We start from the raw sequence: 214,292 nt of genomic DNA on the forward strand, positions 1-214,292 counted from the left end.
TTACCATCCCATACCCCATTCCCCATCCTTTACCATCCTTATTCCCCACTTCCCATCCAACCTCATCTCTATACCCCACTCCCCATCCCATCCCCATACCCTATTCCCCATCCATCCTGTACCATCCCTACACCCCATTCCCCGTTCCGTACCCCTCCTATACCCCATTCCTCATCCCATACCTCTGCTATGTCATACAACCTGTCCTGCACTCCTTGCTCTACCCCATACCATAGCCATCAATATTCCGTGCTACATCCCCGCTGTCCCCATCCATAACCTCTTGCTGTACACGATATTCCTGAGGTCTCCTTGGCATGTCCTGTAGCCTCTGCTACACCCCACACCTTTGCTGTACCCCATGCACTATCCTGCACCTGGTGCTGGGCTTCATTCCCCAGTTGTGCGGTGTGGGGTGGACAGGTGAGGAGCAGCTGGAAGTGGAGAGCAGCTGGTGGTTTGCAAGGTATTGGTTTTATGTGATCAGAAGTCGTGGATGCTCTCCAGGAAGGCCAGGAGAGCGGAGGTGGGATAAGTGGTCACCATGGTGTGTGACCAGCCCAATGCAGCACGCCTCGCGGTGCTGGTCCTCAGCCTGGAGCAGGGCTCAGCTAGGGAAAAGCAGCCCCTGCCTGCTTGTCCCACCGCTGTCCCACCACACCTCGGCACCCTGCGTGCACTGGCATTCCCACAGGAGCCCCTTGCCTGCCCTCCCAGCCATCGGGTCCCATGGGATGCTACAAATCCCCGTTCTTCCCATCGCTCGGGTCGGCAGCAGCAACTCTTGTGCAGGTATTGAGGGACACGAGGACGACCTGTGTCCCCCTGCCCTGCAGCCTTCTCCACCACGGCTGCTGCTCTCCGCAAGGTGATCCATGGTTAAATGGAGCTTTACAGGGATGGGTTTTCCCTGTGTGCCTGTGTCCGAACAGGGGAGGAATGTCTGGAGGGCACTGGGCACAAACTGACGCCGGCTGCCTTGTCCTGGCTTTGGGACCAAGCCTTCCTCTTCTCCTTCCTCTCTGCTGTGAGAAGTGGTGAAACAGTTAAGCAGCCACGCGTGGCTTTATTTTTCCCGGCATCTCCTCCATCGGTTCTGAGAAGAAGAAGCCCAAGCAGCCGAGGTCAATACCTTGGCCCCAACCCTCCCCTTTCTATTCCCCTTGCTGCTCTCCATCTCAGCTGCGGCGAGGAGCAGGGAAGGTACCAAAGGCGACCGCTCAGTCTGGCTGCGTTTGGGTCCCACTTAGGCTTCTATTCCCTCAGAGGTTTCACACTCCAAAGGACGGGGAAGAATTCACAACCCTGGGAAGGGTTTTTCTGATTTTTCTAGAGCAGCTGGTTAACCCTTTCCTCCAAGGGCTGAGAAAGGGCAGTGGGACCACACTTCAAGGGGGACCTGGAAAACAGGCTGCCATGGGAAATATTCCCAAGGGGGATGCCCGGCTGCGTCCATTGATGCAGGGACCTCGTAGTGCCCCTTCCCTGCTGGAGCCTGCTCCATCCCAAGCAGCCAGACTGGTTGGCTCTGGCAGGATGCCACTCCCTTTACTGGACACCTGCACCTTGCTGGCTTTCTAGCATCAGCAAAGGACTTCAGTTCGGGGAAGAGAGTGCCCCTACCCGCATCTCCATCACCTTATTTTTAGTTACGTTATGTAAGTTCTTCGCTACGTCATGGATGTGGGGGGTTCTTGCATCTAATTCCAGTGTGACAGCCCAGCAATTCAAACAAGCTGTTCCTCTGGTGAAGAAGATAAAAGGATTTGTAATTGCTCATAATAAAAGAGGCCTTTTGGGACGACCCTCCGAGAATCTCTCACATCTAGGGCTGCTCTCAGGCAGCTGCTCCACTTTCTCTCCATCCTCAGAAAATTTGAGTACTGAGAACCTTTCTCCCTTGTAACCTCCTGCTCCCAAAGTGAGTCTGTGGCTGGAAGCAGCTGTAGTCTTGGATTGAGACACAGATTTGTCAAATTATAGTGGCCCTTGGCTTTTCCCAGGTCAAAAAGCATTTGAAAGGCAAGGACCACTTGGGGTTGGTCCGTGCTGCCCACACTGTCCGTGCTGCACAGAGCTGTGCTGGCTCCCAAGGCAGAGCTGCCACCCTGGAGCCGCTCGGGGCACGCTGGGAATTCACGACAGGAAAAACTGCCTTTGCCTCGTGCTGTTAACCTTTGCTTTGATTGCTTTTATGTTGTTGTTTGCTAGCTGTCTTTTGTCAGGGTGATTCACTCCCAGGGCTCTGGCAGCAGCTGGAGTGTGCCCAGGGTAACCATGGTGGCAGAGTCCCTCAGGGGTTACCGACATCCCTGCGGTTCTTCTCGCCTGTGCTTTTGGAAAGTGGGGATCTTACACCACAAGGGCTGCACCGGAGGAGCAAAACCCAGTGGGTCCAACGAGGGAAACCCACCACCTTTAACACCGGTGAGATAAACACGCAGCAGCCCTGCACTGATCCAGAATTGGCCTTGCCAGCCTTGGAGCTGGCACCCATTCCTGGAGCAATTTCCCTACTCTTCGCAAACCCAGGGTCTCTCCCGGGGTGACAGCACATCGGCACACACGCGGCACCGGCCACCTCCAGCCCTGGGTGGAGTGAAGTTGCTGTAGCAACACCAATTTATGTAATCCAGCCCGCTCGGCTGCAGGTGTGGGGAGGAAATTGTGCTATTTTCGCAGTTTCATTAGGTTCCTTCTTAATTACCAGTGTGGCGTCATGCCAGCTCTCCCGGACGGGTCACGCGCCCCAGCGCAGGCACCGTGTGTCGTTCCCGGGCACCGATGGCCGAGAGCAGCGGTGACGCGGGGCAGCCAAGGATGGATGGCCAACAGCTCCTCTGAGTTTCCAGCGTGGTGGGAAAGCTCTCTCTGCTCCCCAGAATGCTCTGCAGGTGGGTGCGGTGGCTGTCCTGGGAGGGATTGAGGGAGGGAGGTGGCTGCAGGGTGGCATAGCTCCCCAGGGAGGGGAAAGCGATGCTGCACGAGGTCAATGGGAGCTACCGGGTCCTCAGCACCTCCGGAAAGTCTCCTGTGACACAGGAGGGAGAAAAAAAATTAAGGTGGGTTATAGTCTCTCACAGGTTTGAATGTGACGCATCACCAGTCAATACTGAGAGGATGAAACAGTGCTACAGCCCTCCCACCGACCTCCCGCATCGCTGCCAAGAGCTCAGCTCGGGTGCAGGGACGTGAGTAGAGGCAGGGGAGCATCCACCAGGAATTGCTCCAGGCTGCTGCTGCTTGTACCTCGGCACCTTGAAGGAAGATGGATGGGGTCAGAGTAGGGGACATCGAGCAGGGAACTGGGCGCCTTTGCAGGCAACTGGACCAAGGGGAAGAACTCACTCCATCTCTAACTCACCTACTTGCCCAACATGGTGCCATGGAGGGGACGGAGGCAGAGGCTGCCCCACTCCCTGCACAGCCACACCTCAGGCTGATGGCAGCCTGTGATCTTCAGTCCCCTTTCCTCCTTTTTGAGATGGACAGAAAGGCAAAGATAAAACCAGCCGCCCTTCAGTGACCCCTGGAGCAGCCGTGGGGCAGGCGCATACCTGTGAGTGTCAACTTGTTAATGAGATTACCAGGAAATTTCCGTGCTTTCTGCCTCGGGCAGATGGCTTCCCCATCAGAGTCCTAACGCTGCTGCTGCGCAGTCAGCTCGGAGTCCTCGCCACGCTGCACCACGGGCTATTTATTTCGAAAGCAATTTAAATGTGATATTTTCTGACATCTATGTGTCACTGGGGAATCAGCCCAGTGTGTTTGAGCAAAACAAACCCAACGGGTTTGAGTAAAACCAACCCAATGGGTTTGAGTAAAACCAACCCAATATGTTTGAACAAAACCAACCCAACTGCAAGCGCGGGATGAGCTTTTCCCCCCTTGCTCAGCTCCAGCTCCTGCCTCCCTGGCTCATCGCTGAGCTGTCTCCCATTTCTCTTGAGCATCTCACTGACCACTGCAGGACCCAGGGCACCAAACCCCACGCCAGCGCCCAGATCCTGGAGCCACACATCCAAATGTGGCTTTCCTTTTCCTTTTGCGGCATGACCGTGGCTCACCAGGTTGCTGGCAAGAGTGGCTGAGGTGCTTTGCCCGGTACTTGTCACCATTCAGAATGGTGAGCGTTGGTCCATCCATCTGCACAAGCTCCACATCCCTTAAGTGTGCAACATCGGGTGTGCAACTTCAGCTGTGCCACTCGCATCAGGTTGGTCCCCGCACTGCCTCAAGGCACACACACGTTTGCACCTTCTATTTCGTAGGGTCAGGACTTAAATGTCATAAAATTGGAGATTCCTTGCCTGTGCTGGCAGCTCTCAGGTGATTAAATCCCCCACCCCACCCCCCTGAGCACGAACGGCACATCGAGTAAAGCCATTTATTGAGGATTAGCAAAGGATGAACAATTCGGGCTCTTATTTTACTGAGTGGGAGCTGCAGCGCTGAAATCCAGCGCGGAGTCTGGAATAGCGGAGACAGCGATTTCCAGCTCCTGCCTCACACTCTGTCAAGCGAGAATCACTGTGGTTTACAAAGCAGGTCAGAATTATTTAACAAAAGAGGAAACTGAGGCACAAAGGAGAGGAATAACCGCCCCCTGGTCATCCCGAGTGGGTTTTCCTTAATCCTTTTGGAAGCAGCATCTGAACAAGACTCCCAGCAGTCAAAGTGGTTGTTTCCAGGTATTTGTATACCGGGAGCTGTTTTGCTCACTGATGTGACACAGCAGCTCTTTGTCTGCGTTGCTCTTTGCATCACAGCACACGGCTCTGCTTACGGCAAAGGGGACCACAAGGCTGAGCCTAACCAGGCGTCAGAAAGCACCTCTGCCATCACCAACCTCTCCATCAGCCGCACGGAGACCAGGCTGGGCATTGTGGCCAGGGCCAAGTTCCACCACCAGGGTCACTAATGGCAATAAAAGCAGGGATGACCACAGAGAGGAAGCGTGGGATAATAAAATAATATTATTTATTAATATATATAATATATTTAATATATATATGTAATATATATTTAATTTATTAATTAAAAGCTGCGGGAAGCACTGGGAGCGAGGTCAGTTGGTGCTACTACAGGGATGGACCCCAGACTCCTGCATCCCCGAGGGAGTGGGATGCGAAAGGCAGAGCTTTGCTGGTAGGTGGTTGGGATGCTCTTGCTGGTCAAAGCCAGAGCCTGCCTGTGTGGTTAAAAGAAAGCTGGCAAAGCAGCAGCATGCCCGGAGCACGGCCCTGGCAGCTCCCGGATCCTGGTTGGGGGACACACAAATGTGCTTGCGTGCTCCCTGCAAAGCCCTGCAGCCTCCTGCGGTGATGGGACATGGACAGAACCCGGACACAGGGAGAGCAGTGGAGACCTTGGCTCTCCTGGGAGGCTCCTGGGGAGAGCAAGGACAGGGAGGAGCCGGAATGACGGAGGAAACAGGGTGTGGGTGGGAGAACAAAGCACTGCGGATGCAGAGAGCTGTGATGGGGACTGGGAAGATGGAAGGAGAGAAGGCATCGAGTGGAATGGGAGGAGGCAGCCGCTGCTGGAGGAGAGGAAGGGACAGCAGGAGAGATGCGGAGCTGGCACTGGCTGTGGGAGAGCCAGAGGGGTCCCTGGCTCTGCTGCCTTCCACAGGGACTGGGGGAGCCCTGCAACGGAGAAGACAGCTCCAAATCAAACAGCAAACTCAACCTCTGCTAAGCCACACCGGGATGGGAGTGGGCAGGGGAGAGGTGCTCTGTGTGCTAGAGGAGCCCCAAAACGCACTGGGGTTGGCAACTCCTCCTTGGTCCCAAACCGCTGAGCAGCCCAGAGCCCCTCTTGCTCCACATCTGCCCCAGCTCCCGCTTTCATGAGCGAGTAATGCTGAATTACAGATCGCTAAGGAGCTCTCTGGGGATACTTCTGAATAACAGGAATAGTTTATGTGCTTTGCATAATTGGCATGGTGGGATTTTGCATCACGTTGCTAAACTTGGGGAAGCGTATGGGGCAGTGCCTCCAGCCGACACCTTGCACAGGGACACTAGGTGCTGTAGAGACCTTTAGGTGCCGCCTCCCACCCTGCCAGCCCCTGCCTGAGAATGACCTGTGGGTTTCAGCGCAAGGTCTCGGAGAGACGAGGCTGACAGCATAGGATCAGGCCCCTTCACGCTGCCTGCCGTCTCCCTGCTCCGTGTCACTTCTTCCTTTCCATCAAGCCAGCCCTGTTCTGGGCTGATATGGGACCCCCATCAGTCAGTTTGTGTGTTCCACATCCATTGGACTCAGCCAGGCTAAACCCTAACCAGCTCCCAGCCTGCAGCACCAACACTGGTTCTCGAGGCTGAAGCACAAGGCAGTGAATTCCCACTGCTCCTTTTCCAGCCCCAAGGCCACCCAGCTCTCTGCATGGCATTTCCAGCCTCCCTGCATGGATGGGCTCACACTGGAGCATCATCTCTTTCTTACTCAAATGAACAGGCACAGCCCTGGGATCGGTTTCCACTCGTTTCCTCCTCTCGCTAATTAATCGTTTGCTGTCAGGCTGTGACTTGTTCCACCCCTGGGTGCAACTTGGCACCAGCCCTTGAGGGCAGCCCAGCTGCCGGCCGGGAACCCGTGCTGAGAACAGCCAGAACCAGGTGACAGCCGAGGGCTGGGAACCATCCATCACGCTGCAGATTTGTAGGTTGGCCCTAGAGGGACAATCAGCGCGTGGCCACCGCTTCTCCTAGGACTTGAGGAGCCACATTCCACTGCAGGGCAGGGAAACCAGCCCACGTTTGGGGGAAAAAGCAGAAAAGGGTGACCCGGGGGTCAACCACCACTTCCCAGTGCTGCTTCCACATCAGACAATGCTCTGGCAGTGGCTCTGGCTTCCCCCAGAAGGTGAAATTCTGGCTCTCCTACGTCAGAGCAGGCACTGCTGAAGCATTTCAGCCGCCGCCAAGCACCACCGTACACCGAAAGCTCCCATCTCGCACTAAGAGCCAGCAAAGGTCACATTCCCGAACTCAGCCGCGCAGCTCTAACAAATCTGCTTTGTTCCCATCGCTGCTCTAATTAGGAAATTACGCTTATTTTTTTTTTTTCCCACAGTAAACTATCAAAACTCAGGCTTGTTCTCTGCCAAAGCCTCTTCCATCTCTCGCTGGTGACTCAGCGTGACACCAGGCCACTTAAAATATGGGAACAGGGAAAAGGAAGGAGCCGGTGGCTGATTCCCTGCAGTTCTGAGCGTGGGGTGGGGGTTGGCGTTGTAAGGCTCTGAGTGCCAAACACCCCCCTGCCAGTGATGCCTCCAGGTGTGGCAGCTCCCTGCCCCTCAGGGTGACCCCCCGGCGTGGGCAGGGAGAGAACAGTGGGACAGAGCGAAGAACAGGAGGAGAAGAAAATGCAAGACCCCCTGCAAACCTCCCCAAAGCAGCGCCTGCCTCTGCCTCAGCGTTTGCCAAGGAGGATGGAGGACAATGGATGCAGGAAGAATGTTCCCAGCAGGGTGGGAGCCAAAAGCTGATGCTGGGGGGGTGCAACAGGGCTGCAGCCCTGGGCACTGTGACCCCTGTGAGCAGTGCCTCAGCTGCATCGCTGAGCTCACCACTGCCAGAAGGCGGCTGGGCAGAAGAAAGGCCTGCAAATCAGCTCCTCTGGGACTTCCAGCTCAACGTTTTGATTATCCATGGGTGATTCAGGAAACGTTTGAGGCAGTGGGACATGTAGTCATATCGGGGTGCAGCTGTGTTGGGGTGCACAGCCACGCTGATGTGCAGTCATGTCAAGATGCAGGCGCATCGCAGGCAGCTCCTCTCCTCCCCAGGCAGTGCTGCCATCCAGCTGTGTTGGCATAGAAACTCCCAGGGCTCTGCCACAGCGCAGCTGCGTTACACAATTCAATTAACCACTGAGTGAAAGGGCTGCTGCCATTTAATGAAGAGCGGGGAGAAGATCCCAGGCTGTTGGCGGGGGGGAGGCCTTTGCCCCAAACCAACTTCCAGACAAGTTCCAGAGTGCGGCAGGGATGGCTGTGGAACACACAGAAAAAAGCCCCGGCGAGCGAGCAGCGCTGGTGCTCAGCTCCTGGACACCATTGAATAAGAGTCTATTTAAAGGCAATGCTGATTGCATAACGCTGGCAGTAATTCCTGCTCCCCCACAGCCTCATGCGTTATTCCCAGGTCTGTGCAGGCAGTGGTCTCGGCTGGGCAGAGCCCGTGGGGCGAGGGCAGCTGCTAGCAGCGTTCCCACCTGGATAGGAGCTCCTCTGCAGAGGGGAGCTGGGAAAAGGCAGCACCGTCTCCCAGCAGAACTTCTCCCTTCCCCCAGCCACTGCCTCCCGCGCAGGGCGATGATCCCGCGTTGCCACACAAGTCACGTTAAATGCCACAGTGGCTGGCACTGAGCCGCGCGTTGGAAACACCACAGAGACACCGACAGCCACTCCAGGAGAAGTGACAAACCACCTGCTCCTGAAAATGAGAAGGGGCTGAAACTCACTGTTCCCATGTGCCACGTCTGCAATGGGCAGCTTTGCCATGGTGTCATCCTGGTGGCCCAAACCTCTCCGGTGCCTCTGGCAAGGAGCCTGGTCCATGCCAGGGGCATCGGGGAGGGCTCTGAGTGCTGCGTGGGGGCGGCCGAGGAAGCAGTGTGATGTTGCCCGTGTTCTCCAGGGTTTAATTAGCAACGAGCAATGCTGCCTCAATGACTTTCTTCAAGGGAGGACAACTCCTCTCTTGAGCTGAACATCTGGCCAAGTAAAACACAGCTGGAAGAGCTCCAGGCTCAGCTCGCACTGTGGGGTGCCGGCTCCCACCCCGCTGCCACAGCTGAGCAGGACAGGGAGTGTTAATTAAACACTGTTAAACACGATACAGCTGCTTTCCCAGGAATATGGGAACCCCCAGTACCTCCTCTGGCAGGGACAGGACGGGGGGCTGAGCCAAGGGCCTGGCTGGAGAGGCTTGGATATGTCCCGTTGCTTCCATCAGCAGGAGATGTAAATCCAAGCCAAGGGGGAAGCAGCTGGTGCCAAAGCACAGCCAGTGGCTCAGAGGCAGCCCTGGTGTCACTCTTGAGGACCATGGGTGACAGTGCCCTCGGGTACCGTGCCCATTTGAAATAGGTGAATTTACACCCAGGGGGTCTGGGTTGGCCGCTTGGGGTGTCAGAAAGAAAAGTCTGCTGAGGGAGGGGACACCAGAGCCCACTGCAGGCAGGGGCAGACGGCATGGCCACCACTGTCATCCAGACAGAGACACAGGCTCCCGGCAAGTTCAGTGTCCCAGTGAGGACTGTTTATTACCCAGTTTGCCAATAACTCAATAATAATTCCTGAAAAAAAAAAACCCTCTGGTTCAGCTTCATTGCAAACCCAAGGCTGGGAGAGCTGCCTTTGCAAACACCCTTCCCTGTCTTGGGATCCAGCTCATTCCTCCTGCTGCCCAGAAGAGACCTTTTCCCCAGGAAACAATTTATCCGGGAAGACCCAGGGTGATCAGCCCGACCCTCTGCCCCTGGGTGATGAGGGAGGCACAGAACCACAGCACAGCAGGGACTGCTCTGCCTTCACAGCGATAGAACACACCAGCTCTCTCCAATATCTCTCCAGCTCCTCCCCACTCAGCTGCCGGCCGTGCCAGGGCTCTCAAGGCTCTGCTGCTGTCAGATACACACAAGCCTTCCTGGGCCATCCAAGCAAACAGGATTGTTTTTCTCTTCCACATGGAGCCTGCTCTGAAATTTCCTGCCCACATCTCTCCCAGGAGCAGGGAGCAAGAAGGGGAGGGAGGAGGAAGGCAACTCTTGCTCATCCAAAACATTTACTGTGAAAACACAAGGCTGAGAGAGGAGCCGCTGAAACCATTGGAAGCAGTTTATTGTTACAGCACACCAGAGGTCACACGCCACTCCTGGCTCTTCCTCTCAAGGAGACACAGCGCAATCTGTTTGGTGCAGGGATCAGAAGAGGAAGCCATTGGCAATCTGCTCCAAATCTTCCTATTAGCTCAGTAAATGGCCTCTTCTCTGCATTAACAAATGCAAGGAGCTGCATTAACCCCTTCAGCTCTACCCTCTCCTCTCTGGACTAGCCTCCACTCAAGGAAAGCCCTGAGTAAGGGCACAGCACCAGGCATTCAGATGCCAGGACCAGGCACGGTCTCACCGCAGCTTCCCCTGGAATGGTTGGCTTGTACCTCTCTCACTGCCAGGATGTTCAAGACCAAGAGAACCAGAGCCCAGGGACTGTTCGAGATGAGGCTGGATGAGGCCATGAGCCTGATCCAGCAGAATGGGTCCCTGCCCATGGCAGAGGGGATGGAATTGGATGATCTTTAACGTCCTTCCAACCCAAATCATTCCATGATTCTATTCCATGACTGTGGTGGTCCCTCCCTCCTCAGCCAAGCCCATTCAACAGGGTTTACACCGAGCGCTAGCAGCAAATACTGGTCTCCCAGGAAAGATCCCTTAGTGGGAGAGTCCAGCATTCCCTCCTATGAATTACAAATTAAACAGAGTAAAATTAAACAAGTCAACACCATGCTAGCGATGGACTGGAGGAGGCTTGAAAGAAAAACGTTCCACAAAAATTGTCCAGCCACTGCGGTGCCGATGAAGACAAAGCTCTCTCTGGTGGAACGAGTGTGCACTGCAGACAGCCAGGATGGTAAACCAGAGCAGAACCACCTCACCGAAAGGAAAAAAATCAGTCGAGCACACAGCAGGATACAGCCCTGTCCCGTCGTGTGACTCTGGCTATGGAAGCTGGTTGAAGGCTTTGGCTGCCCCAGCACTAGCCAAGGTAACCGGTGTGATCAGCAGAGGCACAAGGATCTGTTCAAACCCACTCTGCCCATTACAGAGAAAGTAGTTTGTTTGCTACAGCTGTGCTGCTTCCAAATAGGGGTCCAAGGCTTGTGGGACCCTGCCTTGCTGTGAAACATTGACCAGGAGAGAGTGCAGTAGAACTGAAAACAAGGCGACTCCAAAGCGTTTGGCCCCAGGCTCTACTCCTTGATGCCTGGCCAGTCTTTGGGAGGTAAGAAACGGAGATGATACGGACAGCATGACTCAAAACCAGAGCTGCTGCTGGCCCATGGCCACAGGCTGGAAAGCAGCACAGACTCTGGGATTACTTATCATTGTCTAGCACCAGATCCCATAACCCCAAAGGCAGTCACTAAATGTCTCCAAGGTCCTTCTGCCATCACAGAAACAGGGATTAAGGGTTGCAGCTTCAAGAACATAATAAATAAAGATCTGCAGCGTCCTGAAGAGCATCTGCAAGCTGGCAAGTAAGCTTGCTTCCAAGGACAGCTAAATCTGCCCACCACCTGCCTGGCCAGGCAGCTTTCCAAAGGCTCCGCCATCCGTGTTGACCCAAGCGCCTCGCTACACCACGAGAAGCACCAGCCTGTCCTCCACAGGGCAGTGCAGAAAGAACTGGTCTCCCCTCCAACTCCATACTGAGGAGAGTCCTTGGAGCACCAATTTAAGCTTCAGGTCTGGTACAGAGCCAGCCTGGCATTTACCCCAGCCTGACCTTTCCTGTCTCCAGAAAATATCAAACATGAGCTGACAACTGGAAGCAGAATTGATCTCAACCCGTCTGAACGTTGCAAAGGTGAGCTCTGACGATGGTACAGAGCCAACAAGGGACAGCTTCCAGCTCATGACGTTGGCAGGAGACGCCTTGCTGCAATTTTAAGGGGCTCGTCAGATTCCTGTCACCCCAGCTCTCACCCAGCACCATGAGTTACCAGATAGGCAGAGCGGGATCTGAGTGGGAATGATTGCCGATCGCCTCCGACTCACACCCGGCCAGAGGCCAGCTCTTCACCCCGCATGTAGGATTGGGCTTTTCCCTCAGTTGGCACTGCTGCCAACAAATGCAGAACCCAGCAATCACACTGAACTTCCCCCAGATGAAACATCCTTGCGCATAAGCCTGTTTCACCCATGGCTGACAGAACAGTTTCTAACCAGCAGTACAAAGCATCAGTGCCTGCGGAAGCTCCGATTGCTGCCTTCTTTCAGGCTGCCTGCACTCTGCCCCTGCCTTTTCAGAGCCACAGACACGTCAGCCAGTCCAGTTTACACAAGGATGAGAGACACCGGCAGTCCTTCCACAAATGGTCTCAGAAGAGGGAAAGCAAAGGAGCCAAGAGAGTGCAGTCAGTGGTGTGGTCCAGAGGGCTCCTCACAGCAGCCTCACTCGCCCAGCCCGATGCCCAGGACAGCCGTTTCCAACATGCAATCACTCTGACGCTGGGACTTGATAGGGATTCAGTCTGACCAAAGACAGATTCTTCACTGAAATCAAACCTACAGAGAGCATTTGGCTTTGGAAGTGGAGAGTTGTTGTTTAATCCCGAGACAGCGCAGCTGAGTGCGTTTAGAATTTAAGTTACAAAAAAAGAAAGCACTAGAAAATAATCTTGATACAAGAGCAATAATCAGCTGAGGTTCCCCACCCTGCACAGGGAATCCTGCTCCACAATCCGCCCAGCACAGCTGGGATGCTGCCAAGGCATTGCTTGTTCCCAGCATATGCTGGGATGGCAAACTGTCCTGGGTGAAAGTTATGTGGGGGAATCCCCAGAAGTGGGAGTTAAGATGCTGCCACCAGTTCTGGTTTTGGCCTGTTCTTGACGGGTGATGCTTCTGTGGAAGAAAAAGAAACTCGTTACAGAAACAGGGAACACAAGTACTCTGCAGTTATCTCCTCTGGAAGGACTAGGACTCATAATCCACTCCTCGGTAGAGCAAAAAATGCTTGTGCAGCACCAGAACTAATAAAAATCTGTTATAAATAATTCCACGTAGCCCATGTGCTCCTCTTTTTCACAGCACTTGAAGAATTTAATGTTTCAGAACATACCCAACAACTTTACCAGCCACCAGCCCTGCTCCATGGATCTAGGGCAGCGGTTTCTTGGAGGGCAGCAGGCAGATGAGCTTTTCCTCTCACCCCTTCGGTCTGACAACGAGCCTAAAAGAGGCTCCCACCAGCTGCATGCAGCAAGCACAGCTTGTGTTTTGTTTGGCCACGCTGCTGCCGGCATACAGAGATGACATCTGATCCATGTTTACTAGTAAACAAACACTAAAAAGAAACCAGCCCGTTTTTTTTCCCAGATTTTTCCTGAATAGATTCCACACACAGGAAATGGCTTCTTACAGGTCCTGGTTTCCACAAGCAGGAATATTCAGCTTCTGTGACTGACAGCATGGTGTTCTACTGTTCCAGGAGACAGAGTTTTCCCCAGTTTGCCCCCGGCACTCAGCTGGGTCCTGCTCTCCCTCCTTGTTTGTCTCCAAGGGCAGGCTCCACCTTCAGTTCTTCTGCATGGACAGACTACCTGGTAACGCTCTGGGAAGACTCCTTCCTCACCAGGTCAACAGTGCCCATTTGGTCACTCCACTTCTCCCACTTCCCTCTTCACACCCAGCTGCACAAATCCTGCCGCTGAGGTTTTGGATCACTCGGGAGCAAACACACACATCACATCAGTCACGCAGAGCTCATGCCCCGACAGTCCTGGATCCATCCAGCTGGTTCAAAATTACCATCGTTACCTGAAGCAAGGTCACAAGAGCTACGAGTTGTCACGAGCCTCAGTGAAATCCAGTTTCATGCAGTGCGAATGCTAATATCTGTGGTCACAAAAAACTGCCAGCTGTGACAACCAGCAGGAACCAGTTCCAGTGTCACGTGAGAAAGTCTTGTCTAGGTGAAGCAGAGAGCCACGGAAGGCGTTCCTCAAGGAGTTTCACCATGGAACACAAAGAGTGGGTGTTTCCAGGCAGCTGGCAGCCTCCCAGCAGGTACCAGCGTGACTTCAGAACAGCAGATGCACCAGGAAGGAACTTTTCAAGACGAATGACAGCTGCCGGCCCAGCAAAGAGGCTGGAGCCTTGGGCCTTCCAACAGTAAAGGGCTGGCTGGATTTGTCAGAGCCAAGAGGGGAACCCCGCTTAGCCTGTATCAGCAGGGCTTCACACCAGAAAGTTCATAATCCTGCACATGCGCTAGGACAACGCTTACAATAGGAGAGGGTCTCGGACTATGGCATGGAACTGAGAAGAAGGATGAGAAGCCAAAGGTGTAGAGCATATAGAGAAAGCGTACCTGGAATCTTTTCTGGGAGTGGCTCAGAAGGAACTTCTGGAAGCTCCATCTGTTCCTGCAAGAACATTAAAGACAACACATGATGCACACTCCACATACCCAGTGGCGGTCACAGGCTCTCGCACTGTGGCTTTGTGCAGAGACTGGGAGTGAAGTCACAACGAAAGAGATTGCACAGACAGACCAACATCTGCCCCAGAACCACAGGAAGGGTCCTGGGTTTCAGCACTACCCAATAAATGAGCACAAGGCTTTTAAAAATTATTATTATTATTATTAAATAAGACTTAATAGGACCCCGTATTAGCTGCAAGTCTCCTCAAATTAAGGCCACTACAGACCTGCTCCACCCCATTCTCCACATTTCCTACAGCAGAGCCAACCAAGCCAGGGTTTGGAAGAGCCAGTGGCACCACAGGGATGGAAACACACACTGGCTTCCATTACCTGAGCATGATCCAGGGCTTTCAAATTCTTCATCTTGTGAAGCAGAACACATGCCCAGCTAGGACATGGACCAGCTGACCATAACAGACAGTAAATAACATCCAATCCTTAAGGGCAGCCCATTTCTACGTGACCCTGGTATGTGGGGCGATTAGTTTGATCTTTGACGACAGAACAATTGGGCACAAACAGGGGTAATTGAGATCTCTGGCAGAATAAGGTCATCTATTCAAAGTGAGGGAAAAGGCACTTTCTCCCCTCTTGCAAATAGCTTTCAGAAAATGTGGATTAAAGGCAAATACAAGAAGATCAAGTCAGTCCTACCTGAGTAATTGCATTTAACTCTTCTAGAATGGCATCCTCATCTTCCTCAGTCAGGCTGCCAGCCAGTAACTCGTCTATTTGCTATGGAAAAAGACACACTCAAGTCAGCAACAGCGCAGCCGGCGCAGCTCTGTGACTTGCAGCATGGTACACGCACACAGGAGAACAATGGGGTGAGGGGCTATGGGAAAACTAGCAGAGCTAATTTTTCTGCAGGCAACTGAGATTTAATTCCCACTCTGCCTCAAAAATAGGTCTGGGAACATAGCACACATAAGAGCAACACTGTTTGGCAGGCTGTCTCTGCTCACAGCCGCTCACGCACACAGCACATACCCTCTGGTACTCCACCGCATCTTGGGTTTCACCGATTATTCTTTCTACTTCTTCTATTGACATAACCTGAAGAAAAGAGCCAAAAATCCATGCGTGAGCAAGACCTGTGGAGAGGCTGTTGCTAACAGCCAGTGCTCTACTGGGTCCAAGGCAAGAGTGCTCTCAGCTGAGCCAGCCACACATACCTGGTGCATTTTGTTCAGACATTCGTTGCCTATTTTCAGACCCTCGATGACCTTCATTTCAATCTGGGTGAATTCAATATCCTGGACCTGAAACAGAAAGGAGAAGGGGAAACATCACAGGCTGTCACATTACCATTGCTGGCCAGACACAGATTGCCAAGATCCCCAGAGAAACTACACGGAGAAATCAGTCAAATCCTTTCTTTCGTGAAGAGAAGGTTTGATTATGTCAGCAGTATAGAACATGCACATACCAGCCTCAGCCCAGGCAGGCGCAAAAATGTATCTGACAGTCCTTCAACTGATTTTCCAGTCGACAATCTGAGCTGAGGTCATGGTTTCCACAGCCACCCCAGAACAAACACATCCATTGCTAAAATCAAGGTACCGAGGCATCCTCAAGGAAGTGCTGGTCTCTTCTCCCAAGTAAGAAGTGACAGGACAAGAGGAATGGCCTCAAGTTGCACCAGGGGAGGAGGTTTAGATTGGGTATTAGGAAAAATTTCCTTACTGAAAGAGTGGTGAAGCATTGTAACAGGGCAGTGGTAAAATCTCCATCCCTGGAGGTGTTACAAAAATATGCAGATGTGGCACTTTGGGACACAATTTAGCAGGCACAGTCGTGTTGGGCTGACGGTTGGACTGAATGATCTTAGAGGTCTTTTCCAACCTCAATGATTCCGTGATTCTACGAAGTGTCCATTGTAGCTGCCCACACCACAACCAAAGTCGTACTGATTTACAAACCACATGTGTCATACGTGACCTGCACTACAGACTCCAAACACACTCGCTGCTTGGTTCTTCAGCAGTCATGGCACGTGTTTGATTTCAGAGTGATCTGCCCGCTAGAACCTGACAGTTAAAATGCAATACCACAAACTCAGAAAAATCCCTAACACCAAGCACACACAGCAGCTACCAGCAGCACGCAGGATCCCATTCTCGCTTACCATCCGTTCCAAGTTGCTGATTTGGTTTTCTGTTTTATCTAGAAGTTGCTCTTGGTAACGCTTCTTCTTTAGCAAGAGCATGGCTTTTCTGAAGGAAAACAGAAAGAGGAAAACTCAGCATGGGAGAAAGCAAAGAAGCCTAAAAGAATTGCATCAAAGCCAGACTTGCTTTGTGCTTTTTCCGAAAGAGGCAAACCCCATGTGTAAATTAAATGACAACTCTGAACTGCTCCTGTGAAGAATAAGGATGAGCAAATTAATCATAAGTTTGCTGCCTGGTACCTGGAAATTTAGGTACGTTTGCTGTGGATTTGGAGTTCACTGGGTCAGTTGTGCTGCAGCGATGTAAAACAAAGCCCTTGCCACAAAAGGCTTATAATAGACGCTCAAAACAAGGTGTAAGAGACGGTCACCAACACAGCGTCCAAATGAGCCACAGACGGTCTGTGGTTAAGGAAGAGAACCACCCTTTAAAGCTGTGCTTTGAGTTTTATCACCAGCCGTGGCACACGGGCTGGCTCTTCTGGTTATAAGCATAAAACTTTAAACACCCTTTCTCAACAAGGCATATGTAGCTACCCCACAGCCCACCAACACCTCCAAGTCCATAACTTTTCTCTTCCGGGAAAACAACCCTCTGTTTCTCAGTGATGGTTCCTGCTCCTGCCCATCCAGGCAGGGGTTCCCCCCTTGCCCACTCACTCTTTTCTGCCCTCTTTCAGCAGCTGCCTGGCCAATGCTCGCTCCTTCTCCAGGTTCAGGCTTATCCGCTTCTGGTACTGCTTCAGCTTGTCCCGCTGCTGCTTCAGTTGCTGGAAAAGAGACAGACGGACAGAGAGGGGCAAGTGGGTGGATGGACAGACAGAGAGAGAGGCAGGCAGGTGGACAGAGGGAGGGGCAGGCAGATAGATGGACAGACAGAGAGGGGCAGGTGGATAGATGGACAGCCAGAGAGGAGCAGGCGGATAGACGGAGAGGGGCAGAGAGGGCCAGGCGGACAGACAGAGAGGGGCAGAGAGGGCCAGGCGGACAGACAGACACAGAGAGGGGCAGGTGGACAGACGGAGAGAAGGGCAGGTGGACAGACAGAGAGAGGCAGGCGGACAGACAGACGGAGAGAGAGGGGCAGGCAGATAGGGAGAGAGGCAGGCAAACAGCCAGCCAGACAGAGGGGCAGGCAGGCAGACAGACAGAGGGACAGGCAGACAGACAGACAGAGGGACAGGCAGGCAGACAGACAGAGGGACAGGCAGGCAGAGGGAGGGACAGGCAGACAGAGGGAGGGACAGGCAGACAGACAGACAGAGGGACAGGCAGACAGACAGACAGAGGGACAGGCAGAGAGGGGCAGGCAGGCAGACAGACAGAGGGGCAGGCAGACAGAGAGGGGCAGGCAGACAGACAGAGGGGGGCAGGCAGACAGACAGAGGGGGGCAGGCAGACAGACAGAGGGACAGGCAGGCAGACAGACAGAGGGACAGGCAGGCAGACAGACAGAGGGGGGCAGGCAGACAGACAGAGGGACAGGCAGGCAGACAGACAGAGGGGGGCAGGCAGACAGACAGAGGGGGGCAGGCAGACAGAGAGGGGGGCAGGCAGACAGACAGAGGGGGGCAGGCAGACAGACAGAGGGGCAGGCAGACAGACAGAGGGGCAGGCAGACAGACAGAGGGGCAGGCAGACAGATTGACAGAAAGGGGCAGGCAGACAAACGGACGGACGGGGGGTGTGTGCAGGCGGACGGACGGACAGAAAAGGCCAGGCGGACAGAGGAACAGGGCTCAGCAGCCGAGCGCCGGCCGGCACAGAGCCCCCCCAGGGCCCGGCCTCCCTCCCGCGGGCCGCGGGCGGCCCCAGCCCCGAGGCGGCCCCGAGAGAGGGGCGGTCGGCCCCTCCTGCACTCACCAGCACCGCCTTGTCCTGCTCGGTGACGCGGCTCCGCCGCTTCCTCCCGAACAGGTTCCCCATCGCCCCGGCGCCGCCGCTGCCCCCGCCCCGCCCCGGCGACGGCGGCCGCGCAGGGCCCGGCCCCGACAAACGCGAACGGGAAGAGCGGAGAGGGGCGGGAGCGCGCCGCCAGGGGGCGCTGTGGGGGCGGGAATGGGCGGGAACGGGGGGGAGGGAATGGGGGAGAGGGGATGGAGATGGGGAGAGGGATAGAGGGAATGGGGGGATAGGGGGTGATGGAGATACAGGAGATGAAGGATACAGGGAAAGAGGGAGGGGGATGGGGGAGAAGGGATGGGGGATACAGGGAATGGGGGGATTGGGTGTGAGGGATAAAAGGAATGGGGATAGGATAGGGGATACAGGTGATGGAGGAATAGGGTATGAGGGATACAGGGAATGGGGGAAGAGGGAATGGGGAGAGAGGGGTTGAGGGATAGGGAGATAGAGGATTAGGGGGACAGGGGTTGGGGAATAGGGGATGGGGGGCTATAGGGGATTGGGGGTATAGTGGATAAGAATCTACAGAAATGGGGAGCTGTGGGGGATGAGGGTGGAGGGAATGGGGAGCTATAGGGGATAAGGGGCTGTAGGGGCTGTGAGGGATGGGGGCTCTAGGGGGGGGGGTGCTCTAGGAGATGGACAGATAGAGGGGACGGGGTGCTGTAGGAGGTGGGGGGCTGTAGGACAAAGGATGGGGCAGGGGCAGCCACAGAGCTGTGGGATGGTGATGGACAGAGAACCCCATCCCCACTGGTCCCTGCAGGGACCTGTCTCCATGTCCCCCCATGGCCCTGTGTCGCTGCATCCCCACATCCTGGTGCAGGAGAGGCTCTGGCGCTGCCTGTGGGTTTGGGGCCCCTGGAAGCTCCTGGGGGTGGTGGTCTCTGTGCCCTGGGAGCCTAATGGCACAGAGAGGGGCCAGAGCTGGGGCCGGGACAGGCTGTGGCGCCGGCAGTGACCGTGGCCATCACCTCAGCTTTATCAGGACTGGCAGCAGACGCTGAAAGCAGCATGGCAGCTCCAAGGGGTACACTGAGCCTTTTGGTAATTCCCCCTCCATAAGGTGGGAATCCTGTCCTGTGCTGCTTATGCGTCCAGAGTTATTTCCACTCTCCCTTCCCATCTTGTTCCACAGCTCAGCCCCAACCTGCTGACACAGTTTGCCCAGAGGAAGGGCCCACTGTGCCCCAGCGCCCGCGGTACAGCCCTCCCTGAGGCCAACAGAGCTGGCTTTAATGGTTTGGCCGTTTAGGCCAACGGCATCTTGGCTTGGATCAGAAATGGGGTCACCAGCGGGTCCAGGGAGGTGATTCTCCCTCTGTACTCGGCACTGGTGAGACCGCACCTCGAATACTGTCTTCATTTCTGGACCCCTCACCACAAGAAGGATGTTGAGGCTCTGGAGCGCGTCCAGAGAAGAGCAACGAAGCTGGTGAGGAGCGGCTGAGAGAGCTGGGGTTGTTTAGCCTGGAGAAGAGGAGGCTGAGGGGAGACCTTATTGCTCTCTACAACTACCTGAAAGGAGGTTGTGGAGAGGAGGGAGCTGGGCTCTTCTCCCAAGGGACAGGGGACAGGACAAGGGGGAATGCCCTGAAGCTCCGCCAGGGGAGGGTCAGGTTGGATATCAGAAAAAAATTCTTCACAGACAGAGTCATTGGGCACTGGAACAGCTGCCCAGGGAGGGGGTCGAGTCGCCTTCCCTGGAGGTGTTCAAGGACAGGGTGGATGAAGTGCTGAGGGACATGGTTTAAGGGAGTGATAGGAACAGTTGGACTCGATGATCCAGTGGGTCCTTTCCAACCTGGTGATTCTATGATTCTATGATTTGGGGCTGCAAGACTGAGAAAGCGCCTGTTTTCCCTGCTGCAGTTTGGCTCTGGATCACCCAGCTGCACATTTTGTGCCATCCCGTGTCCCTAATTATGGCATCGCCTCTGGAGAAGGTGATGAGAGCCTGGCACAAATGATGAGACTGCTGCTGCAGACCCAACGCGGCAGCTGGGGGGAGGCAGAATAAAGCCTTGTGGAAGGTGGTTCCCCAGGGTTTCTGGGCTGGATGCAGGTGCCAGGGGTAGACCACCCTGAGCTTTCACCGCTGACACTGGGAGGGCATCTGGTGCCTCAGCCAGGACCGAGCAGGACCACGGGAGCACCAGTCACCATGCTGATGGAAGGGACGTCCTGGGAAGGGGGTGGAGAGGGGACCACACTGCACAAACCCTCAGGACGAGGACAATGCTGACTGTTCAGTTTTATTTGCCACAGCCCGTGCTTGAGAGCGGGATGTGAGGCTCAGACGCACACACACGTCCCTGCTGAGCTGCAAAGTTGAAATGCTGGGTTCCTGCTCAGCCTCAGCAACCATGGCCTGGGCCTGTACAAGTGTCTGTTCCCCAGGTCCTCTAGGAGCAACCGGCCTCATCCCTGCTGGGAAACTGCCCAGAACCACCCAACTCATCACCCAATACTGAACTGGGTTCCCTCTTGAGCCGTGGCTGTCCCTCTTCCCCACTCCCACCTCAGGAAACAATCCTCAGACCAGGAAGTGTTTCCACATTTATTTTTTATTAACCATTTATTTGTTTGTATTTGTTTTACTCTCACATTACAATCGTGTGGTTTGTTTTTTTTTTTTAATATCTTTTTAAGTTTTGTAAAATAAATAGAGATAAGTGAACTTTTAGGTAGGATGCTCTCCAGATCCTTGGTTAAACTTCATGATTGAATCTCTGCATCAGCCCTGTGAAAATACAGCCCACGCACACACACGCTTAGATGAAAGCTAATCAGGCCGAGTTCGTCAAAAACCCACCTCCTGGCCACAGGGGCTGGCCGGCACCCGGGAGCGCTGGCAAGGAGCAGCAGCTTCCCACCACGTACCTTTGCGTTTGGCCAGGTATTTCTTGTTCCTTTAACGAATACACTGATATAAGTTAAAAATCTATTGTTTTTTTTTAAGCTGTGTATGTTAATCGGTTATGTGTAGATCCCAAACTGTGGTTCCGTGCTCGCTGGCCCCTCGTCGGCCCCTGGTATAGGCAGGGAGGAGATGTGTAGAGGTGGGACCAACATTGGAGTAAGCACGGGAATGGGTCGGGAAGAGGCACAGCGCTGTTAGACCATAATTAACTTATGGTAACTCAAACGTGGACTTGTAGGTAGTTTTTCTTAAGTTTAAAGCCTTTGATTCATCATCCTGGGAAGTGGCCCTCGGCCTCCCCGCTGCAAGGGGTCAGCGCTGGTGCCCAGCGTACGGACAGAGCGCTCAGCCTTTGGCTGCTCCACCTCCACGGTTCAGGCAGTCTCAGCCTGAAGGTGGGATCAAAACCGGCATCCAGATGTGCACATGGCACTCAGCAACAGCTTCCTTGCAGTGAGCCTGGACAGCCATGGGCCAACTACACGAGCCCTGCACAGCTCAGCTGCCTCAGCACATGCTGGAAACAAGATTATCTGGTGTTCAGGGAGCAGGGACAGTCAGATGTGCTCCGCAGGTGCTGTGGCAGAGGCGAAGCTGCTGTCTACGCAGGGAAAGAACACCTTCTCACCCCTTCCCTCCTTGCCTTTCCTCATTGCTGGCAGAGTTTGCTGGGAGCCTGCAGAGCCCATGGTACTGGCTGGAAGAAAAACCAGGGACTTCTGGACTCAGCAGGTCAACCTTTGTCACCGCAGTGACTTTTGCACAGTGCAAGTTCTGTTCTTGGCCAGTTAAATCGCCCCTTGGCAGCACTTGAAAGAAACCTGCCCTTTGGCTTTGCCTACCCCTTCCCCACACCTATCTCCAGACCCACCAGGGATTTCAAAGGACAGAAACATTCATTATTCAGACGTGGAAGGTGCAGAGGATGAAGCAGGCTTTCCCCTGGACAGTTGGGACAAAGCTGTTTTGCTCAAAGCCTTCCTCTGCGTTTAGTGATTCTCTTGTGCTCAGACAACATGTGGTTCCCAGCTTAGTTCTGCAGGGACAGACAGAGAAGCCACAGCCACGTCCACACGTGTGCAGCTGCATACACACAGCAGCAAGTGTGCAAAATCTCCTGAACATGGCCTTGCTGAACATGAGCATACTGAAGGGAGGCAAAAGCCATGGGTTGGCCCTGGAGCCTCTCTCGCTGCTGGGCAGCGCTCCCAGGCTCTCAGGCGTGTTTGTGGAGTTCCGTGTGGACAGGAGGACAGTGGCTGCAGCAGCAACAGTGACCGAGATACCCCAGACCTCCCCACCAGCACCACGGGCATTGTGGGGAAAGTGGTTATGTGAGTGACTTGCTCCCGGCTTGTTGAGACGTGAAAGATGTCCGTTCTCCTTTTTCCCTCTTCCTTCTGTGTGTGCAACCCTGTAAGGTATGGCGACATCCTGCCTTGCTCCTGTTATCGTCTCCAGCCCCCTTCCTCACAGGATCCCCGCCTCCCTTGCCAGCACGACACCTTCTGTCTCCATTTCCACGGGAGAGGACACTGCAGAGAGGAGAATGTTCATGCAGAGGAGACACTTTGCTGCCTCCCTTGCCCACGCTCGGGTGGTGCAGAAGCACGTACATTGTTCTGTAGATGGACAGCTCGGGTCTTGCTGCCCGATTAGAAGAATTCCTGTTTGGCACAGGGCAGGCAGCAGCTGGAGGGGTCCCGCGGTCTGATCAAAGGTGCAGAGCTGTAGGTGAGTCCTGACCTCAGTCCTTAAAGCAACCTACGCTCCAGCAAAACAAAGACTAGTACAGAAAGCCCTTTTCAAGGGTACTGCCTCATCCAGTCCTTCCAAGCTCAGGAGCCGTGTTTCTAACAGAGAAGCCAACCACTGGAAACAAAAATAAAATGTTCTTTTTTTCTGTAGCTTTTAGAGGATATAGCTCGGAAACAAAAAAAGAAAGGAGATTGTCTCTCTTCCCCTTGTGAAAATCATCAGTAGCTAAGTCAGGAAAAAAATGTTCAAGTTATGGGTTGCAGCAGCAGCCAACACTTAACATTCAAGTCGATAATTTCACTATGTACACTATGGGTGAGACACGGCCTTGCCCGCTGGGACGCCCCGCTCCAGTGCCGCTGCCACCAGCCGTTATCTGATCCGCTTCTCCACCGAGTACACCGAGATGTAGTAGTCATTGCTTCCGACTGCAAGATGAGGCTGCGGAAAGAGCAAACCGGGAATAATCGTACAGGTGTCAGGCAATAACGAGAGGCAAAACGGTAACGGTCGACGTTTTCAGCAGTAACGCCCAGATGCTCAAAGGTTCTGAAGTGCATCTGCCAGCGCAGCTCTGACGGCATCGCTGCCAGCACCCACAGCCTCTCAGCGAGTTATATACCCATTTCAGCCAGAGGGAGAAATTATGGTGGCTATTAGTTGCCAACCACTAACATAATTTTTCTAAATGACTGCAAATCTGCTAGTTAGGAACAGTCGCCTGGACTGAAAATTAGCATTCCCTCCACTGAGAGGCCCAGGAACAACCTGGACAGGGCTTCAGTTGTTTGCTCATTTAAAGAGTGGAACATTTCCAATGATTAGCCACTTCACTCTCCATCCCCCAAACCGCAGGACAGCAAAATTGCTGTTCAGCTTTGTGCAAAGTGGCTTTTCAAGCCTGGGGTGGGGGCGAGCTATTCTTTAACCTCACTATCTTGAGGATGTAAAACACACCTAATCGAGGCAGGAAAGCTGCCTTCTCTCTCCCTGCCCAGCTAATACAGCCCTTCCCTCCTCTTAAATATTTGTCTTCTAATATCTCCCTGTCTAAACACCTTCTTTATCCCCCTCTTGTTTTTCCTACCCATTCACATTGTTTTCTTAGGCTTTCAATCTCCATTTATTCTTGTTTCTGGGTGAGCAGAAGTCCATAATACAGATGGGCACCTGCCTCCTTGCTAACAACCAGATTCTCCCTCTAACAACCACTGCAGAGCCACCTCAGCCATGACATATTCTAAAATTTCCTTTTTACTCTGATCCATTCCAGACTTTTTCAGCTTCTGCCTTTAATATTTGCAGTTCTCTCATTTTTCCGACCTGCAGCTTTTCCACTGCATGGCATTAAGTCTTCCAAAAGCCTTACATAAGGCAGTGTAAAAGCAGCCCAAGAGACACAAGGGTGAGCCTTGCGTCTGCAAGAGAGGAGGCATGGAATAAATAAGCACATCAGATTTTGTGAGCTGGAAGCAAGAGACTGCACCTCTCCAGTCAGCTCCTGGCAAATTCACCTCGGACTACTTCTGTGGCACAAACTCTAGAGCTACGCCAGGCTGCAGTCCCGGCATGATGGGAAGAAATGGGAACAGTATATCAAGCTGATCCACAAGTGAAAAGGGCTCAGCCATTGGGATTGGTGTTCTAGTTGTAGGTGAAGGTCATAAACCAGCAGCACCACCAGTGTGGTTGCCTGGAACAGCCTGCACGACAAGCACGGAGCTCAAAGCATCCTCAGAAAACTCAGCTGGGGCAGCATCTCTCTGTGCTAGAGCAGTTTCAGCACCTTTTCCTCTTCCAACACAGACATCAATCAAGAAATGCAAATTCCAAAATCCAAAGAGAGAGAATACAGACCCAGTGAGGATGGAAAGCCAGGCAGCTGATGGCTCCAACTCTTTGCCCCATAAAACCATCGTAGTATTTAATATTGTTGATCAGCTCCCCATTTCCATTGTAGATTGCGGTGAACTGATTCATTGAGCCACTGGAAAGAATCAAGAGAAAACGGTGTCACTGAGAATACTGTGGTAACAACAATATTGTTGCCTAGAGCACCCTTTTCAGCTGTGCTGACCTCAGCTGTTCATCAGACTAGCGTGCAATGAGTTGTTCTAAGTGGGAGACGGACCTGAGCTGCACCACAGCAACCTCAGTGCAGGGAGATCTACAGGAATGCTGGAGCCACGGTTACCTGTGACACTGCAGGACTGAGTAAGGAAAACATGAGGGGCTGGTGCACACATGCACTGAGAGCAGATCCCCCAACCACATCCAAGCCGTGGAGCAGCTCCCGGTCCCCAGGCAAAGCCCAAAAGTACACATTAACTTTGAACAAGGATCTGACACAGGACTGCAAGGCTGTACATCATCGCCTTAAGCCACGGGTGCAGAGGTTTTGTTAATGTACACAAGGGATGTAATTTCTGATCTGCAAACATGGGAAGGAAGTTGTACTGTTTGTAGTGACGTTAAACAACAAGACCAACAAACCCTCATGAATTACGTCTGCACAGAATCACAGAATTGTTTAGGTTGGAAAAGACCTTTAAGATCTGTCTTCTCCATCCACTCCAGGGATGCAGATGAAACCAGAACTTACCATGCAAAGAGGTTGGCTTGTGGGTGAATGTCAAGGGCTGTCAACCCTTTGACGATCTGAAGGACCTTCATGGACTCTGGCATCCGTGGGTCAAAGAACCGCACATCTCCATTTACACTGCCAACACAGGAGTTTCACAACGTCAGGCTGTATCCAAACCAGATCCTAAAGCCCAGGAAAACAAGCCCTGTGCCTGCCTGGGAGGTGACACCTTCAATCGTAAAATTAGGACAGGGAAGATGCACCCTTGCCTCCTCTCTCAGTAGGGCTGAATTCCCCTGATGTCACTTACATTTGGTACCATCCATGATGCACTGAGTGCTGCAAAACCAGCTCTGCCTCTGCCCTCAGCAGTGATCCATTATTACTTATACTCCATGCTGAGTACAACTGCCTTTACTGTTATGTCATACCCAATACACCAAGCTGTATGTCAGACCTAAGCTCCTTCTCCATTTCACAGCAGGAAATTGTATTAGAAAACTCGAACCAGATGGGATCTGCTGGTACCATCCATTACGCCAAATGTCTGGACACAGATGCACAAGTCCTTGCTGTCCAAAATACTCTGTGGACCAGGCGTAACGAACCCTGCTAATGCTTAGGCGACGTGTCAATCCTGTTAATGACTTTATCAGGGAAGGGAGGGTGGAGAAGGCAATAGCAGCAGTGGCAAGATACTGTGCTCAAGCACCCATCAAAGACAAATGATTTCATCTTGTTCAGTGATCTCTCTGAAATGCACCAGTAGAATCGTGTCTGTTAAATGTGAGAGGGCGCATCTTCTCCTATAGCCCTGGAACCAAGGACGGAGGACTTTGCTATGGTATGTCTGCTCTCTGTCTCTCTTCTGTGAGAGATCGGTGTACAGAGAGACAAACAGAAAAGTCTCTTATGGAACCTAATTCAAAATCAACTGATCAGATCTTATTCTGCTGGTAGCTTTTGGCACCACAACTTTTAAAGTATTATTTTTTCCAAGACATTGATGGCCACACAACTGTGAATCACCCAACAGAGCTAAGAACAACGAAAGCGTTAAGAAGCATATTGCCTTTAGGTCCTCTACTTACGGAATATCTAATACTAATCAAAAGGCTGTTATACAGGATTACTTATATCATTATAAGAAGCTGCAACTCCAGCTGTCACCTAATTAAATTCAAGACAAATTAAACCTGAGAGTGATTTAGATCCTGAAGACTAGATGGAAATATTGTTTGAGAGAGACCAAACATACGGCAAATTCATTTAAAGCTTTGAACCTAAATAAGTCTCAAAAATGGTTCTGGATATATTGGAAGACCATACAAGAAATTTACAGTGGAAGTGAACTTCTGTCATGAGGAGCTACATAGCAGAACACATCCCAGGTGAACAATAAACATAGGGAAACACATCCCAGTTGATCAATAATAGTCAACGAGAAGTCAACAACAGCTAAGCTACTGAACCATGCTGTTCAGGAAGTGTTCAGGGACCTTCTCTAGCAATGCCATCAGCCTGATAAAGGCAGACCCAATGGTTAGTTTGAAGCACTGTGGTGGTACTAGCACATAGATCGAGCGGCTGAACACAGCATCACATGTCAAACCAGCGCTGGGCCATGGAGAGCCACAGGGTCCGGCTCAGTCACCACTCCAGAATTACTCCTGCCTCTGGTCCCAAGGAAAACTTTCCCTCATGTTCAGAGAACTGCTGCACAACCAACACAAAGCCTTCATGTTTCTCAGGAAACAGCTAGACCAAGACCTCCCCACGTCCTAACATTCATTTTTCTTGGATCTTGCTATCAGCTGAAGGAGAGAGTGAACTGGGAGAAACTGATAGCGAGGTGGCTTGTCTCAACAAACCGTGTTCCTCTGAGATGAGACCAGACTTGGCTTTTGATGTAAAATATTTTCTCACGCCTCTTCGGTCCCAAGAGAAAGCACCGTGTGCTGAGCAGGGCACTAAGGAGAGGGAAAAACCGAGCCTCTCGATCCCGGCTGGCCAAGTGTTCAGGCCTGACCCCTGGGACTGGTGAAGGAGATTACAGAAAGGAAGATTAAAAACTCTAATATGTGAGCTCGACAAATCTGGCAGCTGCATCACATAATCCCCTTTCTGAAAGTCTTAATACATTTTTGTGGGCCCATCCCCCACCTCAGGAATGTTCTGAATCCCAGAAAATTATGTTGTTTTCATTTTATAATCAAGAAAAAGAGCCTCTTTGTGTGCAAACAGTGGCTTTGTGACAATAAATCATAGTCTGCTGTTCTTTAATGGCCAAATAAGTATATGCTGCTCTCTCCGCAGTATTTACCAGGCTGCGGAAATGGATTTATGTGTAGAAAATTGCTAGACAGCAAAGTAATCCTGCACAGCAATATGCCCAACAGATGCAACATCAACCTTCCTTCTCGTGTTCTCTCTCAAATGACCCCACGGAGATGCTGGCAATAAAGAACAACTCTAAGATATATCTAGCTTAGGTTTCTGGTTCATTCGATTCCTCCCTCACACGCCTCGTGATAGTGATTTCAGCAAAGACGCCTTCTTGTTTACTCAAACCTCACTAACAGGCTTCCAAGGAAAGCTTCACATTTCTTTTTGCCTTCTACCCCCAAGTTTGGAGTTAATGACTGAAGCAAATGTCAAACTAAAGAGCTTTACTCTCTTAGCTCTTGAAATACCAGAGGCAGATCTTAAACAGAAAACCAAACTCTGTTTAAGAGAAAACAGCTCGTACATTAAGATCTCTCTTACCTGACACTCATGATGTTGCCTTCAGGATGCTTCTGCAAGTATGCTTTCACCACCCAGGCTGTGTGTTCTCGGTAAGTCATGACACGGCTGAGGAACAAGGAGAGAAATGTTTTGAAGTGGTGGAGGAGGAAACACGAGGATCCCACCGAGCCTGGGAGGGAGGGTAGTTACCATTCACTCAGAGCCATCCTCCTGTCAAACACACGGATGGAGCCGTCACCCAACCCTGCCACAATTAATGAACGATGAGAATCACAAGAGAGGCTGGTCACACAGCTGTCAGCTCCAGTGGGGATATCCTAGGGAGAAAGCACATGAAAACCAAGCTGAGACTCTGACGTATCTTCAAGTTCAGAGCCCCAGCAAGAAGGCAAGGGCTAAACCAAGTCAAGGTGCTAAACCAGATAAACCCTGTGTCCTCCTCCTCTTCCTTCCTCCATTCTGGTTCAAAACCAAACCAGAGTTTCCACCCATAATCAAATCCATGGCACCCTTGGTGGGAAGCGCTCCTTGGGGCTTTCTGGGAATGAGCAGCAATGAGGGAGTGGTGACCTGGGGACGAAGGACACTGCTGCTGTCATCTGCCTGAGCAATAAGTGCCACAGACCGACACAAAGAACCAGGCCCAGAGGAGGAATTCTAGCAAAACCAGCATTTGTAAACCATTCAGCTTCACAAACCAAAAGAGTCATGGTCTCTTTTGGGAACGGAGGAGTTAATATCTTTCTCTACTAAGCACACCTAATAAGTTAAAACAAATGGCCAGAGGAGTTATTTCTCCATTAACCGCCTTTGCTGTGTATAAGTTGTAAACGCCACCAGAATGGCAGGAGGGACAGTATAAATCTGGAGGAGAAGAGACATAAAAGACACATACCTACAGAAAGCAAAAACTCCTAATGCCATACACAGAACCACACAAAAAATCCAACGTAGGTAATATCACCCATTCAAATGAAGGTACAAAAATGCAAGGTATTGGCCCTTTTTGTGCATCAAATCAAGACCCAAATCAGTTATTTGTGCAGGAAGTTATTTAAATGTCTCCCATAAAAGAAGCTTCTTGGTTTTGCCTGTGTCAGACAAAACCACATCAGGCCCTTAGAAGCACTAAAACACTTTTACCAGAAGGGAGCTCCCTTTACCCAGAAGGGCTCCATCATGAAGTCTCTTTCTTTTAGCCTGTTTTTATTTTATCTTCTAAATGCTTAGCTCTCTTCCTCCTTTATTCATCAGGATCGTCGCTGCACCTCGGCAGAACCCCAGTGGTTGCTGTAAATGAGCCCCGCTCTGCAGACTACACGTGTCCTGCCTTTTCTCCAGGCTGGCAGCCCGTGGTGGGGAGGCAGCTCTGGTGCTCTTGAGCAACGTCAGAATGGACACGTAAGTCATAAACAACACAATGAGCTGCCTGCCTACAATACAGCACTGGAGAATCACTTACGCAAGATAAAGCCAGCCGGTGCTGTGCCACCTACCAGTCCCCGCTCTGGGGCAAGTGACGAGCAGATCCAGGTTATCTCATTAGAAGCCAAGGACTGCGTGTATCGAAAAAAATGACATGAAAAAGGTGGCTGGAGTTCACAAGTACAGCTGTGCTGGGAACACGGTGTGCACTCTAATGCTGTTACCTTCCTGCTTTTTACTCGCTATAAGCAAAAGAAAATGCCTACGCTTGTTATAAGGAAAAACATTTTCAATTAAAACAGGTATGAAAAGCTCGGCAGCACTGACGAAGCCGGGTAACAATGCGGAGACACGTTAGAGCTGCATTAGCTAATTTCACACTTCAATCCTATTTTTGCTTCCGTGCATATTCACCTTTCCTAGCTGCTATTCACAGCCTCAGCTGAGCGAGGAAGCTGCTGGCTGGAGGCACCAACCTCCAGGGCTGCTCTCAGCAGCTCTGCTCGCTGCCTACGCCCGGATCCTGCCTTTGAAGCCGGAACAATCAGCAGAAGTGAAAATGAAGTACTTGCTTCTTCAGCTACATCCCAAGTGCTTCCAGAGGTACACTTTTTGTAGTTCAAAGAGTGGGAAGACACCTTTATTAGCCTAGATTACAAAGCTTCACTGCTCTTTGTGCTGAATTTCACTTTTCCAGTGCTACTGAGTCAGGAAGTTTCAATCGCTTGAATTTCAACACAACTAATCTTTGCAATTAGAAAAGAAACAATGTGTGTTTAGATACTTTCAGGGCAACCATTAATCATCATAATTTAAAAGATTTTCACCTCCTAAATTTTTCTGTTCCCTGATTTACATAGAAAAAAAATAATACATGAAAGTAATTAAGATTAACATAGGCTTAATTATCCTGAATTGCAGGGTCAAAGTGTCAAAATTAATGTTCATTAAAGGGTAATTAATTTCTAGAAGCTTTGAAAACCAGTCTTCCTTTTTTCTCCAGCATGGTGACTCCGTTCTCACAGACCAACTGCTTCTCCTTGTAATTCCTGCAGAACTTCCATGTGATTATGACTGCCATCAACGCTTGCAGCGCCTTTTCCCCTTGACACTGCACAGAGGGTTCCGTACGACTGAAATCTTGCTTTTGTGCTGCCTCATTTCAGAGCTGAGATATGAGCACCCCGGCGTGCCTGTAGGGTTTGCAGAGCTCCCCAGGGCGATGCGGGGACACCGAGGGAGCTGCCAGCAGGCAGTGTTGTGCTTCCATACCTGGGCCAGGCAACACAGAGCAAACTTCTAACCTGAGTCAGACTGGCCTAAGCCAGCGACAACTCCACTGGTGCGATGTGACCAGTGCATGGTTAGGAGATGCTCCTGTTTCTGTCCTGCTGAGCACTCCAGTCCCATCGCAGGAGTGGATGGAACAGGTACAGGAGTGCTCTCTGGGTGGGCACAGCTTTCCTGAAAACAGACTTTTAGCTGGCAGGTACGAAAGCACTGTCATTCTAATCAGCTCTGTGTGTGTCCCAGAGAAGCAGAGATGGCAGCAGTAAGGCAGAATACTCCATCACCAACCCCTCACCGCGTTTCCTCAAGGATTTTTATACTATCTCAGTCATACGCTAATTGGAAAGAGTATTTGCATCCCAGTGCCTGTCTCTGGACCTCATAGCCTTGTCTTTCGCAAACGCTGCTGCCCACCGCCCAGAATAACAGCAGCAGCTTCCAGGAAAGACCTGGCAGGCTCACCAAGTATTTTTATTTATCTCCTAACGTGACTCTGAGGCAGAGAAGCTGAAGCTCCAGAACCCGTCAGCATTTCTCACTGCATGGGATAAATTCTGGGAGGGAAAAGTGAACTGGACAACGTGCAGGTGTTACCTGTACTTTCATTTCCCGATCCGTGTCCCAGATTCGGATTATCCTCACATCTCCCGATGTCATCAGGAGCCCGGTTTCTTGTTCCCAGTCGACTACCATTCCTGCTCCTAAGAGAAAACACAAGCAGGGTGTGCAAATCATTCTCCGTGTCAGCACAGGCAGAGCTGCCCTAATTAGAACAGCAGCTTTTATGAGCTCGTGCTACAGAAACTATTGTTATTAGAGGAAATATAAAATTACATCCACACACATCCATACATCCTCCAAACGGGATCAAACCAGTCTTGGATTTGAGCCCAAAATATGTCTTTGACCCTTGGCTAGGTCAGAAAAGTGCTTAGGAAGGCCAAGGTGCAGGTGAGCACAGCTTTCCAGAGACTGTGCCAAACCATCGGGGACTTCTAGGGAGTCTTAATAAATTATCCACCACTTGATAAGAACATCAGATTAAATGATGACTGAAGTAGACTAAATTGGTAACACCTCACACAGCCAGATCCGAGAGTCTCTGGGTTACCACGATTCCTCATTCTAATAGAAATATGTGGCTGAAGAGGGATGTTTCTAAACAAGGAATAACAAAGTAATTGTGCAAGATAGTGAATTAAAAAGCCTGTTAGGAGTTTGCCACACAGATAGATAAGGAAGTGAACACTCTGCAATTACACTCGTTAAAATACATTTACAGGAGGTTTTGCTCCTCATCTTTGAGGGTATAAACTCGCTAGATGAAGCTTTGAGAGATGTCCCATCCATTCTCTAAGAGAATACAAGGGATTTTCTATCCCCAAAACACCTGAGCAGGGCACCAGCTTACAGACAGCCTGGCAGACTGTGTGAACTCATCAACCTTGCCGGTACAGCAAGTTCCAGAGCAGAGTAAGTGTACGTCACCTCCTTTCCCTGCTGGGGGACTGAGATGTCCAAAAGCCATCGAGTGAGCTGGCTCTCCTAAGCACAGAGCACACAAGCAGCAGAACAAACCAGCTCCTGGGGCTTGGGAAATAGCTGGCAACGAAACCCTTTATTCAGCAGGGGAAACCTCTGAGGAACAATTGTTGTATATTTAATTAGAAGGGCCTTCTCTGTACCTGTGCGATGCCTCTATGGTACAGAAATGATTTGCTTAAAGCAAAGAGCCAAACCCCAACTGTCTTTTGCTTTTCATGCTGCAAAGGCTGACCAACCCCAACTCCACAGGTTTCACAGGGAGACCCTTCTTCATACATTAAAAACACAAACAAAACCCCCAGGAGCGCTACAGGAGGGAACCAGACAACTCCAGTATTTTGTGTGTTTTCATCTCCTTGTGCAGAGCTCTCCCTTGGGCAGATGGAGAAACAGCATCCTTGCCTTGAAGAAGCAGCGGTTCATCCTCTCCTCTGTGCCAAACTGAGCCTCTGGTGCTGAGAAGTGTTTTATAACCACATGCAACTCGGAGTCAGAAAGCACTCCGCAATGCATCAGGACTGCAGGCGGCTGCTCCGAGCCATTCGTAGTTGCCCTCAGTGGGATTGCTGTATTTCCCCTCCACAAATACTCGAAGGACAAGTGCACAACTTGCTTGTCCAAAAGGGACAAATGTGATTTCTCTTGATTTATTGCTAGGAATTAGCCCCAGCAGGGAATTTAAACCTACGCCAACAAGCTCTTTGTCACCAAGGAGCCATAAGTGCTTTTTAAGAGACCAAACACCTTTACAAGGCACAAAGGAAACAACAGAGGCATCCTATAAACACAGAGTTTTCTTCCAAAATGATGAAACGACCTTGTTTTGCACAGATCCAGATATATTTTGCCCATCTCCCTTTCTTAAGCATTGCATCCAAGCCGTTCCCTGATCTTGCTGCATCCCACTGAGAAGATTACTGACGTTTATTGACAGTCCATCATCTTACTGCAGGAAATTCGGGACTCTCAGCTAAGCTGTGAGCTTGTATCTTTATCTTGCAAGTCAAATTGATTGTTGCTTCAGATTGCCTGGCAGCTCGGAGGGTTGCTAGAGATCCGATGCAAACAAGCAGGCAGTGATTTAGATGATAAACATCACTGAAGCGTTTTCATTTGTCATCTCGTTTATGGCCCATGTGACAAGATAAACCTGGCAGGCTGAGACAGATATCGCCATTACCATTGCTGATGGAGTTAAGTAGGCAACGTGCTCTTAGGCAGTTTTAAAGCTCCCAATTTTCCAGTTACATTCCCCAGTTTGAAGATAATGTTCTTCCTCAGTCTGATCGGTACCATGAGTCCCCAGCCCGATGGGTCCCAGGTGTCTTTTCTGTGGAGCAGGGAGAGATGGTGAATTCAGAGGGATGATTGGCAGTTTTGGTGCTTTGGTGTATCCGTTGGGAATTCAGGCAGCGAGGCTGTTCAGTGATGCCATCCAGAAGGCTACAGAAAGTTCCACTTTATGTAACATGGTACCGAGATCTTCCACTAGAGATGACCAGACAGAAAGGACAAGGGTTCACCCTTGGCCCAGGAGCTGATGGACAGCCCACAGGTTGGAAAGACACGAGGGAGATGATGTTGGTGCCTGGTGCGGCTCGTGGGCTTTCAAGGAGTCCACACAGCTCCTGTCTTTCTTATAAAACTTGTATAGTGCACATAAGAGATAACCTCTGCTTTCTGGAAGAGGTAAGCACAGCATTTGATCATTCCATAACAAGGGATCTTCCCTTTCTTTCCTCAGCCTTTTCATTCTCTCAAGAAAACATGAAATACTATTTTTGCTGCTTCTGATGCCCAGCGCTCACGGGTGGGCCAGGCAGTCTCAGAGAACACGATGCTCATATTGCACCAAACAACGCAGGCATCACAAGTAACAGAATATTTGCATAAAAGCTGCAGCCGAGGAGGCCTTCTGGCACTTTCCTGCTGGGAGATGGGGCTGGCTTCACCTGCAGCCTGGAATGGCAGTGGGTTCTGGCTGCAAAGGTTGTGTCTGTGCTGAGCATCAGCCATGGGCCGGGACTCTGCTCCTCCTGCAGCCCAGTGGATGCCCTGACCGAGAAGTAAGGGAAGGAAAGAGGAAAACAGGACCTCAGGATGCGACCAGAAATGCTAAACCAGAATTCAAATGTGTCTGAGAAAAAGAAAAGCCTTTGTACATAAATGTAAGTCCTTTGCAAGTGTGTAACAGGGAAGGAAAGCTTCCTCTGATTGTGAAATGCTAAATTCAAAGATGACACTCACAGTGTGAAACAAGACATAAATAGCTGAACTATTTCTATGTACGAGCAAACATTTTCACAGTGGAAGTGATACAGTATTGGCTCATGTTTACATGTTAAATTCCCAGTATTTCAGGATGAGAAGTAAATGCGGGACTTAATACTAATTATCATTTCCTTTTTAATTAACAGAGATACTTCTCCAGGATGTCACAACTGAGACTGCAGCTCACCTGCTGTGTTTTGGCTTCCAGGTTTGGCACCTGAGCCGCTTCTCACCCTCACTCTGGCACAAAGGCAGCACGCTGTGCGAAGCCGTGCACTCACAGCTCCTGCCCAAGTCACGCAGCCTGATTTGCACTACCTGCTGCTCTATTTCCAAGCTCCCACCTACTTCCAGAAACAAGAGTAAACAGGAGTAATGCCGTGACACCAATGCAACCATCCGGGAAAGGCCAGTAGTGAACCTGCGGTGCTCTCAGAAGCCAAGGGATTGCTGAAACGGGCATCCCAGCAATACACAACTTCTAATGCCTCGTTAGTTAAGATCACAGTTTTCCCGTAAGGGATGTAATATTCTCAGATAATGAGCAACAAATCTTCCACAGCTCAAGAAAAGAAATTTTTAAAGGTTTGTGGTTGTTTTGAGCCTTTTAACACAAGTGCTTGCAGTTCTGTATGATGCGGGTTTATATATGAGGCAACATAACAAGAGCCATTCTTAAAGCTGTAACTTTCTATGGCTGTTCCCCCAGGATTCCCCCTGAGCAACAGATATTTGTCTGGATGGGATAGTTCCTTGTATAAATTTCAATAAATAACACCAGTGTTGAAAGCAGCTGCATTCTGAGTGTCTGCACTTATTTTTATCGTGACTGGAATGTGGCCAACCTGTACTCGGCATTTCAACAAAGTCAGAAATACCTACATAGAACACAACACAAAAGCACCTCGGATTCTGATTGATGATTTTTTAATCACGGGCCCTCCTGATTGCGCAGTGAGGCACATCACTGCTTTCATTTCCAGGAAGCAGCAGGAGGGTTGTATGACCTCACCCATCATTAATTTCTACAACTTCCTTTAAAAAAAAGCATCACAATCCTTATGCCAAGGACTACATGCAGCAAGGCAGAAGCGTAGCTGTGATGCTGGGAATCCAATTAAAAGAACACAAACCCCTGGAGATGCAATTTCTCAAATTATTTTATTGCTGTAAAATATCTGCCCAGAAATAAAGTGTTTCTCCCAGTCTTCTTATTCCTAAAGAAGTTACCAGGCCCTGAGGAGACCAGACTCACTCCTCTTCTCCTTCTCTTTCTCTTCTCTTTCTCTTCTCTTCTCTTTCTCTTCTCTTTCTCTTCTCTTCTCTTCTCTTCTCTTCTCTTTCTCTTTCTCTTTCTCTTTCTCTTTCTCCTCTTTCTCTTCTCTTCTCTTCTCTTCTCTTCTCTTCTCTTCTCTTCTCTTCTCTTCTCTTCTCTTCTCTTCTCTTCTCTTATCTTCTCTTCTCTTATCTTCTCTTCTCTTCTCTTCTCTTCTCTTCTCTCCAGCATAAGCTCTGTTTGAGTTCGATCATTTGATCAGCTCCTTTTGCAGGTTTGAGCAGCCTGTCTGGCACACTGCTAACTGTTATTTCCAGGAGCACTCCAAGGGTGCCTCTCCATCCTTTCCCATCTGGATCGCTGCCTGCCTGCCCGGAGAGTCAGCAGTATGCAAAGCAGAGCTGAGCCTCCAGAGGCCAAGGTCCTGTTTTTCTGCAGAGCAGGTATTTGATGTCTTTCACTTTTGTTTCAGAAGCCTCAGGAGAGCAGGAAAGAAGCAGGGAACTGGCAAAGATGTGTTTATTTTTCCTTGCTGGGCATCAGTATAAATTTTCTTGAGGTAAGACAGATTATGGCTGTTCATATATCAGCACCAACAACCCCCATGAGGCAGCGATGGATAGAGGTGGGCACAGGTCAGATGGATATTCTCTTGTTAAGGCAGTCTCTTTCTTTGTATGGCATTCAGTTATCCAATGGGAGGTATTGTGCCGGAGTGCTGGGATATCCCAGGAGAGCTCTGACAGAGCAGGAGGTGAAGCAGCCCAGGCAGAGGTCACACCAATGCATCTCGACACTCCTGCTGGCTCAGCTGCCCTCACGATGCTGAGACTGCCGGCTGCCGGCTCTGCTCTGTGCTCACAGGATCTTTAGGGACTCCCAGGATGACTTACATCGTGGCCTGATATGACCTGGACCATGAAGCCATTGTTCTTTCTCGGATTTCCCACTGATCTGCAGCACAACGATGCCCGGTGACTTCTACCTATGAGAATGAAGAGACAGTCCCCAACCTTTCCTTCGGTAAAAATTCTTCACAGAAGCCTGGGCAACAAGGACAGATTTGCTGTGCTTTAGTGGCAAAATGAGTATATTTTATCTGAACATTGCTGACGTATTTTTCCCGTCAAGGAAATTGCTAAACTCATACATTTTTAAGACTTCTTCAGTGGGAGAGAAGGAATCCTCCTGCTGCATTTTTAGAACACCTGGCCAGAAAATGCTGGTGAATGCTTTTTATTGATTCGATTATTTATGTGCTTGGGACAGAGTGCGATTGCTTGACATCAGCACTATTGATCCAGTGAGGGAGTGGCTGGTATTTCCTTAAACTGTTTGGATGCCTGGTTCACTGAGCAAGGAATTCCCCGCAGCCAATTCTTGCTAATTTTAGCTCTTCTGTTTGCCAGTGGATCTGTGAGTGAAATGCAGAGCCAGGCAGCTAACAGCAACATATCAGCTTTACTGATTTCTATCCCAGTGCTCTGGCTCTGAAGAGTAAGAGAAAGATTTGCAAAGACCTCTGAATCACACCCCACTGCAACCGCCTTCACTCTATTCATCATTACAGACACATTCAGCTCATATCAGTCAGCAAATGTTAATAATCGATGAATAACCCAAGACGTCTACGTCACCACTCACATCTGTGGATGTGCATACACATTAGCCATCTGTTTCCCCTAAAGACCTCGGCAGCGGCGGAGGGGGCCAGGCTCCCCAGCAGGCCAGACACTGCACAGTCCTAGCTTCTACAGATGGAGGCTGGGGAGCTCGTTTACCTTCCTTCCACGTGAAAGAACAGAAGTTGTAAAATTTATTAGGCATATCCTTGCCAGAAGCCCACTATTCTAAACCTCCCGGGAAAGATTCATCAGCTTTTCGTTTTCACATGATCTTTACAGCAAAAGCGTATTATAAATAAACCCCAGTAAAATCCACATTAGCTTAATGGTGGTTCGTATTCAGAATCTGCCATTCAAACCCTTTTGTCCAGGGATGCTTTGAAATTTTCCTGGAAAAGAGAGACTTGTACATCCCATCCACACCGCCTCTCGCTGCAAGAAGCTCCGAGTATGACATGAAGATGCCCTTTCCCAGTGGTTGGCTACGCTTACCTAGAGAGCATAGACACCCTCCCTGCATTTCTCATGGCTGTTACGGACACAGACACAAGGCAAGGAACGGGAGAGGTAGAAGCAGCAAAGCTTTCCAGGAACAAGGACTCAGCAGTCATTCAAACAATGCCACAAAAAGCAACCAGTCTCAGTCAACCAACCCGAAGGTAGGCGAGGAGATCGTTCCCACCCCAGCTGATCATAGGTAACAGGAAAGAGAGCACTCACCTCCCTGTTTACTTCTGTCAAGATAGATTGAAACCCTTCGGGCCAGACCTGTGAGAAGACAGGGATTAAGGGGTTGATGCTAAGGGTAAGCTGGTCAGCCAGAGCAAACATAAATCTTAAAAAAGGATTAGAAAAAGCAACTTAAATTGAAGGAAAGAACATAAAAGAGAAGCAGAAGCACCAAGAGCAGCACATGCCTCCCTCCAGAGAGCAGGAACTAGTTCAATCACAGCATTCCCTGGGAAGCCATCAACGGTGGCACTCAGCATGCGGGAAGCGAGGATTCTGGCTGGCTGACAACAGCACAGATTTGACATTTCTTCTTGAACAAGGAGACTATCCTTTGCAAGATCTAGACCCTGTTCCGAAGTAAAATGCATCCGGAAGTGACAGACGGAAATCCAAATAACCCACAGCATCTGTATCAACTGAACCAAGTGCTCTAGAATATGAGGTTGCTGCCCTGGAAGGTCTGGGCTCTCCGCAGTGAGGGTGGCTGTGCCAGGGCTCCTCTGCCCTGTATGGTACCAGCAGTTAAACAGCAGGCAGGGACTGCAAACAACTTGGGGTGCTCCATTTGAACAACCCACAGCCACAGGCTGGGTTCTAGCCAGTAGGCAGTAAGAGAGCACTGCAGCATGGCTGAAAATGGAGAACGGAGAGGCACCTGGGGACAACCCTGGAAAATCTTGCACAAGGAGCTCCAGGTATTCAAGAAGAGACTGGGCTGAGTGAGCTGAGCCTTTGGTCCTCCCCTGGCACCCCTCTAGAAGGGATATACTGGTTCTCTTTGCTGAACTGGAGAAGGGAAAACAATGCAGGCGTCTGCAGGGAGCACACAAAGAGCTGGGGAGGGAACCGCCGAGCAGACGGCATCTGGTAATTGTGAGGCAGCTGGTTACATGTCTCTATTTTTCCAAATTCCAGAATTGTGCTGCTTTAAAGGGCAAAGCCATTCTGATCAGAGGACCTGGCTTGTCTCCCTTTGTCACAAAGACATACACAACACAGCAGTTTGGTTCAGAAGCATAAACAAGGTAAGAGGTGAGCTGAGCGTGGGGTGACCCAGCCTGTCCAGCAGTGCAGCTCCGGAGTGGCTCCAAAGTCAGTGCTCCTGTGGACATCGAGCGATAGGGCTCTGTGCTGCTCTGCAAGCTCACAGTGCACACAACCTGCAGCCTTCAAACTCCCTTTTCTATAGAAATTGCCAGAATTCCCAAAGCCTCCTGCTGTGAAATCATGCTTCAGAGCACAGCAGGTTTGTGTTCCTCCTATGCTGCTCAACAGAAAATGCTTGTTTTTTCCTACATCTTTTGGAACACTAGGCTAGTAACCACACGTGTTTTGCCTTTTTCTCAGCCCCCTCCATCTCACACACAGGGGATTCCCAGTCGCCGCGTTATGTTAGAGCATCCCGGTACCACTGCTGCTTTGAACACCCTGATTTTGATGGAAAGAAACTTTCTTGGTGCATCACGAATGCAGACCTAAACAAGACCAAAATCAACAGATCTTATACTGGAAAAAAAAGAGGGTGACCAAACAGCAGTTTGCCAGTGTTTAAATTAAGACTAATCTACACTGAGCCCCAAGTCAACTATGAACTAAGCGCAATGAACTGGGGCCAAAGCTACTCCTGAGCAACAGTGTCCCCATACAGGGATTTAACACACTAACTTGGCTGTAGCAGCTCATTTCTCCTATCTTGGGCTGCACAACACAAACAAGTATGAACATCTAAGTTCTGTGCCTTGCTCTGGTCTGCTCCCTGCTCTCAGGCAGCCCCTGAGCATGTTACTGCTGACCTCCCACTACTTTGGCAAACTGGAGATGCTCTTCAAGGCTCCAAAGGATGTACTTAGGTAATGCGTGTTCCTCTCTCCATTTATAAGTGGGAAAACTGCCTCAAAAAGTCAGTATTCTGATTGCTGTCAAGACAACTATTTAATTCAGAGATGAATGTGACACAAGAGAAAAGGGTGAGAGGAGAGAAGGAAATCAACAGTAGAGGCAGACAAACTCCAGTAAAAATCCTGAGCTCTACAGCTTCAAAGATGCATCTTCAGTTTTATGGGCCAGTGCTGGACCACAACTATGGTCTTGGCAGGAAAAGATAACTGTTCAAAACAGCCTCATTCCCAACGGACTTGATCCACATAGCTCTTTTGAAGTAACTACATTTATTTCTCTCTCCACAAAGAAATCTGTCGTTTCTTTTTCTGAACCTAATTCTATTACTGTGAAGGTGAAAGACAAAGAACACAGGACCCAGATTTCCTAAGACCATGCAGGAAAGAAAAGGGCAAAAAAAGAGATCTTAAGGAGAACAGACTTAAAAGTTTCAAGATTCCTGTTTTGGCAAGTGTAACCATTCAACTGTTATAGCTAACTCAGCTCTTGCCTCAGCTTTTTAACCTATTTTGCCATGCCAAACACTGATGCTAACGATCCCTTCTGCTGAATTAAAAGGTTTGTACAGAGTAAGGTGCAATCAGCAAATGCTACACCATGCGAAGGTGCACATGGAAAGTAAGGCAGGAAAATGGAATTAGCATGAAGAATTCTATCGACAGCTCTCAGCATCCTCCCTGAAAACACTGAGGATACAGCAAGAAGTCGATGATCAGAGCAGTCTGGGGGTAATTCCCAGTTGCTTGGGCAAGTCTGTGCCCAGCACCATGGAAGCAAGATCCTGAATCAAGGGATGGGAAACGTTAACCAGCATCCTTCAGGAAAGCTGGTGTTGACAAGAAATACATACAGACAAACCAAACGACACCATGGAGGGCAACTTGAGATGATTAATGGATGCTCTCCTCTCCACTGAGAGATCCAGACCTTTCACTACTTGGTGCGTTACCACCACTGTTTTCTGTTTTTATCGGCATCTCTGCAAAGAGCAGGTTCTCACAGTACGCTGCAAGCTTCCAGCAGCTTATAATCAGTTTTATGCATGCACTGCAGTGAGGCACAGAGCCTAAAGTCACCTAAAACGCAGCTCTTCTTTCCTACAACACCAGAAATGAACCATGAGGTGTTAAAGAAAACATAACAGATATGAGTTCAGCAAGGCAGCACTAGTAAAATCCAATGAATAGCTAAAAGACCCGCGTCAGACTCCTGTGATGAACCACACCAGCTCAGAAATGAGAACTGTCAGATTTTAAGGTCAGGATGAATTATGATGGTCATCTCATCTGACCTCCTGCATAACACAAGCCAGGGAGCCTCACCCAGCAATTCTCACAGCAATCCCCCAAGTGCTGCTTGAAATACCACACAGCTAGGAAAGCCTGGAGCCTTGATTAAAAATATTCAAGAGGCAGAGAATTATTGTTAGAGCATTAGTACATTACCAGGTCTCGGAAGGAAGAAATGTCCACCTCCTTTACTGTCCTAAAATAGACTTCAGGGTTACTCAAAGCAGTCTGCTGGCTTCATCCTGTGTATGGCTGGATGCCAGGGCTCCTTTTTACAGCTTTTTCTACCCAATTTTTCTAACATTCCGAGCAGGTCAATGTCTAACTGTGCTGTCCTTCTGCACATGTCAGATTTGGACTGCATTCTGTTGTCACCTCCTGACCCACAATAAACAGCAAAGAATGATTACCAAAATTTGAGCTCAGGCTAAAGGAGGTCCCAGGTGCAACATGCAAAGCTGTGCAAAGGCTGAGCAGCCCATCAGAAGGAAAGAAGCAATAAGTGAGCTACAATCCCACCCAAAAGGGAAGAATAACCTCCTGCCATGCCAAGCACGGAGCAGGGCAGCACCCAGTTCCACCGTTGTTCTACAGTTCTCTCCTCACAAATGTGATTAAGAAAAATGCTTGGGCAAAACAGCTACTGTGAAGCTTGTAAAGCACAAGGACTTTGCATTCTTCTGCTCCCCAACAAGAGGCTGCTCTGGTTGTTCTTCAGTGTGCACGTGAGGTTGCTCCGTTGGGCTTCCAATTTTGTTGGTTTGTTTTGTGAGAACTGGAAAAATAATTCTTCACCAAGGCCTGGCAAAATGCCATTTCAGAAGGCAAGAGACTGTTGAACAAGGATGTTACCAATGGCTGAAGTTGAGAAACCCCTTTCATTCTCCCCATCCATAGAAAAAAATCCTTCCCATTACAAATTCTTCCTCCCTGCCCTCCCAACAAAACCTTGTGGCGACCCACCTCGTGTAGTTGGCAGCATGTCTGACAGCCCCTGCCAGGCAGTTACCATCTCTGGGTTCTTCTCCAGGTCTGCAAAGTTCTTCCACACTCTGATGGCACCATCATCTTCAAGAGCACGGAAAAAAAGAACACAATACAATGTCACTGCTGATGTGACTTTCATAACTACTTGTGCACTGTAGTCATACAGACTTAAAAACTGAGAGTGTCACCTTGAACTTAATCCTTTTTATTAGCGTTGTTTCTCCTCTCTAATCTTACATCCATGAAACCTAAAGTATTGTTCTATTGGGAACTGTTCTGGAGGAGCTTTTCTCCTTCCCTCAAGTAACACCTGACATTATATGCCGCTCCTTTTCTCTGACCCATTCATTTTCTCTAGGATTCATCTCTGTCCTCCTTGCTGTTGGTGCCAAGAGCCACGAAAGTACCACACTAAATACAAAATACAACCCCACAGAAGAAGCTGAATCAAAGCCTAGCCCATCAGCAGCAAATCTTGCAAGAACATCATGTATTTTCTTTCAATTTGTTCCCCATCTGTGAAACTTTTGTGCTAAGAATCAATAAATTGAAAGGAAAATGTCCTAAAGGCCCTCTCAGCTCCTCTTCCACCTCTCTTAATTATACCCAACCTGTACATTTGAGCTCGAAGTCTGAAAAGCTATTGAAAGCACTCGGACTGACAGGTTTAGAATGGTTCCTTGGGAGAGAAACAGATCTTACTCACAGCTTTACAGACCAACAAACGGGCAAGAGCTCTTCATGCTGCCTTACGGGATGCAACGCGGCTCTCTAGAGAACTGTTTCCCCTAGGGTGAGATACACGGACCAGATAGTTCTGAGAATTATCAGAACTATCTGAGAAGTTTAGTGCTTAAGCCCTGCCTGTTCTACACTTAAAACTGCACAAGTAACAGAATTTGATTTCTTCTAGTTCGTTTGCAGCATGATTTCCTTCTCCATTCTGGACAGCAGCTTTTAACTGACTAAACCCACACTGCCGAGGTATTGTGCAGGAGGAGGCTACCAGGAACTTGCAACGATGGGTAAAGGCTCAGAATGATGTAGCAAATAAAGTTGTGACTAGAAATAGTTTCAGTCAGTGTTTGATTTGTTAATTGTTTGAAAACCTTTGTGGCACTCACTTAGGCAGTTCAGATACTTCAGTACTGCCACAAACAACTGTCAGCTTTGGTCCTGAACCAAGGCAGGCAAGGCACAGTGTGGGGGGAAAGCTCAGGGGAGAGCAAGAGGACAAGAACTGCTCACATGGACTTGGAATTCTCAAAGGTCTCCCAGTCCTGCCCTCAGATGTGGGAAAATACGTTATTTACCTGTAGCGGTCAGCAGCAAGGAGCAGTCCTGTCCATTCAGGTACTCCATTGCTGTGATCCGGGTGTACCGAGGGTTCCCGTTGTGGAAATAGTCCAACTTCTCCCCTTTCTCCCAGTCCCAAAAACTGGAGGAGGAAAAAATTATCATATCAGTTCTTGGTTCTCTGTGCAAGCTACAGAAAAGATCTACTAATTACAACAAAACTAAAAATTATATACACTGGATAAAAAGTCAATTTTCCTCCTTTAGTATTCAGCATAATTTTATTATCCAATCACCTCCTGTAAAAGGAACAGGATAAAAGCCCAATTATAAGTAACTATTATAAATGCCAGAATTCACTTGCAGCCCTCTAACCCGGCACCTCCTAGATAACGACTTGGTGTCACACTTACAACCACAGCACTGAGCTCCAGCAGGACTGTGCCCCATCTCCCAACCCCAGAGCGCGAAGGATGGCCATGGAGGGGAGCAGGGAAAAAAGCAGAAACAACATACGCACTGCCATCCTGCGATCATCATGACCTTCCAGTACCTGAAGGGGTCTATGAGAAAGCTGGAGAGGGGCTATTCATAAAGGCTTGTGGTGACGGAACGAGGGGGAAGGGGTATAAACTGCAGAGGGGCAGATTTAGACTGGACATTAGGAAGAATTTATTCACCATGAGAGTGGTGAGACACTGGAATGGGCTGCCTGAGGAAGTTGTGGCTGCCCCATCCCTGAAGGCGTTCAAGGCCAGGTTGGATGGGCCTTGGGCAGCTTTATTTAGTGGGATGTCCCTGCCCGTGGCAGGAGGGTTGGAACTAGATGATCTTTAAGGTCCCTTCCAACCCAAGCTACTCTATGATTCTACGATTCTATGTTTCTAAGCCATACACGCTCTCTGATGTGCCGCTCTGGAGCCGTCTGCCCATGCTGCGTGATGGCAGAGCAGCAAGTGCTGTAGAGACATGAGGAAACTCCTACCAGATGCTGTCTTTGTCGGCTACAGCGATGCAGGGTGTGAACGGGTGGAACTTAACCACGGAGGGGACGCCTGGGTTCCTGTTGAGGAAGATCTGATCATCCAGCCGAGAAATGCCTGTGAGGGGACAGGAAGCAGCCACGGCTCAGTGCTGGGAACATCACACAAGGCATGGTTCTCCCAGCTTCCCAGTACAACGCGTCACCACTTTCCTTTGCTTCCCATCCCAGTGCTCACTCCCAGACTTCCCAGCACTTTCTTCCTTCTGGGAACCTTCTGAGAACCTTCTGGGACCCCAATTATCTGACAGCTGTGTTGAGTCTTATGTCCTAAGGTACAAGCTAAACATTGTGGAGACAAACTGGGGGTCCTTCACTTTGGTAACTGGGGAGAATACAGCAGGCAGGCACAACCACACCCAGAGAAACGCCGATTTGCGTTGACAGAAAAATCAACACTATACTTTTCAAAATAAAAAAATTAAACACTTTTTTCCAACTTAAACCACAGTATTTCGTTATAGCTTGTGGATTATTTATTTAACCTTTCATTTCACTTCTTTCAAACTTTAGGTTAATTTGCAAATGAAAAATATATTTTTCCATGGAGACATTAAAATGACGGTTAAAGAACCTTCCCATCTTTTCTTTAGAGTAGTTTGCTATTCACAAACAGCTCTGGTACCCCTGACACTGCAATTTTTTGGCACAGCATGAATTCATCACACAAAATCATAACCCAGGAGACATTTACTCAGTTCTTGTTTGTTTTAGAATGTATCCATTTAATCTAATTTTCATTAAAACATTGTAAGTCTATTTTAATTCTTTTTAATATTTCACATGTTCATTTTTTTTTAATGACTACCGGCACTTTAGTCACTCAGGTCAAGCAACCAGATACGAACACTGTTTAGAAAGAGATTGAACTTCTTCAGGCAAGCATGAAAAATTCTCTTCTTTGTATTCAAAAGATCTCCCAAGCCATCTCCTGGGCTCCGGGTTCATTTGTATTACTCCAGTTTATGATATTTTGCAGTTTCATGACATTAAGCTACCCATTGTACTGACTCAAGCCCAGCAAACCTCTAGACAACGAAGTACACGCAGGCGGCTGAGCCTTGGGCAGTTCTTCATTCAGCAATTATTATTCCTAACTCCTTATGCCTCAGCAAGCGTCCCAGGAGAAGCCCACCACCCACCCGCACGGCTCTGCTGCTGGGAACGCTGCCAGGAGGATGCCAGGAGAAGAGTTCCCTTAAACGCCACTCCCCAGTCTCTGCTGTTCAAGGCACACACGCAGGAATAATTTAAACATGCAAATTCCTGAGGGCACTTCATTGGGCTCCACTATATTAGAATAAATTCCCGAGCTAAAAGAATTCTGGCCCAACCGCTGCCTCAAAGAGGTATAAAGAGGTGTTAAAAAAAGGCAGTATCAGCTTTCTGGACCTGAGGCACGAGAGGGAAACATGTAAGCACACATAAAGCCATACGTACAAGTATTAAAAAATATAACGGGATATAAGGAGTAAACAACCATTTACAAAGTTCACCAGAGCAGGGAATGTGAAAGACATGGCTATGATGTCCCTGAGCAGGCAGAGGACACATCGAGCAGCTCGGCAGGGCTGGTTTGCCACGACTGGCTGGTCAAACCATGTCTGGCACATCAAACCCCGTGAGTCCCCTTCCCCAGACTGCAGCTCTGAGGTTTATCCTGCAGCGTTCTGCCTTCTATCCCTTTAAAAACATAATCTACAGTATCCGTCCCAACTTTACAGGACAGGGAGGAAAAGCCCAAATGGTAAATCAACACCATCTGTTAACGGCCTCTGAATTATCGATTTCATGCTGACTGCTCTGGCTCTTGCGGTGGTGCCGGCTGTGATTGGGTACATGGCTGAAGTGCTCAGCTGCCGCTTGTCAGCCGAGCGGACTTGGGAGCCAACACCTGCATTGGAAATCAGATGCTCTGTCAGTTCTCATAGGTGGGGAAGCCTGCTTTTAACAATAAATTCTTCTTCAAAGAAGTGATTACTCTTGGGTTCCTCTGCTCCCAAATGAGATTGGGCAGCCTGGTGGCATGCTTCAGGTGAGCACACCACTGGTGACCGACCACACCATTCTCTAATGAAGCGCTGTGGTTAAGTTTTCTAAGGGGAAAGCAGATATTTAACATTTTAAGTGGTCAATCTCCTGACTTGGTGAACAAAATCGGCAGCTGAGAATGGAAAGGTGAGTGAGTCGGCGAAACAACCTACAGCATCGACCCTCTGCACATGGGAGAGGGAAGAGGGACCTTTGAAATGAGAGTTAGTGTGGGGCCATGGTTAATTGGGGTTTTACAGTTCAGTGTCCTGGCCAAGCACAGTGCTCGGAGCTGGAGGATGATGCCTGCGGCACGAGCAAAAGGGAAATCACTCACCCTTCTGGATGATCTTCTGGGCTTGCTTCCTGACACGAGCATTGCGCAGAAACCGCCACTCCCTCTCCTTGCGAATCTGGCTCTCCAAGTCATGCTCTTCTGGGATCTTTCAGTGTATCAACATAAGGACAAGAGAAAACAACAGTAACCATCAAAACTCCACGAATTACCTTTGCAACACACACACATGACAAGCTAAGCCATAAATTTTTAAGGTTTCCAGCTTCAGGCAGTAAATGGAGGAGCTCATGGGACCTTAAGCTATCACATATTGGAGCATCTTTCTGATCTAAATCTTCCCCATCATCTGTAATCTCTTCCTCTTTCCTTTTACTGTCCAATGTTCAGTCTTTAACTCATTTCTCTGAAGGGAATGACACAGGGTTTCTGCAGAGCCACACACATTCACGTTCCCCACTGCTGTACCACAGGCAATCGGTTGGAAGGAACCTCCTTCCACTGCACACCCAGTCCCCGTAACTCCTTTCCTCCCTAAACAATGCAAGTGTGACTTTAGTGCAATACAGATTACTCTGCTTAGCACTTTTCAGCTGAAAAGCATCACGTAGCAATCCCGAGATTAAAGAGAGAACACAGTTTTGATACAGACAGAAAGTTCAGAACACATTAAAATCTTTCTTTCATTGCTATTAGATGACTGCAGGCCAAAAAAGGCATTACTTTATTTTCAAACTCCGGAGATGCTCAAGTTACCAACATCACATTTACTAGTAATGGCAATGGTTTCTGTTTCCCATACCGGAATTGGTTGTAAGAAAATGATGCCCCCATGTCATCTTGGTTTGATTACACACAAACTTCCAGCTGAAATTGGAGAGAGGCCCTGGAGCAGTACACAGCCACTCTGATTAATGTTATTACATCTATTCGCACCCCATAGCTCCAAGGCTTTGGCATGCTCCATGGCTTTACTCCAAAATCTGTCCTCTAGCCAGGCCAGTGCAGCATCCTGCTCCAGTGCCACCCGCTGATCTGGCCAGGGAGCTGAGCAGCCAAGGTGCTGCTCCTACGACTGGCAGAGACCACGAGTAATTCATGCCCTTAGTCACAGTACAGGATCAAAAGGAATAAACTCAGATGATCTCATGCCCAAAACCACAGCAGGAGTGACCCAGGATGAGTCTTTGATTTAATGCTTAAAAAAATTATCCAGATCAGTAACATCACTACTTGAGAAACATCCTGTAGCTAAGCTACAGGACTCTAACCCAGCTTCTTTGGATGAAGGAAACGATGGCTATTCCAAACGGAGTAACTCTTGGAGAGGGGTGATGTAAAAATCAAAGCCCTTTTGCTTCTTCCTCATCCCCCACAAACACACCCTTTTTTTTCCCTGAATGAGAAAGTACTTAAACAATCTGTCACTATCACATATACTGTCTTGAAAACACTCTATACCTTGGAAACAAACAATTAAAGAGCTGAACTTCTGCATTTTTTAAATAAAGAAAGAAGTAGGAACCCTCTCCTGGCAAAAAAAAAAAGAGAGGAAAAAAAAAAAGCACTACTACTTCAATTTTTCAAGACAACACCACCTATTAGAGAGGCAATGACAAATGACCAATAATGTAAAGCAATAAACAAACCTAAGAGAATACATCAAAGGAGATTTGAGAGCAGAGAGATTACACCTAAACCTTAATGAAAATCCAGCTTGTCTGGGAATAAATTAAAGACAGACCTAAAAGGCCAGGGGAAGAGATGGGAATGAGCAGAATGGTGAATCCTCCTCCACGCACCCAGAGCTTTCACAGTGTAGGACTATGAAATACACAGTTATGCAGTTGAGCAAAAGCACTCTCCATTCTAGCAGATACAGATATACGCAGCAAGAGCACAAGATTTTGTTGTATAAAGAGTACAACTTCTCCTCCCCAACAATGTCAAAATGTTTATTTTTGAAAATGTATACACAGATGCTCTTAAAACTTCTTGTGAGGCATTCCTGACCCATCAGTGGGCATCCCTGAGAGGCTGCAGCGCTCGAGCCAAGCTCTCTGACGGGAGCGTGTTCACAGAGCGGGCTGCTGCAGTGTGATTTTCTGAGGTGGAGAAGGATGCCAGTGCTGGTCTCCATCCACCTGTGCCACTCCCGGCACCTCCTCCTTGGTAGGCTCCCTGCAGGTAGGGCCCGGCTCCATCCCATGAATGTTCACATGTTTATTGCATGTCCCTTCTCCTCACTGAAACCTTGTCTTCCTTTTGTAGTCTCTGGCGTGCATTTATTGTCCTTCAACCGCAGCATTATCCTGCATCCTTGAGTCCTGCACTCATCCATGGAGCCTTAAAAAAGGAATTAGAAGCGTTATCATCATCTCCTCAGGTAAAGAGCAAAGGCATCTTTACTGCCCACTATTTAAGGCTTTTCCTCTTTCCTGCCTGGCCAGAAGTGACAATGACAAAATCCTTCTATATCCCGTTAAATGTGATCTCTGATTGTTTTGACCATTCTGGAGGCAACAGTTGTGCTGGGTGATGTAACTGTGATCTGTGCTATGCCGGCTCAGCAAAAGCATTTTCTCCACAGAAACCAAACTCACCCAGTCTCACCACTGCACACAACCCCCTCCTGCAGATACCCTGAACTCGGGGCACGGCAGTAGTCCAAGCTGACTTTGTAGACACACCAGGAATATATCAAAGAGAGATTCTTTCACTGCCTTAGATCCCCAGCACACTACTGAGATCCGATGCACGAGTGAGGCATCAGCTGATGAGGGGAGAGAAGGGCCCTGCCTATACTTTCCTGGATGGAATCCTATTTAATCAGTTGCTTTTTGCTTCAGTTCTCCTGTTTGCATCTGCACTGCTGGTGTGCTGCTTGAATAGGACAAATCTGAATGCTGGACACCACCCTCAGCAAAAGCCCTTCCTTCCCCGGAACAGCAGATGGATGTCTTTACCTGGTCTGGTCCACGTCGGGTGCATGGGTGCATGGCTGCATCTTTCTGCAGCACCTGCGATTCACGTATGCTCTAGGGTGGTCCGTTCTTCCATCATTCTCTCTTTGTCATCCTTGTGTTCCTCTTCTTCTTCTGAAGATGTGAGCAAAACAGAGTCCTAGATGCTCGCCCAGAGGATCGCTATGTTGTGAAGGGGTTATAGCCATGTATCCCTTCATGATGGCATCCAGCACCTTGCAGCCCAACACTTAGGGCATATATTAAAACCTTGGCTTTGGTACAGTTGACTCAACCACACTCTGTGCCAAAGGCTCTGCAGACGGAGGATGTCATCACCTTAGAAATGGTAAGAGAGGTTCCTGCAAAGATGCTTCCGCCAGGATCTGTGTGTGTCCAAGAGCTTCCCCCAGATGCAGCTGGGATCACAGCTGAAAATGCCCAAAATACACTCGCTGAGCACTAGATACTCGCTTTAGGTGTGGCTCCATTTCTGATCCAGACTCTGGGTCTCACCAGTCCCACTGCTGTTATTAAGCTGATGAATGCTGGTTGGAATTTGGTGAAGAGGTGAGTTAAAAAGAGAGAGAGAGTAACGGGCTCCGGGCCTGCAGAGAATGAACCCTGGCACGATTCTGCAATACTGTGGGAAGGTGACGGAGCCTCGAGAAGAAAAACAGCAAGAATAACACAGAAAAACCCCTGTGGGTCCTTCCAAAGTGTTATCGGAAAGTAAAGGTACAATATCCTTAATGAAATCAGCTCTGCTGAACTCAACTTATCCTTAAGAAGTGTTGCAAAGAGCTGTAACCTGGCAGAGATGCTCTGTGCTGGTTCAGTGAAGCACGACACAGGCAATTAGTGTACTTCTGCTAAACAGGCAAGGTTTTGACCAGCCGAATCCTTAGACCATCACTGCAGTGAGCAGAAAGAGTCAGAGCATGCAGGCAAAATGCAATCCTTTCGTCCATGCCCCCTGCCTGCAGGACGGTGCTGTATGGAGGATCTTGTCCGGAGGGAGCAATAATCTATGGAAATATGAACGTCACAGAACACATCACAAGGGAGCTTCTGGTGACAAGTAAGCAGGAGAGCATGTCAGGATGTGTGTGTAGCGCAGCTGTGACCTCTAGCCCAGCTGCTGCTGGCTGGAACAACAGAAATTATTATTCAAAAGAGCTAACTATTTAGACTCATCATTTATGTCTGTCGCCCTCCCAGCCAGCTTCCATCTAAGCATCAGAAAATCATTTTAGTAAACAACAGCCTGGTTTTGGCTGTTGCTCAGCTCTCTCCAAGCAGAGCTCCCAGTGGTACGTGGGAGTCACAAACAGTGCTACACGATGAGGATCATGACACTCCACCGATTCCCTTCCTGAGCTTCCACTCAGACAGAAACCAATTCCGACTCTGTAACCTCCCACCAACCAGTGCCATTTGAAAGCCAACGAAGTTTTTCTCCTTTCACACATCGTCTCTCCCTCTTGACATGGCAGGCAGCGTTAGGAGGGGAGCAGGGAAGATTCAGCAGACTGCTCCAGTAGTAAACACAGTTCTTCCCTGCTTAACGCCACTGCAGCAATTGCACGGAAGGCTCCCTTCTCCACCACGACTTTGAACAACGGCCAAGACACAGAGCTGAAGTTAAGGCAGAGATTTATCAGGAAGGATTCCTTATGTAATTCTCACCTTCCAGGATCCTTACCAGCTCCTGCCTGCATGTTCTGCCAGTCCTAGAAATAACAGATGCTGGCTCCCGCTCTCCTTGACTCAGGGCTTCCTGACAGCTGGCAAGAAGGCTTTCCTGTGCCTCTCACTCCAAGACCGCCTGTGGTTAGCAGAACAGCCTTTTGCCACCAGAGTTTTCAGGAAGAGGAAAGACTTCTGTAGAGATCAGAGCTGGGGCAGGTATCTATTTCTCCTGGCACAGTGACAACTCACAATGCAGTATTTTCTTTCCCCATTTATTTGATTAGATAATCGATAAATCAAATCTGGTATGATAGCTTGAAACTGAGCCAGTGATTTACACTGGAAATTAATCTCTCAATCTTTCCAGTGAAAGCATTCTCAGAGCAAGGTCTATGAAGCAAAACTAAATTCATAAATTAAATATGACTAAGATGCACTCACAGTCACTTTATGTTTATTCATTACAGGAATAGTTGTCTTGTCTTTCCCTGTTTATGATGGTAGGCAGCATCTCCAAATGAAGTATTGGAATTAAACATCAATGTCATCTTTTCCCACCAGCACTTGGTAGACTTTACTCCTTGCCTTTTTCATGGGGCTGAAGTTCCCGAAAGACAGCAGCCACCAGCCAAGGCTGTTTGTTCCTTGTTGCTGCAGGAATAGCAATTCTAGGAAAGGTGTGCTCCACAGAAATTCAGCCAACACCCGCGGTACCGGATGGCCAGTCCTGCCCGATTACACAAGCAGCAATCAAGAAACACCACAGCAAGCTCTGACAGAGAATTCTCCCCATCCCTTGCACATACACCGCCCACTCTAATGACAAGGATACACATCATTCCCGGTTAGTACAGCGTAACATGCAATTTTTTCTGCAGAAACCCTTTACTTGGTCTTTTAAAGCTGCTTTACAGAAGTAATGGGGAAATCAATTCTCTTCCTTGTTTTATTAGAAAACAGTTCTGTTTTGCTCAAACTTTACCTAAAACATTGTTGTCAAGGACAGTCCGTGCTCTACCCCATCAGCGAGTATTTCCAAACAAAAACACTTAAGACACCAGTAACAGAACCATCGCTGTCACACGCGCTGCTACTCCTGCCACGGCAGAGAAAGCTGCGGAGCCAGAGCCCTGCACACGTGGCACGCCCGCGGTGCCACCTGCAGCACCTCAGCTCTCACGAGGAGACACTGAGCTGGCTGGGACTCACTGGGGTGCAAAGGAGCTCTCAATTTCCACAACTCCCCCTCCCTGGCTTCTATGGGAGGAATGCTCCATGTTTCTGATTTCCTCCCCTAAGGTGATTTTCTCTATTTTATGCACATGAAGTACTAAGCCCATACACGCACAGCACTCCCCATGCACCCACTGAACCTGCCTTTGATTGGCTGTCTGCCATGATTTATTTTATTAATAAAGACACCTCTCTTCCCTGGGAAAAGCTTTCCTTAGAAAGCAGACAAATGTTTTTAATAAGAACTAAGAGATGGAACAATCTCCTCTCTCCTCCTCTTGTACTCTCTTCTGGACTTGAATCAAGACACCAAAACTCATCTTGATAAGAGAAAATCCTGGTACAAAGCTTGACCAAGCAACCAAGCCCCATGGGCCAGATGTATGTCTTAATGAATTATTCTGCTAATGGTATCAGTAGAAAGTTAACTTTACTAGCAGCTGAGGAAGTGTCAGGCAATCCCTTTTCCATCCAATCTTTCCTCCTGGTGATTCTCTTAAAGGAATCAAAGCTCCACAAAAACTGTCTGCCACGATTCATGGGGTTGTTCAGCCTGGAGAAGAGATGGCTCTGCGGAGACCTTAGAGCAGCTTCCACTATGGAAAGGGGCTACAGGAAAGCTGGGGAGGGGGTCTTGAGCAGGGAGAGCACGGATAAGATAAGGGAGAACAGTTTTAAGCTGAAAGAAGGGAGACTTAGATGAGATCTTAGGAAAAAATGTTTTCCCTTGAGGGTGGGGAGGCCCTGGCCCAGGTTGCCCAGAGCAGTGGTGGCTGCCCCATCCCTGGAGGTGTTCAAGGCCAGGTTGGATGAGGCTTTGAGCAACCTGATCCAGTGGGAGGTGTCCCTGCCCATGGCACGGGGTTGGAACTGGATGGGCTTTAAGGTCCCTTCCGACCTAAACCAGTCCATGATTCTACGTCAGTAATTTTCTGACATCTTTAAACTCGGGGGCAATCACCACCCCTCATCATCAAACAATTTAACATGCCTGAAGACTGGAAAGAGAGGACGTGAATGGCTTGGCTCAGTGGCAATTCTTGGATAAGACAGCACGTAAAAGTACAGTTTCTGCATTACTAAGATTTAAATAGCAGTGGTTGGATATAAACACCCACTGCTGAGTTGCTCAGGTAATGGTATTAATACAGATTGTGCATTATTATTCATAGAAATTGCAATGCCTCCAAGAAATTCAGCTGAAAGTTCTGTTCCAGTTGGTGCTGCTTGACTCCCAAAGTACCCAGGGGCTTGCCTTATCGTGTTTTCTTATAATAAGGTGAGATTTACTGCTTGTTTTTATTTCATACTTAAAACTGAAACCTGATCTTTGCCTAAAAGATTCTGGGAATCTAACAGTTTCTGTTTCCAGTCACTGGCAATCCTTGCTCATCTCTTAAGAGCTGTGTTTTGTTTCTTCCCTAGAACAAGGCTTCGGTGTATCTTTCACTTCACATAAAGGCACCCTACTTACCAGAACACATTCACTTCTAGAAAGATCTCGGTGGAGATTTGTCATTAACAACCTCGCTTTGCCACAACAGAACTTGCTTTTTAAAGTTAAAAAAAACCCCAAACACACTGATGCTTCCAAAGTTTCCCCCAGGCATGTCCGTTCAGTAGCACTTTGCCCTTTTTAAGTCGAAGGTACCTATACAGGGTTCCTGTAAGCACAGCACAGCTCTGCAGTCACACTAGAGGAGAGTCAGCCTAACTACTCCTGCCCCTGCGACTACGTGGTACCCACTCAGGGCAGCAGTCTCCTCCACTTCTCTGCTTGCTTTAGCTTCATCACAGCCAGAAAATTCAGCCAGAATGTCAGAAAGAAAACAGCACCTCTTTTTCTCCAGCCTCTGACAGCCCTTTCTGGAATAAAAGGCTATCCTTATTCCATTGATTTATATTAAAAAAATTCAGCTTTTACTACAACTCAGTTTTCAACTGACAGACAAGCACAATATTTACAATGAAACAACTCTGCAATGCAACCTTCACTGTGCAAAACTCCTGGATCCAGAGCAACTACAGAATCTCTCCTCATTTTATATTCTTTCTTGAATGTGCTCCATGGGCTGCAGGGCTTTTGTTCCCAGCTCTTTCCCTCGGAACACACCACTGTCCCTTCTGTCATCAACTCTTCTGCTCCTGCTGATGATTTCTTCCCTCTTACTTTCCAAGCACAACGGTCACGCATCTCCCCAGAGCAGCATGATGTAAGTAAATCCATCCCTTTTCCTCCACAAACCAAAGGAAAAGGAAGGGAAAAACAACAGGGAAAGCCACCAGTCTGCACTCAGGACACCAGCACTTCCCAAGAGCTGCGGTGCTGTAATTCAGAAAGCATGCACAGAGATAAAATATTACCTTCATGACCGGCTGAGCAAAATACTTCGCACTCCAGTCACAAAACCCCGTCAGCACTGTGGCCGAAATGAAACTTTTGTGTCCAACGGTGTCATCAGCATCATCAGTAGTCTGTCCAGAAAGAGAACAGGATGTTAACTCACATCCCTCCCATTCACGTGGGCAAGACACACACAGAGCAATACCCAACACATCACCAGGCAGAAAAAAAAGCTCAAACGCATTGCCATGGACATGAAATTTTTTACATCTAGCTTTAGGATCACTGTCATTACATTAACTCTTTGGAAACGCGTAAATTCCCTCATCTGCACAGCACAAAACATTATCAGGCCATCGTGTGAATCAGGGCTGAAGCATCAGTGTATCATCAAAATGAAGTCCCAGGATGAGTTTTGTCACCATCTCCCAAGCATCTGGCACCAGAAACAGCGGAGCAGTGAAGATGATTCAGGATAAAGCACAGCCAGACACAGCTTCAGCTCAAGGGCACTAGGTAGCCGTTACACAGCATAAGGCATTCAAAAGAAAACAGAAAAACCCCTCCATTCTCCCAGATTTCATCCATTTTTCAGAAATATCCGGGCAACTGCTGCAATCCCCATGAGAACTGAAGGCGTTCCTGTGAAGGCTTCATTTTTTTTTCCTTGTAATTACACAGAAGACTTTTCAACTCCAGTAGCTTCTGTGAGATCACTCACAGGAAAGGCAGAAATGCCCATTCACAGAACTATGGAATGGTTTGGGTTGGGAGGGACCTTAAAGCCCATGCAGTTCCAGCCCCCTGCCATGGGCAGGGACACCTCCCACTGGATCAGGTTGCTCCAAGCCCCATCCAACCTGGTCTTGAACACCTCCAGGGATGGGGCAGCCACGACTTCTCTGGGCAACCTGGGCCAGGGCCTCCCCACCCCCACAGGAAAACATTTCTTCCTAAGATTTCACCTAATTCTCCCCTCTTTCAGCTTAAAACTGTTCCCCTCACCCTGTCCCTGCACTCCCTGATCAAGAACCCTTTCCCAGCTTCCCTGGAGCCCCTTTCAGTACTGGAGGCTGCTCTAAGGTCTCCCCAAATGCTCCTCTTCTCCAGGCTGAACAACCTCAACTCTCTCAGCCTGTCCTCATATGGAAGGTGCTCTAGGCCTCGGATCATCTTTGTGGCCTCCTCTGGACTCAAGTGAAGACCAGTTACTCCTCAGCAGTCAGAACACCCAAAAGCTGTGCCAGCCAACTATCCCGTGGCCTCACTGATTCAGGTGGGAGAACCCTTCCCTTTTACAGTAGCAGAAGGGAGAAAAGGTGGGTCAATGTCCTCCCGCATCAAACCCTGCGCATTAGTACAGACAGCAGAGCACATCTGTTGCCTTTCAGCTTCCGTCCAGCCACAAAGCCAGCACCAGAAAAACCCTGGGAACACGGTGAAATAGAGGGAGAGGCAGATCCAAAAGGATTGCCAGATGGCTGAATCCTGAAGAAAACCGACCACTGGTAAGTATAGTGACTATCTTCAAGTGATGGACACAAGCACGTCCGTGTGTTTAGACTCAACCATATTCATGTGAAGTGACTCATCTGAAGGTGACGTTCAGAGTCCCATGTGCGTACCAAGATAAGACTGCTCTACTTGGCACCACATCAGCCCTTCACGCTTCTGCAAATGGAAAAATGCCGAGTATTTGATGACTGTCTTTAGAATGCTAAAACGTATGCAAAAGCCTTGCTGCCTTGCTTTCCTGCTGAAAACAGGAGTTGCTGCTGTTCCTCCCAGAGGTCCTCACAGCTCTTAACTGATTCACTCTCTTCCAGCAGCGCAACCTGCACTGAGCTTTGGTCTTCTTAGTAATGGTCTGGGCTCACACCCTCCCGTGTGCATGGCAAAGAGGGGTTGTCAGGCATGGAGTGGGTCAGAACTGCTGGAGAGAAGGTGAATATTCTGGTGCAGGAGCATCTATCAGTCTCCTGAAAGGAATGCAGATTTCTGTGGTAAAAGAAGAGGAATCTCCCTTTTTCCTCCTCAGCCTCTGCTTTGCTGGGGTTGAAGAAAAATCATCAGAGGGTTACAGATCTGACTCTGCATTACTGCTAGGGCAGACAGATGTTTATGAAAGAATAAGCAATCAACTCTGATTAAACACTTCTCAGTAGCAGAAGTGAATCAAAAGCTATAAAACAAAATCGATCCCAAAGAAAAAAAAAAAGAATCAATTTCCATTTTGCTGGTTAGAGGAAGCCGATTTGGAGCTAAGAGCAGCTGGAAGCAAACAAGAGATATGGAGAAATAAAACACAAAGGACAGAATGCGAAACAAAGCCCAGTAAAGCGGGGAAGCAGTCAGATCTCTTTACCTGTTCAGGCCCTTTGTCAAACATTTTTCTTGTCCTGGGGAACTGGTGGGAGTGGGGAGTGTACTGAACCCCCATGTTGCTGACATTGGCGGGTCTTACAGATGTGATGTCCCGACTGCCGGGCTGTTTGGTCACATCGTTTGTCAGGCTGGAGCTGCTTGTGCTCGTGGTTGGAGGTGATCCTCTAGGGAGCAAAAAAAAGAGGGAGGGGTGTTAGGAATCACTCTTGCACATGAATGATGTTAATTTTACTTTCCTTCTTATAGGATTTACACTCACTGCTGTGCTTCGTCTACAGAAACAAAACAAAAGACCACACATTCCACCTCCAAAAGACACAAAACAAGTCAACCTTGATTGCATCATCTCCAGATTGATGATAAGAAAAGGAACATTTTTGGAACCTGCAGACCAGTGGCTGCTGGCCCACAGGTCCCAACACCTGACCTAAGGCACACCGGCCAGCCGCTGGATGAGCAGGGAGACTGGAACTCCTGTCAGCCCACAGAAGAACATATTAATTTACATGTAAACTGAAATTATCTTATTGCACAGCTACATTAAAAATATCACCACTGGGCAGTTCTGGGCCCTTCACTTCAACTCTGAATCTTATTGGTGCACACCAATGATGGGGCTGCTAGCTCTAAAGCCTGGTGCGCTCTCAGAGAGCAGGTTTTGGGAAATGATCAATTTGTCAAATCCTAGCTTTGCCCATACCATTATCTCAGTTGCACTGCAGTTTAGGCATTGCTTGTTGATCATCAGATACCCTTGGCTTGTATCAGCTGAGTGTACAGAAAATACAGAGCAGGCTTCAATGGGAAATCTGGGTACCGCACAGGTCAGGCCAGAGTGCATCAGTAAAATAAGCAACATCTCGCTCTTCCTTTCAATTCACGTTTAGATAATTAGTGTGGCTTGTTACTCTTTGTCCTAGAAAGAAATACAAGAACTCCCCACCTGCTCCCAGAGCTTTTGTTTCTGAGCACCTTACCAGGACTAGAACAAGAAGCTACTGAGATGGCAGCGGACTGATTCTGGTGCCATTAACTGCGATGGCTACGTGAGCGCTGACTGACAGGGAGCACCTACTACATGCTCCCACATAAGCTGCAAGCACTAGAAAGCGATGCTGGAGCTTACCCGACTTGGTGGATGTGCATGCCTTTGTTGGTGGGGCTGGCAGGGGCAGACTGCGTCAGCGAGGAGGTGTCAAGGATGCGCTGGGGGCGAGCATTTACTGTTGCCTAGAGAAAAAAACAGAGCAGAGTCCTGAACAGCCAAGACTGCAAAATGCCAGTCACAGTTGTTTATCATCTAATACAATCGCACACCTGGGGTTAAATGAAGTTAAGCTCTCTATCGGTGTGCGTGTGGGTGTGTAAAAATGTATAGGGGAAAAAAAGCCCCTGTGCAGTTCCCAACAAAAGATGATTTTAATACTTTTTTAGACAGAAAACACTTACCACAAAGTAACCTGCTGTTACTTACAGGGAAATGCCTTTGACGAACACACAAGCCTTTTCCCTCCATCAGTCACAGCCTATAACCTGCACCGGCACTTTGAACCAGGCTGCCGCTGGGCAGGCAGACAGCCCGGGGGTACAGCCAGGCTTCCCTCCCACCTCCCAACAGAGGACCGCGTTTCTCACCCCAACAATAATTCCAGCACCCATTTCAACCCCAATTTCACGCTCAAGTCAGACCTCTTATCTTAAACGCAACAACTGCCTGAAACTGCCTCTTGCTGCTCCTCCATCTCCCCTAGCAAGAGCCGAGCTTTTCTGGAGTTCGCTGGAGGATGTCCCTTCCAGCAGCACCACATCTACTCTTACGGGGAAGGCAAGGGATTTACGTGGTTGGGTTGCTCCAAGCTCTACAAAACACAGCAAGTCCTCCCATAAGATGGAACCTTGGTACTCAACCCCCAGCTAGAAGGCACCCATTTCTGACAGAGCCTGAGAAATCATTGTCCCTTTTCCTGGTGAAGGGCTGAAGCATGGGCCAGGAGAAAGGCAGTGAGATACCAACTGATACATCACCAACTCGCATTCCTCCAGGCTGAGGATGCTGCTCACACCATGCAAACAAGTCTTTCCTTTAGAAAGGGAGAAGCCCTCCATTGCTTATGGACTCCTTTCCTGCTCTTCCACGTCACCTTGACTGCTGTGAAAGATCTGAAATTTTTCAGATACTGCAATAACTCTTAAAGGACGCCCCAGACTGGCATAAAAAACATGGAGAGACAGCTATCCCACAGGCAAGATGACTTTCATCATCTCTTCAAACACTAAGAAAATCCACATCCTGCCACACAGGAGGTGAGCGGGGATCTCCGCTGATGACACTAAGGCTTGTATCCAGCTGAAACCAAGACCAGCAGCTACTGAAACACGGATCACATGAAAAGCAAGAGCTGCATGCATGGCCTTCTGGAGCCCAGACAGCTAACAAGCCTTTAAAAGCAGAACCAACAACCACTGTGAACAAGAATATCCGTCTTTCCACTTAAAGCCCACACATGTCCACTGCAGAGATGTTTGAGGCACTCAAGCTTGGAGACACCCTACATTCCCCTTACAGGAGCTAAAAAGTCTTCAGAGATGACCTGCACTTCCCTCTCCTTCAAATAACACTGCAAGGTTTTCCCCTCCCTTGCTTTGACAGGGTTTGAGCTCTCCTGAGCATCACCCAGATCCTTCCAGTACATACAGGGGGCCCACAGGAGAGCTGGGGAGGGTCTCTTGATCAGCGAGAACAGGGACAGGGTGAGGGGAAATGGTTTTAAGCAGAAAGAGAGAAGATTTAGACTAGATCTTAGGAAGAAACGTTTTCCTATGAGGGTGGTGAGGCACCGGCGCAGGATGCCCAGAGGAGTTGTGTCTGCCCCATCCCTGGAGGTGTTCAGGGCCAGGTTGGATGGAGCCTTAAGCAACCTGATCCAGCGGGAGGTGTCCCTGCCCATGGCAGGGGGACTGGAACTGGATGGCCTTTAAGGTCTCTTCCAACCCAAACCATTCCATGACTCTATGATTTGTTAGGCTCACAGGAGTGGCGATGCCTGCCACCGTAGGGCACACCTACACCACAGCAAACACCAGACGGCTACGGCTGGGAAACCAATGCACTGCCTCCCTGTTAAGCCAGGCTGCCCCTGAGCTCGCCTCCTCTTACAAGCCAGGCTCGTCTTATGTGTTATCTTCCTCATTTTCATATGGAGGTACGAGGTCTCCTAAAGGCCACGCATCCCTCCATCACTCAGGAATGCAGTGGGGTCTCCAGTGAGCTGATGTGACTGCACAGGGCTGGGACAGAGGAGCGCACAATAAGAATGGCAAGTAGGTAGAAACAATTTAGCAAGTAGTGCCATATTATTATTCCTAACTGGTTTTAATTAGCCACAGAAGGCTCAGGTTTAAGATTCTTGCAGTAAGGTCTGTCACCTGAAATGGGTCAGGTCACCTCGTTTCATGGCAGGGGGACAAGGTCAGCTAATGATAATTTGCTGAAAGAGTACAGCTCAAGATGAGCACAGCAGCCAGCCTTCCTTTTCCTGGGAAAAATAGAAAAAGCAATTTCTTTTCCGAAGGCAGTGAGCACTGTGAGAGCTGTGGTTCAGCGATACGACAGCGTATTTTGCTGGAGGGAGGCAGCAGCTCCCTGTTTCCCGGAGATCTGCTCCTCTGCCAGTCAACTCCTCTCATTTCAGGAGGGGAGATGGCAATTCATAATTTTGCAAATTGACTCCAGGTTAAAAAAAAAAAGAAGAGCACGCTGTCAGAATTACTTGCTCCTCCACAGAAAAGTCTGTACCAAGGAGTGATGATAATTCCTGGGATAATTCATCCTCAAGCCTTCCATTAAAAACAGCTGGATGAAGGAACCTGGGAGGAAGCAAACTTTCCTTAATTAACTGTGATTTCAAAAATGGTCTTAATAGGCTAACATTGATTACTTGGTCCTTTTTGTTTGTTTTGGTGCAGGCATAAAAAGCGTGTTTTGGATTTTGTAAAAGATCAGGCTGGGCATGAGAGTTGTGCCGTTCCAACCTGCATCATAAATATAAATCACAACAGAGCTACAATCTGTGTGAGAACTCGCAATGTCTGATCAGCCTGGGAAATAAAACGGCAGATTTCCCATCCAGGAAGCACGCCCGGCTGTGCCACCTACTCACCGGCTGCTCAGCAAGACATCGCCCTATTTAAGGACCACTGGAGTTCTCCTGCAGACAAAGATCTATGTTCATGGCTCCATTAAAAACCTGAACTGGTCTCATTTGAAAACAAAAATCCTGCTTTTCATTCACCCAGTGCCTTGCAAATAACTGTTTTGCAAATGCAGGCTCAGAATTTGAACTTTTGCGCAGTCACAAAGCTCACAGTACCAGCCTCGTGTTTTCCTGCAGGGGATTGAGAAACGTGGCAATATTTACTTCTCCCGAGGCTTCTCCACACCACACGGCTCCCAGCGTGTTGTCTGATCACCCATCAGGGCAACTGAGCTGCACGACTCACACCTGCCTGTGCAAAATGTGTTTAAAAATCACGAAGACTTCAAGCACAGAGCTTGGCAGCACGAGCGTAAATATTTAGTTCGCCACAAATGAAGATGCTGTTAACTGACACCACCCCGAAGTACAAGCCCATGGCCAATGGGTTCAGGTCTTTAAGCTAAAGAGTCCAACAGGAACAGGCAACATCATACGGATCACGGTGTTTGTTCTGTTGTGTTAATGTAAGAAAAATTCAGCTGTCCAAGTTCCAAAATGAAGCCTCTTGTTCCCAGACTTTTGTATTAATTAGACCAAAAGGGTTAAACCCCTAAATATTCAAGTGATTGACTTCAACTGAAGCAGGTGGTTTTTTCAAGCAAGAAAATCAACTTTTGTTTTAATTCAACGATAAAATTCAAACAAAAATGGAAAATGTGTTGTTCACAGATATTTAGGAGGGCCAGGGGGCCCGTGGGCAGCATCCAGGCTGCTCCTTTTTACATCCAACAATGCTTCATTAGCACCAAGGAAAAATCTCAGGATACAGTTAGCAAAATATAATTGTTACTAATTAGCATTACACATCAGACAGCTCCTATAATCTGTCTGAGCTCCCACCAGCAGAGACACATTGCTCAGGCGTGGAAATCCTGGCAGCACTGCTGGCAGCGGGAGGTTTGTCCGTAACAAAATGAATAATGGCCAGATCATAACCCAGGATCTGAAGTCTTAGCTTCCATTTTGGTGGGCTGATAATAGGACTTTATTTTATTTAACTAAAAAAAAAAAAAAGGCTTTTTAGAAGCTACTTGAGCCAAATGGCACTGGCAAAAGCAAAGCCCACAGCACCCTGAAGCGGGCAGCAGTTAGCCCGCTGCATACACAGCTGCCCAAACTGCTGGACAAGCAGCGTATTTCAGTACTTTCCTTACGGATTTTATGGCTAAGGCAAAGAAGAACAAAGAAGTTTCATTCACTGCAGCATCCTCAGATAAAAGTCTTTGTAGATGGCAATGATCTTCTTATTTTGCCAAACCATTTGAAAAGCCATCGCCTTTGCATGCCAGGGACAACAGAAGAGAAGCAATCTGAGAAGTAGAGCATGAGATGCACAATGCCCATCCACTTCAGCTTTTGGACTCCATTTGATACCAAGACATTTAGTTCCAAACTCATCAGAATCAAGACTGAATTTACGAAACCAGTCATAACATTCACTAGAGATCATAATATAATGATTAAAATTCCTGCTGGCTAAGCAGAGCCACAGCAGCGCTACCAAAGCACCGGAGCATCTGTATTAACATTTATACATCTCTTTCCAGCAGCAAGGGAGTGAATCCTGGATTTAAGACAGGAAAAGCAGATCCGGTTCCTCTTTATGTATCTCTTAATCCCATAGTAGAAGTAACATTTCATTGTGCAAAGAGCCTTCCAAAACACTGGAAATAGTTTCATGCATCCAGAGCAGAGAGATGGAAATCTTCCACCTTTCCCTTCTTTTTCACCTTAGTTTGGCCTCTCCAGCTTGACAGTAATTTGCTGTCCATCTAAATCACCAGGGAAAGGCTGACCTTGTTGCCCCCACTGTCGCAATAATTCTATATCCCGAACCCCAGACTACCCCGCTCATGGATGTGTATACTTAAAACAATACAAGATTTAAATAACTATTATTTTCTCTATAGGAAACCAAATTTAAAAGCAAGGAATCTCTAAGGCATTAAAATGGAAGTGTACAATGCTGGCATCTCTTACTGCAACTTTCGCTTAGAAGCCTAAATCTGCAGGTTTAGGATTATTCACTGGAAAACATCAGTAAGAGACGTCATCTTGCATTGCAATGGCTCATGGTCTTGATGCTAGAGCAACTAGAAAGCACGTGGGAAGGACTGCGTTTAGACAGCTTTCTAACACCACCGGCCGGGGCAGGAAGGGGAGGCAGTTGGTGAGAAGATGTTCTGGGGTGGCCTGGTGTTTTGTTTCAGGTGGAAGGTGAGGGTGTTTCTCTACAGCTGCCAAGTTGGCAATTCTGAATCAGCAGTGATGGCAGCCTCCAGGGACATCTTGTCACCCTCGGAGGATGAAATGTGATGAGGATGGTGGTTTAGGCAGATCAGGCCTGGGTTGAAGAGGTGAGTAGTGGCGGGGGTGTCTGCATGCTGACTCACATGTACTAGTTCACCTGGATTGGAGAGCCGTTGCGGCTTCAGTCTGCCGGCCAGTCCCACTTGCATAATCTAAATCAGTTTGCAAACGGACAATTTAATGAAGTATATTTAAGGTTTCTCCCAGGGACTGATCTAGATAAGTAGACTTCTAAACCAGACCTACTGTCTAAGGTCTGTACCTAATTCACACCCTAAAACAATCCCAGGCCCTCCCCCGTTCATTTATTTCACCTGATCAAGAGTTCATATGAGTATTTATCAGTTCATATGAGTATTTATCATTTTGAAACATTAAAAGCTCCTTCTGCAATAGATACAGAGCAATCTAGGACCACTTACCAGAGCCCTCCAACGGATCTATCCAGTTCAGTCTACCCATATCTTGCCTAAGAGTGAAGAAAATTAACCTCCAAAAGCCTTACAGCCACACGTGAATGCAGAAGACATACCTTGTAGGCAATACTGTTGAGAACTTTCATAGCCAAGTCGGAGACATCGGGATAGGGGTCGGCAGCGAGGTGAAGGAGCACTCTCCAAATTTGGGTATAAACGCTGTTGAAACTCACACCTAAAATAATAAAAAACAAAACAAAAAACAAAGCCTCACAGCACATGACAATCCATCAACTCAAACTCTCTGATCTTATGTGAGAAAATTCATTAGAACGCCAAACATCACAATGACATCTAAGAAAACATCAAGAGAAGAGCTCAAAAACACACCACGTGGGCATTTTGTCTCCATTTTGTCCTTCTTTGTGAACTCTGCAAGGGCTTGTAAAATGAAAGTAGGAGAAAGGAAAATAAAGACTACCTAAATAAGCTGCACTCAAACCGCTGGCTTTCGAAGCTCCTGAGGCAAATACAAGGCCAAATGGAAGACCAGATAATGTCCTCGCAGTTCCTGAGCTAAAATACTAAATGGTATAAACCCCAGTCACTGGCTTATATTTCTATGGTTATTTTTATTGCTGTTTTTAGCATTAATACTCACCTTGAATGTTCAGGGGTTTATATATTCTACAACTTTACTAAGCATCTAGATGTTAAAAGTCAAGCTTTTGGAGCTGTACCTTTGAGAAGCAGGAAGTCTAACTCAGCCTTTCCTGCTGACATTTGTATCAATGCCTCAATTGCCAGCTTGTTATTTAACGAGAATATCTGCCATTTGGTATTTCAGCAGAAGGGACTGACAGATTCAAAATACAAATCAAATTAATAAGCATTTGCAACAACTGGCAAAATTCTGTGAACGTTTTACTTTGCTGCTTTTAGGTGAATCTTTAATTTGTTATTCTTTCTAATAACCCTCACAATGCCTAATAGTTTTAACACCGTGGTTTGGGAGTTGAGCCATTTGAACAATATTAAAGTGATTGCACTAACAAAAAGGGAACTAAAATAGGGATTTTAGATGAGTCACAATCAATGGTAAATGACAGACCAAGCTGTTGCTGCATTTGCTTTCGTGTTTCTGGAGGCATCTAAATATAAAGTGTTAAGCTTAAGAAAGGTTTCTTTGGTCAACAAGCAGCTCTGCACCTTGCGTAGCTGCTAAAGCCGATACTCAAACCAACAGAAAATAGACTTGGACGGTCTGGTTCTGAACTTTGGCTGAAGGAGACAAAGAACGCATGGTAACAGGCTTCAGGAGTAAGCACCTGCACTTCATGTGCTCATCGGCATTAGCCAAGGGAATCTTTCTTGTGCTACAAAAATGCCTCAGCGTGTGACAAGGCATCCATAAAAATGCAAAGGCAACAACCTAACTCCATCCCCTCACTCAGCCAGCTTGTTCAGCTGACACACAAAGGATTTTCCAAGTGGTGCCTACACTGAGTTTGACGCAGAAACCTCAAAAATACTATGACAGCACCACTCGGACAGTGCCACTCATTTGTTGGTGGCTACTGAGCTAACGTGTGACAGACAGGTAAGATGCAAGGCCCAACAAAGATACAACAAAGGTAAATCCACCTAGGAAAAAAGGAGCTGTTAATCCAAGATACAGCAGAGTCAAAGGACACTGATCTGTCACATTTGCTTTATGCCACCTGAGGAAAGCTCAAAGTGCACAAAGTCAAGGAACGTGCAAGCAGTTGAGCAGAACCAGTTTAGAATGGTGCAGATCCAAGTTCATGTTTTTGCTTTGATAATAATAGGCAGAAGCCACTGTCTTTTTCAGAACCTCTTGTGTCTGTGTTTAAAATAAAGAAAATGTCAATACACAATAGAGTCGGTGTCTCCTCGGAAGAGGGTTCAGCCTCCCAACCATAAAGGAAGGTGATACAATGCTTGTCTGTCTTCCTCAAGCTTCTGATCATTTAGGCTGTAATTTTGCAATTGTCATGTTCATCCTGGAAGCTTCTATTACCAGGGAAAGAAAAAGGGGAGGGAGAAGGAAACAGAGCAAGAGGAGAGAGGCAAAGTGCTACAAGTTGTGGGAGAAAAAAGGCCCCAGCCACTGAAGCATCCAGGCAACATCATCTGAAGTCTGCTCAGAGCTCTGCCTCCTATGTTTGGTCCTGTGCTAGAAGTTACGTAAGGACCGATGGGAAATCCGAATGTCTTGATCGCTTTTAAAGCCCTTGAAAGACAGTATAAAGGAATGGAAGAGAGGGAGACTATCAGGGTGCCCATCAGCTTTTCCAGTGTCTCTGATAACCACCTCACTCATGACGCAGTCATGAAGAAAAAACCCCAATGACATTTTTTATACATCTAAGCCTCATGAAAAAACCTCAAATTTAAAACAGAAGTGAGCCAGTTCTATTCCTCATTCACTCAGCAGCCTTTGAAAAGAACAGAAGGAATTTCTACAAAGGCATCTCAGCCTCAGAGCTGGGGCACAAAGGACTGGTCCTTTCGTCTGCCGTCCTCCCTCGCCCATGTTAGCGCCGTGCATTGCACTGATTCAGCCGAGTGACACAGCTGACACTGCTCCTCGGAAAGACCTGAGCGCCGAGGCAGGGGGATAATGGCAGGCGGCAGAGGGGGCAGGAGGAACGGCAGCTTGATTTCATGTGATGGACTAAAATGGAAAAAATATCCATGAGATGCAAACAAAGAGCTGCACAAGGGGGACGGGGTGTTAATCTAAGCAGACAGCTCTGTAATTAGTCAGACTGATTCAAAGCCAGTTAAATGGACCTTGCAGTATGGATTTACGTTTACAAAATGATTCCTCTCTGCTAAGAATGTCAAAAATAAATTGCCTGCCTTTACTGACAACTTTGATTTTCTTTGCATATGCATAACTTCTAGTTCGATTTAAGAGCCAGCATCACCATGCAGTGGCCTGGAGGAAGGGACCTAGTTGAGGTCCTGCAGCTGGGTCACCAAGTACATGAAGGGTAGAACCACGCTAGATGCAAAAAATGAATATTGATGGCGTTACTAATTCTTTTTGGTTTGCCAGGCTTTGACAGGGTTTCTTTCCAATCTCCTGTACAAATCACAGCAGTGCTTTTAAGCCTTGATACTCAGGAGGAGGTGCAGTCCATTTCCCATCCAGCAGAGCAGCCTCTGTTGCCCGCTGCACGCCTTGGGCCAGAGACGGTTCCCGTGCCTGCACAGCCCAGCCTGCCTGCACGGAGAGGCACATTCCAGGCTGGCACGCAGTGGAACATACAGCTGAAATGTTTCAAACAACGATACCTGAGGGTGCAGACATCTGCTTCTCATCAACGCTGATCCCACCTGCTTTGTAAATGTGCACCCACAAGTCTCTCCTCTTCCTGCGAGTGACATAGAAGGTCCTGTGAGACCTACTCGGATGGAGAGAACATCTGAAATCCTGATCGCTCTCTGAACCGTACATCGGCAAATACGGGCGGCAGCCTGTTCCCCAGAGGAACAGCAAATCAGCAGCTCCTGCACAGCCCTGACAGTTGGCAAGCTGGTCTCCTTGCATGGGACCACACAAAGGGGCTCCTGCACTCTCCAGCCCCTGACGGCGACTCCAATGGCAAAGCACAGGCTATTTAATGTTTCAACCAAAACCAGAGGCTGCTCATTAGGAAACAGCACGTCCCTTCAGGGTACTTATTTCTCCTGGCACAGGGCTGTCAGAGCCAAATGGAAGCAGCCCAACCACAACTAGCCCACGCCACATCTCCTTGTCTTTTCCATGGAGAATGTGAATGAGGTAAGGGCAAATAGCACGTTGTGGCAGGAAACAAAACCAGAATGCCCAATCATGTTGCTCTGTTCCCAGCTATCACACACTGACACTTTTCTCCCTATCCTGGTTTCTCCTTCATCTCAGCAATACCACACAAACTGGTTTTTAGCTTACCAAGCTCTCCAGCGTTGTCCCTGGCCACTGTGCTGCCTCTTCCATCTCACTTTCATAGTGTTGGGTAAATAGTACAAACTGTCAGGAAACTTCTACATCAAGCTTCCACTTCCGAAATCCACTCGGATCCCTTTATTTTGCTACTGTGCAGGTTATGATTTATAAATACTGCAGGTTGACCAGTTACTTCTCATTATGAAACATTTCAGTGTATTACCCAGTGATCGAGTAGGAGGCTCCACCTGCCCCAATACTCACTCTCTTCTTTCCTGAAGCTGCCTGTCCACTTACAGCTCTCCCTTTCCTCATCCTCACTGCAGTAACCTCCCGATTCGTTACTTTGAGGCAGCTCTTCAGGACAGAAAACAAATAGTTTTCTGCCTCCAGCCTCTCTTGCTGGAAAAGAGAACTATTCCCTGGCATTCACTGCTCCAAGATGTAGTTTCCTCCCTCTTTGATCATTCCCTAATATAATCTTTCCAGTGAAGCTCTCTGTAGGACAAAGGCTTTAATCATGTAGTTTGGATACGAATCACCAGCCTCAAGCAATGCAAAAACCTCATCTTAACTTCTTCCTTTTTTCCTGTCTTAAAACTAAACTAAAAATTTCCAGGACACCAAGATTAATGACTTGTATGGAAAAAGCAGCAAGGCTCAACTTCGCACCCAAACTGATGTCTGCCTTGACTAACCAAAAACTGCCTCTTCGCCAGCCTGAAAATGTGGGTCAGAAATCAATGTCTCCTCTGGTAACAGGACTTTTTGGCCAAGGACCAAAGAGAACTTCCAGAGAACACCATGAGTGAAAGTGTGTGTTGTGTATGGGGGGCACGATGTGGGGTATTTGCCCTCCTGTTAGCTAAGAAGCTGTCTGTAAAATGGCACAAGAAGGGATGGAGAGGTTTTACTCAGGTTTATGGGAAGAAGGACATCATATGATGCTGCAATGTCAGTAAAGTGGATAGACTGATCCAGAATCCTCTAGATTGCAGATCCATATTCTCAAAATCACGAGAAGGGAAGAAAGCCCTGAACATCTGTGAATCAACCTAGGGAATGCAGAGTACACAACACAAGTTGAAAATCTCTACTTTTATTATTACAGAATAGCTTTCTGCTTTTGTTTAAGTCTACCCTTGTGCCCAAAGCATCCTTTTTACTGCTCTGCCTGTCTCACATATCTACTGGAATCAGTATTGCAGAGCCAAATCACCATCACTTCCTCCAAAAGACAGAGTAGAGCAAAACATTTCTTCTGTCAAGACAAGTGTACCACCCAGCTGGGCTCCTTTCTCAGTTACCCCACTCTGCAGTATTTTATTGCGCACTAAAACTTTAAAGAAAGGGGTTAATCTGAGCTGGGCTGGCTGTGCAGCAGCCACAGCACTACTGAGGGCGGCTGGAGCTGATGGCATTTTGAAACCTCTTTCCTTAGGGAGCAGGAGCGAGCAGGCTGGAAGATGGTGACTCTTCGGTAGAAATGAAAAAAGCTTGGCTTTCAGCAGGCAAACGCTGAAGGTAATGGGATTCTGTGTGAGTTATGAATTTTAAACACCTCTATAAGCTCTGTCGTTTCCAGCTGGATATGAGCTCTTCCGATTGAATAAGAATGAGGGAGGCTGTGAGAACTGCTCTTTTGTTTTCCTAGGTCTCCCTCACTCATCTCCAGCTCATCTCTAGACTCCTTTCCAGCTGAGCCGTAAAGCTCTTGTGAGACACACACGAGCCATCAGGCAGGACCAGCTCGCATCAGTGGAAATGAGGAAAAATCAAATACTAGCATAAGATGGAGAGAAATTTCCTAACACTCCTGTCATGCTTTAGAAGATCAAATTTCATTACCTACAATCAAAAGCAAATGAATTTATCAGGTTTCTAATGAACACATGGTTTTAAACTGCCCACAGGGGCTCAAGAATTACAACCCCAGAATGTTTTGACTCGGGAGAACCAAGTCACCATTACTTCTTTCAGAAAATATAGAGTAGAGCAAAACATTTCTTCACTCAGAGCAAGTTTATCACCCAGGGGGGACTCCTTGGACCTATATCACTCATCACTGATTTTTGAAGGCTAGAAAAATATGGGCACATTTACTGATTACAAAGAAAATAGAGAGACTTCCCCTGGCATTTCTCTGCTTCATGCTGCCTCCCCTGCTCCCTGGAAGGAGGTCATTCCAAAATCTTGGTCCTTCAGCCTTCAGTTGGTGGCGTTATCATCCCAAAACAGTTCAGATTGCTTGAAAAACTACAGCTAGTTTAAAGCAATGCTATTGCAGCAGTCAGACACCGCAGGCGAAGTTACTGGAAAAACAACTGAGCTTAATATAAACATTCCAGTTTTGTTCCATAAAGAAATGCAAATAATCCATCACCTGCAAATCAGCCACATACTGCATAAATACCAGTAAAATTTCCCTTCCTTCCGTGCTACAGCACTTTGCTCTGCAGAGTTCTGTACATCACCCTGAGTCAGATGCCAGGAGAGAAAGGGACTGTTGAGTGGTGTTAAAAAGTTCAGTGCTGTTACTGATATTGCTGCTACTTAGTCAGGAAGAAATAACAGCGAGGGGATTGGATGCAGCAGAATTAGCCACAGAACATTTTGCACAAAAGCAGATTTTTATGAAATCCTTGGTCTTCTTGCTTTTAAGACACAGCCTGGGATTTCTTCATTTTTATGTCGTATCTTAACGATATACAATAAACTTGCATTGGAAATTAGCAAGGTAAGGCTTCCTTGGAAGGGTAACGCAACAGACTGGCTGTGCTGCATGGAAATACAACTCACATGAAAAATAACCAGGGAAGCAGCCAGTGCCAGTGTGCCCTGCTGCTGTGTTTGGGATGGGGACTCCTCACATTCACTCACTAGCCAATGAAACTGCAGTGGATGTGAAATTCCTGCACATTTTTGTGCTCAAATTCCTAATAGGAACGCTGTCCATTGTAGTGAACTGTGCAGCTGGAGCCAATAGCTCTCATTCCCAGTCCTTCCATCAGAGCAGGTGGGACTCTGCTCTGCGTGCAGCCTAACCAAGCACAAAAGCAGCTTTTCAACTGCTAGGAGAAATTTTGTTGGATTAAAATTTAGCAGGAGCTAAGATCCTAACTATCCACAAAAGCTAGCGCAAGCATGTGAAGAAAGGCGACACCAAAGGGTGGGCAGGAGAGTCTTTACTCACCTATTAGTGAATTCAGAGAAGAGTAGGAACTCACTCGTCTCATCTTGTCAATAGTTTCAAAGGACAGGATATACTCTTCGTTCTCAGGGCTGCCCAAGGTGCTGCTGGCGCTGCTGCTGGTGCTGAGATTCCCAGGAGAAAATGCAACAGAGCTTCCAGCTGCCAAAAGACAAGACAGCAGACGCTGAAACAAGAACTGGTGAGAGAACAATTTTTACCCAGGTGTAACAGCCCTTTTCTAAATCGTACAACACTCAGTGAAGGCGTAGGTAAATTCACCCTGTCCCGTTTTAAGCACTGAATACGGGGTAAGCATCAAGGGGTCAAAAATATTCAGTTAAAAATCTATGTACGTTAGGAAGCTGGAAGGCACCTTTTTGGCCCCTAAACACTCAGAAAAATCAACATTAATGACTGGAAAATTGAAACTAATTATGAAAGGGCTTCTCATCTCAGATTTTAGAGCCGGTGGCTGGATAGTCTGGGCTCAAATGTTAGTTTCAGCTCACTTTGTCTTGTATGGGGTATCTCGTAGGCTTGCAACAGGCAGCGGAAAGAAAGAAAGAACTTTGAACTCTCTCTTACATTCTTCATTCAGGCTGAGGTTCTGCAAAGACTTGTTCAGGTTCCTTGCAGTGGTAACTGCTCGGATGTTCCCGTAAGAGCTGACAGACCGCAGCCTCGGTGTACACGGACCATCTCGCACTGGTGTCAAACTCCCACCCTCTGCGGATGCAAAATTTAGCAATTACAGATGTAACCAAAGCAATCAGAGCCTCTTGGTTATTTCCCAGCAAATATATAACTAAACCACCACCAATATGAACAGAATTTAGTCATTGCCCCTTAGGCTAAAACAGAATGAGATATGACAAAGAATCCTCTGTTCACGTAATCAGCGAGGACCATGTGTGTCTGCTGTTTAGGCTCTAATTTGGTTACATCCAATAAAACCAGGTGAGCAGAGCCTTGCCAGGACCTGCAGACAACCCAGAGGGGCATGATGGCTCTTCTCTCCAGGTCGATGCTGGGCCACTGCCCAGACACTGGGCTAGGACACACTGCAACGACAGACACCATTTAGTAGGGAGCATTCGCAGGCTTCTCTCTGCTGTTGCTCATTAACAATCCGGTAAATTTTCTAATTATAAAGGGTTATGAAAACACTAGCTTCCTGACCAAATTTCAGGCCTGGTTTCAACTGATATTTTACTTGTGGATACTCATAATTTCCCAGACTTCCTCATTTTCATTCCTGAATACACATGTGGTACCATGGCTCTTTATTTCAGTGCTGTATTAGGATAGTGAGGCCAATGCTTCCAGTGCACCCTATTATAAATACTTCAGGATTCTTTTGGATAAGGAAAAGCACTATATAAACTGCACATAATGTTATATCCTGCAGCAAGAGCAACAAATGTGGAGAAGCTTATTTTCCCACATGATTTAGTTATTCAGACAATGGGGAGATTAAACTACTCATTGCAGAGAAAGCACATGCTCTTGTCTCCAAGTTTCCAATGCAACAATCCCATTATCCTTCAAGATTTCTAATGCACTTAACATCTAAAGAAAATAAGAAGTTAGCCACAATCTCACTAGGGCTTTTCATTCCTCACAAGGCAATAGACACAACAAAAAAGATGCGATGATAGGCACAGAGCATAAAGTTCTTCACTGCTTCTTGTCTGGTACTTTACATTAGCAAAGAGTCTGGATGGTTCATTGCTGTGCAGTGAGGCTTCTTGTTAGGTCAACATGACACTGAAGCTTAGGGTATCATTTGAAGGGGGGGGAAAAAAAGGTCTGGTAAGACTGTGCACTGCCTTGACAAATGTATTTCAGTCTTGATCTGAAGGGAACCCCTTTGAATCTGACAGAGTGTTCAGTCACTACAACTTGCTGGTGAGCTATAGCTTTGTTTTGGATGGAGACTCAGCAGAGGATGCATTTCTGCAGTGCAATATATTACAGTGCTAAACAGACATCAGAGCTACCCACCACGTCACTCTGTGGTAACGGTGCTGTTTGATAAATCTCTACCAGCAAGAATTTCATTGTGCTGGGTGAACTTCTTAAATAAGAGGTCCCAAGTGCTTTCAGGCTATACACTTCCTTCCCACACAAAGAGAAAACACCTACCTGGGGCAGCTGGAGAAGGCAGAGGGTAATTCTTCTCTTCCTCCATGAACTGCAGGGCGACGGTACAGAAATTGCTCTCATATTGAACCACCAGATGACTTAAAGCCACCACCAACTCCTATGGAAAGAGCAGAAGAAAGAGGCATTTCGTGATTACCGAAGTCAGAAACAACAGATCAAAGGGAAACACGGAACAATATGGTCATTATTGTCGATATTACTGGGTTACAACCAGACTAATACTTTCCCCTTCACGTCACAGGGATGCTCTAATGAAAGCCAAAGCACTCTGCTTCAAATCTAATTCTTCACAAGTCTCTAATACCCAGACAGGCTTCCACCACCAATTTGATTCTGCTGAATATTGTCAGACTGCTGCAGTGTCACAGAAAGTACTGAACTGGCGACTTCCACCCTGCACCCTCTATTCCTGCACCAGCAGCAGTCTGGCCCACAAGAAGTGTGTGCTTCCTGCAGATCAGCAAGGAGCTGTGCCAAGGACCAGTGTCCCCAGCCCTCTGTAGCACAGCCTGACTCTTTCCCTGCACTGCACACGTAAGCACGAGCAGAGCTCTCATGCCACAGCCTGTTCTACATTTGCTCTGAGCTGAAGGAAACAAAGTCTGACAAGAGGCCTCTGGGGATGTGGCTTCCACGAAGAGCCCAGGTGTTTGAAACCTACGCCAAACTGCGGTCTTGCACCGACCCGCGATGTCAGCAGTTAACAGAATGGTGCTGTCTACCTGCAAGGGACCATCAGTCCATTCATTCTCAGCTGCAAATTGAGAACCTGAATTACTGGGGAGGAGTAGGGAGGGCAGAGATGGTGAAGTTCAGTCCCTCAGTAAGGTATTGCTCATTAGGCACTTGGAAACAGGAGAGGTGGAGAGCTGGCACTGGCTGCTCCTCCCTTTTCAGGGGACTAATCTCCAAAAGAGATTTATGAATCTCAGAGAGCGTATAGTGTGACACGCAGTTGTCTCTTGAATTAAACTGATTAAATGCTGGAATGAGACAACAAAAATTAATTCTCCCGGTGTTGGTACCAACTGTCAGGGTGTTGATGTTCCAGTTAAGTAAACACAAGTGTTAGGACACCTAAGTACACCCATCAAGAACAATCCAGAATGTCAAAAACTATTTCATGTCCTATTAATGTACAACAGCGCATCAGAAATTGTCATTCTACAAAACCCGCTGAATTACTTTGGAACAGTCTGTCACCCGTCCTTGTGGTTTATAAAAGCAGCAAGACACTTTTACTGAAGGGAGCTCTCGTGTTCTCTCCACAGCACTCTTACTCCCTCTCCTATTTCCCCCCTAGGACTGTCACATGCTTCATGCTTCCGGCAACAGAGTATTATTTCATTTAAGACCTGAGATTCTTCTGCAATGTAAAATATCACAATCAAAACAGTAATAAACAGGAGAGCATTAGTAGAAAAGTAGCCCAGCAAGAATTCTCAGTGTTTTGTGCACCTGAAAAAGACTTCAGTATAATAATTGCTCTCCCTCCTTATCCTGTCTTCATATACTTTTTAAATTAAAAAAAACCCCTAGGATATAAAAATTCCCAGAAGCCCCTGAGAGCGTTACTCCCATTTCAGATATTTGTGTCTCGGTGGAATACATGAGCTCAGAGTCCACTTCGAAACAGCAGAAACATTTTGAGTTGAACAATCTCCTCGACACCTGCACATCATGACATTCCACGTTTCCCTTGTATTATCCCTGTCAGTAACTCCTTATACTGAAGAGTAAATGAAACGTTGCAGTATGTGCTTTGAAAAACGGCAGGTGGATCAAAAAACATCCCAGAATGCTACTGCCCATGACCGCCCTGAGCGTGCGGTGTGAGGCTCAGCGCGGGGCCTTCCGCCACAGCAGGAGGCGACTGCCGCTGCTCTCACCGGTGGCGTCACGCGTTCTGCAGGAACTGAAGTTAAAAGACTTCATGATGAAACAAATATTTCAAATAAGTCAAATTAATTGAAAAGTCTATTAAATAATGCATGCTCTGATTAGCGCAGAGCTAATCCGCATGAATCAACCGAACTTCCATACCTTTCTAACCATAGGGCTCCCATCATTGATGAGCTGGGCCAGCATCATGGCTACGTTGTGATCGATGGTGGTGGAATGATCAGTCCGCTCAGCTGAGTTGCCCACAAATGTTCCCAGCGCAAAGACTGCAGCACAGCGAACCTGTGAGACACAAACATTCATTATTATTTTCCTCATTTCCAGTGTGATATTTTTATCCTCACAAACGGCACCTCTGGAAGCCCGGACCACTGTGTCAGGTAAATGGTGAGGGCTAAACAAAAGCCCGTGGAGAGTAAAAAGCAGACAGACTCAGCAAAGCAGAATTTTAAGTATTCACAGAGGCAGGAGTTTATCTAATTTCCTAGAATACTTGTGACCTTCCCATGGGTGATTTTTCCAGTTGATGTTGCCTAGAATATTAATTAACAGGAATAAGGCGCACAGGGAGTTACTGTTGGGATGTGAATCTAAAGAGAGAACAACAGCAGTGCTGAACTGCAGTCATCAGGTAAGGGCTTACACAGAGGCAGAAGACGATGGAGAAGAGAAAAGGAGAAGAGAAAAGGAGAAGAGAAAAGGAGAAGAGAAAAGGAGAAGAGAAAAGGAGAAGAGAAAAGGAGAAGAGAAAAGGAGAAGAGAAAAGGAGAAGAGAAAAGGAGAAGAGAAAAGGAGAAGAGAAAAGGAGAAGAGAAAAGGAGAAGAGAAAAGGAGAAGAGAAAAGGAGAAGAGAAAAGGAGAAGAGAAAAGGAGAAGAGAAAAGGAGAAGAGAAAAGGAGAAGAGAAAAGGAGAAGAGAAAAGGAGAAGAGAAAAGGAGAAGAGAAAAGGAGAAGAGAAAAGGAGAAGAGAAAAGGAGAAGAGAAAAGACAGCAGCTTCAATCAGGGTAAACTGCCAGATCACACAAAGAGCAGAGGGATAAGATGGGTTGGTAATCTTACAGCTTTCCTTGGCAGGGATTGTAAATGATGGGGACACGGTGCAATCAGCAGCTGCAGGATGTGCTGCTGAAAGCAGAAACACTCGCTCTGGCTTCTCACAGAGAGGTGCAGGTGTGCCGTGAGGACAGTCCCGCAGACCTTTGCAAATGGACTGCTTATAGAACAGGGGAAAGGTGGGGCAAAAGAAAGCAGGTGGGGGATGCAGGACAGAATGACTGAACACAAAAGAGGATCTAATCTTTAATCACTGCATGCTGGCAATGGTATTTATCTCCAAGCTTACTTCTCCCACGGGCAGTGTAATTCCACTGGGTCTGACAGGCTCTGTCACTCACAGCCAGGCTCTGTCAATCACAGCCAGGCTCCGCACAAGAGCTGCTTCTCTTGTGGAGAGTCTGTCACAAACGTAAACCCCATTCAATTAGAGATGTGTTTTCACACATACCAGGAGAAGAACAGTTTTCATACTCGGACAAAAAGGCTAGAGTGTTTCTTTGCAATCCACAGTGAGTTCGGAGACCGTATTTTTAACAAGCTTCTGATATGCAAAGAGCAAAACTCGTGATGCTTCCTAACTCTGGTGTCAAGATTCCAGGCCTTTTGGGCTGTATGAACCTCCTTGCATTTCTTTTGCCTTTCTCTTGCAGGGCTTGGATGATTTGCACCACTTTGAAGAAAGAGCAAGGAAATCTTTCTCTGAACCAGACACAATCACAAAGCTCTTGGAGGCCCTTGGTTCTGAAAGCTTTTCAGTAGCCCTCTGCCAGGATTCTGACAATTCAACTGGCGTTTATTTACAAAGTTGGATTTTTACCTCTGGGATTGGATCTGAGAGGAGACTGTAGAGCTTTTCATGAGCGCTGTCTCTCACACCGCACCACCTGGCTGAGTCAAAGTTCTGCCAAATGCGTCCTAAACAAATGGCCACCCACTGACGCAGGAGAGGATGTGGATCATTTAACTGCTCCAGGCAAATAGCAATCAGGTTTCCTTGAAGGCAAGCTTCCTAAAACACAAATCAATGTAATTTATTTTGGATGACAGCTTCCCACCTCACCATCAAAAAAGAAGATTATTTCTGAAATAGACTGGAAATCATGAGAAAATAATTATCCGGTGGTTATTCACCGATTTTGTTACAAAATACTATTTGGAAACAGCATGAAGGGAAGGTCGACTACACACTATAACTATTATATTTAAATACTTGAGCACTAGAAATGCTTTCTGCAATGCATAAAGCTTATTTCTTCCTTATTGGAAATATTCCTTGCACCTGTCTGAGCCCTGTGGTTTATGGCTCATTCCACATACCCTTCCCAAGAACTTTATCACAGCCATTAAGTTTCCCCTTGACAGGAACGAGGCACTATTTCTTTAATACCAGGTCAGCGCGCTGCCTGGAGGGGAAGTTGTCGAGTGACCTCCTCTTCCAGGTGCCAGGTACATAATGTGTTTGTCACACCTCCAGGTCAATTTTTCTTTTAATCCACACAAAAATAACATAAAGCAATCTTCTATTTCAGTTCCCCACTTCAGGGTTGTGCTTTAATGCAAGCCAGGATGCTTTTATCAAAGTGAAGGCACAACGCAGAGGAAAGGTAAGACAGAACAAAAGGAAAAAGGATGTTGGGACTCACCTGCCCAGTGTTGTAGTTGTTAACAATTACAGCCAGGATAAAAGCAGTCATTGTCCTGTGTTCAGCCTTTAAAACAACACAAAACAAATTGTCATCTCAAGAACAGGTCAGAGAACAACTATGTGTTCTTAAACACAAGAGATACTCTAAGTGCAGTTTGCATAACATTAAAAGAGCAAGAACAGGAAGAGAACGCTAGAATTGTCTTGTCATGCACTCCTGTCACTGATTACACCTGAGACACTCCATCAGCCTGCATCACCAGGCTGCCAATACTATCCCTCCGACCTAGCCTCCATACATTGCTCTGGAAGAGGCACACAAACAGATATTCCAGGAAATCACAAAAACTTGGTGCAGAAGGAATTAGGGAAGCTGCAGTGCAATTAGGCTGCCTCTGCACCCACGCCCCAGGAGCCTCCAGCTCCTGCTGGCACCACTGAGTAATCTCTGCTAATTTAATATCAAACAAGTTTGCAAATTCCTGTTTGGTTTGGTCATTTCTACTGTGGAACCTGGCAGGAAGATTCCAATACCCCTGGTTCCTGACTCCCCAGCTCGGCAGTGACTCTCCAGGTGAGCAGGGTGGCAGCCCTGCGTTAGCACCAGCTGCATCATAGCAGCCACAGAGACATCAAGACAAGATAAGCAAAGGCGAGCAGCGTCTGAACAAAGATGAATTGTCCTTACTGGCATATAAGGATCTGCCAAGACTGACAGGAAATACTTGTGGCCGTTGTCCTTCACGAGGTCAGCTTGGCATGACTGGAAAACAAGAGAAAGGAAAATACAGGGAGTATAACACGACATTTTTTCCTCCTATAATATCTGATTATTTCACGTCTCAATAATTTTTTTCAAAAATCTTTTCATTTGAGAAGTAAAAGAAGGCGCAAGCACTCCACCCGGGCCACAATCAAACATCCCTGCAGGAGAGGGGCCAACAGGCAGGAGCGGTGTCCAAAGCAAGGAACCCTCTGCCACCCTCCAACACGTCAGAAACAGTAGCAGGAAATGTGACCTCCTGCTTAGAAGAGTTACATTTGGCATTTCTGTCTCACATTAAACCTTCACCACTATTTAAGAGCCACCAAAGGCAAAACCAAAAGGATTCTGATAAATATATATATTTTTTTTTTAACATTTAACAGAATAGAAATTAGGTAAGATAAGATCTTCTAAGCCCCCTCGATCTAATTCTCCACTTGATTTCCAATCCCATGTCAAGGCAATTAGCTCACCATAGACAGATTTGCTGACAATTGCTGCTCATTACCTTCTAGTTGCAGTTAGACATCTACCTAACTAGTGTAAAACCTTGGTCGAATCTAACGGTCCCAGAGCAGGGAGTAAGCGCCCTGGTCTTACCTCTCAGAAGACATTATGCTCACGCGCTGGTCCCTAGAGTCAGGAGACAGCTTGTGTAGATGTTCAGACACACAGAGGCACTCCTGGCTGCAACAGTGGTTGCAGATGCTTTTGGCATCCCTGGTCTTCCCCCAGGCTGCCCACCTGGTCCTACTCACAGGACTGCAGAGCCAGGGAAGCGTTTGGCTGAGTCTGGTTTGTGAGTCTTTGCTAACCACAGAGTCACCTTCCCCATGATCACAAGAGGTGCAGTATGATAGCACAGTCCTCCCCAGTTCTTTGTGTACCACTGTAGTGGATTTTTCAGCTCAGCCTGGCAGCCAGGATGGGAGCACAAGCATTTGCTGAATGTTAAAGCACCATCTTTCACAGCAGGACAACTCTTGGAGGCTGCTGCACACAATAAACCTAGCACAGGTTTGTCTTAGTGACCCCCATCACTGAGTGATTACCAGTAAATCTGTAAAGGCAGGGGTGGAAGAGGAATTATTCCTCCTCTATATATTAATTCTTTATATTCTGTCCCTTCCCCTGCCTAGGCAAGACTCAGTTTTGACAAGATTTCAACTCATCTACACAAACGAGACTGATTTGGCCAAACATTAACATGCATTAAATCAGTACAACAGTAGCACGTAGTAACACAAGCTCCTACCACACACAACCAAAAACCAGAAAGCAACTCCCCTCTCTCTGAAAGCCTGCAAGAATTACGCTGGTCTTCCCGGAGTAGTATCAGCAGTGACGCACACGGTGTACACCATGGTTTTGCTAACACACCAGCTCAGGCTTTAGTTTGACATATTAGGGTCAAACCAAGAGAATACATACTACGAAAGTGAAAATTTAAGGGAGGAAATACTGACTCGGCAATCGGTCTCCCCCGTGGCTGTGGTTCTGCTGTGTGCTTTGTGCCAGAGACGGGATCATACATTTTTTATCAGGCGTAGAAGGTGAAGGAGGGAACTAATTGTTGAAAGGAGAGGGAACGGCAAGACAGAGATGCAAGAGAATATTTTATCGCTGAAGGGAGTAAAGATGCTGGTTTTCATAGACCAAAGAGCAGAGGGAATGGATTGATGCCAGGCTGCAGCTACGAGAGGCTTTCCTGACTCTTGTGTAACACTGCACAAAACTCAGGCTTCCTTTCTTCCTCCTTTTCATTCCCAGTGTGAATACTTTCTGTTCCTTACAAAAACCAATCACTTTGCTATAATGTAGGCAAACAGACAGCAATAAAGAGAAGGGTGCCCACCTTCACACTGCATTTATTGTGCCACCGTTGTTACCCAGACACCTGAGGCTTAAGGGAGGGAGGCAGCTTCTATAAAGCCAGCAGATTTGCTCAGCCCCTCCCTGCTCAGACCCTGTGAACAACATGCAAAGCCAACTTCAGGAGTGCCTCCTCTCCTCAAGGAATAAGCAGCTATACTTGTGAATAATAATACAACAAAACCAAAACAAGGTGCAGGCTGGGTGTGAAAGTTCAGAGCTTACATAAAATATAAAGTTCCCAAAGCTGGAAAGGGACACGAGCACAGATCTCCTCTTTCTCCTTAATACAACATATGTTCTATGTAACTCGTCCCTGAAAAGCTCACGAGTTTCTAGAGCACAGCAGCACTGCCACAGCCCAGGGGTGTCCAGGTGACAATGCTGGCACCCACCAGGTGGGCACTGTTACTCAACTATCCTCAGGGAATGCTTCATTTGAATATTGCCATTAATCATAAGATGAGGAATCGTAGTCACAATCCTGCTGACAAAGCACACATCTGGCCCAGGTTGCCCAGAGAAATCATGGCTGCCTCATCCCTGGAGGTGTTCAAGGCCAGGTTGGATGAGGCTTTGAGCAACCTGATCCAGTGGGAAGTGCAGGTTGGAACTGGATGGGCTTTAAGGTCTCTTCCAACCCAAACCATTCTACAATCCCATGATACCCTTCATCTTACTCCACTGCATTAAAAAGCATGAGAAATGTTTATTTTCTATTGTCCATCTCCGCGTGGCAGCACATAACGCTACTCCTACACCAACCTATACCTGCCAGATACCTTCAGCAGGCACCTCTGAACCGTCCCTCTCTATGCAGAGCTGCAGGTGGATTGTCTAGAACATTCCAGGCTTCAGGCAGAGGTGACTAGAGTCCTCAACGAATAACCTATGAAAAATTGTCTAATTATACATGGAATTAAAGCAGATTAATCTAAATATTCCAGTGTTCATTAGGGACACCTATACATCATACACAAGCAATTCCGTCCCAGGTGTAATATTTCTATAATACCGTTAATTTATCCTGTAACTTCTATGTTAAAACACAACTCTTCCCAGCACACCACGCTTACTGAAGGTCTGAAGCAAATGGACTTAATGGACTAGACTGCTGTTGCATGTCAGAACACCTTCCTTTTGCCTCCCTGCCTGATGAGAGGGAGGAATCCAAACAGAAATACCAGCTTAGTGGGATATTCTGCTCTCAAGGCCACTGCTGAACGTTACATAACTTGTATTCAGTCACATGCAAAAGCAGAGAGGGATGAGCAGTCAGCTGAACTCCAGTAATTTCATCAGCTACAGTCTCCAGAAAGCAAATACGCAGGCAGGGGACAGTAGTTGAAGGAGAGAGAATACTGTATTACTGCGAGGATGAAGACTATCTGACAGAATGTCTGTAAACACACATGCTGGCACCTGGCAGGACAACGGCTCCCGCTTGGGCGATGGTGGCAGCACCCACGTGAACCACAGCCAGGCCAGGCACAAACAGTGCGGAGAGAATCAAACCCTCAGACCTGCACACCTGCCCCAAGTGCAGCCCTTCCATGCAGCCTAACAATTAATTACAGCATCTCCTGCCTGCAATCTTACTCACAGAGCACGCACCTGGTAATGCCATCTCCTTGTGAGCCTCCCAAAAAGGCCACTATGAAGAACATGAGGCTGACATGCAGCGTGCTGTGCTCTCCTCAGCTCAGACAGGTCAAACTGCTGCAACACGGGATGGACCAAAACACTAAAAGACCGTCTCATATCTTGGATCATGCAGATACTGATCTTGTGGTTTGTTTAGATACATTTACTCTCGTGAAACACAGAGGGTTGGGGAAACAGAGCAGGCTTTAGTGCAACAGAACTTGGAATCCAAACCCATGCATGTTGCAATACTGGTTTTTGTTAAACTTTGTAAATGAATTTGTTTCAAATGTACATGGCCAAATCTTGTGTCAGCAGAAGAAGGAAGGGCTAAATTTGTATTGATATTCAGCATATAACAAGAAAGTATTCCTTCAGTTTCTGATATGATGACACATTTGTTCCCTTTATGCCATGACAACTCAATCCGCTCCCTGTTCCCTCCCTTGGCAGCACTCACTGCCTTTTCCTTGTTGAAATTGCCCTCTCCTCCCTTCTCACTTGCACCACTTGTTTGTGGAGCCAAAGAAGTGAAACAGTGGGAAGAAATCCTTCTACAAAATACAGGAGTATTTTTCCTGCTGTCTTGTTTTAAAGTGCAGCCTAATAAAGGAATGGGGCAATAAAACAGAGCAGAGGAGCAATACTAACGGTGACAGGAGAGATAATGGGGAAAGAGCCCTCTCGGATTGGCTTCACCACCAGAGAAGTGAAGGATGGCAGGACACTCAGTGTAAATTATACATGAGCCTGCTCTGGAACATACCTGGGGCGAAGTGCCAGCCACGGAGAGGCATGCATCAAAAAAAAGCTTTTCAAGAGTAGCTTTAAGATGAATAGTTTTCATTTTCTTTGCTTTCCAAAAATCCTCTTAGGATGTTAATGAAAATGTATTTATAAAACTAAAACTGACAATGCTGAATCAACAGAGGGAGAAAATTCCAATACATTCACTATTATTCTCCATACTGAAATGGAAGAGATGCAACAAAAATAAACCCCCCAAAGAGGCAAGACCCAGCTTCTACTGGTAGTTCAGACAATTCATATCGGCTTATCATTGTGTCCGCAATTAACAGCGTGCACCCCACTCCTAATAATTTTATAGTGTTCAACTAATTGCACCCACAAACCATATATATGACTATGCAAATGTATCTAGAACTGCTTACCTGCTTAATTATTTATTAACCACCCCACAAACTACAGCTCTAGTTAAAGCCAACTTTAAAAACAAGGGCTCGATATTTAAATCTTGTCCCAAAAGGTACCAAAATATTGTAGAGAGGATCAGAATCATGGACCCACGATAGCAATGACTTTTCTACGGGAGGTGAACACTTCTATGCCAATCATCTTCACTGCATCAGTGCACGCGTTAGATTTGGAGCAGGACTTCTAAAGTCACCAAAAATTACATTTGCTTTATTTTTACAACAACAACGCGTCTGAAGATTACCCACAGCCCGCTTTGACAACTGACAGGAATAGTCTTGAACAGAACAAGTTTGATAACAATGTCAAGTGAACAAATTGAGGGAGAGCATGAGCATGTGCCTTGACCTGGAAATACATGACAGAAGATACGAGTGCATTTTAAGCCTCTTCAGCAAGCAAATCCACCTCCTTCCCCAACAACGCTGCAATCAGTGAGAACTGATGGCTTTTACCTAGAGTGCCTACACCCTAGAGCCAAAGGGGAACTCGGAGACGTCAACATGACATTGTGGCATCAACAGGCAGAGCAGAGCTGCTTCCACCCTGCGCAGTGGGAGAGGTGGGAGCCCACCCGCCCAGTGTCAGCACCTTATCGAGGCCTCCTGATCACAAGGTTTCAGAAGCTTTCATACCAGTGGGATCAATTAATGAGACAACCAAGCCATACGCTGTCTTTTTGAAGCGCCTCAAAACAAAGTCCCAATTCCACAGCGACTGGATAAAGCAAATGGGGTGGACGAGGAAAGGCCCACTGCTCAAAACCCAAAGAAACAGCCAAGTTCAGTACTCACACTGTCCACTGCCAGGATTTTGGCCCAGATGAAGACAAGGAGCGGTCTCAGCTCACGAGCTGAACTCTGAAGCAGCTTCAGCACGTAGGGAAAAATGCCAACAGACAAGGCCTGGGGAGGCAGAGAGAGAGAGCAAAGCTGGTGAAGGGCTCGGCCACCCTGCACGCAGGGGCAGGACCCAGTGCTTAGCCGAGATGCAGCGTGTTTAACGACACATATGAGAAATCTGGTAGAAAACGATTTCATACATTTCTAGTAAGGAGGGGATCCCTGTGTATTAGTCTATTGCTCATTTTAATCTTGGCTGTCACCAGATATTTTCAGACTCATTTGGTCCACGGAGACTCAGAGTTAATCTAGCAGTAGCTTTTCCTCGTTACAGCCTCTGCTATTTTATGCTTCACGATACACTGCGCTCTCCTCAGATGGGGCCATTTGCTCTCACAAGTAAACATACTGCAAAAGCTCAATAATTGTAGGCTTCCCACTGGAAATTAAGTGGGGCTCTTGCCTTATGTAGACTTTCTATCAAGTCTTTTTCCTAGGATTAGAGCCTATGCTCACAGGAGGACATGCAACACCAGAGATCTCTGAGAATCCCACTGTGACTCATAGAATGGTTTGGGTTGAAAGGGACCTTAAAGATCATCCACTTCCAACCCCATTGCCACGGGCAGGGACACCTTCTAATGGATCAGGTTGCTTGTCTAGCGGATTGTAGATACCCTTTCCAAAGCGCAATGTAAAGGAAATGTAGAGTGAGGGATGCGCTGGCAGTGCTGGGCATCCTGTGGGATGACACTCCCACAGCCTGGGAGCAGCTGAGTGTCACAGTGACGCAGTCCATAAGCAGACAGCAGCTGGATTAAAGGCCACTGGGCTGACTTGCAGCTCTGTTCTGATCCTCACAGAAGTCTATAACCCAGAGAGCTTAAAAACACTTTTAATGCATATTTTTTTTACTATTACTGAGGGCTGAGCTGTCTGCAAAAGCACAGAGAAGGGATTCTTGGCTGAGATGGAGAAAGAGGTAAAGAAAACCAGTAAAAAGTCCCATCGTAGAGCTATTCCATAACCAGCTGGTGTTTCATCCTCAACACTGTTATCAACAAATAGCTCCATTTACAAGAGTGTCAAACTGCTCCTCTAATTCTTATTTATTATCCACACTGTGCTAGCCACTTTCCAAAATGCAGAAAGCAGCTGCTGCCTTCTCAGAAGAGCTTATAAAATCCAGAGACCAAAGAGATAAAAAGAAGAAAATGATGTAGCCAGTAAGCTGACGGAGCAGATGACAAACATATGTGCCTTTTTTTTTTGAAATTTATTTTACATGACAAACTTTCTTATTTGTCCTAGATATTTCCTCTTGTTTTGTCCCTTACAATATTTTACACTAAATTATTCCCAAGGAAATCCTCACAGCAGTAACACAAATGAACAGCCAGTCAGGCTCTTTTATTAATACAAACCACTTCTTTTTCAGGGATGCTTGCTCCACTTCACACACATGAACACAGAAAATGCAAGTCATTTGTCATATCTGTGGAATATCTTCCTTCCAATAATCTTTTGTATTTATCACTTATACTGAGAGAAAAGTAGACTTTTACAAGATAACAGGCAACATCTACGCACCAGGCTAACTGCCCAGGGACCCAGGTCCAAAAACCTTCCCAGCAAATCAAGAGCTCGCAGTCGATGTACCTGGCTCAGCAGCACCTGCAGAGGAGAAAGACAACCGTCAGCGCTGAAAAGAGCACAAATCCTTGTGACTGCAGAGCAAAGGAAAGTAGATCTCAGGATCGTTCCATGACTTTGAACAAACTGATGATATGAATGAAAAAGCTGGAAGATGAACCCTGACTGGTGAGAACTTCCACCCCACCGAGCAGTGCCACCAGGGTCACTGCTCTCCTGACAATTCCCTTCACAATGTTTCCATGGACACATGCAGTTGTTTTCCTAGGAATACAGTTATCCTCAATCTCCACGTCGTTGCTTCGCTTGTTCTCTCTCCTAATGTTTCTCTCAAGCGCAGTGGTTCCTCTGCAGTGCAGCTCTGCTCGATGGAAGCAGCCCCTGTGGGTTTCCAATATTTTCATCGTACCACCACCTGCCTTTCCCCAGTAAAGCAGGAACATGGCTGTGTCTGCAGGAAGGATCCAAAGATGACGAAAAAGCCCAGTGTCCCATTACTCAAAACAGCTCAGAAGCAGAAAAAGAGGCTTTGCTTTCCTTGGCAAATCGATGTAAGAGACTTAAGAGGGAAGCAAAAGGTCACATTAGTCGTTAATAAAAATCTCATTAAAACTGAGTCTGACAACGATAATGAGGTGGTAGTTTACTGGCTTATACCTACCCTGGTGTGAAATATTAACAGCGAGACTTTCAGTTCTTAATCTCCTTAACAGATGTAAGATATTGGAATGCAGCGTTTAATCCTGAGTTTAAATTGAGTAACATCCCTCGGCATGGGTCTCAGGCAGACACTCTTTGATTTAGCTTCCCAATTCCATCCCCTTCTCAGTGTTTTTCCACACTGCACATCCAAATTAAATTATTTTTCACGTTTAATATTGAAGAATAACTAAATTACTCAGCTCATGTCTCGTATTATGGATGACTGATACTGAAGCTGCGCAGATAAAATCCAGAAGAAAAAAAAAAGACAGGAGGCTGCATTAACTGCTCTAACTGTTTCACCTCTGAATATCGGAGCTCAGATCCCAGGACAGGTCATAAGAGAAAGGATTTTGGTCATCCTGCCCTAGTTGGCACTAGTCTATTCCATAAACTTACTACAGAACTTGGCACGATTAACAACGCGCTTTAAAGGTGCCCAGTGCAGGAATAACAGGGGCAGCTGTTTGAGATTAAAGCAGTAATAGAAACCAGGGCATGGTGGAAGCCATAGCAGAGCTTAAACAACAGACAGGAAGGTGTTTGGTGCAGGGTGCTTATCCAGACATGGGAGGGATACGGATTTCACGACACTGTTATTATCTGACCTTCAGAAAATAACAAGTAAATCCACAAAGTCTGTTATAGTTGGCAAAAAAATAGATGTAATTGAAAAGGAAGGTTGAAACCCACATCTCAACACTGCTAGCATCTCACAAGAACCTTTAACCAAGACAAATTGTGTCTTATTTTAAAAGCTCCGTTTCATTATTTTCAAAACAAAAAAACCCATCACTCTGTCTCAGGTTTTAATATTCCCACTTCTCAAACTGATTTACACAATAACCTGAAGCCAAAACTGACACAAATTCTAGAGACTTGGATGAGGATCTGGGGTCTATGTACAATTTATGAACCTTTAGTGACGTTCTGTAACTCCTACACCATGCTACTACAAGCACAGCGCTGTGTCACGTCCCTCCCTGACACGTGTCCATCTTTATTCCTACATGGAAGACAGGGAATGACCACACACAGAGGTTAGAGGTTAACCAGGACACAAGAGGATAATCTGGAAGTAATAGCCCACGTTTTAGCAGGAATCTCCTGACAAATATAGGAAGGAAGAAGGGGACTGCAGCAGCAGTTGCCCCAGGGGCTGCTGTGGAGTCAGCGCTACTCTTGTCCATCTGTGCTGAAGATCACCTGGCAGGAGACGCCTTTACAAGGATCAAGCACCTGCTACTCAGTCTCGTTCAGGATGTGCGTGCTCCTTCTCTGTAATGACGTCTCTCCTCTCTGCACCAGGAAGCCACCTGTGCCTCATCTGTCCTACACACAGCAAGAATTCAACATGGAAAGCAACTTCTTGAGGTCAATAAAAAGCCATTTACAAAGGAGCATTTCCCTGTCCTTGACAAATCCAAGCTTTGCATGGCTGGCATCACAGCCCTGGCACTCAAAACACCTTCTTTCCCCAGAGGCATATCTAAAATGGGAAAATAGAATCAGCCTTTCTTCAGCTACAGCAGCGTGGTCTTAAGCACTCCCAAGGGGTCAAGGCAAAAAGACACTCCAAAGGGGGCTGAAATGCACTTCCTTCCCCTTCTTCATCAGTTGGTCTCTGATTCAAAGTATCTCAGACCTGTTATCAAGCAATTCATACCCCTAATATGCTTTAATTATAAGAATAATTATGTTGTCCTAGCTCATTTTTGCTTCAGGAAGAAAAGCAGGTTCCTTCGCCAGGTGACTCCTCCATTCCACTGCAAGGTTAAGCTACCTGCAGAGCCCTCTGGTGCCAAATAATTCACTAGAAAGCAGCAAAATTGGTGCTAGGGTAGCAGCCTGCCTTCTCCCAATGCAGTGACAGAGACAAACCATACATCTCCTTATCCAACTGATCTCTCAAGGCTTGGGAGGCTTAGGGAAATTAAAATTTGGTCTTACAGAGATTGATGGTGCTGTCAGTCACAAAAGAAGCCAGTAGCTAACAGTGGAAAGGTGAGCCTTCTCACATTTAGCAAAAGATATCACGTATCTCTGTACAAATGACTGGAACCACGTTCCTTTAAACGTGGAAAGGGTTTTGCTGCCTGGTAGAGAAGAGACCACAGCTACCTTGATGAGGGTTTATCTTTCTGTCAATTCAAACTCCCGGGGAAGAGAGGGCAAGAGAAGATGACAACTGTAGTATATGCCTTGCCAGAAACCACTATTTGAAATGACGTGCTCTGTTTCCCCTATATTTACTTCTCCTTTATACATATGAACTTTGCCTAGTCTGAACAAATGCCTACCAGAACTATACATTCCTTCCAGGCATGGTCTTCAGAGACTTGTTTCTATGTTCCTGCAGCAAAATTTCAGCATCGCATTAAAAGGAATACTTTCCAGCCTGTACCAGACAGATAAAGAGGCCATTTCCAAACTATTTACACCGCAGTAACTTCCCACTTTCTGAAAACAGGGAGAAGATAAAGTCTTCGCCTGACAGAGCTGGCGTATAAGAGGAGAAAACAACAAAGATGTGGTACTCTGCAAAGAAATCTTGCTACTTCAGAGCAAAAGAGGCAGCAGAGCCTGCTACTGCTGAAGCTGCAAATGGACTATAGCGGGAAGCTTTGCTCAACACAGAACGACGGTAGGGGGGAAAGAGAAGCACTTTGTCTTCACCTACACAGGTCTAGTAAGCATGCAATCAGGTCTAATTAATCCTGAAGGAGCCCACATTATTTATGCACCCAAAGGCCATTGGGTTGACAGCAGAACAGTCAGTGGGCAGGGAGAGACACGCGCAAACACCCGGTGTCAGCTCTGGCCGAGCTCTGCCAGCCTCGGTGGTGCCAAGCTCTGCCAGCCTCGGTGGTGCCAAGCCCAAGTCCCCTTACCCGCCGCTCACCTGCAGCACGATGGGGAGCTGCTCCGGAGGGTTGCGATTCTCCACACCCATGGTCAACCACACCTGGAAAGCTGTCAGCTGCTCCGCAAAGAAGGGACTGTGCTGTTGGAACAAGAACAGGAACACAACTTGGGGTTAAAAAAAACCAAGATGAAGTGAAGGAAATAGTTTTGGCACCTATGGACTCACACAGTTTATTGTTTCATTTATTCTTTTCAATTGGCAAATGTCTGTTTGAGGTTTCTTTAACGCATAAAAGTTTTTCAAAGGCTGACCAGATACAATTCCCTTTAAATACGCTGGTATTCTCCACTGTGTGTGCTTGAAGAACGGAGAAGGAAAGAGCAAAGGAACAGAGAAAGAAGCCACAAAAGGTATTAGGGAAACCTGGTTAATCTTTTCCACATGAGAAGCAGATAGGACAGCAGTAGATTTATCTGCTCTGCAGAAGTAGTTTCATTCCTGTAGCAGCACACAGTGCTGCCTCTGCCCAGTCCACAGTGAATACAATCCACCAAAACAACAAAAAATACACCCATCAATGTCTCGGTCTCCCCAGGCTGCCATAAACCTCTCCTACAAACAGGTGGCCATTCAGATGTGCTGGCTTGGGCTCTAAGAAGGCTGCTGCCTATTTATCTGTTTTTTAATTCAAGCCTTTTATTCAGTCATCCATCACTTCTGACACCTCCAAAGCAGCAAAAGGACTTCACACAGGCAAACAAAAATCAGAAAATTTACTTCAGACATCGAATCCACTAATTGAATCAGAGATATCCTGGTAGAGTGGGTACATGAGCATAAAAATAATGTGCGGAGTGCTACAGCATTTAATAGATTTTACGCTACTGCCCTATTGGAGATGTGAGGGGTGGGTGAACTTCCACCAACTGATACCTATCAGTTGTACTTACTACTTAGAACATACAATCATGTTATTTTACAAAATGTATCTGAATGGCATCGAAGAAATCTAAAGGATAATAGCTCCTATCATCCCTAGACATAAAGGAATCTGGTTTAAGGGACAGCAAGTAAAAGTAGAAAAAACACCGCAGACTTTGAAAGACAGACTGTAACTACAGTCTCACTCTAACAAGAGGTGATCGTTCGGGGGCATCACTCTGCCTGATGGTATGGGAAGTTTCCTTGTTGAGAGCAGACGTTCTGCAGCACATTATATGTCCCTGGAGTCTGCTCAAGTGTGCAGAGCTGCTCTCACCTCCTGATGCCAGTGGTGACTGGCCAACAACGTGGCACCAATTCCACAAAGCGCTCTGCTCTGCAGTACACGCTCGGACAGTCCTTGGGCACATCTGCCTCCCCTGCCAGTGCAGCAGCACTTGAAGAATCATTCCTTCTGCCATCTATCACTGAGTACACGGCACAAGGCAGGTATGAGAAAGTACTGAGCAGAGCACACGGCAGCTTCGAGTTGGAAATCTACAGGGAAACAGAAATTCAAGGGGAAGGCAGCAGGGAGAGTGAACCAACACAAATGCAGAGACCCAGTCTCTCCCTGCCACCCTCTGTGCACGTGCTGTGAGACCACAGGCTCTTCTCCATCAGGTTATTCCATTTTCCAGGTTTGACTAGGAAAGAGCACCCAGAGAGTAAGCAGAAGTCAGACGCACGTGGTTTATACTGTGCAGCTGAAACAAACCAGCCCTGAAGAGATTATCGACTGCTTTATCCAGGGCCAGACTGAAGTCTCAAGCCACAGGAGCCAACACAGCCAGGCAACGGACGGCAGCAGGTAATCCTGTGACCCACTCAGGCATTTGACATCCCAGACATGGATTGCTGCTTCTGCCAGCCTAGTTATGAAACAGGTTGACTAAACCTCAGAACACAACACCCCTTGCACTGAACAATTCCTCCGAGGATTACTGCTGGCCACCAGCAGCTAACCTTCTCCAATATACAACACTTCTTGCCAGGCATAAATCAAGAGGCTTTGATTTCAAAACGTTGATTAGAACAGAAGGAATAGATCAGAGGTGACAACTGTGTGTCTGCTCCATTTGTCACAGCGCAGAGCTAAGCCACTTCCCCTCCCTCCCAGACTGACAGCCCAGTTCCACACTCCTCCTGCAGGTGCCTCAGAGAGACACAGAATCATAGAACTGTTAAGGTTGGACAAGATCTCTAAGATGATCCAGTCCAACCATCAGCCCAACACTAACACCGTTAGCCAAGACTGAGGGATCAGAAATTTTAAGACCTGGGTCTTGGGCATCGTTTCTACTGGTCAGAGTTTCTTCCTTGTCAACAGGCACGGGCTGGATCAGACATCTCATGCAGTAGTAAAGAGCTTAAGTCTGATTTCAAACCTATTCCTCTAAGGGATGTAGGTAGACGTTTACAATTTTCCAAGAATATAAACCCTTAAACTGCAACAATTCAAGACCCAACAAGCACAAGTGATGCACTGAATTGAGATCAAATAACGGATTAAACTGGGCACACAACATTTCAAGATGTTATCCAACTTACCCTAAAGGCAGTTCCCTCCTCTATAATTGTAGGTAATTGGGAAAGGCAAATATCAACCGCAAGGTCCCACGCTTGCCTAGAGAAAAAGGTGAAAGAGGAAAGAGAAGTCATTACAAGTTATCCATAGGTAATAGCAAGGTACATTTAAATTCTGATCACACAAGTATGTGGACACAGCAGTGTTGTCTGACTGGCTTAGAAATGCTTACTGTTCCCCTTTTAAAAAATGTATAACATAAGAAAACCATTCAGAAAAACACCAAGAAGGTCCAGTCCAGCATCATATCAGGCTGAGCAACAACACGTGAGCGAGGTGGAATGATCCCCAGGTGAGGATCACAGAAGGAAGTCAGAGTGAATTGAATTCTTATTATATACCTGTCCTCATGCAAAAATAGATGACTATTTTTTTTAAACTAGACAAATGAACTCAGTTCTGGATCAGCTCCAACTCCGGCTTTCTCAGCACACACCTCTGTACGCATCCAAACCCTCACTGCTCTGTATTCAAGTCATACCAGCTCAAGGAGACACAGTCCTGCTGACAAGGCCTCCAACTCACAATTCATGGATACACCCACACCACCACCCTAATTCGCCTGTTCCACATCCTTGACATTGGTACCACGTTGCCACCACACAGCGCTGACAAAAGGAATCCGGTCTCCGTTCATCTCACCCCACACTGGGTTTTGCGTGGCAGCCTCGCGTACAAAAATGGGCTTGACATGAACCACCCCAAAGACAGAGGGATATACACCGAGAAAAACACTCCAAGATTTCAGTTTGTACACTTATCTACTATACTAATTAATGGCTGGAGTATCAGGACCTACCATATTTTACTGTTACAGTTATAACAGCATATAAGTCGCGTACAGTGGCCAAGAAACCTGTTGTGGCAGACTCAGTGCAATCGAAACGCGGTAACAGTCAGCTTCAAAACGCTCCCAAACTAAGAAACAACTGACCTAAAATAAATGCATGCCGTCTCCAAAGTTCCTAAAACACCTCTAAAGACTAAACCAGTTACTTTTTACTCCCAAAACCATGGACATTCCATGCATTTTTCATTCTAACATATGAATTTCTGCACTCTGAAATGCTGGTGGGTTAAACCACCACCCGCTGAGCTTCTTACGCAAAAGAAACTAATTCACTCTCGAGACACATTTGCTCTTCCATGGCTCGTGGCCATTGTGTGTTCACATCAATAGGCTAAGCAATTTTTCTTCTCCTGGGAACATTTGCAGACATAAGGCTATAGGTGATAATCAATACAATGTATTTTAGTTACCTGCTCTAGTAAGTTCTTAAATCACCGTGTTTTGAGTCAAACAAAGCCTTCCATTAGAACAACTGCCAAGCAAAATCTATCCCATTAACTGGCAGCTGTTCTCAACCAAAAACAATCTTTCCAATTAGATGGAAAAATCAACTATAAGGTTCTTGCATTTTTTCTACGGATTCAAGCAATGGAGCTTGTCTCCATTGCCCCAGACCTTGTCCCTCTGCTTCACAGCACTCACTTCCCACTTGACAATACGCTGCCAATATAATTAAGAGGTAATCAAGAGATAATCAAAGCACAGGCAATGAATGCTTCCCACATGCTCAATAAAGACCCATGCTGGAGAAAAAGCATTTACGCAGAGCTGATGAGAGAGATCTTTATTCCTGATTGAGGCAGAGGCGAAGTCGACCAGTGAGAATCTAAAGATAATTTTATTTCAAGCAAAGAATGAATATTTCTGACTTGCAGGTTTCTTGGAGGAATGGCCAATACCACTTAAAGAAATCCTCTCAGACATCAAAGATGTCAATACACAGTGCCTTTGAGCTAAGTTTTACTACGCAGGATAAAAACGGTTTACAGATCAGAGACAACTGGTCTTATTTTGGCTGCCTATAAAAGGATTCTGCGTAGGTCATCGTATGCAGAGGCATAGAGCTAAGATGCTGAGCTCCTCAAAGTCATTTTAGGTAAGAAGCACTAATAACACTATAGAAAATGTCCAAAGTAGCCCTGCAAGGTCAAATCTCAAAGGTTTTAAGTGTTATCAAAAAGGACAAACAAAAAATTTAAAAGAGATTTTGGTAGATTAAAACAAAATCTCTTTTTATGCTTCTAAAAACAGATCATTAAAAATCAATGTAGCCACATAGCCAATCTCTTAAATCAATCTCTTAAAAGAGTAACCACTAACATGAAATCTTAATGCTACTGCTCAACACAATCTAGAGAGCTGCTGATTCACACCAGCTTTGTAAGGGATCCTGATCAATTCAAACACTTAAGTGATTCCCCAAGCTTTTCAGCTGGACCCAACACAGTGCTTCTGCTCTCTCTGCAGGCAACAGAAAACCTCCTACTTAACGAGACACCTGAGCCAACAGCAGTTGTGCCTTAAGTAAAACTTCACGATTTCCAACTTCCCTAATGGCTACAGGTTTCGTGTGAGATGTTAGGCTGTACAACTCATGAATGAGCTGCCACGTGGGTAACTCACTGCACCGGCAAAATAGACAATGGCATTAAACCGGCATCACGATAATTAAAAGATTCAAAGCCACAAATGAATGCTAAAGGACTAATGCCACAGAAAAACATAAGGGGGAAAGTACTTGTAACCGTCACGGTGAGAATAACGACTGCTGGTGGTGGGGAGGAGGAACAGTGATTGACTGTTTTAATATGCCCAGGGAACTAGAAAGGTGGGCCATTTGTAGATATGCTCACTGAACTAATATTACACTTCAGCACACAAACAAGAGACAAATCAGGGAGCAGCAGGGGAACAAAGATGGGTGGTGTGGCATCCTGGAAATGATTTATGAAAGCCAAGCCAAGACTTCGCTACCTCTCTCCGTTCCATAAGGAGACAGCTGTTTGCAAAGTGCTTTGGAAGATTTGTTTTCACCACATTAGCTACAAAAAGAGACAGGTAATACTTCAGCATTGCTCCCTCCTCCTCCTCTTTTGCACTCTTCCAATAACCCCGGGACCCCTTGCTGCCACAAGATGACACGATGATGCATCCACTGGGCAATAACCTACTGAAATACCACACTACATTAAGCTACTGAAGAATGTGTTAATGAGGTTTTTTTTATACCATGCTGTCCTAACTGCTCTCATGTACAACAAATCAATAGAGCACTTGCACCAGAAGAGAAGAGATCTCCTCGTTGCACACCCCAGTTACCCTAGAAGCTATCATACACTTCATGTAAGGTTCTATACCCATTCCTGTTATATCTCCTTCGAAAGAGCAATAAAAAAAATTAATTCACACAGTGATCAATTTGACCAAGTCCAAAGGATTTCCATCAGACAGGACCCATGAGGAGGTGGCCATTTCCATGTGGCCAAAACGCAAGGCAGATGAGGCAGTATCCAAGAGGACCTGGAAAAAGGCACCATGGGAGGCGTAGCTCAAGTTATCAACCAGTGGGACAACCAGGCCTCACACCACAAGTTGAAAAGCTTTTTTAATAGGATCAGCCACACAATATGGTTACACTTACTCTTGCCTCAGCCCTGGCAATTTGAACAGTATTACATCTAAAAAAGGCAAAAGCCTTTTACACTGCTTCATGTCATACCACAAAGCAATGACATTAAAGAAAGGGTCAAACTTGCAGATTTAAACTGAACGAGGGCAGATTTAGATGAGATATTAGGAAGAAATGTTTTCCGGTGACGGTGGTGAGGCACTGGCACAGGTTGCCCAGAGAGGCGGTAGATGCCACATCCCTGGAGCTGTTCAAGGACAGGTTGGATGGAGCTTTGAACAACCAGATCCAGTGGAAGGTGTCTCTGTCCATGGCAGGGGATTGGAATTGGATGGGCTTTGAGGTCCCTTCAGACCCAAACCACTCAGTGATCCTATGACTTTCAACTGTGTTAGATGGGGAACTCTCTAAGTTCAGCCACTAAGGAAACGTAACTTAAGTCTCATGCATCTCCCAGACAGATTTTGGAATCATGCTATATTAAATCCTCGCCTTAGTTAGAAGATTGACTCAGTTAAAACACTGGCAAGAAAGTGCTTTTGTTTATCCAAAAGAAGCAAAGCAATGAAGCATGCCAAGGGGAACAGTCTGCAAAGAAAAGAAGCCCACAGTGCGCTGCATCTCTGCCTGCACTGATCAATCAGTTCAGCAAGACACTCAACATACAAGATGTAAGCCTTCATCCCAGGAAAGGATACAGCATTCCAGAACATATGAAAACTAAAACTGAAAAGGCATCGCTTCTCCATCATTCTATAATAAAAATTAAATAGGGACAGAGCTCCTCTGAATTTCTTCATTAATTCTCTTCTCCTGTGAAAGAAATATATATTTGTCTTTATATTTTAGTTTCAATGTTTCCCAGCCCTTCAGCACAAAGTCCCCATTCTCACGCCCTCCAGGCTCCATCTATCTCCCAGCTCAGTCCAATACCAGTTTCATTAGAGTACAACTGTTTAAGCTTTTAATAATTTAACGTGAACTCATCCAGCTGCCTTTACTTTGTTTCCCGGAGGTGCTGCAAAGTTTGGAGTTTTAAGCAAAGAACAGAAGACCGAGAGTTCCAGCTTTGCTCAACGACTGCTTCCTTGTGCAAATCCATGAAGTGTTTGGCACAGGAAGCCCACAGTAATGCTTTAACAGCATAAATGGAACTCAGAGATATGCGTTAGTCTTCCGTCAGCCACATGTACCATATTAGCCAGCAGATCACGAAGGCAGATCTTCTTACACTCAAATTTTCTGAGTCAATGCCTAATGCTTTCAATTCCGATGTTATAATTTTTTTTTTATATAATATATTATTGGTGTCTTTTAACAGTCTCTCTTCTGGGAACAATTTGTATCATATTGCAACACAATATTAGTGAAAATGAGCATTTCTTACTAGGACAGTCGTGCTGAGGAGCAACTAAAGAGAAGCTGAAGCCATCTGTAGTCTTGGGGCTCAGGCACCAGGGTATCTGCTTGTTTGGAACAGTATCCCTGGAAATGTTAAACATTTCAGACTTTATCAAATATATTGGACAAGATTTTTCATTGGGTTTTTTTTTCTGCAAAGATAATTCAACCACATACATTGTTTGATTGGATTTTTTCAGTCTAAATTCACCTGCTTCACAGTGATGCCATGAACTCCCACACCTGCATTAGAGCAGGTAGTTGAGAAGCTGCTTGGACACAGCAGTTATTTAAAAATATTTACAAATATGAAAACATTCTTTCTTCTACCAGTGCCTTCCCTGCTCCAGCCACCACTTGAAGCACATGTGTTTCTATTTTTTGTCCTAGATTTCTCTCCATTAAACTATTTCTAGTCCATTAATGGATGTTGGAGATGTTAAGACTGACACATAAACACAAAAAAATCTGGTTAAATCAATGGTGTAATCTGAATTAATCCACTCCTTCAAATGTCAAAGAGTTCCAAACACCCTTTTAAACACGCACTTTCTTCTTGCCGAGATGCTAAGCCTTTGTGTTTACCTAAACGAGACTCATTTCTTTGAGAAATCGGTGAGCAGACCTGCATCCATTCTGCAACGTTCCCACAATGTTCAACGACTCTGTCTCCTCTCTTACCTGTAATTGAGTTGCTGTATTATGGTTTTCTTTCCAGCTGGAATTTCAAGCTTATTTTATTTGCAGTGTGTTATGACTTTCTTTCAACTAGAATTTCATGGTCGGTGCATACACTATTGCAATATTTCTATTATGGACAAATCATAGCTCTTCCAAAGCATAATTAAGGTACTTTGGTTTTAATATATGACCTGTGTTAGGAAATATTTCCAAACACATTATTAGGTCTTTTCGAAGGCCATGAATATAACTTGCTGGCAACAGCAGTAATGTATAAACCATAATCCATCACAACGGAGATCAAGATGCTGACAGAGCATCAGGCCTCCTATTCTTACTGCACAATAGATGGAATGACTCTCAAAGCTGAATAGCACAGCCAGTCAATCAATACATATTAATATTAATACTTGTATTATATTAGTGCCCGCAGCAGCCAAGAACGTACAGTGTGAGGCACCACACAAATCCAAACAAACAGGCCATGCCTGGAAGGGTTTACACCTAAGCAGGTAAAACAAAGCCAACAGAAGTAAGAAAGACATGAAGGAAATGATATGTCAGAGCCCATCAAACAGGGCAAGGTCAGAGATCAGCTCTCTGATGATGAACAGCTCTCTGATGAGCCTAAATACATCACCTTTCTCAGTGAACTAAAAATCATTGACAGCTTGGGGGCAAAATCTTCCTTCAAAAATAAGTTTTCACTTTTCCTCAATCATTCAGGTAAAAAGCATAATTAACAAAAGAGGGAACGGTGATCTCCCAAATGACTTGACTAGAACAACCATTTAATAGGTCAAAATGTTAAGAAGTTGTTTTCAAAAGGACTAAACCAAGAGGAACAGCAGCTCATACCTCCAGCAACCTCAGAGCTTCTTTTGCAACCCTGCCAGAGCCTCAAATCACGAGACATTTGTATGTGACTTGGGGAAAATTATTGACGAGCAGAGACAAAGGCAAGCAGAAAGATAAAGAACAAATGGTTCAGATTTGATGTCTGAAAAGGGGCAGTCATCATTATTCATGGGGTAAACTGATGCTGAAGTCACGTGTACGGAGCATTCTGCAGCACCTGCCCAGCCCTGGCAGGCTCGCAGCCAGCTGCAGGATGCCAGCCTCGCTCGGCCCCTCCACAGCGGGGGAGAAGAAGCGGCAGAGCTCCGTTATCCAGCTACAGACAGCCAAGCAGAAAGCAGGCACAGCGTGCTCGGACCTCAGGTGCCCACCTCCATCAGGGATGCAGGAGCTCTTTCTGCTTTCTCCTCTCATTGACTGTGAGGTGCTCCCAGTAAGAGTCGCAAAGCGGGTGCACAGCACACACACACAATTTCACAGCGATGAGGAAGGAAATCAGGGCAGCATAGACAAAGTTCAAAAGTCACGGTGTCAGCGTTGCTACAGGCAGTGAGAGACTGACATTCACTTACACCTTTTCTCCAAAAGATGGTGCAAAAAAAGTACTGGCATACAACAGTAGTTTGGTTCTCCAGTCAGCCTTCTGCTGGGATGATATCTGCATGCAGATCCCATTTTCAGTCAGCATCTCTGCTGTGACTGTTCAGAATGGCTTGTGTCCGTAACAGCAGAGAAACACGGTACTCTTATAGCTTTGTGAACAGAGAAGCAAAGCCCAGGAAGCCAAAAGAGCATCCAGAGGGTAATGGAAGAGAGAAGAATATGTGTACGTGTGCATTGGAGAAGCTAAAACATCACCTCATCACTTCAGCTTCAAGTAATAAACACAAACAGGAGTCAGGAACACAGAGATGGCACACACAGGATCCCAGTGCAAGGTGAGGCCTCAACACAACACAAATAACCCCAAAATCACACAAGAGGGGAGCAGAGGACGAGGGGTGGGGAAGTCTCCTAAAGCCTGAAGTCAGGTTCTTGAGGAGCGCTTGCTGCTATACGCCACAGCCACCACTTGTATTCGCTGTGCTCTTCTAAAACCACCTGAGAGAACCCTCGAGGTTCTTGCTCATCAACCATAAGACCAAATCATTGCTGATGGCACAACAGCCAGGACGTGCTCCCCAAAACATTGTCTGACATAAAACAGCTGTGAGAAGTCTCACTAAAACAGCAATCACCAACACTTGCTGTGACGCGCATCATGCACTGATGTGCGTAGATTCAATGTGATCATCAAATTATGGTGTTTCTGTTCTTCTCAACACTCCTTTGGCCGACTCCCTGCCCTCCAGTCAAACTACCTCATTTATCTAAACAGTAAAATAGGTTTGGAGGTTTCAGATCAGGGATCCATTGGAAAATTCTTGAATGAAAGGTGATAAATAAGTGCAGGTGATTATTTTTAGAAAATATTTAAGCGAGCCCTAAATTAGTTTCTAAATCTGTCTGTACAAAAAGTTCATAATAATGAACTGAGCCACCTCTGACAAAAGTGGAATTTTCCTCTGTGAGATTTGCTTCAAGCTACACGCGTTCTGGAGGACACTCAACAAAGTGTGTCAAGGGATTCACTGCTCACTTGTGTTCTAGTTTTTGAGTGTTTGGGATTCACAAGGAAAAAAGCCTTGTGTATGATTTTTCTTAAGGAATTTCTTCTTCTGGTAAATCAAACACTGCCATTATCCTGTGGCACGGCCTGAATGGCTTTACAAAGGTATTTATAGCACTATTTTGCACCAGGAGAGCTACAGTTCAAGTAAAGAAATGAACGTGTTTGTAGAATCCGGCACACTACCATGCAGGTCTGTGAGAGATATGAAAGGGATCCGGGTTCTCCTGGTTTCATTCCTGTGGTTCAGTACCTGGATGGCAACACCAACTCCAACTCAAGTCATACTCCCACACGAAACCAGAAATATTGGCTGTTAATATGCTGGCAATAACAATGAATTCTATTCCCATAAGGAACAGGAAATAGAGGTTTATAATGTGCTGGCAATAAGCAAGCTATAAATTACTCAAGAAATTTACTGTTTCAATTTCAAAATTTCTGCAAAAACGTGTTCTGCTCTACCACAACTGGAAAGAGAGAGCTCTGCGGCTGAAACCCTGCCGCGTCCAGATGTGCAATATCAACTGAAAGACACCATAGGAACTCTGGTGGTTTGTTCTGCTCTTCACTTACGCCGCAGTCCTTCATGTGACACAACAACAACGTAACTCGCCGTATTTACAAATGACTGAAACAATTTTCCTCAAAAGTTGCTAATCCAAAGCACTTAAGAACGTTGTTTGCCATGGACCAACACACAGTACATTCATCAAGGCTGCTCTATTGCTAATAATTTCATCCAAGGTCTCCCCTATTGCCTCCATGCTTCGTATTTCCAGCAAATGCCTCCTCAACGACAGCCTGCACCTGCAAATGCTATCAGGGATCTCTGTTGTCACCTTGCCTCTATTTCTTAGAGAAACCATGCCATGTAATTTGAAGTTGGTGATGCTGCTATCAGCTTTACACTGATCATCATCAATTCATATCTCCTCAGCATTTGTTTTACTCCACAATTTTATGGAGGAAGCTTATCGAAAGGATTTTGAAAATGCTGGCAAATTAAGCCTCCTCAGCCTTGTTCACCTGTCACTTTATGCGCCTTTTAGCAAGTTACCCAGCTCTCATTCTCTGCTGCAGGAACTACATTAGCTTGGCTGCACCAGTTTGTCCGTAGCCAAATTTTGTGCTGCTCTATTCTTGATCATACCGAATTAAAAAAAAAGCAAGTATTTTTGTTATGACTGTATTATTAGCCATGGAACGTTTGTTTGATAGACCAAAACAACATTTAAGAGCTTTCCGATAACTGTGCCACCTTCATTTCCATTAATCACCTTAAAAGCAACCCTAAAAGTAAATGAACTCTGCAGCAAAAAATTTCTTCTTCTCCAAGAACACAAGTTAAGAGCTGTTCCCTCAGGCCCTCAGCTCTCCACAGTCACAGGTGACTAACTTTATTTTATGAAAATGAAGGCAGCAGAGGCCAAATTTCTTTTCTGTTTGGAGTGAAAGATTACAGGGCTGAACTGAAGCTTCTGTATTGCAGATTTTCACTATAACTATGTACGCACAGTGAAGAAATACATTTGGAGATGGGTATTATGCTACCACATGCCATTCTGGTTTTGATCCACTGACTTAATCAGTAGAGCACCGTGTAGATTTGAGAAGTAACGATCTTTCATGGTCACAGCACCTGAAATCTCCTTAAGGCATCTGCACTCAGGCTTTACGGTGAGGGTAACCTGTTGGTCGTGACTTACCACATCGCGTGCATGTACGTCGGAGGTAGACGAGGGCTGCTGACAGGGGTGCAGTTGTACGATCTCATAATTCTTTCTGCCAAGAGAAAGTTACGAAATAAACTGGCCACAAGCAGGTCCTGCCGGAAGAGTTTCTGGAAAAGATCTGCCAAGAGAGCGCACGAATTACTAGATGCATATCTTTGTAACTTCAGTACCTTGGGTAATACGCAAAAACCACTTAAACATAAAAATATGTTAATATTTTATTCCAGTAATGAGGAATCTACAACAGGTTTGCTGTGTCATGACACAAAGACTGTTAAATAGAAATCTGCCCTTTGAGTTCCCTTAAAACATTGCAGTTACTCTCCATTACCAAAATTAAATACTTTCTACCTCAGGTCCTTTTTTGCCTTTTCTGGATATAAAATTCCCTTTTTGGTGATTTACTTAAACTCAGCCTGAGTAAGCTTTGGGAAAGTACTGATGGAGAAAAGGAGCTGTGTGTACTATTTAATCAAGAACTATACACCTGTTAATGGCAGTTTAATGTGCTCATGAGAAGCCAAAATGTATCCTAAAAGACAGCCAATGTGCTGTCTTCTACAGAGGCAAAGGAGAATTTATTTAGGGCCGAGTTTTAGAAAGAGCACAGTTGGAAAACTGTTCACAGATTTGGCTCCAGAAGAACCAATTCAAAGCAGAACAAAGGTAAAGAAATGGGATGAAGTTACTCATGTGAATCACAGGCTGTCTTATCAGCAAAGAGGAAAAAAAACCTTAACCTACGATAAGGCTGGAGGAAAACATGTTGCTTTTTACAAATACAATAAGAAAGTTAATTATTCAAGGTAAAACAATCACATCAGCACTAGAAAAAAAAACCCCTCTGTTTTCTAATGAAGAGGTTGCTGAAATGCTTCTGCGAAAAAGAGCAAATTTAAAAAATTTAACTGGCCTCAAGATCCAGCCTGATCTTTCTTTCGATGTCAGGCTTTAATTTCCTCCTTATTTCAGCGTCTCGGTTCTCTACTTTGATTAAGCAATGCTCACTTCCGATGAAAACTCACTTCACCTGCCCAAGTCTTACCTCTAGGCAAGACATTCCACGCGATGGTGTCTGTGATAGCGGTGAAGATCCAATTCAGCTCTCCCAGGGGAGTTCTCCTGTCATTCAGTCTTCCAGGAATCCTACAAATGGGGGAAAAAAAACCCAAGTACATTTCCTATTAAAAAACATATTTCTAGAGACACGCACATGCAAGCTTCTAAGCCTCAATCAAGGCTCACAAAAGACAATACTTCCAGTATTTCTGCTGTAAAATTCCCACGTGGCATGAAGACTCAAACAGTGAAAACAGAAACAGAGAAAAACCAAACCTTTCCAACGAAATGGCAGTTCACTTAGGGAAACCCTCAGTGTTTTGGGACGGTACTGGACATGCAGCTGAGCATGGATCCCTCTCACAAGAAAGCTGCACAGCAACACATCTCCGACACAGGAGTGAGGAGCAGACAGAGGTGATTTTGCCTTGTATTGCTGAGACTGACACCAAAATGTTTTGGCAAGTGCTCACTTTTTGTCATTCATTTAAACTGCTTAAAAGCAGGACATAAAAAAGAGAAAAAGTGCAGAAAAAGCTTAAAAAGAACCCCCCAAAAAACCCAGTGAATGAACGTCATCCAGTGAAAGACTTTAGGTCATGCTTTCTATCCTACAGAGGAACAACTTGAACATTGTGGAAAAACACCCACAAGAGAGAAAAATCTTGGTGCCAACAAATGCTTTCTAGAAGTGGAGCAAGAAAGAAGAGCGCTTGACCGTTAAAAGAAAAACAAGCAATTCAATCTTCACCTTCCAAAGGCTCACAGCATACATAGTTTGGAGGAACATGAGCTACTTGGCTCCGCGGAGGAGTAACCCAGTGACATTCTGCAGCCCGAGTTAGGCAGGTCAGAGCAGAGAAACTAATGGTCTCCTCTGGGCTTCACGCTTATTATTCTAAGCATCAACACACCAGTGGTAACAGTCTGACTGAAGCACAGTCAGCGAAGACAGAACAGCAATGTTCCACCAGGAATCTTGCTGGTCCAAGCTCTAAGATCTCGTTTTTGGAGACTGAAAAAAAAATCCCTCAAATTTAATTCAGGAGCTGAACGTACTGATATTTGCTCACCTGCAATACGCTGTGAGGTCCAAAGGAGCTATAGGACCAACAGGCAGTCTGAACTCTGTGACTGGGGGACCAAACGACGCTTGCCTGCAACTCATAATCAACCTATGCACAACACTACTTAAACGAAGAAAACTGGCTGCAAACTGTTTTGCACTATCTCTCAGCTTCTGCCTCCATCCTGAGCAACTAAATATTCTTTCTAATGCTTATCTGCTTCTCATAAAAATAAAAACAACTAAACCACAACCAACTATCCACCCACAACCACCAGACTCGGGCCTGGACTGTCCTATTAATACTCAGACATCAAACAGACAAACACAACCTGGCACCCTCAAGCACTGCTTTCTTCCCCTTGAGAAAGTAGGGGAGAAAGGATGGGGAGGTTTCAGAAACACGTACTCAACCCATTAAGGATTTCACCCTAACACACCCCAGTTTCCCCTCTGTAACAAGTTTTCAAATATTAAAAGTCTCAGGATGAGCTACGCAAACCAAACACTTTCTCTATGGCAACCTGTTCTGATCTGTACAGCAGGATCATTTCCATGCCGGTTCAGACGAAGCATATTCCCTTGTATAAATAATTCCTAGACCAGCTAGAAATTAACATCTTATAAAAAATTCCCGTCTGTCTTGATATCAGAGGAAAAATATACATCTCTGAAACGGCGTTTGTTAACTGATCCCCCAGAGCAAGCGGGGAACGCAAGGCCACACAACTGCTCTTAAGAGGATTTCACATAAATATTTGCATTGCAGAACACTCTCTGCAGCAAAACAGCAGTGTTTCCAAAGTCGGAATTTTATTAATTGAATCCAAAGCGATCCTTACTCAGATTCCCCAGCAAGCCAAATGCCGAGCTTAAACCATTTGATGGCCACTTTCAAGCCACTTTTCAGCGGTAACAGAAACAGGGTGTTTCACAGCAGAGTTGGAATCTTTACACCAGATGGAGAGTTGAGCACATGGTTCATACGGAATTCTATTTATTAAAGGCAGACTGCGAGCTGATACCAGTCTTACTGACTGTCTTAGGCAAGAACACAAGTTGCTGTTTGCAGCCCAACCTCAGAAACTCCTTCTGATGTGAATAACCTTCTTGCTTGGGGAACAAGGTACGCTACTGTTTTTTTGTATGTAAAGTCTCAAAATAACTGCTTTTTAGTACAGGGTAGGTTTTATTCTGGATTTTAAAATGCATTTGGTATTTTTCCACAATGTGACTGTCCTTTCTAAGACTGACTACAAGATTCATGGAAAATACAGACAGCTACGAGGGACTGCAGTCAAGAAGTAAAAATTAATAGGACGTCAAAATAGGATGTCAATTCTGACACCTTACATAGCATCAGGTGTGTTAATTTCTTTCTGCCTTCATGTATAGTGAAGGAAGACACTAATTTTATACCTGGCTCCAGCACTGTGAAGATTAATGCTGTTCAGGGCTTTGAAAACCTCTGCATTAGGTGTTAATGCTGAGGGCAGAGAGAGAGCAAGAAGGAAAGGCAACACATTTTCTAACTGCACCAAACGCATCCAAGCTTCCCAGTTTTGAACCGGTACTGGAAAGCAGCCATTAGAAGGGAAGGGCAGCAGGGCTGCTCTCCGTGCTGCACGCAGGAACCCATTAACATCAGAACAGTCAGCACTAAAACAGTAGATGAAAATAAACACAATGGATTTTCTGTGCCAAGATGGGACTACTCAGACTCTCATCCCAGAAAGGACAGTTTGTACCACTGCAATGACAAGCCGAGTGATCCGAGGAATGGATTTTTAACACAGGATTACTCAATGACAGTTGATCTCAATCATCTTTGGGAATTAAATATTATCTTCCAAAGGCTACAGAACAGCGACTTAACCCTCAGACTGCATGCTCTGATGACAGGGACAGCAAATGAGCCCACCATCAATTAAACACATCAGATAAATTCCACCGGCATGCACTGAAACTCAGAGGTACCAAACTCTCCCTAGCTAGGAGAGCTGCATCACAGTGCTACCTTAAAAGTCACCGGAGAAACAGACAGCGCTAACCTATCCGTTTCCTCACACAGCTATAAAGATTTACTTGAAATAATCAGTTATGCTTTTTTTTTTGTTTTTTTAAACACTGTCTCTACCTCTCCCAGTAAGTAGAGGTCAATTCGCTGCTGTTATTTTTGTAGAGTTCCACTACACAAATTTACTTACTGTCATTATCAGGTAAAATATTTGGGGGTACGTCCCCCTCGTGCACTGTGCTCTAGCAAATCCAACCTGTGGCTATAAGCTAAAGTTTCTTTTAATTTCTGGGCATCTACATAATCAGAATGTCGCAAGGCTCCAGAAAGTATTTTTCCCCCCATGAGGACTATTGCTGTCGTGCTGTCGTCTTGGTCTCACCTTTCCTGATGTCTTTCACATGACGCTTTGACAATCAGCGAGAGCCTCTGGCAATATGGACAAAGCAGATCTCATTTGTAAAAACTACTTTGGAGGGAGAGGAGGAAAAGGGAAAAAGGGCAGGCTGTCTCAGCTGCTGGCTGCAATTTAACATCTCTGGACTCGCAATTGCTTCTTCCATCACCCTCCTGACAGATGCCTTTACGAAGACCTAAATCACAGCAGTCCATTGTGAGCAGTGAGGACTACAAAATGTCAGGGTCACTAAAAAGCTCGTGCTAGGTGTAAACATCAATGTCCTTGTCAGCAATTTAGCAAAATCCCATGAATCACTTTAATTACAGGGGAAGCATTTACTTCAAAAGATACAAGGTTTTCCCTTCAGATGGGCTCCATCATCACCTTTCATTTTGGAATATAATATATATCACTTTGGGATACGCAATATCAGAATTAGACTTCAGAAAACAAGATGCTTTGGCACTGATGCACACCCACAAACATTGGCTGTAATGTTATTTTAAGGAATGAAAATAACATAAGTATATGCCGCTTTTCACTCTTTCCAACAAAAGGGAGGGAGTACACCATGGAAAATGGTGTAACCACAATGTCAAAGGAATAAATGCTGTGGAAATCTCTTGCACCGGCAGGAGCTGCTTAGACAGGATCAACACAGTTCATGTGCTCAAAGACAACACATTCTCACCGCGGAACGACATAAATGATACAGGCACACTGTGACTGGGCTTCTGAAACCTCAGCAAACCACTCTAGAAAGGCAAAACGTTTGAAGTTCTTAAATTATTTGTTCGAGTGCTGTAAAGCTTTATACACTCATGTCATCTTGGTGTATAAAGATATGAAAGAAGTGTTGCCATGAAAACCATCCTTTTGAGTATGATCTTCACTTTGTATTTACAATAGGCTTTGCGTGCACTAGAGACAGATACCCTGTAACAATGGTGATAAAATTAAATACTCCATTTCAATAAAACCAGATTTATTAAGGAAGAGAAACTTTACAGAATAACGTCTTCAAAAGCAAAGTTTTGCTTCAACGCAAGCCCGTCCAAGGAGCTCCAGGCAGCGTGACCCAGCGACCCTGTTTCGCTGCGGCTGATACCACTTACTGAAAAACTGAAATACACTCTAACGCCTTCCACTAAATTTTCTAGAATAAAATAAGGGGGATGAAAGCTGCCTCACCTGGGTCTAAAGGCAAACTAAGAACTATGGTTTTCCCACTATAAATAAAATAATAAATATTTAAAACCCCAGGCTGCAGTACTTCAGAACTTGGATAGTCCAGAATAGTAGATATTTGGTGAAATATCTGCAAAGAGACCTTAACTTTTGGCAGCTGTGGTGACACCAACCTGCTGCAGAGAGACCACGGTCCTGCCAACATCCGAGCTATCATTCTGCCTTCAACTGCTTTTAGTCACCAGCCCAAGAGGCAACAGTGTTCATCTCTCTCCAGCTCAGTTGGAAGTAACAGAACTTTTTCTTTTAATCTTACAATGGTTTTGACTGGAAGGGACCTCAAAACCCATCCAGTTCCACCCCCCTGCCATGGGCAGGGAAACTTCCCACCGGATCTGGTGGCTCAAAGTTCCATCCAATCTGACCTTGAACAGCTCCAGGGATGGGGCAGCCATGACTTCCCTGGGCAACCTGGGCCAGGGCCTCCCCACCCTCACAGGAGATTATTTCTTCATAATAAAAATTTCTCCATGTCGTCTCCCCTCTTTCACCTCAAAACCATTCCTCCTCCACAATTCCTGATCAGAAGCCCCTCCACAGCTTTCCTGAAGCCCCTTTCAGACCCGGAAGACTGTTATCAATCAAATGCCTTTCTCCATCTAGTTCTGAATCTTTCCGAGTTCTGTCAAGCCCCAATACCAGCAGCTCTGGCAGCATTCCCTCGCATCACGTACGTAGTGTATTTTAAAAGGCAATATGGCATCTTGATGGAAACATAATCTCAATTTAGCATTTGGCTGCATTTGCTAACCCAGCAATAACGATTTTGTTTATTTGAACACAAGCACAGTCATGAGATGGTTACCATACTCAGTTTTCAGACAAACCACCATTTCCAATGACTTTCCACACAACAAACTCTCTTCCAAGACTTTTTTGCTTCAAAACATTAGTAAAAAGCTACTGTTCACGATAAGCTCCGAGGGGAGAGCGCTAAAGTTCATTTTGCCCAGAGCAGCGATCGAGGGGCCAGGATCAGGGCGCACTCTGCACCCCTCATTTACACAGTGCACTCACCCTGACCTGCTACTGGAGTCATCCCAGCCTGGTCCTGGGTGATGTGAACCCAAGTCCCTCCTGCCACAACACACAGCACACCAGCCTGGCAAAGAAAAAGGTACTAAAAGGGATCAGAGTAGCTGATATTTGCTACTGGGATCACCTGGGGAAAAAAAAAAAAATGGTATTAACCAGCTGCTCTCCTTCAACTTATCTTAGCTATCTTCAACTTAACTATGTTCTGAGGGTATGCACTAAAGGTATTTTTTATATTACTGTATAATTTCTATATTTCCTCCAATTACATTACTTTTACTGTCTGACATCTTGGGATTTTATTTTTCCTACTTAAGTCTTTAAATTGGCTCCTGCTGAACCATTACTCATCAATAATCAATAGACATTAAAACATTAATGATTTCCAGTCTGTGTCATTCGACGATACTTGAAGTGGAAACAAAATTAATTTTAGTCTCAAATTTGTTATTTCTAGTGATTTTCATAAATGGATTTTGGGGTGGTGAATGACAGCCGAGAGATGGGCGCCCTGCTCAGAACAGCAACAGCACACGCTGCAGCACGATGAATTCCTCCCACCCTGCTGCTGCCTACGTGACTCAGCTGACATTCCAAACAGGTCCTTTCCCACAAAACCCTGGCAGCAAGGGACTGGGTTCCTTTCCAGCTGTGAAAGCAAACCGTGGCACCATATTCATGTAGCCATCTGAAATACCAGCCTTGTAAGCGGCCCTACCAGAGGCAGGAACAGCTCTCAGGTCACTGGGATTTTTCTGGAGAGAATTCCCTCCCTCTGCAAAATAGACCCAAGGCAAGGATGCCAGGAAAGCAATGCACCATTCTTCCTCTGCAAGGGATTTCAACAACGCCCCTGCTCATTTCAATTGGCAGCCACGCAACAAGTTGTGGCAGGACAGAGGACAGGATGGCGTGTGATCATGCATCAACCAAGGCCGTAGGAACATCAATGCTACCACAGAGGAGTCATTAGAAGCAGCAACCAAAGGCTCATGAATTCCTAGCACTGCACCAACATAATTTTCCTTCCCTTTTTACCTTTTACTGTCCGTCTCCAGCAAAGATCTTTGTTTCTAAACTAGGGATTATTTTGGCTTCATCTCAGAAGATCTGTAATATAAATGCACATCAGGATACACCACACATTTATTCATCAGGATGCTGGCTTAGCCTAGATAATTGGAAATCTGAGCCCTTCAAAGAAGATGCAGACTCATTTAGTCTCAAAGTCTGCAGCTTAATTGCAATATAAACTCTTTTCTCAGTTTTAAAGACAACTAAATTATAAATTACAATATACACATAGGCAATCCAGGAAGTATTCAAGGCTATCTCGAGACTATATTAAAAAACATGTGTTTTCTATAATTGATATATGTGGCAGATTAAGACAATGAGGTTTAAATATTTCATATCCACAGGAACCTCCTTCTGGCACGCTTTCCACAAACACAGCCCTCAAAGAACACAGGTGCACTGTGGCATTAACTAACAAGGATCATGAATATAGAAGAAAATTCCTTCTTTTTTCCAGTAAACCATTATTTAAAGAGTGTTTCACTCCCAGCAGCACACTCAAGTGTTCAGGGAAGCTGATCCTTGAGCCACTTTACTCAGACCTTCATTGACTCTCGCCATATGTTCTTTGATTAGATACGGTCCTGTAGCAATATGTTAATTGCAATTAGCATAATATAACCATTGTTCTGGAACACATTCATCCAGTGGCCTGAGGTGAGCTCTGTCCATGCTGATGATGGTTCAGGAAGAATTTCTGCTTACCTTTGCTGCCCAGTTGCCAGCGATGACCAAACCAACGTCCCCATTTAAACATCAGCCAGGGAACCACACACCTTTCTACACCAAACAGCTTTTAACTTCAGGACCCGCCTAACACAAAAACCCCTACTGCCACCCCTCTGAGGACACAGTCAGAGCCACGTTAACCCCTGAACAGATTTCCTTCCTATTCCTCATCTACTTGAGACCAAAAGGAAAAAAAAATCCAGCACGCTTTAATCACAGCCTTCAGAGAAAACCCCATCCAGGTGGTGGATCTTTTCCTAAAGTGCCGCATCTCTGAAAGCTGCTCTAACCCTCCCTTTGATAGCTGGGTTCCTGCCTCTATTACTTAGCTGTAAATTGAAGAACTATTTTTATAAGATTAGTGCCTCTGAAATACAGCTGTACAAGAATCACTGCTTAGCTCCCCCAGCTGAGATGAGATAGGATAATCAAATTTTCACACATAAAATTAGCATGATTAAATACCTAAATACCACTGATGAGCCTGACCATTCTAAAGTATGCATTGTGGAAGCTCTAGCAGCAGCAAGAAGCATTTTAACCTCATTTGAATGTAAAACATGCAAGTTAACATGGGATGATTTACTAAAGCAAAAACTCAACAAGAAGTTTTAGCTGATGCAATCTTACCCTCGTTGCTTCTGCTATAACAGACAATTTGCTATTGGCAGCATGAGCGATGAATGATTGCTGCGCTTCACTACACCACGCAGAAGCTTATTAAAAAACAAGGAAGTATGATAATATATTTCTGTGAAAAAAATCAGGCTTATTATCCAGATTCCTGTTCTCCCAACCCCTTTCAGGATGCCCTTCAGTTCTACAGTTTTCATCCTAGACGATAGACGGGAACCTGGACTCTGGACATCCATGTGTCACAACTATGAGTTCTAATTAATCCCAACAATAGTATTTCTAGTGTCAAAATTTCTCAGGAATTGAATGAATGATCTTTAATTAAGCACTTCCAGACAGTTTGTGTGTGTATTAATGTTCCAAGAACAGGGCATTCAAAAAACAATTGGCAGGGCAACAAAACTGCACCCAATGGCCACAGGCATCAACTGCTCTGTCTTTAAGAGTACACTTCCCTTTTAAAAAAACATTCTTAGAAAGCAGTAATGACTACAGGGAACCATTGTTATTGTTTCAAAGTCTACCTTGTTTGTATAAACTGAAGCATAATTTGAGGAATAGTTCTCTTAGCTAATCAGTTTGCCTCAGCTGCCTGATAACCAGTAATTACGCTCAAACATAGCTTGGCTAAAAGGATTAAAACACGTTTCAGCGGCTTTAAGTCTAAAACATAACACCACAATCAGACAAAGAACAGTAGGACAGCAGGTGGTGAGGTGACAAATGTATTTTTTGGACGTGTTTTTCTGTTCATCAGCCAGTTTTGGTGACACAAGGGGTGTGATTGGTCTCCTCTGTCACTACTCCCGTGGTCAAAACCCACACATGCACAGATTCTCATTGCTGGACATCCAGGAACACGGCCACAACCTCTGTCTGTATTTACCATTTTTCTGGCTAGCCCAGGGTGACAGTAAGGGTGGAGAGAGCTACAGGACTCTTAACTCCCCAAGCCCAGCCAAGCCCCAGTGAAGCCCTAACTCCCCGCTGTAGCACTATTCCATGAGCAACTGCTCACTTTTATGGGCACTGCTTATTTCAGCAACACAAAGTAAAGGAAGAAATGACAAATACTGTAGGTGCAGACTCTGCGAGACGCCTTCCAAAGAAAGTTCCTCACAGACAAACAAGAGAAATGCTAGAAATAATGAGGAAAATAAGAGCAACAGAAAAAAAAATCAGAAAATCTGGCTTACTTCTCTATTAAATCCAGCGTGACTCCTGGCACCAGCCTGACACTCTTCTGCATACAGAACCTGCGGAGAAGAAAATAAACCACACTAATTGAACATTTAATGACAAGGTTCTGTGGGAAGAATACGGAAGGAGGTTTCTTTATTACAGTGTTTCAGTTTCTAAAATGGTGTTTGGGTAGAAAACTTTGCCACAGCATAATCAGAATCAAGAGAAGCCCTCAATGTTTGTCACACTCATGATTATGCGGCGATTTCCATCGTCGGGTGTCAAAACCGGGGTATTGTAACTGTCACAGTGACAAGTTTTCCAACACATAGCAGGGAGAAAAGGGCTCACAGTCATCCAGCACGGTCTCTCGGGAAGAGTAAGACGACATGAGAGCTGAGGAGGTTTCTGCTTCTGGAATAGTGATTAGCATTGGCTGGGTTTCCCTGAAAAGATTTGGCACCGCAGGCAGGAAAGTGAGAAAGGGAGGGAACGTCAAGTTCAAACACCTCAGTTATTTCATTAAAAATAAAAGTGCTGACTCCACTTCCTCTGCACTACAAATACCATTACGCCAGGAACACCGGCTCGGGAAAATGCAGAGGCCTGCTAGCACTACCACTCAGCATGCTAGAAAATCCCAGGAGCAGCTAAACTCAAGTGAGTGTGGGAAGACAACACGACAGCAGCCCAGTTTCCGAGTACCTCACTCCCTCCTCCAAAACTCTTGGGGATACGCTTAATGCCCAGAGGGCATGAGTGGGAAGCAATAGATCTGGGAAGAAAAAAAACCCAGCAAATTCAACTTGAGAAATTACTTACTCGGAGATATCACTACTTTCCCAGCCCATTCTCCCAGTATTTCAGAAATCCATTCAGTTATTTAATGAAGAATTGACTCCCAGTGCAATACAAGTTGATATTTAACCCCTACATTTCATTCTGCAGAGGAACAGAAAGCACTGCAGATCAAGAGGGCTCGTCCGGATGGGAAAAAAACCCTCCTGCATCCAGCAGTAGCTCTGAAATCTTGAGTGCCCTCCAGCTCTTTTGTGACATCCCCTGCCCGCAGGACATCCATCACCCCCAAGAACAGGGATGGGCTCTGAAAAGCTCTGTGGTCCCTAGGCTGCGGTTCCGAAGTGTGCGCATCATCCATCATAAAAAGAAAAGTCACAAAGGTACCTGCAAACACTGCGGTGGGATCCTGATATATTCTGGTAAAATAGAAAAATCTGGCAACTACAGAACCATGCACGGAAACACCCGTCTCAAACAAAAACTGCAGGCAGGATTCAACACGGCAGAATTAGGTCATTGGAATCAGGCTGGAGCCTCCCTACAGACTGAGGATACCAGAAGACTTTCTAACTCCTCTGTTCAACGCTTCTACATTACAACATATCTGAAAGATGACCATAACAATGCCGGCACAGCTTTGTACTGTTACACATTTGCTTTCTATAAAGAAAGACTTCCACCTCTCACCGTGTCACACAGTATTTTATATTTACTTCAGAAGCCTCTCATCTGAGCTGTGATTTGACCTAACCTCCTTCATCCAGCAATATTTCACAGGCTCAGAGTTTAACAGGATAGCACTGCATGTTGTTGCAAGACATAATGTATGAAAAGAATGAGCATCCTAACCCTGCTCAGCACAGCCAGTCCCCGCCACGCCGGGTGGCAAGCGCCCGAGAAGTGAGGAGCAGGATCTTGCCTGGCAGAAGAGCCCCTTTGCCACAGGGCAAACAAATATATTAGCCTCCTTTTTGCATGGATTTGTTCTAAGCACAAAGCTTTTGATTACAGCTTGTTGGATTAGAAGCAGAAAGCTCGCCCAACCCATGCAGACATTCTGGATACACAACAGGAGAAGTGCCACTGTGCCAAGACTTTCCTACAGCTGCTACAGCAGGACAGGCACACCTTTGAGGGCACACATAAACAGGTATTTTCAGATCTAAATGCATCCCACAGCTGTCATCTAGCATTTCCTTAGGGAGCTGCTGTATTACACAGCATGTAAATAAACTCAGGTTTCATAGAATCATGGTTTGGATTGGAAGGGACCTCAAAGCCCATCCATGGGCAGGGTCATGGGCAGGGACACCTCACACTGTTGCGAGGTTGCTCAAAACTTCATCCAACCTGGCCTTGAACACTTCCAGGGATGCAGCAGCCATCACTTCTCTGAGCAACCTGGGCCAGGACCTCCCCACCCTCCCAGGAAAACATTTCTTCCCAATAAAAAATTTCTTCATCTAAACCTCTCCTCTTTCAGCTTAAAGCCACTCCTCCTCATCCTGTCCCTGCACTTCCCCATCAATAGTCCCTCCTCAGCTTTCCTGGAGCCCCTTTCAGTCCTGGAAGCTGTTCTAAGTTCTCCCCAGACCCTTCTCTTCTCCAGGCTGAACAGCCCCAACTCTCAGCACGTCAATTGATGGTTGGTGTCATCATTGCAAACATCAGGTGAACTATGTTTGAGCTGCATGTAAACGTACCATTAAATGCCAGTCAATAAAGAAGGAAACCAGAAAAATGCATAACGTCGCTTACCTGGGTTCTGCTCGCACGTCACAAGAATATTTTGAAACTCAATTTAGTTTCTCTAATTAAATCTGGGACAGAGGATTGGGTTGGTTAACCCCACCAAATTTTCAAGCAGAAATGCAAAATAAATACATTAAGAAAAAAATTCGCACATTTATTTTAATTTACCCAACAGAAAATCAGCTGCCACCAGTCAAGCTCGCTACATTTGGCTTCTGAGGTGCAAGCCACATCTTTGAAATTCCTGAATCTGAGCAATTTTCTGTTTCCTTTAGGTTTGGGGGTTTTCCACCCCTTTTTAGGAGCCCTATTACTCTTTTCTGAGTGACACTTCAGGATTCAAAACCACAGGGTCCTTAAGTCAGTTCAGGCAAGGACAGCCCTCTCCCTGCTGTGTAAAACTGAAAATGTAATTGCAGCGTGTTTAGGTCTTCAGGGACGGATGATAACATCAGCACATGACGCACTACTGATCACCACTTCCAATATAGTTGCTTTTTGCATTAGACAGCATGAGATACAGAGCTGCGTAAAACGGTGCCCCAAACATACTCTTCATTTCTAGCTGTTGCTGCAATAGCTGCTACTGCTTCCCTCTTAGTGCCTATCAGTCAAGATTAACAATCCATACGGCTTATCTCTAAGCCTGCCTCGTATACGGTTATATATAGTTACAACATATATTTGGACTACGTCAGCTCACAACAGCCACTACACACAAAGATAATCAGTATCGAGTTAGCTGGAATTCATGGGTTGGATTCCCAGAATGGTCAGACTGCCGTTAAGGGCTCTGTGCACAGCATTCAGAAGGGCACAACTGACCTGTGCTTCTCCTACCAGCATCAATTTTCCTTTCCTGAAATTACACTGAAGTGAATGCAGCTGCAAAACCATTTGATAAGTGATTGTGTCCATCAGATGTTTACTTAAAATATAGAGCACAAACTAGGATCCATAGAAATTTACTCATCAAACTTTTATTCACTCATAAATTCTATATATGATACCTCATTAGCCTGTCAGTCAAGAATTGCAAAATGTTACATTTCAAAAGCAATTCTGCAACTTCTGGATCAGCTTTAATAACAGAGCAGGACTGAAGTAAAAGAGAAGTTTTAATGAGGTGATTCGACCCCTGTATTCCTCTCTTGTGAGACTTCATCTGGAGTATTGTGTCCACTTCTGGAATCCTCAACATAAGAGGGATATGGAACTGTTGGAACAGGTCCGGAGGAGGCTACAAGGATGAACAGAGGGCCGGGACACCTCCCATATGAGGACAAGCTGATAAGGTTGGGCTTGTTCAGCTTGGAGAAGAGAAGACTCAGAGGAGATAACAACTTTCCAGTACCAGAAACGGGCTACAAGAAAGCTGGAGACGGACTGTTCATAAAGGCTTGTGGTGACAGGATGAGGGGGAACGGGTATAAACTGGAGAGGGGCAGATTCAGGTTTGATATATAGAAGTATTTCCTCACCATGAGAGTGGTGAGACACTAGAACAGGTTGCCCAGGGAAGCTGTGGCTGCCCCATCCCTGGAGGTACTCAAGGCCAGGTTGGATGAGCCTTGGGCAGCCTGATGTAGTGGGAGGTGTCCATGCCCATGGCAGGGGCATTGGAACTGGGTGATTTTTAAGGTCCCTTCTAACCAAAACTATTCTATGATTCTATGATTATTTGTGGTTAACTGCCTGCTTTAGGGCAGGCGCACCATTTGCATCAAACAACTGGAATGCAGGTGGAGGGTCTGGCTTTGCACGGATCCCGTTTAGCAGCACTCCGCAAGCAAGTACTTAATCGTTACAGACTTGCATGGATAAAAACACAACCATAATAACGCCAATCAATGGAGAATATAAAAGGAGTATAATCTTCGTTGGAGAAGCTTTGTTGGGTGCACGAAGCAAAACACAGCCATTGGGTTGTATGTAGCAGGGAATGCTTCTCTATCCAGGAGTTCGTAAGGCATCTACCAGCTTCGGCGCCAAGAACAGCAGAGGTTTCGCAGTGTTAAACCCTTCCCCCAAGCAGCATTTTCACAAACGCCTTCCCTGTCAAACAAAACCCAGACCCAACTCTCAGAATATCTCTTGTTTGTGGCAGGTGTAGCTCTGCTCAAGAACCTGCCCTGATCACCCCCTTCACAGCGTTCCCATGGAGATGAAGCAAGAGAAAATTCCTGAGCAGATCACAACATCCAAAAAACCTCTCCTGGTGTATATGAACTGTCCATCGAATACTGTTGTGTAAGCAGTTTATATGCTTGGAGGAGGCTTCCTGCAAAAATAAACCAAACCCCCACAACTCTCAAAGAGATTTGGTGTTTTCACTTTAAATATGGCACAAACAGTGAAGTAAGGTTTTGAAAATCTCAAGGGAAGGAGAAGCCCGAGTCCCAACTCCAACAGCTTTTCCTTCACCTATAAACATTCAGTTTGTTATAAACCAGTTAATCTTCAACTGGCATCAAAGCCCCTACTATGGATTCTCACAAAGATTTTTATCAATTAGTGAAAACAACAAGAATTAAGCACTATCACTGCATCCTGGCAGCATTGATTTAACACACATGCACAGTAATGAGTTACTCAGAATAACTGCAAGCCTCAGTGTATCCACCCTGAAAAGTATTTGCTGTTCCCCTCTCCCCAGTGTTTTGGTGAAAACGCTCTCCCTAGAACTTGAACTCAACACTCCATTTGCTGAATAATGTGTCGCTTTTTGCTTTATTTATTGTCTTTGGACTCCACTCAGCAAGTAACATTTTAAAAAGCATCACTGGTATTTACCGAGTTGCACTCATTGTCATCTGCTGCCAGCCTTGAGCTACCAGGCAGAACATTCAGTTACATTTCAGTCTTTCTCCAGAGATTAACCAAGTAGAAATCTGAACTCCTTCACATTTGGATAGCAATGATCCAATAGCAACCATATTTTCCTGGTTATAAAACATCCCTAAAGGAATTTTGCCGCATAGTAACTTTCTTTAGCTTTTAGAAGAGAAGGATTTGTGCAGGCAGCTTAAGAATCCTCACCCAACAGGCACAGCTCCAAGCCTACCACCACGTCAGCACCAGGAGGGGCACACAGGAAGTTAACCGCCTCTTTCTTTTCACCTGTTCCAGAAGGGAAGCACATCTCTCAGGATTAGATGAGATTAAATGTCTCTGGCTAATCAGCAGGCTCAATCCTGCTGCACATCTGCAAGTGCTCACTTGTGAGTTTTGACAAGCAGTCAGTGTAGCAACCAGACTGATACCTTAGAAAAAAACACAACCTCTTGTTTTGAAAATCGAAGGAAAAAGTAAGATGAAAAGGATTTTAAAGATAAAAGCACATGCCTCCCTAACCCATTTAGAGGGTTGCATTCCTTGGCTCATTTCCCATTATGTCAGACTGCTGGTCCATGACACCTGGCTCAGAAAAAACATTTTCTTGTTAGCTCTCTCAAAACCTCCCCTTGGAAATATTCCTAACGTTTCTGGAGCTCTTTTCCCTGCTTCTCAAAATTATCCCAGCCTTCTGCTGGTGTTTACAAGCTGGGACTCTCTTCTGTGAGGAATTATGCTGCGAGCTCAGAAAATCAAAAATGGAATGAAAAATTTAACAGGTATTGTGCTGTCCTTCAAATGAGCAAAAGGCATCAGCCAAATGCAGTAGGTATCTTGACCAGAATCTAATCAAATTAACACACTCAGTTTGTTGCTTATGTACATCAGAGAGTGAGTGTGGGAACTGTAAGTTATTATGAGTGTCTCCAAAGGACAGCCAGCCACTCTTGAAGCTGTGGTGACTCACTTACTTACCATCCTCTGCAACATCTATTAGGCTTCCACCAGTTTTAACCAAGTCTGGTGTTTAAATGACCTGAAGCCTTTCATTTCGAAGCACACAGAACTATGAGAGAGTTGAGTGAAACGTGCTGATAAGAATGAATCGGCAGAACCACAAACTACCTGGGTGCACATGCTAGATTCCTCACACCATGTCCTCAGCCAGCACCACAACTGTTTGTGGTCCAATTTGGTTTTAGGTAAAAACATTGCTCTTCGAAAGCTCCTGCAGTAGGCAGCGGTCTTTTATAACTTTCTGCCTAATTACTTTGGTATGGCATTCCATAACATCACTTTGGTTTATCGCTCAATTTCTTGCACTATAGCATTATTTAATGCTACTGTATTATTTACAGCAACTGCAATATTTGGAATATGATTTGCACAAAGAACAATCTACAAAAAGTTGTATTGCACTATGTACTATTTCTGCTCTCTGAAGAAGCAGATATTTAATTCCCAGAACAGTAAATCCCTTAATCTGAGCAAACCCAGATACTGAGCTGAAATCTAAAACATAATAAGTAGACAATAACAATATTTTCACCTCTCTATTTCTGATTAATAAAATGCTGTCTCAAACGCATAGTTCAAATCCTGTAATTCAATATCACAGAGAAATGTTGGGTTAGATGAAGCATTTGGATTAACAAATCTATCATTTCCACAGACAAGCTACACAAATTAAGATACTCACCATCTCAGAGCAATTTTGATCGGCGTAGTAAGGCATGATGTGAAAAGGTCAGCTGGCAGATCGGGGATCATGGGCAGCAACTCGTTGGCCTCACAGGCTGCCAGCTGAATGCAATTCTTCATCGAGGGCGGCAAAGGCATTTGAGCAAGTGGATGGTTTGGGTTAATCGCAGCCACCTGCAGAGATCAAGGCAATTCCTCAGGTGATTGTTTCAGTCAAGTGGGTTTCTATACCATTTTGAAAATAACCATAAAGAGCTGTTGAAGTTCAATGGATCTTTGGATTCAGAGAAGTTTAAGACTATGGTAGCACCCACCGTGGGTTTAACTCACATATAGCTGACAGTATTTAACTGGGTTTGTCATAACAATACCACACACCAAAACCGGTAACTTGCAACAGACTGAACTGTGATCAACACTTCCGAGTCTTCAGTTCACATCTGCCAGCTTGGAAATGAGTGCTGTAGAAGCAAGTTCAGTTAATTATTCTTTCTTTTACATTTAAGCAAAACTCATCCTTCCTGTGCCTCATAACCGTTCACCACAGATGGCAGAATAGCTTCAAATGGAAAAATGCAACTCATTTGGCTGTATGAGGCAGCTTCTCCTGCTGTGGAGCATACAGATGACTCTTGCTGGTAAGCCAGAAGAAAGCTGAACTCCCTGTGTTTCTCCCATAAATCTTTCTAATTCACTGGAGCAAAAAGGTCAAGTTGGAAACAGGAAGAGAGAAAATTACTGTATGGAAGTAGAGAGGCCATCTTCCAACACAAAGAGGAAAAGAAACATACACTGCCTTCTGCAATGCAAATATTGACATATCAGCAGATACAAGTTTTAATCAATGCTCTAGTGAAAGGGTTTGAGGTCCTCACACATACCCCCATCGATGGAAAGATGTGATAATTTCTGCTCTAAGCAGTGAACGTTACACTGAAAAGTAATTCTGATCTAAGGTCTTTGCATCTCACACTCTAGAACTGCTTTAACAAGATATCATTTTCCAAGACTCGATTAGTTTATATTTAATAGGGTATAATCACCTGTTTAAAATGCTCAGAACCGAGAGACACATTAGTATGGATTTCATGCCAGCCATGGACTGACGGAGTGTGTTGGTCCAGTGGCATTTGTGCATTTGCAGAGAGGAACCAGCTTTGCCTAAATGCTCTTCAACTCTTTCACTACACATGCTGTAGATCAATTTTCAAAAGACAAGAAAGAATGGGAAACGGAGCAGAGGCACACAAAGTCTTTTTTTTAAAACCAGGGTCAAATGTCCTGGGGTAAAGGTGAGTTTCTGAACTTCTGACCTGTACCATGGCAATAGATTAACCCATCCAAACATCAGACCCTACTGCAGAAATCCCATGTACACCAATAAGCCCATTTGTCAAACCCACAGTTATTCTCCTAGCTACAATTTTGATTAAGAGGATGATTTTTGAGACGAATAATTCGTGGAATGAAAAACATCACTAATCTTCCCAGTGCCTTTCTGAAACAGGTAAACAAAACAACACTTCAGCCATCCAAAATTTTGAGCTATGGTACTCAAAGGTTCTTCAAGAAATAGGGCAGAGAAGTGCAACACATGCAGTGTCTTCGTTGCCCTTTCATATATGAGTTAGAAAGCAGAGACCCATCAAAGTGATCTATGTGCCATGTTACCAGAGATAACAGATTATTGTAAAGACCAGCACTTCAGCTGGTTTCATTCTTTTTGCCAACTGAGCAAGGTGACTAATAAACTCATATTTACCATCTTTACCGATGAAAAATTCTATCTGAAGAGAATGTCCATTTGGTGTCCCAGAAGGCTCAACGGGGAACAGAATACTTGTGTTACAAACCCAGAGCCTGGCACAATCATACACTTCTTGTATAGCAAAGCAGCTGGTAAGCTCTGGAGGCGTTTCAGATGCTTCTTCACAAAACCTATTAAGTTTTGTGATTCTTTATAATAAATACTGGTTTTTTCCCATTTGAATCCCAGAGGCAGCAATGACACACCTGAATCTCTCAAGTTGTCCAAATTATCTAAGACCTGTCCTTGCTTTCAGTGGAGTTATGCCACCTTCAGCAAAGATTCATTTCCTACCTTGGGTGGAAATAAAGCTACATGAAAGTCATCACTTGTCCTCTAGTGATATTTACTCTCAATAAAACTTAAGCTGTACAATAATAACAAAAAAGATAACTAAACTACTGAAAAGACCTTTTCTTTGAGGAGAAAGGCATAAGACACAGTGTGGAAAAGCATTAGCCCTTCACAGATTTTTAAGTATAAAGTAGGCAAACTGCTTAGCTATGGCTATTCTTTTCGTAAAGACATGCCCTCTGGGCAGCCTCATAAATGGGCTCTGTAGGTGGGAAGTACATTTAGATTGATTTTCTGCTTTCTGAGTAGTGTGAAACACAGAAGACTTGACATTTGTCAAGCTCTGGTAGCGCCTCTCAGTTCTAAGGGGGACGTAACTCATTCTCCAAGACCTAGTCCGCTCTTGGCTTCTACATGGGAATATGAACTGAAGAAGCCGTGACACACTTAGTGTAAATATTTGTCTATTAGGAGATGAACTAGTAATGACCATAAAGCACTCAGCTAGCAATTACAGACCTAGTCAGACTGCTAGAGACAATGATGCAGCAAAACACGTTTCTAAAAAGTAAGTGTGAAAGGAGGGGAAGAAAGAGGGTTGAGCAAAGCCCAGTACGAACATTTGGTTTTGCATCCTTAGAACATCCATTGAGGTCAGACTTTCTAAACTGCTTGGTTCCCTCATAAATTTTTATTAGGGCAAAATACGATATAAGAAGAAGGCTAAAGAGAAGGCTCTGGCGAGACCTTAGAGCAGCTTCCAGTACTGAAAGGGGCTACAGGAAAGCTGGGGAGGGACTTTTTACAAGAGCATGAAGTGACAGGATGAGGGGGAATGGCTTTAAATTGGAAAGGGGAAGATTTAGACTGGACATCAGGAAGAAACTCTTCATGATGGAGATGGTGAGGCCCTGGCCCAGGTTGCAGTGGTGGCTGCCCCATCCCTGGAGGTGTTCAAGACCAGGTTGGATGAGGCTTTGAGCAACCTGATCCAGTGGGAGGTGTCCCTGCCCATGACGGGAGGGCTGGAAACGGATAATCTTTAAGGTCCCCAAACCATTCCATGATTCTAAAGAGGTTAAAAGACATAAATCAGCAAAAATTACAACTGTAAGATTAGTAACCAAACCATGTAAATGTACCTTACATGAAATTATTATATGTTTATCAACAGTCTTTAATTGGCTTTTTTCCTACGTCATTTCTGGAAGCAATCAAGTAGTTGCAGACCTTGCAGCAGGCCACAATGAACTTGCAACTTCTTCCAGGAGAAACATGGTCTCAAGGTGAAGTGATGCTTATTTTCCTGTGTAAGGTTTGTAAGCAAAAATTCCTCACCATTAGAGTACTTATTGTGTTACTTCTTGTTATTTCACAGCAACTGCCAATCCACAGCCTTCCAGACAAAAGAATAATGGTAATATTAAGTTATCAATTATACTGCCATAGATCATATTTTATCATTCCTGCAAAATGGTGGTAATTAATTTGTTCTGAAAACAATTTACAGCTGCCCAAGCTGAGGAGCACTCAGTTTGCGACTTGTCCATCCAGAGGAAGACGTAATGGATTTGCAAACATTACCATTTGTCATTAACAGAGAGGGAAACAATATCTGTATTTTAAACCCCTACAAAGGAAAAGACCTACATACCTATGTAATTAGATTGTGAAACAAGCACTTGTTAAAAAACTGAGCCTCTCTGAATTAACAGACGTGTTTGAGGTAAACTTGGTAGGAACTCTGCCCCAGGACAGAAACCGGGAGGATTTATGTCCAGAGCTGCTCAGACCCACCAGCTCCACAAGGTTCCTGCTGTGAGAATCCTCCTCCCCAGTGGAAGACATTAATGCAGTGACAGCAGAGAAGACGTTCCTCTCTCCCAGCAGATGGTCGATCACAAAAACTCTCCCCCCAGACACGGTGCTAATGCCAGATAACATTCTGCTGTGCTGTCGCTAAGCTAATTTTTGGAGAATTAACGTTGAAGGTGGAAAAATCAAAACTGTGAGTTCCTCAGCTTCCATCAGGCCTCATTAGTCACTGCTGAGGGGAAACACATGGGCACTCCCACCCCATCACCGAGTTCCTACCCAAAGAACAAAACAAGTTAGCAGTGCATGCAGCTGAAGGTACACTGCTGAAAAGTTCAAACAATAACGCTGAATATCAAATAGTGAGATGCGTGCTTGGCTGCACACGATACAGGAGGCACATTTCAGCTTTCGCTTCTGCACATGTCAAGCGTGGCCTTGACACAGCAGACCTGTGCTGTGTGAGACGAGTATGAGTCAGAGGAAACACAGTGTCATAATTACACAGAAAGCTAATCAGAAAAAAAGCAGCCTCCTGTTTTATCATTGTTAGCACAGCACAGTTACAGTGCCTGCTTAATTCTCCACAATCACAGTGTATTTATACACGCTCGCAGAACTGTCAGAGCTCAGGAGCTGGTTAAAAGAGCACCCAGTGCTGCCACTGCACTGCTCCGTGTGTCGCAGGCAGAGCTCAGAGTCCCAGAAACCACAGCGAGGTGGTTTCTCACCATTTCACCTGCATCTCTTACAGCACTGTGCAGCCAAGAGTCTGCCAGGCACCCTCAGCACCTTCATCACCACCACGATTCCACCAGTCTTGCTGCTCTCCCACTTAGGGATGCCAGACAGAATGATAGTCAAGAAAGCAACAGTAGGAATTCCAGTTTCTGATAACTGGGGCCAGTTTCCAGGTCTGAAAAATGTCTTTTGGGAAAGGAAAAAAATAGCCACCTATCACAAATATCAGGACAAAACCAAAATAGAGGCAGGACTGAATGGAAAAAATGAACTTCTAAACTAATTTATCACACTTAATACTGTGCCACATCTTATCCACGTTGTGCTGCTAAATGGGTGTTTCTTAACTGCAAAATACAGACTTTTGTTTAGCCAGACACCAAACCAAATCCCTAACTGCCCGTCCAGATGGAAATGGAAACAATTCACAGATATTTCCCTGAAACAGCCAGGGCTCCCGCAGTCCAGGGAAACGCCAGTCCTTGTATCAATGGCATTTAACCTGACAGTTTGAAACGCTGTGACACGTTAAGAATGATGGCAACTGTTAGGCTTTCTTAGCTTAATTGCTGCCCTGGGATTACACAACACAAAGCTATAATCAAACGCCAAAATTTTCTCCATACCTGCCCATTCCCCATCCTACCAAAACCCAGTGGCTGCTGAACTGGCTTCGGCACCTTCAGAGGAGGAGCTTCTGCCTTCACCCTCCCTCAGAGATGCTGTCTTACCAAAGAGGAAAACTATTTTCAATTGCATCCTGTCCCCAGGATAAGATACGCAGTATCCTGTTTCTGGTGAGCAAAGTCTTGTGCTGAAACCAACAGAATTCTCTCCATCCACACAGCTCTTCACTCACACGCATGACCCACACTTTATTTACTAACAAAAGGCCAAAAAAAAAGTATTTTCTAGTCAAGCGTATTTTCTGTTCAAGTGTATTTTCTATTCTATTTTGGAGGCAGTTCTCTATAAAAGACCACGTACCATACAGTGCTACAGCATTATCTTTTCTCAGGTATCTTAGAGAAGCATGAACTGTTTTTCTATCACTCCCAAGCTATCATTTCTTTTTGTGCTTCCTCTGTTTGGAGACTGAAGAAGATTTAGATTTTACAATAAGAAGGAGTTTCAGCCTTTATAGTCTATGAACAATAAAACCCCAATATAAGGTGGTTGCAAATGTAATTATAAATGCATTGTAATTAATTTTTATGTTTCTGGTGAAACTATGCCTAATCTGACAGCCTCTGCCCAGTGCTCTGTGCTATCCAAAAAAATAAGGATCCCCCCAAAATTAAATGAAACAGCTATGGCTACTCTTAGCCATAGCTGTTTCAGATTAGAAGAACAGCAAACTCCTCTAATCTCCTTTCAATAAGATGGACTAACAATTATCTTGATCACTCTAGCAGCCCCTCTCAAGCACCAGTTCCAGCTTGACTTCACTTTCCATGAATTTGAACAATTCAATAATTTAAGTTTTCCAAATGAACTCTCATCCATGATTTGTATGACACTGTAAGCACTCTTCTGCCTTCTATTAGTAACAAGTCATTATCTCAGTAAGTCTTTAGTAGCAAATGGAATCATAGAATTATTAAGGTTGAAAAAGACCTCTAAGATCATGAAGTTCAACGCCAGCCCTTCCACGTTGCATTTCGGATTTACTTCAACAAATTTATTTACTTTGAGAAATATATTATTTATTAGCAATTACACCTGCAGTCAAAGACAGCGCCTCATTAGAAACTCATTCAACTTTAGCAGTCTGTGAAACTGGAACCACTGGCAACAATCCCTCTGTGCACCAGGTTTATTATATTCCGTTTCACACTTTCACATTCAGTTCAACAGCACAAAACTTTAACTGCGTCCAAATGTACACCCAGAGACTCGACTTTTCAAACTAAAATAAATATGTCTAATTCACCTCAGCATTCATCTGCAAAAAAGACCATTAGAGTACAAATTGATTCTATTAATGTGACCATTCAATTAGCACTTGTATTAAAAATTATTCTAAGTTTAATAGGATAGCAAATTCAACCAGAAAGACTGGAGTGGTAAAATTATTTGCAAATTAATTTGCCTTCCAATGTAGTTTTAACACATTTTTTAGCTGTAAATAGCAAAACAAGCTTAAATTTAACCCTGCAGCACAAACACCAAGGAAACCGTTGCAGCAGACTGTGATCTCACCTCCAACTCCTGCTCCCTCTGTAGTGCAAACTGTTTGAACGACTTGACGATAAGGCCAGCATTAGAGCAATCATAGACAAAAATGGAAGGGCTGCCCATCCAGGTTTGCAGGTCGTATATGGAGAGAGGAATATATTGGGTATAGTTCTGTAAGGAGAAAAAAACCAGAACACTTAAATCAGAGAAGCACCAGAACTTTCCTTGGTGAAACAATAAAATACACAAACCAAGTTTCCAATTCTAAAATCCCAATATCAAACCTAGATGGAACACTAAGCACGGTAATCAATACAAATACAAATACAAATCAGTACCTACTAATAATGAGGACTATGAACTCAACTCCAACACAAACGACAAACAGGTTTTAGCATAGCATCGTCTGAAATGCTAAACTCTAAACTCAAGTTCTAAAACTCCATGAGTGCTCTGATCTGTGTCAATGACTCAGACCAGCATTTCATAGTTCAATTTTATCTCAACATTCAGATAAGTTCCGTTCACTGATAAGGGATGTAAACCAACTGTCTTTAATTTAATATTAAACATCTTAAACTGAACTCCATCAATAAATCAAGATTGCTAGTTAAAACTATGTAAGCCCATCAGCAGCTTCCCTACATTACTTTAATGAGATGTTTCATAATTTTATTACAGCCTTTAACTTCTGTGCAACTTTCAGAACAATCCAATAAAGTTAAAGCCAGCAAAGCCTGCCGTCAGCAAGGTGAGGTACCAACAAGTCTGTTTCTATAAATATGAAGTATTTAGTTCCCTGTTTCCCACCTTAAACTCCGGATACGCAAGAGCTTCTTAAAACACAAGGGGCATCAAAGCTCAGATGTTTAAAATCAGCTGAAGGGCCATACCCTGAACTCAATGGCAGGACTGAAACTATAAACCAAAGCAGATTTCTGCCATTTAAGCCTGCAGAGTCACTACCGAACACCCAGTAGCTGCCGCATAATCCCTCCCCTCTGCAGCCAGAGGGCAACCTGCTCATGTCCCTCCAGCACTGAACTCGGTCCAAAATCCACGGCAAAAAGCTGTGATGTACCTATTAACATCAGCAGAATGATGAATGGGATCATAACTCCCATTTAAATTCAAGAGACTTAAAATAGCTGCAATAAAACCAGTAAACTTTTACAGAAATCAAATTTTCAAGGACACGTATCAGCGTATATAAAGACAGGAGTGATCATAAACCATATGTTAGATAAGGTGGGAAACAGAAAGTCATTTCAAAATCCAGTTTTGCGCATATATAAAAGTTTCGGTTGTTTCATTAAAATTAATAGGAAAAAATGTTTATAAAAGCCAAAGTTTTATGGAGTTAGGAGCTTGGCAGGTTGTTTCAGGAGAGAATGATAGACAAACCCTTGGCACAGACCTTTTCTAAGAACACCACTCAGTTCAAGCTCATTCCAAGCACAGTAAGTTACATATAAAAACCTGGTCCAGCACATATAACCGATGAGATTTTATGAGCATGCATTGTTTTAACGCGTTATTTGTAATGCACATTGCAACAGTTAAGAACGGATTATAGCTCTGATTAATATTGTGGTATTTCAAACAGAAGAATTTTATGTTCCAATTTTATTGTGGGGGTCGCATATAACTTATCAAGTTTGCTAATGATATGTAAATGAGATATTTTGAAGAAAAAAGGAGTGTTAAATAATGGTATTCTAGCACAACTGCTCAGGGTGATCTTTTGATGGTTGCTCATCTTGCCTCTGCCATGCTGGGGCTGTGAGGACAAAAGAACTCCGTCTGTTTGGTTCTCAGTATCGACATTGGGGTTTAGTTTCTGCTCTGTTAACATGACTATCAACATCCCTCTGTGACTGAGTAAAGAAACGGCACAACAAAACATCAACACCAGAAACTGAGTTTGAACAGATTTCATAACCAACTGCTTAACAAACAACTCAGAAATATTTTTAAAGATTTTGCAGAGAAGTTCCCCAGAACAAAAACTTTTGAAGTCAGGGGTTTGGATTTTTTACCTTTTTGAAACCACATTGGGATTTTCTCAGCACATAGCAAGGAGAACTAGAAAAAGAGCATTGTTCCTTAATAACACAACTGCCCTCACAATAAATACATAAAAAGCATGTTATTCCATCTTCAATACGTGGTAAAATGACAGGCGATGCCAAACGAATGGGCTTAAAGGACTGTCCCTTTATAGTCCAACACTGTACAGCAGGGCAGAGCAGGAAGCCTGCAGTAAATAATGTACAATTCCATAAATAAGTACTGGATTGTAAAGCATGCCAACAAGCCCAGCCAGGGTAAAACAAGCAGCGCTGGCAATCTCCTACAGCATGAAGGAGGACTGCAGCTTCTGGCCCTGATTTGGTCCAATAGAGGACGTTTTTGGCAGAGCAGGATAAGTGATACGTAAATGATATCCAAAGCACTCGGGAGGCACACAAATGACAATGCACCTTTTGTGTTTCGTATTCTCAGATTAGCAGCAAAATTTGTGTCTGACAAGGCACACATTTCACATCTTTCTGTACAACACTGGGACATAATGATAGGCTGAGAGAGTTGAGGTTGTTCAGCCTGGAGAAGAGAAGGCTCTGGGGAGACCTTAGAGCAGCTTCCAGTACTGAAAGGGGCTCCAGGAAAGCTGGGGAGAGGTTCTTGATAGGGCAGCACAGGGACAGGATGAGGACGAATGGTTTTAAGCTGAAAAGGAGGAGATTGAAATGACATCTTAGGGAGAAATGTTTTCCTGTGAGGGTGGGGAGGCCCTGGCCCAGGTTGCCCAGACAAGAAGTGGCTGCCCCCTCCCTGGAGGTGTTCCAGGCCAGGTTGGATGGGGCTCGGAGCCCCTGATCCAGTGGGAGGTGTCCCTGCCCATGGCAGGGGGTGGAACTGGATGGACTTTGAGGTCCCTTCCAACCCAAACCATTCTGCGATTCTGTGATAACAGACCCAGGAAAACGACATTTTCAAAACAATCATTCTTTCCAAAGCATGGTACAATCTCTCTTTCCCTACCAAAGACAAAACAATGCTTGATGAGTACTCTCCAAAGAGGTTTCTCTAAAGCTGCAGTCCTGGGACCTCTGGACTTCATGGAATCCCTCAGAAATCTCAGGAAATGAACCTTGTGGCAATGAACCTATGGGAATTCATCCCCAGTTCTTTCTATACGTCTTATTACCTCTCTAACCAAGGGAGTTCAGGAATGTTTCGTTTGTTGAGCTGCAAAGCCCTAGGAACGCCTTCCCATGGTGCCTGGGTGCTCAGCAGCTGCCATTGAAAGCCGAGAGAAAAAAAAATACAGGCAAAAATCCTTTCTGCTTCCCTTGCTGCTGTCTCTGACCCCAAGAAGTCACTGAGCTGAAGCAGTTCGAAGCATGTCTTTGGAGGGGAGGAGGAAGAGCATGGGGCAGAGGAGTGGGCACCTTCCCACACTCCAGCTCGGCTGCAGAGGAACGCAGTCAGCAGCACTCCTCGCCACCGCCAGCTTCTCTACAAAGCCTGTATGGAAGGTCAGGCTTAAATTCTAATAAAATGGATGCAGATTAATATCAGATTATTTACTTACTACTGTCCTCTTCACCTGTCAGGCTAGATTAAATATCAAAAGAATAGACTGGATAGGTGAACCCTGAAAGGTGAAGGTAATCACAGAGGTATTTACACTACAGCAAGCACGACTTGTCAAAAACTATAAAAAATTAAACTCAAGGAAAACCTGTCTGCAGGACAGAAGGCAAGTTCGGTTTTTAAAGACCAAGTTAGTTTGGCTACTAGCTTTTCAAGTGCCTTATCCAAATCGTGCCATACTCTTCCTCTTCCCTCTCCAGCAGCATTCAAATGCTGTCAACTGAACCAAGTAACAGAGATGTGGTGTCAAAGTCAGCCAGGCTACATGGCACTTCCTGAAGGTTTTATCTTTGTTAATCTACATATCAGACTATAACATGCCTAATCTCTTCTGCATACATTCCTGCCACGCTTCTTACAGTGCCTGGAGATCAGCTGCACACTCAGGGGTCTCCCTGTAACAGGGAGAAGCTGCTATGGCTCTGGAGGGGCCGCAACCCCACCACCAGGGAAACAGCAGAGCCAGAGCAAGACTATCCATTCCAGAACGTGTCAGTCCATTGCCAGGCCCTGTATCAACTAATTCTAAGAGCTACATAAGCAGACAGGTTTGCAGAAGAGTAGATAACAACACAGAAGAGAAGCATTCTCCTTACACTACCATTTTAAAACATCAGTTCAGACAGAGCACCAGCTGTGCAAGAGCAGAGGTCTGCATTAATTTTAAAATACCAACTCTTGAGAAATTAAAGGGAAGATATTAATGAAGATCTAACACTTAGTGACCTTTCTCTAGCATCATTACAAAGTGCTCCTACCCCCCTACATCTATTTGCTATCTGATAGCCTGCTGGCACATGTTGAGATTTAAATGCGACACTGAAAAAAGGTGAAAAAGAAAAAATTGAGCAGGTATGAAGGTCCCCTAAGTTTCCAGGCTCTCTGGCGGTAGCTACCAATCACATCATAAAGCTGCTCACTTCTCTGTCATGTTAACCAGCAGAAAAGGAGGCATTGGGTGTGTTTGCCCATGCATCCCAGAAAGCTCTGGCAGCCCTAAGGCACAAGGCTGCTAACCCACACAGCTCTGCCAGCTTGGGCTGCATTCAGGCTGAGCTGCAGGAGCACGGGGATGGCAGTGCCAGCTGCTCAGATGCAGTGGGAGAAGCCCTCCCTGTCATGTCATCAGCCCCACCACGGCTGCACAACAAATTTATGGGAGAAAAAATAAAATAAAGGAAAAATTAGCATCTACAGACTAAGAAAAAAAGCATATTGACATGTTGGGGCAGATTCCTGAAATCCATTGTCCACTGTCCATCAAAGCAGATGTTGCACCTCCTGTCATCGCCACTGCTCTCCTGCAGCACCAGCACCAAAACCCTACTGCCAGCCTGACCAGACTCACTGGGATCAGCTCTCCTGGGAATGGAAGAAAGATGCAGAGACTGGCCCACAGGAAGTCAGGATATATCCAAAATATTGTATGTATTTTGGCAAACATAGGTCAGGCTGTATCTGCCACCCCCTAACAAAGCCTGTTCCACTCCTTTTGGCCCCTCTCAAGGTCCCTCCCAGCTCTGCCTTCAGTCTCTTAGAACTGAGACTGCAAGCGCATGCACGAGCACCTTAAATCTCATTTGTAAATGTCAGCACAGTCAAATTTCAGTACCTCTCCTATTTCAACTCAAGAGGGCTATAATTCTGAGCCTCGTTAGGACCTCTGCTTAGATCTGAGACCGAATTCCTTAGGACTGATTTCTAAACACCAATGATCTCCCCCAACCCTGCCAGCATTTCCTTAAATTTAAACCTTTGCTTAAAAGAATAGTTCCACTTCTGATTCTCACTTTCCCCCAAAAAAGGCAGCATTTGGTAACATCCTGCAAAAATTACTATGCTTCAACCTTCCCCATCAAGCACTATAACGATCAGATTTGTTTTTCACTGTAAGAGAAAGCAGAGACCTCAGCTCCTCCTCCTCACCAGTGGCGCCCACACTGCATTACCCCAGCTGATGCTGCAGGCAAACTGGCAAATACCCAGCTAAGTAAGCTCTTAATAAAGCATTTGGCACAACACACAACTTCATTGAGCAGTAATTTCCTCTTCTTCCACGTGTAACATTCGGCCCAGCTTTCTTTCTGGCTTATTTATTACCCACTGGCTGTTAAGGAAGAAGAAGGTCACTCCTATTTGTTCTTAAACATCAAATTCTGCTTCAAAATGAATTAGTATTCAGACCAATTGTTTATTGCTCTGCATACTAATCAGGTCTCCAATATAGATGCACCAGAATAAAGTGATGCCCTCTTGCACTTTCTCCCCTTCTCTTCTCCACTGCTCTTTCAAATTACCAGTGAATGCTCATTCAATTATAAAAATAATATATGTGAAATATGAGAAAAGAAGCTCAATAAGCCCCAACAGTAAAATAGGAGCATATCTATAACAACGAATGCAAGTCCTGTGTCAGCTGAATGTACTTTTCAGCCACAAGCAACATCTCTCATTTTCCAAAGGCTCCATTCTAAATCAGTTACCCTTAGTAGACACCAAATAGCTTAACCGAAGGGAAGGCAAAGTACGTTTAGGTTACACTTGATATCACTCAAAGGGTGTTGCATGTGATCTGCATAGCTGTACAAATTATAGCTACAAACCACAGCTAAGCAGGCGTAACAAAAGCCTTTCAAAAAGTAAAAGATAGCGATTCTGTGGTACTGGGACACTCTTTAGTACACGTCGTGTTAGAAGCAGAGCTAGCTACACGGTTTATCGACCTCGTGCAATATCTCCAGGTAGTTTAAATACGTGCGATATCTCCAGGTAGTTTAAACAATGGCCGTTCAGAGTTAGCAGGCATTGTAAGCATAAACTTCAAGGTGAAAACTTAAAAATCAGTCAGTGATTTAAGGCAGCAAAGCCAAGTCCATTAGGAGCCTCGCTATTTACTCCAGGTGTGGCAGAGCCTGGGTGCTACCTCTGAGATGCAGATGAAGCAAGTGGTAGGAGCTGGCGTTTTAGTGGTTGGCAAATGAGCTTTAGCGCATCTGCGAGAAGACCTCCCCACCCCACTGGGAGAAGCAGGACGCCCTGTTTGGTCTCACAGATCTTCAAGAACATGAAGAAAGCAAACAGCTTTCAGCATGGAATCAAACAAATACCTGTGAATGCATTTTAAGCCCTGAAAATGCAATCGTTCTCCAACAGAACATGTCAAGGATTTACACAGAAGTGACAAAGACTCAGCTGTTTGACACCATTACGCAAAGACGCACCTTATTGAAGACCCAGATCTCCCCATTTACTGTTGGCCTGGGGACGCCGTGTCCATTGTAGTGGAAAAGTACCCGCTCTTCCTTGGCGTTGCGACGTAGAGACGTGCACAGTTTCTTAACTTCATCCACTGTAGGATCAAGACTCTGCTTGTACCTGGCCTAGTAACATAAAATGTAAGACAATCATTTTAAGTGTAAAAACAAATCTATTTAAGATGCAGGCACCTAGTTAAGATAGGAGTGTGTATATAAATCGGTTAGGTTGGATAAAGAAAACACAAAACATTTACTGTAGAGTTGAATAAACAAAATATGTCTGCTCCTGGTGTGTGGGACTACACATACCATAACAACACAGGTCTGACTGAGTTTATCGCATCTCTGAACTCCAATCTGTTTCACACAGGAATTATTAACATGTAAAATGCCTTTAGAAGAGCAAATGTGTTTTCAGCATAAGCCAGTCTCAAAAACAACCCTGCACAATTCTCTTATCCCTCAAGTTCATACCCTGTACATGTTCATAGATAGAGACTACACAAATTCCGGAATCACAGAAAAAAGAATGAATGCGAGAAGAGAAAGTACCTGACAATTTTACTCAACATTCAGTGATAGATAAAAAATGGAAAAAAATCAAAGCGATCCAACTTGCACCAGCTTGGATGGGGCCTTGGGCAGCCTGGTCTAGTGGGATGTCCCTGCCCATCGCTGGGGGGTTGAAATTAAATCACCTTTAAGGTCCCTTCCAACCCAAACTATTCAATGATTCTATGAACTTAACACTAACATCCTTCTGAATTAATTTATTAACGAGTAGCAGTTAAGATCAGTCACCAGGTTATTCCAGACTGTGGAGTGGACCCTCCCCCAGGGAAGGGTTATGAAATATAATAATCTAAAAAAAATGCTTATGCTTTTTTAAAAAAAAAAGACACCACCATTCTCAAGATAAAACTGCACAAAAGTCCCAGGAATGACATTCACAGAGCGGGGTAGAAAGAGGGGAAAACTGATCGACAGCCGCTGGCAACCAATCCTTGCTTTTGGAAAAATTCAATAGTCAATCTCATCACAACTTTAGCTGTGGACACTACGTTTCCCCTCCCAGCTCCACGGCGCCGCAAGCAAGTAAACCAGAGCGTGCTGTGAGGTGTGTGGGGAAAACCTGTTAAAAAACCCAATACTTCAAAAACATTTTTACTCGGCTAAGTTCAAGATGCCTATGTAGCAGCTAGTTTGTCAGACTCAAAAGTGCATTTTTTTGAAGCGAGGCCAAATAATAACAAAAAGTCTTTCAACTGTCCTTTGAAAGATAAAAGCTTGCTTCTTCCTCTCTTCTTGAGACCTGCAGAGAGAGACTGAGAATCCAGAATCACAATGGCTTAAAAAACCTGAAGCTGATGTGTTGAAATAAAGAGCCGAGTCTAGGAGCAGGACAATCATACACAAACATCTATAAACATCTGCTACCGAAAGCCTGTTTATAAACCCAATCAAGGCGTCAGAAGTTGGGGCTTTTTACGTTTTCTTCTATGACAGACAAAGGTAAGAAATTCTTAAAGTATCACAGTAAAAGAGGATAAAGTACTTCAATATAAAAATGTTTTGCTTATCTATGAAGCTTGAAAAACAGATATCCTGCTGCTCAATTAATATTCAGCATCTCAAGCCAACAGGCAAGAAAGGTACAATGAACGGCATCATTTACATGATTAAAACAAGGAAGAAAAGCAAGCAAAAGGAGAAAAAAATATTAAGACAGAACCAGTGATTTGACACACTCATCTTTTCTGGGAACTCCCATACTAAGTAAGGATAAGAGGCTATATTAATCTTCACACGGATCCCCCCGTACCTCTTTCTCTCTCCTTCCAGAGTTGTTATGAAGGCGCTGATTTGCAAAAATGTGCACCTTAAATCACGTTCTGCCTGCTGGCATCTTTACAAGACGCTATAACCCGAGTGGCTGATAATTTTTCAGGTCCTTTTTTTTTCAAAGGAGAACACGCTCATTGGAACACTCCTCACGTCCTCTTAGCATAAATATTAAACACAGCTCACAATTAATGGAAGTGAATTCATACTCTAAAACTACAGCCTGTAGATCTAAAGATCCAAACTGTAAACATATCATTTGCGCATTGAGAAACGCGAGGCTGAGATGAACGAAAAGGCGGAGGGAGCCTGTAAATAAGCAGCCAGCCTCAGTCCTACCTGTCAGCTCAGGGCTTTCAGGTGTGAGATTATTACACATCGTTCATGCACACACGCAAAATCAGGTATGTGAGGAATAAACCAGGCCAGGTGGGGTCTTGTTTCCTTCCTATTTTTATTTGTCTAAAAAATATATTCAAGACTTTTCTCACTGGTATGAAAAAAGAGGAGAAAAGGTCCAGTAACTACCAGAAACATCCAGGGGTTGCTTGTCTGACTGGGGTGCTGGGCGTTAGCTGTGAAGGGAGAGGAGGAGCTCCCTGGTTTATGTGATGCTCTGTGGGACACTGCTATTTTTAATGACTGTTAAAAACAAATAAGGTCTCTTCCTAGAACACAGCAAATCAGCATAAAGACCTCACTAAGCTCTGCGCTACCTCTCCTACCCAGTACCAGGCATCATGTTATTAAGGATCAGCTCTACAGTGTCCCAGCACATCTAACTTGGCTGATGCTCACATGAGCTGTGGTGCAGGGGGATTCACTGATTAAACAATTTTACCTTGCCTTTCACAGAATGAAGGAGCACTTTTTAAATGCAGATTTAGTTCTCATATGAAAACTCTGCATTACATCATCGCTGTCCTTTTGATGAATAGTTTCCTTTTTTCACCCTTCCATCATTATCCATGATGATGCTGCATTGTGTTCCTTACCTTCTACTTCCAAACATATGGTTTCAAGCAGTAGTTAGTGCAAAAGGCAACAGAGATCTTAACCTAAAACCTCAAAAGGTCTGTTGGTCTTAATCTCAATGACTTCCATTAAAATCATACAGACACACAACAAGGGTTTATTTTCTGTTTTCCCTTTGTTTTCGTGACCCATTGACCAGTTCCAGACTGTTCCTGCATCGGAAGACCATGCTGGCTGTCCCTGCCTTCTATTATGTGTTGATGGCAGATATTTTCTGGTGCTTGGCAAAGAATCTTTGCTTCCTGACGCAATTATCAGCCAGGACGCTCTAGACTTCGATTCCTCTGCAGATGATGCCCAGTTGTATTGGTTGCTCCCAGCTGATGTTGCAATCGTCGCATTAAAGCTGTCAAAAAGCCCGACCGGAGCGCCGTGATGGACAAGCATGAAATTGCTGATGGTGATGTCAGCTGCCTTCCTGGTGTGAATTTGATTTTCTGATCACCTCAGTGTCGCAGCAGAGCTCTTGTCAAAAGCAATAACTTTGTGTCAGCCTGATCCAGCCTATCCTCATTATTCTACTCACGTGCGCAAAATTAAAAACTTTTGCTTGTTTATATAACATTGCCACACTTTTATGAAATGCTCACTGGTTTATCCAACCTTTTCCCTCTATACCCATTTTAAAATACAGCCATTATGTTAATTTTTAAGACATTTCAGTTTTCAGTATGCCACAAACTTTGAGACTGACAAAACATTGTATTGACAAAGTTGCAGGAAATAAGAAGATTGTCAATAAAAATGAGTTCTGGCAGACAGGAAAAGAAAAGAGTTTGGGGCTAAATACCAAGTGCATTAGCTAGAGGGTTTGGCTATTAATGGATATTAACATTAACCACGCTTAACACTGAAATTTGAAGTGAGACAGTTTTGCTCTAAAGCACTTACACTGATCACCTACTGACACATTCTCCCAGAACTACTTTCCAAATATTTGCCAAATTTCCTATCACAGTAAAATCAAAGCAATCACCTTTAAGAGAGAAAACAGGGATTCTCTTAAGATGTGATCTATAATACTGTACCATTTCCTTATCCAAGACAAGAGCAACGCACTGACTATCTCTGGTTTGGAAACTGTCTTTAGGACCTACAGCAGCTCGGTGTTGTTTCCATCAGGAAGAATGAGCGAGGTCCAAACCAGCACAGAGCTGATACCATCAGTATAACCAGCAGGGCAAAGCTGTCAGTGGGCAAAGATCACAGTGCTCTGGCTGAGCATCCCCCCAACTCCACACCCAGCCTGCTAACGGGGCTGCACTGGCCACTCCAAGGCTGCAAAGCAAAAAGGCAGCAGCAGCAATAAAGCACAAGCATTGTCCCACTTGTTTCATGAGGGATTTATCCTTTCTCAAAGGATAAATAAACCACCCACGTGTTTCCCGATCAGCAGGTGACAGCAGTAATCTCTCCAAGAGGAGTCTGTGTGGAGGGGGGGAACCAAGCCATTGTGTTCATTGACTGCTATCTCTCTGGGAAATGTGTGTACAGATCAGCTGTGTAAAGTAATTCCCCCAGTTCTGTGGGTTTTGTTCTTAAAGTAATGGCTGTACTTTGGAAATGTCACCTAATGACATGCTTTTTTCCTTTTACTTTGAATGGGGCCAAAACATAAATCAAACAATGAGGAAAAATCAAAGTCAAGGGCCCCTCTCCCAGGATATCACGGAGCTGTGCGAAAAAGAGCAGGGGTTACAGGAGCTCAGCGATTCTGTGACAAACTGCTTTTGCTGTCATTTGAGAAACCAGAACTCAGCTCATTATCCGCCGTCCAAACTCGGGTGCGCTCAGCCCTGTCAGATGCTGAGTTCAGGAAACTCTTCCCAGGACCAGTTCCTATAAAAAGGAAGCGATGCAGGCGCTAAAGGTGACAGTTGAAGAATAAGAGATTAAAGTTGCTGATGTTGCTTAATTATTAATGGGCAACGGGGAGAAAAAGATCTTTGGAAGGCAGGCCAGGTTCCCATCATCGCTGGCACTCATCAGCCCAGCCCAGTGACAGCCACATGCTAGATATGGCACAATCACCAAGGAGAAGACTTTTTTCCTCTCAAAAAAATACAAGGATAAACCTATTTTCCCATCAAGGTTACAAAATTCAAGCCTTGATCTCTTATTTTCGTGCAGCTTAAGACCTCAGTCTTGGTTCCAGAAGGACTCCACAACTCTTCGACCACAGCGTGCTCATGATTCAATGCCAAAATAGCAACACCCGGCACTGCAGGTACGAACTGCATGAAATATCTATCTGTTGGCACCCACAACCTTTACCATTTACAAGTTATAATAATGCCCTGTTTTTATTTAGCATAACAAAAGCCCGATTCACTTATACTCATCAGGTTTAGTAAAGGTATCTTAGGGATCATAACTTCCATGAATAAAAATACACACATTCACAATTTTTCGCAACTCATACTGACAAAATCAGTCATTTCCCTGATAAGCCGAGACAGCATGCTCTTGGTGAGTCTCCCTTGGAGAATGATGCTGTTCCAGTGATTTCCCCAGCTGCTACAAAGGCAAAGGGACATTAACTATTGTGTACAGCCATAAGGAAGGTAAAGAGGGTAAAACTCTGCTCATCCGAGTGGAGAAAAGGCATCAGCTACACAAGGGCAGAAGCTCACACGTAAAAGGTACGAAATTCTCAGACATAAGCCCTTTGGGCAGCATTTTGCAGGTTAAGCTCTACAAGAGTGGAGTGGGGTCACAGAGCACCGGCAAGAAACAACTTGAGAGAAAAGTGGCTACGGGACTAAAATTAGGCTAGCAAACTGCAGAATGGCTTGAAATTCATTGTGAAAGAACTAAGGAAGCTCTCCATGAAATCACAGCTCTGTCCTGTTCCTATCTGCCGCCCTCTTATTCCTGTCTCTCTTCAAAGGGATCAATATCACCCACACCATCAGACAATGGTCAGGTCCCCAAAAGAGTCTGCAAAGCAAGAACAGCTCCGGTAAAACAACTCTGCTCCTCTTGAGAGACTCACTGGCACTGCTGCTTCATTTATCACCTGAAGATGTGTTCCCAGTTTATCAACAGAAGAAATTAGTCCAACATTCAATACTTTATACAGGAACAGTCTTTCACACCTCCTTACAGAAGAAGCCACACATGTGATCCTACCCAGAATCTATAACAAAGTTTAAAAGCTTTATATCGCTGAAGATTTTTTTTTTAAACAGCTATTGGGTGGCAAAGAATCTCACATGCAAAACAGTGTGCACACAAAGCACGAGAAACACAGTCTCAGAGCTACTGCTACAGGTTAAATAAATAAAATAGAAGCAATATGGTTGTAGTGTTTGAAGTTTTGAAGTTCACTACAGATGTCTCAGTTGATGTGCAGGACACGTACAACAGAACGAATGGAAAGGCTTCCTGTTCTGCACCCTGCCTTCTCACTGCTTAGTCCTCTATCACCTCAGAAAGCAAGGCTGGGTTGGATTTCATGAAGTGATCTAGTCCCATCCCAGTTATCCTGATGCAGAATCAATTACACCCACATCCTCCTTGACAGTTAAACGGTGTTAAATCTTCCTAGGGCAGATGCCGCAAAGCCTTGCAAAGCAATGAGTACTGCATTTCCCTTATCATTATAAACTGGTTTTCCTAATATATCCTAATTCCTCCTTATAATGATTCATAATCTTTTCAGCCTTATTCTTCAAAGCAACTGCACTGTTCAAGGTGAACCTCTACGTAAATGGGACATCATGGGATATCATCCAGCTCCTGCACTGTGACTTGGATCAGAAATCCCAGTTTCCAAATAGAGAAAATACATTAAACCTGAGACTTTGCCATGCACACAGACAGTGTACTTAATGTGATTTAATTAAAAGGAATCAAAGCAATCTAATTATTCCAAGAGAGGGGGTTTTGGAACAATGCCCACATTAGCAAAACTGAAATATAAAAGGCCTTACAAAGAGATAAGTTGCTAAAAAATAAGAGTAATGAACTAGCAGTTCAAGGGCCAAAGATACGCAGGCTTCACATCACCCCTCTTGGCTGTGTGCATCCACAGCCAAGCACACAAACCACTTTGCTGCTACTCAGGGGATCAAGTTCACTGCTCAACATCACTGTTGCTCCTCCCTGAGCCAATTTAGCCAGTGCGGTCTGTGAGGATGAAGGGAGCAGAACATCAGGGTAAAAAAGAGGGAGAGAAGGCCTAGCAGCAGGTCCTGAAATGAGAGGAAAATTGTTTTAGAACTTCTGTAGGCAGTTTTATCAAACTGACTGTTAAAGGTTAAAATTTTGAGAACAGTTAATCAAAGGCAGGCCAACGGTTCTGCGTGAAGCTGGCCCTGGAAGGAAGCAAATCCACACCGCTTCCTTCTGCTCCACTCTAATGAAGTAGCATGGTAACTCAGAAACAGATTATTTCTACAGCAGACACAAGAATTTTACCCAGTTCAGAGTCATGTGCTCTGGGAATGACACACCACTCCAGCCTCTGCATTCCCAAGTTTCCTGACTGCCACCCATTCCTTAAACAGGAGACTCTCAGCCAGTCCCCAGGACTGTAACTGTACGAACCATCCCACAGTGAAAGCAGACAGCCACGTCCTCTACCAGCAAACCCGACAGCAGCACCCTGACGGGCTGCTCCACGACATACGACAGTGCAGAAGCAGTTAACAACCAGTAATTCACAGTAAGAAAGTTCAGACTACCTTGCATCCAATAAACAAAAAAAACCTACTGCAACCAGAGATGTTTTTCAAATGTTTGAAGACCCGTTAATGACGAACAGTAAAAATCCTGGATTAGTTTTCCATAAAGTCAAAAAGATAAAATTGAATTAATTCAAATTCCACCTTTTATGGAGCAACTGCCAGTTTGATGCAACACGTTCCTCTGAATGTCTGGAACAAATTCTAGCTTATATGTATAAAACAGGAATGTGTATGTCAAACAGCTTCACAGCTGACCTGCTTCACAGGTGACTGTTGTGCCCCACAGCAAAGCCACACCACTGACATCTTCCTCTTTTAATACTCTTTAACCCACTGGAAGCACACAAAACAATGAGAAAGCCCATCGCCAGAACGATGACACCAGTCTTCCCAAGCAAAACATCATGCATTCAAAGGCTCATTTCACAGTTATTTTATTTAGCTTAACATTTAAATAGACATTTTGAGCAACATAATCCTCCAGAAAATTAAAGGGCCCAAAAGTAGGAACGGGTGCATGTGCAGGAGAAAGGAATTACGGTGAAAACTTTGGGGGTTACTGGAGAAATTTAACCCTGTACCACACCAGCGTGCATAAGCTTCTGCCTTGATTTTCATCCTTGCACAAGAGCTCTGCACCATTGTATCTCCTTTACAAACACAACCAAAGGCAGAGATGAGGAGAGCCTTTTCTTTTACTGTTTTAGAGCTCTTCCCCACAAAGACCACCTCAACAAACCTTTATTATTCCCATTGCTACGATTTAATATTTGACAAAACAAAACATCTTCATCTATGTCCCCCACTTTCTTTTCTGTATTTTATTAGATAATAATAATGAATTAATGAGCAGTGATGCACATTTACTGTTTTTCTATACAATGCTCAGCACTGAATGAGATACACGTGAGTTAAACTACACGATGAAAACCTGAGTGCTCTTTTATCCCATGACTTTCACAGTGCAGAATAAAACAGCTATGTTAGGAAAAAAAATGAAGTAAGTCCTTTTTCATTGAGTGACCGCTATACTAAAGTTGGATTCTAAATTATGGTACAGGAAAAAGCAATTCTAATCTCACAGCATTGCTCTAGGCTTTGCCCGCCACGTCAGCAGCATCACAGAGCAGGATGCCCTGTGATCAGTAACACAGGATAACAAGCTGGCTCAACAAAACCCTCCACAAAAGCCAAAGTGAGCCCAGCTCTTCTCTTACAGAACATGGAATTTTTACAGCAGTGGGGTGGGAACATTTTGTTACCATCAGCCTTTCTGAGGGCTTATTAAAAGACTTTCAACAAAAAAAACCCTCTTCATAAGGATGACATGAATATATAGCAGATAAGCCAAAAGAAAAACTTCCCACAGTAGCACTGACAGAAATAGCGATAATAACTTCTATGTATATCTGAATCACATCTTTCTCGTGATAACAGCGGAGGAGGCAGGACCTGGCCGACGCCGGATCCCCAACCACAACCTGCTGTCGTTCTCTGCCGCTTCACACGGAGCTTAGAAAAATCAGCTCTGTGAATGGAATGTGCATTTGGGTTTGGATGGCAAGTGATACTCTTTCTCCAGGCACTGAGGCTACAAAGTCCTGGTAAATCCTGGCTTAAGTGACTTCAACTACCTTTTTGAAATTATTGAGAAGAAAATTTTAGGAAAAAAAGAGAAGACTAAAATAACAAATACTTATAATAAAGCAAAATTTAGAGTAACTAGTTAAGCATTTTAAGTATACACCACACCAATAAGGATCTATTCTGTTTTAAAACATGCCTCAAACAACACTAATCGTCACCGACTAAAGAAGCAGCAGGGGAACAGCAGCATTTATACTTGCACTTAACAAATTAAAACAGGAATTGCTTAGATAAATTAGTGTCACCATAAACTTACTTACGTATTCGTAAAGCATTCTGTGAAATCATTGTGTAATGGCATGCAGGAAAATAAAAAACACAGTCAAAACATTTCAGAAAGCTTCTCAAAAGGTTTAAATCATTCTAGTGCAGTGGAAAGGGAGCTCTGATTTGTGCCAGTCTTTTTGCCCTTATAAGTACTGGAACTTCAATTTTATTGTTCTTGACTGGATGCTAAAGTTCACCCTTGTTTCTATTTCTCTAAAGGTCACACTAGATTTCTTCTCTCAACGTTCAGAAATTCTTTGAAAACACCTCCAGTGCTTTTGTTAGGGAACTTTTGGCTGTTGAGCAGAAACAGCCCTGCTGGTCCAGTTCAGTTTACTACCCCGAAGGCTTTTAGTTATTCCCCTTTACTCACTCACTACAGCCGACAGCACTAGAACTGATCAAAGGGATTAACCTCTCCTCAGGGACTGAGCTTCATGCAGACCTCTTGGGGTCTACACCAGCACTTCCCTCCAATCCCCTTCTTCCGCAAATTCTTCCAAAACACACTGACAGTTTAAGTTCCTAACAACCTGCACTACTGATTGCTTTATACCTGCTAATTTCTTTTCAATGAAATGCATTTCTATGGACTTTACACGACGCTGTTATTTCTTTTCTACCAGTGACACCAGGTTGGCCACTTCCACACCTTCTGATGTTGAAGCTGTTTTAGGGAAAAGCGACCTTCTTCATTCATAACAAAACTACTCTGTTCTTTGGTTCATTCAAACCCACTATAAATATCTCAGTCCTGTGATTCACCATGATTTGATTTTAATACTTACAAACCCAACCTTTTTTCCTTGCATCAAAGAAAGATTTAGGATCCAGAATTTAGATTGGATTTGGAAACACATCAAGGAACAGACAAATTTAGAACTGTGCAAGAACATCTTTATTTTTGCACAATTTCACAACAAATGAACAATCTACACAGAAAAGAATTTTTTCATGAGCAGTAGCATAAAGCCAAATTTTCCCTAACTTTGCTTCTTATTTTAGATTTTCTATCACCTAACCGGATGGGATTTCCTTCTAAAGGTCTGTGTGTTAACAGGATTCTCTCTTCCCTCCCCATACGTAGTTGTTAATGTGTGGCATGAGCAGGGCTCAGACCGCAGCCTGTTCTGTAGCTGATCAGGAGAGCAACAACACACAGGCTGTCCCAATCTCCATCCAGCTGTTTTGATAAAATTTATAGAGCAAATTTACATTCTGAATTCTCAGCCCTTTTAAAAATTGCAAGCAATGAGTTACGATTGCTGGGATGTATGGTGGGAGCAAGACACAATCACACGCTGCATCGTTTTAAAAGCCTGGCTTCCTCAGGAAATCAGTCAAAAAGAGATTCAATCTTTGGAATTCATGCAGCGACATGTTCTGCATGACCTCATCACAAGCATTTGTTTAAAACAATCCTTACTACAGCAATAAATAATAGAGAGAGTAATAAATCTGGATCCTTTTCTCCAAAGGAGGTCTGACAGTTCCTCCAAAAGCAATGTACTCGATCTCGTGTAGCTGTTTTCCACATCCACCCCAAAGGAAACAGCAGCAAAATCTCCGTAAGACCAAAACCCCATACAGGCAGCACATGACCTTGCAGCCGCTCCCAGCTTGCTGGAGAGCCAGGAGAGCACAGTGGTATGACAAGCTTGTCCTAAAGTACCTGGCAAACCGTGTCTAGCAGAGACCTTGGCACGAAGCCTGCAGTCTCACAGAGGGTTTTCTGACTTGCACAACATCAGCACTGATGCAACGTTGCTGTTCCATTTCTTTGTACCGGCAAACATGAGCGCCAGAGCAGGATTTTGCAGCACCAGGGCATCAGACTGCAAAACACGGGTAGCAGAGAAACAAGAGCTGCAAGAGTGTGTGATGTGATAACTTCAGAGATCAATTCAGTGATGGAAGAAGTGGTTTCAATTCATACCTCCTATCAATCAATCAGAAATTCAATTGCCTGTAAGCCCAAGCTGATACAACCACAATAACTCTCGGGTTTAAACACAGGGATGCAAATACAAATTATTCTCAATCAGAGCAACAGAATCCAGGCTTTATCTTTTTTTTTTTTAAAAAAAAACCCACCTTTTAGATTTTTAATTTTAGGTTGTGGGCACATGAAATTACCTCGATGTAAATTCATGAGGATTAATCAAAGTTAATAAACCCTGCATATTTAAGTACAAGGGAGTATGCTGGAAATCCCAAATTGATGTTACAAGCAACAGCCTAAACTGGTTAATGCAGGCAATGAAAAAATGTTTGTGATAAAGTTATTAGTTATTGATAACTTGAAAATTATTAATTACAGTGATCATGTACTATAACTTAGAGATACTTTAGTTTAAAAGCTAAACTAAGCCACGAGGAAGACTCTTGCAAATCTTGGGCAAGTCCTCTAGAGATATTTGTTGCATTTTAAACATCCACCTCAGTCTCCTACACACTAATGTATTCACAAGCAGCCCAAGACTTAAACAGCTTAATTTGCGAGATGTCTAGGACGAAATGCATTACTGGAGCTAAGCTGTAAGGGTGGAACATTTATTCACCTGACTGTAGTCAGCAGCGTAGTGACTTCACCTCTCCTCTGCAGAGTCTTTGACCTTGCTTTTAAGTCCAATGTGAAAGGAATTCTAAAGTACCTAATCTTCATTGCGTGGATTCAATATTCGATAATACTTCCTAAAACATACCTCCGAGCAGCATGTTTATGAGAACTGATGTTGACAGGGAGGACAAAAATCAAGACTACAAACCCAGTCTGTCTGCTACACTGGGTTCAGGATACAGATGTGTTTCCCAGCAGTCATGAGCTGCTCCACACTAGAAGTCTGCTCTACGACTGATAGAAATTCTAACCACCAGTCTGTCCTGTATGGCAAGAACTCTTCCCTATCTATGCAAATAAAACAAATGTTTAGAGATGGCTGTGTATATAATTGTTTATATCTAAACAAAGCAAATACTAAAAGAACTTAAATCTGCTTCTTACACACCAGATCCTCAGAGTCTGATGACAGTTCGGTGGCTTTGATGGGTCACATCACAAAACCCTCTAACAGGATTTTAAGTACATACCAGGACACATCTTTAAAGCCTGCCTAGTCAAATAATGCAACTTGTAAGCAACGGTGTCATTTTAGTGCTATTCCTTTATTATAATCTCTATTTTAATAGCTCTTTAGAATTTCAGGCACTGCATCTTCTTGTTCCTTAAACATAAACTTATCCATGTCTTGGACAGCAGTTTAGGCCACAGGACCAGAATCTGGTGGGTAAGAGAATCCTCAGACTAGTCATCTTTGACCACGATTCTGGTCAACATGAATTGTCCTCAACAGGAGGTACTGCTAACCCTGAATTCACCATAGGATAAGAAGTTCATCTTTTCAATACTAAATAATTATTTAGTAATTTCAAGTTTTCCTCCAACTGCAAAATAATTGTTTGTTAATCTGAATATTGCTTCATTAAACAGTTTAATGATTCAAGAAAAAGAAAAAACAATTGTGCAGAGGTTTGTGCTTTGTTAAGATCCATATGAAAGGAGTTAAAACCAAGGTATTTCAGGCTTTTCTCATTCTGCCTTAGAGATGAGCAGGAATATAAATAAAAATGTAAACAGTTTTCTTTGTTAATGCTCTCGGTTTTGCACAGAATTGATGTCTATTTGGAAAGAAGCTTCAGTTGTCTACAATACAGTATCATTTGCATGCCCAGGTTTGCAGTGACTGAATCCCTGTCCCAGGGATGGCCAGTGGTGTTTAATAGATAAAGAGTGCCAGGGTCGATGCCAGTGGATCTGCAGAAGGCTCCTTCTCATCTCTAATCACCAGTCATTCACTACTGTCATGAACACAAAGACAAGGTATTTTTAACCAGGTCACACAGAGGCTGGGTGGTAATTACAGAAAAACATTAATCAGATTTGAGCTGGCAGAGCGGCTTATCTCTTTCAAGAAGCCTTTCTAATATCAAGTCTTTCTTCACATCTTAGGACAAACTGACATTAAGAGTACAATGGTCATGTGAAAATACCTTAGAATACATAAATCTTGCTTGTCTGCCAATTCTGGTCTCATTTTAACAACAAAATACCGTGAGGAAGTATAGAACGTGAATGGATCTTGCTGTCAGAAGACTATGGAAAGCAAAGCAAGAGAAAGCACACTTACTGAATGACTGCATTCAAATACAGAACTTCAAAATTAATAGGAGTTCAGATGTTGGACAATAAAGCAAAGAAAAGCATTTTGGAGGCAGTTTCAGGAAGTTCTGCCTTGGTGGGGGACCATTTCTTCTGCAAACAAAGCAGCATGTAAGGGGAAGGCAGTAGCTTAAGTAAGAATCTGGATCTTGGTGGCCTCATGCCTTTTGCAGCTCCCTTACCAAGTACACCTACACAAGAGACGCACCTGAACACGCACTTGGGAGCTGTCACCAGGTCGCTCTTTGCATTTTCAAGAGGAGCCATTTAAAATGTGCAGAAACAGCGGTGGGTGTTCTGGGGCCTCTGTCCTGCAGCGATGAAGGTCTGCTTCTCAGAGAGCACGGCTGACGCAGGCACCATCGCCCAACGGTGCCGTGAGCAGCTGCTCAGTGATACTGAAGAGTGCCAAACCTCTACACTAACCTAAATAATTAGATTATACTAACCTAAATAAACCTAAGCAGCCACATTACTAAGAAAATGAGAAGAAATTCTGTTTGCTTACAAGTTAAAAGTCCTTTAAATTGTGGTTCAAATTTATCTTTCTAGTCTTCGCCAAGAGCTTCCCCTTTGCCCCAACTCCTTCATCCAAGGTCACTGCTGCCTGCAGTGTGTGAGGCTTTCAGCAAGAACAGCAAAGGCCCAGAGGATTTCCCCACCAAACTGATTTTGCAAGTTTGTTGACTTAGTTCCAGAATGCCGGATCATTGCTGCTCTGCAATGCATGAACAGTTGAGTACACTAAACAGTTTAATGACACTTCCCTGTCTTTCCAGCTTCTGAACACACTTCTTCACATCAATTCATGCCTGTAACCATTTTTCCCTTTTTGTGCCTCATTTTTCCCCAAGAATCTCGGAGAAATCTGCATTAAGTATATCACTGCTGCAATTTCACAGTTTCCACTTTATTTTTAGCACTTTATTTTCCTCACTATCAAAAGAATTAAAACATGCAGTCAGCCTAGACTGAGCCCCAGAACCGCAGCGGGGAGCTTTCCACGTGTGCAGCTCACTCCCAAATCCTTTAGCCATCACTGCTATAGGAGATTTCTGACGTACAGGTGGAACTGCCGCTGATGCGAAGGCAGTTGCATCAGCAGTGCCTACAGATACTCTGCTACAATTCAGGCTACAAAACACCAGGGAACCTATGCAGTGGTTTAAGATGCTGAAACCTCCACAGTCGTTCACCACGACTCCTTCCCGACGCTGCGTGCCTCGACTGCAGAAGAAAATAGGTGCCCTAGTTCAGATTTCTCAGCACAAAAGAAAGCAGCTTCAATGCAACACATCTTTATTGATGGTTTAAACTGTGACCCTAGTCTCATGTTCTCCCCTGCCAAGCGATTCTGTGGATGAGTGGTGGTTGGGTCGCAGATCACTCTGAGAACTATCGAAAGGAAAACTACCAGTCAGATCCTGCTTAATCTGCCCCGATTTTCTCCGTATTCACAAGACATCAAAAAGTGGCTTTCACCATTTACCATACTTAACAATTTGTGCTTTTCTGGCCTAACTACCAGTTTCTCTAGAGGCATATTTTGTGAACACAGCACAAACAGTCAAACTCCACGACTATTTTTCAGGCAGAATAAGAATGTGAACAACTGGGTTTAGCATTTCTACTTGTTGACCCTTCTTTTATGATAGACTTTTTTTTTCTTTCTGGAAAAGCCTGCTGGTTTCTGCTGAAGACAGTTGATCTTTAACAAGACAGCAAAGGATTGATACAGCAAAATTTTACAGAGCCTGAAAGAGCTGCCAAATTCCAGAGGCTGCTGGGAAATAAAAAACAACAAACATAGTCCTCTTAGGAAAACCTGCTTTTGTTAAACAAGGTCACAATGTCTTCTTCCTTTTTTTGTTACATGCTCCTACATTTGCAGAGCAGGGAGAGCAAGAACAAGTTTTTCCATTTTACATTTTCCCCTTTGGAATTCTACAGCATTTCTTTTGCAGGAGCAATTAGTGTTTGCTGTTGTTTTAAAAGAAAAACCCTATAGAAATAAAGGAAAAGGGTGACTCACAGAGAGACCAATAATTAGGTCATGTGTTCAATTAGTTTTCATGCTTAACTAGTTACTCTTTAGGAAATGCTCAACCTTTGATGTACAGCAGGCAACTTACCAATTAATTAGGCAGAAGTAAGCAACACAAGGAATGAAACCTCAGAAACCGTATCAAAGCCTAGAAATATCTAATGAGGGAAACAACAACATCAACAACAGAAAACATGCACAAAAAGGTAGAGGCTTTAAATTATCTGTTTCAAGTATCTTGGCTGTACTTCCTTTGAAATTAAGAACTGTTGGGAAGCCGACCAGAAGAGAGAAAGGAGCAGCCCTGTTTGATCAGGAAAGCATCACTGTTTCCTTGAAGACTTGCCATTAAAAAAAATCATCTATCTGTATTGTAGGAGCTGTCTCCTCAGAGACCATCACTCACTGGTGGATGCAAGCTGCAAGAGGCATCACACAACACGTGATACCAGATTAGAAAAAAAAACAGGAAAATCCCTTATTTAAAAGGGATCCTGCATAGTTAAATACAATGGGACACACGCTGCTGGGAGCCTCAACCTGGCACCAACAACTTGGGGGGAAAGAGAACACATAGAATCATAGTTCAGCTAACTGCTTATATTAATGGCACACATAAAAGGCACAAATATGCTTATCTGGGATTAGTATCGGCCTCCTCAGTTCCCTTAGGTTGACTTTAATAAGAGATTGCTGCAGTTGCTTCTCCTTGGCTATGGCACCTCTTTGAACTGAGTGAAAGAATGGGTACAACCATGTAAATTAAATGGGCTGGAAAGACCTAAAACACGCCTAGATCTGCCAGGCTAATGAGTTCAGATATGTCACTGCCTGTCTCTTAACAAGTGACACTAATGTATGTGATGAAGCATCAAAAAGAGAACTGTGTAAGGAACAGCAGGAGAACTGAGGTGTGACAGTGTCCACACTATCATTCACTCACCGCTCTTGGTGACTCAGGACACTGGATGCAGGCGCTCTCCAATACCAACATTTGCTTTCAAGCCACCCTTTCCAAAGGCTTTCTAAGAGTTTATTTAATCTTGCCTTCTAGATTTCTCCTGTCCTTCCCCATCCGGGATTTTCATCTCCTTTCACAGCTCATCATTCTCCTTCACTCCAGGGGTATCCACTCAGGTGGAGCTATAATGGAATACTCGTAACTAATTCTATGAGACAATCAACACAGTGAAGATGACAGTCTTAGCAAAAAAGAAGGAAGCGGAGAGCAGAAAAAGGAAGACAACGATGTAGCACTTGTATTAGAAAAATTAATACTGTAATTGACTTTGTTTTATTTAGGCAAGTAGATGTAAAGGCGAAAAAATTCTTTGGTATGTAAAGTTTAAAGCTCTCTGGCTTTGCTGGTGTTGGTGACTCCAAGGGAGGTACAGAAGCCCTCGAGCTGCTGGTCGGAATAGACTGGAAGGGAGAGGGGAAAATGGACAGACAACAAGTTACATACCTCACTGGGGTTAGATCTTACAGAAACCTTATGCACTCCACTACATTACTTAGCAGAGGATATAAAATTCCCAAATTCCATAGAAGAACTGACTTTCAACTTGGAGTAAAGGTCTCTCTACAAAAGCAAAATCCCACTGAAACACCTGTATAGGAAATTATCCGAATGCTCTGCACCTCTGCCTCTTCACTGGCTCACTTCCAAACCTCCCCAAGACCAGGGCCTGTCCCTCCAGTGGCCAACTGGCTTCTTTAAAGGAACCGACACTAAACACTGGGCCATGGACAACAAAAGGTGCTACGAGGGTCCTCGGAGCTCTTTTCCCCTCCCCTGAAACCTCCCTACACATCAAAGAAAGACATCCAACTGAAGTCCACCTGAAATAGAGTGGAGAACAGAACTCTCCTGTTCTCCTAGCCCATCATGGTGCTCAGCTCCGGTGTATCATAACTAGAGCTTTATTTCTGTAACAGTCCAGCTCACAAGGATCACAGTTCCAGCAGCAAGGCTGTCAGGACTCTCTGATGGACCTCATGAATGTGCCAACTACACATTGGTCTGGCTGGAGGAATGGGTCATTTGTAATTTCTCACTAGATATCCTCTCTTCCAGCTCTGCTATTGTTTCTTTGCGCCTTCCAAGCCTTGTTTCTCTCAGTAACCTCACATGCAAACCAAGTTTACTTACCACCCTATATCTATACCCGTTCCTAATCTGTTCCTCTCAGGATATTCTCTTCCACCTGATGACTGCCCTTTCACAACTCCCCTATAACCACCTACTTCTTACTTCTATACTGTACCATGATGTAACACCCACCAGTCTGTTCAGAATCTGAGTTTGGTTATGTGGAGATCCTATCACAATAACTGCTATTGTTTCCGCTGTCTCTTTGTACTGTTCCATTTGTTTGCATCGCTTTTATTTCAGCCTACAAGCTGTGCAGTAGTGGTTTCCATCTCCTCTGTACAGCACCCGGCTCAAGCCAATGCTCCTCTATGACCACGGCTCCTGTGTACCGCAAGAGCACAACTAAAAAAATTTAAAATGAAGAAGAAAAAAAAAAAAAGGAATCTTTAACAAACGACACCCAAGGGAGTCATAAACATTTGGTTTCAGTGATCTCACAGCCAGCTGTACCAGGACAACCACACAGCACAAACTCCCCAGAAAAGGAAGGTTTGAAAATACTTCAGACATTAATTTTCACTGGGAAAGGTCCCACTCAACCCCAGTTGCTCTGAGATGGTTTGTCTAACCTCACCTCGTGTCTCCTCAGGGAGTTATCAACAGCAGGTTTTGACCTTCCAGTGACAACACTGGGAAAGTTTCTGTCAGAGAATAGAGAACAGTGTTAGAAAAAGCACCTGGTGCAGGAATGCCACTGGGATTCACCAGCAGAAACCACAACAGAAGGATCAAAATTATTAAGCAAGATGAGAGAAAAGAAGAAAAGGTCCCGTGGTCCTGTGAATTTGCTGGTCAGTTTAGAGTTAAAGAAAGAAACTGGTCAAAAGCCATAGCCAACAAAAAGAATTCTGTAATTTCATGCAGATTTAATAAGCGTATGCGCCAGACCAACTTCATAGCAGGCCCTGAATTATGTAAACAGTGCCTCATTCAACCTACAGCCCTGCCTTTGGTTACACAGCCCCGTTCTCAAAGGCATACACACAGCAATGGAAACAAAGGGAACCGCTGTCTAGGGAAAGGTGGGAGCCAAGTAATGAGAAGTCCAATAGGAGAAAGGGGGGAAAAGAAAGATAACGTCTGGCATACTTCTAAGAATGAAGCCAGCAATCACAGATCAACCTCATCTCATAGCGTTCTGTACAATCCTGCACACAATGATCATTCCCCACGGGGTGACGGGTGCTGTTCAAGTATGCAGCCCAGTTCAGAGAACTCCAGCCAAGAGGATGCAGAGAACCACGCTCTTGCCAGCCAGCCCACAGGAACAGGAACTGCGTACTGTGCAGAGGAGCAGCAGAAAGCCAAGTCACACCTTCACCCTCTCCACCAACCCCTCTGCTCCAGCTCTGCAGTGTTCCAGCAAAGAGCTCAAGTCTCCTGATAAATGGATGTAAACTGGGACTTAAGTAACAGTAACTTTGGCTCATAAAATCCACGCTACCTGCTGCACCTCCATAAACCATCTCACTGCAGCAGCACTTGGAATTCGCAGTCTATTATTCCTATTTCCAAACAAGATCTCTTGACTTTCAAACTAAGGCAGGTTCCTGCCTTTTGAATGGCATAATGTGCGATGCTGCCAAGAAAATGACATTTGCATCCAAACAACAGGGAAAATATTTGCTACTTACTGCCCGCACATGCCAAGGAGCGCTTTAGATGGTCTCTCACTGCAACCCTGCACCCACCACAGGAGGTGTTCTGCACAGGGCAGTAAACCAAGACCAGAAGCAGAGAAAAAACATTGCAATGCAGTCGATTTCTTACCTACATATTTAAAATACAGAGCCTGTGAAGAACCTCCAAGAGATATTTACAGTATTTTATTTGGGGCAGTTAAAGGGATACAACATGCTGTCTCAGCTCAAGGCTTCATGGTGTTCTCCTGACCCTGCCTACCAAACTCTCTAATCGAGGTCCTGCAACCAGCATGTCCCAGTCTCCCTGGGCTGCACCAGGCATTCCCTAACTCAGTGGTCCTAAAATCTCCCCAGATGACAAGGAAAGCCTTTCCTCTCTAGTCAGGCTGGGCACTATGGGGTCCTGTGCTCTTAACTTTCACTGCCTTTTCCTCCTTTCCTTCTCAGCTGCTTAAGCAACTCCTCTTATCTCCTGTAATTGAGCCTGCTTTCCAGATTACCCTCAGGTTTAACCCCTTCCCTGCCCAGAGAAACTCCACACCCACCGTAATATCAGAGAGCAGCTGCCTTTTTCCTCTTTCCACTTCTCCACTAGCGCCCAAATTATCTTTGCACTGAATTGCAAGAACTCTTACTTGTTCAGAAAACTCTTTATAAAGACAGATGAAGCCTACAGCTTTCTCCTCTTCTACTCCCTCCCCCCAATAAAATTTTCATTTGAGAATTGTGATGAAGTGACTGAATATTGTTTAACTGCAGTATTTTGCAGATGAAACAACAGCTGAAGTGTTTTTTACTCCTGCCACACACACGAATTTATGTAGCTACACAACAATAAAGCAAAGTCTTAAATTCAATCAGAAGAAACAGTTCAAGCAATGGCAAGCTGATAAATTATTTAGAAAGGGCCTCAAGAAGACCTGGAAGGAAATATGCATCAGCTGTGCAGCCTGGGAGCTTCCAGAAGCAAAGAATTTTCATGCTTACCCTTTTTAAGGCTTTTTCACCTAAGCTATTTGTATTTAGAACAAGCGCAGGCATGTATTTGAACAGCATCCTGCAATGATAAGCAGAGAAGGACTGCACTGGTAGCAATGGCACAGGACTTTTCACACTGCATTTATTACTGACATGCTCCATTACCCAGGAGTTAGCGCCACTTGTGCGTTCTCAGTCAGACTGTGCCGACAGGCATTTCCTGGTGCGAGGACCCACACTGGCAGCTCAGTAACATTGGCTATTTCAGAAGATTTTTAATGATTTGGTCTTATTTTTCCAGACCGATTCATTTTCCTGAAACAGCCTTTCTTCTATCAATTCCTCAACCATTCCAAACCACTGAGAAATAGACAAAACTAGATGTATGAGTATTTATATGGAAGGGTTAGGAAATTCAATAATGTTCCTATTGTTTTATTGCAGATGGCACATCAACTTCTCTTTATTACTGCAGAAAACTCAAGAGCCCTGTGGAGTGCAATAAAACGGTACGTGTTTAGCGTGGCAATGTTTCAAAGGGCTGTGATTTACGGTGAAGAATCAGGCACCTTGCACACAAACATCTGAGCTCAGTGGCTGCCTCATGTTTGGTGCAAACTCTACGAGGCAAAGCATGGCTGGCCCACACTGGGTACCTGCTGCTCCTGGGTGCCTGTCCCTCATCCTCAGGAATGTGGACGCGGTTATTAAAGAGCAGAGAAAAAGGGTTTTCACCTTTCCACCAAAATGTTTTACTTTCCTAGTTGATTTCAGGCGCTATTTGAATTTTTTGCCAAATTCTTGTGCTGCTAGAGAGAGATTTAAAAAACTGTAAATGCACTAAGAGGAAAAATGCAAGAGTAAACCCTCTGGTCTTAAATACATACCATAGGTGCTTCAAGACAGGTCCTTCTTACATAAACAAACTTACAAAACACTCCAGAAAAAAAAGCATACCCACAGAAAATTGCCCACAGATTTAGTAACGTGAATATTGCCCCACAGAAAATGGCAAGACTCACTCAGGCAGTGCATTCAGCTTTTCCTGAATTATAAGCTCAGTTCTAGACCATCAACTTTGCATAAGGAGGCAGGGAAGTATCAAAGGCAATAGGTGAAGAACCGGTGCAAGCTGTATTTACACTCAAATTGCTTTGAATAGATCATTAGTTCCATCAGGTTTGAGTTAGGAAGAGGAGGGACTCTGAATGCATACAACAAACCAAAACACTTCAGCTGCTTTTCACAACACACGCCAATGACCCCTTTTTCAGTGAAGAATAACCTCAGCAGTGCCTGGCAAAACAAAAGTTTATATTTACTACTGTAAAGGCAACCTCAAAGCCACCTGTCCTTTGTCTGAAGGTCTTGGTCCTCCATGCAGGAATGGAAGACTCAAGGAAACAAACAGCCAAGCCCCCAAGTTCTCTGTCTCCTCAAAGGAGCCGGGATGTTCAGAGCTTCTGGGCTCGAGACCTGAACAAAGCAGCAGCAGCAATCTTTACTGATTTCAAAAACTAAAGTAACAAGGAAATGAATGTAACTCATTATAATTTAAACATAAAGACTGATCAAAAATACCTAAGGGCACTGCTAACACAAAAGCCTCCTCAACCAGTCGTCCTACACAGGAAGTAGAGAAATACCAGTAACTTCTCCACTTACAGACCATGCTCAAACTAAACACCGACAGGCACTACAGAGATACTCCGTAGATTATTTATACATTAAATAAGGTCGTGAGCAATGTTGGAAACAAAAAATATAGTCCTGGTGTTGACAAAACCACAGATCATTATTATTACTAAATATAGTCTAAAAGGAAGAGAAGAAACAATGTCTCCTTAAAAATGAAGATGCGATTGGTGTGCACGCCACACCACACGGAAAAAAGTTAAAGCAAATCTACAGGCGGGTTCATTCAATGAAATTAATGCCTCTGTTTGGTTACACATTACACGGTTCTAATGATAAATTTATGTTTTAGTAGTCAATAGTCCAGGTGCTTTGAAGAGGAATACTTTGACCCAAACTGCCTAGAGCATATGGAGAAGGACATGAACGGACTGGGGAATGTTAACAGCAAAGAAGATTCTAGCTTGGGAATTGCATTTATTTGGAAAATGCTGCAGACTTCAAATTTCATTCCATAGACCTTTCTGTAGTTTATTTACTAACACACATGAAAGTGTGGACATTAAAATACCCAGAAGGAAAACACTTCCCAGTGTGAGAGAGAGAGACGTTACAAAACATAAATAGCCTAGAAATAAACAGCCAGCTACTCGCATGTTTCTTTAACTCCTGGTTTGTGTTCCTGTCCTCCAAAACATTCACTCTCAAAACCTACATACGTTGTAACGTTGGAATTAGCAGTTACCAATGCTCTGAAATGATGTTTTACAACAAAAGGAAAAGCTTTCATCAGCTACTGCCTGGTCAACATTCGCTGTTCCAAACGACAACCACAGTCCTGTGCAGTGCTTAGGACACAATTTTGAGCCAGCTGAGGTCAAACACATTTTTACAATAGAAGAAGCAATAAACCCAGAATTAAAATCTTCCAAACATGTCAGAAATGCAATAAAATCAGAGGAATATAAATCTAAAAAAAAAAAGAAATCACAGAAGTAATTAGTGCTTTAAACAAACACCCAGATGTGATCAAAGACGGTGTCAGCCCAGAGGGGCATCAGCAAGAGAGAGAGATAGAATCTGACAGCTTGCAAGAATTTATTCGCACTGACAGATGAAGGAAGCAACAAATGCTGCCAAACCACCATGCCACACAACAGACACGTCTCTTGGCTTTCAGTCTGTGCAGAATGTTACCAGGAAGAGGTACCACATCGTCGGCTACAGAGGGGAGGTCCAAGGAATACTTACTCTAGGCTGCCAGTTCTCGTACTGCTTCTGCAAATTCGCACCGATGGTTTCCAGAGCTTTTTGAGGACCCATGGACAGAGGATCTGGGAAACAGAACAGAAATTAGTATTTTTGACCACAAGTGAACCACTCAGCTTGCCAGGAAGCAGAAATTATTTCCACATTTAAACCTTCAGCTATTCCAAATTATGTTTCTGTAAAATCCAGACCTACAACCTGGGAGACCAAAGTCTGCCTCAAAGCACAAACACCGTCCCCCTCTGCAGAAGAACACTCTCTGCACTTTTGCTCTCCGGTGTTCTGCTTGCACTAGAGATCATTTAATGATGTTTTAATGTGGGTTCCTTCAACGTATTTAACTGCAAATTGACAAACATTACATTCTCTATGGAATTTACTGGGGTGCAATACCCAAAAAATTATCCCCAAATTCTTCGCTCAAATACAAATTAAAAACCACTGATGACTGTCAAATACGGAAAAAGACGCCTCTTGTGAAGGTAATAAACACAATTTTGTTTTGAAACACAGGAGAGGCATAACATTAATTTCTTTTAATATTGAAAAACAGGTTTCCATAGTAAATAATGACAAAAAATTAAATTGGTTAAATATTTGATGATCAACATTTTTTCTTGATGAATGCAAAATCCTGCTTCATTTACTTCCATTGCTTTCTGCCTCAGAGATTAAATGCCATTTCTAATTTTTAAGAAGTTAATTTTATCCCTAGATAATTACCACCATCCATACACACCGATACAATTGCAGCTTATATGCTTTATTCAAAAAAACACAGCCATGTAATTGATAATATTAAGAAGTTCCCAAAACCCTAGAAGCTAATATTTTGCCATCTAATATAAAGTAATTGAAAAGCATTTAACCAAATCAATAGTTACTTTTTTAAAATCTTTACAAATATTCTACCTTGTACTGTTAGAAACAAAGCATAATAAAGTAGGATGAAAAGAGGATTTTGTGAGTTATTTTCTTTAAATGGATAAAAGCCAGGATCTTATCTAAATTTTAGTCTCTGGCTGAGCTGCAGCTGTGGTTCCAGGGGCATCACCAGAGCTGTCTCTAGGATGGAATGGGCACCTACTCCCCACGACGGATCACACGCTTGCAGCACTCGCTGCCATACCTTCTACAAACACCTCTCTATGCTGCAGCAGCTTTGCTGCTCCAAACTGCAAGAGCTCCTTTGCTATCTAAGGTGAGCAGATACCCTTGAGATGTTGAAGAGCAATGCCCCAAAAGTATTGCCTCACAACATCTTGCGTTAGTTAATATGCAATTAGTGGCTGCCCAAATTAAAGATAGGAGACAAAAAAACAGCATAAACACATGGCAGGGAGGGGGGCAGGGAAGGAAGGGGGAGTCCTTCAAAAGGACCAAACTGAACTTCAAAAGAAGTAGCTAAAAATCTTCCCATACACTTTGATAGCAGAGGAATGTAGGTCATGGGCTCTGGAGCACCTCCAGAGTAATTAGCATTATTAACAATACCCCTACACAAAAATAAAGCACACTGGTGCCATTCCAAGAGCCAAACAACGGAAACAAATTCTTTGTCTAAGTATAGCTCACGCCACCACAGCCGTGACGCGAGCATTCCACCTGCCTTCCTGAGCAGATATCCAAGGCCTGACAACAGCCAGCATGTTGGCATCACCATGGCACAAAGCTCTTCGTGCCTCAAATGGTGCCAGGCTGACACCGTAGCACACGTCTCAGCTAAGGCTTAATTCTGGAGAATGACAAAACCCTTCCAATGTTTTAAGGGTGCACCTGGAAGGCACAACAAGAACTGCAAGTAGCTGCTGCCCAAGACAGCCATGGCCATTCGGCATTGAGTGCACCAGCCTGTAATAGCAGCTCAGCTGTAAACAGCACCAAAATAATTTCCACACTTCCTTGCACATCTGGCAAAGACATCATGTTTCCACAATACACAGCATCACCTTCTCTTGGACTGTTGTATAGAAAAAGGAAAAAAAACCAGGACATTTTTGCAATTACCTCTTTCAGAAATTTAAAGTTGGCCAGAAATGGAAATGAGCACTTGTATACGCACACACTAGAAACTTAATTAAAAAACTGCATTCAAAATTCTCTTTGTTGATGATAATCACTAATAACTTTATTTTAATGACTCTGCAATGCTCCTCATTCTCTTTGCTCTCTACTCGTCTATCAATGAGAAATGAGAGCTGCTCTCTCCTCTGAACAGATGTATTCATTAGTGTGTGCTCATGGCTTTTTAACTGCATTAAAGTCATCAGCATTTTTAGGTGAAAAAAAATGAGATGCTGTGATTCATAAAGCAGGTAAGACAAGGTTAGGAACAAGACGTTCCGAAAGCTTTTAAAGAAATTCAGTTTGTGCAATGATTAATTTGCTTCCGCAGCCCACGGTAAACCCCCAAGTTCAGGATTACAGTCCCTGTGTGTTACTTGCTGAAGACCAAACATTTTTAATTCCTAGATAAAACCCAAATCTCTCTCAGAAAGCTTTCTTACACGAGGTATTTCCTTCTAACATTACTTCCCATTTGTCTCATCCTGATAATCAGACTTGATCTCCAAAACTAAGACAACTTTTCATTTCTTAACAAAAAACTAGGAATTTAGTCCAATGCTGCATCAAAGTAGCCAGCCCAGGTGTTACAACTGCTGGCAGGACATCCTTGGGAATAATTCCAGGTCTTTTGAATTCATGATCCCAATTAAAACTACCCCAGAGCCATCACTTCAACGTGCAGTGAAATCCATGCATGTTACAGAAACTCATTTCTCTGCCATATGATGCAGAGTCATTTAAAACCTTTGCAGAACACAGTGCTCTAAAGATGATACTGCTCAGAGATTTCCTTAGATATTCATAAATCTACAACAACTAAAAGAAAGTTGAATAGCTAATTAACAGATTTTTTTTTTCTCCATGCAATCTCATTTTAGAACAAAGCAGGAGAAATAACCTATGACAGCAGTTACTACTGGACACAAACTCATATAGACATAGTGGAATCAGATGCCAGATTTCCCTTTGTTCATCCCAGTTTTAAGTCCTGGAAACACACAACTTTGAGATGAAGGCATATGCGATGACTCGGTATTTACAAGGCTAACACAGTTAGCTGGAGCTCGGAAGTCCTCAGCACTTACCGATCCAACACTCCAGGCGGGCACAAGGAGTTGTTTTCACCACATCAGGAGGGTCCACACCAACATTTAGGCACAAAACTAAGGCAACGCTGACAGTCTTCATCTGCAGAGACAGACAGTGAAATGCTTGCTTAGTGCACAAACAAAACCGACTTTCACTTGTGTTGAAACTATGATTACTGCAACTTTTAAAGGGTTTTAACAAAGTTTTGTTACCTGCTCTTTAGCATGGACTATTTTAAGCAAAGCATGACTGATTGAATTTTTCTTTTTTAAATAGAACAGAACAGTGCTGAGATTTTTCCTTACTATTATTTCCAGAGCCCATTCTTTTCTAGACCATGGAAATAGGTATCGCTGGACTTATGCAACTTATTTCAAATTAGTCATTGTCCATTAATTAAAACATGAGGCTGTGCTATTCAGGATCCCTGATCAGGACTAGAACATTGTACGTCCTCTCTAATACCAAAATTAAATGCATTAAAAGGCAAAAAACACCCAAATGACCAACCAAACCATAACAAAGCGTTTAGTCTTTTTGTTTTGTTTTGTTTTATTCACGTTAGTTATTCTGGATATTCCCATTTTAGGAGACATCACTACCTGGCTCGCCTTCCCGGTCTTGCCTAGAGCTGTTGCCCCAGCATTGACCAGGCAGCAGACACAAACCTGTGCCTGTAGCCACAAGGGGCACCATGAACCTACAAAACCCAAACCCACCGATACCTCGCCTGGGACCAAAACACTGCATTAAACTACAACTAAGCACCATAGCTAGCAAAAAATATTGCTTGAAAATTATTATTTCACACCTTTATGCTTCTTGCTGAACTCCCTCATTGAATGATAGATTGGTTTGGAAGAAACCTCAAAGCCCATCCAGTTCCAACCCCCTGCCAAGGGCAGGGACATCTTCCACTAGATCAGGTTGCTCAAACCCCCATCCAGCCTGGCCTTGAACACCTCCAGGGATGGAGCAGCCACCACTGCTCTGGGCAACCTGGGCCAGTGTCTTACCACCCTCATGCATCATCGCTCATCCCAATACCTAAACCAGAGAAGGAAAACTAAAGAAGCAATGTGGCTCACAATGTGAGTGTGTTCAGCGCTCCCTTTCTTGTCTGTAGCACGAGCGTGTGCATTTCCACTTTCCCCGAGTGCTCGTTGCAATGCAGAACAGAAGGCAAAAAGCAAAAAAAAAATCCAAACCCTGCACTCGCAGAAAATCTACAGCCACACAACTATATAACTTACAAAGAAACTAGAAACTGGAGCACAGACGCTGTTCACAACAAGCAGAGATAACAGGCTCTACGCCAGGATAGAAATTCTGCAGCGTCCATTCACTCCTATGTCCATGATGCAGAACCCAGAGTCAAAAATTAGCAAGAAATCGAGTTAACAGCTTCATGCCAAACTATCTTCTTGCTCACAAAATGCTGCAATCACGTGGGTGTTACTCATCCCCACGAGTTAACAACGAGGAAGCAGCACTTTCCAGAACACATATGATAAGAGTATAGCTGGGGATTCCCTCACTGGCATTTCCCATGGGTTCCCAAGGAGCACACAGAGATCAGCTGAAAGGGTCCACTGCTGAGGTTTAGCACTAAGTACACGTTCAGTAAAAGTAATTTACCAAATTAAGAACAATACACAGTAACAGTGTAGTGACTCACAAAATGAAGATTGGCAGTGAGACCCAAGGTGGGTCCTGCAAAGCCAAGTGCAGTCAGGTAGCCTGGAGGCAACACCACCATCAACTGCATGCAGCCAAACCCAGCGTCTCCTGATGGCGAGCAAACTTCCATGCTGACAGCCAACTCAATTCACTCTTCTGCCCCTGGAAGTCTTCTCCATCCTCCTCCTCCTCTGATCTTTTGTTTTAATCTCTTTACTTTATCAACACCAAACCGCTACCCTTAAAAACGGTGCCACCAACACGATGTTGATCCACTCCACGTTGCTCGCACGCATTGTACCCTTCCCTCTTGTGTTTTGTTTTATTTAGAAAATTATTGCATCAGGACACAGGGCAATCGCTGCCCCGGAATTACAGAACCCAGCACAACACTGGTTCACTACAGTGATGACTCCCATGCAAACCATCACAGCAGCAACAAAACCCCCATGTATTTACAAAGGTAACGGGCAGATAGGAAGTTGTTCACACGATGTGAAGCAGCCAGCTCTAAAAAGTTACTTCAACATTCAAGTGTTGACTGATCTACCTCCCTATCCAAACAAAACACAGCAGGTCCGTAACCCTCCCACAAGGACACAAAGCTCACCAGCTGGAGAACTGCATGCTGCTGCACCAGGAGCTATTCTCAGGAAATAGGTACATTGAGGAAATGGGCTCAAGTTGCGCCAGGCGAGGTTTAGATTGGATATTAGGACAAATTACTTCACCGGAAGGGTTATCAAGCACTGGAACAGGCTGCCCAGGGAAGTGACTGAGTCACCATCCCTGGAGGGATGCATAAGACATGGAGACTTAAGGACATGGTTAAGCAGTGGACTTGGCAGTGCTCGGCGATCTTAAGGTTCTTTTCCAAGCTAAACTATTCTATAATTCTGTGATTTTAAAAGGAACAAAACAATACCCAGCACTACTAAAAGGGAGAATAGTTCCAATTTTTTTTTCAATTCCTCCAGGCCAAAATGTGTATGTTATAAAAACCAGTCTGGTTTCTGAAGGTGATCAGGGCTGACCTGGAAACTCTACATACCCTCAGCTACCGGCATATCCATTCCCAGGCTCTGTGAACAATCAGCTCATACATGATGCAGGCTGCCACACAGAAGTAGCAAAGGATGAAAATAGCTCCCTTCGGTCTGGGGAAGGATTTTTAAATGCTTTCTACCCAGTAGCACAGATGTTTGGCACCCAACACGTCACTGCCCTGTTTCCCCTCAGCCTCTCCTGGCTTTCTTCCTGCTCACTCATCTCAGGTCTGGAATTGACCAGGGCACCAATGAAAACATCCTGTTACATTGCAATAAATACTCACTACAACATAGAACTTGAAACATTTCTATTGCTTTTGAGAAGATAACAAAAGATAAGAATTTCATTTAGAAAGCAACACCTTTCACAATTATTATTTGTTGCCGTTTTTTTCTGTCTTCCCTGTCCCAAACTCCATCGGATGGGCTTAAATCAGTAGAAAGCACGTTGTCCCTGCTAAGACTTTTGGCTTGACCCAACCACGCATGAAGAAAAGGTAAGAAATGAATCACATTTAACAGAAGAAGAAACAGAATCAATCCTTCACTACGTCAAGCAACACAGAAGTGTTAGGCACCAACCATGCCTGAGAGTGCCCGTGCTCGGCAATACAATCTTAGAGAAAGAAGATAAAACAAAATAATGCCTCCTAAACACCTGAGCATGACAGAACTACTTGCATCGACTGCGCTTTAACCCGCACACAAGGATGCCTTCTCGGGATGCCACATCCACTGCCAGCTCACACGGCTGCAGAATGGACAGTGCATTAAAGAGCATGAGCAGCCCCAGAAGGGACCACGAGCTGACAAACAGGCACTAAAGCCCAGAAGGAAACAAAGAAAACTACAGGACAAAACTTATCAGAAGTGAAAAACATATAAATCGTTCTTTCAAGAGAAACTATCTGCCAAGCAATCTTTTCTGTCTCATTTAGTTATCATTTCCCATTTGTGGTTTAATACTGACTTATTTTTCAATATTTTACCAGTAACATCTGATCTGTGACTGATGCTGAACAGGCTGATATTTATTTTCTATTCCCAAGTTCTGTGTTTTAAATAAGCATTTCTCCTTGAAAACAGACAGCAAAGCGGTAATGAAAAGTAACAGTCTAAGAGATCCCAAAGACGAATGGGGTTATTTCCCTCGCCTGCCTCCCCAACGGATTGCATTCACGACTGTTTGTTCTGCTAATAAAGAGACAACTTCAGGAAGAGTTACAGCATCCCCATGCTCCCCTCTGACTCCTGCTCAACATCCATCTGCGATGTTGAATCATTACAGATCAAAAGGAAAGCAGAGCCCGAAAAACAGAGTAATTCTTTTCCTATTTCTAAGCCGCTTTAGAACACACTACCAGAAATTTCATAGCACGTTTAAAGTTTATCAGTACAGGACACACTAGGACACGATCATCTGTCATTAAGGCAATGGAAATTTTCTTTCCTACATTTCAAGGGTATCTCCACCGGAACACATTTCAATGGATTTTTGTTAGAATTAAAAAATGAAGCATAAGAGTATTTGGCAAATTCCTAGGGAAACGCATGTCCAAAATGCTTTCTCAGCAAAGGCTCAATTCAAACCCTTAGAAGCTCCTACTGTAGACTCTGCTCTCTAGACTCTACTTGGTATGCAAAGAAAAACTAAATAGAATATTAAAAAAAAAATTGGATATTATTCAGAATTTTGTATTGCGTGCAATTTAAAATTATTTAATAACTCTGGGTCACAAAACCTGCAACACTTAAATGGCAAAATCCACTTGGTCAAAAAGTTCTTCCCGAGAAGCAACAGCATTGAATTCAAACCCTAAATCCACCAGAAATCAGAGAAAGCAAGCAGAGGTGTTTCTGTGTCTATCCAGAATATTCTTACTAAAGCATCTGACATTCAAACGTACATACTAGACTAAAGATCAGAGAACTTGTAAAATATCTTTAATTCACCTCTTGTTTCATTTTGAAAGAAAACAGATTTGCAGATGAGAGAGGAACATTGCCCGAAGGAATCACAAACCAAGACTAGCCCCATTTCTGCAGTTCTTTTCAGTTACAAAATACATTCCATTATCTTCTTGTGAATGGCTTCGATTGAAAACCTGAGCTTTTATAATCACAAGGAGTCCAACTTGTCCTATTGCAGCATCCCTGGAAGCAATTCCAGTCTGGACTGAAGGCAGACACCCTGTTTCATCAGATGCTAAAGATGTGAGGCACTGGCCCAGGTTGCCCAGAGACATTGTGGCTGCCTCATCCCTGGAGGTGTTCAAGGCCAGGTTGGACGGGGCTTTCAGCAACCTGATCCAGTGGGAGGTGTCCCTGCCCATGGCAGGGGCTTGGAACTAGATGGGCTTTCAGGTCCCTTCCAAACCAAACCATTTTATGATTCTATGATCTGTTATAGGCTAAGAATGGGTTAAGCAACTAAGCAGAACCATGCAACTGCACTGCCTTTTAGTTTAAGTAATACCAAGACCAAGTCAAGCAATCAATTTATGAGAAACTTTGCATCTCGTGGTAAGAACTTCACCTCACATTTCAGAATGGGCATTTTAAAACCCATAAATATTTTATTCCTACATTGCAATTTTCAAGCTGAAAAATTTCTGTTTAAGCATTACACAGATGAACACTCAACCGTTATAAACCTGCCTGGGCTTATGCCAATGAGTTACAATTGCTTCTGTGAGTTAATACAAACACAAGATTAAGTCAGCATTAAATATAAAATATATGCTGCTATATTATTTTACAGAGCTGAGAGTGAGCTTATCAGCGCTAAATACAAATACTGGGACAGATTTCCAGACTGATAAATCCTCATATCTTTTGGGATATCTTTTCATTTGGGAATCTTCATTGGCCAGCAGTCAATTCCATCGACTCGTTCAGCAAATTCATCCCCTTCTTAAAGACTTCTCTGGACATTTTAATTTGTATACATTTACATAGATTTAGCACAAGCCTCTCAATCAAAAGGCAAAGCCAGCTAGGTGTTCCACAGGCAACTCCAAGACATTCCCTATTTTGGGGACACATCATTAAACACTTCCACAAGGAGCTCGCTGAGCATTGAGCAGGAACAGCAATATTTAGCAAAACAAAACATTGTTCTCCTGTTGGAGTTTCAGTTATGGTCCACCCTGCAACACCCAGAAAATCAGTTTTTCCCTTTCCCAAGGTTTAATACATCACATCCACATCAGTCAGGCTTTCTCACAGCGAGGTGGATTCTGGCAGCAAGCCACACGCTGAGCCGGAGAGGGGTTCTCCCGGGGACAACAGGACACACGGCAGATCAGCCCCAGGAGGAGATGGGCATCCTGAACTCCCTGGCACCTTCCCATCACAGGCTTCCAGCCAAGAGGTGACATGTGGCAATACTTTGTCCAGGTGCCCTCGAATAGGTCAGGCACCATTTCTAGGGTTTAGGTGCAAAACGTGTTGCTGAGGAAATGCCAGTTTGCAAATCCGCTTCTGAATAGGCAGACAAAAACTTGACCTTCCTGGTTCACTCAATCACAGAACTGCACACAAAACCAACAAAAAGTTTTGGAGAGGAGCAACTCGGAATGTGTCCCACATGTACACAACTTCTCTCTGCTGGGTGCACAGGCAGAAAGAATACAGATCCTTACTGCAGAAATGGGGTCTTGTTTGACGCACTGCCCTTTGAACAGTAACTCACACCATCAGGCTCTAATCTGGTACCTTCCACACTCCTTTCGCACCATGCTGTACACGATGATTGCGAATCAAGGGTTGCTCGTCATTTTTAATCTATCTCCCCTTTAGCGGCTCAAATACCAAAAGAAGAGAGCTGTGACAGTCCTCTGCAGCTCACCCGTACAATTCACAAGGTAAAACACCTAAAAACCAAAAAGCATTCAGTTTCTAATAGCTTTTTTAATATGAAATTTAAGAGAAATAAATTGTTATGAAGAAAAATCTCAGTGTGCTCCTCCAGAGCGATAAAAATAGCAGGATGCAAAGAAATACTTCGAGTTAACATTAATAATTCAACACCTCTGCAGGTAGTCTTCAGCCATCTGTAGCCCAAAAGGTCAGCTCTTGCTGTGGCTGTTGTGACAGCATACACTAGATTCCTAGATCAGCTCCTCCTCCGCGTTTGTTTTCCTTTTCTAACCTCTGTATTCTGCACTAATACTACGAATTTTCTTCAGAGGTTTATTATGTCCAACATGTTCGGTTACCCAGTGAGTGCAGGCACTACACAAAGTTCAAGAGCTGTCGGTAATGCTCCTCATAAAACAGACTTTAAACTGCCAGCTTCACTATTTACTTTATCAGCACTGCTTAAACTTGCAGATGAACCACTACTGTCAGTCAATATCCGAGATATAAACACACGCACTTTCTGTTTACTTGCTCGGAGAGCAGCCTCTATCTCCTCTGTCTGACAGGGAATCACATCAATGGACACACCAGGGCTGGCAACCTCAGCTCCTGAAGGTGCCCTTGGAGATGAAAGGTAATCCTGCAGGATAGGACTGCTCTTGAGATTAAAAACCACAAAGTCAAGTGGGCTGTTTCATTGTGTCACAGCAAAGCATCAAAATACTGCCTTTGAATCGCTGCTGAGATGCAGATAACCAAAATGGTGCTTTATTGTCCCTGCAATCATTCCTTAAAAAAAATAATGAAAATGGGAAGCAAATATTTTACTTCTATGATCTTTGCTTTCATCATAAAACATGCAAAAAAGAATCAAGGTGAGACAATTACTAGATGTTAGTCCTCATTTGATCTGTGACAATGCCTTTCCCCCTCACCTCAGCACAACTCTGTACCTGCTTTGCATTCTGCACAGGCTGCTTTTTGTCATTGCACCACACTCCCACTCCTGTCGAGCACTGTCTTTAAACAGGTGTCCACCTTCTTATGCACTGATTTACTTCCTCATCTGCAGATCTTCCTAACAAAGTGATATTTCAAATTATTCCTGGAAGATATTTTTAGATCTTTAACCAGTCAATACTGCATTCTACCCAACAGACATCTGCTCAGCTGTCCCTCAGCTACAGCCAACTTCACTACATTAAAATCACTTTTTAAAATAGAAAGTTTCCTTAGCCTAAAGGAGCAAACAGAAGAAAATAAGGAAAAAATGGAGTCCATAACTTCAGCTGAAATATCAGGAACATAGGATGAAGAAGTTTGGTTGCGTTTGAGAGCCACACAGTACAGAACAGCATCATTAATAAGGCTTAACCACCCGATCACTTCAAGGGATTTAAACTTCTTAGTGCTAATGTGCCATGGAAGAACGGGAGAAAAAGGAAGAATCACTGAGGGAAGACAACCAAGCTTCTCAGAGCAAAACACGCTGTAGACCATGCACCTTCTCGAGCCTTTGCCAGACAACAGGGAAGTCAAGAGGAGGGATAGTCATGAACATCATGCTGGCAGGATGCACAGAGGGAGGTGGAAGGACTCACATCACCACCTGTACCACAGACTGCTCTGCACATTCTGAAGCACAGCTCCTTCGCTCTGCTCTGCAGAGCACAGCATGAATTACGCTGCCACCCTCATCCCCTACCCAGAAAAAGCTACTCCAGCTGTAGATCACCCTACCACAACACAGTAAGGATAAATAAATACATGCAGATACAGACGTAAAAATACTGGTGAGGGTGTCACTGCTAAAACAAGTGGGACAGAAAGATAAGAAGGAAGTCTTTGGGCCATCTGTCACCTATTGCACCCCACATCACAGCTTTTTATGAGATAATGAATGCCTTTAACACGAACCTTGCTTTGTTGAGTATTTGGTTAGATAATTTATCTAAAGTACATTCTTTACACAAGAGCAAGACAAACATCTCAGGTTTATCAATTGACTTGGAAATGCCAGTTAAAGCTATGAGACACAGAGAACAGTCGATAGCCTCCCTCTGTCATGCACGGCCATACCACGCTAACAGGCACCTCTGGAAACGTTCAAGGGGAGGAGAGCAGCACAGCAACAAGCCAGTTAAAACAACGCCCCAGAGTAAGACGCAATCAGACCCAAAACTTTCCAGAAAACCAACATAACCTATCGGGACAACCAAAATAAATCTCCAAGGAAATGTGTTGCCCTTGAATTTCTCTGTCTACACAAAGGCAAAGAGAAGGAATGGACGAACCAGACAAGCATTAACAAAGCATTTCTAAAACTTCCACAACACCTGCCTGCTGGAGGCAGAGGTAATTAACCACTACAACACGTATGTTGAGTTTAAGTAGCAATAACTGCCCAACTCCTCTCCATATGCTGAGTAGGACAGCAACACCAGTCTCCAGGACAAAAAAGGAAGCACGTTATATATACATATGTATTCTCGCATTGCATTTTTTTTTGAATGAAGAAACACAGATATAGTTATTTCTGTCATTCCATTTGCTAACGGTGAAGTCTCTCCCCACTCTAAAATTATCTTTGCACGTGATAATGTTGCCAGCTCCTTTCCCACACATTACATTGAACTTCTATCACTTATTACTCATACTGCAAATGTAATTAAAACAAAGCACTCGCAGGGAGCTATTTAAAGGAATAAGACTCCTGGACATTTCTCTATATTAAGCCACTAAAATTTTAGATTCACAAAAACTATTTTGTTCCCCACCTGGCTGGCAGAAGTAGAAATTCACAAATTCACAAACGTACAATTACGCATTTACTCCCCATGTTCAACCGTCACAAAAAACTACTCATTATCCTGTAAAAGGTCCTTGCAGCAATATTAGAAAAATCAAATCCTGGATACGCTCAGTATAAGAAATTACATAAACTAATGGAGTTATCCTAACGCTCCACCGGAGTTAACACAGCAGAAGTTAAAGCCTAAAGCCCTCCAGAGCAAAGCACTGAATTAGCACAGCATCCTACCATTAGTGCAGTCTGAATGAAGTTGAGACAACAGCAACGGTGTTGGAAGAGATTAAGCAGAGTGTTCCCAGGAAGTACGGATTGCACTGCCAGTCTCTATCAAACAGCACTGCTTGTACAGCCTCCAGGTCTCAGCTGAAGTGAGAAAATTCATCGGATGAGAGACAGACCAACCTGAAGACCTCAGTATTCCCTACTGCTGTATAAAGATAAGATCTTTTCCCTTCAAAACGCATGACCAGCCAGACTCTTCAGAGCCTTTACCAAAGTCCACCCTCTGCTCAGACACAAAACCACATGCAAATTGTGGCAGATATAGCACAAGCTTCCCGACTCTATCCAATTAATACACAACCACCTGAATTGAGAATGATCATTGTAGATAAGAGAGGATACAGATCTGTAACTTCCACGGTGGTGCTCACTCCTTACAGGTTGGGGAGAAGCTGGAGGCTTTGTTTGGTATCAAAGACTTTTTTAAAGAGTGAGTGCCCTGTGCTCCATTCAAACCTCTCCAGGACAGCAACTGCCACTCTTAGTAACTACAGAACTAAAATGTATTTCGGCCACTGACCTAGAAGAGAGACTCACACCATCACCAGTCCTCGGGGCCATGCTACAGCATCAAAGCAAGACACTCCAGGCAAGTCTTCCCTTCCTCACGTTCCTTCCAGGGGAAGAACAAAGCTCAGATGACTTGAGTGAGATTCCAGACCCCTATCAGGTTGTGAGTTTCCTAACACAAACACAGTTGACAGCCTGTGATCATGCATAAGCAAACAGAAAACAGACATTTAAGATGGAATAACTCAAAATTCAGTGAAGGCTGCTGTTAAAACACTAACTCCCAGCCTCTCCTCCTTCCTACTGCCCCACTTCAGCTCACAGAAGGACACTGAACTGGACTTAGAAGAGAGGGCAAGTTGGGCCTCCAGTGCTTTAAGAGCAGGCAGGAGCCAAGCTACAGCTGGTACAAGACTCCCTGGAAAGCTTCCTTCAATTGACACAACTACTTCAAGCTGAAATGATGCACGCACGGTCCCAACACTACCGTCCTTCATTAATTTCCTTTGCAGGCAGGTAAACTCTGCTTGTTTGAATTAAGTGCATTTGTATGCAGCCCTGCTTCAATGTGCATTTCCATCGAAACCTAATTGTGTATTCCTCTTCTCATAAAAACATGATTTAATTCTCACTCAGCAAGTTACGATGCAGCAGGAAAAAAAAATGTTAGTAAAACTATTACAACCAGCTTTGTTGCTCTCTGTTTATTTTAGAAATAAATATAAGTACATCACATCTTAATTTAAATATTCTGAATTAGTAGTTACTTGTCAGTAAAACCCGGTGTATTTGAAATCTTTTTATTTAAATCAAGTTTCATTATTTGGTTGCTGCTGAGGCTGAGAAATTTAATTCAATACACAAAGCATAACTCCAACCCTCTCGTGTCAGAATCATTCTTTAAAATAAATAATAGATCAAAGCAGTGTCAGTGCGACGGCATTTGTTGTCCATGAAAGCAGGAGACGAAGGATTAAGTGTTTTCAGAGCATTCCTTCTGGATGAAGGGGGGGCAGTGAATGTTGAGTTATTTTATCTAGATTTGATTCTTCCCTCTCACTACGTCCTGCCTTCAGAAGAATCTTTGAGTTCATATGAATGCTGGATTCTCTGGAGCAATGAAGCAAGATGAAGTAATTCCATTCCTAAATCTCTGTGAATCATTTCCTATAACAATAGCAAAGCCAGGATCCCTAGGACTACTCAAAATGATAAGGGCAAAATCCGCCACTGCCTGTGGTTTTTTTTCATGACTCACAGGGGAAAAAAAAAAAAACGTGACAGATTTACCTGCAGCTCAGGCAAACTGAGACTTGTTTTGGTTAACCTTTGAGAATTTCTTGATTCAGAGATAAGCCAGTGTGTTTAAACACAGATAATGGTTCCCGTCCCAAGCTTTGACAAGTTAAATTTATCAGATTCAAAATAATGGAATGCTTTCCACACTCTCAACTCGCACCAAGAGGTACAGCCCCTGCACCCCTCAAGAAAATCTCCTGCGACAGCATCTCACAGATAAGAGCAGATTTGAAGTCAATCAGACTTGGCTTGTGAAACAAGGCAGCAAAAGACAAGCAAAAGAAGCTAAAGTAAATTGGGGAACACAACAGACAAACCAGCAGTTGGATTACGCCTGGAGGGAAGTGACTGTGTTGCTTTTAATTTGACTAGCAGCTACAGACAAACACCAGAGGCCTTGAGCGCTGACCGATGCAAGCAGGGCTGCAACACAAAACACTAATCACTGGGAAAAAACGCTCTAAAGCCAGAAGAGAGAGAGGAAACTTTCTGAAGCCAGTCCTCTGATCATCTTCATGGTCTCTCAGGACTCGCTCCAACAGATCCATGTCTTTCCTGTGCTGAGGATTCCAGGTGAGGGCTCACTAGAGCAGAGCAGAGGGGCAGAACCACCTCCCTTGCTCTGCTGGTCCCACTGCTTTGGATGTAGTGCAGGATACGGTTGGCTTTTTGGATTGCAAGTGCACACTGCCGCATGTTGAGCTTCTCATCCACCAACATCCCTAGAAGTCCTTCTCCTCAGGGCTGCTCTCAATCCATTCTGCTCAGCCTGTGTTTGTGCTTGGGTTTGCCCTGACCCAGGTGCAGGACCTTCCACTTGGCCTTGTTGAAACTCATGAGGTTCACACAACCCACCTCTCCAGCTCATGCAGGTGCCTCTGGATGGCATCCCTTCCCTCTGGAGTGTTGACCACACCAGTACACCTCCTGACAGTAAAGCTGATAGATTCCTGCATGCCCTCCTTCACACATCTATTCCAAATTGCTTCATAATAAAATCCCCGCAAATCTCAAGTTCCTGTATTTTCATTAAGGTGCTTGGTTTGCCGCACAATCCTGTTTACATTCAAGCCACTCTTTCCAGTTGGTCTGCGAGAAAAAGGCAGCAGCGGGAACCAGCCAACTAGTTCATGTAACACAAGGTCAAACCAGACGCTGTGGCTTCATTAACTACTCCACAGGATTAACCCAACCTGAGTTAGCTGGGGGAAAATATTTAGCAAGCATCATTTTCCATACAGTGTTCTAGGCATTCCACCTTCTTACCCCCTTCCTCACCATTTGAAGTCTGGATAAGTTTATTAAATCACATCAAATGCCAAGGAGACATCCAACGATAGCTAAAAAATTGAATAAAATACAAGACACGAAAAATAACTGTCAGGATTTAAAAGTAATAAATATGTTCTCAGTACATAAATTCTCAACTCAGGTTCCCTTCCTCTCTCCGATGTCTTTAAGTGGTGTTTTTTATACATTCCCACAAACCCGTTCTTAAGCAAAAACTAATTATACACAACACCAAGTTTGTCCAAATAACACCTGATAAAGCTGTCCGGATACAACTGACGTACGAACAGCACCGCTGGTCCTGATAGTGAAGAAGAGTTATTTGATTCAAGCGGATGGTGAAAACAGAAGGACTAAACAGAAGAAAACAGATTTGCTATTATTTTCTCCACGTACAAAATCAAGACTCGATATCCTGGAGAATGATTCAGGGTCTGATGTCACTCAGCTCACTCACAGTGAACAGCACGCTATTCTGTGAAACACATGCCATTCACAGCACAGACACCCTTCAAAGAAGAAACTGCAGCTCCACAGGAGTAAGGACAGTAGGCTGTGACCGTCTCTATAACCGCTGCTTTCCTCTCCGCTGAAACAACTCCCTTTGGCTGCAACACACGGATGAAACATCCAACAACAAATGCAGAGAAGAGAGCTGACTGCTGCCACTGTACTCAGGCTTATGCTGCACAACCTATTGATTATCTTCACCAAGCCAATGTCATGCCTAATTTAGAAAAAGACAACTTTGCTGATCAGGAAATAACAGGAAGGCAGAGGGATCACTAAAATAGACCAGCAAGCTCATCACGCCTCACAGTCCACTACAGAAAAATCCTTTCTCGACTAAAATCCTTTAAAGGTGATGCACCACAAATCTTTGTGTTCTGCGGCTCACTCAAACTACATCCAAAAACTCCGTTGAATCTATTAATGATCTGGCAAGTCCAATCTCCATCACATGATTCCATTGGGACAAATTATTCTGGTTCAGGCCCCTGAACTTCAGCGAGCCATCACCATTGCAGTGAACACGCCTCCAGGAACACTAAGACCCCTGCACAGCATTCTCCCACCTGGTCACAACACCTCTGAAAGAAACTGCAGGACAAAGTTTCAACAGCCTTTCCCAATTTATTCCATAATATTGCAAGATGGATCACAAACAGAACAGAAGTTTGGTCACAAAAACCCTCATTAATATTCATAAACACAAAGTTATAGGAAAAACAACTGTGAGAGGTAAGGAGTCCTGTAACCAAAGCAGATTCCAAGAACAGAATGAGTGGAGCTGATTATCCATGGTTATTTCTAAGGCGCTTTGTTTGTTTGCTTTTAACTTAAATATTTAAGTTAGAATCTGGACACAACACAGAGCTCCAGACACCCTGGCAGGGGTCATTTTTGCCATACTTGACTTTATCAGTTCAACATGTAACATATATTCAAACACCAAAGAAGCACTTTGTTCTCCTACAGTAACTGCTTCACCTAGTAACTACGTTCTGCCTTCAAAAATCACAGCATCTCTTGTTTCCCCACACATAAAGAGTGCATTAATTTTATATTCCACATAACAAGCTGGTGGCAAGCTTCAAAACCACAAAGCTTCCGTGCATCTTCGCCACCAGACAACTGTAATGACTACACTCACTGCACCCTGTGCTTACATCATTAACCTGCTGACCCAGAGAGCTCTTTAGGACCTCGTTAATTTCATTGTCTTTCCCGAACTACATCAAACACTGAAATTTCACTCAAGGCCTTTAACTGAGGGAACTACTTACGGAGTGTACTGCCATGAGCTTGGAATTAGTGTTTTTTACCCATCGCATGTTTGCCTTCCCTGATCACAGAATGGTTTGGGTTGGAAGTGACCTCAAAGCCCATCCAGTTCCAACCCCCCTGCCATGGGCAGGGACACCTCCCACTGGATCAGGCTGCTCAAAGCCCCATCCAACCTGGCCTGGAACACCCCCAGGGATGGAGCAGCCATGACTTCTCTGGGCAACCTGTACTAGGGCCTCCCCAGCGTCACAGGAAAACATTTACCAGAGGCAAGTTAGACTGCTGGACCAAATACCCAGCACTTGCCTCAAATCAGGCTGCTCCTGGAAGTACCACCGCCCTCTCAGCTCTTACTCCTCCCTTTCCACCAAGCGTCCCCCCAAATCCATCCTGCCCTGAGCATTACCCGGTCCTTCATCCTCCAGCTCTGCGCCAAAGACTTTGAGCCTTCGATCTTCTCGCAATGCCGCTTCTTCATAAAGGCCAGCGGCAAGTTCCAGTCGCTCAGGTCGGACTCATCCTCCTCCCCAAGCCCCAGGAGAGGCGACTGCAGCAGCTCGGACTCCATCGGCGGGGGAAGCGCCGGGCACCGAGCGCGCCGCAATCCGGAGCCCAGCAGGGAGCGGGGCTGGGCGATGGGGAGGACGAGGTGAGGGCAGCGGAGCGCTGCTCCCCGGGGGCGCGGCTGAGGACGAGCCCAGGGAAACGGCGCCTTTCCCCCAGCGGGGCGCAGGCGGCGAGGCCGGCGGGGATGGGGCCTGCACTCGCGCCTCTACCCCCGCGGCGGGAGCCTCGCCCGACCCATCGCGGCTCCCCTGCACAGCCCAGAGCGGATCAGCGAACTGCGGACCGCGCAGCAGGAGCGGGGAGCCTCGTCCCGCGGTACCCGGACGGCCCGACAACTCCACTCACTGCCGCAGCAAGGAGGCGGCCATCTTCCCCCCGGCCCACAATGCACCGCGCTACGGGTCACCGCGCGGGACACGCGCCGCCGTTACCATGGCGACAGCGCGACGCCCACCACCAGCACCACGTGCCTTCGCCGAGCCCCGCGGCTCGTCCTGCTCCGGGCTCAGCGGGACCCCGGCCAGCAGCGGGCTGGGGGCTGCCGGGGGGCAGCGGTGTCCCAGTGCTGTCCAACGAGCCGGCAAGGTGCGCTCACAGTCCAGAAGGCCACCGTGTCCTGGGCTGCATCCAAAGCAGCGTGGCCAGCAGGGAGAGGGAGGGGATTCTGCCCCTCTATTCCCCTCTTGTGAGACCCCAGCTAGAGCCCCTGGAATCCCCAATGTAAGAAGAAGATGGAGCTGTTGGAACGGGTCCAGAGGAGGCTACAAGGATGATCCAAGGGCTGGAGCACCTCTCATACGAGGACAGGCTGAGATAGTTGGGCTTGTTCAGCCTGGAGAAGAGAAGGCTCCGAGCAGATCTTACAGTGACCTTCCAGTACCTGAAAGGGCTACAGGAAAGCTGGAGACGGACTGTTCATAAAGGCTTGTGGTGATAGGACGAAGGGGAACGGGTATAAACTGGAGAGGGGCAGATTTAGACTGGACATAGGAGGAATTTCTTCACTGTGAGAGTGCTGAGACACTGGCCCAGGTTGCCCAGGGAAGCTGTGGCTGCCCCATCCCTGGAGGTGCTCAAGGCCAGGTTGGATGGGCCTTGTGCAGCCTGAGCCAGTGGGATGTCCCTGCCCATGGCAGGGGGTGGAATTAGATAATCTTTAAGGTCCCTTCCAACCCAAACTATTCTATGATTCTATGGCACAGGCTGGGCAGGCTGGGGGCTGCCAGCGGCAAAGGGCTGGAGCCCCTCTGCTGCGAGGACAGGGTGAGGGAGTTGGGGTTGTTCAGCCTGGAGAAGAGAAGGCTCTGGGGAGACATTAGAGCAGCTTCCAGTGCTGAAAGGGGCTGCAGAAAATCTGGGGAGGGGCTGTTTTCAAGGGCATGGAGTGATAGCATGGCAGGGGAAAATGGTGGCATGGCTTTAAATTAGGAGGGGGAAGATTTAGATTAGACATCAGGAAGAAATGTTTCCCTGTGAGGTTGGTGAGGCCCTGCCCCAGGTTGCCCAGAGAAGTGGTGACTGCCCCATCCCTGGAGGTGTTCAAGGCCAGGTTGAATGGGGCTTTGAGCGACCTGATCCAGTGGGAGGTCCACTGGATCCATGGCAGGGGTGGACCTGGATGAGCTTTGAGGTCCCTCCCAACCCAAACCATTCTGTTATTCTGTGATTCTGTGAAATGGCCCGCCAAGCTGCATCCTCACCAGGGGCATCCTCCCATGGAGCTGTGGGGTACAACAGCCTTGTTTCCTCCAGGGATGATGTCCTTCTTCCCTCCACAATGATGGCCTTGGTTCCCTAGGGATAATGTCCTTGTTTCCTCCAGGGATTTTCCCTCCTGCAACACCAAACGGACAAGTTCATTGATTGTCTTCAGGGCACTGAAAAATGAACACAGACAAAAAGTCGCCCTGATTCTGGTTTAAAGCAGGACCGACCTGCCTGCTCAACACACCCAACCTTCCTTGACCAGCCCACCCTACAATGACCGTTCTGGTGATCTTCACCTTAAACAGAGACCAAAATAAACCTGTGATGCTGAGCTCCTGGCTCTGAGCGTGGGCATCGTGCTGCTGCATCCCTGTTCCGCACAGACACTGCTCCAGCAGCACCGGCTTTCAGTCCTTCACTGTCAGTTGTACAGTCGTTGGTACTGGGGCAAAGGAGCCGGGCAGTGGAGAAACCGGACAACAGACCCCAGCAGGATTTTGTCTGACTTATGTCTGCTATATGTGTGAGGAAAAGGAAATGTATTATTTCAGGAACATATCAAATAAATTGAAGATTAATGAATATCAAATATTGTTCCTAATGAAGTTCCTCAGAGTGTTTGCTTTTCGCAGTAATTAAGTCCAACCGCATTCATATCTGTAATACTTTAAACACATACAAATTATTTCAAAGTAGAAATCAAAGAACACAGGTATAATTTAATTTATAGAATCATATTAATTTTCATTAATCTTTTCAGTGTGTTTACATTCATGGAATATTTTAAACGCAAGGACCATTCTCCGTAATGGATTGGAAAAGAATCTTTCTTCGAGACTCTGGGGTGGTCAAGCATTGCTTTTGCTCCTTTGATTTACCGACTGAGCTGATTCACGGCTTTACGGGGACTTTAGAGATTGTTACCAAAATGAATTGCCCTGGCATCAAAAGCACTTATGGCTGTGCTCCTGCTAACCTTTAATGAATTCCTACCAACAGCAGCTGCACAAAATGGGAGTAACAATCCCAGCACACCACCTGATAAACTCACAGCCCCCAGAGCAGCTAATCCAGCAGTGCGGCTGCACAGATGGACCCTTGTGATGGGCAGTGCCGGTCGCTAATCCGGACAGCTTTAGGGAGCGTGTGCCGTGGCTGACGCCTGCCCAGCCAGAACAAGCTGCTGGGAAGCCTCCGGAGCTGCCACTGAAAATACCTTTGAAGGACACAGCTGCCAGAGGGCAGAGAGCACAAATCAGCCTCTCTTCCCGTTTGCACAGCTTTCCAATAGTGGTTATTTAAGATGAGGACTGTGTGTTTTCATGGTCAGCCAGGCGAAGTCCACCTGTGCTGGAAAAGCCGTGTGTCCGCCTATCCCCTGCGCACGCCTTTAGTTCAGGGGCTTCTCTGCAGTGCTGCCCTGCTCCCCTGAGCTGCTCGGTGTCCCCAGTGCTTTTATCCCATCCACATCAGCATCTCTGGTTCCATGGGATAGGGGCTGATGGGGAAGGCAGGAGGAGGGCTCGGCAGAGCAGAGCCAAAGTGACAGCTTGGCTGTCGGGATGAGAACCTGTGAGAGCAGGCTGTCAGCAGAGCTCCCACACAACTCTGAATGCATCAGCCCTGCTCCCATTATCCCATACACATGCTTCCAGGGAAGATCTTAGTCTATAGCCCTCCGGCTCTCCACTTCACTGTTCCCACTGTGGACTCATCCCCTCCTGTTTAATTGCATCCTTTCTTGTCACTGCCGATTCTTTGTGCTGCCAGCACCTTGGTGCCAAAGGCAGGATGTGACGATGTGTGCTGCTGCCAACAGGACCCCCCATTTCCTTGTGGGGTCAGAGCTCTGGCCTCAGATTCAGAGCAGAATAACAGAGTAAAATGACAGTAAAATGACAATTAACCTTACCTTAAAATAACAGGCTAATAGAAGGTCCCTACACACAAGTGGTCCTTTATGCCTGCAGATAAAGCAGCGCAGAGTGCTGGCTTAGCAGCCCTTTATGCTCACGCGGTACTGGATCAAGCTGTTTGCAGCTTTCCACAGAAGAACAAACCCAGATACGCCTGTGGGGATGTCTGCAGATGCAGGTAGGTGCACACCTGCTTCAGGCGATGTGACCTGTCCCTGTCCTCTGCAGCAGAAAGCCCGGGGTCAGTTCTCCCACTGGTGATGGGGTCGTGCACAACTGTCTGTCCTCAGCTTTCACAACAAATATTTCTCCGCTCCATGGGTGGTGATTCAGGATGGAGCCCTGGCTACCCTCGAGGATTGGGATTGCGTGGTTGAGGCATTGTAGAAGAGCCAAGTGAGAGGGACATCAGGCAGGCTGAGTGCTTGAAAACCAGAGGAGCTCACAGGCTCCTTATGACCTTTCTAAGGCTACTGTGCCATTTGTTGGGTGATAAAACACCCTAAGAGGCAGCAGCCAGGAAACACTGCCTGCACGGGCAGCGACTCAGTGGGAGTGGGACGAGGCAGGGCATCAGCAGCGCGTTTGTAGGCACCTACAGCAGAGAGGAATGATGCTGTTCCAAAACAGGATCTCTGCTGGGCTCGATACCACCACTCCAGCCCACGAGGACTGTCTGCTTCCCCCTGCCAGCACAGCCCAGGGACAGGGACCCGCATGGCACTGGGACCACTGCAGAGCAGGGGCTGCTCTCGCGATGCTTTCGGAGACCTGGCTGGGATGACAGCGTCTATATGTGAAATGCAAGGTCCGACACATCAAGAAAACCCAAGACTAACCCTATAGCTTGTTAACCGAGAGTGGGAGAGGAGAGACAAAGAGATGGTTATAGAAAATGTTCTGACCTGTCACAGTGAGATGACGCTCAACTCAATCTCTTCACTCAGTACAAGCAGACGCTTGTCCAGAGAGAGACATTTTCTGACCAAAGGTAAGAAAATGTCAGTTTGTGCCAATCCACAACTCTTTGTGGAGCAGTTTTCAGCTGATAACAACATCCTCATGCCTGAGCACCCACTCTGTTTGCCAGACCTGGCTCCCCTGACCCAAAGATTAAGTCAGTGCTCAAAGGAACGCATTGTTTTTGTCTATAGAAGATGTGAAAGCAAAAATGGCAGAGATCCTCAACAGACTTTTAGAAAATGATCTGTGGAATTGCTTTGAACTTTGGCAGCATCATATGCAGCCATGCGTCAGCTCAGAAAGGTGCTATTTTGAAGGTGATTGTAGTTGATTTTCTTAATATCTTAAGTAAGAATAGTCACGGGCACCGTCTCTTTTTGTATGTGTGTTGGACCTCATACAAGTTATTTTCTAATGCCTGATGAAAAGGGCATAACATTTAGTTTTAGCAAATCTGTGACTGGGAATTTGTGAACTGACCAGAGCCAGTAAATACCAAATGAAATAAATTCTCTGCACTTTAGAAGATCTCTGAATAAGCCTTACAAATATCCTTTTCTAAAGGACACATGCTACAGGTCAGTGGGGATCAGTCTCCATTTGAATTCCTAATTTTGCAAGTTTTAATGGAAGTCAGAATTAATTGATCTGTTCAAAAATGGCTCTGCCAAGCACTTGGCCCTGATGGCATCTGCTTTCTGATAATGAAAACCTTCAGGACAGCTGTGTGCTTTAATCAAAGCAACTCACCTTATTTCAGTCTCCATAGGGCAGCAACCAAAGGGAGACATAAATAATCACCCATTTACATCTCCATAAAAATTAGGTGTTAGAAGCGACGCTATTCACTGGACTTCATTTCACTCCATACTCCAGTGTCAGGTCCCAGATTCTTTCACAGAGGAGAAAATTCTGCTGCTTTTACGCAAGCAAAGTGCTTCTCAGCATCAATGTGCAGTGGCAAGCCGCGTGGAAGCCACCGGAGAACAGAATGTAGGGTGCATATGTGCTTCCCCTGCTGGACTTGTGTGGGCTTTCTTAATGGTGTGATTTATTTATTTATAATGTTTAGTTCGTATTTCTACGCTATCACAAGCTCTTAAGACCTTCAGTGATGGGGACTGCATAACTTCTCCAGGCAATGTGCCCTTGACAGCTAATTTGCATCTTAAAATTAAAGCAGGTTCTTCGTTCCTATACTCAGTGGGAAGAAAGAACAGCTTTTTTTTTCTTCTTATTGAAGTGGAAAAAAATCATTTTAGATGTCTCCAGTTTGTCTGAACCTTTCTTAACATGAGTCTTGTCCCCTGACACACTCTAGGCACACTCAGCTTTAGTCTTAAAATCTCTAACAGTAAGCACGCTTCCAAATCGCTCATCCAGGCCAGCAGTGGAAGTTACCACGGCAGCTCCCAGCCCCACATGGATCCCTGGAATACCATCTTGTTCCATGCTGACTGTGGGTGCTTGATAACTCATATCAAACACGCAAACTGCTGTAATTTCAGGTGAAATGACCTACGTTTGTATTCCACTGCCTTTGGTGCATGGTTTCAGGCGTTAACCAGACCATCGTCTGTGTCCAAGCAAGGCACAGCGCTGCTGGCAGAGCTGACAAAGGTCCGGGCAGGTCCATCAATAGAGCCCAGCACTGCAGTTCATCTGAGAAAACACAGGGTGAAGCGAGCTGTGTCCTGAACTCAGATGGCTCTGTTGACTAGCTCCCTGCCTGCCTAACGAGGAAAGCATGATCATTTCTGCCTGGAATGCCAATTATGTTTTAGTACTCTGAAAATACGACTGGGAGTCCTACAAATGCCTGGTTAATTTATTCGATGCATCTCAACACCAAGGAAGCTTTTCTTGCCAGTGCAGGGAGATGCTCCTGTTCCCTTTGGAGGTCCTTAGCTGGTCTGTATTGGGTCATTGCATTCCCACGTCTGCCTGCCCACAGGCTGAGTTTTTCCCTTCAAATTCCTCATGGTACTTCTTGCCTAGCCGGCTTTACACCTCCCTAAAACACACATATACGCGTGCTCGTAAGCAGAACTTCACCTACTGCACTTCACGCCGGGATCTCACCGTGTTTCCGATCACCGTGTTCCAATCCTGGGTTTATCTTTTATAAAGCTGAACTCTGGTTTAGCAAATCTGTTCTTGATTAAAGTGGCATCGTAAACCCCTTGTTTCTAGGGAATCTAGGGAGTGGAAACACCGTGTCAAGTAAGGCATGTTAAGTGACGTCCTAAAAACCAAAATACAGTAGGATTATCTTGCAGAAAAACACTTGGATAAACTCTTCCCCCGTCACTCTTTTTAATGAAAAATTCTCCTATCTCAGTCTCTGTCAGCATCCTTTGTTTTGCCTTATTGAGCCAGCTAATTCTAATTCCATTCTTGGGCAGGGAAAAAAGAAAGGTATGGAAAGAAGAACGTTATTCATAAATATCAGGAGAGATTTTATCTCTAATTTTCATTAGCCGAATTCACAGGTCACCAAACGAGTGGAAGTCTGATGCAAAGGTCTGTGCCCTGAGCCAAAGGGCTGCCTTTTCCGAGGGTTTGGGAGTCAGCGTTCATCTGTCTGCTTCTGCATGCAAACACAGACCTTCCCCATCCACAGCCTCACAGCTGAGCATGATTTGTGCAGCCATGGCCAGGGTTGGTTTAAGCATTTAGGGGCAAACAACAAGGTTTGTTTTAACACTTCAGTCAGGGGAGCTTTCTATCCTAAAGACAGTAGGTAAAATATTTATTAGGAAGAATATCTATTTTTAACTAAGTATGATTTCTGTTGTATTATTTATGCATACAGCACATAGACTTCTCTGCTTGTCTCCTTGCAGTAAACACGAATCGAAGACCTGAGGCTGGAAACGGGAATTGGAGTCCAGGGAAGAAGGGATTGGGAGGCCAGCGAGAAGGGGGTGGTTAATGTTATGTGCTAAATCCAATAAACATCAAAAAAAAATGATTCATAAAATTGACTCTCCACCTCCTAAAAAATCCCAATGACCGAGAACTGATGAGTCTATTCCTGGCACTGCCATGCTCCTCCTCAATCTCCTCTGTTAAACCTCACGAGCAGGGAAGCATGTCCCAGGATGGCACTGCCCCAGCGCTGCCGAGAAGCAGCGGTTGTAGCCGCAAACCCATCAGGTGAGGTTGGAGAGAGCCGGTACAAAATACCACCTCATGAGTAACTTCTGTTTCAACTCCGGCTTTCCAGGCAGTTTGCCTACAGCGCAGGGAGCAGGATGGTGTCCAAGAGGAACAGAAAGTCTGAGGCTTTCCCCTGTCCAGTCTTCTCCGCTTGAGAAGACTGAGGGGAGAGGATTAATTGAACCTAAAGCAGAGAAAACCACCATAGAGCTGCTGAGAGTTACCCCAACTCTTTGTGCATTCGGAGAGGGGAATACGCAGCCACGTGGATGCTCTCAGCCCACCCTGCTCAATGTAGGGCTCGGCCTCCCCACCGTTCCCACAGAGCGGCCACCTCACTACCCTGTAGGAATGTCCCTCTGAATATCCTTTACCACCTGCATTTGAATATCCTGCGGCCGCCACGGAGGAAACCAGCAGGCACTTTATTGTAGGAGATGCAGGTGGGACCTGGAGATGATGGCCAGAGTACTTTACGTAACGGTCGTTCTCAAGTGCTCCAGCCCCTGGTGCTGGTGCAATGTGCCGTTACAAACACACTCAGACTGCCTTAAAATCATGGGAGACATAAAACGTGTGCAAAGCTTTGTCCGTCAGGAGCGCTCCATTAGGAATATGACAGGGATTATTCTTCTCTTACGCTGTAAAGGCCAGAATAAATACTAGGGCAAAAGTCTCTCCTTGCCCTTTTAGTAGAAGAAATGCTTTAGCATTAGGGGAAATTTTTCAGCAAGGAAAAGGAGAGAGAGAAAGAAGAAGTGATGCAACTGTTCGAAGCAGAACATTTGGGAGCTCTATCGTTTCCCTTTGCCACCATCGAACTTATAAAGGGCAAGTTTCTTGACGAATCAGTAGCTGTAGAGTTTAGTTAATGAGTGTATTTGACATCCTTGGATACAAGGTGGTAAAGAAGTTAGAAGTAATTTAGACTGTGAAGCAACAGCTGCATTTCACCCCAATGGTGGCTTCAGTTCACTGACAAATATAAAGATTTCTGTGTCCCTGCTTGCACAGGGGAGACTTAAATGACCACTGCAAAGACTGACAAAAATTGGTTGCTTAATGGAGATGTTTTTCTCATAAAGGCTGAGTGAAGCTGTACTCAATACATTTGGGGATACGATAGATTAGATAGCTTGTAGAAGCTGTTAATAGAGTTCTCAAACCACTTCGCTATCCATCTCAATGAAAGGCGTTGTATAAATGTAAGCTCATTTGTTATCATTATCTCCCTTTGTCTCTTCGCAATCTGGATAATTTCCTGGGTTATCAGGCTATGTGTGTTTAAAAACACGATAGATGTCTCCTCAGCAGATATTCACCGGTTTTCTCATTATTATGAGCAGAACTGTTTCCTTAACCGCTCTGTAGCTGTTACGGATCAGTATCAGCTCTGACTCAGCGACCAAACCACCCCAATACACTCGAAATAGATGTCAGTGATCTCTGCTGGCTCCTGCCAAAAGCATTCAGACCAAGTGCCTGGTTTCTGGCACATCTTTTTGCAGTTACCTTGCCAAGCACAGCTTCCCACGGAGGGCAGACAGGACTCAACGTTCCCTTGAACCGCAGCAGAACTGAGTAATGAGAAGTAATCCAGCGTTTCAGAGAAAGTTCTCATATTGTTTTCTTCTGGGGCTTGGGAACGCCTGCACAGCGGTGCAATGAATCAGAACCACCACAGTTCCGTCTTATGATGGGCAATAAAAGAAGCAACAACCAAGAGACATGGATCCAACCAAAAGAAACCCTGAATGGGAAAACACAGCCTGGATTGGCCCATGTAGTGTTAACTACTAACGTCATTTTAGATGGGGAAAAACCAAAAATCTCTTCCTACACCCAAGAAATGTAATTACCACTGGAATTGGCATGTTTTTCTCGTTCTCTTTTTACCATTCCCATGAAATATATCAATCAAACCCTTTTCCTTACGCCTAGGATATCTCAACCTCAAATTCCCGATAGAGAGTGGCAGAGTGATCAACATCCATTTTCTAAGTCTTGGAGGGTTTCACAGCTGATACGTGAGCTGCGGAAATTCTAGCAGGTTTCTAAGAAATTATGTGCCTAGTCTTGTTACAATTAATGGAAGTGAGATAACGTATACACAAACTTCTCTTCCTGTCATTTACACTGGGGAGCATCCAGACGGCTGGAAAATAAAGGCTTTTTTGCATGGCAAAATAAGAGCCACATAAATATAAAGTGTGGATTTATAGTCCACTAATGACTTCCCATTAAACTGCTGATTGAACAGTTAGGATGTGGCAAAGCATGAGAAGCTTACTCCACTTCTGAAGACCATGCCAAGAGTTTCTGTCCTGGGAAGCAGTGCAGCACAGCCAATAGATTCTGGATTCATGGTTTAATTTACTTTGCATTTCCCATGCAGAAAAGCCCTAAGAAGGAACAGCAGAAGGCAATCAGCCCCACAGACAACATGCTGACGATGTTATTACTATGCAGAAGTACAGCAGGGCAGTGCTGGCGTTCATGAGTTTGGATGGTGTTGCAATTCTAGAAGTGCGAGATGCTGTAACAAATAATAAATGTGCAGCTCTCTGGAATTCTGCAAGCCCATTTTTCACCTCTGAAAGGGACGGTGTTTCAGGGCTTCCACTGCCACCCCAGTCCTGGTTGGGAGCTGTCTGGGAAGGCTCTTTCCTGGGCTACTGCCATTCCCTGCATCTCCAGTTCAAGATGTGCAGCTCCACATACAGCCAAAATGACTCCAGCTTCACTTACTGCCTGGAAGCAGCTTCTATGCCATTCCAGTTACACTTACTATCTCTGCAGCTTCTTAAGCTTCAAATCTTGAACGGGAATCAATAACATACCCTGCCCTAATGGCATCCTTGCCAGCAAAGAATCTTCAGTGCCTTAAGAGCCCTTTTGCCCCACTAATAGCGCCCCACTAAAAGCTACATTTTAGGTAAGGGTCAGCCCTCACGGCAGGCAAATGCAGTGAATTCTCGGTGCATTATAGCATTTATATCTATCCTGCCTTTAAAATCTTGCTGTGCTTTAACTGCAAACCATCAGGAACACAAACATAAATTGACTTTGGCGCAGACAATCAGATCTCTCACCCACCACAAAGAACTAGAGCCTTCCTCCCTCTGGGGAAGCTCTGCCTCTCTGATGCCTTCCCACCTCTGCTCCGGATTCTCCCTGCTTAGGAACAGGTGCCAGCGCAGAGCTCCTGGCTCCCTCCTCCAGACCTTGCACCTCTACCTGCGCTTGCACACGTTTCTGCCTGACCCAGACTGGCCGTCAGTCTGCCTCGTGTGTGCTTGGAACTCCCTCCAGACTCCCACTGTCCACTCATCCTCCCTCCAACTCCATCCCAAAGGTGAGCACGGAGGAAAGCCCAACCTCCACAGACATTAACATAACAGAGCAGAGAGCATGGGAGAAAGAGAGCAAGAGACTGTGCAAAATAATAAATAATCATGGAAAAAAACTAGGGCACCGTCGCTGGCTTTTGATGTTTCCCTCTCATCCTGCCCTGCCTTTTCTCCTGTGAAAAGGGAACGCTGCAAGGTGGGAAGAAGCCCCAGAGCAACAGGGACACAGGGCTGTTTCTATTCCGAAGCGCCAGCGGGATTACAGATAAATATTGAAGCTATCAAAGAAGCTTAAGGGATTTAGGAACCCACTCCCCATTATTATCCTCTCCGGGGCGGGGGGGAGGGGAAGCAATTTTTTTGCAGAAACCAGCAAACCAGGACAAATTTCCCTGCTTTGTTGCATAGGGGAAGTATGATAAATGTGATTTTTGTAATAAATAGAAAGGCAGTTTGTCTCTTCTGGGTTGTGTTGGTGAAAGGGTTCTGTGCAGACCACACGGACAGCTCTGCGATCCCGGACCAGAGCTTCCCCACGTTAGGTGGAGGCTGTGGGAAGGAAGAGCAGGTCCAGTCCCAGTCCAGGCACCTCTTACTGCAGGTGAATCCTGAGAAAGCTGAACAAATGCCTTAAGGGATGGACTGAAGGGAGGAGCTGTTGGCTCTTCTGATGTGTGTGTGCGCAGATGGGGTGGAAATGACTGCACAAATCAATTCTGAAACTGAGAGGCGGATGTGGGATGTTTTAAACCTGCCTCCATTCAAATCTGCTCTTGAAGCGTCACAACAAAACTTCATTAACAAAACATGATACCAGGCCTTGTTCCTCCTCCTGTCTCCCAGTTCCCGCTGTCGGACAGCTTCGCTGACGGGAAGGAGATTGTTAATTTGCACTAGCGTAGACGGTGGAGAATGATGTCTGCGATCTCTACAAAGGCATTAGCATCCTTTCCTCCGGGACTCCTGGGCTTACAGCTAATTCCCCAGGAGCTGCACAAGATACAGAGCAGCTCCTGTCCTGCAGCCCTGGGGCACAGCGCTTTCTTCTCTCTCCTTCTGCTTTCCTCAGAAGTCACCATCTTCTTTCTGCATAAACCAAGCCCAGATCGGCGCGTATGGCTGGAATGGGGTGCACTGAGAAGGGCTGAGGCTTTTTTTTCTTCTGTGCTCACATGCAGCTGCTACCCATCAAAATGGGTTAATGCTCAATTTCTGTACCCCAAAAAAATTAGCTCACAGCTGACAGGAACATAAGAGGACACTATATAGGCAGATGCCAAGCCTGAGCTCCCTCCCTCTCTTGGTCCAGCCCGGTGGATTCCTGCTCAGGGAGCATCACCACGGTACCGAGTCCCTTCTGCAGCTCTCCCTGCAATTTTGGCTGATGCAAGATCGGTCCTCAAGCAGCCAAAATGGTTTCTCTGCTACACTTTTAAGGGAATGGTGCAGTTTTAAACCACAAATTAAATTTTTAATGAAACTTCATAACTGTTGTACCCAAATGTAATGTAATATTGATAGGAACTGTGCATCCAGCTAGCATGAGATTGCCCTAGAAAGCTTTTTAGGATGTTATGCAATATATGGCTAAATTAATTATTTGTAATGAAAGGATCTATGTCCCTATAGCATCACTGAGACCTACTGGTACAAAGAACACGCTCCTCATTCTCACTGGATGCAAATGTCAGGCAATTTAGAAGGAAACTGACTTCTGAGATGGGAAGAATGAAAGAAAGGGAAGGAAAAAAAGGGGAGAGACTGAATGTGTGTCTGAGAGAGAGAGCGAGGGAGAGATCTGCAAAGAAAGACTGCAGCAAAATGCAGCAAATCTCCGAACTCCAGTCCAAAGTGTTTGTCTGTTACGGCAGGGAATACTCCACCTTACACATGCCGTATTTGTACTAGCTACACACCATGCTCAAGCTGTTCTAATGACAGCTGTAGGTTTTAGAAGGCGTTAAAAAAAAAAAACGGATTTTGCGTATACACTGTTCTGCAAACTTAACCATGGAGCAGCTCGGAGCTGTGTGCTGGTTTTGTGTTTGGCTGCACAAGGCAAAGGGCTTTGAAGAGGATCTTGCTCCCTCCGTGTGTGGCCTCCACACAGACAGCGGTGCTGTAGTGGGACCAGAGAGCCTGTCCTTGCTGCAGGTTCCTGGAGAACAAGCCTTTATATTGAAAAAAAGCCCTCAAAATGGTCTCATAGCCACCACCCCATCCTGCCTTAAGCACGTTGGGGATGGGGGTGAACAGCCAGGAGGTGGAGTGGACAACCCCTCCAAGAACCTTGGAGACAACCCAGGCGCAACCAGCAGCTGAGCTGCGTACCAGCTGGATGCACAAACAAAAGGTTTCTCGCACGGTGAAGTCTACTCATTACTATTTCCCATCTCAAAGCTGTCTCCATCCCGTAATGGATCATATTGTCCCCATTCCGCAGAGGAGACTTAAATGCGGAATCAGCATCACCCCACAGGAAATATTTTATGTACAGCAGGCTTCACAAACAGGAGAGAAAGCTTCCACTCCCTGCTCCCTAGGGCTCCAGCTTCTGGGATTAAAGAGATTTGTCCAGTTAAAAAAAAAAATGTCCTTTCTGCATTTGTAACGCTGCTGTTCTCACACAAAGGTTAGCTCTGAGCAGATCGAGTGCTTCCCTCCCTCACCTCTGCACCAGACAGCTGGCAGTGGCACAGGGCAAGGGCAGCCAGGGCTTCGGGTCCCCGGAGGGAGCACCCCGAACTGCCCAAAATGATCCTCGTCTGTCACAAATACAAATGTGCCTGCTGGCTCCTGTTCAGAACGAAATCATCTCCAAGGGTCCTTGATAGCCGCACTCAGCTCTTTGCTGTTACAAAGCAATAAATCAGCAGCTACGGAGAGCGCTTTGGAAGAGGCAAGAAAAGAGTTAAAAATAATAGGGGCTTCATTATTCCATTATACCCATCCGGCTCCCAAATCTACAAAAGCAATAACGGATCCTACTGCATGATTCAGTGATTTGGGGAAAGCTGAAATCTTGATCATATTTTCTAGCTCTTTCTTTGCATTGGGAGACACAGGGGTTATTTTGCTTATCTACTGGAGTGCAGCTTTGTTGTTTTTTCCTATCTCGGTATTTATACGGTCTGAATCACCATAGTATCGGAGTGTTTATTTTATTGCACCTGTCACCTTGGTCTCATCGTAGCACAATGTACTGCGGATGACAAAAGATTCCTGGTTAAATTGGTTCAGTGACATGAACAGCTTTGTCAATACCGTGCAGATGTTAACAGAAGTGGGTACCAATTCAGCTGCCGTCCAGACCAGCTCTACGCCGGTGCGATTGTATTGCCTGCAGTAACATTATTTTTGGTTTGCGTTCCTGCCTGTGGCAGAAGGATTAGACCTGCAGTCTTTTCAGCCTTTTCCATAGCATCCCTTTTCTCTTAAAAAAAAAACAAAAAACAAAAAAAACCCAAACAAACAAAACCTAAAACAAATCAAAACCAACCCCAAAACCCAACCAGTCGAGAAGGGAGGCTAACACATCCCACCTGTCCCCCTCCTCAACTCCTCGCTGCTCCGTTCCTGCTGCCCTGAAATGCTCCACAGCACAGGGAGCAAACAGGAGGGAAAGTAACCAGGGCAATAAAGTCAGAAGAGAAGAACCTAGTAGAAATGCAGCAGAATTTCCTGAAGCAAAGCACACAGCACCAGAGGAGAGCTCCTCCCGGACTTTGCGGGGGCTTAGAACTGCAGGCAGGATCAGCAGGAAGAACCAGAAGCCTTAAGAAGACTACAAATAACAAGACCCTGCAGTCCCCATAAGCACTGGGACAGGTTTGATGGAAAACAGCAACAAAAGCACCACAGAAGGCTTGTGAGGGTGCTACAGAGGTGCTGAGCGCTCTGGCACATCTCCAGACCTGGACACCTTTGTCCCAGCGCTGCTCTGGCTTCCCTGGGCTGGACACCAACAGCCTTACCCACCCCCAGTATGAGAGGATGCCAACGCTGCTCATCCTCTTCCTGCTGTGCCCATGAACGACACCAAGTCTCTGGGTTTGGACATGAAATGTTGTAGTAACCATAAGCCACAGAGCAGTTCTCGATGAGGAAAAAAGGCCTCTCAAAGGAGCAGAGCTGCCTTTGGGAAGAAAACTCGATGCCAAAGGTGGTGTGTCATAACTCTCAGGGCTAAACACCTGCAACAGGAAAGGCATCAACTGAGTCACACAGTCCCAGGTCTTGCTGTGAGCAGCTCTGTGTGCTCCGACACTACGAGAAGGACACGGAGGCACTGGAGTGTGTCCAGAGAAGGGCGGTGAAGCTGGTGAAGAAGCTGCAGAACAAGTGTTATGAGGAGTGGCTGAGGGAATTGGGGTTGTTTAGCCTGGAGAAGAGGAGGCTGAGACCTCATCACGCTCCACATCTCCTGAAAGGAGGTTGTAGCACAGTGGGTGTTGGTCTCTTCTCCAAAGTAACCAGAGATAGGACGAGAGGAAATGGTCTCAAGTTATGTCAGGGGAGGTGCAGACTGGATATTAGGAAAAATTTCTTCACTAGAAGGGTTCTCAGGCACTGGCAGAGGGTGCCGAGGGATGTGGTTTAGGCACCATCCCTGAAGGGATTTAAAAGACAGGTGGATGAGGTGCTCAGGGATCTGGTTTAGTAGTGGACAGGTACAATTGAGCTTAATGATGTCAAAGGTCCTTTCCAACCAAACAATTTTATGACTCCCAGAGAGGGTTCATCAGGCCCAAGTCAGAGGGGAGACAAAAGCGAGACAGCTCCATGGAGGGGCAATACTTCATCTTTGGCGGATCCATGCACTGAAAGCCTTTGTATTGTACTGACCCACTTTGCTAATCAAAATGAATTGCTTCATATTTCACAGGATAACTTGGCATGATGTAAACTCTCCAGCCATATGGACTGCTGCAGTGCAGGTTGGGTAGAGCAGGCAGAGAACCAGGCTGAGAGGACCCACCTCACCTGGGTTATCATCAGGAGGACATTCTCCCCAGCAGTCTCCCAGCTCACATATTCCCTAACACGATACGTCACCACAGAGAGCAGACAGGGGTAAAACCAGCAGGCAGGAGACCCCCAAGGAGCTGAGGCTGGGAGGGCTGGGATGGTCCTGCCTGCGTCTGGACCAAGGGAAGGTTGTGAGGGACAAACACAGGGAGAAGCTGCGCTCTTGCTTCTCCAGGAATGAAGAGGAATTAGCCTTGGCTGAAGTGCCGAAGATGAGAAAAGCAGCGATTCTGCTAGCCACAAATTATTTCCACCCAAGGACACATCCAAATATTACCTGGGGAATTTCCCCTCATCCCCCCCGATTAAAAAGAAAGCAGCAAAGCAGCAGCTGCTCCACACCAGAGCCACCACGCACCAACATCCCTCTGCTGTCCTTATTCCTGAGGACACGCAGCGATCCCTGGGCACCGTCTGAGCTCCAGAGGTTCCCAGCGGGACCGGCAGCTTTGATTCTTGTGCCCTCCCGGGTGCTCGGAGCCTGGGGGAGCTGCTCGGGGTCTGGGGGCAGGGACACCCAGCGAGCATCCCCCGCAGCCCCCCGCCACGTCCTCCCCACGGAGCATCACCCGGGGGGGCGGCAGGACCGGGAATGCCCGGAGATGGAGGAGCGGGAATGCCCGCGGAGCTGAGAAGGCAGAGAGGCTTCACCGAGCTGCGGGAACAGCTCTGGGCGCTGCAGGGAAGCGGCCCCGGCTCTGCCTCTCCCGCAGCCGCTACCGGCAGCACCCACCGAAGCCAGACCCAGAGAAAGAGTGGGGTGGCCCGTGCCGTGCACCCCCCGAGCCCCGTGCATCGCACACACATACGCACACGCACACGCACACGCCGCCCCCGCACAGCCGCTCGCGGTGGCGCCCTCCCCCGCAGCAGCAGCTCCTCTGCACACGCACCGCGCGCTGCCCCGCCCCCTCCCGTACACACGTGCACACACCCGCACACCTTGCACGCACACCCCTACACCCCACACTCACGGACACACACACTGCCATATACCCCCCACATGCACACACCTGTATGTCCCCCCCACACCTGTGCACACACGCACGTGCACACAACCAACACCTTGCACACACATCCATACACCACGCACCTGTACGCTCCCCGCACACACACGTGCACACACTCGTGCACCTTGCGTACACACCCCCCCATATACCCTCACACACCTGTACGTTCCCCCATGTGCACCTCTGTGCACACACACGTGCACACATCCATACACCCTGCACATGCACTCATACCTACACACACACCCACGCACACTTCACACTCACACACATGCACACACCTGTATGCTCCCCACGCACACCTGTGCATTCACACCCAGGCACACCCCCATACACCTTGCACATACACCTGGACGCACCCCCGCACGTACATGCACACACACATACACCCTGCACACACGTGTGCACATCCCTGTACATCACACACACACATGTGCACACACCTGTATGCTCCCCCTGTGCGCACACACACCGGTAAATGCATTGACATGCCTGCACACACCCGTACACTCCGCACACACACCTGTTTGCTCCCTCTACATACGTACACACACACCCATACACACCTCCCCACACATGTACGTGCACACACCTGTATGCTCCTCCACGTACAGACACCCCTGTGTATACACACCTCCACACACACATGCACACATCTGTACGCTCCCCCATGCACACACACCTATGCACCCGTCCACACACAGATGCACACACTCATATCCGCACACACAGCCTCACGTGTGCACACACACATGCATGAACATACCTATATGCTCCCCCTGCACGTGTCATCCTCCTTGCACATACATGCTTACATGAAGCCATGCACAGTCCTGCACACACCCATACACATCCTGCAGACACATACATGTGCACACAAAACACAGGTGCACACACCTACATGTGCACCTCCCTGCACACACATCACACAGAGATGAACACACATACCCACTCCCACCATACGTGTCCCGGCACACACATGTGTCTCACACACCCATGCACTCACACACGTACACATGTACGTGTGCACATCCATATGTGCTCTTTCTGCATATGCACACTCTCACATGCACATTCAATCACACATGTGCACATGCTCAGACACAAACACACTCTCTCTCATGTACACACGCACACTCACACACACTCTCAATCTCACGTTCTCTCACAATCTCCCCCACACGCTCACTCTATCACACACACAATCTCACACACAATCTCTATCAGGTACACACACTCACACTCAATCTCTCTCTCACACACACTCTCAGTCTCTCTCACACACTCGATCTCCCCCCACACTCACTCTCTCTCACACACACACTCACACAATCTCTATCAGGTACACACACACACAACCTCTCACATACACATTCTCACTTAATCTCTCAAACATTCTCACTTAATATCTCTCTCACACACACTCAGTCTCTCCCCCACACACAATCTCACACACAATCTCTATCAGGTACACACACTCACACTCAATCTCTCTCTCACACACACTCTCAGTCTCTCTCACACACTCAATCTCCCCCCACACTCACTCTCTCTCACACACACAATCTCACACACAATCTCTATCAGGCACACACACTCACAGTCTATCACACACACACTTAATCTCTCTCTCGCACACACACACAATCTCTCTCACACACACACTCTGTCTCTCTCACACACTCAATCTCCCCCATGCTCACTCTCCCTCTCACACACTCTCTCACACACACACACACACAATCTCTCACATACACACTCAATCTCCCTCTCACACACTCTCAGTCTCTCTCACACAGTCTCCCTCCACGCTCACTCTCTCACACACTCACACACAATCTCTATCAGGCACACACTCACACACACTCTCTCACACACACTCTCAGTCTCTCTCGCACACTCAATCTCTCCCCCACGCTCACTCTCTCTCAGACACACAATCTCACACACAATCTCTATCAGGTACACACACTCACACACAATCTCTCTCACACACACTCTCAGTCTCTCTCACACACTCAATCTCCCCCCATGCTCACTCTCTCTCACACACTCTCTCACATACAATCTCTATCAGGTACACACAATCTCTCATACACACAGTCTCTCTCACACACACTCAATCTCCCCCCACGCTCACTCTCTCTCACACACTCACACACAGTCTCTCTCACACACACACTCTCTCTTTCTCACACACACACTCAGTATCTCTCACACACTCAATCTCCCCCCATGCTCACTCTCTCTCACTCACACACACACAATCTCTATCAGGTACACACACTCACACACAGTCTCTCACACACACACAATCTCTTTCAGTCTCTCTCACACACTCACAGTCTCTCACACACACTCAATTGCTCTCACTCTCTCTCTCACACACACACTCAATCTCCCTCCACGCTCACTCTCTCTCTCACGCACACTCACACACACTCTCTCACACACACACTCTCAGTCTCTCTCGCACACTCACTCTCCCCCCACGCTCACTCTCTCTCACACACTCACAGTCTCTCACACACACTCAATCGCTCTCACTCTCACACACACTCTCTCTCTCTCTCACACACTCTCTCTCTTACACACACACACAATCTCAGTCTCTCTCACACACTCGCTCTCCCCCCACGCTCACTCTCTCTCACACACTCTCTGTCACACACTCTCTCTCCCTCTCTCTCTCTCTCACGCCCTCTCTCCCCCTCTCCCCGCCGCCCCCGCCCCCCCGGCCGGGATCCCGGGCTCGGTGCCTCCCTCCGGCCCCGCCCGGGCGCTATAAGAGCGGGGCTCTGGGCGGCCCCAGCCCGGCAGCGCAGCGATGGCCGCGGGGCCGCGGCTCGTCCTGCCGGCGCTGCTGCTGGCGCTGCTCTGCCTGCGCGGCCGCGGGCAGGGACCGGGCTTCGGGCAGACGCGCTTCGTCTGCACCTCGGTACCGCTCGACGGGGACATGTGCGCCGCCTCGGCGCCGGGCGGCGGCTCCGCCGAGGAGCTGCGGAGCACGGTGCTGCAGCTGCGGGAGACGGTGCTGCAGCAGAAGGAGACCATCATGAACCAGAAGGACACCATCCGCGAGCTGACGGCCAAGCTGGGGCGCTGCGAGAGCCAGAGCGTGCTGGAGCCCGGCGACTCCAAGGGCGGCGGGGCGGGCAGGAAAGGCGCCTTCGCCAAGAACACCATGGGCGACCTGTCCCGGGCTCCGGCCGCGGAGACCCTCAGCCAGCTGGGGCAGACGCTGCAGTCCCTCAAAACCAGGCTGGAGAACCTGGAGGTACGCGCTGCGGCCCCGCCGCGGGGCAGGGCGAGCCCGGAGAACCGGGAGAACAGGGAGCCCGGAGAACCGGGAACCGCGGAGCCGGGAGAACAGGGAGAACAGGGAGCCGGGAGAACCGGGAACCGCGGAGCCGGGAGAACAGGGAGCCGGGAGAACCGGGAACCGCGGAGCCGGGAGAACAGGGAGCCCGGAGAACCGGGAACGGCTGAGCCCGGAGAACCGGGAGCCGGGAGAACCGGGAACGGCTGAGCCCGGAGAACCGGGAGCCGGGAGAACCGGGAACGGCTGAGCCCGGAGAACCGGGAGCCGGGAGAACCGGGAACGGCTGAGCCCGGAGAACCGGGAGCCGGGAGAACCGGGAACGGCTGAGCCCGGAGAACAGGGAGCCGGGAGAACCGGGAACGGCTGAGCCCGGAGAACAGGGAGCCCGGAGAACCGGGAGCCGCTGAGCGCAGAGCGGCACCGGGATAGCCAGGAGAACTGGGGAAACCAGGAGCCGCGGAGCCGGGATAGCCGGGAGCCGCTGAGCCCGGAGCGGAGCCGGGGTAGCCGGGAGAACCGGGAGCCGCGGAGCCCAGAGAACGGGGAGCCGGGGGAACCGGGGGAACCGGGAGCCGCTGCCCGGAGCGGCACCGGGAGAACCGAGAGCCGCTGCCCGGAGCGGAGCTGAGAGAACCGGGAGCCTCTTCCCAGAGAACCAGGGAAACCGGGAGCCGCTGCCCCGAGCAGCGCCGGGAGAACCGGGATAGCTGGGGAACCGGGAGCCGCTGCTCGGAGCAGAGCCGGGAGAACCGGGATAGCTGGGGAACCGGGAGCCGCTGCCCGGAGCGGGGCACAGAGCTCGCCCGGGCGCTGCAGTGACAGCCCTTTGTTCTGCTGACCCTTTGCAGCAATTCAGCAGGATGAACTCCTCCAGCCAGACCAACAACCTGAAGGACATCCTGCAGAACAAAATCGACGACCTGGAGAAGCAGGTGCTGTCCCGGGTGAACAGCTTAGAAGAGGGGAAGTTCAACCCCAAGAACGAGTCCGAGGAGCGCGGCAAGATCGAGAGCACCCTCACGTCACTGCACCAGCGCATCAGCGACCTGGAGAAAGGTAGTGGTTGCTCCCCAGCCCTGCTGCCTGCAGGATACCTGAGCTGAGCCCTGTGCCACGATCCCAGAGCCCCCCACTGCTTGAGCCCACTTCTTTGGGACCAAACGGGATGCTGAGCCGGGTGGGATGCTGAGCTGCTCTGTCCCGGTGCCTGCAGGCGGCTCTGCTGAGCCCCTCCTGTTTCCCATCCTTGGAGTGGTCCTTTCCCCCAGCTTTTAGCCCACAAGCTCTGCAGTAGGAGCCAGGGATGCTCTGGGCACTGTCCTGTCTGGGGGATTAGGGAGCTGTGCAGTGCCGGAGGGATTTGCTGCTTGCTGCCGTCTCAAGGCCCATTATATAATGGGGTAGGGAGGGGGGTGAACCCCCAAAGCAAGGCAGAGTGGGGTTCTGACTGGAGCCCACTGCGCCTCTGCCCCCACAGGCCAGAAGGACAACCGGCCCCCGGACAGGTTCCAGCTCACCTTCCCGCTGCGCACCAACTACATGTACGCCAAGGTGAAGAAGAGCCTGCCAGAGATGTACGCCTTCAGCGTCTGCATGTGGATCAAGTCCAGCGCCTCCCCTGGCATGGGCACCCCCTTTTCTTACGCTGTGCCCGGGCAGGCTAATGAGCTGGTGTTGATTGAGTGGGGCAACAACCCCATGGAGATCCTCATCAATGACAAGGTATGGCCGTGGGGTGTGGGGAGGGCATCTGGCTGGGGTCAGCATAGGGGACCCTCACCCTGACCCACTGCTTGCAGGTGGCCAAACTGCCATTTGTCATCAACGACGGCAAGTGGCACCACATCTGTGTCACCTGGACCACACGGGATGGCGTGTGGGAAGCCTACCAGGATGGCACACAAACTGGCAACGGCGAGAACTTGGCACCCTACCATCCCATCAAGCCCCAGGGTGTCCTGGTCTTGGGCCAGGAGCAGGTAAAAGGACGAGGGGGCTGGTGGGCATGGGGGTCCCTGCCCTGCTGGGTGCACCTGGGGGGATGGATGCTCTTGGGTTGGGACGGGGCTGACTAGCTGCATGCCCCTTGTGACAACGGCTCCTCCACAGGACACACTGGGCGGTGGATTCGATGCCACACAGGCCTTCGTGGGGGAACTGGCCCACTTCAACATGTGGGACAGGAAGCTGAGCCCTGGGGAGGTGTACAGCCTGGCCACCTGCAGCACCCGTGCGCTCACCGGCAATGTCATCGCCTGGGCTGAGGCCAACATCGACATCTACGGCGGGGCCACCAAATGGACTTTTGAGGCCTGTCGCCAGCTCAACTAGGGTCATGGACAAATGAGAGAAACCTCCTCATCGGGTTCTTTTTACCTTTTTTTTTTTCCTCTTTTTTTTTCTTTTTTTTTTTTTTTTTTTGGCTCAAAACCAACTGAGAACGAAGCCACCCCTCTCGTCCTAAGGAGTGGGGATGCCCGCCCCCAGACCCTCCAGTTTCTGTCTTGCCAACGTCCTTCAATGCCTGCGTGCCTTGGCCTGGCGCGGCTGCGCCCCGTCCCGCCACCCCCCCTGCTTCGCCACTGCCTTCCCCTGCTGGGGTGGCCCCGCTTTCTCCAGGCACCAGCGCCTTAAACGGCTGCAGGACCTGGTCTGGAAGCCCCCCTTCTGGCTCTTCTCCCTCCAGCCTGAAGACCCCCCTGGGAGGGTGATGCTCCCGGAGATGGGGAAGGGTTGCAACACCCCCCTCGCCCCAGTTTCCTAGGGCTCTGAGGAGGGAGGGAATACACCTCTCCCCAGGTAAAGGACTCCCCTCTTCCCTTGCCCTGCTCCCGAGCACCACAGCCATAGCCCCGGGCTGCGGTGGGCGGTGGGGCAGCAGAGCGGGACCCCCGCCAGCCCTGCTCCCCGACCTGCCGCACTCAGGTACGTTCCCCCCCTGCCCCGCCGCCTGCAGCCCCCCGAGGCCTCCTATGCACCGTAGCTGGTGGAAAAATAGCCTTTACCATCCCCCTGGAAGTTTAGCTACCACTGAAGAGTCTGAAGCCTTTCTGCTTTTGATAATACACTATGTTGTTTCTCTTACTGTAAAGAGAAGTTTATTACCAATTAAAAAGGGTATTTTTATGAAGATAAAAATATAGAATTAAGCAGTGCTCCCTGAGGAAAAAAAAAAAAAAAAAGTACTTTGAGATTCTGCAGGAAAAAAAAAGAGATAAAGAAGCGTATTTTGAAATAATAGATGCATTTTGTATGGTTTCCTTTTCTAAACTCCTGGTTTGTACTACAGATTGCAGCAATCACCCCCCTAGCCCACTCCCTGCCCCAGGTGGCAGTGGAGGATGAGGCAGAGAATTCACACAGGGCTCCAGAGCCTCCCTGACCAACCCCAATGATGTGGCAAAGACGTGCGAAGTGGAGGGGCCCGTAGGGAGCCGGGCAAGGCCAAGGCCATCCATGGCCAAGGAGCACAGAGCTGGCCAAGCCACCACCGCTGTGGAGAGCCAGCACCCAGCTGAAGAGCAGCATCACCCTGGCTCGAGATACCTTCCTACCCAACTGTGGCTCAGGGCAGCAGATTTTAAACTGTGCTCTTTTTAAAAAGGAGAAAAAAAAAAAAAAAGACCCCATCGTGAGTTAATTTCAGTTCCTCCGAAGAACCTGTTCACAGCAGCAAAGCGACAAGCACGACCTGCTGAGAAGAACAAGACCACCGAAAAGGTTTCACCTCCAGTCCCAGGTGCGTCGGGTTTGCCAAAAATAAAGGGTGTGATGTCAACACGATGTATATAGTGTACAGTAGGGGAGAGAATAAATGTATCTTAATTTGTCATTATTTTGCTAACCAAAGCTGTACATTTTTCCTATGACCTGCTCTCTGTCTCCTTCGGGTTTTGAATGGGTTACGATATTCTAAGCATCCAGTCCGCAGCAGCAGTTCAGAAAATGCACTGTTTCTACTGATACTCATGCTTTTTCCATTTTATTGCCAAGATTACATGAATTGTTGACTTTATTTTTACACAATAAAGAGTGAAGAAAGACAGCAGGTTCTCTGAAACGTGTCAGTTCTCTGAGCTGCCAGAGCTTGGGAGCCAATCTTAATCCTGAGAAGGGTTTTGCCTGCATAAAGCAGGAATTTCTGTCCTATTCCCACGGGAGCCTCCTCAGGCAGCCTCGGAGCCTCAGCCATACCTGCCAAGGTTCTCTCTTTTCTCCTGTGAGATCAGACTGCATCTTTCCCTCGTTTATGCAACACCATCCTACAAACTGTTTTGGTTTGTTGTTTTTTTTCTTCCCCAAACTGCAGGCTGGAAGCTCAGCTCCCTCTGGCTGCCTCTGCCAGGCTGGTGATGATGGGGACAATGACAGCATCATGTGGCTCCTGCTCCCTCCCTCTTGGCAGCAGCCAAGCTTGGGGTGTTTTGCTCCTCCTTTGGGGAGCCAGGCTGGGCTCTGAATGCAGTTCTTGGAAAGCATTGCTCCAGAGGGCAGATCTGCATGAGGGGAAAGGCTGGGCACCCGGCTCGATAGGCGGTGTGGCTGGAGGGCACAGGCGTGGGGACAGAGCAGCGCACGCAGGGTGGCTTACGCTGTTCTAAGTAATTGCTCCACATTCCCCCTCGTTCTGCATCTGTGGCGAAACAGTCTTGCCGGATAAATTGCTTTTAGCATCAAAGATGCAAGAGGGAAAATCATTTAGTCCTTATAACCAGCCAGAAACAATTCCTTCTCCACACACACCCTCTGGAACTCCCCCATCCCACTGCAGCTGGGAATGGGAGCTGTGTGGGTCTGGCTCAGTACCACTGCCCAGGGCACCCCCCAGCCTTCAAGGGTGCCAACACTCCCCTTCCTACCTCCATAAAAGCAAGGATGCGGTGACACAGCCCAGAGGGATGCAGCTGGTGTAACCCAGCAGAGCCCCACAGCTGCCGTGCTTGTGGCCACAGGCTGAGCTCCTGGGGGCCAGTGAGGACCAACAAACCACTTGTGCTGCATCTTCCCAAGCAACATCTACAGCCTGTGGCATCCCAGACCCATCACCTCCTGTGTATCCAGGTGCCAGGGAACAGCCACCCCAATAAAGCCTTTTTTCCTAAGGAGGTTCTGCTCCTGTGACTACTTCAGCTCCTTTTTGAGATGTCTCAAGCCAAAACCACCATAACAAAACCAACAGCGTACAGGGTAAGGGAAAGAGGGAGGATGTCTCAAGCCAAGCTGCAGGACTGAATTCTGGGGACCCGGCATGTTTTCCCGCACCGCCAGCCACAGCCAGAAGCAGAATTACAAGCACCAGGTACCCTTGGAAGGGGATGGTCAGCACCGGGAATTCTCCCGGGGCAAAAGGTAAAATGATACACCAAAAGTGCTTTAGGGCAATTTACCGAGCCCCTGGAGGACAGGCTGAGAGTGTAACATGCCACTCATCAGTCACTCTTGCAGGTGATTAGAGAGAAGACACAGATGGGCTGCCAAGGGAACCTCAGCCAAGGCTCGTAGGTGGGCAGGATGGGGAGCAAACACAGGAATAAAAGCAGGGCTGCGATGCCAGAGAACACAGAAGGGGTGTAGAAGAGAACAGTGCAACCAAATTTTCCCCTCCTCGATTACCCAGATCCCTCCCAGGTACAGAAGAGACTTAGATCATCACCTGGATCACCTTACAAAAGCATCAACATTGCAGAGCTCCAGACAGAAATCCTTCAATGCTCACACCTCCTTCCCCGGGCAGCTCTCCTCCCCAGCCCTGGGAGCAGAGCTCAGCCATCTCTGGTCACACAGAATCCATCCCTTTCCCCCCCTGCCCCTGAAAACCAGCTGCTCCAAGGACACGCTGTTTGGTTTCGTGTCACTGGGAACAGCCTACATCTTTGCAAGGGGAATGCTATTTTTACCCAGGGAAAGGGTGGCAGCTCCTGTATTGTTCTCAGCCACCGCCAGCCCACCTAGCACGGAGCAGTGCCCTGCCCGTGGGGACAACAACCATCATCTCAGCTCCACTCAGCCATCCCAGGCGCCAAAATAAAACTACAGTGCCCACTCACTACCGCAGGAGAGGAAAACGATACCCTCCGCTGAAGGCTTGTGCTGCACTACCATTTAAACTGCAATACAAAAGAAAAAAAAAAAATACACTGACAGGCATTTTTTTTTTTTCCTGCTGGTAGCTGGAAAACATTGCAATGATTGAAGCGGAGCTGTCTCGCTCCCCAAGGCGGGAAGCATGGCAAGGGCAGAACAGGTGGGAGGCTGCGGGCAAGAGCATGGTGGGATGTGGGTGACGATTGAGGGGGCTGGAGATGGAGGAGGTAAGACTTCTGCATCAAGAGAAGAGTGACAAGCCTCTCTGCTCGTCATCGTCTCCCAGGCTTTCCCCAAGGCTGCCAGTGGACCCTTAGCCTGCCACTCAGCCCCACATGCACATTGGGCCACCACCTCCTACACCTGACCTCATGCGTATAGGTTTTTGGGCACAGAGAAGAGGGACGGAGCAGCTCCAGAGCCATCCCTGACCAGGGAAGCTGAGCACAAAGCAGCAGCTCCAGGCCTGCAACCTGCATGTCCCGGTGCTGCCACTGCTGCAGCAATTCCAGCTCCCACGACAGGGAGGGAGGATCCTGCGAGAGAAGATGAGCAGCACAGGCCCATCAATAAGACGCAATGATGCTGACACCTCGCCCTGTAACCAGAACCTGCTGCTTTGGGCCAAAAGCTGCTTAGTGGCACCAGCTCTGCCTCAGGGATGCTGGGGACAGCCAGCCCAGCATCCCCAGCAAGGGATAAGGGAGAGCGTTACCCACACCAGCGCGCCGAGCACACTAAATCCAGGAGGCTTTTAGAGCGGCGGAGCAGATGGAGATCTTGGGCTGCGTGAGGACAGGCCCCACGACTCAGGAGATGGCTCAAATATTGGCGGGGGCGAGGGAGAGTTCTTAAGGGCAGGATACAGCTGGGATTTACAGCCCTGAGCCGACTTCTCAGTGGCGACTCACATGGAAGAGAAACCACTCTCGCACGCAGGCGTTTCGCACCCCGTTGCCCATCCTTTTCTCCTCACTCCTTGGGCAGAGGTGGGCTCCACCAAGAGCTTTCAAGAGGTGAGAGGAGGTGATAAGCTAGATGAAAAATTAAAACGGCTGCATTTTAAAGCAGAACACCCATGAAAACTAGAGAGACAGCATGGCCCGAGATGGCCTCTCCTGCATCCCTGCCCGGCGTGGGAGGATCAGGGAGCACGCACAGCCCCGAGGGGAATGGCTGCTTGCAAGCAGAGCTGTTTGCAGCCTCAGGTCCAGAAACATCCCAGAGCATCATTATTACGCAGTGCCAAAGGCATGCTAGGCACTTAATAACATGCAGTTAGATTAATTAGTAGTGAGTGTGTCATGCTGTATGCCTGGCCTGCGCCAGCGTGCAGGGAGCACGTGGCTCCAGGAGACCCGGATAAAATATGCATGAGATGTGGGGCAGAGAGCTGATGTGCGGCTGGCTGAGCCCCCAGGAGCAGTGAGGGAAGCTCGTCTCCAAGCCAGGGGCAAGGCTGTGGCAGGGAAACCACAGAAGGTTGGCACACACCTAAAGAAAATGCTCTTTGTCTTCGTTTCACAAAAATTGGGGCTGATGGGCAGGGGGAGATGTACAGACTACAGCTTCCACGCCCTCCCCAGCATGATTCCTGGATGGAGTTTGGAGCATTAGCATCATCCTTCCCAATGCCAGGGAGCCCTGCAGCACTGGGGACTCGGGCAGCAGCTCTGCAGCCCCAACCTGCCCAGCCTGCATGTAAAGGCTCTGAGTGCAGGGACAGGAGCTCGGCTGGCGCTGAGCATCGCTGCGGCTGCTCGCAGAGGCTCCCCGCTGCGGTGAGGGCTACCGAACACTGCCCTGAGCTCCCCCAGGGACACAGCCCCAAGCGAGCCGCTGGCAGGCTGCGTGGCAAGGCACGAGAGGAGGAAGAGCACAGGGAGGCAGGCAGCCAAACGCTGCGTTTCAGAGCAGCAGGCAGGGCTGGGAGGATTTCCCATTGTGGGGAGGGAAAGCATCAGTCTCCCCTTGCAGAAGGGGCAGGAGATGGGGCAGGGCAGGGGTGTCACAGGGCACCCAGGGCTGTGGGTACCTCTGGCCAAGCTGTGCCGTGGCTGCAGGAGCGCAGGGACCAGCTGGGTCACCGCAGGCGGCTGGACATGACCCCGGGCACGAAGTCAAGGCCGATAGACCGTTCCGGTCACAGGCATGAGTCACGGCTGTGACAGTGTCCCTCAAATGCTGCTCAGGAGCCTTTGCTGGCAGAGCACCATTCCCCCACAGCGCCGCAATACGGCTGGGGCACTGCCCAGGTGTCCTTTCCGGGCATCGCTGAGAAAGGGGCTTCCTCAAGGCCTTCCTACACCTGGGAAACCCAACTGGACCTGGGCAGGGCTCTGCTGAAGCAGACCCAGTGATGCTCTGGCTGGTGCAGGCACAGAGCACAGCCCCAGCCCGTCCTCCCTGCACTGCAGGGCTGGAGGAACCAAAATCTGTTTTGCACAGCGAGATAAGCCTCTGGCCAGACATCAGCTTTTTCCCGAACCTCCCAGAGATTGTTCCTACAGCAAAAGTAATGGATCTGTAACATGAAAAATCTCCCCTAAGACAGCAGCTCTGAGATCTCTGGAGCGAGCCAGCCACGGCTCCTGGCACAGCCACGGCAGCTCAGACCTCAGCGAGGATGCAAAACCTCCCCAAGGTCTCCAAACTCTCTGGCTATGAGCTCCCGCTGATCCCTGTGCTGCCGTAGCCAACAGCTGGCACAACCCGGGTGCGGATATCACACCAAACACCTCGGCTCATCGTCCACCCCAGCAGGACGGCACAGGACACCCCTTCCCCAGTATGATGCTGCCTTCACCCAGATGGCACTGGAAGAGCAAATGCCATTTCACACCGTTCAGCCACGGTTAAATAAAGAGCAGCAGAAGCCTGGAGCAGCGGGTGTCTGATGAGCACCAGCCCCTTTGCAATCTCCTCACAGGGAAACTGGGTTGGCAGAGGCAAGGGAGAAGAGGAGCAGGAGCTCGCTCTGCTCCCCGGCTCCCAGGGGTCCAGCAGGGCTTATAGGAGGCAAGTCAATGGAAAAGGCTCCCTTTGATAACCCACATTCAGCAGTTTAATTAGGCTCTTGGTGGCTGCAGGATTTCTTCTAATCTATGAGGTGTTGAGGAGCCTTGTTGAGAGGCAGAGAGCCCTGCAGAGGTCCTGCAGCACATCTCCAGCCCATGGACCCCACTTTAGCTTTGGGCACATCAGCCTGGGGTGCACCAGCTGGTGCCAAGGCACAGCCCCCTGGCAAACCCCACCGGCCCTCCAATCCCACGCACCTCACTGTGCCAGCATCCCCTGTAAACCAGGTCACAAGCAGACCAAAAAAGCCCCAGTGCTGCCACTTTGCACCTTTGCAAGGCCCTGCAGAGCCTCTTCCAGCAATGCTGGATGAGGCAGCGACAAGCACAGACCATGGCAGGGTGAGGGGGGGGACACATGGGGAGGTTCTGCTGCATGAGCATCGCAACATCCCGTGTGCCGGCACACAGAGAGCTCTGCGACCATCCCAGTCAGGAGCCCATCGCCTTCATCCTACTGGGAGGTGGATCAGGCTGTCCCTGTTCCACAGCCCGGCTGACGGGGCCGGGGAGATGCCTGGTAGGTAAATAGCAGGAAAGGGCAGCATTGTTGTCCTATGGTAATGGTTTAGCTGCAGCGCTCGGTACAGCTCAGGAAGGAAATCATTTGGAGCAGCAGAGGAGAGGCGGCCATGCCCCTGGCAGCTCTGAGCGCGTGGCCAGCGGGGGTGGAATAGGCGAGGACAGAGCCAGTAGGTCAGGGAAGGCTGTTTGCATAGCGTGATTGAAACACAGTGGCACCACTCGCCAAACAGACCATCTCCAGCAGCTCAGATGCCAGGGATTCCCCCCCATGTGCTGGCAGCACCTGGAGGCTGCGGGAGCCGAGCAGGAAGAAAAGTGGCAAAGCTGCATCCACACTAAGGAGAAGCCACCTTCCCCCAGCACCACCTGGGCACTGCCAGCTCTCCTGGCTCCTCCACAGCTCCTCAGGCTGCTTGAGCTCACGGGGACCCGTCCTGATGGCTCTCCCGGCAGCACACACTGGGGACCAGCTCAGCCGCTGGCAGGACCGCAGGGAAACAGCTCCCACCAGGTAACCTGGACCATCCCCATCCTCAAGGAGGGCTCAACAGATTGCCAGTGGTCCAAATCCTGCTTACCTCTACCCCAGTGCCCCAAAGAGACCCAGGTTCACCTCCCAGCCATCAGCCTGTTTCCGCGCAGCCTTTCATTTAGTTAAACGATATATTTACCCTTCAGTCCTGTTGGCTGGAGAAAAGTAAGACTCCGTGCCCCCTGCCCCATGATATTGGCACTCTCAGGTCACCAGGAGGAAAGGTCTACAGAGGGATGAGCAGGAAGGCAGACCCCGTGCCCACCTTCACGGCAGCAGCTCGCTGCCAGCCCTGCTGCATCCCACCCCAAGGGTTACTTTTAAAGCGGTTTTGGAAGAATGCTGATCATTCTGGATCTTTCGAGCTGCTGCTTCCCTTGCTGCCAGCTGCAAGAGTAGAGCTTTGCTCTCCGGGGGTGTCCTGCAAACATTCCCCCTCTTACAAATCACTTTTATCCATGTATGTCACAACCCCACCGGTGCCACAACCTGCAGGTCCAGGACCCCTCTACGCTGCAACAGGCATAAGTATCCACTTTAAGCAGCACTTTGCATCTCTCTTGATGAATGTTTCAGAGCAAAGCTGGCTTTTTGCGCCTTGCAGTGCTCCAATGAGACCCTTCCCCAGCCAGGGCTGACACTGGGCATCCCCCAGCAGCAGGGAGACTGTCCCACCCTCTCTGAAGGCAGAGAGCTGCTGGCAAAGCGGGGCTGGTCCCATCATCTCTCCTTCTTAGCGTATTTTTGCAACCTTTTCCCAGGCTCCTCCTCCTGCGATTTTCCCAGCTCCTGCTAAACACCACTTTGACAGAGCTGAGCTGATTTCCTCCATCCTTTCCATTCATCCCTGATAACTTACGGAAAGGCTGGGATCTCAGCAGGAGCCTCAGACTCCAACAAGGAGTTTTGGGGGATGCTCCTCTGCCTGGGGATCCCCAGAAGGATTCCAGCCCCATCCCAAGGGTGCTATAAGAGGAAGAGCAACTGGTTTCCCACCGGAGACTCCCCGACTAAGCACCGCTCCACCATGGGAAAGGCTGCTGGTGAGGACGGAGCAGAAGGAAGACTGTTTCTTCCAAAGCTGATTAAAAATAGATGCAGCATCTCACTAATTATGCTGTGTAATTAGCATTTGTTTGCTGCTTAGCAGAAATCTGCAGGGAGTGAAGCTGAGCTGGACCCCAAGTATCCTGTTTGCCCCAGCCGGGGAACAAGAGGCTCATCTCAGGAAGGGATGGAGCTGCAGCAAGGTCACAAACCACCTTGTGATGCCCCGGTACCCCCAGCCCCGGGTGGCGCGGGTTCCCGCGCCACCCGGGGCTGGGGGTACCGGGGCATCACAACTTGGGGGTCCCCATGCACCCCCTCCCACACTTTCAGCTCCCTGTCAGCCCATCTGCATCCAGACTGTGAGCAACAGATGCCAAGATCCACAGCGATGCTGGAAATTAGGTCAGCGATAGCCTGCAGCAGATTTTAACATTTATCATCCCTGCAAGGCTCTTATGCAAGTCAGAGATGCCACAGGGCAGCCCCGCGCCGGCAGCCGCCCCCGGCCCGACTGGCAGAGAGCAAAGGAGGGGGAACAAAGGCCTGAATCACCCCACAAGTCCCTTTCTGCCAGGATAGGGAGAGGAGGGATGCGGGGCTCCGTCACGCCGCTGATTCAGTGTTTGTGAAAGCCAGGGATCAGCAGCCTCCCCCCAGACACCCCCAAGCCCACCGGCTTCTTGCTCCCATAAAGGGTTGGGCAAACCCTCAAAGGGACACAGTTGTGTTGATTTATTCCCTCCCAAGGGCAGAGCGGGACCCGCTCCGGTCCATCCCAGAGCCCCAGCTCACAGCAGCCTTTCTTTTCTCTCCACTCCCTCTACCCAGTACCATCCTACACCCAGAGAGCTGTTTGGTTTGTGGCACCGATACTAGATTTGGGATGGGTGGTGCTTCCAAATTGGCATCGCTTTCTTCTCCCTCCCTAGATCACCCATATGTTGGTGCTATTAATATTCATGAGCTCTGTGGAGGCATCCAGGGCTGGGAGAGGAGTCTCCGGCACCAGCAACCTTGGCACAGCGCTGCCTGCTTGCACCCAGCCCCAGGACCCAGCTCCAGTGGCTCATCCCAGGGGATGATGAGGGCTACCTGGCTCATCTCTAGGCTCTCTCCAGCAGCAGGAGAACCCTCTGGAGCTCAATATGCCCATAGCCTCTTTGTGCTCTGCCCCAACCAGCCCCAATGCTGCAGCCTCAACCCTTTCCTTAGCCTCGTCCCCCTCACAGAGCTGTCACACACCTGACATCCAGGATCCTTCAGGAAGGTTGGACTGGGGCCAGTGTCTCCCCCACACTCCCGCGGCAGCTCTGCCCTCCTTTACCCAACTCTTTCTGCAATTCAGGGAGCAGCTTCTTCATCCCTGCCTGCTTCTTTTGCTCCACGCACTGTAGCCACACGGTCCAAGCGCAGCGTGGCAGCTCTTGGGGAAGGAGGCAGAAAACGGCACGGCAGGGGGAGGCTATTTTCAGCAAAATGGAATTTATCCACCTTCAGTGGGAAGGAGAGGAAAGGCGAGGCTCTGGCCGGCTGCAGGGATGGCTTAGCATCCATCCTGGTCTGCTGAGGGGGACTTGGCTCATCAGGAGCACCAGGAGAAGCTCAAGGGACTGGGATGCTGCCCCATGGGAGAGGTAAAGCCTGGCTGCTGCCTGCCCCTTCCCTGCCTGCCCCAGAGGCTGGAGTGGCCGCAGAGGTGTCAGTCCCAAGCAATAACCACATCAAAGTAATTGGATAACAGTTTACTGCAAACAAAGGGAAACCAGGTGACATTTACCTAGCAAACTAATTGATATCCAAGTAATTTGTTGGAGAAACCTTGTTATACGCCAGCTGGATTTCCCAAACCCTCCCAATCCTGCTCATTACAAACAAGGTTTGTGTGTTAATCAGAGAGCTTTAATCACACTGCTACCCACCATCATTTTGAGCAAGATACAAAGCTACCAGATTTATCACAGGCTTTCAGATCCTAAACACTCTCTTAAGGATTTGTTTGATATTTTATTAGCAGGCAGTAATGCTCTTCCTGAAGAAGACGGACATTTCCCTTTCAAGTGATGACACGGGAGCAGAGCTGGCTCACAGCACCACCTCTCCTGCCTTTCATCTCCTTCTCGTGCTGTCATCACAAGCATCCAGCCCTCCCTCCAGACATGCCACTGCCCTGGTTAATCCCATCCTCCCGATCAGCACACAAACAAGAGCTGTTTCCACACAGGAGAAGCAGCTCCAGCCAAAACATCAGCCGGGAGATGCTCGCTAGCCTGCAAAACCACCTACACCAGGCAGGGTGTGAGGCCACAGTCCTTGCCTTCCCTGCACAAAGTTCCCAGGAGGGCTCAATAAATTTAACATTAAAACAAACAAAAAAATTGATGTGCTCACTCCTGAGCATCAGCAGTGGAGTGGGAACAGCTGGGGGTTTGCAGGCAGAGGTACAACACGCCAAGAAGCAAGTCCAAGAAAAAGCACGTTCCTAAGGAAACATTCTGCATCAAGCCCTTGAGTTGGGAGCTGAATCAAGAATTAATTACAAGCTGATTTTATGGTCTTTATTTTGTGTTTTTAAAGCTGACCAGGCCTCCAGAAAGGGGACGGAGGCACTGCAATCGTGCCCTCATGAAAGAAAGCACATGGGGACCTGCAGAGCATCTGCATGCTGCACCCCATGACAGCAGCCAGCCCCATTTCACCTCCTGCTTCACCACCCTGACCCCCTCCTCGAGCCCAGGCACTGCAGGAGGAGGCTCACTGCTGTGTCTGCCCAGCAGCAACGGCTCTTTGGCTCCAAGTAAACCCAGCCAGTCGCTCAAGAGATGGAGCAGGCACCTTCTCGCATCCCCCAGCTCCTGCCATTCTCCCACGCAGGGCACCAGGTGCCCCTGAGCCCGGTACAGCCGCGTGCCTCAACCTGCCCACGTGGGGCTTTACGTCTGCCCAAACCCCAGAGCCCCTTCAGCCCCCTCCCCTCCATGTGGGCAGACTGCTGGTCCCGAGTCTAGAAGAGATCAGGTCTTTATGGTTGGACTCGATGATCCAGTGGGTCCTTTCCAACCTGGTGATTCTGTGGTTTAGGGAGTGTTAGGAATGGTTGGACTCGATGATCCAGTGGGTCCTTTCCAACCTGGTGATTCTGTGATTTACCCTCATGTACCCAAGAGCTCACACATCCCCTGACTCCCAACTCGACCTTCTTGGCTTCTGCCTCCGGGGTCCCAGTCCCGGCTCTGCTTGGACACAGCCTCAGCCTCCAGGATGCAGAGGAGGAAAATCTGTGCGCATTGCAAATCTGCCACCTTTTTTTGGGGCTGAGCCCTGTACAAGCTGCTCCATCACCCTAATGACACAGCTCATAATTACCTCATTTGCTATTAATTTGGACGTCAAGAGAAATTCCACTCATTTGCTTTTAATTAATGTGCCCTTAAAATAAAGCCAGAGGGCTGGCAGGATTCTGGCAAGAGGCGTCTACATCAGTATTAGAGAGGGTCAATCGAGTCGAACAAAGAGAAGGGTGGCTGGAGTGGAGAACTATTTATAGGACAAAAAGAGACAACTGCACAGGAACTGTGATGCTTTCCAACCCCACGGGTGCCCTCTGCATCCCCAGGCACTGTCTGCTAGCACTGACCATCACATCATCCACGGCACAAGAGGATTCTGGATGCCCAGATGAGGCTGTTTAGGACCAACACTAAAAAAACACCTGTTTACAGCCAGAGATTGAGACCCAAAGCTGAGGAACAGCCTCCCTGCTCCAAGCAGAACAGAAGGGAGAGCCAACAGCTCACAGCTGCCCTGGCCAGCTTGGCACAAGCCAAACACTAAAAACAAGGGAGAGGAAGGTTAGCTGCTTGTTAAATGTTAAACTTTGGACCAGTCAGCACTTGGACGCACAAGGCTGTCCTGAGCAAGGGCCTCCAGACCTACTGATCATCCACAGCTCCACCCCATGTCCCCAAAGCAGTCAGGACCTCACCAGAGACAGCAGTTGGCCAACAGAGCCTTTGTGAAGGCCAACAGCCACTCAGCCTTCCTAGTGGTGAGCATCCACAGCCCCTCCAGCACTGTCACAGCAGATACAGGGCTGCAGCAGCTGTTCTTAACGTCCACATCTGATCTGCTTCCAGGGAGCCTTGTTCACAATATGGCACGCAGCTAAAGCCAAAGAAAGGGATGGAGTCAGCCCATTCCCGGGCAGGCGGCTACCACGAGCAGGCAGGAGATGGCTGGGGAGGAAAGTGGTTTACAGAGGGGACATGCAGTGTCAGGAGCTCTGCGGGCAGTGCGTACACGCTGTGCCCAGATGACGGCTTGCTGCTTCCAGTCTACAGATGGAACTGGTTTGGGGAAGCATGAGGGAAATTGCCCCTCCTAAATCTACCTGAACAGGACAAGCCAAAGGGAAGATGGATGAGAGTTGAAGTGAGGAGGACAATCCCAACAAAATCACTTTCCCTGTCCTCATAAACAGTGTCCCAAATTGCAAGCCTTGGGTCACCAGGGCCCAGACCTCGCAATACAAACTGCACAGGCAGCATCTAGGTGACCACAAGCTCCAGACACGGAGGTGGGAACTCATCTCACCCAGCTTTAGACATCCATGAGTCAGTTACTCATCCAGACTCCCTCAATATTCACAGAAGAAATACAGACTTGCATCCTAAAGCTTCTCTTCCTTATCAAGGGACTCCAGATAAGCAATGCACATGCAGAGATCTTCCTTTCTGACCTCTAGCTGTCCACAAAAAACGTAGAGGAAGCAGATCCAGAGAATCTGTAGCAGAACAACTCATTCGGCATTTGACTGGCACAAATATTTGATCTCCCTTCACCTCCTCAGAGGGCAAACAAAGCTGTAAAAGAAGTGGCCATCAGAGCTCTCAGGGGGCAGGTGAGACATTCCTACCTGGGCAGGTGGCACCAACAGCAGGTTTAGAAAGGGAATAGGTTTGTTTCCTCAGGCCAGCACAGGTGGGCAAGGAGAAGCCCTTGATTTGCCTCGAACTGCGTGCAGGGCTGAGCCTGACCCGCAGCAGCCAAGCCTGCAGTGAGGGAGCTCCACATGGGGCAGCTCAGGTTTAATTAAGGCAGCGCAGGCTGTGTCTGTTGATGAGCCCAAGGCACGACAGTTAGAAAGGGCTCTCCACCATGTGCATCTCAGCAGGGTGAGTGACTCTCTCCAGCCTCCCCACCAGCAAAGCCAAGGAATGGTTCCTGCTTTAATTACCAGTGCCCTCGGAGCAGGAGCTGGCTGCTGGGCAGAGGCTGGGGAGCCCCGGGGGGGACACACGCAGCCCTCTCCTCACTGTCCTGGCTCAGAAAACCACCCCACCACGTGCCCCGCACACAGATGCTGTGCACAGGAGGCTGCACAGGCCAGGCAGATCCAAGCGTTCCCAAGAACAGGCAGTTCTTTAAAGCTCACACATCTCCTCCCAGCAGCGTGTTCTCTTGCAGGGGGAGGATCGGGAACGCTCCACACCCCCAACACCACTCCAGCAGGAATCATTTTCAAGAGCTGTCTCGGTGCCACATCTCTTACAGAGAGCACAGCAGGGAGTCAGGAAATCCAAAGGCACATGGCACATCCCAACAATCCGGACTATGGAGCAGCCAGCCAGGGCAGAGCAGGAGATGTTAGTGCTATAGCCCAGCCCCACCTGGCAGCACGATAAAGCTGCAGAGGTGGCAGATCAGCTTAACCAAAGGTAGTCAGCCTTAATCCATCTTCCAGGCACACAGCAGAGGGACAAGGATTGGGTTACGGCACGCTATTTCACTGTACTGAGAAGCTAAAGAACTATACCAACGGCTTTCTCCTTCTTACAGAGCCCCCACTGCAGCCATGAGAGAGGATTCAACCTCCTTCCTTCATCTCTTCATCATCCTCCCCTTCAGTTTCTACACCCTCTTCACCAGCAGCACTCAGGAATCGTTATACCAAGCAATGAGACCCATTCAGAGATTCCTGAACCATCACAAATGGAAATATTAAAGGGGAAAGTAACCTTGGTGATAACAAAATGCAAAGCTTTCCAACAAGTCTGCAATAAATGGCTGGGAACAAGAGAACAAATACTTAACATCCAGAAAAGCTGATTTCCAGTGATCAGAAAGTTAAAAAGGAAGAGATGGGCATAAGTTTACTTGGGAAAGGACACTCAGGCTCTTGTCTCCGAGTTGCCATTAAGAGGAGGTTTCATGCATTACAAAGCGATTTTCCCTTCCCTAGTTTATAAGCCAATTAGATAAAGACCAAGTTAATCCCTTATTGTGTTCAGAGAGCCACAAGTGGACACTAAACACAGAGATTAGACTGTTTGTTTAACTGCCTCCCAGGTTTTGGCAGCTGCGAGAGCATCACACAATACAGATAGATACCAACACAATCAGGACAGAGCTCTCAGCTCCACTGGGTTAGCAGAGAGGGTTACAAGGTCTTACCACCACAGCAATACCCATCCTCCATCTAAACCCTGTAGAGGTGATTTTAATCCAACGTCATCTGATCTCCGGAGTTTACCTGCACTCAGAATAAGACAAGTGCTGAGAGCCATCCGTCCCCACAGAGGGAAGCGGCAGTGAGCAGCAACGCCTGGGGGAAGCAGTGCATAGTAATGGGTTTTGATGCTCTTTGCCTTTTTAATGTTAGCTTTTCAGCCCTCCGGGCAAAGGCATCTCCCCACTGCAGTGCCCAGTCTGGCAGAACCCCAGCTCTCTCGCACGGCAACTGCACGGGCCTTACACACACCAG

At 46.5% G+C, this 214,292-nt stretch overlaps 3 protein-coding genes across 4 annotated transcripts; 1 reads left to right on the top strand and 2 right to left on the bottom strand.

Annotated features, from left to right (window-relative positions):
* Positions 1 to 8,567: 8,567 nt before the first annotated feature.
* CHMP6 (charged multivesicular body protein 6) lies at positions 8,568 to 18,396 on the bottom strand. Its single transcript, XM_054083363.1, has 8 exons — positions 18,264 to 18,396; positions 17,061 to 17,170; positions 16,359 to 16,446; positions 15,406 to 15,492; positions 15,221 to 15,286; positions 14,885 to 14,965; positions 14,114 to 14,168; positions 8,568 to 12,645 (listed from the first exon to the last, which is right to left on the bottom strand). Exons 1-8 carry the CDS (start codon positions 18,324 to 18,326, stop codon positions 12,593 to 12,595), a joined length of 603 nt encoding a protein of 200 aa, XP_053939338.1. The 5' UTR covers positions 18,327 to 18,396; the 3' UTR covers positions 8,568 to 12,592.
* Positions 18,397 to 20,864: 2,468 nt separating this feature from the next.
* Positions 20,865 to 176,186, bottom strand: RPTOR (regulatory associated protein of MTOR complex 1). Of its 2 annotated transcripts, XM_054083335.1 has the most exons (35): positions 175,646 to 176,186; positions 160,662 to 160,764; positions 157,492 to 157,574; positions 134,049 to 134,207; positions 127,192 to 127,338; positions 120,331 to 120,506; positions 113,258 to 113,317; positions 103,840 to 103,940; positions 102,768 to 102,912; positions 92,934 to 93,009; positions 90,438 to 90,539; positions 86,771 to 86,854; positions 85,133 to 85,243; positions 79,530 to 79,604; positions 78,840 to 78,905; positions 78,014 to 78,205; positions 76,281 to 76,421; positions 74,217 to 74,334; positions 72,657 to 72,797; positions 72,072 to 72,230; positions 65,037 to 65,155; positions 59,065 to 59,168; positions 57,919 to 58,102; positions 55,574 to 55,684; positions 47,364 to 47,469; positions 44,939 to 45,053; positions 43,971 to 44,095; positions 42,634 to 42,738; positions 38,471 to 38,518; positions 31,628 to 31,734; positions 28,508 to 28,635; positions 28,337 to 28,423; positions 25,589 to 25,705; positions 24,844 to 24,973; positions 20,865 to 23,427 (listed from the first exon to the last, which is right to left on the bottom strand). In XM_054083335.1, the coding sequence occupies exons 1-35, from the start codon at positions 175,805 to 175,807 to the stop codon at positions 23,359 to 23,361; spliced, it is 4,056 nt and encodes a 1,351-aa protein (XP_053939310.1). In that variant the 5' UTR covers positions 175,808 to 176,186; the 3' UTR covers positions 20,865 to 23,358. The 2 variants fall into 2 exon arrangements, with proteins under 2 accessions (XP_053939310.1, XP_053939311.1); XM_054083336.1 differs by lacking the exon at positions 38,471 to 38,518.
* A 19,559-nt stretch (positions 176,187 to 195,745) lies between these two features.
* On the top strand, positions 195,746 to 200,338 carry NPTX1 (neuronal pentraxin 1). The gene is made up of 5 exons (XM_054083651.1): positions 195,746 to 196,219; positions 197,113 to 197,320; positions 197,742 to 197,986; positions 198,064 to 198,243; positions 198,374 to 200,338. The coding sequence occupies exons 1-5, from the start codon at positions 195,770 to 195,772 to the stop codon at positions 198,593 to 198,595; spliced, it is 1,305 nt and encodes a 434-aa protein (XP_053939626.1). The 5' UTR covers positions 195,746 to 195,769; the 3' UTR covers positions 198,596 to 200,338.
* The last annotated feature ends 13,954 nt before the right edge of the window (positions 200,339 to 214,292 follow it).

Source organism: Cuculus canorus, chromosome 18 (assembly GCF_017976375.1).
Source record: "Cuculus canorus isolate bCucCan1 chromosome 18, bCucCan1.pri, whole genome shotgun sequence".
Classification (NCBI taxonomy): domain Eukaryota; kingdom Metazoa; phylum Chordata; class Aves; order Cuculiformes; family Cuculidae; genus Cuculus; species Cuculus canorus.

Coding starts and splice junctions, on each gene's coding strand:
- CHMP6 (XM_054083363.1), bottom strand. CDS start 18,326: ATGGGGAACCTGTTCGGGAGGAAGCGGCGGAGCCGCGTCACCGAGCAG. Junction 17,171..18,263: donor AGCAGGACAAGGCGGTGCTG/GTGAGTGCAGGA, acceptor TCTCTTTTCCAG/CAACTGAAGCAGCAGCGGGA. Junction 16,447..17,060: donor CTGAAAGAGGGCAGAAAAGA/GTGAGTGGGCAA, acceptor GTTTTCCTTCAG/AAAAGCCATGCTCTTGCTAA.
- RPTOR (XM_054083335.1), bottom strand. CDS start 175,807: ATGGAGTCCGAGCTGCTGCAGTCGCCTCTCCTGGGGCTTGGGGAGGAG. Junction 85,244..86,770: donor GTCCCTGGGCAGTTAGCCTG/GTGCGTAGATGT, acceptor CTGCCTCCCCAG/GCCTTGTCTGTTGGCATTTT. Junction 45,054..47,363: donor CCAGAAGATCATCCAGAAGG/GTGAGTGATTTC, acceptor GTCCCCTCACAG/GCATTTCTCGGCTGGATGAT.
- NPTX1 (XM_054083651.1), top strand. CDS start 195,770: ATGGCCGCGGGGCCGCGGCTCGTCCTGCCGGCGCTGCTGCTGGCGCTG. Junction 197,321..197,741: donor CATCAGCGACCTGGAGAAAG/GTAGTGGTTGCT, acceptor CTGCCCCCACAG/GCCAGAAGGACAACCGGCCC. Junction 198,244..198,373: donor TGGTCTTGGGCCAGGAGCAG/GTAAAAGGACGA, acceptor GCTCCTCCACAG/GACACACTGGGCGGTGGATT.